Here is a 247,651-nt window from a genome sequence, read left to right as displayed (position 1 = left end):
GTATTTTACATTTAAGGTAGATTTGTATCTTTTTCAACTTTACCTATAAAAAACCCCAATAAACCCAGGTGCTTCTACATCAGTTTTGTTCATTTGATTAAGTTTTACTCTAATAGATTCATAGTGAGCACTCGGAGAAGTTAGGATTTTCTCAAATAATACTCTCAATTACAAAGCTGTGTCTGGGTCTCTTTTAGTGGTGGGAATGAATTCCAAACTCCTATGGGACTCTGAGAAAAGCCTCTCAACCAGAGCATCTTTATTAATCAAAGAGCTATAAAATAGACTGTTTTATACAGAAAGCTCAGTTGTATGCCACAGAAATACGTATTTGGTTTCCTACAGCTGTTTGAACTTGCTCAGGTTTGGAAAATGAGAGCAAATCCTAGGAGAGAACTAAAAGGAAAGAAGGAAGCAGCCAGAAAGAATAAATACATGCCATATGCCTGGTGCCTCCTCAACCAAGAAAGGGTTTTGCACCACTCTTTTCATTATCAAAGTAAATATTTAAACATGTGACTATGCATTGATAGAATCATAGAATTATAGAATGGATACATGGGCTAATGTCTGAGAGTGATTTTCCTCTGCCCCCAAAGTGCTGGGGGTGAGGAAAGGGGGGCAAGGATGGGGGACTAATACAGGGAACTTACAACATGAAACAGAACTATAGTTGAGGAAAACCCAATTTCTTTACAGCTTGTTTCAAGTAGAAGGCAGCAATCACTGTAGGATGCTTGTATTCTCTCATGGTCCTTGTTAAAGGAAAGCAGGCAGTTGAAAAGCAGAGGTCCAAGGTTACCTGAGAACATTACAAGGTGCAAGGGTACCTGCAGAACCAGAAATACACACTGGCTGCACCCCTTGCCTCTGGCTTATCAGATCTACACTGTATGAACCTGTGACCACAGCTTTGCTGGAGCACCAGGTGATCTCTCCAGAATACTACATGGCAAAACTCCCCTCACCCCCACGTTCCTCCATGAGTAGCATTTGATTTTGATATAGAGAGCCATCCTTTAGCAAGGAAGCATGATGCCTCTACCAAAAAGTTTGACACAGAATTAAAGCAGTGCTTTACCCAAAGCTCTGTTCAGTGCTGTTTCTGGTATATTCAGCACAGCAGCTCAAGCCCCACTCCTGTCCACACAGGAGAGACGAAAGGGAGGAGAAGCCTCTACACCCATCTCAGGCACTCAGTTCATTTCTTGTTTGCCTTATACCATTTGAGCTCTAACCGGGGAACAGATCTACAGCTGTGTGAAGGTAAGCAGTGCTTTGTCTCCAGGTAAACAAACCACCTTTCTAGACACTGCTCTTGCTGCCTGTTTCCATCTATTGATCAAATAGTTGCACTGACATAAGTCATTAAAATGCACTTCAGCATTATACAAATCACAATAGCTAGGGTGCCCTTTTCATCAGGGCTTTGAAATAGTGGCAGAGATACCTCATGCCAGTCTTCCATGCACGCTTTTCTAAGCTTGAAGAGCTCCTCTCTACATACTTGTTTGGCCTGGGTTCCTGTGCAAGACGCACATGGCAGTGCCTGTGCATACAGAAGCATCCCTGAAATTGAGCACATAGCACAGCCCAGCACCCTCAGCTGTACTTGGGGTCAACAGGCTCTCCTGCCCCCCCACCAGTGAGTTCCTGCCTTCACACAACTCCAGGCTGTTCTAACCACCAGCTAACGTTGGCACTCCCTTCAGAAAGGGCCACTGGCCTGTACCTAGCAGACATCTGCAGCCTCCATCACAACAGAAACTCTGTACGTCAGTGTAAGCCTTCACAGGGGCTTCTAGCTGGAAGTTCTTGCTGGGCTTTGACAAGTTTGTCACATCAGTCCTCCCACTACCACTTGGTGGTGAGTGGAGATGCTTGGAGTGTAACTTCAAACCTTAAAACTGGGAACCAGGAAGAACACTGAGTTCCCATCAGATTGTAACTCCATCTGGCAGCTGTATGGTGCCTCTGCACGCATCTCACTAGCTCATAGATGTCCAGAAAATATCTTCAACTACTTTGTCTGTCAAGTCCAGCCTGATTTGCAGTCACTGCAGAAATGCCTAAAGTGCACCCCAGGAAAGGAATTAAACCTGTGCCCTCTAGAACCAGAAGACTCATAAACCTGCTATCTGCAACACATCCACTGCCAGCAGAACACGAAGCACAAGGTTCCTCAAGGAACTGACTTTCCCAGACCCATCCTTGCAAGTCACCACAGAAAGATTGGTTCTGATGCTGTATTCACACTTTACGCTTCCACCTTGGCTAGCAGTGACAGTGTAAATATACCAACATTCAAAGCCTACCCACAAGAAAATTCCTCTCCCTTTGCTTTGCCTTCCTCCTCTTTGCCATATAACTATATTTACCCAATCATGAGTATTGCTAGTGAATTATACACTCCATCTGTTTTGATTCAACACACTGATCTTTGCTGACTTGAAAATAATTAAAGACCTCTCCCCCACTCTCCCTTTCTGTCTGCAGCATATATGCCAGCTGCTTGTTGGAACCCAGATAATTGAACAGCATTCCCTCATCAGGACACTTAAGGAAAATCACTTGTGACTACCAGGGTTTATTGCTGACTAGACTTTATTAAGATCATTGCTAAGCTAGATTGCCTTGTGCTTGGAATACATTGAATTTGTTCCTTATTAGGCAGCTTGGGGCTTGATGAGAAGTGAACAGCATTTCTTGCGTGTCAAGATCTGGAATAAAGAACTCTGAAATATGCTTGATTATGGCACAGCAGGGTCCTCTTCTGCTCCTAGGCAGCCCAGGAAACAGATGATATGCAATCAAGCCTTCTTGCTGCTTTAACTCATGCTGTCACTACCACTTGAGTACAAACACACCTGGAGATGCAGGACCTGCCTGACCACAGCACTGTGCCTGGAGGATACCAGTTTGCTGAGGAGCTGCTGAGCCTGCAGGTATGCAGGAAACATCCTGGTACCCACTGACAGGACCACTTTGAAAGCCAAAAATCCTTATGACTGACCTTTTTCAACTCCTAGAGATGAGATTTGAGAGGAAGGACTAAGACATACACCCATATTTAAGAGGGGGCAGCTGGTACCTTAGCTGAACAGGGCCAGAGGGGTACTGTGTTACTAGTTCCAGAGCTCACGCAGCTCACTGCGTGTTCATTGGAGGCTGCTGTACTTCTCACCACTCCCCCTCACGTACAGCCCTTGGCTTCCTCCTAAAAGATACCACAGAACATAGAACCAACTGCTTTGTTTGCTCAAAATTAATCCCTAACACTACAGCCATGCATCTTTCTCCCTGCCCCTTTCTGGGGAAAGTTTCTACCATTCACACATCTCCTTTCTCTGCTGAAAAGGACAGGTCTCAGACATTAGACTCCTTAGTCACCAACCTGTTCTCTACCTGTTGGTGTTTATTTACTACAGCAAATATAGAGTAAGGACTTCCAGAGCTCAAAGTACTTCCTTCAGCCTTTATACTGTTTTCTTGATATTTTGTGGTTTGCTTGGTTGGGTGTTTAGGGTTTATTTTAAATGAAGGAAATCTTGGCACCCAAACTGGATATATTATTCCAAGTATTCCAGGATCAATTTCATCAACAAAAAATGTTTGTGTGCATGTGTATTTCTGTACATCCACATGCATTCTACTGAGTGGTAGAATGGCCACTTGGTGGCCTTTTATACCACCAAGCACCACAGGAGGCCTTCTACCCATCCCAGTAAGAATTTATTTTGAACTGCTTGTCCACTACAACCATTAAACCCCTATTTTGACTTAATAATACAGTCCCGTATGTGTTGGCAGTCCTTGTGTTTCTCAGTCCTAGATGTTAATTTCAAATTTGCCTTGCTGAAATGCTTTTCTTGTTCCCCTGCAGAAAGAGGCCCCAAGAAATCTGCATTGCTGTGTATGATTCACTGCTGCTGAACAGCTGTCACCACAATTGCTTCCAGACCTTTACGAAAGCACTGAACAGCATAGATCACTGTAGAGGAAAAGAATCTCAAACACAGATTTGATAGGGATTCCCACTAACTATTACTACTAAAACTTTGCTAACTGGTCCTTAAACCTTTCAACACATGCTCTAAGGATATATTAACATTATTTTGGAGCAACAATGTAGGCTTTTGTGAAGCATTTATGTATACACTTAAGTGTTGCTACTAAACCCAAACCTATAATTCCTCAGTCACACTTGTTTGACAAGAATTATGTCCCATAAAACCCTCTCAAGAGTCATTTCAGCTCTCAAGGCACCACTGATGTCCCAGGAGCTTCCCCTCTGTTTTGTTTCAGCCAGATGTCTGGACAAGTAACTCATTGCTGCATTTTTCTGGAACACCTGCTTATCTTCCACAGTTTATCAAAAACTAGTATCACTGGGTCAGTGATTTCCCAGTCATCTCTTCAGACTCTTCCTAAACACCAGTTATTGAGTTGTACCTTTAGAAAAAACTTAAAATATCAGCTGCTTCATGTGTACTGCACCAGACTGATGAAGATATCCCAGTACTACCAGTAAACAAGATTATTTTTACATACAGCACACACACACCTAGGAAGTATTCTGCTTTTTAGTAAACAATTTTGCCATCTTCACCAAGGAACAAGCTAAATGAGTTAGGAACATTTTTCCCAACGTTCTACTTCTTGTCCTTAAATTGAACTGTATTTAAGATGTGTTCAAGATTGTGTTTCTCTCTCTTAAGTAAATAAGGCCTTATCTGTTGCTGTACTGGCAGCCAGAGGCCAATTAGCAGACATGCTGACCGAATTATGCTCCTACCCCAGGAATGTGTCTCTAACTCTGAATGGAGGCACATTGGCAGGCTTATATGGGAAAACTCCTTGCTGCTGTTTATCTGTCCAGATCTTTGTAAGAACACATTGTTGTGTTTTCACAAGCCATTTGACTGGAGTCTTTCAAAAAAACCCCAAAATACTTAGAAGACTGGCTCCTATTGCCCTCTTGAATGTTTTGTTTGTCCCAAAACCACTGTTGACTGCTGGCTTGAAAGGTATCACTCAAGTCAACAAATTCAGTACCTTGATACCACAGCCACAGATTTTTCCAGATCACTTTAAACAAGTTGGGTTTCTCACTCCCCCATCTTACTGCTGGGAAGCTGTTCAAACTTCACACTGACAGTGATGGAAATCATATTCCAGCTGCCCACCTAAACTTACACATGGCAATTTCACACTCATTTTTCCCCTCATGCCAATTATTTGCTTTTAACTACCTCCCTGCTACCGCCCCTTCGCATGCAGCAACCTTACTCTTTCTCACTGAACAAACAAGACAAGCTGGAAGCTGGCTGCTCACAATCACACTGGTGGACTCATTGGTTTTGGCTACGTGGTCCTTTTATGAACATAACTGAAGGAAAGCACTCTGACCACGCTGCACAATGATGATCTTAGCACATGTTCTGACCTGTAGATGGAGTGCGTGCACTGCTGAAAGAATCCCCGAGAGCCTGCTTATCCCTTTCCCAGTAATTTCTAGCCATTTTTAAATTGGGAAATATTTGTCCCATGTGGTTTACTCTGGCATTCCATAAAAAAATAAAATCCAAACTACAGAGAACTGGAGCTTGGCAAACTCTACCCAAATCAGCTCCAAGTAGGAAGGACACATTCTCATGCCCCACAGCTGCACGCTGGCTGTGTTGCATGCATGTTAAGTCATGCAATGCCTTTACATGCAATGAGCATTCTCTGAAGAACTGATTCATTTGCTGGACTTGCTACTAGTAAGTTTAAAAACTTTTCAGTGAAGTTCAAATATAGGTACCTCGAAAAGGTCTAACTGCTTCCAGGAAAAGAAGCAGCCAGACATGAACTTGTAGATCTGCTGTGGGTGTTGTTTTTGTTTGTTTGGCTGGTTTGTTGGTTGGGGATTTTTTTTTTACATATTATTATTAATAAAATCCTGTGGAAATGATTTTATTTCACTTGCCATCAACTTTCTAGTGCAAATCATGAGCCAATTCATTCAAATGAACACCATTATCCCTTTTTAGTACTGCACTAGAATTAGGATGCCTCCTTTACAAGAATGAATTGGTTCTAGGAGAAATGGGCTGGAAACACAGAAATCTTTACACTACATTGAACCAGGTTTATTTGGTCCACTGCCTTGTATCTAATCATGATTATCACAAGCTCTTTGGCACGACTGGGCAAAAAATGTTGTAGAAAGTAATTTAGAAACCCCTGAATAGTTCTAGAATCATCTCCCTTCCTCCCACTATGGCGAAAAGGACATAAGGGCAGAAGTCTGTACATCTTACAGCGATATCATATTTCTGAGAGGAGCTGTCATCTCACATCCCACTCAGTGAAACACTTTTGCCTGGGTTACATTAACACCTTAAGAAATCTGGAGAGGGGCTTTTTACAAGGGCCTGTAGGGACAAGCGAAAGGCTTTGAACTGACAGAGGGGAGATTTAGATTAGACATTAGGAAGAAGTTCTTCCCTGTGAGGGTGCTGGGGCGCTGGCACAGGGTGCCCAGAGAAGCTGTGGCTGCCCCATCCCTGGCAGTGTTCAAGGCCAGGTTGGACACAGGGGCTTGGAGCAACCTGCTCTAGTGGAAGGTGTCCCTGCCCATGGCAGGGGGTTGGAACTGGATGAGCTTTAAGGTCCCTTCCAACCCAAACCAGCCTGTGATTCTATATGTTTTCAAGACTTTCATTCTATTCACTGATGTAACTGATAAAGTTTTCTTTCTTTTTGAAGGGTGAGCTCTGGAAATACAGTGTAGGTTGTGAATGAAAGCATCCTGCACTCCCCCCCCCCTTTTTTTTATAGCAACTAAAAGCATTATTGAGCTCCTTCATAAAAGTACATGCTATCATCTGAGTGGCACCTGAGGAGACCTAAAGCTATGCTCTGTCTATACTTTGCAGCATATCTTTTTGTCTGAGGTTCCAAATGCACTTCTGCTAACTTCTTTTGGACGAACCCACTAAGGAACAAGATGCAATCCCTCTCTTCCTCATTGTCAAATTTCCTGCCTTGCCTGCTTCCCTTTTGCCAGACAGCTGATGCATGAGAAACCTCTTACCAGCTCATATCCATGGAATAATAAATGTACCTGATCACTTTGTGTTGCTGACCAAAGCAAGAACTGCATTTTAAAAGCAGAAATGTGATCTGAAGACAGTGTCAGCCCCACCAAGCATAAACTGAATATTTAAACACCTGGAAGTTGATTTTAAAAGCTCTTCCTCAAAGCCCAGTGTTTTAGGGATGAAGGTGTCAAGGAATGAGGTATTAGAAAGCTCTTGCTATAAGGGACCCAACCTTGCTGCCATTTAAAAGTTGTCCAACTTGTTTGCTCATTCATCCATTTACTTAAGACTGTAAAGTTTAATGCCTATGTAGCAGAAAACAAGAAAGAAGCTATTCTTGTAAGTCAGTAGCTGCTCAGTCTGTTAACCAAAGCACTGACCAGGGCACTTGGAACAGAGATGCTCTGAGAAATTTGCCTGCTGCCAGCACAGAATTTGAGGAAGAAATTAAGTGTTGCTTTACGTGTTTCTTAGTATCCCAAATTATCACTAAACGATTTGAAAATCCTTGAAATAGGCACATTTTTTTGTTTGTTATCCCTTTCTTATCCCTATTTACACCGGGGAATGGCAGGGAAGTCCCCTGCCACATACCAGTTCTACTATAGGCAACACTCAACAGCTTCTGGCATTTAAATATAATTGACACAACAAGGAAAAGGCAATTTTTAGGCAGGGAAATATTTTCCAAACCCTTTGTCTCTCAGACAACTCTACCAAAATAACACCTTATATCTTACATCTGTTTTCCTAAATTGGGCAAACCCTAACACAGAGAGTTCAACCAGTGCAGATCTACATGCAGACATGCCCCAGTGCCCTGCAGCCAGGACAGAGAGGAGGACAAGTACAGGAAATGGAGGCCACAACAGCTGGAGAGAATCCACACTGCCTGCCGATACACCAGATGTCCAGGCTCTGGCTCTCCAGCATGCTCTTTTTACACATGCAGAGGAGCAACATCTACACCTTCCCTCACCTGTTCTCAGCACAGACCAGGACCAATCTCTGCACACTTCCCAGCCTTGTCCGGCCCTAACCTGGGGAAGAAAAGGAGAAATCATGCCAGGAAGGCAGGTATGGTGCTAGATCAAGTGCCTTCATGGGCTTTAGGAGGAAGAATTTCTAAACAATTTCTGTATTTCTATAAGCAGTAGATGGGGTGAAGGAAAATGGAGAGGTACACAGTGCCTCCTCCGTTTACCACTCCCAAGTATCCAGCTCCAGAGGATACTGCAGGACCAGGGCAGCACCAGGAGACAGCAAACAGTTGCAGGGACTAGAGAATTGCTGCTGAGTATATCCAAATACAGCACTGTGATTGATTCAGCTGAACTCTGAAACTGTGGCTGTGCCTCTAGAGGCCTTTGGGGGATGGGAAAGGAGAGGGACAGATTCAGAACAATTGCACCCAGGACTGTTAATTAATGTAGTAATTATGAGCACACATTTTTCTCTTAAAAGACAACATTTTTCCACAAAACCTGAAGAGTAAGAAACAGTCACTACCCTACAGCAGCCACAGAAAGCCAGGTCCTAAAAATACTTTATTTCATTTTCCTTCTTTCTTCATATTTGAGCATGAATCTGAGCAACAGCCCTTCCATGCAATCCCAGCATGACCATCAGATTCAAACTCAGACCCAAACTCCCTGTCATTCAGCTCTACAGCTTCCGGAGATTAGGTGGGAGGGGGCAAGGAGTCATATGCCTGGAACACAGCAGGAACCTACAACTCAAATTGTCTAAGACACTGTTTTGCTCAGCCCCTCCAAACATACCCATACATGGAGAAGAGGGGAGTGGTTTCACAATCTCCCATGCTTTCTCCAGCAAGAACTCAGCTACACCAGACTCACTCCAGAACAAGTGCTCTGCATGCTCTCACTTTGTATGTCACAGGAGAACAACTAAATAATTAAAGTCTTACTGAAATCAGTAGTCAGGCTACTCTGATAATAGAAATCCAAAGCAGAAGCAGAAGGGAAGGGAAAGAATTAATTCATCATCTAATTAGAAAACAACACACAACCTTCTCCAACTAACCTAAGTGGCAGGAGGCAAAGTGATCAAATTAAAACAAGCACTACTGAATAGCAAAGATAGAAAAACCACGTAAAGTAAACCACTGGTGTTTAAATGATGGACTCACAACCGGAAAGCAGATACATTATTTATTTCAAGTATTTATGTCCTTATTGATTCCCTTTTGTATCTGATTTGCTGTCACTGGTGAGTTACAAGGTTGTTAATTATACATAGCAATGAATAATATATCCACACTCACACCAACTGAATTTTATCTGTGAGCATTTATAAAGTTATTATACTTGGGCTTTTTCTGAATGGTAGCTAAGATCTGTATAAACAGACTAGTTAAAACCTATAAAAAATAAAAATATTTTGAAGCAATTTCTGGAGAAGTAGCAAACAAACATGGAAGTAGCCAGTTGTCAGCTTCAGTTCAGACAGCTGCCAGGAGGCATGAATCAAAGCACCAGAGCTTTGGTTAGGAAGACCCACACAGAATACATCCTCTGTCATTCAGAGAGTCTTTTGGAGCCACAACTTGCAAGAACATTTTCAATTGTTTGAATTTATTACAAAAAATGAATATCCATACAAACCATACAATCCTCCAACTCCCATCTTCTCCTGCGCTTGAAATGGAGTTTCATGACAGCAAAAGAGCTTCCCAGGAATGCAAGAAGTGCCATTCATTTAAAGACTTCTTCCACACAATACCACCCAGCTTCATTGTGAAGCTTGGGGAGAAAAGAACCCCAAAAGCACAGCCCAAGGTCATGCTCCAGAGTCACCCTTAACAGCACACAGTTACCTCCTGAGCACCTCAGGATTCCTAAGCATTTGTGTAGGAGAAAATAAAATCCAGTATGGAAAATACTATATTCATTCATATGAAAGCAACATTATCTGACCATACCTGCATGCCCAGAGCCGAAAAAGAAGTACACAATAAGAACATAGAAGAGACATCCTAGCTTTAGAAGGCGAAATTCTGATTTTAAAACCCCTACCAACCTAGCACTGTATCAGTACTTTTTATTATTAGTAGTAAAGTTGTAAATCAATCCCTTCTGGACATCTCATTGTAAGTAAACCGCAGGGTGGGGTAACACAGGTACACTCTGACCTCAGCTACTTCAATGTACTCCCAGAGAGGTGCCGGCCACAGCCCCCCCTCCTTTCACTTACAGAATTAACTACGCACCTTGAAAGCAAATAGACTCACAGCAAGCTGATCTGATGAGAATAAATGTTGGGAGGTTTTTTGGTGGGGTTGTTTTTTACCAGGCCAACTTTCCGAACAGGCTGATTCTAAGGCCGTATCATCACTACAGTGGGAGCAGATGAATTAAAAAACAAAACAAAACCCACAAAAGAAAATCTATCTGTAGTAGAAGGGCAGAGAGGGGGTGGTGGATTGGACTAAGCTTATTTTAAGTAAGCAAGCCTGTAGCTGTTGCTGAGAATACAAATGAACTACTTGATGCCTTAGCCAAGTCACTGAATTAACAACTGTTGGTGCCATTAAAGCTGTAAATAAGCAGTCTAGAGAAATTCCCCATGTACTCCCCTGGTGCAGTGCGCTAGATTCACATTCTAAGTATTTGCTGAGCAGTGCCCACCTATTATTTCAATGTCTGAATATAGTACAGCAAAGTATGATCACATTCCAGAACCACATCAACTCCCCACAATGAAATGCAGAGAGAAAGACTCCGAAGCCAATTGTCATTGAGCTGTGAGCTAATTAATGGGGAGAGGAGCAAATGGTAAGATCAAGCATGAGACTGCCAACATATTTCAAACTTAACAATTATAACACAGCTGCATGAGTGTGCAGAAACAATATTTATCGGACAGTTAAAAAGCAAAGTAACTTAACAGAGATTCAAGGTCCTGCCGCCGGTTTACAGTCAACAGAGAAACAGTTTGTGACTAAGCTAAATGTTGCTTACCTGCAAAGAGAAGAGTGCAACATCAACAGGCAACAGCTTCCAAGTATTTGCTGAGACCAGATCCAGACGAGGTGTCCGTTTTCTCTGTTATCATAGAGCCTATAATGAAACCCAGAGCTCAGTTTAATCAGCAGTTTCAAGGTAATAATTTCACACCACTCAGCTGAAGCAGCACTTCACAGCTCAGGTAACAAGTGGAAAAATTATTTTTGTCCTGAATTAGTTTCTGTTCCCCTAGTGAAGATACCAGCAAAACCCATGTCATCAGGTTTTACTGGAACCCTGTCTAGTGCAGAGGCCATGCACAGGAAAGGATTTCATCATGGAGCTCAACAGTCACACTGTCTGGTGACTATGAACTCTCACTTTTGCTTCCCAGTGCTCTGCAAGATACTAAAATACATCACTATGTATAACAGCCTGTGTATGTACATTCTTAATAGAGAACATATATATGGTCTGTGTGCAATAAATGGAGCATGTGTTCAGTCACAACACAGCAAATAAAGAGCCCTGCTTACCTCTGAGAGCCTGTATCTTACACTGCAAGCACAGAGACACCTTGCTAAGGCTGTGCTACCCAAAAACATTCCCACCCTGTGGTTTTTTTTCTGCTGTTCAACCAATAAAGATGCTCACACATGAAACAACACCTCAGGCAAAGCCTGTCTGGTTAGGAAATTTGGATCACTCTGTTAAGGCAGAGGCAAGTTAAGAAACTCCATGCAAACCACTCTTAACCTGTAGGGATACCAACTCCCTTGGCAAACAGCATGGGGAAGTATGGCCTGATCTGAAGATGGTTAACTTAGCCACAGCCTTCAATGAAATCATTGTACCTCTGTGATGCCTACACAGCTCTCAGCAGTGCTTTTTTAAAAACGCACTATTATTTAAATCTAACCTAGTCACATTTAAGCTGACCATGGGTGGGGTTGTCACCAACAGACAACAAGCTTCTGCATCAGAGAGCTGCACATCACAAGAATTTCAATCCTGCAAGGAGCTGCGTGGTGCAGCTCAGTCGTGGTAAACCATTCAGCATGAGCCACCACATGAACAGCTATGCTGAAATCAAAATACCCTACTCTGCTTATTCTGATCTGGCAGCCTGCAGTACAAGCAGAATCCAGAGACTCAGAGATTCACAAAGTTAACCAACAAACCAGAAGTCTGTTCCTTGTACAGTTCAAGCATGCCACAGAGTGGTACACAACTATCTTGGAAAATAAGAATTATTAGCCTGGAAAAATGAAAATTGAATACTGCTGCTCTACACCTTTTCCATAGTCCTTTTCCATAACCAAAGATGGCAGCCAAGTTGTGGCTTTGCTTATATTCATATCCCAAACTAGTAGGGAATATCCAGAAAAACAAGATGCACAGTAAATTCCCTGAAAACGGGCTGTCGTTCTAGCTTGTCTCTGTCACACTCTATTACCTCACAAAATCTAAGTGCAGCAAGTTCAAAGCCACATATTTGGTCAGACTCCTGCAGACATCAACATTGACAACAGGGAGGGAAGTCAAGACATTGTGAGCATCAGAGAAAACCCCAGGCTCAGGCAAAGAGAGAGGCTTTGCTAATTCCAGCCTCCTCGCACCCACCAAAGACGGGTGCTTTGAGGCCCCTCACACACTTTCTTGCATATGCTATAATCTCAGCAGCATGGCATGGGATTTGACCGCTGGATCAGAAAAGGTGAGTATAAGAGCCGAGCTTTCAGGCACAGACTAAAATATGGAACATTCAGGAGATCCACACCCCTGCCTTGGGTGCCGCTCCAAAAGCCTAGGAAGGCATGTTTGTGAACTACTCTGTTCCATCCCAGAGGTAGGGAAAGGAAGGTTTTGCATAGAGTGAAATCAGTCCTGACACTTTAAATAGCTTTTGGATTAGGACTTTAGTTTCCAAGAAACACAAATACTTGTCTCAGACTATTTAGGAGAGCAGAATCTAAAATTAAATGAATGGGAAACAAGAGGTTCATAAAACCTAGCCTGTAAGACTTGACACAATGCTCATGCGGCATAGAGAGACTAAGTTTTCCAACAGAGCTACAGAAACCCACCCAGTTCTGCACTACACCATGCACAGCATCTAAGGCCCCTTTATGTAACTGACTCAAAGCTGAACTGTATCTTTCTATGCAGAGCATGAAATCAAAAGGGTTTACCCAGGCTTTATGCCAGGTACTTTCCTTTATATGTAAGTGTCAGACTACACTGACAAAGTTTTTCAGACACCCTCAACATCTAGATGGATTGGGGGGCTAATTTTCAGTACTGGACTTGCACCATCTTCCCTTACTGATGGGACAAGTTCACATGGCTCTGTGCACTCGAGTACTTTGACAGCAGCACCACAGTCGCTCAGCAGCTCACGGATGGGCAGACAGGCTTCCAGAAAGGTTAGTTACTCAATCTACTTTTAAATACTCTTTTCCTTCTTCCCCCTCCCTCCTTTTTCAGGGCAGAGCTGTTTTTCTCCCTCTCAGAGTGAAGGGCAGGGAAGCAGTCATGCATGCACACATCTAGCAGCTAACTGTGCGTGATTCCCTCTGGCAGCCTTGTCAGGACCTCAGCATTTTTATGTACAAGATGTCACACCAGGAAGGGTTCTTACAACACTGAGCCCCTTCAAAATTCAAACCCAAGAAAAAGTCATTACAAATGAAAAGCCTTTTCTTTTCAATTCTCATTCCTGGCTGGGTTTGTTTGGTACTTTTTCAGAGCAGCCCAAGACAAAAGTTGGCCCTGATCTTCCACAACATCATATGAAGAATTCCTGAAGATTTCTGTAAAAAATTCAAGTCCTGTAGCAAAGTGCATCACGTCTCCTTGGCCTCGGAAAACACACAGCTTAACATGACACACTCTCCAGCTGCACCCGAGCATCAGTCTACAAACTCCTCCATAGCATTACTGTGGGAAATTCCCTGGTCTGGAAAGGAGATTACTCCTTGGAGCTCCAACTAGAGATCATTTTCCTTCTTACCAGCACACTTCTAAACAGGGAAATGTGAGTAATTTCTCAGCTCTCTCTTCCTTTTTAAGTATACTTACTAAGGTCCCAGTTTGGCAAAATGCTTAGAGGACTGAACACAAGCCTCTCTGTTTTTAACTCTGGCAACCACCGGCAGGTACCAATACTTCCTCAGGGCTCCCAGGGAGAAGCCCAGATTTGTTGGTTACCTTTGTGAGCCTTCAGTAGGAACAGCCTCTAGTGAAGCAAGTGGAAATGTTCTCAAAGATGTTCCCAAGTCCCACAAAACAACATAAATGCACAAACACTTGCTCTTGTCACTGTACCACTGATGAGATACAAACATGGCAGGTATTGCACAGAGCAGAACCAAAGGGAGAGGCAATCAGACAAGACAGCTTCTGCTGTCACAGGGGTATGGAAGGAGCAGTCCCTGCTGAACTGTTACCTTTGAGAGCAAGTACTGCCTAATCCTTGCTTAAACCCTGCTCCCTTCCTCACACACAGGATGCAGGCTCACTTTACCTTTCAGAAAATTCACTTATTCCCGAATTCTGTATGGGTTTTGTCCAGAAGAGTGAATCTGGATTAGTAATTCCTTCAATACTGCATGCTGTGCCACATCTATTAGAGTAAAGCGTGGGGTAATTAAAAGGAGCAGGTATTTCTGACTGAAAGGCAATGAAACCTGAGCTTTGAAAGGAGAAAGGATGGATTCATTTGTAAGAAGCTCTGCTATGATAACAAGCTCCAAATGAGCAGGTAGCTTGCAACAGGATAATGTGCTGTCGAATACACTAGTTTACTGTGCAGTGTGCTGATAGCTGCAAAAGCTTTGCACTCCTCACAGAGGACATGCATGTAACAGAACAGATTCATGTCCTCTCTATCACTTTTTCATTTGCAATTCAAAAAGCTGCACAGATCTGGCTCCCCACACCTTTTATCAGCAGCCACAAATGAGCATGTCTATTACAAACAGTCCATGTCTGCACATGGACTTTAATTCTTGAGTAAAAATGTGGAAGCAATGTATTTTTCTGCAGCTTCACAACTAAGACTGTTGCTGCTGAGGCCATCAGAACTTCCCAAATTGATTATCCCAGCCTCCCCTTCCCAGGCTCTCTCACACTCACCTTGCCCTCTCCCAGCCATAGGAAGAGCTGCTGCCCACAGCTTCCACACAGACTCTGACTTTACCTCCCTTCCCTTTCTGCAACTCTCTTTCTCCTGCACTGTACCACATTCAAACTTGTTGCTCTAAATTCCAGGACGAGGCACAATCTTACTTCCATCAAAGTGTCGTCTGTCACATCCCACCTGCCCAACTAACAACATGCACCTTCTGAAAGTCACCCAGGCCTCCTCCTGTCTCACAAAAAGCAATCCAGACTCCAGACATATGTATAAGAGCTGGTCGACAATGTTTTTTATAACAGTCTACTAAAAATCACACCTTAATGCTTATAAAGCAGACAGCAATTGTCCAACTATGCTATCACCAATACTTTCAATCCCAGGATTTTAAATTATACTCAAAAAAATATTAAATCCCCATATTCTTCACCACCCTTCTAAGTTTTGCATCCTTAAGGTGTATGAAATCCCCTGCAACCTAAGATTTAACATAAGACTTAAAGATTTTAAAAAATCTGTTCTGCTTTAGGTTATTTCAACTTCCTTTTTTATCATATGCTTCCACATACTGAAGTAGAAGGAAAACAAATAAAAAATTGCTAAATTGGTGCCAGCAGCATTGAGAGAGGCACATTTTACCCCTACCACTCACTAGGCTTTTACATCATGCTCGTGCTCACTCCTCAAACCTACCTTGCTCTAGCACTGTTAAGAGATCTGGAGATGCAAACCAAGAAATTCATATGGTTATAATGGGTCAGTATTTTTCAACTGCATGCAGGAAAGGGAGATGGCATGAGCCTTTGCAGACTTGGGAATAAGATTGTTCTGTAGAGAACAGCTGCTGCAAGAAGTTAATTTCTGGCACCCCAAGACATCCCACCAAAATAAGAATTCCCCTCCAACACTATCAGAACAAACAGTGGATGTCCCCACAGACAGATGCCTTGGATCCAGCGCATCTCCTAGTAATGGAGATGACTTCTGACAGTTCAGCCCAGCTCTCTCAGCAATATCCAAGAAGAGTCTGGGCAATCCTCTCCCAGATTTTCCAGCGATCTAACAGAACAGTCAGAGAGCACGACCTGCCCTCCCCTCACTGTGCATGTCCTCATAGCCTGTTCATAGCATGGTGAGTTTCCCAAGTGGAAGCCCCCCCAGCTCTGTGGCTGGAGAAGAGACACTCTTACATCACATCCAGCAATCACCAGTGCAGAAGCACAGGCAGAAGACAGTGGCTCCAAGAGCTAAGAGGGCACTGGGGGTCTCCACTAAATACACAAATTCCCTCCCCTCTGTGTTAAGCCCCGTGTTCCTCTTGGAAGGACAAGACAGAATGTGTGGTTCTAACTCTCTACAGCTCCTGCACTGCAGTGCTCATTTGGCAGCACTGCTCGGAGAGCAGCAATTAGTGGCATTCGAAACTACTTTCTAAGTGAGTAAGTGGTTTTCAGGCAGGTTCTAATATCCTCTATCTGAAGTGTAAATCAGAACTCATCATTTTCTGTGTATAACTGCCTATGAAACTCCGAGCTGTAGTTTCAACTCTTTACTTATATAGAGTATAACCTTGGAAAGTTTTCACTCAAAGAAAATAAAGTAATATTTTGTACACTTACAAAAACCTCACCTCATAATATGAGAAAGTTTTGGGGCAGGAGAAAGAACAGTCTGGAAATAATAAATCTGACAAGAGACAGAAATTCCAGGATCAAAGACAGAACTTCATTATATTAGGAAAAATGACTAACTTGTGAGAAAAAAATCTCGTGATTCATGCACCCTAATGGAGTTTGAGAGTTCAGTCTTCCCCATCAGTGTCATCAAATCATTGTCCCCCTCAAAAATTATGGCTCATTCCCTGCTCTGTAGGTCAGGAAAACATGACAGAGTAATTGGGTATTTAAACAGGGTGAAAATAATTTTAAGAAAGAATTTTGTTTTTTCACATGCCCCAAAAAGCCATTTCAAAATAGACTTAAGGAAAATCTTCTGATGTTAGTAACATTCACTTCTGAGGGGGAACTAAATGTAGATCTGACGAGCCAGCTTTTATTTGTTCTTAATGAGACAAGTTCACAGGCTTTTACACTGTTAACAGTGAGGAACTCCTAATCGTACCTTACTGTTAATGCAAAGATTACTGATTATGCCATAGCCCAGGGGTGAGGCAACCCCAATTCTCCTTTCTCCTAATTTAAGTCACAGCATCCTGAGGCAGGGTCTCATTGCGTTCTGTGTTTTTATGGCACAGTGAGGGCATACTTGATGAACTAGGGTACAAATGCTGCTGCATTTCAAAAGAATAAAATGCATGAAAACCTCAGCATTTATTATGTATCAAAAAACCCAGACCAGACAGGTTGTTTTGTTTGGTTGTTGTTTGCTTCTTTTTTAAGCCAAAAGCTCTGCAGAGAGGGGAAACAACTGAGTTCTCAAACAGAGGAGATTCCACACACCCCCCCCCCCCCAGGTCAGCGTTTTAAGCAAGTTTCCCTGTAATTCTTTCTTACCACACACCACCATTTAACAACTTAAAGGACCTTAAGAAATACAATAGGAAGAATAGTTTGGCTCATGCTCAACATTTAAATGGAAGCTACCTGACATGGCTGACAAGTTAAACGTGCCTGCAGTTATCGAGATGGCAGAGAGATCAAGATAGAGTAAGGGAGAGAAGAGGTGGGCAATTAATCAAGACGACCTTTCCATTTATTTTATCACAGCATCATCTCTGCCAGCAGTCTGTGTATCAGCTGCTTTGGCGTATTTCCAATTCCAACTGTATTTCCAACTGCAGACAGACACTTCTCTACACTACCTGTTTTATAAATCGCGCTGCAGAGTCTCTAGTGCACAGCAACTATGGACATCTCTTGGCTTCTGCTCTTCTCCACTACTCCACACTGAAACCTGCATTGTGTTACTTTCATGTAATTCCCAGAAGAAAAATAAAGGATTAATGTATAAGAAACGGTCCTTTATAACAATGTGCTGCCTTTCTGTCACCCTTCTCCTTGTACAAAGTGAAGGAAATGTAACTGACACCTAAGCTTTCATGTTAGCCATTTTTTGGATATTGTTCAGAGCACGGAAGAATCTATGTACACTTCTTCAAGGGCAGGAGGGAAAGGAAGGTCAACAATCTCACTACAGTTATTGAAGCTACAGCATAATAACCCCACTTGCAAGAAGATGCTTAAAGTCAAAGCTCTACCACAGAGCATTCTGCACTGGCTCTGATGCAGGGAATTCCCTGTATGGTCCGACACCAGGGTGAGGAAGCAGCAGCATGTCACACTGGGTTTCAGTGAAGGTGCCTTTGCTGTCAGCACAAAAGAATGGGAGATCTTTGGGTTCCATCCTACCCTTAAAAAAGGATGACACAGTTTGGTGACTACTAGCTTGTCTGTCTTCATCCCATTATGCTCATCCTTTCCAATCTTCATCCTTCAGCTTTCTAAATGTTTCAGCATCATTTCAGTCAGAGGAACTTAGTATATAAATAAATTGATGGAAATGCAGAAGGCATCAGACACCTTACAGGCAAAACTACTAGTTCTTCCTATAAGGCATCTATGCTTAATAAAAACTAAATATAACATCAGTATGAGAAGAGGGGCTGAGGGGAAAACACAACAGACAACTTGAAAAAACAGGTTTTGGAGAGGGAGGAACACATGTGAGCACTTTTAACACCCAAAAGGCAGCTCTGGACTACCCAAGAAGTGAATGATAGGAGGCAAGGGCTGCTGAAAGGAATGTATCACTTCCCACCCCACCTCCCCATCCAACCAGAGGTATCTGCTGCCTCACACCCTCTCACTGCCAATTACTGTGAGTTTTGGCTAACCCAGACCTAGGCTAACCTACCTTCACAAAGAATGAGGAAGACAGACAAAGCAATTTGTTTTCACAAAGCTGCCACAGGAGGGTTGGGGGTATACAACCAAGAACCCACAAACAAAATCTAAGACAGCTAATGAGATTCCCAAACAGAGAGAAACAAAGTAAAATACGCTGATGTGGTTTGTAATTCTAGCCCTGCAACAGCTGTTACAGGCATTGTGAATTTTAAGTGCTTCTACTTTAGTAGAGTTCTTTTCCCTTGTCAAGATGACTAAAATACATACAAAACCAAGAATGGGCTTAAGAGGAGAAAGACCCTAACAAGCAAATGCTAACAAATGGCAGATCACTTGAGGAGGCAGTAAAGCCTGTTACATTTACAAGCAAGCAGAAAACTTTATTTATTGCTGTAATTGTTCCTCCCAACACTATCCCTGCAGATGTATGGTTTCATTTTCTTGTGAAAGTCCTTAAATGTACATATACAAAGTCAATGCTTATGATCTCAAAGAACTAGAAGCATTTCTTAACTTTAGGCATTGCTTAAAACCAACAGTGAAATAAAGTCCTAACAAAAGCTTCATGTATAGGTCTCATGCACCTAGACTGAACAATTACTTTACAGACATCATTTACTATTACAACAATGGAGAGCTGATGGAGTACAAAATAAAGCCAAACATTCTAGAAAAATAAAATACTACCAGGGAAGGGAGAATCCTCTCCAGACTTACTAGGGCATCACATGAACAACAGGTACAAAACTTAAGTTCCAGGCTAACAGCCATCTCTGCTGCAGGACATGACTGTACCACAAGCAATCCATGCCACAACTGCTCAGTTTGATCAGCATTTAGGACCATCCTACATTTTTGCCCATCAAGGTCTCTCCCTGTCTTAGCATGGTATCTTGACAGAGCTAATCTTGGGTTTGTTCCTGCATTGGAGCAGGTAGCCATGCTAGTGCCTGTCACTGCTTCACTAGCTGCGGCATGCATGGCAATGGCATGGCAACAAGATACTCACCAGAGCAGAAGCAGACAGAGTTAAAACGACCTCTAACTTATTAAGACATTGCAAAGAGGAAACAAAAACCCTGACTGCTCAGACTGAATGCAGTTTCCAAAAGGTTATAGACTTCTCTCTCCAAGGGTGACCATGAAGAACTAGGGACGATGCCATGCCCCATCAGGGCTAGGTCTTAAGCCAGCACTCTGACTCCCAATTTTACACACGTTCCTCTGACAAGCTTTCCAGGTAGAGGAGAAAAATCATTTATTTGCTTCACAACAGTACTCAAAAATAAATGCATGAGAAACTATCCAAAACAGTTGTGATAAAGGTTCCCATGATAACACCAGCTGGGTTCCTATCAAAGATTTCTTCTCAAACAGGACCAGTGCTTCTACCCCCAAAATGACTGAATCTTGGTCATTTTAGCTGCTTCAGAAGGCTAGACTGCCCTCAAAACAGATGACCACCTACTCTTGAATTCTTTGCAACTACTCACCACTTGATCTTGACCACAACCAAAGAAACTAACAGATTTACAGCAGATTTCTCAGTCCAGAAGGCCATACATCTCTCCCAGTGGCACTGTTCTCCAAGACCCAAGTTTTCCAGTCTGGGAGCATATTAACTACCCCAGAACCCAGTACTCAGCAGCATGGCTTTAATACTTCCAGGAACACAAAAGGTTTGATCATGCATTAACCTGGTAAAACTTAATAGCCTACAAGTTCTGGCTAATTGGCATCAGTTTATAAATTCTCATTTAGCATCAAAATATTTGAAATTAAGGAAACAAAGGAATACACCATCAGTAGAAATATGTACTGTTGGGAGCTGTTGTAGTATGCAAAATATTGAGCACTCGCTAATTTGGCTGCAAGCTCTTGTTCAGAAAACAATGTCTGGCAATAATAATATGATCCCAAGGAAAGGGCTCTACAGGGAAGTTATTTACTCTCTCACGAAGGCCACATGATTTATATATGTTGTCACTACCTATGCCAGAAAATTGATGACTGATTACCACATATTCATTCTGGTATCAGGTATCCAGCCTGAATTAAACAGATTAGGCCTTATGGAATTTCTTAACTATTTACAGGACAACTGAGTGTAACATTCGGTTTAAGTCAACAAAAAGAAGGAGCTTTTAAACAGAATCCAGTAAGAACTAGAATATATTAAAGCCGTATGAATTACATGTTTATTATTTATCGCTATTTCTCATTTATTCCACAAACATCTGGATTCCATAACCACAGCCTGACAGAATGATGATATTAGCAGGGAGAGCAAAAAACCCATATAAATAACATATAGATCATTAAACATCTGCAAAGCACTGCTACCACTCATCCTATTCCCAGCTCCTGAGGACAGGTATTCAACTATTCCCTTGTGCTGTTGGCTGGATATTGATTAAAAAGTTTTAGTATCTCAGTTCTGCAGCTCCCTGTGCAACAGGCACAAGATCCCTGCCTGAGATGTTGCAGGTCCTCTATCACTGGGGACAAACCTTCCGCGTAGCAGGACCAGGCAAGAGTAAGGCAAGAACATGAAAGAACTCAGAGTAAAAAAAGCTTCTGAGAAGAGCATCATCAAAGACAGAAATGAGTAAACTCGTGTCAGGCAAAGAATTTCTAAGACCTAAGAAACAGTATCACACACCAAAGCACCTGAATATCCTATGGTATGGTCTGATTAATATTAATTATATTAATATTAAAATATATAATATTTATAATAATGCAAATAGAATATATAAATAATATATTTATATAAATATATTATTTTTATATTATATATTTATGATTGTATATATTTATATTATTATATACAAATTATATATTTATATATAAATATAAAATATATATTAAAGACTGATAATTTTATTCATTTTAGGCTTGTAGATAATGCTTGCAACATATGAACATGTATGTTTTTTTCTAAGCCCCTTACCTCCCAGATCAATTAAAGCATGCAGGGCCTTGCTTGTGAAGCCTTCCTCACTTGCAACCTCAGATTGCTTTACGAGATACCTAGCAATGATCTATTACACACTGTTCAATTCATGAATATTTCATTGACTAGTCCTTTTAATTTGAAGGTTATGAAGTAATAACTGTAGTAAAGCTCGAACAGCTTTACTGTCAAGCCTACAGTATTTTTTAAGTATATGTATGAACATGTCTTAGTTTCCCTCTGCAGCAGAGGGTCTGAGTTGATGTGCCCAAACCAGTCATGAACACTTCCAGCTGCAGAAAGCCTAGAATTTTATCTGTGTATAAAATTTACATCACTACTGTAAGCACCACTGAAGTACTGCACCATAAAGTGTTACGAGTTGCAATGCATGGGGCTCTCCTAAAGTCTGTCCACTTTTACAAACTCCATAGAAACATGCAGTCATTGCTAGATATACATTTAATTATGCATGAATCTCCATCCCTCCTTCTGCTCTCTGACAAAGAGGCTGTTCAGAATTATATGGACCGACACATGAATGCTCAACAAGGAAAAAGGAACCTGTACTACCAAGAGATCAATCAATGCACACCACCTTAGGCATTACAGTGTTAAAACAGCCTTGCTCTGCTTTTCCTTCTCCTGTAGACAGTGGCAAGAAAGACGTTATCGAAGAGTTAAAGTAACTCCATGTGAGTGCATGAGCCAGAGAAACAAAACACAACCCTCTGACAAGAGCTCTGCGCCACCTCCTCTGATATGCCAGGGTCAGGATCAGCTTTTCCATTCAGGAAGAGCAGGCTGTCACCTGGGGCAGCAGAGCAGCCAGGGGCTGCTTATTGTTAGGGTAACAGCAGGACGTAAAGGAGGGCACTTTCCAATTAACCTGAGGCAGCACATCCCCCAGAGGCAGTGCTGGATAGTGTAAAATGACCAAATGTAACAGGAACATCCTGGACTCAAGCATAGGGAAACTGAACAATCATTGGTATGACCAAGAAAAAACGAAACTCAAACCCAAGAATAAAATGCGCTGGAGACTCTACCCTCAGTAACTGATTTCCCCGCTTTACTTTCCTTCAGCATTCTTTCTGCTCCTTTCCCCTTCCTACATCAGTTCTTGCAATAGAAGAACCCTTCCTTCCATCTGCTTGCTAGCTAAGCTCCCTCCTTTTCCTGGAGGCTTCTAGCTTTAATCCAGATGAGGAACCATATTAAAAATGGCACAGAAAGACCACATGCAAATGAAAGCATTTTGCCTGCACAGTCTTCTTGTGCCATACTTCTTGGAGTATCTGTCAGGCTTTAGGGAAAGGAAATGAGGACAAAAACTGTGCTTTCAAACCGGAATACTGCCACAGTACAAGAGCTCCCATGTAACAGAATGAGCTGTGTCCACGCCTCTTACACCACCTGCAAGGACCACAGGACACCAGCCCCTGATGGTCCGGACACAGAAGCACCTAGGTCTCAGAAACAGGAATGCCCATACTCATAACACAGCCTGCCCCCATTAAGGTAACCAGGCTCTTTGGTGCCTACTCTACTTACTAGACGAGTGATGCTGGCAACTGACATCCCACAGAGGCAAACTGCAGGAGGCGGCTCAACCGCTACCCAAAGCCCTTCTGGAGGGCAGCACCGCTGCAGCAACCACCGAGAGCGCCTCACTGAGAAGCCCTGTGCACAAACCCCAGCGAGGGCTGCCGAGCACACCCCGGAGGCCGAGGGGAGCCCCTGCTCCAGCTCTCGCCACGCCGGGACCCGGGCGGCCCCTGCCAGAGAGACGGGTTCACGCTTACCTGACGGGCAGAGGCGGCCGCCGGGCGGGTCGGCACCGCGGAGGAGGACGGTGAAACTGACGAGGGAGAAGAAGCCGTCGCGGCGTCGCCGCCATTTTGTGGCTGAGGCGCTGGGCGGGGCGGGGCGCGCGAGGCCGCCTGGCGGTTCGGGAAGGTTCCGCGCGCGCGGAACGGTGCTGGTCGTTCCGGCGTTACTTCAAACGGCTCCTTCTCCCGCAGCAGTAACGGAGCGGGGCAGCCGTTAAACCTGAGGAGCGGGACGTGAGGGCTCCGCCAGCAGCAGGCGTGTGGCATGGCCTGGAGTGTGAAGTTCTCGTTCCTTTAGTGATGTTCCCCTCACACCGACACCTACCGGGACCTTCTGCCAGCGCCTGCACCGCCCAGAGAGTAAAATGAGCCCCTCAGCAACACGCACTGATGCAGTGTTGTGTGCCCGCTATATAATTATGCGTTTTATTTGGCTGGGCTTCCAGTAGCTTCAGTGTGATTGCTTTCAGAGGTGGGAGAGAGAAGAACACCCGAGCAGCATGGTGGGGAAGGTTCATATGCTGCATCCAGCTCCTCCAGCATGGTGGAAAGTGTGAAGTGTCATGATGCTTGGGTGAAATAACAGTGATATTATTGGCCACGCTTGCATGAACATCTAGCTATTCTCACTTAGGGAGCTGTAAAGCGCTTGTATCATCGTTTTCTTACCCCCTAACTTGCACTGTATCAAAATGAGGTGCTCAGCTTATTTCAATCCTGTATCTGGGGGAATAACATTTTCACAAGTCTGTTTGGTGAAAGTACTTCTGAAGATGAAACAAAAACCATTGTAATATTTGGTATAACAACCACCATTTATTGCCTGCAAATCTGTTCATTGCAATGACTATTAAAAAACCTAAGAGTACTGTACAGTATTAAAGGTAATTATTTTTTAGAAGATGAGGTTTAAGGGCTTTTTGTAATATTGACTCAAGGGTAACAATAGTCATAATCATACTGCGGTTTCTGCTTGAATATTTCTGTGTTAGGAGTCTTTTTTAGCAGAAAACAAATACTGTACATCAACTTGACTGGCAGCTTTATCTCTCTGCAATACAGGACGCAAGTTGTATTACACTGTAACAGCATCTAAAGGCCAATGCAAGGACAACACACACGACAGATGTTCAATTTTAGGGTTTATTTCATCTGCTAACATTCAATCTTGATCTAGACAAAAACAATTAGATGATTTTTTTTTTTTTAATCCAATTTTTCTCGTGGAAGAAAACCTTTTAAACACTTTTTGTAAGATGCTATAAATAAATACATAAAGCTTTAAGTGTTACTTGGCTCAAGTTAAACAGTTGTCTTTCATTTTTTGTTGTTTTTAAGTTCCTGAAAGTGGAGAAAAAAAAAGTGCAAACCATACACATTCAGCCCAATGGAATGACTCCAGCCACAATCACTTTCAGAGAAGCTGAATCTGTTTGATCTACAACATGGAGGATGGAAGGCGGGTGGGGGAACGTTTGTATTTTTTTACCTTCAGTCATACAACTCCTAGAAGAGAAGAACTGAGTTCCTTGGTACTCGGGTAGGTAAAGCACACAAGAAAGGGGAGAGAAAGAAACTCTTGCCTGTATTGCCCTCTCCCTTCCCTGTGCAGACTGTGCAGCAGAGAGGAAAGAAGAGACAATATAAGCAAAGACTCAGACAAAACCAAATGACAATGAAAAGTAAAATCAGATGCCAGTAGGGATGGTGAGAAATCCTGTGGCTGTTGCGTGTTTGCCTGGCAGACTACACACAAACACAGAGGAACTTCACATTGAGAGAGGGTGGGGATTTCTGTCTTCTCCTCATGAAAAAAAGATGAAAAGGGGCAATAAAAATAAGTTAAATCATATTCCAATATGTACAAAACAAATCATGCTCAGTAAACCATTTGAATATAAAATCATTCATTATAGTACAACTCTCTCAATCCAGTCTGCAGAATAGACACCTGGGGGAAAAGAGGGAGGGGGAATTGCGGGGCTTTGAGGGATGAGACAGACTCATTTGCAAATCTTGATTTTTCTCAGCTTGCATGGTTAAAAATTACAGAGAAAACCACCTGCAGCTGGGATGACACAGGCGTTAATACCCACGTGCTTATCAGGACTGCATTCATTTTGGCAGAACTCCTGTAGATGGGGCAAAACAAACAGCTACAGGGAGCTTGGATTGCGTGTGCAGACACAAGTTCCACTGCTCGCTAGTGTATCTGAACTGCTGCTAACTGACCTGTGCTTTAAACGCTTGGCTCTACTGCTGATCAGCCAGCAAATCCTGCATTCAATTCTGCCACTGGAACATGATCTGCTAAATATTAGTAAAGACAAGAACTAAAAGATAACACAGCCAGCCCTGGGATTTGAATCCAGCAGATAGTGTGAGCTGCATTCCAAGCTATACCCCTGGAAATACAACATTTAGCATCGTCTGTGTTACGAATTCCTGTAGCACCACCCATTTTTGTGACATTCCGAAAATTCCATGGGACAGGAGGGGGTCAGAGTAACTCTGAACACCAGTGAGAAGCTAGAGGTGCTTTTAACCCAGGATATAAATCTCGGTCAGGACCTGTTCTGTAATGTTAGTCATTACCTTCTGCAGCTGTTCAGGTATCTCTGTGAAGTGATTTGATGGGCTCAGAGTGAAAACTTCCTAAAAGTGCCATGTGTCTGTCTGCCACTGTGGTTGTGCTTCTGTCTTGCTCATACTCTCAGCAACTCCACTGCCCTTTCTGCTCCTACAGGACAGCCCTGGGAGAGAATGCAAAAGCTTGTTGGGATCTTCCTTATGTTGCTTCCATTGCCATCCCACTTTTGTAAGCAAATAAGGGACTGTGAGGTGCAAAACCATCAACCTGAAATGCTCCCCATTTATTCCAAAATGTTGGGCATGAAGGGAGAAATTCAGGCAAGTCAGAAATTCACTGACCCTTTTGTGAGGGGATTTTTGTTGATGACTGGAACCCCATGACAGCCTGGGTTTGCAACTTAACTGGTCAATCCTGTGTTATGTGACCTGGGTTGGGTACGAGGTGGCATCTGACTGTGTGGAAAACTTTGGAGGAGGCAAACTCCTTCAACAGAGCCAGCTGGGATGAGACAAATGAGCACTAAAATATTTTCTTCAGCAACAATACCCACCAGGCAGTGAAGTTAACACTGTTCAGGTGACTAAAAGCAACAAAGACCTCCTTTCTTAGCACTGCAGTGTGCCTTGGCCTTTCCACCCTCCTGAAGCAAGAATGGAGTCTGCTGGTAACTCCCCACTCTGAGCATCACCCTTGTTTGCGGATGTGCAAGGGTCTAAGATGGCAGAAGCTAAGAGCCATTGCCTTTGGCCTGGTAACTGCCTGTCCAGACTCTCGCTCAAACACTGCTGACTGTATAAACCTTTAGAAATACCTTACAGCTCCAGCTTTTGTGAAGGCTTTTCACAGGGTACCCCTGGAGCCATGGCAGAAACACTGTGGGATGGACAAGCATCCGACTAGGTGAAATGTGAATTCTCTTCAACTCCAGTAACAGACAGGGTGCAATCTTGCACCTGCCCTTGCTGTACGCAGCACTTACCTATCCTGTCCTGGATCATGATGCACTGGCAGGCCCCTGAAGAAGCACTCTGTGTAGTGAAGAAGGTCTCAGTGCGTCTGAAAGTCACAGGAAAAACGTTTTGGAAGAAAGGGGCAGATACTGAACAAGAATGTACTATCTGTCCACTACTTCTGCCGGAGTGCCTTAAAGCCATTGTTCTCCATTCGTTTTAAAACTACACACACATTTTTTCATGTTATTGTAGCATCAAATAATCAGTACTAAAAATAAATTGTACCACTTCAAACTGTAGTACATATAAATCACAAAAGAACTACATTCACATTATGTTAAAAAAGTTCCCTTAAACCCACTAAAGGAAGAAGATAGCGCCAGGTACGTCCTGCAGCCCATGCTCTGGCACACAGCACTTACAATAAATGAAGCCATGGTCTACAGCTGTAAACAGACCAGCACAGCAGCCAGGGTGAAGGATGGCTTTTGGGTCATTCACTATATTTCTGATACTTAGAATCTGTTTCAAAGTGCCGTATACTTTTCATGCCTTGGAGTACTTCTTTAGAATGTGTAATTTGTTATTCCCAATGTACAGGTGGAGAAACTGAGGCATTTGCTGGACACACGTTTTGAGTCTAGACATCTTGCCTCAGTGCTAGGCAGAGGTCAGCCCTCCTTTTGTGGGTTGAAGCGAAACTGTTAACAAGACAGTTTTCAATATAGTTTCATTTCTTCTGCTTGTTACTGTAATATATTACAAAGAAAATGTTGGAACAAGGTCTTCTACTGACATGCTTCTAAGGTCAAAGGCTGCCTCTGATTTAGAGAACCCTACACACAGATCCATTGAAATCCAGCTGGATACTGAGAGCCCGTAACATAGAAACAACTCAGGCAAACCAGGCCAAGAAATGTTACCGGTCCTAATCATGCACAGTCCTGTTTATTGTCACCCTTGAGAGCAGAATTTGGTACAGAATGGCTCTTGGAATCAGTACTAGCATATGTGGACCTGCCTGGGCATTCACTGCACGGCCCTGTGCCGATGTGCACCTCAAATATGGATTAGCTGCAGGAACCACTTGTCCATGATGGATCTGTAACACAGGATGCACAGTGAATAGCCTTTGGGGAAAGCTGGGAACTATGCATATAAAGCAGTTGCTTTTTATATCTTGTGTATTGGTTTTGTGGGTAAACAGCCTGTAAAATTGCATTTTTTAAAATATAAATGTTTTCTTTAGTTACAGCAACACATAAAAGCGCTGGGAACCAGCAGATGTAGCTCCTCCCAGTCTTGGAATTCAGGGATGAGCAAATGGATTTGTAATACCTTCTGCCCCCAAGCCAACAACCGAAAATTGCTTGATTTGCTTCCCACTTTTCAGCTAGGAGAAAATGCTTATGGCCAGGCTACACATCTCTGGGAACCGGGGCCATTTTGTGGCAGAAGCACTGACAGAACCTTACAGACAGCAACACCACTACCAAATACTGGTACCAGCCAAATCCATGGGTAACAACATCCTGCTGTGGTTGTATATGGATGAGTGTGTGCTTGTGCACCTTGCAGCTCCAGGATGCAGACCCGGTCAAAACCCATCTGAATTCAGTAGGAAAGACATCCTTTGGCTTCAGTGGACTTTGGATTGGGGCTGTAGCAGGGTTGTATTTGAGCCCAAATTTCTGTTTGCATTTTCTGTTTTTAAGTTTTTAGTCATTTTGACTTTGGAGAAGAACATCTCCAAAAGCAAGGTGTATCCCCCAGGGTGTACACAGAAGAAACAAGGCAGCCGCTCCTTTGCAAAACTCAGTCCAAATATGAAACTGTTGGAAACAGTGTACAGAGGCAGAAAGAGAAATAAAATACAGAACGAGCAGCACTTCAGTGGATATGTGTGATGGGAAAGGGACACTGTAAAAGCGACATGCTAAAATTGAATGCATCAGCTCTCTGCCTCCCCTCCAGTGATTTCAATGCCATATTTGATTTGCAGTTAACATGGCCTTTGAAAATCAAATTATATTCCATTTGGTTCATAGTTTACCCTAAACAGTAGCTGGTTCAGGTCTTACAGGCTCAGTAATAACGGGGTGAGACATGAAACAGGCAAAAACTGCTTCATTTCCATGCTTCCACCCAAACAAATAAGTGCTGGCAACAGCAAAAAATGAGCCATACTTTAATTTGGCGAGTGGGAAGAGGAATTGGAGAAGTCATTGTTGTTCTATGACTCAAAAGGCAGTAAGCAGAACCTGGTTAGACAGTCACCACACTGGAGGATTAAACTCACATGGGTCCCTAAAAAACAGCATTGAAAGAGTTCTGCTTTGAAAGTGGTCTGAGACTAAAAAAACCATTATCCATGATTCTCCTTTCCAGTTTATGAACACAGCTTGTTCATGTAAAGTAAGAGCTGCAGAACAGGCACAGTGCCAAAAGACAATACGCATTGTCTCACTGTTAGGTCAGATCCATAGTCAGAAATTCTCACAGCTCTGGAAGAGGGCCCCATCCTGTTCCCCCTTAGATCAGTTCTGGTGACCTCACTGGAAGCAGGCTGATGACCATTATCATTTGATAAAAGCAAGTAAAAATAACTGAAAAAACACAGATATGGGTACATCTGTATCCTTGTTCTAGTTCAGTATTTCACATAGCAACAAACAAAACAAAATCACCCCCTCATCATGTTCCCATTAATGACTAATTATTTGCAGGGTCTTCCCTGGAACCTGTCGCGCAGATTTATGAGGGAGTATTGCTATCTAAATTCTTCCTTTTTTTGTATGTAGAATAGGGTTTTCATGTGCTGTTAACACATAATACTGGTGACGGCATGAGCGGCAGTTGTGTAGGATGACAGGATGGCATGTGAGTGCACATTTGAGCCTATATGGAATTTGGTTGGCTTTTAACTTGTTTTGGGACTTGCCTGTGAAACAAATCTGGGAGCTCTGTGCATGAATTTTCTATTATCTTTGTGATGAAGTTGCGTATGTATATGTGATACCAGTGCAATGTATCAAAACCTCTGTGCTAAGTACATATCCTAGGCCGTAGTCAATTTGCTTTAATGTTTCTTGTCCTCTGATGTTTTTCTTCTCCTTTTGTTTTTTATGGTGGTCTACTTTGTGGCAGTGGCTGCCAGCTGAAACAAAGTGACCGCCCTTGTGCTCAGATCACAGCCTGACAGGATAGCACACCGTCAGCTTAGTCACCGTTATCATTTACTTACAAACAACGCAATTCCCATCCCAGCTCCAAAAACACCCACAGAAGAAAACCTCCGTTTCCTTGGTTTTTAATTCTGTATCTTATTGTCATTATGCTCAGGGCATAAACAGATCTTAAAAACCCTACTTTTGCCATTTGTGTTTGAATTGTGAGGATGAGAAACATTCTTTTGTAATTGGCCTTGAGAGTGGGTAACTGCATTTGTGCATTTTTTACCTCTGCATTATCATGTTGACCCTTTTTTTATTTTTATGTATTTATTATTTTTTTTTTAAGAATCTCATCGGTCTTGTAAGAAACAGTAAAAAGACCCTATGCTTAAGGAAGCAATCTACCTTCTGTTTTACAGACTTGCTTTTAAATAAAATATTTCTTGTTGTTTTTGCAATTTTACTTCCATGATCTTTTATATGGAAACCCTAGAATAATCATCAATATAAAAGTCTGCCTAGGCTACCACTTCTCTATAATATGGCTCATGTAGTCCTCAGTGGGCAAGCGTCCTTGCTCTTCGGTCTCTTCCTTGGGAAGCGCTTCATTGGACCGGTGAAGAAGCCTCTCTTCCCGATTCTTTATCCTCTGCTCCATTCTCTCTAGCTGCCGTTTGTACTGGTAGCGCTGTTGGAAGAGGTCCTTTGCATAGTCATAGAGCTGCATGTCCAAGTCATTGAGCTCCTCGATCCTGCGGATGGTGTCATTATCCACCTCCACCCCTCCTGCCCTGGTACTGTTGTACTGCATAAAGGGCCGGATGAATTTCAGATTAAAAGTTCTCTCAAACAGGTACTGAGTCTTTCTCTGGAACTCTGTCAGGCCGAAGAAGGCCATGTCTTTGAGGTTTTTTTTTGCGCTCTCCAGCAGGATCTGTGCTCGCTTGTTCTCTGGGATGAAAGACATGTTGTAGCAGCCCACTAAGCTCAAGTCAGCCAACATCCTCACTTGGCGGTTGTTGGCCAAATTATACGGGCAATCCATGAACTCCTGCAGTGTGCAGCCTGACCAGTCCGTGCCTTCGTAGCATGACGGCAGCTCTTCAGGAGTTGGTGTCCTGCCATCACACATGTGCAAGGAGGTCTTCCAAGTAGCTCCTCGTTGGACGTGACGCCATTCGCTGAGGTAACGGGATACGGGGTCTCTCAGCAGTGTGATGTAATAAAATTTTCTACGAGAAGAGGAGAAAGGAGAATAAATACTCTGCTAGTAACAAGTTGCAAGCTGAGATACAGTGCATATATCAGAAAAACAAGAGTAAATCAACACCACAGCATCCATTCCACAGTACTCCTGGGTTATTTTCTTCTTGCAATATCTTTGCGAAGTAGTTTGTGCAACATTAGACCTGTGTTTCTCTTTCTTATAGCCCACCATTTTAGTCTTGCCAAGTAGTAATGCTTTCACCAGGACATTCATTTCCAGACACAGACTGCAATGTCAAAACAAATCATGAGGATTCAACTGTTCTACCCGCTTCAGGGAGCAAATGTGACTTCAGGGACTGCCTGGCCTTTCACACGGCCACATGCCCTCTGAATCAGCCAGGACTTGCTCTTCAGGACAGCCCAGCAATTGGTTTATGAGCTGGGCTATCATTTTCGCTTCATGCAGACGCTGACCAGGACACCTACTGCTTGATTGATCTGGCTGCCGAGTTGAAATGTGGGAGTCTGCAGTGAGTAGCAGGATAACACCACAGAAACATAAGTGAAAAACAATGGGAAATCAGGAATGCAATATGCTTTGTGGAAAGAGAAGGCATGAGTTGATAACCAGCAATAGTCCACTCTCATTTCAGCTAATCTGCTATCAATTCAAACTTAAGTAAGACACACGAGACTAAAAAGGAGAAAAAAGCAAGACAATCAGGAGGAACATGGGGCATTCTTGCTGTTCCAAGTATAATGAAGTCCCCAAGAATACAAGCTGTCCCTTGAACTGCAAACGTGATAGCTGGCTTGTACAGAGAGACCCTCCAGCTTCAGCCCACCTTGTGCCTGGGTTAAGTTCTGGGATTGATAGTGATGGCAGTCTGCAACAGCCCTCTGCGCAGGGAAATGGGGCTGTTCCCCTGACTTCTGATAGCTTGGGACTACGGTGTCTCTGAGTGTTTCTAGAACAAGGAAATACCTTCTCTAGTTGCCAAAGCTGTCAGGGAATTAAGTCCACATGTGCTACCAGTGCACAGGGCTGTGTGACACTGTGCGTCGGGCTGTGGCAGGATAAGGCACACATGCTACTGGAAATGTTTCATATAAGGGTGGCGGTGGATCATTTCCCCATTGGAAATGCATCTTTGGAATGGTGCTACATGGCTTTCTGCCCTGCCAGCAGGGCTTGGGGAGCTCAATGTGATGGCCATTGTGAGGGAACTGCACATTTTTGGGGGGAAAATGAAAAGGAAAAAAAAAAGGTAAAAGATTCTGCTTTAGCTAATATTAACTCACCCACATTTTCTTAGCACCTTCAATATTATTCTTCCTAGCAGTAATCTAAATTACTGCAATAAGAGTAATTTAAGTAAATACATCAAAGACATTGCCTGGGAAGTCTGATTTTTAAGGAATGTTTGCTTTCCCAATGTATTATTAACTTGCTGAAGGGTTGTTCCAAAGCAGTAAATTTTGTTATCTTTCCAACAATGGCAATGGATGTCCACTCGGACTCCAGCTCCTCTCCTCTTTCTGCCTTCAGAACTAGGGCTGGTAAAAACATTTGCTATTTTTGGAAACTTTTCCATCCCTCTTCATAGCAAGGGTATCACGCTGTCTAGGAATACTGTCTAGTACTGTCTGTGTACAGGGGGGGAAAGAAGGGGTCAGAGTGCATAAGAGAAACACTTCCTTTAAATTTACCTCTTTTTCCTTTATTTACATTGCAGCCTGTAATGATTCAACTACCCAGACTGAGATGCAGCCATGATTTACATAGACAGTGCTAAGAAACCTCTAACAGATGGGGATAAAATATGACAGTGGAAGGAAAAGGAAAGCAATGATGAATGCCAGATGTTCAAGCGACAGACATTGATGCTAAACACTACCAGCACTTTCTGACTTGTGAACTATAGTGGACTTTTTATTTACACCAATGTAATCTAAAGGTTGCATTTTTTTCCTGAAGCAAGTTGAAGCCAATTATTATTATTATGTGGCTTACAGAAGCAACTACAAGTTTCACCTAAGATCAGGGACTCATTTGTGTGGTATCCAAAGACACAGGAGGAGCTGATTCCTGTCCAAACCTGCAGTCTATACAAGTATGGATAAGCAAGAAAAGAAGCATTAGTAGCTGCATTTTGTAAACAGGAGATCTACCAATACAAAATGATGGGCGTAAAGTCAAATGGGTGTCTGTGGCAGAGCTGGCATGAATCTGATTCTTGTAAGCCTGAGTCCAGTTTGTCTTCTCTCATTGTCTCTCTCTGTTTAAACTTTAGGGCTCCATTAGTAAATATCGTACAAAACTTCCAGGGTCCATTGAATCAGAGACATCACAGACAGCTTGACCAGCACATAGACTGAGAAAAGGTTAAGGAACAAGTATTTCTTTCTTGACACCTGCACTATAAGAGCTATTATCTTAGTTGAGGTGATACACTGGGAAATATTTTACCATGAGCGATCTCTAAGATTCATCTCATGGATAGAAAAAATAGAAAATAGAAATAGTGAATAGAATGTTTTTTGAAAATATACTGAATTTGATGTGCCCCTTTCCAGGTCTGTCACATAGAAAAGCAGAAGCAGCGGAGCTTGCCTCCTAACAAAGAAATAAGATGTATCTTTGGAATACAGGCAGTGGAATCAGGCCCCTGGAGGTACATTAGGAAGCTGTCTCAGTGGAGCTTAAATTAAAACACAAACAAACAAACAAATAAACCAAACAGAGACTGCAGTGCAAAAGAATAGTTTAAACTGCCTAAGTTAAGATGCACCACTGATATACTGAAAGTTAATCTCCCAAACCTGTATTCAGCTTTCTGGAAGGGTACTGGTTTCAGATGTGCAGATTCCCTCAGCTCTCAGGAAAGTGAAGAGCACACCTTTAGGAAGACTGGGGCCTCAGGAACTGGAGAGCTGAGCCACTTTGATATTAGATGAATGACCATTCACCTAACATACTTAAGATACTTAAGTTTCTATTCATGAACTATAACTTGGGGGTTGCCTTCAAGTTCAGAGAAAAGTTAGCTATCTCTCTAAAGCATCATCCATTAGCAGCATTGTTATTAATATCGTGAGCCAGAAAGTCGGGGAAACTTTGCGCCAGCGTGGTTGAGAACACAGGCAGTGCCACTTGTCAGCAGTGGCTTGAAATTTATGAGGAACCACATGGCTAGTAAGTTCTCTTTTGTCATCAGAGATAAAATAAACCCATAAAATACACGCAGCTGTGAGTGCCCTTCCTTTCAGCATGGTGCCCCAGACAGCTACTTAAGTATTCCTAAAGGCTCATTTCAGAAGTGTGGTCTTCTCCTAGCCCAGATGGTTCCACTCAATACTGCTTCATAAAAACCCCAAACAGCCCCAGTTTGGTCATGCAATGCCAAGTCTCACTGGCCTTCCTGGCGGTAACAAGCTTGAGCAAGAAAAATGGACATTCTAGTTGGTAAGATACTTCTTTTCCTTTTCTTCCCATATGAAGCTGGGCAGAACAGCATTACTACTCTTGTAAGCTCTCCTTCTACATATCCATGGGATTGTGATTCCCAGGAGGACAAACAAAAGCAGAGGCCAAAGTCACACCTCTGCCTTTCCTTGCATTATTGTCCCTGGCGCTCCAATGGGAAGATCCACCTGAAGCTCCCTGGGGCATTTGCAATGGCAGTGTTGCAACTCAGATCTGCATGCAAGCTGCACAGTTTTGTCTGAGGAAAGAATAACTACTGTATTTATTGAACAGAGGGAATAGTTTTTGGTAAACAATCCTGTATTAGAACTGAAGTTTCAGGGATTAAAAAATCCAGTATTAGAAAGGAAGGGCAATCTTGCAATTGTAGTACACATCAGTGTAAGTACCCCTTGTGTCAAAATTACCCTGTGCGTCCCAGACAGATCTCTCTCTCTGCCTCTGTTTCACACGTGTGAGGGGCTGACAATGTCTCCTTTGTCTATTTTGGCAATTCAAAACATAACATCTTTTGGAGCAGGAGCCGTCTCCTTCAATGATTATGCAAAGCCCCTGTTTCAGCCTGGATTGAGGTCAGAGGACAACAGTTAACTTGAGACATATTTTCATGACACAGGCGTCAGGGGCACTGTTGGCCTCCAGGATTCCCACCCCAGACCTCTCCTTCCCATTCTCCCATAGCAGCACAAAGCAGCCTTAGTTTTGCCGGCAGAGTTGGTTTTTGTTTGGGGTTTTTATTTGGTTTGGTTTTGTTTTTCAGGGCCATACTGGACATGCAGTCATTGAGCAGAGGGAGTGGCTGAAGCCCCCCTTTAGTAATATTCTGCCTTAATTCCTGTCAGCAGGTTCCTCAGCTAATGAAAGGGAAATAAAACCCTTATTCCTTTAAAAAACCAATTCCTTCTCTTTTGCTAATAACCAGTCAACATCATTCTGATGAAGTGACAGATTCTAAATATGATGCTATTATCTCTCTTCAGTTCATTTCCATTTATGTTTTCCTATATTCCTATTTGATACACCCTTCTTACTTCCCCACTGATGGTCTCTAAAATCTACCAAGAACTGCTTATCTGACTGTGCAATCCCCTATTCTTGCTGTGATTAAATGCTTCTCTCTCACACTGCCAAAATATCTATTTCTACAGGTTCTTCACTGAGCTTTCAAGTGTCCCTCACAGGAAAAGCAAAATCTATAATAATAAGTCCTTCTTGACTACTGTGGTGGCCTTCCATCAGATAAAGAGCAAAATAAGGATAGCCACTTCCAATCATAAATGCTTCATTCCGCCTGCCAGAAGGGGGAAAGGGAAGGAAGCTGCATAGGTCAGCTTCAATCATATAATCCCAATCTGTCAAAGCAACATGCCCCCAGGCTACAATTTTCCTACTGCTAAAGAAAAAAACAATAAAAACCTCTTTCTGTGTCCCTGCTGAATTAACTGAACAGGGTGTCTGCCAGCGTGCAGGAATGAGAAACACTCTGTTTTGTTTAAAAGAAGTAGCAACGTCAAATATATGGCTGATTTAAGGCATCTTTGTAAGCCAAGCCCATGTATTACACACTCCTCGAATCATTTGTGAGGGTCCTTATTCAATTCGTACTCACTGTAAATAGTTTATCACTAAAACAACTAGTGATTTTGCTTCCCACCAGCAAAATGAAAACATGCACCTACCCTGCCATTAGGGACCAAGGAAAGAAGAACTAGAGCAAGGAAAGAAGAACTAGAGCAGTCAGCATCCCTACTGCAATCACTTAAACCCTCACCTTACAGAGACAATTAAGAGGATTATTAGGTAACAGTTATCTCCCCTGAAATGGACAGTGTATTCTAAAGGAGCAGTCCCAGCAATGGCATAGAGGCAAATAACAAGTAAAGGTGAGTCAGGGGTCTCTAATGATGGATAAGCTGAGAATGTGGCAGGTGAAAGTTTGAAAGGAATTTGTCTTCTCATTATAAAGTCATACTATGTGTTACCTACAAACAACAGACGTATGGAAACCTGTTTTACCCTTCTGCACAGAGCCAGAAAATGACCTTCTGCTATGGTGGGGTGCAGAACACTCTCCAGCCACCCCCACCAGTTGCTTCAGTACAAGTTGCCTCCTGCCTTACTTACCACCAGTATACGAAACCCCTGCTCACCACTTTTATAGCCCAGACTTGAGAAGACTCCACATATTTCCCTTTTTACTCTACAGTCAGATTTCTTGCATAACAAAACACACTCTCAGTTAGAGATTGGAATTTAATATATGTACAATGATTACTTCCTTTGGTAGCAAATAGCCCTAATTTTCCTCAGTCTATTTCCTCTCATCTGGTGTTCATTTAGACTCTTCCTGCATTTCACACACAATAAACTCTTCAACTCTTTAAAAGTCATAGAAAAAGAAAGAAAACCCCAAACAAATAAACAAAACAAAGTCTCCTCTGTCCCCTATGTTTAAATAAAGGTTGCGACACAAAACACCAAAAGCCAAGGAACTTCACAGCAAAGCCAGTCCTCCAGTACTCAGCCTGTGCAAACACCTACCATCAACATTTTTCTGTTCCAGTAAAGGAAGGGGATGTCTTTACAGCAAGTCAGTGCTTGCTTTGGTAACTAGGTTTGTTTTGCACAGTTGTGTTTGTTTTGCCTGATGGTCTCTGCTCTTGGGACTCTGCTGTATTAAAAGATAGGATGTTTTGAAATGTAACAACCATCACAGAGGCTCTGCTCATCCTCCAGATCTTCACTCAGGGACTTCTCCTAGGGTCTGATCTCACCATGGGCCTTGCTGCTGACAGCCCACTGCGGGCTAACCCTGAAAAACAACACTCAAGCTGCTTCAGGAGGTGGAGGCAGAAGAGAATACTCTTGTACTACTGACAAATTGACAGGCTCTTCTTCCAAATGGGAAAATTAACCCCTCCAGACTCTCTCAGCTGGATGTAACCCAGAGTACAAGGTTTCCAAACACACAAGGGTGGGTTTCAGCAGGTAAAACTGAGTATTTCAGTCCAGCTACCCCTTCTTAAAAAAGAAGCCTACCCTTGAGGGGAGGCTTCACCCTTTCAGAATTTGGCTGTATTTTTGAGAGTGTCTAAACAAAAAGCTGCTCTATGAATGCCTGGTTGTGTATAGATCCTCTAGAAAGCACTCACCTGCTTATCCTAATCTCAGGCATATGCTAAGTGGAGTCTCACATGTCACACCAGCTCCAAGAAACCACTAATAACTGATCTGTACACCTAGCTCCTGTTGAGGCAATGGCGGAAGGGCTGTTCTTCCTGGATAGCTTAAATGCAGTTTACTATAAACATATATTCTTCCATTCCCAAGAAAGGATTTTCAAAGTGGATTCTTAAGTCTGTGGAAGAAGTGTGTAACTCCCTCTGAAACACAGGATGGGGTGTAAGCACCAGCAGCCCCTGAAAAAAGAGCACTTCTAGAGCTGGCAACATTTATATGGCTTTTGGGGCTGCAGCCTTACCTGCTGCTCTTCCAATTCACAGGACAATTGCATTGGACTAGATGATCATCTTAGGTCCGTTCCAACTGACCCATGCCATTCCATTCTATTCTCCTCTTGGGGAAGAACAGATTAAAAATGGAAAAATAGAGTCAACTCTAATTCCAGCAGCTATAGCAATACTGGCTGAGGGTATAAGTAGATCTGTACCAGATTTCAGGATGTAAATGAACCTGAGATTACTTAGGTCTGATGTTTTGGATTTAAATAGCTGCAGAGTCAGAATCTATTACATATTTATATATTTTTAGCAGGAATTAAAATGTGTTATATTCATTAAATATACACTTAAAAATACCAGTCCTATGTAACTTGGAGTTAAAAAATAATATAACTAAGTAGGTGTGCATGGAAAGCCACACCTCTCTTTTTTCCCCTGTGTGTTTCATAAAACGTGGAGGATTTTGAATGCTTCAGAAGCCTGGTGATGCAGCCTTTCATCATACAATGAACGGTCACGCTGCAGTGCCAGGCAGGGAGTGTGAAGCTCCTGTGTGCGTGTACCTGTGCGTACCGAACACAACACATCTTTCTTGCAAAGGCAGTATAAAAGGTAAGAGAAACTGACAGTGAAGAAGGAGACAAAAAGAGTGAGCAATAGCTCAGGCATTTCACAAGAGGAACAACCACCCCTCCATCCACTCAGAACAACTTTAAACAAAAGCTCCCCTTTTGGTGTTTGCAATACACACACAGGCTCAGAGTCACAGCTTTAAGAACACGAGATAGTGTCAAACACAATTGCAAGGGCCTCCTCCAGCCTGGTGGTGATGAAACCTGCAGATGTGGAACCAAGGAAAACATCAATCTGTGTGCTCCTGCAGCAATCGAGCTTTGATTTTGGAATCTATAGGAAAGATAATGCTGTGTGTCTGCATGTGCCTCTGCACACATGGTAGCTGTGTAACAGCGCAGTGTGAGGCGTCTCTATTTAAAGTTGACCTACAAAGAAAGGTAGGTCTACAAAGCAGTAGTTGGAATACTATTGTGTATGTATTCCTTTAGAATAGGTTTGTGTCTGGAATCAAATGCACCATCAAGATAGGTATGGTTGGGTATCAATTCCTCTGAAACCATCAGAAATAGACGCTTCCAGCATCGTTCTCTCCATAAATGAAATGAGGATGTGCTTGTACCTTAGATCTCAGTATATTGTGCAGCACTGATACTTGCTGTGTTCATAATGCATTACTACACACTCCACCCCAGGTCAGATTTGTTAGCAAAATACTACTGATAGGCTTTTACCCAGCAAACAAGTAGGGTCCTATCACCCTCATGCCTCATGGCTGTTTTATATCCAATTAGCAGAATAGACACAGACTATGGGTTTTAAAAACATCTCTGCTTTTCAAGAAAACCGAGCTGCTGTGTAAGCACAAGAATTTCCTGTTGCAGTGTCTCTTGCAAACAAGTTAATCTAAAAAAAGACACATGACATGTTATGAACCTCAGGAGTGAACCGCCAGTTCATTTTTCAAAATGACAGATATGATGAAAATTGGCCAAAGGCTTGGAAAAAAAAAGTGGGGGTCAGGGTGAGGGGAGCAGATGGGGGCGGCGAGGAAGGCATTCCAGAGCCCTCTGGAGCCTTGGACTCCTCTAGGACCCATTAAAAGCTTATATTACTTGCACCGTTTATAAACAAGTGCTTTCTTTTGCCATTATAACCTTCCTCATATCAAGCGCTTAGGAAGTGTTGACTGCTGTCTTCTACTGAAGCAAGGCACCAAAAATGACAGCGAGTTACAAATCATATACCTTTGATTTATTACCTTTCCCAAGCTTCAGGAGGTTTGTTGTGATTCCTAAGTGACCTTAGTAAACCAACTAATCAATAGCACATCTGAATGCTGACAGACTGCAATGGAAAGTTTCACTGCCAGAAGGATTACATCAGTGCTGGCAGAGGACAGACGGTAGAAATGTGGACTGCAACCCATGCCTAATCTTTGCATTCTTTTGCTTTTATTATTGCCCCTGCTGTCATCAAGGTAGGAGATTCAGGATGAAAAAACACTGCTATTCTCCCTAAGAAAAATATTCACTCTCTTCGCTTATTGGCTCTATTGCAGGGACTATCATTTTTATTGATTTTAGCATTACACAAAATACAGACTTTAGTAATACACTGCAGCCATATTTACTATAAAATATTTGCTATAAGGGTACTGTACCCACTAGTTTTTTGAGTTTCTCCCTGTATGCTGGACACATTAGAATCAAACAAGAAACAAATCAGCCCCTGAAGAGTAATGAGACATTTGCAATGAGACTTTTCATCTCTCTGTCAGTGTGGCACCAGATAGGTAGCACAAGATAGCGGTTTTTACCCTAGCACTAGACAGGTTAAGTAGAAAACATTTGGGGTCTTATTCTAGCTCCCTGGGGTAAGTGCTGTCCCCTAATAAAGTGCCAGTGGAGGCTGCCAGGTTATCAGGGAGGCTGAAATTTAAGTCTCCTACTTGTCATCAAGACAGAGGTGCACTGGTTCTGCATGTAAATCTGCACAGCTTTGTAATGTCTTTACCCTGGGAAGAGAGAGAAAGCCAGGGATTCAGCCTCCCCAGGTGTCAAGATGGATGCAGTGAATAAACCAAGTGCATATTTTACCTAATAAAGCAGGATATCTTCATCTGATTCCTGCAGACTTCAGGATTCAGTTTGAGAACGCTTAGGATATTGCCACACAAAACAAAGAAAACCAGAAGCAAGTTGAAATAGTGCAAAGACAAAGCAGAAGTAGCTATGCAATATGCAAAGATATTTATCTGAATCAGCTGCAAACAAAGCAGCTAGGCTGGAATTTGCATTTTCTTTTGATCTGTAAGCCAGCTTCTCTTGCGAATCACAGGAGTTCCACTGGCACTAAGATTCAAGAAGTGTAGCAGCAGAATAGACAGGAAGTATGTCTTCTTGAGAAAGATTAAATTATAAAGAAACCATACAGGAAGATTAAGGCAGCAAGACTAGTCACAGGAGCAGATATTGATTGCTTATGCAGGACAACTGAATTCCTCAGCAACCGCCTGCCTCAGCCAAAAGGATGGAATGTTTGTGTCAGGCAGCTGCAACTGCAACACAGACACCTGTGAGTTGCTTGTGGATCAATCTTTTTCCAGTCAAAAACTGATGGATGGCTACTTGTATTGATCAGAGCAGGAAGACTCAGGAAACAGAGTTGAGAAGCACAGAATTTTGAAACTAGATTGACATGTCCTGGACATACAAGTAAACATAACTTCCAGCCAGCCATACTGGTACATAAGGAAACAAGACATCCCAAGGAACTAAACCACAAAGAGCAGCGCAGCCCATTCCTGGAAGCAGCCACAACGCAAGCTGTTGCAATGACTGGTTTCCAAAGAGCTCCTCTCTGAGCCAGGCAGGGCTGTTAGAGAAAGGGAACAAGTGCTGCCCAGCAAAGCAAATCCATGTGAGCTACATACTGCCATACACCTAATGGCATGAGATAGGTGGCCGGTCCTAATTCCACTTACCCGGTGCTGGGAGGGGTTCCCACACTGCTGCTTTTCTTGTGAATGGTCATATTAGTGGCTTACAAAGAGAACCAAAGCTCCCCCTTCTCAATTAACTGGCTTTCCCTTGCTCAGGAATAGCAGATGCTGTCAAGCAACAAATAGATAATCCCCAAGAAAGGAGAGCTACTAATCAGTCACTTCTACATTTAAGATCACTTGGAGTTGCCACTGCCTTATACTGTTTTTCTAATTAATTGCACTGGAATGCACTTAAGCAAGCCCCGGATCAAAGAATCAACTGCAGAGATTGAAATAAATCCTGTCTGTGTTGCTAATGCCTTGGAAATGGATGACTTGCTAAGCATTCCAAATCCTGGGTACCAATGTTTTAAAACTACAGATAGCGTGAGACACTTTCAAAGGAACAGATTTAAGAATAAAAAGGAAAAAGCTCCCTTCATTTGCTTGTAAAAGACAATTAAACAAAGGCAATCATTCAACTAATTTATCGTGAAGTTTTGTGCATCTCGAGTTCCTTATTCTCCGCTTTCCTATCACCAGAAATCACAGTGCAGGAGTGTCAATTTTTGTTACAGCAAAACTTTATCATCATTACAGATTTCTTTTTTTTTCTTTTTTAATTTGCTTTTATGAAGGGTTGAAATCTTTTCAAAAGAATGGTAAATAAAAATGACTGGGGACGGATGTGTTACCAGTTGGTGCAATAAATCACTGCCTCTTCCTGCATGAGTCTCTCTCTCATGGTTTAGAATATCATCAGAATGCTTTTGATTGATTTACAATTTAGTAATCCAGCCATCATCATCCATAATTCTACAATAAACCACGCCACTTAATGTAGCTGTTACAGATGTGCAGGAGTTCATTCCCTGCCTTTCAGGAGGTGATATCTAGAGAGCAGCTGCAGACACCAGGATTAGCTGGGGAAGAAAACTCTGTCTTCAGCACAGGAAAACATCCCCTTTTCCTATAACAATGCCCTGTCTTTAAAACTGAAAGGCAACCTTGATATATCCAGGTTCAATTATTAAACACCAAATATCTATATGCATCTATGCAGCCCCCTTGCTGGCTGGCAGGAGTAACAAGATGCCTGGCTTCTGTCTAAAACACATTATTTCCTCAGACATTACTAAAAGCTGTATGCAACCAACCCAGCAAAGGGTGTGCAGCAAAAAGCAACTGGTCTCACAGGCCCGGCCAGCATCAAGACACCCATGCTGCAGTGCATTCTGCATGCGGCACAGCGTCCAGAGGCAGACCTAAGGCTTAGAGTTTGCTCTTAAAAACCCCACAGGAGTGGGGCTGAGGCAGGCAGGAAGGGCTGCAGCCTGAGGAAGAGGATGCTACTCATTATGCTGTTACTGTAACCAACACCAGCCCTTCCTAACAGCACAACTGGAGACTTCATGGGCATCGTTACTCATCTTTTTCACTTGATCGGAAAACAGTGGGTTAATTCTTGGTTTTGACTTTTGCTACAGCCTGAAAACAACACAGCATGAGCTAGCCTGCAGTTAACACTTTTGTTAATACCATTTCTTAAAGAAAAGGAAAATATGTAACATGCATAGTACAAGGTGCAGGTATTTTCTAGCAGACAGGACTAGGACTCTCTGCCAAGCTCAGCAGCCACAGTTCATTTAAAGCAGGCATACAGAAATAGCCAACAGGAATTGTCAAAGTGATGGTCTAGGTCACAGAAACAATTTCTCTCCCTAAGTGAATCACCATACTGAGGAAGCTAACACAGACTGCAGAATTCATTAGCTGAGCTGTGCTGGAAAGGTTCTGCTCCATATCCATCACTGCTCTGTCTAGGCCAGCCAGCATCCTGTCTCTGACAGTGACCTGTCCCAGGCACTGCCGAGAGAGGTGCAAGGAACAGCAAAGATATTTCTAATTACAGGAATCCTCTTGTTTCCTCTTAGCTGCACTCTCAGGAATCATAAATCAGACTTGTGGTTTGGGTCATCAGAGGGATATTTGAGTCTTCAAAACTTCAACAATCACAGGAATTCTCAGCTGGGTCTCAATCAGTACATTATGAAGCTGAAAGAGTTGGGAAATCTGTGTGAACGTAAGGTCCAATGACATACCATGTGGGTATTGCACAGGGAGAGCACCCCTGGATGTGGAGAAGAGATATCACACCCTAACAAACCATGGATTCTTCTGCTTCTGAGGGTGGTAAATGATAGCTCTTGCCTTGTGGCTAGCAGGGGCACTTGGGATTACCGGCAATGTGTTGAATATGATTTTGAACAGCAGCTTTTGGATTAATAAATCCTTGAGTTTTTTTTTTAAATACAGGCCAATGTTATTGCCTCACATTCTATTTGAAGGACCCTGAAGGTGTCCTAACTGGCTGAAAGGCAACCAAGTTCCTCTGCAGCTCTACTGCAGGTAGGCCTAATTATGTACTTACAAGTGTACACTGCAATTCCCCAAAGCACTGCTTTCAACTCAGAACCCTTTGCATCTCTTCAAAGAAAGCACACAGTGGGACTATTCCTCCTGCTCCCCCTACAGCCTGGAAATACCCCCACACCCCTCCACAAAGGGAGGAAGAACCCCACTCTCCCTGAGAGCCAGCCAGGCTGTCAGGCACCACAGCTGGGTACCAACCGCCACCTCTGATGGGGTGGCATGACTAAGGCTGAGGGTTGGCACAAGCACATCCTACCAAGGCAAGTCTTTACACACACAACTTTGCTTCCTGGCCTGCAGGTGGTGTTCACAGAATCACAGACTGGTTTGGGTTGGAAGGGACCTTAAAGCTCATCCAGCTCCAACCCCCTGCCATGGGCAGGGACACCTCACACTAGACCAGGTTGCTCCAAGCCCGTGTCCAACCTGGCCTTGAACACTGCCAGGGATGGGGCAGCCACAGCTTCTCTGGGCACCCTGTGCCAGCACCTCAGCACCCTCACAGGGAAGAACTTCTGCCTAATGTCTAATCTAAATTTCCCCTCTGTCAGCTTGAAGCCATTTCCCCTCGTGCTGTTGCATACAGAACTGTGGAGCACTGGGTTTTGTGTTGAGATTACAATTCTGTATCTATAGAGCCTTTTGCTTAAGTCTGCCTCAGGCTTCACTATGAAATACCACCTCCAATTACAGAGGAATTTTCTCCTCATAGGCTTATATAACAGGGATAGGTTTTGCTGGTGTAGCTGTGCTGTGAGAAGAAAATAATAAGAGAACATGTCAGCCAAATAGCAATGCCAGCAAAAAGTTGTGGATAGCTATACATACAGTTGCGTGAATAGCTTATTCTGTCCAGGGAAATGGGTTAAGTTATAGAGGCAGAGGAATGCTTGCCAGTGCGAGTTCTCCTCCAAAAGGGGTTTACCAGCACAGCTCTACTGAAATAACCACATTTTGAATGCAGGCATGTGCTTAGTCTCTGTCAAAACAATTATCACACAGAAAGTTTCTTGTGTTTGGTAAAATTTTGAATAAGAATGTGGCAATCTACATCCCTAGAGCATGCTGTGATAAGTCTCTGCCCACTGGGATCTGCTGGGCTGAGGCCACTAGTTCTTTCAGATACCCTGGCAAACTGCTGAGCTTGGAGAGGCTTTCAGTCACTACCAACCTGGGATGGATGAGAGCTGGTGATTGTGTTCTATGAGGCTCCATATCCCACAGCTCTGAGTCATTCAGTCCTCTGACTGTCTCTTCACATAAGAATTTCTCTTTTCTTTGAGCATTTTGCCAATGGGAGCTGGAGGATTGCAGGGTCATTGCAATCCATTTCTTTGAATACTCTGTGGGATCTCAGCTTGGTGTATTACAATTTTTCATCCCAAAGAGAGGGTGTGTACAAAAGCAAGAGATCTGGAAAGCTTTTAGCATCCCAGGAACTGACAATGCTGCTTCATTTGTTTGCTCCATGTAGCCTGATGATGGTTTTTATTATCAATTAGCTCAAACACAGCAAAGCTGCATCTCTCAGTCGACTGCGGGACACAGGTATTTGGGTTCAAATTCCCCTTGTTAGTCCTCCTGAGGAGCTGGGCTGATGCTTGTTGTGCATCCTGTTATTCCAGTCAGCCTACAGACAAGTGCCAGAGCTGGCATGAAAAGCATGTTATCAGAGACAGAGAAAACCAAAAGTAAATTCCTCCCACTCCACACTTGGGTTTGTTGTACCTGTTGCTACATGTGTATCCTCCTTATGCCAGACATAACAAAGGCAGAAGCAGTTGCAGAGAGGGACAGAAAAGGGATTGCTAAACCAAGAAATTAATACTGAAAGAATCAGTACAGTAAAGATTTACAATGTTCACTCTGGGAAGACAAGAGCTTCCTTATGGAGAATTCCCTGAAGAGAGGAACAATAGCAATAGATTTGAAAAAGGAAAAAAAAAAAAAAAAAAAGGAAAGAAATCCAATCACATCCTCTATATATAAAAATTGAAAAGACTACCAGATGCAATTACATTCATGATTAAAAGATCTAACAGAAGCATATTTACATTCATTAACTTGGTCCACACTTTACTACCTCAGGAGACCAGCTGCTTCTGGAATACAGGGCAGCAAAATACAAACTACATATTGCTTGTATTTGATCAAAACCTTTCCGAAGTTTCAATGATCTGGCTGTTAACATCTCTTAGGTGATAATTAGGCTCTCGGGGCAGCAAACATTGTTCGGGAGAGAAAACGCACTGTGGAAACATAAGTAGTGGAACCTTCTGCCTTGATGAAGAGTCAGTTCTTCCACTATATAAAGGCAGGAAAGGGCAAAACAAGGCCATTTTCAAACAGAGACTCATTTTGCCTGTGTATATCGGCAATCAGCAGATGCTCACCTCTGTGCAAACTGTTTACTTCAGTTTTTGCTCATTTCTGGCAATGTATGTTTTAACCAGGGGATTTCAGCCTTGTGCACGGCTCTCCTCTGGAAAACAGACACTGCATGGTTTTATCATGGCTGCTTGACAGCTGTTTGGCAGCAGGTACCAGCTGGGGCTGAGCAGATACTTCTCCCAGTTCCTGTCCCCCCAAGCAGGGTCCCTGATCTGCCTCGGACTCCTGGTCTCTCTGCTCAGCAGATGCTCCAGGGCCTCTGGCTGTAGGATGAGGCTTTGGGACACTTTCAGAGGTGTTGGGATGAAGCCTGTTAGCAGGGCAGATGCACAACAGTGTTCTCCATCTGTCCCAGGAGGGCACTAAATTAAAAGCAGAGGCACTGACCTGCTTCCTTTCTGTTATTGCCATGGGAGCTATTTCCCTGTGACTGGATAGGAAGAGACTTTAATCAAAGATAACTGGGAATTTCTGTTTCTTGTTGGGTCCGACACATATTCGGTCCTTTTGAAGTATTTCTCTTTGTATGCTATGCTTGGTTGTGGTCTCCTCCGTCCTGCAAGACCAGGCTCACCTCCTCTGGATAAAGACTTTCCTTCTTGAGAGATCTGTTAAATAATTCTGACAGTTGGAGTCTCTCCTATCCTTCCTGCACAGTCCCCCATAACCAAGTGCAAGAAATATCAAAGGACAAAGTTGATCATTCAGACAGACAGCTACATGTATGTCTGTACTGCCAGGCTGACATTTTGAGGACCCATTTCAGGATTAATATGTAATATACTATATTATATATAGTATATTAAAATATAATAATGCTTGAAAGCAGCATACTTAGACTCCATCTATTTGTGCCACATGAACATTAGTTTCTCACTGTCTGCAAATGTAACTGAAGTGCCCAGCATCTTCCCACACCGCCAAGTAAGCCCTGCTGATATGCACAGGAGCACAGGAGCACAGGAGCAGGAACAGTCTCCTGCTGTGTGTCCCTTCGTTCAAATGAAGTCAGTGGTCAGTGGAGATGTGGCTACACTGGCAATGAAATGTCCCACTCATCTTTATTTCTCCTTTGTCACTGAAGGACTGGAGAGATCTATTTTGTTTTGCTTTAAACGCCAATAAGGCAGCTGACTTTCCTTGACAGAAATTTGAAAGCCAAGAATAATTTGGGTATCAAAATCACAGCTTCAAAATGTTCCCTGTTTGAGGACTGGCCTGGCCATATCTCAGAGTTGAGGATATAGAGGTGAGAGCTCCTGCAGTGGATGGAGAAAGACGCTCTTCCACGACTCATCAGCCGTCCCTCCAGTGAGCAAGGATATAGTGACAGGATTAGTCAGGAACATTGTAAATGCGACCAAAAGCAAGACAAAAATAAAGGAAAAAAGTATGGAAGAGGATGGGAAATTGCACTGGTACAAAACCCCAGCACCAGCTTCCCATCCTAAAAGTATTTGCTAGTAACTTAACTATAGGCATGTCATTCTGGACATGTTTCTATCTCGTAATCAGAACTAAACACAGTCTCAGATCCTCATTCTGATGATTAGTAACCACATTTTTTCTTGTATTTGTTATATTGTGCCTCAAAAATACATAGGAAGATTCCCCCTACTGCCATATTTTTGGGTCAATCCTTAATATTGCTTCAAAAGTAAAAAAGCGTACATGCTTAAATCCATTACAATATGAGATAGCTTTCCTGAATGGGACCTGGAATTCAAGCTGAGCTGAAGTTACTTACAGCAAAACCCAAACATATTTCATGCAATACCTGTGCTGTGCGTGTGACTTGGAAAATAATGGGATTACATTTTGTGAAGAATTTAAATGAAATTGTGAGTGGGTTTTTCTCTTTCTAGAGTACTCAGTCTCAGAGAAAAGGAGATTATTTGCATCCAAGTGCAAAATGCCCAGTAATACTATGAACACACAAAACTCTATGGATGAGGCTTCTGATAGCACTTACAGAGATTGGGTGCCAAAGACTCTTAGAGAGAGATGTGCCTTGCATTGTTCTCATCATCTAGGAGCCTGTAAAGGCTGCTGTGAGTTTTGAGATTGGGTACTGAAGATGGTGAATGGCAGATTTGTGAATCACATCCCAATTTTTTAACCCAAAGAAGCTTCAATACCCTTTACTACCCTTTCCTTTCATCAGAAAGTTATGGGTTATCTTTGAGAACAGATAGTTCCATCTGCACTTTTATTCATCCCCAGTGAATACTCGGGTTTTCTTTAAACACAGATTCTCATCTGTTTAAGCATTAAGGAGTAGCAAAATATCCAGGGAATAAAACTCAGGATGATCCAGATGACAAGATAGGGAGGACAAGGAAGGAAGACAAGAAAAGAGGAGCTTGAAATGAGTTGTGATTAAATTTGTTAAGTTTAAATTTAATTAAATTTGTTAAGATTAAATTTGCAAAATTACTTAAGAGTACTGAACATACCAGCCTTGAGTTCACCATCAGGTCAATCTGGCTGTAAAACAAAGGGCTTCCCTTTTGAAGAGGTAAAACAAAAAATCTTAGGCATGCTCTCTTTTAAAACCAGTTTATGCAGGAGTGGATGTTCTGGCTGCAAATTACATGATGAATTCTCTTTTTGGTGACTGTTTGTTACTCCATACACTCTTCCGCCAAATTGTCATTCCATAATGGTATGATCCAAACCTAATTGAGCTCAGTGGAAAGATTTGCAGTAGTTCCTAGGGAACTACTAGGTGCAGGCAGGTGAAGTATGATCACATCATAGTTCACCTGCCTGCCTGCCAAATGCCTTCCTTGAAGACAAAGCAAATACTGCATATGAGCTCTCTTATGAAAGAGTGCTAGGTGAGGACACTTGAGGAAACACGTGGGAGAAGCCTGAGGAGACATGGGGAGGGACTGACTGCTGAGTACACATGGGGCTGGAGACACACTCTTGGAAGGAGGGAAACCCCTAAGGGACTGTGGCCCATGGAAGACTCATGCCAGGGCAGGGACTCTCCTGAGGGACCAAAGTCTGCTGCTGACCCTTTCTGGAGCAGCAACAGTAAGAAAAGCAGAGTGAAAACCAGTAAGAACTGTGGAAGAGGGACAGACAGAAATGATTACACCTATAGACATTACAACAATCACACACAATCCTGCCATTCGTGCCCAAATCCTAATTTAGAAGAACACTCTCTAGGTAAAGTAGGAACTTGTATCTCTGTGTTGTTTAAATGCTGGACCTTTCTCAGAAAGGGAAAACTAGGACACCAATGGTCATATATCACCTTCATGAAAAAGGGGCAGATATGTTTTACTGAGGACGTGTTGACCCTTCTCAATTCATGTTCAAAGGAAGAGCTTTTGAAAAATATCAGCTGCATCTACTTGCTTTCTGTGTCCCTACCAGTTCTCTTAGGCTATGTCTGTGCCATCAGATCCAGGAACTCTTATCCAGGTGGGATAACCAGTTTGCCCTGATGAGCAGGGGTGCCCCAGCCACCCCATTCTGTGGCTTCAATGGGCTGGAAGAGAGCTGTGGGCTGCTCCAGGCAGGTACCTTGTCAGCATGACAGAGGGATCAGGGTATAATGGATTGCCACAAAACACATATCCCGTACCTTAGACGGAAATAGAGTGACACACACTGTTAGGAAGGACAATTTGTGAAAGAAGTGATTTTCAAGCCTTGTGTAGGGAGCCAAATACTGGTTTATCCCAAGAATTATGTCTTATTTGCCATTATCACGACATCAACCTTCTGTGCCCAGTTTGTCACCTGGGACTCTGCTGATCTCATTGCCTTCAGCAGAAGCCTTGGGGACTCCCAAGTGTTCAACAGCAGCCAAGAAAACGAAACATTTCTCCCTTGTTAATTCACTAAGAAGCTAAAAGGTAGAAAAGAAAAACCTTTGTAGAAAGTTGAGGCCTCTTAGTTCAGTCAGTGCTCTGCCATGAAAGCACCAGAATCTCTCAGTTCATTCATGTGACATCTGCTGACCCTGAATTCCCTCCTGCCCACATGTACATGCCAAGTGGGTTTTATACTGTTTGTGGCCAATGGTTCTAAAAGCCAAAAGATTTATGAATTGCTAGATTCATGCATTCAGAAAATTTGACTCAGGCCCCTGGAAAACCACCGGACCAGCTGAAAAATTCCACCACATTAAGCTGACCTCATTCTGCTTAACTCTAAGTACTCTGGCAGTGGAGCCCAGGATCCTTCTAGCTCCAAGTCATTCATTCTAATAAGTACACGAAAGCTGCAGGAGGTGTCCTCTGCCAAACCTCCTTCTCTCACAGCAGTGACGCCTCTGTTCATCAGCAAGCAGTCATGATTTCTGTTAGTTGTGGCTCAGTTCTGGTCTATTTTAGGATTTCTAGAAGCTGTTAAAAACTAATATCCTCTCACTCCCTCCTCCTAGAATCTCATTTGTCACTCTGCTTCCTGCACAGTTATACTTCTCTGTCTCTTAGCTGGCAATTTCTTTCCTATCATATAAATTTTGGATGACCCTACAGGGTTGTAAGCACATGGGTGCAGTGGACCAGGCTACAAAGTGACAGGGAAAGATTTAAGCAATTGGGGCTGCTAGGAAAGGGGGAACTGTGCTAATTAAAAAGAAAAGGAAGAGTAAATAGCCAGAGACAAAATGCAAAGATCCTCAAGCAGGAGCACCCTGGCAGCAGAGGAGCTCCTTGTGTCCTGCTTACAGTACAGCTCTTCTCCGAAACAGGGTTATGAAATCCATCAGTTTAGTAAAAGACAGATTCACTCTCCAAGTGTACTCAGTGTCATGTCTGCTGACTTGAGGTATTTTTAGTACATTTTTACAACTGTTTGCACTACAGTCACTGTAATTTCAAGCATGCCAGTTGAACTCAACTTTGTCTTGTGTCTCATAAATAGAACTATTGTTAATTAAGCTTGATAACGAAGTTCTATCCCAAATAGCACTTGGTTAGCCACATGGTGGTGCAAAGATGATGAAAACAGTGCATGCAGAGAGTTTGCAAATGTGAAATAAGGGAAATATTTTGGCTTATAGAACCTGCACAATAAAGAATGATGCTCAAGTGTAGCTTGATGATCAAATACCAGGCTGCAAATGTAAGAAGTTCTACCTGCAGTCTCAGTGGACCCACATATGACTGCAAATCTCATCCATAGGGATGTTTAAATGTAAGCAAATGCTAACTACAAATAAGATGTGGAACTAAGAATAGGCACTTGGAAAGGGAGTTAGTGCAGGAAGAAAGAATGTTTTCCAAATCCATTGGACTAATTAGACTACATTGTTTCTAAATGTCAGCTAAATGTTACTGAACTCTTCCCATATGAACAGCTCAGCTTTGCAATAAAATACCAGTTTACCTGCACGCATGGGTACGAGTGTGCACGCACAAGGAAGAACTCAGGGATCCTCTTCCAGGGCAGCTGCTCCTCAGGCTGGATTCTAGTCAAGTACGTGACTCTCTCTCCAAATCTAACAAAAGGGCTTTTTTCTCACAAGTGACACCACTCTTGATGCACTGACAACGCACTGGTTCAAAATGTCAAGGAACACAATTGCTCATGGGACTGTCATTTGGTATAAAGCATTTGTACACAACCGCTCACCAACCTGCTCTGCCTCCAGGCACTACGGCACATCCGTGGCTACAATCAAGAAATGTGTAATACAGGTCAAGAAAGGGCCAGAGGTAGCTGCTGAATGCCACTAATCCTGAATCTGACTTATGCCTAGTAGTAAACTGCAATAGCACAAAAGTTGGCTTAAGTTTACGGGTTGCCAGGGGCTCCCGTGGCCCAATAAAGCACCAGGGGATCAGTGGTAGCATGTAGAGAAACTCACTCCGATTCCCTTAAATTAACACTGGAGAGCCACAATGAAGACTCCAGGATGCAACAGGGTTCCCTCTGCTGAGATGATAATTCAGGGATCAATTGCACTGCTGTAAGTCCCCAACTTAGTACCAATGCAGATCAAAGCTAGCACCAGAAGACTTCTGTCTCTGCCTGGAAGGGCAGTGGAAGGCATATGTAATATAGTCTACTTGGTGTGAAACACTGCATAATGTCTAACAGACTGATTACATCACCAAACATCACTGAGCATCCTGTTCCATGCACAGCTCACTATCTTGCTTTCAGACAATCAATACGCCTTCTGCTTTTTGTGCACATTCACATACAAAAAGTAAACAGACAGAGCCAGCTTTTTCCTGCTTCTCATCTCATTACTGAAATTTTCCTTGCAGCTCACTAATTTTATTCTCTCTCAGGTATGAGCACTCCCAGCAGCAGGTTTCCAGCAGCAAATTAGACAAGCTAAATTACTGGAAGTTTACCAAAGGAAAAGGAAATAAAGACCTCAAACACCTTGTGGACTTTTCTCTCCCTCAAATCAGTAGCTTGTTTATTCTAATAATAATAAAGCAGGCAGAAGGATGTAATTAATGTCAAGCACAATTCATTCCTGTTACTTTGAGGTACTAAAATCAAAACCAGAAATCCTGACTTTGAAGCAACATACACCAAAAACACAAGAAAACTTTTATATGTACGATTTTCTAATTTAGGAACATCCATGTGCAATGTGAACTGCTCAGCAAATTGAGCCAGGAAATACATTAACTGGAAGCTAATTTAGGGCAGAACTATTTTACCTCATGTTTGAAACTGTTCCACCAGGTTGTTTCACTGCAGAAAGACAGAACATTTTGGAGAAGAGAATGAGCACACTAAGGGGAAGAGAGAAGGGAGGAGATTTTGCACTGTGGGTTTTCGGCTAAAATGGAAAGGAAGCTATTTCTGGTGAAGTGGACTCTCCTCCACACCCGATTAATGGATAAATCGTCTAAGAAAAATGTCTCCATCCCAAGGCAGACCCAATTATGTTCTGCATTAACTGAAACATATGGGAACATTTCTGTATAAACAAAAACTGCACTGTATGAGCTTTTTTCTATGAGCTTTCCAGTTCATTTAACCCTTGCTATTAAGTATAGCCTGAGATTACTGGTATAACACTCCACTGAGTATTTTTTGGCTTTGGTAATGCAGCAGTAACTCCCAGCTTTTATGAACTGGAAGACTACTTGCATTTCAAAACACTGTAGGCCCTCTTCTTTATGCCAGATTTTTCAGCTGAAGGAGGCGGATGTTACAGTGGGCTTTACTGAGAGCATCCATTCTGAACAAAAGCCAATCTTTTGAACAGAAGGACGGCAAAATCATCTATGAGAAAGACGATCCTAAATGCTATTCGTGGGAGCTTAGGCTCCCAAATTACCCGACTGCTTTTGAGAATGCTTTGTTTTTGCTTTTTCCCTTTCCTAACTGTGCCCTTCACCTTCACGTTAGGATTCCAGAAGCACTTCTTCCTGGCTGCCACAGTGAGCACCTGCAGTCCTGGTGAATTGTGATGACTCAAACCTTTGCTGAGGTTCCTGCGCCTCTGGGGCTCCAGAGCAGCCCAACCTGACCAGGCAATGCAGCGAGGCAGCCTGCTTTTGGCTTGTCCTTTCATCTCCTTGCATTCCTTGTTGAGATCTGCCCTGTTGAGATGTTCAGCTGCCCTATCACTTTTTTGTCACGTAGATGAAGAGCTGCCAAGATTCAGATCATTTTCTTATGCTAACCAGTCTATTTATGTTTCAATACTAATGTTTATTATGTCAACTAGTTTACTTTTCACTTTTGAGAGCACACTGACAAGAAATTACTAAATGTACCTCCAAACTCTCATATCTTCCTGACTGCTAAAACAAGCAAACATCAGCCGCTTGGACATGGCTGTAATGGAAAGCTTCAGGTTTATATTTTCATACTGTGTGTGTGGCAGGAAAGAAGCCTCCCAAATCAAAGTGGAAGGTCCTTCTGCCATGGAAAACAAGGGGAGGTATTTCTCCAAGTCAATGCCACAGTATCAAGTGACAGGATACACACTGATTTTCATTTCTTGACCAAATCTCAGCGAAACCAGGAGCCTATTCATCTCACTGTCATTCATAGAAAGTAAAACCACAAAAGACTATTGCAATTTTGACATCTGAATTACAGGGGCCATTGGGCTTCTATGACTTAATTTTTCCTTGAATTCAGCATGTATTCTTGAAACAATCTTACGCCAATTTAACTGTTGTCAGCAATGCTCAACGCAGTGCAACCCAGTGAATTTTCTACCAGCTTAGTCGGAGTTTGTATAGCTTCATCTTTCTTCTGCCTATTAGTTATTGTGAGCATTCTGTTCCCTTCACATGCCACATATCACTGACCTTTTAGACTTTAGCTTGAACCCAACAGACTGTTCTTCAGTGAATCCTCCCCTCTTTATTTTCCACCTTCTCCAACTGTGGGCACCAGAAGAGACAAGGGTGAATGCTATGCTCAAAGCTGCAGGAGATGCAGTCACAACTCCTTTTGTGTATCTATAGTACAGCTCACATGGTAGGATCCTGGCAGCAGACCCCACTGACATCCCATGGCCCACTTCAGATGTTAGCATGAGCCTCATGCTGCTGTGTTAGGATATGAACAGTGTTCATAAACTAATCCCATCTCAGTGAACAGACTAACTTTCTCAGAAAGAGTATAAATGAAGTAACCATAAAGATGAAAATACTGATAGGGATATTATGGTCAAATTTCACACTCTGTTACACTGAGAAAAAAGGACCTGAAATTGCTCAGGACTGAAAATGAGATGTTACAGCATTTGGTTTCAGGAGTTTAAATCAGACGGAGGAGGGTAATGAACAAAACCTCATTATCATCTAGCAGCCACTAATGAGTTTCAGTGGCTAGATAAATATAGGCCTTTGCTGACTGGCAGTGACAGCTCCTGTTTTAGCGAGAGCTGTCTTTGTAAGAAGGTCTGGAAAACTGAGTCAAAATTAATCCTGGGGTACAAAATCGCTTGCAGAATGGCAAGTGAGAGGTAGAGATTTTATTTCTAGGTCACATGCTTATATCCAGACTGGAAAAACATGGGAAGCAGTTAATGTTTAGTAGCCTGTAAGTCATTTACTGCTTCAGTCTTGAGGGCAAATACCCAGAATGACTACCACAAGTACAGCTGCACCAAAAGTGATGGAGGGGTAGATATGCCCAACCCTCCACACTGGAGTCAATAGGTAACTTCAGAGGAAACCTGTGGCACAGCTGCTGGTGCTGCTCCTAGCTGGGAAGTCCAGAGGCCTTTCAGGAGTTTGCAACCATCAGCTTCCACGATTTTACTTTGGTTGGCTGGAATGAAGGGAAGTCGGTATGTAGCTGTCCTCCAAGCAACAGTCTCATAACTGTATTGTCACTTTCAAAGAGGACTTTAATTCTTTTCTGTAATACAAATGAGGAGGGTGCCTGCTCTCCCTCCAAAAGTTTGGACTGCTTTGACAGTGCTGCGGCACAGCACAAGTCCCCTTCCTTCTCTGTGTGCTCTGTCCTCCCTGTTCAAGTGCCTGAGAGATTTTCACCTTTCTTTCCCAAACATGTTTTCCTTTTTGGCTATTTTTTCTTTCCTATGTAAATCGTAAGGCCAGTAATATTCAAGAAGATGGCAACTGTCAGACCTACAGTGCTCAAGTCAGCTAAAATGGTGATTAAATGATTTTGCTTGTCCCTGATCTCCACTGCTGTCAGTTCTGGTACTTTTCACACAGTTTGAGATTCACTTTCAAATGTGTCATCTTGGCTGAGGCAGGTTCTTTGGCCTCAGAATGACACCCAGCCGCCTTAAATCCTCACACCTCAGAGCAAACCTACTGCTATGGAAAAGCCTTGCTTGGTTTGTGGACAGAATCCACCTACCTCCCACAGACACCGTCTGTGCTAAGGTTAATGGAGGAAGGGGCCATGCGTTTCACTGCTCTGCCACGGCTGGCTATTGGCAGCAATGATAAACCATGAGAGTGAGTCAGGAAAATTCCAGCAGGAAGCATGTGGGTGATCGCGTTGCAGAACATACAGCAGAGGATGGTGACAGGACGGAGCATATGCGGCCTGTGTGATTCTGCTGAAGCACTGGGACAGGCTTGGGAAGAGGAGCATAACTTTTTCTAGATATTAAAAATGTGCTAAGAATCTTCTCATAACTGTTTCTCTATACTCCTTAGTTGAACTCTTCTTGATGACCTTTCACACTCCTTCTGAAGCATGGTGTAAATCAGAGATACAAACTCGCACACAGTTCTGCAATAGCAAGCATTTCTCCACTGCAAGTCCAACTCACTTCCTTAGGTGACTGGAGATATTAAGAGGTTAAATCCTTCAAACTACTGTTGCAAACAGCAGCACTTGACATGGTGACCCCAGACTGGAATAATCTTGGACTCTGATCTAGTTAAACATCCTTATCTAATAACTGCCTCAGGCTTTCAGACTGCAAAACTGGGAAAATAAAGCTGCATCACAATACAAAAAAACCTTACTCATGTCATTCCTGGCTAAGAACTTGCTCACCTTGAGCTGCCAGGTGAAATGGGCAGGTAGGAAGAGCTGGGAGTACTGATGGTTAGGCAGGAATGGGCAATTCAGGCTGCACTTTGTCTCTGAATGAAACCAATTACCCTTCCAATGCTCTTAGCACTTTTGTTTCAGCCTGTAATATCTGCTCTGTGAAGCTTCAGTGCTGGATGAGGTAGGCTTTACCGATGGTGGGAGTCAGGCTCTGCCTTGGACCTGTGAGGCTTCACATCTACACTCTGCTTCTGACGACTTCTACGCTACCGACTGCTTCTGGGAAGCATTTAGATGGATTTTTCTGGAGTACACACAGGAAATCCCTGGATGGTGACATGTGGAAATGGGGTCAGGAAGGACTGTTATCTGGGAGCCCTTTCTGGAAGCAGCATGCTGCCAGCATGTTTGTGGAGAGAACTGCAGAGTAAGCAAGAGCCTCGGAGCAGAGCTATGTTACACACCAAGTGATCCCTAGAGAGCATGAGAAAACCTAAGAGCAGCAGTTCTTGCATAAATAATAAAAAATAAGAAATCTGCAGTAAAATTAACTGAAGGCACACTCAAGGGTGGGAAATAATTCACAGTGCCAGGCCCCATTTCCCATTGGTGGTGGCCACGTTTCCCAGATCGCTCTGCCTTCCAGTGCCGCAGCGCTTCCTCCTCTTTCAAACACCATTCAGCAGATCAGCCCTTTGACAGCCGCTCCCAGCCCTGACAGCCTCTGTTAGGATCTGTTGCGCTGTCAGAGGTCTGCAGAACTGGAAAGCAAAGCTGGAGCAGACACATGCCACCCCACCAGAATCCTGGGCCCCTCAGAGGGCCAGGCTCTAGGACACCCCTTTTGGCTCCCAGTCTTACGCAGATTACAGCACAGCACTGTGTCAACCACTGGGATAGGATGGAAAAATTAGAGCCTTTAGGGTTCATTTACCACATGGCAGGTGTAATATTCAGAGCCGTTAAGAGACCTTTCTTTTGCTTTTCAACAGCGGCAGCAATTCAAAAACACCCTTAAAAATTCCTTTTTGTGCACTGTCCTAAGAGCTGCAACTACACATACCCGCTCCTGGATGGGATCCAGAAGTGTCAACAACAGCCGGAGGGTTAAGTCCCTTCCCTTCTTATGGAAAACAATAGTCTAAAGCACACCATGAAACTCTTTGTTCCATATCCTCTACCAGGAGGCCAAATGAGACCCCAGGGCATCCCACAGTGATAATCCAGCCTCATGTAAGTTGCCTGAGGGTCTGTGAATTAACATTTGCAGTGATTGGGTAGGTAAAAACTTTCCTCACAGCCATTTTCTGGCACGGCAACACCATCAGAACCTAAAGTATTCCTGTGGTGGCCACACATTGTGTAATGTTTATCGTGGCCTTTTACTCTCTGCACAAGCTTTGGTAGAGATCCAGTATATGATTACTTCCTTCCACGTTGTCCTGGTTTTCTGTCAATTAACTTTATAGATTCATATCCTGCTTCAAAGCCCATTTTTACTGAAGAAAACCCAATATTCCTAACAAGTTTTTAGTCTATAATGGGCATGAACAACCACTTCTCAACAAAACCCAGCAACCTAAACGTAGTTGATTTAATTTCTCGTGACACACTTGCCGTTCCTGTAATTTTGCCCCTGGCGCTGGCATCCAGCCACAGTGGTGAGTCATTGACAATTCCATTTCAAGGGTTAAATTTACATGTTTTACATAATGAGTACACGCATTTTTCCATTCCTACTAATTAAATTCATTGAGTCTTCTGTGACTCCTCTGCCACTATGTAAATGGAGGCAACCTGCCATTGTTGAGAGAGCCTCAAGGCTACTGGGTCCAACTCTCTCTGTCAGTCACTCTCTGGAGCACAGCCAGGCCTTTCCAGGGCTGCGGAGATGACCCAGACACTACAGCATGTACTTCTGGACCTCTGAGAGGGGGGAAAAGTATAAAGTCTGGAAATATAATAGTAACTTCCAGACCTGTCAGAGACCAGGACTGTCTCCATGCAAGCTGGGAAGCATCAGGACTTCACTATTTGCCACTTGCTGGTTACATATAAAAGTGCTCATTAAAACAGAATTTCCTACTTTAGTTTCTGCTGTTTGGCTTCAGCAAAATTCTGTGCTTAGAAACTGTATCTCATCATCTGCACATTTCTAGATCCCCACTTTAGGTTCTCTTCCCTAAGTGTCCTGGTTCCCGAGGAACATAAAGTATCGAAAAGGCATGAAAGGGCAGCAAACTCTGGGAAGGAATGGTTTGGAGCTATTTCACCTCAGACTTGGCAGACTCCTGAGAGTGGCAGAAAGATGCAGTGTAAACCAAAGATATACTTGTAACACAGCAATAGAAAGGAAACACTGCAAGCTTTCAGGGAAGAGACAATGTCCCTGCCTGTCTTTGTATACCTATCACTATATATACTGATCTTGATTGGCATCCTGTCTCTCTATTGTAATTTAAACAAGCCAATACATATGTATCTTTAAATTACTGAGCCTCTTCTCAACAGCCAGTCTCTGGAACCTCTGAGTGATGGGAAACATCAAGTGACCTTGTCTTGCTCCATGCAGTCCCGGGCGGATTTGCTGCTCCAAGACTGCTCCAATGCCCTCTCTAACTATTCGCTTGCCTCTCGGTTGCATTCAGGGAAGCACTGGCAGAGCTGGGAAGCAGCAGGAGGGAAACAAAGCCCAGCATGGCCCAGTGGCACCACATACAACATATTGTCAGGGGGCTGCCCAGGAAAACCAGAGCCTCCTCTATTGAGAGCATCCCTACATGCAGCCAGTGCTTAGCGAAGACAAAATATAAAATGTACTTCTTAACTGGACTTGTTGCACTCCAGATGGCCACTAATTATTTTGCCTCCTTACTAACCTCTTCCCCAGATGACTTTTAAGTTGCATTTCTGTACCTCTGATACATGTAAAATACTGACTGAGGAGATAATAATCTTACCTTTAAAGTAATGAAGGTGAGAGGATCACACAGGGATATCAAAACCACCAAAAGACAAAGCCAGGTCAAACGAGAAAAGGAGAAGAGAAAGAGAGAAAAAACACAGTTAGATTTGTATTTCACTATGAGCATGGCAGCCAAACAAGGGGAAAAAATAATTCAATTTAGTCTGATTTCTCCAAGCAAATGATAAAGTAAAAACAATGGAGCAAATTAAATAGTGACACAATGTGCTTTTGTCAGTGGATAAAGATTTCAAAGATGTATGCAAATCATTTTTCACCAGCATTCCTTCGTGACACTGATTTGCTGTCTTCAAAGGAGTAAGAGGAATATCTTTTATGTACTATGAAATTTAACACAGACACATACCATTCCACTTTTGAACACTAAGTAGAAGTAATGGATGCAGATACAGAGAAAAGGTAGGGTACATATCAATACATCTGTCTGCACACACTTAACAGTATTAACTCGTTGGCAAAGCTCCAGTTCTCGGTGGTACCAGCCCAGCCCACTGTATTTGCCACGTTATCTCAAAGCCTCAGGCAGGTTTAATTTCTAGTCACTTTTCTCTGTATTAGCAGTATACTTCCGGCACTCAACCAAGGAAAATGCTTTGGAGACCTGTTAAAGCTAAACCAAAAATCCATAAAACAACAGAAGTTTGGCGCAATGAAGGGATAAAAAGGGGAGGGGAATAATTACTTGCAAGGGAAGAAACAAAGACTGTTCTAAAGTCAGAAATCCTGCGAGTTTCCTGGGGGATTTAGCAGAGAAAATGAAAGATTTCTAGTGCTACTGAAGGAAACAGGCAGGAGGCTCAAGTCCTTTAATTGTCTCTTCATTAGTGCTCCAACACTGTGGTAAAAGGTTTGACATAAGTGTCTGTGAATAAAGGAAAAAACCCAAGCAATGGGAAATTCTGCCTCATGTCCTCTGTCCCCCCCCCGTGCCTGCATACAGGTTTCATGAATTTGGCAGGGCATATTCTAATTGCTTTTATAATCCTTTCTGCTTTCACTGATGATAAAATTACAATCCTATTTTTTTTTCTTTTAACCATTAAGAGGAACCTTTTCAAGAGTGGCAAAATCAATTTTGCTTTTATGTGAAAACCTGTAACAAAATGGTGCCATAAGATATCTCCAATGCTTGACCCTAAATGGCATACATATAAAGAGATATTCTTCCAGAGAAATTAAGATTATAATATAAGAAAAAAGACCACAGACGGATACAGAAAGCAACTTTAATGTGCTGGGGCTGTACAGGAAATGTGTCTATGGTGGTGGATGGAGGAAGATATGCACTCCCTGTGTTCATCACAACCTTGCAAGAGTATGTTAGACACCTGGTCCAGCTCGGTCAGGGCTGTGATTGCTCAGTGCTGCCTCCAAGCTCAGTTAGCCTTACTGATGGCAACACGCTGCTGCCTGGGCATCTCTGTGCTGGCTCCAGTTCACAGGGCAGAAATACTCTGTGATAACAATGAGCTGTGAAATTCCTCTCCTCCCCCAGACCTGAGCTGCGTGCTGAGAAACTGGCCCTCTAGCCACGAAACACGTGTGGGGACAGGCAGCAGACAAGTTTCAGCTATGACGCTCGCTCTCACTCATTGTGAGGTTATGACAAAACTAAGGGCCTCCTGCCAAAGCATTCACCAGCGTATTCTTCCATCCATCTTTTCTTCTGCTTATGCAAGAAAGACAGGGAGGAAATGAAATCTTGGATAAAGTCATTCTGCTGAAGGACCCAACAGGGTGGAGAGACCATAGCTCTAAACACATTCCAGTTATGATCTCATTCCTCAGTAACTACCGAGCAAAGATGAATGAGAAATGAGCAAGGGCACGTGTAATGAGACATACGTTTCACTGGGTTCATATGCTCACAAAAGTAAGTGGGAACGTGAACTGTCTCTGACTTTCACCCCAGAACCTTTACAGTCTGTCTGTTATTGCCTTGGTACTCATCAATGTATTGAATTCACTCAATGAATTCAATTTTTTATAAGGAAAGCAGTGAGAATGGAGGAAAGTTGTTCCAAAAAACATAGAAAGTGGAAGAGTGAGCTTGGTAAGGCAGGAGTACCCAAAGGATGTGGTTCAGCGGGTCCTCTGAAAGCAACAGGGAGTTTTGCAAGAACTTCTGCATGATTATTTATCTTTTCTTCTGTCTCCACAAGGCCCTGTAGCTCAATTTCTCCACGGAGAGAGAGCTGGAATGAACTATGAAGCACATGTCCTTCTGCTACAGGGGACTGCAACACTGCAGAAATCAAGGAAATTTACTCTCTGTATTTCTAAGATACTCTGATGCCCAGAGGTGCAATATTAAGGCTGCACTATACAAGCAGCAAAAGAAAAGAGTCCTGCACAACTACCTCCAGAAAAAGATACACTTTTCTAGGTGAATATATACTTTGTGTCTTACCAATTTGGCTTTCAATTGCGGGCAATAGTCCTCTACTGGAAGATGAATTATGAAGACAAAATGGAATTAGTAGTCTTTACTCCTGTGCCAAATGCTAGATGAGGTGTGTGAACATATTTATTTATAAAGGTAACAACATACATGACAACTTCTTGGCACTTAAGAGTACCTCCTCCTGCAGGGTCAAAAGGAACCTCACAAGTATCAGTGAATACAGCTCTGTAGCACCCTTGAGAAACTGGCAAAGACTAGTAATTCCAAATAGTGGGCAGGAAAACTGAAGCTTAAGAAAGCCATAATTAATGATACATAGGAGGAGGATGTCGTACAGCTATCTCAGCAGTAAAGCCCGTAGCCCCAGCCCTGGCTTCGGTGAGGCTCTGGTTGATGCTAATGCCATGTGCTAAGCAGGGAAGGTGCAGTTGGGCTGTGGTGAGGGGCTCATGAAGGAAGAAAGGGTAAGGCGCAGTGGCAGCTGAGACCTGCTGCTGAGACCACCCTGCTGCCTGTGTCCCCATCACACACAGCTTCCTCTGGCTGCTGCTACCCCCTTGTGATGATGGCCGGAAGAGGCCAGAAGAGACTGGGGAGGTGGGAGCCCTCAGGACAGGCATGCTGCTCTCACAGCATGCTTGATGCTGGTCTGGATCCCCCCCTACAAGTTGTAGATGAGTAGCTGAGATATAGGAAGCAGGTGATGCTCATCATGGGAAGTTTAGATTAGATATAAGGAAGAAGTTCTTTACTGTGAGGGTGGCGAGGCACTGGAATGGGTTGCCCAAGGAAGTTGTGAATGCTCCATCCCTGACAGTGTTCAAGGCCAGGTTGGACAGAGCCTCGGGAGACCTGGTTTAGTGAGACGTGTCCCTGCCCATGGCAGGGGGGTTGAAATTAGATGATCTTAAGGTCCTTTCCAACCCTAACTATTCTGTGGTTCTATGAGGGACTTCAGTTCAGGCTATTTTAAGCCTCATCACTGTGTTACTCTGGTCCTGACACACAAGCCAGCACAGGTATTTATACCACAGCCTTGATCTCAGAAAGACTGTAGCATGCCCATAAAGATGGCTGAGGTATCAAAGGCACTTTTAACTTTTTTTTTTGAGTGGCACAGTACTGATGGAAATATGTTCTGTTGCTAGAGATGAACTGAAGATAACATTGTTTCTATGGAATTGGACTCTGTCTTTAACGCTTGCTCTTAAACAAGAAAGCACTGCTCTTTGTCTGCTGCACTTCGTTCCCTGCTGAGCCCAGGGCAGATGCCAGTCATTCCAAACCTAAAGACGGTTTTAAGGGTTTAAGATGTAAGCACATCAAAACTCAGATTTCCTTTTAATTTATTTTCTTTTACCCTGTACTGATGGGCACAGTGTCTCCTATCAGCAGAAATAAAAGCATCACCCAGTAAATCTCTTTCCGGGGGTCAACATGAGAGCACAGAACAACTGTCTAGGGAGAGCAAGATTATTTGCTTAATTCAAAACCAGTTTTTTCTCATTAGCTGGCAGAGAAAGGGAAGATAGTAGAAAAATCAATAAATACAATAACTTTAATAATAATCACATAGGGAAAAGTTGAAATGAAGTTAAATAACTGAAGTTTAATAATGATTTTTAATTACAGAGGCTTTCATTTCACTTTTCAAATGGATCTTAAAAACCTTGCCCTTGTAAACCTCACTGTACTTATGAAATAATGAATAATTCAGCACAGCTGCAGTTGACACTTTACACACCACTGATGGTAATAGCATTGCTGTGATCAATCTGCAGAATGCCTTTCTTTAAAGTTCCTACATCTGGTTAATAATACAGCTCTGAATCACAACGCCTTTTGCAGTCCCTAATTTTGTGAAGAGATGCATGCAAGCAGAACTGAACTGCTTCCTAAGCTTCTGCATGCCAACTTACAAAGGCTGGATTGCTCCATGCGATGTCTCATTCAGGGCTGGAGCTGGAAGCATGAAAGAGCGATCTTGGAAATTACAGCGGGATGGATCCTGGCTGTTAGCTTTGGGCAGGGAGAGGAGAACACTCAAGAATGTGCCTGCAGGATGAAAGCACTTCGATGTGCCCTGGCACGCGAGCTGAACAAGCGAGAGTTTTGTCTCTCTGAGTTCAATAATTCCTGGAATCTTACAAATGGCAAATTGTTCTTAAGATCTGAACAGGAGAGTAGAGCAAGAGAAACTGCCTGCTCATTTACCATACAAGAGCCTGCCTCAGCCCCTTTTCCTGGAATATCCCTCCACCATCAATGCTCTGAAGTGCTGTTTGTTTGCATTCAAGAAGAAAGCTACATATTGCTGGGGTGAGCCCCACACAGGCTGGTGGGATCCACAGCAAAGCACCGGGGATGTACAAATCCCTATGCATAAAAGAAATGAAACGACTACTGCTAAAAAACAACAGCAGCAAAGCAACTTCCAAAAATGAAACAACAAAGCCATTCAAACTTCAGAAGGAAGTTTTCCAGTGAGTGCAGAGCTGTCACTACATTTCATGACAGCAAAGTAGGATACAGCTTTAAAGTTCTGCCTTAATCACAGCAAAGCAATGACTTGAGAGAGTATCACCTGCACTTCATGCTAGTGTTTTTAAGGAACTGCAAAATTATTAAGAACTTCTGTATTAAGCCCATTTTTCAGATGGTGGACTCTGTGGGAATACATTCAGGGGACAAACCCAAGCCACTTAAAACCATCTATGCACATCAATTTTTGGATGTTTAAATGTGTGGACATTTGGAAACTCAAATGTATACGTGACGCAGATGCTGCTCTGTAAACAGCCATGTGGTTGAATAACTTCATTCACATGATTTATTTCACTAGCAAGTTAATGTGGAAAATACCTTCATTCATTTTGACTGGCAGGACTGGGGTGCCTTGATGTAGACACAGGGGGAAAGAAGGTGTGATCGTCATTCCTGGCATTCAGAAAACTACTCACAGCTTATTAGCAAAAATGGTTATTTTTTCTTCCTGTTCTCCTTTGAAATGCTGCTTTACTCTAACATGTTGTTTGCCATGCAGAAGTGCCAGCAGCTGTGCTGTCTGTACATACATCATTTCATGAGTCCCTTCCAAAACCACATCCCACAAATACCAGGTGAGGAGGAGTTCAGATTTCTTTCAGATCCTACTTGTGGGAAATCCCACAAGTCTTGAGTTCTGCTCAAACTCGGTCACTCATTCCTTTCAGCTCACTTTCGTGACAACTAAACAGAAAGGCCCTTCAAAATAACCTGTACACTTCCAACCTGAATTTTAAAAGGTATCTAGAATTTACTTAGGAAACATTCAAACAGTAACGGCCTTTTTAGCTGGGGCTAATCCTAGAGAAAAGCCCTATGTCTCTCAAGAGACTTCAGGTTTTATTAGTCATTTGGAAATTTAGACATTTTAATGTAATTCATTAAAAAACTAAAAATTGGAAGCTCATTTACCTGCCAAACCCAAGAAAAGCAGTATTAAAGCTTACCAGGCAGCAGAAAAAATATCCTTCACAGCTACGGGAAAGGAATCTGTGCTGAGTGCTCTCAGGCATGCTGGAGGGGGATGAGGAGAACCTGCTTTGTGGTGGCATCTACCAAGATGTCCCTGTGGCTGACTCAGAGGCTTCTGTAATGTTTCCATGTACCAGGCTCAGAGATATCCACTGATATGGAGGGAGGAGAGATTGTGGCTTTGGATCCTTCCCTAAAGCCACCTTTATTGGACCACCAACTCCAGCAGGGCAGCAGGAGGGAGAACAAACTGTATTCCCTACAAAGATTTGGGATTTAACTGTTTCTGTTACTTTTTGCAGTGTCTCATACAAGCAAAACAGGATTTCCTTTGTTACAGGGCAGGAATACAAATCTCAGTCCTAAGGTTTGGTAGGTAAATGTAAGAAAAGATTGGAATGCTCAATTTTCCTTTCCAAATTAAAAAAGAAACAACCAAAATCCCAACAAAGTGGGATTTACAAATTAATCCTGCTTCAGGTGTTAGACCTGCTACTGGCCTTGTCTTCTGTTTGAAGTCATTGTTAAACGCTGGGGAAATGCTTTCAGAGCATGGAAGATTACAGGCTAACAGGTAATTCTATCATCAATTAGGGATCTTATTGTTACATTTGGGTTTGGTATTTAGAAAATATCTTTGAAATCAATCTAAATGCTAATAAGAGAAATAACTCCATAGAAAGCTTTCCATGCTGAGGATATTATATCAGTTTTGCTATAGCTCCCCTCAAGAGTCGATACAATAGTCTCTTTCAGTCAGAGATTTAATCTTACCAAACACAGACGTGCTATTCCATTTGCTCAGTTATTTACCTAGTGATACAAAATCCGGGCACGGAGCTGGCATCCCACTGCGTTTAGACAGACCCACGTACTAAGCAAATCTTAGTACCATGTCCCTGAAGTCGCTGAGATAGCGCAAAACACTGATGTCCTGTGAAGGCTCAAGTGCTGTATCACTTACAAAGGAAACACTCACTTTTCAGGAGTGCAAATTCCTGTAAAACTGCCTTTAGATGGAAGTGGAGTACATGAAAACTCCTGCTTGGGAGGCAAGCTGTGGTTCTGCAGCACCAGCTTCCCTGCAACCTGATTTTTCTTACCCAAAGAGAACAAAAAGCAGAAAATCTTGATTGAACAGATTTTGTTTTGTTTCTTTTTTCCTCTTTCCTTCAAAAGAATTGCTGATGTCAAAAAACGTCAAAACACAATTAGGGAGGCCTTTCCTCCTCTTCTGTAAGCTTTCTGACAGTATTTAATCATTACCTTCCAAATTAGTTTCAGAATGATGGCAAATAAATGGGGAAAAAAAAAAGTACAACCAGGGCTACAGAGCAGACAAGGCTCATACTTATGTTGGAGCCTGTGCCTCATGGTCATTGAGTTCAGTGGGTTTTTGCATGTGCATTGGCACTTTCCTGAGAGACGATGAGCTGCTCATTTGAGAACTCACCTAATTTCAGTGTCTCAGTAGAACCAACCATTATACAACCTAAATGGATGTTGAACCAATCTACGAACAGCAAACCTGATTCTACAAACCCCTTCTGTTTTGAGAAATAGAAATAAAGATATTGTCTATAAGGAAACAGCAGGTTGCAGGCCAAAGGTAGCACTAGTACAGCAAAGACCAAAACACAAACCTAACCCATTGCGATGTCTGACCTTTGATTGTAAGGACTTTGACAAAAGCTACCTTCACCAGAAGACCTGCCATACAATAGAGCTTCAAGAAAAGCTAAAATAAACAAGCAGGAAAGCACTGACGGGAATGTGGGGCTGGAGCCAGAGTGGTGTGATTGATGTGGCTTTGCTCATGTGGAGCAGAGTAAGAAACTGGATTTTGAAAGAAATCAACAGGGGGTTGAAAGCCATGTAGTATTCTGTTCTGGGTTCAGCATCCTCACTGAGAGCCAGGCCAAACCGCATCCAAACCAAGTGAGAGAAAAAGGAGCTGGCTTTCACCTACTTTGATTTTTCCCACCTGCAGGGTTAGGCTGCTGCAGACAGTTGCCATGAGCCACCACTCGAGGGATTCCTTTCTGGCAGACAGGAATCCCTGACAGCACTGAACTGCTTTCCAGCTCTGCCTCTTTTCCCACCTGCAACATCTCTGCAGCCCATCCTCTGGGCTAGCAGAGCTTGTCACATCTCATGTGTCTCATTAGGCTGTAAGCTGTTGGAAGCTGGAATAGTGCTACATGTCTTGTAAAGTACCTGGTCCATCCAGGGTGCCATATAAATCAAAACAATCACTTCATTTGATGTAACTTAGTCTTCTGTTGCTATGTGGAAATGTCAGGGAGAAAATGGGGGGAAGGAGGGCTGGTATTTTTTTTAACACTATTCAGATTGCCTGGATCTGCTGGATGGCATGTGCCTCTTACTGGTTGCTGAAACTGTTTTCTTTCCTCCTATCCCTTTAGGGAGTCTTTCTTCAACACTTGCAGCTCCATGCTTCACAAATGGATTAGCTGCCTTCTATGTCCCCACCTCTGAAATCCTAGTAAGAGGAGGGAAACCCAACCAAAGACAGAGCAAAGTATGCAGCTGGAGGGGAGAGAAGCAGAAGAGCATCCCCACAAAGTTGCCTGCCCTGCTACCCCTGCCTCTGCTGCCTGTTGGCCTCGGAGAGGGCTGCCCACAAAGCTGAGCTGGCAGTACAGACGATGACAGCAATGCTGCTGATAATAGATTTGGTAGTAAAGAGCTTTGTCACTTAGCTCTCAAAACCTCTTAATTTTACTGAGCAGGGAATAGATAAAATCTGATCAGCTGGATAATGGGCCTACTGCACACCCCTGGGGAGAGTGCTGCGTGAGCAGTGACTGGATTTTGCTCTTCGTCTTACTCTACTGTATAGATTCCAATGAGAATTTAGGCAGATTAGATTCTCCCACTGTCTTCTCTTTGCACACCTGTGTGCAATAGTGCCAGGCCAAATAGGGAAAAAATGAATGAGTTAGGACCTTCCACCTACAGCCATGCATGCACACAGTCATAGCTTTTATCAAATAATAAGTCCTGAGTTTTGAAACTGTTCCCTCCTCGCTATGGAGGAATCAAAGTGATAATGTAATTTCAGCAGCTGAGATACAAGGAAAACCAGTACAGTGGTACTATTTATAAAGCCTCCAATTAGCAATACTGCTATAAACACACAAACTAGTTCCTGATTCCAGTGCATATTTCAACTCTTCCGACTCGGTTTACTGAAATTCAACATAACCCCCCTTTGTGTACAATACGTAGCAATATAAGCACTACTTCTTACAGCTGAACTCATTGTAGCGAGTAATTAAACAAACACATATATATTTATCTCCCATCTCCCCGTTTGTAAAAGGCTTGTGAATGTAATTTTGTTTTATGGAGCCCTCACAGCTGGGTTGGTTTGTTTGTTTGTTTTCACAAAAGAAGAAAGGGGACAAACGCACTGGCAGGATAAGGTGACTGTTTTTAAAGCTGAGCTGTATCTTGCGGTAACAGTTTCTTTGAGCTGGTTCTTCAGCCAATTCAGCTGCAAATGCTGAAAGAGTCACCTCCAGAGCTGAAGACCAGCCTCAACCTACAGTCCTAGGGCCTCTTCTGCTTTCCATAAAAAAGGCAGGAGAAGTTTCCTAAGAATTAGAATTCTCTGTTGCTGAGGATTTCAGAGAAGGAGGAAAGGCTTCTGGGTCACCAGGTCTACCTTTGCTAAAATAACTCCAGAGAGGAATTTAACCTGCAATACCCATGGATGTAGGCTCTGGCATGAAGAAGAAGAAATTTCTTTGGATAGTGGGAAAAAAAAATAGTAGCTCTGTCAGACTGTCTGGAGCATGACTCTTCCAAATGTGGCCCCTGACCTGGCTGCCCTATGTAGTATTGGTGCTTAATACAGTTCAGGAGTTGCTGCAGAGACCTGCTAACCAGATGCACAGACTGGCATGTGTCTGAAGATGCCTTCTGTCTCCCTAAGGAAAGTGCGCTGACATTCAGAGGGAAAGGCTTGCCACCCAGCTGACAGCACTGCAAAAGAAACCTTGGGATCCATTTGGAGATTCTCTGGGATAGAACAGTCTGACTTTCCAATTTCCAGAGACAACCAAAAGGCAGTAAAAAAGACTGGCCCGTTGAGGCAGCAAAGCCAAGTTCTGGATGTGTCCTGAGAACATGCTGAAGGATGATAACTGATGAAGAGACGGACTGCTCAGGTGGAATTTCAAAAAAACCCCTTGTGGGTCAATTGTTTTTGGCAGTTTCATCACTAACTGGTCTCTGCAGAAAGATGTAACTACATCATTTTTATGGATATAAGACAAAAAAATTGCTTAGCTGCTTGATGGGACCTGAAATGCAGTTAACCACCAGGAGAATTCGGGAGTGGGGATCTATTTTAATGAATTGTTCCAGGATCTGCAACTGCATTCTTCCATCTCTGACAAATTATGGGCATATTATGCATCTCTTGTCTCAAATCCAGGACTCTTGCACATAGAAGAGGCATTGAGAGTTCCCATTCTTCCATGTACTTTGAGAGAATAAGCAAGCCCTAAAATCTGCACGTTTGGAGTCCACTACTGGGGAATGTGGTGCAGCAGAAGCAGCCAACACACATCACAACAGTAGAGTGAGAATGTCCTGGGGATTCCCAAAAGACATTTTGAGGGAATTGGGCTAAGCGTATATAAAACTTAGATCAGATAGCAGTGAGGCTCTGTTCTGAGCTCAAGCAGAGACAGTCAAAGCTGCCTTGCACTTCATGACCTCATTTAGAATCCTGTTTTCTCATGCACCAGAAAATACTGCTCCCGCAAAAGGGACTCAGAAAACTACTTTCCTGAAGAACTCCCCATTTGTTTGCTAAAGGACTTCTATCTACCTCCTTCTGTAACTCTGCAGCTGGCAGTGAGAGGAGATGAGCACATTGCATGATAGCTTTTTCTTTTCCTTAGAGAGACTTTTGAGGTTAGTGAATGATGACACTACAGAATATATGGAAAGGAAGAGTGATCTGCTGGCACCTAAACTTGAATTTTCTGGCAAGTTTTGATGAAAATTAATGAGAAATACATGCACTCGTGGTCATATTGTCCAATATTGACTCTCTTGGACTAGTTACCAGATGAAATCATGCCCTGGAATGCAGCGTGCTTTGCCAGAAGCATTATTTCTTTCTGGAATTCAATTTTTCAACCCAAGAAACAACCACGTTCTGTCTAAACTAAAAATACCAGACAAGACTGTCACATTTTAAGCGTGTACTGAAAGTTTGAGTAAAAAGGAAAACAAACAACCCTTCTGCCTCTTTACCTAGCTCTGTCACTTTATTCAAATACTCCTTTCAAGCTGCAAAGAAAAAGACTCAACATTTTCAAAGATCTGGCTGGCTTCCAGCACTGTCAGAAGTCAGCACAGCCTATTCTGCTGCCACATTTCCCTCAAAATGAGGGGTCTTCTGGAATGGGACCAGTGGGGGACACACCAAAAAGTGAATTCTCTCAACCCTGATTCAGAGGAACACTCAAGCTGACCCTAGACCCATTCCCACTTGGGGTATGAAGCCTTTAAGCAGGTATTTAACTTCAGGCATGTACCTAAGCCATTTGCTGTCCAAGAATGGCCCACTGAACTGGGAGAACGTGCCTGTGCGTGTGTGCATGGGTGGTGGACAGGGCCAGGGTCATTTCAAAGTCCTGGCCTGAGGACTGACACGCACTTACACTGGCAGGTTTGGAAGAGGCATCTCTGGGGTGTCCTGTATCAAACCCAGTGCACACCCACAGCTGTCATTCAGCTAAGACCTCAGAGCATCTGCCAGCCAAGACATCAACAGGATGTCACATAATGGTGTAATGCAGCAGTTTAACCCTAAAACCTCATATAAGAATATATGTTTACCCTGGGAACGATATCGTAGGTGGGCAAGAACTAGTGTATCATTTTGCTAATTGTAGAACAGAGAAAGATGAGTGAAAGCTGATGATGCTGGACTTCTCTTTTAAAAAGAGTGCTGGTAAACTGCCTGTGCACCATGCTCCAAATAACAACAAACTGGTCACCTACTCAGGAAAATCCAACCCTAAGGCTTGCCAGCTTATTCTGCGTCTATTTGCATGAATGGGAATAAATTTACAGGTTGGAGAATGAACAAGCTAAGAAGCAAAGCTGAGATCAACCACGCTGCTGAAGGATGTGCCAATCACACATCATAAGAATGCTCCCCTGTGCAAAGATAAATGTGCTTTAATTCCTGCCTTACATGTACAGTTTTGTTGGCTTGTCCCATACCTGATGAAAGCTTCTAGAACATGATCAGAGCAAGCAAGTCACTGACCCGGGCTCTACATCTGCATTCAGAACAGTATTTGCTTCCTTTGAATGTAGTCACTGCATTCAGGTAAAAAAAGGTACTTTCCAGTGCGGATGCAGTATTCAGGGACTGCCAGGGAAAGGCTGTGAGCATGACACACCTGTCTTACACTTGTTCAGACTGAGGACAGGGATGTGAAGAAAAACAGTGTTGTTGGGCTGTGGAGGGATACACATATCCCCGCAGGAGCTGTTTGTTGTAAGGATGTGCTGTGGGATCTGGGGTGAGAAAGGTTTTTGGGTTTCCACCAAGGTGGCACTGACTTGAGACCCTGAGAAAATTCGCAGCTCTTCTTGTGAGATTTGCTTGAAGCAAGTGAAAAATCAGAGTGGGGAGAGGATAATGTGGGATTCATGAGTGCTCAGCCCTGGTCCAGTTCAGCTACTGCTGAACTCAGTGGAGTTTTACCAGTTAATTCAGTGAGAGTGCAGCCAGTATTGAATGTTACTTTATTTGTGGCTGTGCCTTAGGAGGGACAGGTCATCCTTTACATCTACCTCTCTGTATTACAATAAAGCACCACACAAAGGCAGTTAATCTTCACTTGGGCCAGAAGGAGCCTTTTTGCACTGATTGGTATGTCAGAAATGTGCTGTCTTTGATATTGAAAGGGCAGTGATTTCCTTGCAGCAAATATGCATATATGTCATGGAGGTGATGTGTTTAGAATAGGGAGTTAGGAAAGAAGGAGAAAAGGGAGCCAGCAGCAATCTTGCTTATCTATGCCTTGCTGTGTTCACAGTCAAGGAAAACTGATATCTGTATCACTGAGATATGGTCTTATTCCTCTTGGGACTGCAGTAACCATCTTCACATGGAAAATAGCTAACAACATGCTACATACAAAAGAGCCTGCCACAACTGATGCTCAACTGCTCCACTTGAAGACTATTAATCTAATTTTGTGATTATCTTTTCAGCAATTGGATCCAGCTGTTCAGCAGTCTTCAGTGGGAGGTTAATGAATATTGCTGAGCTTGCAGAACAAAATGTTGAGCTTCAAAAAACTTCTGGGTTCACTTTTAATGAAATGTTTTAAAATCTTGGCTTTTATCTATTTTTCAAGCTTCAGAAGTAATCCTGGCTCTCTTTTAACTTGCATACTTGATATTTTTCGTTAGAAGCAGCTCAAAACGCATGTATTAAAATGCATCATGTTGTTGTCCTTTTAGCCCAAACTATGCAAAATTCAAAGCCTTCCTGTCTTGTTTCCATGAAAAATTGATATGGCCTCACTATTGCTTTGTAAATAAGTAAGACTGTGCAAGAACTTACAAAAAGTCTTTTTGCCCCCTGAACACACAAGGGGAAGAAAAAGTAATAAAACTTCTCTTGGAGGCTGGGAGGTTGTTAGGAGCAGGTATCCTACATGTCTGACATGTTCCTGGCCATCTCTCAGCACCATTTCTAACTCCTACTAGGAAAGAGTATCGGTACAGACCTGTTTCACTGGTGTTCTGTCTCAGGAAGCCCTGTCTCAGCATCCTTGACACCCAAATCCACCCTGTTTTCTTTCTCCTCCTTCAGGGTTGCTTTCACAGAAGAAAAACTGACTACTCACTAACTCAGTGGACCTGCCTCACTAAGCAACATCCATGGAAAACATTTGGGACTCAGGTTTGGCTCTGGCCTTCCTTGCCAGACTGCATCACTGTCTGGCCCTCCTATGTTATAAAGAAAGGAGTATTAAATAGCTTCATTATTTAGCCTCAATGTAGAATGCTTATTGCATATATAGATGCTCGCCAGGCCTGTGACCGATGGCTATTTTTATCTTCCACCACCGCAGTGTGTTTTTTCCCCCAGGAAAAAGAGAACACAGCAGCGTAAACACCTCCTTGTGGAAGATCTTGCTTCTCGGCAAGCACTGCATGTCTAATTCAATGCCCAGGTGCTCCAGCTGAGATGCACGACACAAACACACAGTGAAGGCAGTCCCTGGCTTGGAGAACTTCTCACCTTAACACACAACATGGCATAACAAGATCTCTTCTGAAGGTGACAGAAACTTCTGTCTGAGGCCCCAAACCAGATGATATAGGCTCTATCTCCAAGAAGCCCACCATTAGTGTGGGTTATTATATGGGTGGCTTCTGCTTCACATCTCAGGCAGTGATAGGACAGGGGGCAATGGTTTTAAGCTGAAAGAGGAGCAGATTTACATGAGATATTAGAAAGAAATTGTTTACTATGAGGGTGGTGAGACACTGGCACAGGTTGCCCAGAGAAGCTGTGGCTGCCCCATCCCTGGCAGTGTTCAAGGCCAGGTTGGACACAGGGGCTTGGAACAACCTGGTCTAGTGGAAGGTGTCCCTGCCCGTGGCAGGGGGTTGGAACTGGATGAGCTTTAAGGCCCCTTCTAACCCAAACCAGTCTATGATTTTGTGATTCTATGTGTATAGTCAAGCTACACAATTCTAGTGCCCAAAGATTTACCAGCAGGGTCTAGTTATTCGCCTGTATAATTAGTGTTGGTATTTCACCCTGTTCATCTCCTCTAGGCAAAGATTGGTTGAGTGATCTATTATTATACAACTCTCAATACAACTCTGCTTTAATTCTATATTCTCCTCCTCATTTGCATCGCTATCTGTGAAGTTCAAAGTAAACTCTTAAGGGTGGAGACAAACTTTTATACAAGGGGCATCACTCCCTCGCTCACTTTTGGGACCAGCTCCAGGCACACCACCACGAATGGCTATGTTGTTGGTTCTCTCAGGCTAATTCTTCACGTAGCTGTCTTGCGAGCCTTACAAACCCATTTTGCCAAAGAAGAAGGGAACAGATCTAACCTATGCTCATATCTATCACTTTTGTATTTTCCAGCATTAGGCATTAAAGATGGACCTTTGTGACAAGTTTATTACTTCCCCTGTTTATGTCCCAAGCAAATGCTAGGAGGATAAGCGTGCTGTCTGCTTCAGTCCCTGCTTGCCTACTTCTTGCCAAAATAGTTTTGCAGGATCTGAATGCCTCTGGGTCAGCTCCTCAGTTCTCTATAGCAAGCCGGTTCTCTTGTCTGTTTATCCCCTAACTAAACACTGGCAAATACAGAAATGACATGCCACCTTTTTTCGGGAAGAAATAAACTGACCTTCAGTCTGGCTTTGCCCTCTGCTGCATAAAATAAAAGAAGAGTTAGAAAAAATAGCATACTTGGTGCACAGTCTTAAGCAGATCTGTCGTGCACGAGTGGACATAGTTTATTACAACTCTGGCATTTTTACATGGGTTTGCTATCAACAGGAAGTAAACTGTTTGAGAAATGCCAGACTAATGGCTTTGTGAAATCCTGCAGCCTCCTAAAGTAATGCTTTTAAGCAGCTAAACTGGGGAAATCTCACAAATGAAACTAAGCAATAGTTTGCCATCAGATGCGCTGACAGAAGGACAGAGCACTGTTCCAACCACAAGAAAATCCAGCCTACTATCAAGTTAAAAGCTGCACGAGGCCAATTATGAACGAGGATAATAATCGTGAGAGGAAGCGGGAGAGACTGTTCCTTGTAAGTTGTAAAATGCATTTATCCTGCACAAAACTTCTCTTGCAGCTCTACAGGCACATGGGCTTGCATTCAAATGGCCTAATTTCCAGCTCAGGCTCTGGGGTTAGTGCTTCTTTCCTGGCTTGCTCGGCCCTAAATTGTACCTTGTCAAATCACCATTTAGGGGTACAGCTTTCATCACCAAAACCAAGATGAAAGTGGAAATTCAGATTGTCCCAATAAAAGACTGAGCTCAAGAGCCAGCTTTACATAATTGCCTTTGAAAGATATAATACTTCTCATATTCTGACTATAAGTTTCACGCTTTGCTGGGAATATGCTGCACAATACCCTGATGGATCTCATATACAGAGACATAACATCCTTTCTGAGATTGTAAACCTCACGTTTTTGTAACCTCTTTCCTCTTTGTCTTGGACTGTTGGATAGCAACTACGGGAAAGGGGGAGCTTTAATATATTGCAAAGATCTGCAATGGGGAGGTATCATTAACTTGCATTTCTTTCTTGTGATTTGAGAAATCCAGCTCCAAACGCCCCTGTATGCAATATTCTCCTCCTTTGTAATATTCTATCTGTATGACTGGTGTAACAGTATCCAGCACTGCAAATTAGTTATGGGCAGACTCCAATCTTCCAGTATAATTGCTGAATGCTGTGCTATTACAAACATTGGCAAGGACATCACAGGTTGAAAAAGCCTCCTCATATATAAGACTTAAAAAGATCTTACTCTGCATTGACATTTAACTCCTTTCTAATGTTAATAAAAAGCTTCATGAGCAGTATGTATTTTAAGACCAGCTCTGATACTCAACAGTAGGCGCACGCATTTAGAAAGATATAATTTACATTTTAATTCTGAGTACATGCAACACTTACTGTATGAAAGAGTTGACTTGTCCTCTATAAATATTTTCGAGGTAACTTCAAAGCCAACTGGAATCTTTTCTATGGAAGACACGCAAACTCTAGGATTACACACAGGGGGAGGGAGGCTCAGCTCAGGGGAAAGGTAATGAAGAGCCAGGCTCTCCTTCCAAGGTCACAGCCTCACATCCAGCCTTGATAGATGTTTCTACCTAGAGAGTGATCAGTGATCGACATAAACTGGAGCTCTCCTAATCCAGTCCCTAGGCAACAGGTATCTATATTAAAAACAAACCCTTATACAACTTCACGGACAGTAACTGGCAAGGGCAGAAAAGACACAAAGGAATGAGGACATGTGAAATAATGACCACTTTGACCTACATGCATCCTTATCATTGTAATAGCTCAGTTGATGTTCTTAAAAGGGTTTCTTCATGCCAAAGAGGAAATGCTCTGCTTGGGGACCATAGGGAAAACTATTCTTCTCTCCATAATGAGTCTAAATGGTGAAAAGGGGAGCCCATGCACCAGCGTTTTCAAGGCAGCACTTCTCAGCTGTGCTACATTTAGGTGGAAGAATGATCTACACTTCTTTTGGCAGCAAGGTCAACTGAAGTAGCTCTCACCATCTCTTCTTGCCTTGCATGGCTCCACCCCCAAAGCACTCACTTCAGTGGTGTCAGACCAACTGCTTTGTGGGGCTGAATGCTGGGCTTGATCAAGCAACTGAGCCCAGTTAAAAATAACCTAGAAAAGAAATGAGTATACTGCTTTCCTGATCAAGTTCAGCATGCAGCCCTAGAGCCAGCAGCTGTAGAAGGCACTGGAGAAAGGAGGGGACAGCAAAGGAACTGTTAGTGAAGCCACCAATAATCAGATTTACAAATCATGCTCTGATTTGATCCTGACATCCTCCAACCTCATGGAATTGCTCTACTTTTTGCCTCATTTTATACACTGAGAACAGAATGAGTTAGCGAAATACCTCAGTGCTCTGCCTGCATAAGTGAAGATTTGGGAGCTGATGAGGTGGAATGTCAGATTTCTCTTAACACCCAAAAGCGCCAAGGATCCTGGAGGAGTGGAGAGCTGGCATGAGAGGGAAGTGATGTTAACAGCTGATCCTCAGCACCAGGCCCAGGCACTGGAGAACAGCTCTGATGGGGCCTCACAGTAGTGAGCTAGGATCAGCGACCGCATGCTGCAGTACAGGGCTCTACTCCCCAGGGCCTCAGCACATCCCTAAGCATCCCTGACCCTTCTTCACATTGCCTCTTCGGCAAAAAACAGCCCTGCTCACTACCTGAGTGCACTTCAAATAGATCATTTCTCCATAGGGGCTTCTCCAGCCTCTGATGTGCTGTACAGGGGATACAAAGACATCACTTCTGTGGTGTGCAATGCCTTGGGGGTAGAGGACAGACAGGCTCCTGTCCCAATAAGGGACCAAACAGGGAATTCTAAAATTCAATTCACCTTGTGTAGCTCCAACTTACTAAGCAAAAAATAATTCCAAAACATCATATGAAACTAAAGCCTACTCCTTTTCACAATGTTTTGGGTTCTTCCCAGTCAGAAGAACTGTGTTTCTCTCCTCCTTGCAGTTCAGCTGTAATTCCCCTTTACATGGGCTTCCCATGGGTCCAACCAAACCCATGGGACAATCACATTATAAAAATTTACTGACAAGAACTTCTGCTATCAACCTGCCATAGTACTGCATTCCCTTTTCTAGATTAAAAAACCAGGCTCAGAATCGTTAGACAGACACCCAAGAGACTCTGTTTAAGTAGAGAAGACGAAGAAATATCACAACACGGAGTTATCACAGTCCATCGCAACACAGAAAGAGTCTATTAAATCTCCAGGGCTACATACCAAAACACAGACATCCACCAACCCACTCTGCTCTCACTTTGCCTTGTATTTCTGAAATCCTGTGGAGGGCAAAGCAAGACGCAGTGACAGGACAGTTTGTTGTGGGCAAATACCCAGCCGGCAGGGACAGGGACCCAGGGAATTTCCACTGTTAAAGGTTTTAAGAAGTTAGATAAGTCAGGAGCATTTAGTTTGAATTGATCCTGCCTGGGGGCAGTGGGATGGAGTTGATGACCTCTTGTCCTTTCCAGGTTGATCTTCTGCTATTCCAATGGAAGCAGAGGGAGCAGAAGCCTGATTCCAATCCTGCCTCTGACAATGATTTTTCATTCATCCTTGCAATTACCATTAGCTTCTCAGAGTGCTCTACTTGCCATAAAACTGGGATTAAAGCACTTCCTAATTCATATGAACATGTAAAGTGCATATACACACAAAGAAATACACACATCGTATATCTCTAGCTATATTTGTATCTATAACCATTTATCTACAAAACATTGGTACACTACTTCTACAAACAAGAGTCATTCCAGATAATCATGAAAACAGTAGATGAGAATGAAAATGGAAAAGAAAAGCATTAAGACTAAAGATACCATAACAATAATTCCAAAGCCGCTACTCACAACTGGTATTTTTAAAGCAGAGAGACTCTACATGTCAGACTAGTCAAAGTTTTCTTCTAATACAAATGAGTGATTACAACTCCTGAAGCCAGAACAAATAATTAACTGCCATGGTATGCAGGAACCACCATATTCCAAAACATTACATGCATCAGTAATATCTCCCTTTTGTGCCAGTATGTGCCAAGCTCAGTACAATGCAAGCTCTAAGACAAAGGAATATTCTGCAGCTCAAGCCATACTGAGAGCAGCCGTAGCACAGGGACAGACTTGCATGACAAAACTTCTGTGTGAAGGTCCCAGAAGGCAGAAAAGGTTAGGTGCATTTCAGTGGTTGCTATTCAGTTAATGCCTGAGCAGTTAAACTTCACTAAACCACACCACAGAACACAAACAGAATACAAAATAATCTTCATTGGCTTATCTGTTCGGCTCTCACTTCAACATGCTCCATGCCAGCAGCTAAACTTTAATATACGGTCTTGCATCTTACCTATAAAATGTAGTTTACTAAAATATATTTTACAGGTACGTGTACACAATATAGGATTCATACAGCCTCCACTTAGGTTTTTACAAAACTCAGAGCAGCCAAACCTAATCGCTGCTTGTTGAATCACATTCACTCCATCTCAAAATACACTTCTGCTCTACAAAGAGGACGCATACGCAGATAGTGCAGGCACATTCATCAGGGCCAGCTGAGATATGTGGTGTCCCGCGTGCATCTACATACATTATCTATGACTCTGCAATAGCTGAATATGTATAGACAAGTTTTAAACACTATATTAACTATTACACACACACATTTCTGCAGAAATTAGACGTCTGCTCTCAATAAATGACAGGAAATGACTGGGGAAATTTTATGAAAACTGAAATAATCACCATGCAAATCACCAAAGTGGGTTTGAGATGCAAAGGGATTTAATTCATCAATTTGCACAGATTAGGCAAAACTGAAATTCACTGCATTAAGAGCTCCTATTTATTTCTTAAAACCTTTCTTGGCTGGGAGCCATTAGGTACTTGTAGAAGATTAGAATTATTGGTGTTTGATGGGCTCTCCTAAAAGGAACGGAAGGGAGAAAATGCCAGATTTGTGTCATTAGGATCATCTTCTGTTAACTCCTGTATTTTATAAAAATATACTCTAAAAAGCATAAATAGATGACAAATTGCCTAACTATCACCTAGCATGATTCCTGGCCAGTTCCACTGTCGGTAAGCATGCTTCCAGGCAAACTGCCTGCACTTTGCAAGTGTTCCTCCTTACTCACACTGACACATACCATAGGCTGAAAGATTCATTTTACAGACAGTGTTGTTTTGTCCTGCCACGTGAACACTCAACGACTCTTCCATAATAGCAAACCAGCTATTACAGACCACTAAGCGAGCTCCCTTTCTCTTTTAAATAATGTAAGTGGGCTGACTTTATTCAGGATGAAGGACGAGCTATCCTAACAGCAAGACACCCTTCATTAGGCTGCCCGCAAACCTTCCTCATGCAGCATCTGTCAATATATCTCCAACGCAAGCATCAAATCTTCCCTGCTCTTCTTATCCCAGACCCACTGCTATCTTCCTCCTAGACATCCCTTGCTTGGATGATGCTGCCTGTCCCTAACCCAGTGTGGTTTTGGTATGCTTCTGGGAAAGAACTACAATCTTTCCAGCCAACTGGATTTACAAGATGGAGCTTAAACTCAGGTTTCTATTGGGCAAGAGATTAGTGCCCTAATGTGTTTCATTAACTGTGTATCAGCAGACTCAATTCGTTGATTGACTGGGTTACTTGATTTGCAAGGTTTGTGGAAAGAAATGCTTATGTTGACCTTGTAGTCCAATAAAGAAGAAAACCAGCAATCTCTAAGAGAGTTCTACTACACAAAATTACGCCCAGAGCAGACAAAGCAGTAATTTGTGGTTTTAAAGGAAACTAGTTTTCAAAATTACATTTATACAGACGTGCTGTATCTTATACGTTAAAGAGTCCTTTAGCTTGCCTCCAGTACTGCTTTTGCACTAGAATAGTGACAAATGAAACTTGGGAAATAACCAGAACTTAAAGGGCCAGGTCCTGAGAAAACTGATTGTGGTAGGCAAGACATCTGCTTAACTTCAGCATATATGGGACTGTGTGTGAGATTGGGGTTACTGCTTATTCCAGAAAAGTTGGCCCAAGTCTAGTTTCTTATACTGTTTTTCCTTTCCATTAATTTGTCTGTCAGCCTGAGAAATGGTTTTAATTGTTGTTATGCTCACTTGTAGGATTCCTGTATTTTGTCAGAATTTTGTAAAAGAATCTGACTGTTTGGTATGTCCAGATGAGGACGAAATCCACCACATTCAAATGGAACAAATCTTAAATTCCTACTGCAAATGGGTCACATAGTATTTTAAGATACGAACTCCTCTGCAGTTCTCCCAACTATCTACGATCCATCAAAACGCACTGCTTAGCCTAGCTCACACAGGCACTGAAAGAGAACTGGCTAAAAATCTGGGTAAGACAAAATGTACTTCTCCAGACTAATGTTAGCCATAGACATGTGGCTGCTTAATTCCAGTGTTCTGCAAAAACTTAACTGTATGTGAACTTTTCCTCCTTGTTTTATAATCTGTATCAGGTGCTAACAGTGACTAAACTATAACTAAAATTTGTTTGGGTCTTTAAGGGATGGGATGGCACAGGAAGAGAACCGTATTCAGCAGTCATCAGCTAAGGACCAGTTCTGTGCAACTTGTGCTGTGAGAGGCTCAAACCTGCATCTCTTCTAGAGACTGACAAGACTCTAAGTCTTGTCACCCATGTACTCTTTATAGGATCAGACAGTAACACTGAACACGAAGGAATCTTGCATGAGTTATAAAGGTGTTGACTTTCTTACCTTGAGAAGTTGCAAAGAAACCACACAGGCCTTGTACCTTGTAGGATGTATAAATAAAGCCTAAATGATAGGGGTTTTTGAGGTTTTCTTTTTCATTTTAGTAAGTTTTCTTCCCTGCTTCTTTTGTATAATACAGATTTATGTCTTGTCTGCTCTGAAAGGCCATGCAAATGCCAAAAATTATGACAGCATGAGAATAGATAGAAAGCAAGCTGTGTAACCAAGAAGACCTCTCCATTTAGGCTCCTTAAAATATTTTGTTTAAAATTCCAGCAGTTAATGAGCATTTTTTCAGAAGGGATGTCCCTGTTAGCAATTCAATAGCTCTACTCTTTCAAGTAGGGTCACACTCATTGAATACCTAGGAGCAAAAATGGGTACAAGCCTCGAGCACAAGAACATCCTTTGAAAAGGTCACTTTTAAAAGACATTCCAGAATGCAACATAGGGCTGTTGTGGTACCTTCCCAAGAACCTACCATGTTTTCACTCCTTTTAAATATAGTTCTAGGGAAACAAACAGGCCCCATTTTCCTCCCTGGCTGTGCAGAGACCTTCAGGTAGTACTTAGCTCTTGGTACACAGGTACTCCTGTTGTATGGCATGCAAAGCATACAAGTTTTGACATTTATTCTAATTGCTTATGCTGGGAGTATACCCTTCCTAGCCAGTCAAAGGAGAGGAAGACTCCCCTAGATGGTGAAATAAAGCATATGAAACAGAAGCCTACCTCTTTGTTAAGAATACAAAAAGCTTGGAGTTAGATGCTGTGCTGCTGTTCCAGCTGTGATGGTCTAAAGTTGCACATTAGCCCTGTTTGAGAGTGAATTAGTACAAACATACATCACTGTGCTTAAGCATCTTCAAAACCAAGGACATTTTGGAAAATGCTAGATAAAATTCAGCTATGATTTACAATTTGTATGTTCTTATGCCTTATGTTCATGTATACATACACATGTATAGCATCTGTGTGTTTGAAAGTCTGCACTACTTCATTTGCTCCCGAGCATAACCGAAGGCGCTGGATAGGACTTTACAAGGCATGGTGGGGGAGTGGAGCTGTATAGCTCCATGAAGGGATCAGCTCAGTACTGCAGACACTGCACCTCTGGGCTGGAGCAGTTGCTCTGCTTGGCAGCTTGCTGGAACCTCTACCTGCTCACTGCACTCCAGAGTGGGATGCTATACATGTCTTCTAAAATTTGGCTTTGCATTTGTTCTTACATTTTTGGCTTCTTCCTGACAAAATGTCAGTGGTGTAACTAACACTTGGCAGGCAGCGGGTACGGCTTGAGGGTTTCCCCCTCCCTCCCGTCTAGATCCCAGCCCTGGCAGAAAAATTGTATTCTTATTATTGCTTAAATCCCCTTTCCCAAACTCCTCTTTACTCAATGTGCTAATAACGATAAAACTGTTGATGGCAGTAGTTTTAATAGCAGTGGAACCCTGCGCTCCCTGTACAGTTCAACTCCTCTGTTCTACGCTTATGACAAGGGAAGGAAAGAAACACATCTTTTGTTAGAGGGAGATGACAGTGAGGTTGGGAGGCACAGGGTTTTTTCATTTCAGCTATTATCTGCATTTTGGAGTTTGTTTCTATAAACTGTCACAACAGATAACGTATGAGACACAGAGGAAAAAATCACAGTATTTTGAAACAACACAGCTTTAGGAAAACGACATCTGGCTCCTAAACAGATCACAACTTAGGAAGAAAAGAACATAGGACTTTGAAACCATGTTTCACATTGGGACTAGACTTCACACAGCAGGACAATCAACCATTACTGCTTCCGACAGGGCACTCCTGAGAAACTGCCCTTACTGCTCTGAGTGACGACAGGAAAAACAGATGATAGGGGGACGTTAGCTTACGCAGCGATAATGTATAAGTTCAGCATATAAGACAGGTAAGGTTGAATAGCTGAAAAGAAGAATGAAAAATAAGCAAAGGTTTTCTGGATTCAAAAACCCTCTCTGCAAGCTCACTTGCTGCTTCCCTCTCTGAAACATGGGATAAAATGATCTAAGCCAGAAAAATAAACTGATGGAAAACAATGTTCAAAGGAACAAAGCCAGTGGATGCTCATTGGCCAAGCAGGTCCCCCTCCACCTTATTATAATGCCATATCCCACTGGGAGAACTCACTTGCTGCTACCCTGCACTGCAGAACTTGGGCTGTGTGGGGCTCTCGTGTGGGCCCATGGGGTCTGCTCAGAGTGAAACCCTCAGGAGGAGCTGGCAGATCTTCTCCTCAGGAAGAAGGAAACAAAGCACCACATTGATTTATTGCTCCTTTGCCAAACTGTGACATGCAAACAGGCACATTGGGGAAAGGAGGCCTCGCCAGAAAACTAGCTGTCACTGCTTTTCTCTGCTGTAAAAGAAAGCATGTGTATTCGTGCATGTGTGTGTACATGGACTTGGATGGAGAGAGAAGATGAAGTAATGATTTCCTCTCCCCCCCCAGGCCAATTAACATTCCCTTGGAGGTTTTTAATTAAAGCAAATGTCTCCCCAACAAAGAAGGCAAGTCTGGAAGGTTGACATCACATCTCCTCTTAAAACACACAGAGACACACCTCCCAGATAAAGGCTATTTATTATCTGCTCGAGAGACTTTCTGGGATTCATTCCCCTCTTTTGGCCTCACTGTGGCCAAAGAGTCCCTTTCTTATCTGTCTGACAGGTCCATACAATGCTTAATTGACTTGCCTGGGGTCTTGGGTTTTCTTTCTTTAAGGGAAGCAGGGCTTCAGGGTGGTGATGGAGAGAGATCCTGTCCTTTTGGCTTTTAATGAAAAGACTCCCATAATAATGCCATCCATTTGCAACCATGACCCCCTAGAAGATACTGTGTGGACAACTGTTTTCCTCACAGTTAGTGGGAGCTGGGAAAAACACAGTGCTGAATTCTCAACTACTTTAGCTTTTGTTTTCCTAATACTATAAAAACCACAGCATTCAAGAGATGGAACTCCCTTATGCTGAAGCTGGATTTCACAAACTCCAAAAACTTCAAGTAAGTCAGTCTTGCTCAGATACAATCATGGCTGACTGCAAACACACTTTTGGCAAGTAAGAAAGCTTGAGAAGTGCCACATATTGCTGAAAGCCTATAGAAATCCTAAATAATGGCCTGAAGATAGCCAAGATGAGTCCTGAATGTTCACAGACGCACAGGTATGACAAGAGCTCTCAGTCCCAAACAGTAGTATCACTGCCATTACTAATGACTAGGAGACAGGCAACTTCTGTTCATGGAGTCTGGGGCTAACTACGTTTTAGCCCAGCAGCAGTGGATGGCAGCATGGACCCTGTGAACACGGTTCAATGAGAAGAGCTGAGCCACTTTATCACCCTGCTGCAGCCAGCAGGAGTGATGCTGCTCTCCCCTCACCCTTTTGGGACACATGGTCTTGCCCTGTCCTTTAGCCCTGCTCTGGCACTCATGCCTCCTTGAGCCAGGTCAGCACATCAAGTTTTTATGCGTAAAAGCACATCAAAATCAGTGCACAATTTGCACCCCCACCTTTTTTTTCAGTAACATTTTTTTGGCAAGTTTAGTGACGCAAATCCACTCACTAAGAATGCCAATCACACCCCAAAGCCAGAGCAAAGGAAAAGGCATGCATGGAGTGGAGAAGGGAAGACAGACAACCATGCCTGTCCCTTTGGCAGCTGTTAGCTGTCATTTCAGCTCAGACTTTCTGTAAATGAATCCCAAGCAGTGAAGCGTGGTGGGACGGTGAAGGGGGCAGGATTTGAATATACTTCTTTCACATGGAAGAGCACTGCAATGTATCTTCCTTAGCAATCAAATAGTGTTCCCAACCAGTTTGCCCACCACAGTAGTCTCATCTAAAACTCTGCCATAAATCCAGTCTCAGTGGCTACAGATCAGAATATACATTTATAAACTGATCAAGGCTGGCATCAAGTGTGTGCACAGCAGGTAGCTGCCATGAGGGCAGCCAGACAGCTCAGCTGATGCAGACCCAGGCCTGTGTGGTTCCCAGCTCCCTGCTCACCAATCTTGCCAGCACAGCAGGGCAACAGCCAGGAGACACTGCTATTGCCCCAAGCAGAGCAACCTGTTGCCATGCTTGCACCCCTAAGCAGGGCCAGAGTGGGGAAGAAGCAAGGAGATGATGGCCTTTGCACCCTTTGCCTTCTGCTGTAGCCAGACCTTGGGGAACTCACTCCACTTGGTGAAATCTGGCTGGTTAAAGTCTATTTCTCTTTCCTAGAAGACGAGGGAGGTGGCCAGCCCTGCTGGATGGGACTGGAGATGGGGAGCAGCCTACCTCGTTCACATGTTGCCCAAATAAATTATTTTGTCTTTGACCCTGTGGCTGTGAAATTCAATTTTTCCTAAACATCTTTCCTGATGGACCTATGAGAAGATGTGGAAATGGTGCAGCAGAGGAACAGTAAATGAGCAAGGAGGGAGTGCTCGAGGGAGCCTTCTCCTCACTCCTCACAGCTTTAGGGCAGCACTTGGGAGAGGCTGCTGACAGCACAGGGAATGAGCCATGTGTTGCCACAGGGAAGGTGATGGCAGAGCACTTGCCATCTGTGAACATCTGTGAGATTCATGGGCCTTTAATGCACCCTCAGGCTGGGTGAGGTCTGTACACACTGCCAATTTTATGGAATAAAGTGCAGGAAATTCTTAATAGAAACCCAGGAAACCTGGTATTCTTACAGCTACTTGCAGTTCAGAGAACCGGCCCATCACTAGCAGTTTGTACTGAAGAATAAGGAACTGTCCCTGTGACTCCTGTTCACTACATACACTTAGTGCCTATTTGTTGTATTAGACTCAATTTCCATAATTATGTAGCAAAAAAGAGAAAACTAAGAGAGACAGGAACTCTCTGAGTGCATGCTAGGAAAGCATCCAGATAACGTAATAAAACCGAAAGGAAATCTGCAATTAAGAACTAAAACTGTTTCTCTAATTTGACAGCTTAGTATCTCTTCTCTCTTGAACTCCGAAATTACAAGATGTTGCTTTTGCATCCCCCCAGTGCTCTCACTGCTGCTCTCACACAGCCGTGGAATTCAATAGCCTCAAAATCTGCCCTGTGCCCACAGCTGTACACTGTATACATACACCAAGCAGTATGTTCCCAAGGTATTAAAATATAGCAGAGGCTTTCTAAAGGTCCCCATCCTCATGCAGTATTTTGCACATACCTAAAGGCAGACCAAGTATACCGAAATCCTCATGTGAAAGTATTCAAATGTGAAGAATAATAATTATAAACAAAGTTAATGAACGGGTCCATTTCAGGAGATAAATGCATCACATATTCTATATTTATATATTAATGTATTATAATTAATTCCCTCTAGCACTAATGCCGGCTTGGCCTGGAACCAAAGCAGCTGTCTTGGGGGATTCTCTGCATGGTACTCCCTCTTAAATACACTAGAAGCAGACACTTATCCACTTTTAGGCTTTTTATAATGTTTGCATGGGCAAAAATAGAGAAAGAGGCAAAGACGGGAGGCGTGGGGAGAAAAGAATGAAAACAAAAAAAGAAATGCAGCCTGGAAGTCAGGAAAAGCGTTTCCCGCAGCACAGCTCCGGGGGTGCTTTCTAAGGCTCTCAATAGCGATTCAGAGAGCCGACGCTTACTGGAGGAAACCAGGCTAAAGAGATTATCTGAGTTTGCAATTGTGTATCGGTTTGGTTATTTTACATGCGGCTTCTGATGTCCATTTCCATTCCAGAGACAGAGCTAAAAAGCTCGGCTTTGTTTGCTACGGCTCAGAAAAGGGGATGCGGGGAGACAGCTTTTATCAATGCTGAAATGCAAAAAAGTCCATAATCTCCCCAAAGTCCAGTGTTACTTTTCTCTGTAACTTGGCCTTTGTCTGCTGGTATATCAAATCTACACATTCCAAAATGGTTAACAATGTACCCCTTAATGGGTGCTGCAATGTATTCCAGTGACCTATGGGGATCTGACACCCTGTGTTAGCAAAAAGTCCTGTTATTTAACCTCCTCAGCTGCACCCTGACCTGAGCCGGAAGGCTGGGAGAGTGCAAGGATCCAGCCACAGTGAAAACAAGTACTTCAAAGACAGACAAAATGGTCTTTGCAGAAAATACAGGAAAAATACAGCACAGGAATCATGAATAATGTATTACTTATTTTGCATCAAATAATGTATGCAGCACTGTATTAATAAACTGCAGAAAGTTTTTGCAGAAGCTAACAACAAAAACGTTGAACTTCTCAAACTTTAAGGAACATTAACAGATTGGCTGGCCTGTTACAAAGAATCATAACCTCAGTTGAAGAAAATAAGTTACTCGGGTAGAAAGGCTCTCATTACACGTGGACCTGAGAACTGCCTCACGCAAGCAGATTTCTGTGTCAGACAAGCATCCTCTTACCATCTAAAGACTAAGGAACATCTGCACGAAGTAGACAAAGGGACTTTCCTAGCTTTAACACCTTGTCTTGAGACAGATCAGAACTACCTTCAGTTTGATGTTGGGATTCTGTAGGTAACTCAACCTGCCCGATTGTGCATCCTGTGGTTCAACTAGTTTCTTTGGAGGTGAAGAGTTCGCCATTTCTAAAGCTTCTCACCTGTGACAGTTTCCAACTCTCTCTGGCCTAGTTCCCCTTAAAAGCCTCAATTTATAAAGTATAAAATCTACTTCCTTATAAAGCATCCAAAACCTTACTAGAAGGGTCTACAAGCTCTACTGGCAGTACTGTAGATCCCTGGCTTTTGTATTGGCCTTCCCTGCTCTGCAGATCTGTCCATCTCTCTGTGCAGGAGGCCTGGCCTATAGCTGAAAATGCTACTTATTACTAAGTGGTTTTTTTCATATCATTCAGGGCTGTGAAAGTATTTTGAAATATGTAAAATAGCAGTACTGGGGCAAGGGATTTCATGGACTGTCCTGTCACATTGCTTTATATAAATAGATTCAATTAGTGCAAGCTGACTCTGCCACCAAGATGTTTGTCTGCAAGCTGCATCCATATGCGTCGCAGAGCACAGGAAGATACAGAGAGATTAAGGTCACATTGAATAAACAAGAATAAGCACGAAGTCCATAAACCTCTCTTTGTAGACAGCTATTTACAACACTGCAAATGGAAGCAGCCACATAAGAACCACCTGATACTTGGAAAGTTAGGCACAGCCCCAAGTGCGACACAGAGTGCCCAAAGGAAGTGAGGTGATGATTTCATCTTGGCTAGTGGAGAAGATCAGGTGTCCCTGCATGTGTAGCTAATGTCTAACACTGCCTGGAGACTACTAACCATGCCATCCTTACAATCTCTCTTAAGGTCCACAGCAGGATGGTTTTGTTTCTACTTCAGACATTCCCCAAACCTGGCTTTGAATGGTGCTGAAGGAAAGATGTGTTGACATTGGGGGTTTTCCCTTACAGCACAGAATCCAGCCAGGTCTTTGGAGTACCTTGTTTAGCATTTGGAAGAAAATGTGGCATTGATGAGAAGTATTTGGTTAAAACAGGATTATGAACAGCACCATGGTGGCAACAAAAGACACGGAAAAATACTTACCAACTTCTCCTCTCAGAGCATTTACTATTCATTGGATAGCAGAACTGCTATCTGTAGAGCTGCTGTCTCCCCCCCAAGATCACAGCAGATACCAGCTAAGTATATAGCAACAGCAGTAGGGAAGGCATTTTTCTGTTAGACACCAAAGCTTCTGCACCAGACATGCTTGTTATGAATGCCAGTTTCAGGCAAAGCTTTCCAAATCTTGCTCCACTAAAATATCAATCCACAGTATACAACTCTAAGAAACCAGAGTCCATTGGTTCTGCGGCTCACATAGTGACGTCTGTGCAAAAGCACATAGTCTGGGACAAGACTTTTTACTCACACAACATCCTCTAATGCTACCACTGACAGCTTCTGCTGAAAATGGCAGTGTTTCATTGCATCTTCTCCAACACACAGGAAAAAACACTAACTTCCACTGAAGTCACTGTTCCTGGAATCTGAATGTCCTTTGCCTAGTGTGCACTGTAGATTAAGCAGAGTGACAGCATGGTCTGTCAAACTAAACTAAACTAACGCAGCTCAATTCTTTTTGGATCTTTTTCTATGGCTGCAAGTAAATATAAACGACAGTTAGTGACATGCCAAACACTAATCAGAGCCCTCCCTTTTTTATTTTAGGAGACTTTACAGTATTTTGTTTGGGGGTTTTTTTTGGTCAGGAAACTTTGAATCTTAAATCTTACATCTGCTAAAGCTAATAAATCTCCCCATGTCTTCCTGTTCTGCTCCTTATTTCTCCTTTTCTCTCCGTGCTCACGCATGTTCGGAGAGCAGTGTGTTATTATTTATGACACTACCAACTCTCTTGCCTGTTCAGACATTTTTACGTCTCGTGGCCACATTCCAAAGCACAATGTTAAGGGGCTTGATGGCTGTGGCAGAAAACTTTTCAGATACCGCATATGTGTCAGCCTAATATTTTAATCATTCTCTGCTTCAGGTACAATGCTTTGCCCTCCGGGGTTTGCCAGGTTACAGCGTACTGATATACGTTTCAACAGCTTTTTGCCTCAGGAAGGCTTCATCAAAATTTACAGCCGGGCAGTCAGTGCATTCTGCACGAGGGCATGAGCAGGCATGAATCTTGTACCTCAATCTGCATCATCTTCCCCGGCTTGTAGTTGGCTTTTTTTTTTGCATGGTAACAGTTAATACACCTGACCAAGCCATTGTTTGCAAACTTGCTCCCATTCCCAGCACTCCTTATTAAAGTGTATTTCCTAATCTGCTTGCAGCCAGTGTGACAGGGACGAGTTGGTCCTCAACTGTGTGAATTCTTGTGGATCTCCTTGTGCTGGAAGAGGCGGCAGAGAGGAGATCGGGAAGAAGGTGTATTGAAAGCTGCGGCTCCTGGTATGTCAAAGGAATGGGTTTCAAGGACTTCTTGTTTAGGTGATTCTGCATGTGTCTCCAGTACTTAATAAGACATTAAAATAGAAGTAGACTAGGATTAAAAACCTGCCAGTTCAAACAGAAATACAAAACACAGCCTGAGTGGGATGCCCTGGAGCTGCAGGCAAGGCCCTGACTTGACCCTTTCAGTGCCATCTGGCCATTTCTAAGCACTGGTGCCAGAGAGTTTTCAACAAGCTCCTTTTATAAGGCAACAGAAACTGCAGAAAGCTTTGAGGCACAGCGACATACCCCAGCTACTGCCCCTTCAAAGAACTGAAGGCACGGCTCAAATTATGCCAACCATCTTTTAAATGATGGGTGTTGTTCCCCAGAAGTAACGCAAATACCTCACATGCATTTTTACCCTGCCATCTGCCCAGCCTGCCACACTAAATAATTATGCTCTCTCCTCAAAGGTTGGCCTTGATTGTGCAGAGGTGAGGCATGAAAAGGAGGATTAAGTCTCCTGACTCGAAAGCTTTGTAGGAAGGACTGATCCAAGGTCAGGCACACACATCTCTTTCCCACAATGCTCCATGGAAAAAACTGAACTGCAGATGAAGAGAAATGGTCAAGAGAGCTACTGCCTTTTTTTCAGTCATTTAAAAATAAAACCCGCACCAAAATTAAAATGAAATATGCAAACAGGATAAAAATGTCCCTGGAGCATTGGGAATCATTTGAACACGTGCTTCGGTATCTAAACTCAGAGTAGCCTGAAGGAGAAGCCTGAGTACAAAACACACCCCTAAGAGAGACAATAAGCATGCTAAGACAGGCTGCATTTGGAGAAGACCCTTCCAGAAACTAGTTCCTGGGGCTGCGTTTAAACCAAGTATGATGACAAAAAACTTGCACTCACAAAGATATTTTATGCCTCAGGATGCACACACACCTGTCTACAAGATCCCATGACTATCAAAGCCCAAACCTGCCGCTCTTTCTACTGTAAAGTCCTGTGCAAATTCACATTTCCTAAGAGTATTTAAGAGAAAAGCTCCTAAGTGAGAACGTACCATACCACAAACTTCAAAACTAAATTAATATACCCTTCAATGCAAAATAAACAAAATCAAAAGGGCACTGGCTGAATATTACAGGATAAAGAGGTTCCAGTTTTACCTGTCTTCTATTTTTAACATCCCTCAAATTAAAAAAACCACTGTAAGAATATCACTAATTACCACTGTTGGCTCCTTGTGTCCTTGCATGCCAGCCTCCAACTGCAACTTCAGATCTTACACCTACATGAGAAACCCTGCAGGTGCAAAAATCCTGGATGTCTTTCCCCTATGTTTGTCTACAACCAGCAAATAAGAGTCGTCTTCTGCTCACCTGGGCTCCTGCACAGCACTGCAATTGGAATGTGAAGCAGGACTAAAACCAAAGTCAATGCAATGCAGCTCACAGAGGCATGCATCTCAGTGCCTTCCTAACCCAGAGCCTCCCACGATGCAAAATGAAGCTAGCCAAAATAAACATAGCATAATGTGTTCTCTGCATTTGTGACATTACAAATCCACAATGAATGCTCCAGAAGATAGCCAAAATAAACATAGCATAACGTGTTCTCTGCATTTGTGACATTACAAACCCACAATGAATGCTCCAGACTGAACAATTACTCCTCAAGGGGAGGGAGGAGTTGGAGGCAAGGACTAGTAAAAGGCCAAAAAAGAAGGAAGTCTCAAAAGCAGCACTCTGTGCTAGGTAACTGCTTGGCACCAAGGCAGCATTTAGCATAGCCTGAGTGCAACCACCACTCCAACTCTGAATATGACAGAGACCTTTTGGTCTTCAACGGGAAAACAAAGAAGCACCTCCAGCCTAGAAGGGACAGAGAAAGGACTGCTCAGCCCTCAAAAGAACATCAGAAACAGGCCACTGCTCTGCAATGCGTGCAGTCCTTATGAAAAACTTTGCAGGAAAAAAGAAAGTAATTTTTACAGCAGAAGACTTAAAGAAACGTGGCACTGCAAACCCAGCCTCTCTTCCCTCCAGGAAGAAGCCTGCTGTTCTTAGTCTCATCTCAGACGTGCCCTTTCCGTGTGCTGCCTCTGAAACGAGACGCTTCTGCCACTATCGTCTTGATGCAGAGAAACTATCTCTGCCAACAAATTGACAGAGAATTTCAGTCTTAATAATCATCCTGCCCTGCACTTCAGCCTGATCCACATCCCAGAAGGAAGATTAATCCGCTAAGCCTCTCAGCTCCTAGAAACGATACTTACAGGCAAACAACTATCCCCACTCATTCTATTCCTCAGATGATAATCAGAAAAATGTCTGTATTTGGCTCACTATGACAAGCTGATTTCAAACCTCCTAAAGAGCACAAGCTTTTTGGCTCTAGGGATAAACCTGCTCGCCCCTCTGCTTTAGCATGGTAGCCCTGGTAAGAACAAGGCAGGCCATCTTTGGAAGGGTTAACGCAAGCTGGTTCCATAGGCAAATCCTGAGCTCAGCGTCAGGACTTCACAGGCACCATGCAGCTAGATGAAGGTTAGAGGAAGGCCCTATGGTTAGACAAAGGCCTCGTAATCCTTGAGCTCTTTTCTTCCCCCAGACAGTACAATCACAGGTGCTGTTCAACTTGACTTCACTGTGTTCATCACTATTACTGCATTCTTTTGATTTGCAAACGACAAGTACATATGGAGACATTATGGACATCTTGGCAGCTTGGTGAACCAGAATCCATTTACAACTAAGTTGAAAGCTAGATGGCTTGTGAGGAAGCCAGCTAAAGCTTTCCCTACAAAGAAGGGAATACCTTTGAAGAGAATACCTACCTTCATCCTGCCACACCTTAGTTCAGAATAGGTATTTTGTAGACTCTTTGCAAGGAGAAGAAAAGTAGTGAATAAAGACATGAAACATCATGATCACAGCATTAAAAACAGAATTGGGTACATTTCCCATCCTCCCCCCAAGTTTTCTATTTTGAGGCAGTTCTCTGCAACTTATGCTTTATCGTACAAACTTTATGTTTGTTTTTACTTGTTCAGACTGTAAACCATTTGAATAATGAACCTTAATTTTTAATGAATTTATAATACAATCTAGAAAGACATCACAGGAGATGGAGCTAGAAAATGATACATTTTTTTCATATGTATATAATATACATGATTTCTGGCTGAAGAAAATTGCCTTTCAGTATTTTTTTCTTCTCTGGGATCTAAAGGAGCTGGAGGAAGACAGGACAGGCAATAAAACATATGCAACACAAACAGCTTGTGATAGTCTATGGCTGCTTCACATGAAGAAGAGGTTAATTAGAGCAGTGATATAAATAAGGCAGAACTGGAAACTACAAGTAGTCCTGCAGGGAGAAGAAATAAGTTGCCCAGCCCTGCTAAGCCCTCACCAGGCACTAAGGTAAGCAGAGAGGCTGCACAATGTAGAACAGATGGCCAAGGAGTTATGTACTCTTAAGTCTGGGTAAATCTTCTCTAGCTTTGGTTTCAAATGTGCAGTACGACAGGTCAAAGTAAGCACCTACATCTAATACTGGATTTAGATTCTATGGGTCATTATATTCTAGATTCAGGAATACTCTAGATTTTGGCCCACTACTGAAGGTCATCAGGACACTGGCCACTGTTTCTAGGAGATTCAGCAAACATGACATCTATGTAGAACCACAGCTTTGGAGGAAGCTATGTCCTCCTTTTGAAATGTGTTAAGAGAAGCCCTGGGAAGAAATTGTAGGCACCTCATTGCATCAAAATGAAAATGAAAGCAGATTCACATGGCAACTACAGGAACAGCAGAAGAATATATATGTTTAATTATTTGACAGCTAAGCAAGCTGGAAAAACTGCACAGACATAACAGGTCTTCATCTAAATGTCTGTGAAAAGAAACACTTTTCTTTCAGCAACTCCACATTTTGTCCTCACTCATTTGGCAAAGTGCTTAAAATGTTTAGTGATCATACATTGTCTGAAGGCCTCAGAGCATACAAGCCAAGCAGGTCATTCAAGAAAATTGCGAACTCTCATTTTGCTCTAATTAATCCATTTATTTGTAAATCACTCTGAGGAGCCTTGATTACTTCAACACCTTCCTAATCCTGCTCTCAGGCAGCTTTCGCAAACTCACACCTACATTTTGTAGTCTTCACAATGATCCATTCTGCAGTGAGTTGGTTCATTTCTAACGCATTCTCCTACTCAAATCAAAAGGCTGTGCTGTATCTAATCCTTCCTACCCTTCAAACAATAAAAATCAACTCAGCAAGCACAGCAAAACTAATGGTAAAAAACCATAAGCCTGGAACAACTGAGTTAAACAGAAGATTTTATAACAAACTCTCAGCCCTCCAGCGTTGAAATTCAACTACACAGGAGGGCTCCTTTTTTCTCCTTGCTTTTCTGAAGGCTTTCTTGATAAAGTTCTGTGACAGGACTAATTCTGTGTAACCAAAGTGTGCTAATTGAAATGCAACCCATCATTTCCTTCTAGGTGATTTGTTCTTAATATCTGTTCTGCATCAGGGTTTTGATACTTAGATGCACCCACTGTGCCATTGGGAGGAGGAAAAAACCCCTATTAGCTGTAGCACAGACGATGAAAAGCAGAAAATTCAAAGGGGAAAGGAGACAGAAGGCTTTCTCTCTTTAGTCAAGGCCGTTCCATATTCCCCATGACTCTCCAAAGCTGGGCCAGCACAGACAAGTTGGCACTTGGTGCCCTGAAGGAATAGGCTGGCAGTTTGGCTTGAGGCTTTGAAAGAGCCTGGGTTTGGATCCCATCCTTGCTCTCCAGCTGACACCTGACTTTGGACAGAGCTCAACAGGAAGCAAGGCATCTGGAAAAAAGCCTGCAATTCCTTATCTAGGGAACAATGAGAAGCTAATACAGCAGCCTAAATGAGACATGACTCAATTAATGAGAGCTGATGGGGCTAATGACTAAACAGATGGTATTCCTAAAAAAGGACGAGGGAGGGGAAATATAGCTGTGATAATCGACCTGCTGCAGCGTACATGGCAACTCTAACGCTGTCTCTTGCAGAGCATCGAAACCACTTAGGAAAAAGAGTGCTGTTTGTCTCAAATGCAACGCAGAGCAAATTGCAAAAGGAAGCAATGTCTGGACTAAGGCACTGCGTCCCTCCTTCCAGCAGGCAGAAGATGATTTTATTAAAAAGCCTCCTACCAGAGTCACCAACAGAGTGGTAGGAATTTTGTTACAACCCTGATTTCTACCTCTACATACATCCATTCTTTATTTTGGACAGACTACAGTAAAAACACTTTGACAAAGGCTTTCAAAGGCAGAAGAGCTTAAAGTCGAGACATGGCTCACACTGAAGGAGCTTCTAATTGCAGAGTACCATACAGCGCTGCATCTTTGTGCAATGGTAACTCAAGGATAAAAAGACTGTCCCCTCCTGAGACACTTTCATACATTCCTGGAGCAGCCCTGTGAAGGTTTGACTGGACTTGATCCCACTTACTGTTGTAACTCTGCTGAGATTACAGGTCAAATGTTATGGGCCACTGGATTGTCAAGGCGAGTCAACATTAGGGCAAAGAGCGGCCTGTCTCCTTTTTGATGATATGTCACCTACAATTATATTTGTGACATTTTATCATAGGCCCAAGAAACTGTAATGAGCACAAACCTACGAATCTGATAAAATACAATGCTTCCAGCCCCAACTAGCAGCCTCCTTTTAAACGTTGCCCATATGTTCAGTCATCAGCTATTCTTCGATTAAGCTGCTGTGATCAATACAGTGTTGCTAAAGCTTCCTGTGGATTAAATATGCCACTGTAGCATGTCTGTTCTGATAACAGGTTTTGCAACAATGGGCCCCTCTATAGTGTTTGCCAGCAGGACGGAGGAGGGAAGGTTCATCATGCTCAGTGATGCATTATGACTGACAGGAGTGTCTGCTCTGGGGTGAACTTTTGATTTCCTCCCCTCCATACTGAGACAGCACACAGCTGTCTACCCCTACGACAATCAGCCTAATGCAGCAAGCATTAGAGGCACTCATCTCCAGATTTTTGACATTTAGAAACAGCCTAGAGGGAGAAAAAAAGAAAAAATAAATTACAAAAATTAATTTTTCTATTCCTGAACCTATAAAAATACTTTCCTACAAAGGATAATGCCCAGCACATCCCTTTCTTACTTATGGGCATCTCTGAATTTGACACTATGCATCACTTTCCACACAGGTCTTGGTGCTGCCATTGGAGGTCACCTTGCTGTGACACCCACCAGCCCACAAGAGCCCATTTGTGGAAGGCTCACCACCACCAGTAAACCTTCCCATTACATCAGGGACTTCTTCCAGAAGAGCAAAGTCAGCAACTGTTAACCATTATGTTCTAGCCAACAAGTGTAGGATATTTCTGTCTCTGTCTCTGACAGGGGGACAGGGACGTTTGAGAGATTTATAGTTGAGCCATACAATAACATTTTTTCAAGGAATATTTGAACAGCTGCCATCCATCCCTATTTCTAAATGCAATCATCTTGATAGGCCTTGTGACTAAAGACAGCCTGTGACAGGATATTGTTTGGAACACAAATGGCACCACTGATTGCCACAAACATACTGGACACAGTAATGACTAATTTTATGGTTAAGATGGAGAAAAAGAGTTGCTCCTCAGAGATGATTCTGGAATGATCTGCTGGGTGCATGACATGCCAAAGAGATGGGGGAGATTCTGCCCTCTTAGCTCTCCTCAGCTCTGACCTCCAGGATGAGGCAAACAGGGAGGTTAGCATGCAGATTCTGACCACCTTTGTATTGTCTAGCGTGGACTTTCAGCCTCCTTTGTCAGCTGCAGGAAGAAACCAATGGCAGCATAAGTTATATCTAGCCTTGAGTTCTTTCTGACAAAAGACCATTAAAATATGCACATTAAATTCAGAAAGATTCAGGAACTGATGTAGATGTAATTTACGAAAGAATCAAACCAATAAAATGAAACAAAATTCTTTGCTTCTGTTTGACACCCGCTTTTGAATGAGTGCCCAAAGCCAGCTGAAGCTGACTTGGTGGAACCTTTCTGCTGACTCTGGCAGGCAGGAGCATGGCCCACCTGCCTCCCAGTGAAAGAACATGCGCCTAGAAATTAAGAATGATTGTTCGTGGGGGAAGGAAGAGGAAAAGGAAGCTCTCACATGACAGTCTGAAATTACAGACAATAAAGCAGGATTTGTTATTGGTTCAGCCTTAACTATACTAAACAATTAGATCAAAACTATTCTTTTTTTTTTTTTCTTTTTTCCCTTAAAGAAATAAAACATTTTCTTTGTTTCTTTGTCCCCATTCAGATTATAGTAAAAGGTTCCTCCATCTCCACTTCCACAAAACACATGGTAGCATGGAGTATGCCAAGACTAGTTCAGATGAGCTGCAACAGTTGAAAGTAAGAAAGCATCCCTGTAAGGTGGGTGAACCATTCTCCTAAATTAAACTGCAGAATCCTTCTCAAACAAACAGTGCTGCTCCTTGTACTGCAGTGGAAAGAACAATTTATGAATACAGAAAATCCTAAGCAAAAGGTATAAGGGGGGATTCTTAGGCAGAAGCACAAGAGAATTAAACTGAACATACTGGCACAGCACCAACAAATCTTGCAGAGAAGGGCTGACAGTCCTGCACAATAAATCTGCTCCCTCTTCGTTACAAGGCTGCCTGCGAGAACACTCTCCACTAAAAGCATTGCTACAGCAAAGTTCTATTTATAGCAATCCTCATGGCAATTCCTTACTTCTCCCCCTTTCTACCCCCTGTCGACAATCAGGAAGATTATCTCTCTTGGATGGTATTAAAACAAGGGTGAAGCTTGTGCTTCTTAATTTTAAGAAATTGTATTAAATGGAAAGATCAAAGAAAAGGTACTAAAATAGTGACTTTCAGATTTTACTAGAGTGAAGTCAGTTCATATACATATGATTTCTCTTGATTTTGCCCCCTTCTCCCCTTTTGATGCAATCCTTCCCAGAGCAGAACCAGCCACAAGGTTGCTTATCACACTCTAGGGAGAATACATGCAAGTACGCGTCATCTTGTGTGCATGCTTTCAAGTTAGTTTTAAAGCAGAGGTTTCTGAGGGACTCATCTGAAGTCCCTGATTGACAGCTGCAAAATCTGTGCTCCTTTATCGTGCAGGAACAGGTACAGCAAAGACAACAGCAGCACTATATCGTCTCCCCAGTTTTACTTGAGCTGATGAAAGCCTGGCCACTTTTCCCAGCTATACTACACATATATATACGCACACATGTACTAACTACCCCTATAATTCTTTTTTCTCTTAAATCTTTTGATCATTACACCCATAACATTATCACTGTTATGACTGATGCTGCAACACTAGAGATCGCATCTCATCAAGGGAAGGTGGTTTGTGTTCTTTATTTGCTCGCTCCTTGATCTCTGAAAGAGAGTGGCAGTGGTGAGAGTGGCAGGTGGCAGGGGAGTTACATGCAATTCCCACATTTGTTACAAAATGGAGCACTTCTTGATCACTGTCTTTTTAATGAGCAACGAATCGTCCAGGAATGAGGCTGTACGTGTGCAGTGAGATTCTCTGGGTTTCCTCTCCTTATCCTTCTATTTTCAAAATCAAAGATTCTTTCTTGCAGTCATATTCTCCATATGTAGTTTGAATTTCTGGGCTAGGCCTGCCTGTATTTGGAGGTTACACAGACAAAATCAGGGCAGGGACACCACTCTTGAGGTTCTGACCCTTAGGCACGGGTTATTCAATTGCTGGGAGAGAAAACAGTGGAAACAGAATACTCTTCATTGCTGTTCCCAGGAATTTACACTTCTGAACCAAGATTCTGCTGACACACACAGGTTGCTAAGCTTTCTGTGTGCTGGGTGCAGCTCCAGTTTTAGTACTCCAACAAAAGCAGCTGTGTCTTTCAGACACTTACTCTTTCCCCTAATAGCTCTACCCCGGATGAGTGCTGCTCCCGTTCCCCCTGCTTCCAAGCACATCAGGGACCATAAGGCCATCACAAACAGCATCACAAGCTCAGGGGAACACAAAACCAACCTGCACAGCGTAGGAGCAGGATCCCAATTAGCCACAGGGCAACCCAAGAACCAGAAGCCCCTGTGAGAAGGGTAACTGAGGGATTTTAAAGGTATCTAAAGCATCAACAGATCGAGACAAACCAGGGAATAGCTGCACTATCTCTATTTACCCCTCCTGATTCCATTTTCACTATACTATTTCCATTCAATTAGGATTTTTATAATTTTCCAGCTGCAATGCAAATGCAAACAATACCCTTTAAAACAAGCGACGTTTCGACTTCTGTCACAGTCTGATCCAGGCAGGTATCTGCTTTTATCTTAAAGCTACATTTCCAGTCTGATACTTCCATTAAGCAACTCGAAACCATGAACTATTTCAGTTTCACTGTAAACAGCAGAAATGAGGTGGTGACACTTCCTCCCTGACTCCAGCTGCAGAGTCAGTTTATTATTAGATAGAGATTACAAAGACCTAACCAGGTGAGCTATTAAAAGGAAACTGGCCAAATGCCAAGCGGACCAGCTCTCAATGTCTTTTCCCCAATGTTTAATGCTGCTTTACCTGGGATTCATATATTTTTCAAATACATTCATCCTCTTATGAGTTTTCAATTATTAAACTATAACTGAAGTCCACAGAAACAGGCATGTGATATTCACAATAGAACTGCAGCACCTTCTGGAGTGTGAACAATTTGCCTTGGGGAGCACTGCTGTTATTATAATGTGGATTTATTCTCCATTTATAAATAGGAGTGAACAAATGCTAGTGCAAAATTTCTTCTTGTTATCACAGTTAACAGAAAACAAACTATCACAAAGGAATGAGATGTCTCTGGATACCGATTACGCACAAAATGACATCCATTTGAGTTTTGTTTTGGAGTTTGAATGAGAAATTATTTAACAATACTGATGTTTTTCAGTAACCCCCTGGCAAGTACATTGGAATTTCTATCTTTCTTACAGTAAATGAGACTACTCAAAATTACCTGCTTGGGGTTTTTTTTTACCAAATGACAGTATTTGGTACTACTGCTTACAGATGATAGAATCTGAAAAGTAATTTCTTCCACTCTCCTGACTCTTTATGGGAAAATTGGTCTTTTGTGCTTGTACTCAGTAAAGCACGCAGCGTTGGTCCCGCTGTAACTGACGCATGAGCCTCCAGCTGTGAGTTCTTATAAATTTTCACTTACAGCTTCAAATGCTGAGTTTAACAATCACAGATTTAAAACAGGATCTCAGAAAATGAAGAAACCCACAACAACAACATACAGGATTAATGAACATGAATATGTTCCTTTGCTGAATTTCTTATGTAAGAAAACTTTATAGGAGCCTTCCAATACCTCCAGGGGGCCTACAAGAAATCTGGAGAGGGACTTTATACAAGGGCATGTAGTGACAGGAAAAGGGGGAATGGCTTTAAACTGAAAGAGAGGAGATTTAGTTTAGATATCAGGAAGTAGTTCTTCCCTGTGAGGGTGCTGAGGCGCTGGCACAGGGTGCCCAGAGAAGCTGTGGCTGCCCCATCCCTGGCGGTGTTCAAGGCCAGGTTGGACACAGGGGCTTGGAGCAACCTGCTCTAGTGGAAGGTGTCCCTGCCCGTGGCAGGGGGTTGGAACTGGAGGAGCTTTAAGGTCCCTTCCAACCCAAACCAATCTGTGATTCTTTTAATGCTCAGCAATCGCACATTTTCAACCAGAAACAAAGGTGTTACATATGATGTTACACCTTTCTTTATGTCTAACTTCTACATACATAAGAAAGTGTCATATTAGCCTTCATTCTCTTATTTCAAAATACTATTCCTTCCATTTAGGACCTCAATTTTCACAAGGTTTTTGTATTATTTTCAGTGGAAAAACAAACCACACAAAGTCTCATTTCTGCTGCCAGCAATCACTGTAACAAGCTCTCTAGCCAAAGCTGGGGGTGCAAGTGTCAGGATTGCTGCCAAACCTGGCAGCCCCAAATACCTGTGGCAGCTTCCTGACCCCAGCAGGTACTGCTCCTCCAGCTACAGCTCTCCATCCATTCACATTTAAGATGAAATAAACTGAAATAACCAGAACTTGGGCAGGTGTGAATGAAACCTTCTGAAACGTTAATTAAAAAAACAGGGTTGTATTTTATTCTTTACAGTGCTTCAAAGCCTGGAAAAAAAAAATAATAATAAAAAAAAGAGAATCCTAGACAGCAAAACCTGTTAAGGTAATGAAGGATTAAGATCACTAATGCATGGAGGCTGCCCACAGCTTCTTGGCACAGAACCTGATCTGCTGTGTTAAATGCCCCATCTCAGTGGGGCAGCAGATGTGAAAACGAGCAGTGTTAACGATAAGGCCAGCTAACATTGCCTCCCTCACAAAACCTGCAGTATTTCAACATGGAAAGCTGACTTCTTTTATTTAATCTGTAACCAATTTTATTTCCTGAAGAGTTCCTTTGAGAGAGGTGCTTAATAAGAAAGGCTCTATAGAAAAAAAGAATACAGCTGATTGCCTACGCAAATCTGGCTGTGAATTTTCTTTGGGGAGGGGGATTTGCAGCTGAATGGGTTAATGATAAAAGTGATTGCTGGTTTTTTCCCTTCTTTATTTCCCCTTTCCAAGCTCCACAGCTGAACACGATGGGATGTGAGAGGGGGAAGGACGGTTAGGGACAGGGAGATTAAAAAGTACAAAGCCATTCTGGCTGCTTCAAATATTTCTGGCAAGGTTGATAGCGCTGGTGGCACAGGAATTCAGCATTGCCTTGCGGGAGGACTTGCCTTCAGACGTGACTCCGAGACAACCTTTCTCCTACAAGCCTCCACTTTTTGTTCTTTGGGAATCAGACAAAGAGCAAGAGAGGAGCAAGCTAACGGAGGGAGCAGAGCGGTTATTCTTCTCTCAGGCGCTGGGGCGCTAAGGGGAAGGATGCCTATGCTGTGAAAGGCTAGAAAGGAATAAAGAAGCAGGGAAAGAAACAGGGAAAGAAACAGAGAAATAAAAAGGCAGGAGCCTGAGCCCTCCAGAAGCAATAAACCTTCTTTTCTTTTCCATATCTTTGGAAGCGGCTGCTAAGGCACGCTGAAAGGGGTTTTTGTCAGAAGCCCTCTCTGCAGATGTCTCCTGATCCCTTTGGAGGCATTTCAGCCCCTAATACAGCTGTCACTTTCTCCCCGCTGCTCTAACAAAAAAAATGGGAGAAAATATAATACTAATAAATTTCTGCCTAACCGACCGGCCTGTCACTGACAGCCACCCACTGGGGACTTTGGCCTGCATGGGACACCCTGCTGGCTGAGAGAGGGGCCCAGGGCTTTAAACTGCTTTCACGCCACATTAACACCCTGCCTGGCAGGAGCAGGATGGAAGAATCCAGGGCTGTCTGATCCCCTGAGCTACCCGGAGCTGCTCCTCTCTCCCACCCTCCATCCCTCCTGCCTGTCTCTGTACAAGTGCAAGCGAACAATACTTTTCTCTTGATGCAAATGCAAGGGAGAGGGAGGCAAGGAAGCACCTTACCCTCACCCCCTTCCCGCCCTCTCCTCCCTTTTGTGAGCTCAAGCAGATAATAGTGAAAGCCAAGGCCCATCTGGGGCTTCTGAGCAGACTTTGTCCCAGTTACTTAGGCTCATCTCTAAGCCTACTTTAGGCTCCCCGCAGTTTAATGCATCTTTAAGAATTGTCATTCCGTGGCTCCCTCGCTCTGCCCCCTCCTTGCTCTCTCCCCTGTTCCAGTCCCCTCTGCTCCCAGCCTCCCTCTCCCCCAATTAAAAATTCTTCACATTTGAATGAGCGTATTTTCACCATCACTTAGCTTGGAAATGGGCCCTCCCCCCTCTCCTTTGCATCCATCCTCCTGCTGAATGGAGGCTGGAGGAGCTCTTTTCACATATTATTTATTTAAAAGCTCTCACTTGCATTTCAGAGGGAGCCATCAGTGTGTCAGGCTGCCTTGGGACAGCACCTCGTGCTTACAAACCTGCCATCTTAACATTTTCAATGCATTCGATCATCTTAAATTCAATTCTTCTGCTTTTATCTATATGGAAGGGTGAGGATCAGGTAAGAAAGATGAAGAAGTGCATTTTCTTATTTTACTTCCCTCTCCCCCCAGTGCTAGCTGGAGAATATTGAAGGCCTGATAATCTGTAAAAGCACTGAACACATGAAATTACCAAGAGCTGCTGCCTGGGCTCAGCACCTCTGAAAGGCAGATACAAGTTGAGCATGAAAGAAATCCTGAATTACCTTTATCTACACCTATTAATATTTATTTGTAGTAGGACAGCATCAAGACAGACACAAACCCTGCCACAAACAGAATATATAATGCCCATCCCACTGGTCCCTGATGGGGGCAGGGACAAAGCTTTCTCCATGGCTGAGACCAGCTTCTTCCTTTGTTCTGCCCTTCTCCATAGCAAGGGGCACAGATCCGTCTTACAGCAACCTTGGGTTTTACTGGACAAACCTCTGCTTGTTCAAGGACCTAAAAAACAGGTGATGCCCACTGTTTCGGGTTTTGTTCCTCAGGGAATGGTAAAGTGGCAGTCCACAGATATGTATCTGAAGCAGGTGTTTTATAGACAGTTCTCTACTAAATATTTAGTGTATGACTGCCTGCACCTACAGTTGAAGAGAGAATTTTCAGCCTTAGGTTTCTAAACAGATAAAGCAGGAAAAGGATGGGAAGGAAAACAGCAACTTAAGTATGTAAAGTGACTTGCTCAAAGACAAAACAGACCAGGGGTAGGGCAGGGAATGAAAGTCCCAGTGCCCCTCTGATCAGGATCACTTCAGTTTCAGTGGAGGCTGGGAGGGCTTGAGCACAAAGGCATCAGAACCTTCAAGGGCAAAAGCTCTACTATACGTGAAAGAGCCTTATTTCTTGAAGCATTAGAAATCTGTGAAGGAAAAGGCCCTTCTGTGAGGCTTTAAAGTCCTTTGAGCTATTACACAGCTGGCAAATCCACTTAATTCCAAAAGCTGGAGAGCCAACTTCACCCAACATCTGACCACCACCTCTGATCTTCCCTCCCTCACGTGGAGTCAGACCTCTGATTTCATGCCCCAGGAAGTGACAGCGGCCTTGAGCTGAATCTGGTGTGAAATTAAAGATAGTAGTAGCTTTTCTAATTAAACATCACAGGGTCCCTTCCAGAGCTAGGGAGCAGAGTGGAGCAGAAATGGTGCTCCACACCTAACTTTAGGATTTACTTATCTAACAAGTCACTCCAAGTAGGAAAAGAAGCTAAGCCATTCATCTCCCTCCCTCCTACTGCCTGCCTGACACTGATACGAAGCACCAGTGACTCTGACAAGTCCTAGGTAAATCCTAGATTGGATTTCTCTACTTCCTCAGCACTACAGTTTTGACTAAGTTCCCATGACACCGCCAAGACACATTTGCAGAAACCCCAGCACAGCATATTTCTCTACACAAATGAAAAAATGTAATACTTGGATCAGACAGAATGACTCTGTATTGGCATGGAATAGTACAGCTTTCTCTTGATGGACTGACAACGCTGTTTGATGCATGGAACAAATCCTGCTGGAAACGCACCAGATTTGCTCACAGACCTGATGCTTAAGTCCTAAGACTTTTTTGTATTCAGGACAGATATGAGCAAAAGGATACATTCCTGAAAATAAAGCCATTTATAATATTTCTTCAACACCGAACGAGGCTGACAAGAAGTGGAGATATTCATAACTGCTTTGAAAGAATTGGGAGATTTTATTTTGTGCTGTTACCGGTGTGGAAGAGGGAACCTGTGTGATAGTCTGTACGCTCACTGTCAGAAAATGCAATAACAGCAATCTATTTTCTGTTCCCGGTTTCCGAGCTGACTGAAAAGCAAGTAACTCCCAGGAACAAATTACAAGCCGGGCTATAGCTGCCTTGAGCATACATGAAATCAGGCTGCTCTTTGTAACTCACGCATACTTCATATTGCACATGTGATATGCTGTAAGAGGGGAAGCCATCTGAGGGTGCAGTTTCCAAAACGTGGCAGTGTTACAGGCTCTCTGAACAGGGTTTAGGGGTTCAAATACTGGGTTCTCTCATCTCTCCCTTATGGGCCCAGCCATAAACCACCAAATGCTCCCTGTGGTGTGAATGAGCTTGTTTCACAGAAATTTATAGGGTGATGTTGATTCCTATCAGCGATGATTTGGCTCACACTGTCTGCAAAGTAATGAGGATTACCTACCCATACATGCGATCAGTCAATGTAAACACAAGGCTCTAGACCTTGACTGAGGCTAAGAGCTACACAGAGTAAGACTCTCAAGCGCCTAAGTCACTAAGTTCACTTAGACACTTGTGAAAATTTCATCTACTGAGCCATATACTCCCGCATTGTCCCCAACAACATGCACTGCCGAGTGAAGCAGCTGGAAAGTGTATTAAGAGGCAGGGTTTAATAGGTTTAGCAAGGATTAATAGACAGACTGACATTGAGAGGCTGGGGTTCACGAACAGCACTGTGCCACACTATACTCAACATCACAAGGACTTTTACAAAAGTGGACGAGTAAACAAGCTCAGCTAAAATAAGGCCATGTATATACCATAGGCTTCTGCTGGCACAGTCCTCTCTGTGAAGGGTGAGAAGAGGTGGCTCTTTGTGGGACAGTGCTGTGCCAGCAGAAGCCCCTCTGTGCAGACGTGTTGATGCTGGCAGAGCATGCTTTTGGTTGGAAAGCTTATTTCATGTGTGCGCACTCCAGGGAGAAGTGTTACTAAAACAGTACAAAGAACAGCTTTGCCAGTACAGCTGATTCCATAGCAAGAGCACTTTGTCAGTATGGTGGATTTTTCCCTGAAAAAGCACTTCCAGAGTAGCTTTCCTAGCAATTCTTAGGTTAACCTTAGTATTGACTCCAGTTTTCACCCAGGATTCAGAATCTGAATTTGGGAAGTTAGGAAAAGTTCCTTCAAAATAAACCACCTCAACCAATTTTGCTTTCAGGTAGAGCTGCTACATTGCTGGCTGATCCTTCAGCAGCTGCATGATGTAATTAGTACTCAATGTTCAGACACACAGAATGAGAAACTAAAAACATAACACTCAGTATCTGTATCAGGGAAGTATCAAAGGCAAATAAATGAGGCATAGGATTTAGTTATGGCACAGGAAGGACTGCTGTCAAGACATCAAGTCTACTTTCCAGATGAGAATGTCTGGGCAAGCACTGAATCAGGCTGCTGTGCTGCCTTGTTCAATGCTAATTATAATCATACTTCCATTTTCCCACCCTGGCAGCAAGTACTTCTGGGGGGTTTTAGGCCAGAGAATGGATTAAAGTTGACACTAAAATGTAATATTTTGCTAACGCCCCTATTTCCTCACAAATAAAATTACAGGAACTCTAAATAATGTATTTCAGATGCTAAGCCTTTGAAATGGGAGGCACTCTTCAGTCCAGCCTCACGATGGAGAAAGAAAGAAGTGCTTCCAAAGCGGGGCTGTGAACTACTCTCAACACTGTCCGGGTCTCATTCTCTCTCCTGGATTGAAGAGAAAAACGCAATTTACCATCAGTTTGGAAGAGTTCCCACTGAACATGAGGAAACTCAGAATCATTGTTAGTTCATTACATGTGCTCACACACGTAAAGGTTCAATGGTACCTGTTGCTTTTTAGATAATTGCTAACTAATGGGCTTCAATGCTACGTGACTGTCTAAATAAGGAACTAACAGCTCTTCACAATTCACAATAAAATCAGTTGAAATTAAGATAAATCAAAACGTTTTACACAGTATCCCAAATAAGTGACAGTTGGAAAACCACATGTCTACTAAAAATTTATGATGAGACAGTTTTTGCATGGGCCCACTTCAGAGCTATCGGCACCAAGAAGGTGCCTTTTAAGATGGTATGCAACATTTCAAAGGGGCAATGAATCAAGCAAGACTTTATAAATCTCTGGTAGCTCCTTAATCTTGTTCTAACAGACTGTTTTAAGGACTCAAGAGTTCTAGCCAAATCATTTACAACCCAAACCACATGCACGTTTCCCTGTATTTTTCTTCTCATTTTCACAAAGCGTTAGTAACAAGAGGCATTTATTCAGAACTAGTCAGCACAGGTCTGAAAAGACCATACCATAACTGCCACACATCACTGCTCTTTCATTCAGTAATCGCTTCCCCTACCTGCATTCACCTAAGGATCCACTGCCAGGGCAGGAGAATGATGCACAGAACAGAGGAAGGCAGACTATAGTGTTTATGTAGAAATAAGCATCTTTGTAAGTACAAGAAAGGTAAATGTTTTGCCTGGGGTCCTGGCACAATACACCTAACATCCCTCATTATATCAAGGACTCCAACTTCTAGAGAAGGTGCTGGAGTTTGAATGTGCATAATTACCATCCGTTCTGCCACGCTGCTCACCCTGACTGACAGCTGTCTGAAGAATGCTGGGAGAGGATGAAGGGGAGGCTAACTCGTTGCCTCCCCCGCCCTAACAGAGATCCCTACCATGCAGAGAGGGATGTATTCTGTACATCCCAGACACTCTTCATGGTGAATTTACTACCTGACAATCAAAAAGGATAGGTCTAAACAACAGATGAAGCATAGTAAAAGACAGAGAGATGGGTTAGAAGAGGGAGGAGGGGGAATGTACTTGGGCTTCCACTACTTAAAAAAGTTAGGTCTGTTAGAGTTTAGATTTTTAGCCATTCTAATGTAGTTTCAAAAAGCAGCAGAGTGTCATATTAGAGGACAGAGAAACAGAAAAGCAAAAGGGCAGCTGCAGCAAGCACTCTGTGATAACTTAAAAAAAACTCATACAAGAAAAAGATTGGATGGTTTAGCTAGTAAAGGTACAAGACTAGACTAGTTCCTATCCCTGACTCAGACCTCATCTAAAGGTAAACTGAGTTCTCAAACAAGACTGCAAGGTTACCAGAAATTCAGTAGTTTTCCTGATATATGGTATCCCCTGTGCTCCTGCAGATTATTCCATGTTTCACACCACTTGTAAATTGGAGAGAAATGGTGATGTAATGAGAAAAGCTGCAAAGTTTGGCAGCTCAGAAACCAGCTCAAAGAAAGCTCTCAGAAACCAGCTGCAAAAGTGTCACTGGCCAGAGAGGACTAGAGACTATGCTGAACTTCTGCCTAAGCAGATGTGGGTAAAGATTCAGCAGTGCTCTCCTAAACATTTTTAACCTTTAGACAGAAGACCAAATGACATGTCTGCCTCCACTATTTCATGCAGCCAAGTTTCAAGACCACCAGCTAGTGTTTCTGCTTGGCACAGCCACGAGATGCCACATCAGCAGCATCATGCAGAGACAGGTTGGCAGAGAGAACAGGCACTCCTCCAAACTCTCACACAGTTTTTCCTGGTATCATCACCCCAGGCAGATGCCTCTACATAAAACGAACAGGTCTGTGGTTGCCAGTTTTCAACTACTACTGTCCTCCAGGACCCAGGCATGTCTGTCACCTTAAGCAAATAGTTGCATGTTCCAGCAGTCTCCTTTGCTGTAAAAAAAAGCCAGCTACCTGCCTGCTGAACTTGAAATGAAGATGTACGATTCAAGTCCTACCAGCCAATCAGGAGCATAACAGCAGGCTCTAACGGTTTATTACCTTCCTGAAAGCTGGAGTCAGAAGACCTTATATTCCCAAACCCTTTACTCACCTGCTACATGCAAAGCACACTCTCTCAGACTCTCCAGCTCTTTATTTCTCCTCCTGCCTCTGGTCAACTTTTCCATTGCTTTGCACTGGAAGTTGGTTCTGCAGAGAATCTCCTAGGGCACCCAACTGCAAGGACCCCCTCTTGCCTGGACTGTGGTTGTTCCTGTTAGTCTTAGTCTAACACTAGGAATACCACACAGAAAGTGTAGGATTATCGAGCAAATCCAATCTCTTTCTCAAGTAGTAATGTAAGTATCAGCTGACAAATGGAAAAAAAATCTCAAACTAACAGATCAAAGGACATTGAGGTATCTATCTTCCTTTGCACAACTTGCACCTCAGAAGTGGTGAGAGGAGTGAATTAATTAAAGTTCATTTGATTGCTAGTGTTTAACATGCAACAGCTCTTCAGTCTGGACTCCACACTTTTTACCTATGATACCCGAGATTGCCAAGCAGTCTCTTGCCCCTGTACTGGACAAGCCCCAAACAGTTTAGTTTCCAAGATCTTTTATATACAGTGCACTGAGTGCACTATAAGCAGAACAGCTATGCCCCCAAAATCACCTAAAGCTGCAGCTCTAAAATGGAGCCTTTCACACTGTATAGTTTGCTTCCTTACAGAGAGCTGCTGCAATATGCTGTTAATAATATTATTAGCATCGATACTTTACTCAGTTGTGTAGTTCATAATCAGATCAAAATACCCTCTCCCCTCCCACCAGAGTCCCATGCTGCTTATCCGTGGCCTCTAATGCGCTGTTTGGCTTTAGTTACGAGGCACAGAAAACAAGGGGAAAAAGCTCAAGAAACTGCCTGATGAAAATCACTTGTTAATTAGTACCATACCTCCAACACTCATGCAGATGAAGAGATACAGTGAGTACCTAATTGTCATTTTCTGTTTTCCTGTCATAAGCACCTATGAGCTTATTTCTGCTGCAGGCTGGAGTGGGCCCACCAGGGATGATGGTAACTAATTGCGCTGCAGCGGTGGAAGAAGACAGTCAAGTGAGGCAGATGCCAGAGCAGCACGACGCCTGCTCAGGTGACACACCACATTCACTGTTCCCAGTGAATGCTGGAGTCGTCCTGCCATCTGTTCTTACAAAAAGGTGAATGTGCTTATCAAGGAAAGTTCTTGGTTTTATTGCTGGCTGTGTCGGTGACTGCTGTGACCTGAGACAAGCTGGGTGATTGATGCAGTTGACAAGGTTGTAGAACTGGCAAAAAGTCCATCTCAGAAACGGTTGCTGAGAGAAGGCCACCAAGCCAATACCATCAAAAATATATATAAAAATCAAGGAACCAGCAGCAATTCCATATACTTTCCCCCATCCAAGTATACATTCTTAAAAACGAGGTTGTCAGCTCACTCAGGATGGGCCCAGCAGAAGTGCTGTGGGATATTCAAACTCCAGTTGGTTAATCTTTTTGGTCCCAGCGAGCAGGAAATATGGAATCCAGGGAATAAAACCCTAAAGACCCTTCCTGCACATGGAGTTACATCTCACAGCCACATCGACTGCTCAAGGTGAATGAAAGGCTTGCAGAGCTGTAGAGGTGGGTGTCTGGGACTGCAGGGTGGATTCCACTACACTGGAATCACACATGGCATCGAAAGGCTGGCTAGTGGCCAGTGGGGTCAAACAACATCCAACTGACCAAGGCCTAGAATAGAGTCTGTGACAAAAGAACAGTATTTTGATGTACAAATAAATACCAGTCTCTGATCTTCTCACTTGCAACATGGCACCAGCCACTGCAGTTTACATATTTTGATGGATCAAATCTAGGGACTCCCCTGGGCCTGGTGGGAAGGGTTTTGTTAGCAACAGATTAAAGCAGCTTACTTGGAAACTGAGCAGCAACATTAATTTGTGTTGTGTCACGTTTGCTCCACTCAAAACACTTCATTACTGGCTTTTTAGAGCAGGATGCCCAGGGAACGCTGAGCCTGACAGCAGTTCGAGGACTGGGCAGAGGAATTGTGGCCCATGTCAGTTGAAAGCTAAACCTAAGGGCATGGCTGAAGAAACCCCAAAGTTAAATGCTTGCTCTAAAGTACACTGTATTCCTGCCTAAGTGACTTTTGAACCCATTAGTTGAAACCCGTGACTAGAAACGTGAATTTCCTTACTTTACGTGGAACAGATTATCAGCTTCTGTCACCTACTAATGGCACTCTGGAGTGCTGATGTATCATGACTAGTATTTTAAATGCTAAAGCAGTTAATGTAATCTGAAATTAAACTGTGGCTTCCTAGACAGCTTTAACAGCTATGGCTAATTCCTGCAGCAATCTTACACTGCAAACAATGGAGCATGTCTCGCACTATTTACAATCAGGAGTCAATTCTGTAACACACTCTTTCTCCTTTTTATTTCTGGAGACATTTTTGGACATCTGATTTAGAGCTAGAAGGGATGTTCTCCTTCTGTCAACAGGCATGTCACAATCTTCCTAGAAGTGACTTGAATTAAATACAGTTCTATTGCAGATACTTCACAAAGGTAATTTTATTTAGCCATTGCAATGAAACCCTAACCAAATATTCTATGAGCTGCCTTTGTCATTACCCTCCAGCAGGTAAATGCTGAGAGAAACAGATGAGGCTTATACTTGATTACAAGATTATGCTTAAGTCTGGAGTTCCCTTGAGCTACAGAAAAAACTATTTGACCTTACCAGGAAGGTTGAAGGTTCAGTGAAAGACCACAAGAAAACAGCAAGTCTAATAGGTTCAGGCAAAAGCTTCTGTGCCCATATTCAAACCGGTCGAATTTCTGTGCAAAAAACCTCTTTGAAAACAGGACCTACTGTCAAGTGCCACCAAATTCCACCTTTCCTAAAGACTTAAAAAATATTAACCCACCCTGATACTTTTACCTGTTAAACTACTCTGGAGAAAAAAATGCAACTGGAAAAGGTCAGTTGTACCAGTAAATGATTATGTGAGCACAAGAGATTTCTGCAGCACCCAAGCATTCAGTATCTTTACATCTTTAATCTTAAGAAATTTAAGACTATCAGTCTTTACAGAACAAGAAGATAGTAAAATTTAACGAAGTAACTCACAGGGTGGTTGTACTCATTTTTTAAATTTTCAGTCTTTATCTGTAGATCCAAACATTGTAAAATTGAGCTAAACTGAGTAATACAGACTCAACTGCACCGCCAGCCACATTTGCTTCCGAGAACTCTAGTGAGATCTGTTTCACTGTCCTTAAAACCACAAATATTTGCCAATCAAGTTTATATTTGCTACTCAAGTTCCTTTCTACATTATTTATTTATATTAGGTTAGAAAGATAAAACAATACCCCAAGGCACGAAAATACTCACAGAGACTATACAGTAGTAATGGGAAAATGAGAGAAAAAAATATCTGGGTCTGGAGCAAGACAAACTGGTCATATTCCTGTCAACTTCTTGCTATAAGAGCCTGAGAAAACTGCAGCAGTGCAACTTGGTGCTATTTTGCTGATAATGAGGGCTGTAATAGGAAAAGAAAAAGAGGTTTTGCAGGGAAGTGGGAAATAAAATGATTAAAAAGGTGTATGTTGGTAAAATCAGATCTGTGCACAAATTTTGAGAGTGGGTCAGTGCTTGGCATGGCAATTCCCGACCCTCTTGACAGGCCTCCACCCCTGTAATACACCAGGGCAGAATGGTCTTTCATCTTCTGACTTGTTTGGCATCTGCTCAGAAACACACTCTCCAGGGAAAGAATACAAGGGCTAGAGATGCAATACCAGAATAATTTAAGCCTTTGAGAATTGCAAGTAATGGGTGTGATTTTCTATGAGTTAGTATAGTTTATCTCAGCTGATGCCAAGGGAGTTATCCTGGTGAAAAAGGGTAAGATGCTAAGTCCACTGTTACATTCTGATGGCTTACACAGATCATTTCTCTCTGGACATTTGAACTCCCAATGCATCCAGTAAGAAACTCTAGATTTTGGTTTGCTTTTCCCTTCCCTTTCTTTTTTCTCAGGGAAGAGATGAATCACTTCTTTGCTTGTCTAACTGGACCATCTGCTTGTATTGCAGGAGGATGTGTGTTGGTATTAATAAACTGCACATTTTCATGTAATAATTGTGCTTGGGAAGCTAGCTGAATTGGTTTAGCCTGGTCTCAGGCTAGACCATATCAATGGTTGCCAGCCATTGATATTCAGAAGGAAAAGTCATAAATACTTTTCTGAATCTGGTTCATGAAATGGGTGGCAGGGTTTTTTGAGTTTTTTTTAAATCAGAATGATTGCCATGGTTTTGCCTGTGAAATAGAGACTTGCAAAAATGCGTTCCAGAGGGATGTAAGAGATTTAAGCAATGCCAGATGTGAATGCCTTGGTTTAGACAGTAAACTGCCAGGCACTTCCCAATCTCAGTAATTATTTTCAGGACCACAAAACCCACAGGATGCGGAAAAAATTACATTGCACATTTCTGTGAGACACACAAATGCAAACCAGTGTCTGTGGCCCATTCATTGATGCAAGCCTGAAGAGTTCTCATTTCTTCTCTCTTAAAATCCCCTGTCCTTCCATATCCAAGGCCAGCTCAAGTCTCTCCAAAAATTAATAATAAAAGGAAAGAAATTATTTTGGAGTCTAGACAAAGATGGCAAGGAAAGAAAGAGGTGAAACCGTACCCCCACCTGTTTTTAACTCAGCAGAGTTATCTTTAAGAACTGAGAAACAATGTGGAAAGATATGGCAAAACTGTTAATCTTCCAGATGATGTGAGTTAATCTAGCTCTTCACTGTGAGTTAATCTGGCTTTCAGGTTGCCCATTTAGCTAAGTAAATACCTATAAATGAAGCAACCATAACATTTGTGTGGCTTGTATCTTTCCCAATAGGACAGCGATTTGCCTTCAGCTAGATCCCTGGAGTATAAAAATGTGCTGTGGTTGAACTTTGCAAGCTGTGCATGATGTGACTTTCTCGGGAAAGCAGCAGGGAAGCCAGCAGGGGCAGGGCAGAGGGGGCCAGTGAACGACCAGTGTTGCTAATCTGGAGTTTGGCAGCATTTCTCCACTTGGACCTTCTCTAGGTTCAAAGCTTTATACAGTGAGGTTTGAGGAAACAAAGCAGCCTTGCTTTGAGAAGGCAAGAGGCTCTTCTCTTTGTGGGAGACCCACCAGTCTCCCAACAAGCGGGATTTAAGTGCTGCTTTTTGCAGACACCACAGTCACTGAACTGAAAAAGCAGCCTCTGAAACAGCAACTGGGTCCGTAACAGTAACTTTTACTTGAGCATTATGATTCTGTTCTTTAACTTAATCAAGCACATGTATCATTTTGTAACAGCACAGGAAAAACAAAAACATCTCACAACACAGGCCATTTGTCCACCGCATTATCTGTCAGATACATGATCAAGTATTCAGACTGAAGAGGTATTTGCAACTCCTCTCCCTCCCACCGCAACATCCATCATCAGGATAAAAGGACCAAAGCGAGTTGGTAGCAAAACATTTTGCTCTACAGGCTGCATAGAAGGCCACTCACCACCATATCTGAACTCACACTGAGCCACTTGGGTCTTCAGGGAAACAGGCTGAGTGAGAAAGCCTGGTCTGTCTTTTAGGCATCTTTTCAACACGCTATTTCGTTTTCCCTTTAATCTGTACCATCACAAGCTTTCAAAGTCCCTATGCCTCTTCCTCCTGAGTATTCTTTTATTTCTGCAGTTTGCAGCCAAGTTAAATGCCAGAATAAAAGCAGGGAACAGAAAATATAGAGGTGATACAACAGCATGAAGCCAGTTTACCCGTTCTTATCTCATTGTGATCAAAATCATAGCTCTATATCTGTTTGCAACAATGCCACGAGAAACTAAGAAAACCAGGAGCAACTCTGCCCATAAATTTCTGGACAATTTCATGTAAAAGATAAGGGAATTCAATTTGCAGAAGTAGTTTTTTTTCAGTGACGTTCATATTCTGAGTGCAAGGCTATAAACCAAAACATATTAAGAAAGTGTTACTGTTGTATAATTAATGCATCAAAGAAGAAAAATATTTATGCTAAGGAATGACGTTAACTGCATTCCCACTTGACTGTGTGTTATGGTACAATGTTTAATTACATGCTTGTGTTTCTCAAATACTTCTTACAGCGTTATCTTCTGCTGGACATGATGCATGCGTATTATTTGGCTGAACAGCATGATAATATATCAAAAGAAATTGCAAGAACTGTTTTCCAGTTTTCATAACAAAATGTCGATGCCCTTCCACCACAAACTTGCACCCAAACTGAAGAACCGTGGCTGTCCTCGCTCTCACACAAACCTGCTTGGAGCAGGAGTGCCTTATCCTGAGAGAGGGGAAACGCTACAAGCAACAGAGAAAAGGAAAATATCACAACTACTAAGCAACTTTTAACTAGAAGACTTACTACTGATAGTCGGTCGTATCATAGCTGCGATGCAATGGCAGTGATTCCTATGCCATTTTGATGTAAATAAACCAGAAGAAAATCCAGGGTCTTCTGTAATTGATACATGCCTTTTCTTCACTTCTCCTATCAATTCCAGTAACTTAAGCCAATTACACTTAATTCACTTGAGAATATATGCAACATTCAGCTGAGCTTTCAGACAGATTCAGGTTTAGTAAATTACAGATTCTGGTTGAATTTTCCTATGAAAGGCTGTGAAGTAGCTTTGCAAGAGTATTTAAGATTTATGCGAGCCCTCACACACGCAATTACATAGGTATCTCACAGAATCATAGAATCAACTAGGTTGGAAAAGACCTTTAAGATCATCAAGTCCAACCGTTACCCCAGGACTGCCAAACCCACCACTACACCATGTCACTAAGGGCAAACTGATCTCCCCTCAAGATCACCCCTCATGGCTGTCCCTCATGAACTCCACTCTCAGCCACCCCTTATCTGCCCCCCATAGTGGCCCACACTATATAGCTGCCGCCCCTGCCCCTCATGGCCACACCTCACACCCCATGGCTGCCCCTGCTCTCCCCTCATGACTCCCCCTCACTCCTCATAGCCACCCCTCACATCCCATGGCTGCTCTTGCTCTCCCCTCATGATCTCCCCTCATGGCCGCCCCTTCTCTCCCCTCACGATCTCCCCTCACGGCCACCCCTCCTCTCCCCTCACAGCTGCCCCTTCTTCCCCCTCACGATCTCCCCTCATGGCTGCCCCTTCTTCCCCCTCACGATCTCCTCTCATGGCTGCCCCTTCTTCCCCCTCATGATCTCCCCTCATGGCTGCCCCTTCTTCCCCCTCATGATCTCCCCTCATGGCCGCCCCTTCTTCCCCTTCATGATCTCCCCTCATGGCCGCCCCTCCTTCCCCCTCATGGCCGCTCCTTCTTCCCCCTCACGATCTCCCCTCATGGTTGCCCCTTCTTCCCCCTCACGATCTCTCCTCATGGTTGCCCCTTCTTCCCCCTCATGATCTCCCCTCATGGCTGCCCCTTCTTCCCCGTCACGATCTCCCCTCATGGCTGCCATTATAGCAGCTACAAAAAGTCCTGGAGGGTCCTGGATAACAAAATCATTTAACACCAGGCCCAGGTAGGACATAGAACAAAGAAAAAGCAGTTTGAATCGCATTCAGACTCCTCTAAAAACAGAGTTTCAGTTCGGTCTCAGCACAGAAGTGGCTCTGGCAAAGCCTTTAAAATTCCACCATCCCCAGAAGATATCAAAGTTCAGTGTCTAAACCAGCAATCGTAGTATTTCACTTCAAAGAGGCGTTAGTACCTTTGATATGGCTTTAAGCCCAGATGGCTGACACTGTGCCACTGTGTCACTGTAGGCAATGCAAGCTAAGACTGAGTGATGTTAGATACAAGACCGGGAAAGCTGTAATTGCTTACAACAAAAAAAAATGAAGAGTTAAATATACGCATGAGATAGAAAACACTTCTCTTTTATGCTACATTTCATTCAAATCTGCAGGATTCATGCACGCTGTCTTCATCCTGCTGTAATTCAACTTGCTTTCATCCACCCTGAGATTTGTTTACCTCAGGATCTGCAGTTCCTTACTACTTGCCAAACTGGGAAAAGTTTGGTTCAGTTTTGATATGCTTCAATATAAAGCGTGCGTAAACACCAGAGACTGAAGAGTGTTCAGGAGCTGAAGAAAAGGAGGACAGGTTAAAACTGAAGGTCATTAAACTAGCCGAGAGTCAGTGGATTTCTAGTGAGGCAAAAATAGAACCTGGTTTGATTTTTTATGGGAAGTTTGTCATAAATAGGGAGCGTTCCTTCTAAGCAGGAGTTTTACGTACTTAAACCTCCCAATCACAGCTGACAGCACCCCAAGTGCAGAATTTGCCAAAAAAGGCAGACAAAATTGCTGGAAATCTTTCATGAGTACAGCTGGCCAACTGACAGCTCACATCCCATGCAACCCCCAGCAATGGATTCATGCACATTTTCTAAGAATAATGGTACAGTTAGTAATACTGCTACTTGGCTTTCCTGTGCTTAAATAACTCTTACCTTTACTGTTTCTCTGAAGAAGCCTTTAGTGAGCATTGCCTTTTCAAGAATCCGCCCCTCACCTACCTTATTGGAAAGCTTGGTCCTTCATTTTTCAAGAACTATTGAAAAAACCCTGAAAACCAACCAAAACCAGAACAAATCTATGACATAAGCCCACGAATTGCCACTGTGACATGGCATACAACAGGCAAGCTGCATGTGTCAGGAGCCTCCACTAGAAGAGTGCAAATCCAGTGATTTCATTTCCAGTTTTTCTAAAATACCATAAGTACATCCAGCTCCACTCCTCGAATGTGTGCATGTTGCCTGCCTTCGGCTTTCAAAATACCACATTTTGTAACCAAAGTGAACCTTCGCTCTAAAGGACAACAAATTAGTTCTGAAATAAGTCATTTCACAATGATGACCAATTACTGTTTTTCTATGAGGAAAGTAAAGGCCAGCTATTCATGCTGGTTATGGACTTGAGAACATCACTGGCACAGGAGCATTACGCTAGGGCTCACAATCCCTTGTGCTCTGCAAAGGACAGCAGGTAGATACTACTAAGAGATTTACTTCTAATGCTACATAAGCCAGTCACAAAGACTTTGGCATAGACACAGATTCCAGCTATACCATGCAACTAAACAAACACAGAAATAGTATTCATTAATGCAAGAGTGGAAGATAACTTGTAAAATAACTTGTAATAATGTAAAAAACACGGAGAAGGAAAGCAATGACCTCTCACACAGCCTTGTGTAGTGCCTTTGACATCAGCAAGAGAAAAGCCTCCCTCTTCCCTAGATACAGAAGGACTGCTTGGAATTTTCCAGCACTGACTACAATTTCATTTGATGACCATCACTTACACTGAAATAATTTTAAGAGTGATACATCAAAGGAACCTGTAAACTGCTGCACATTATTCATTTGCCCTCTAGGAGAAAGCTAACATTGGTGGATGACAGCGGGTACAGAGCTGGGAACCTTAAGGAAGAGGGATCTGGGGGACAGAAAGGAATATGTAATGATAAGTGATGAATAAGCAGTGTTTTAAATCCTTAGGTCAAAACCTCCGTATTCTGTCCCATATTTGTCTGGTAAAGTTTAATTTTTACCCTGAATGTCCTACTTCTGTGATGCTCAGGAAGTCATTAAACTGAAAATAATTGGAAGCTGGAGAACTATTAGGAGGAAGTATCACATATGCTTGCCCGTTTTACTCTTCCCTGGGCTATCAGACTAGATGGATTTTTCTCCTTCTCCAGTAGCTGTTTTTATTCTTTCTTCTTTCAAAAAAGGTAACATCCCACATGAATACAACTAAGGTCAATATATACTTGTTCAAGTGTATCAAGATTACGTATGCATGTGCGCACACAAGCTTACCTAGCTGGGTCGCTTCAAACTCTGCTTTTATAGATACAGTTTAGATTTACAATTCAGATATTTGTATGCTCCATATGTTGTACATGCAATATTGATGGTGTTTTGTTACATTTCACATTTTAAAACTGTAATATGCACACAGCTTTTAAAACATGCAAGTTACACAACTGCTTTTACACTTATAACTACCCTTTGCTTAGTAGTTCACTTAAGTGGCAAAACAGCTTCTCGAACAATGGGAATTTCTAAGTATTTTGGCTGTTGTATTTTGCTGTAATGTATTAACCACATATTTGAAAGTAAATATTTGAAAAAAGACGTAATCCAACTTAGACAAAATCATGACTGGTGAGTAGTAGAAGACAGCTATTCTGCCTTTGAAACATCAGCAATCATGGACATCTGGAGGGGAAGGATGCAGAAAACACAAGGTTGATAACATAACTGAATTTTCAGCAGTTGCTTACAAATTGCTATGAAAATAAATTGCACTGCTGGCAAGAGCAGTACTGTCGGAGATACCTGCTACACCTTCCAAATGACACAGTCATCACTAGGGAACTCCAGATCAAATTCTAAAGCTCTTTGAGAAAGAACGGGTGATGGGAGAAGCTCCGGATGTATCCTGTGCTACTGAACGCAGGTGCAATAGCCCAGGCTTCAAACGCCTCTCTGAAAGCTCCACTTCCGGATCTCATAGGGCCTTTTGGCTCTCCACACATCTTCAAAGGCGGGAGAAAAGTTTTTCCAAGACTCCACAATAAACATTTCTTATTTCCTTTTGTGTTCTTGGTAATTAGAAGTGGGTAGAGGGGAGGGATTTGGGACAGGTTTTGAATTGCAGTAGAGTTACATATTACAGCAAACTTGTCAGCAAACACTTAGCGGAAGCATGTAAAGAGTTCTGTGCTAAAAGCGATACTGATTGAATGTAGAGGTAAATTTTTTTACATTTAAAATCCTACTCCCATTTGGAATTACACTTGGAAATTATTCCTATGGACGAATACTTTCCTCACTGAAGGAAAGTAAAAAGTTTCTTCATACAGAGTTATGATTTCCAGTGCTTTTTATTATAACATTGGCATAAAGTAGGGAGTTAGCAATGTCTCTGGCAAGAGACTCGTATTGCCCCACTTAATACTGTTTCTAGGTTAAATGGGAAACTTGGTTTTGGATTTTCGTTTCTGTTTGTGAAATGGCTCATTGTTTGGGAACATGTATTTATAGAGCACTGGAGATCACACCGTATCTTTCTCACTATTATTTCTCTCTCTGTACAACGCAATCCTCAAAAGTCACTCGCAATACAGCAGACGGTCAGGGGAAAGGCAAAGAAGAAAGAAATGTTGATAATGAATATTTATTAAAAAAAGATTTCACACTTACCTGTATGTTTCAGTTCATGAATGAAGAGAAGAAGAAAAGAAGATCCAACAGCAGCAAAAACATGGAAGAGAAAAGAAAATTAAAAGATATCTTGTTAATTCAGAAAAGGAATAATCAGTTATAGCAGCAGATTTATATAACACACACAACTTGGTCCTTCCTGTAAGGACAGAGGCCTGAGGATCATGCCCACTGCCTCTTCAGAAACTAGATCCCATACACTGGATCTCAGAAGCTGTAAATTCACAGCAGAATTCCCTCCCCCCTCCCCCAAAGTTTGGACAGCAAGTTTATTTTATGTCTGAGGACAGAATTTGTTGAAATGAGCTTAAACTGTGGAGTGTGGCAGTTTCTTTCTTACAGCACAATGAAAGCCTAGTCAAAGTATTTACTTTCTTGAATACTCTTTAGATCAGCAGTATCCTCAAGATGATGAGATTTTTGGCATATCTTTTTGTGTGTTCTAGTCATTTTAAGCAAAAGGGCAGAACAAAACACTTTGGCAGGAAAAAGCACTGGTTTTCATCCCTGAAGAGGGCCCTCACTTGTCTGTTTAAAGGTCTCTATGCTCAGGGAGAATTAACACTTATTTACCATCAGAGTGCTTTCAAGGAGTTTGAAGTTCAGAGGATTTCTCCCTTTTCCACATGATGAATTTTAAAAGCACTGGACAAAACTAAGCTGAGAGGAGTGTCTTTTCTAGAAAATCCTCTTCTGCCTCCCTCCATCCCACCCTCTCACCATAGCTGAGGAAAATGCCAAGATGAAAGACCACACTTTAACTAAGACCTCTGTCTCCAAGGCTGAGGCTGAGTTTCAGTTCCTGGGCTGTACACAAAGAGAAGCCATTAGAAGCCCGAGGGTTAGGAGGAAAGGCACTGACAGGTTCCTTTTAATTAGGCTGAAAACTAACTTGGTGAGAATAGCTTGTCTGTATCAATAGCTCTAATTGACTGTTCTGAAGACAGACAGAGTGAATAAAGCAGGGGGCAATTATTGTCTGTGACAATTTGATTGACAAGCTTGTCCCCTGGAGGAGAATCCAGAGAGTCTATTGTCTAGCAGAGCCCCCAAAATAAAGCATTCACTTTCAGAGAGCTCCATTAAAAAACACACTGGAGGGCGGGGGATTTAGCATTTGTGCTAATGGGCTAACAGTAATTTCAGTCAGGGAGTCTCCGAATAAATGGCTCAGGTGTATTCATCCCTGGGAAGGCAGGAGAAGACGCTGAGGACTGGAGAGGTGTGGTTCTGCCCTGGCCAAGAGCAGAGAAGAGAACACATGACAAAGGTGCTGCCTTGCTCTCCTTGCAATACACACAGTGATTATAAGACAGCAGATTTTCAATTCGGGATCATGGCCTGTCTTAACAGAGAGCATTGCTTGAGGTCAGCCAGAAACAAATAGAAAGCAATTGAAAGGGATGATGTTGTCCAACCTAACTTATCAAACACTGAAAAGCTGCTACCCATGTTTGTTTTCCAGACCACCACCCACAACCCCAAATGAACACAAGCCATGTTTTCAAATAGCATCTTAGAAACTCTATTTCAGCAGAAGCTAAAAGCTCCCCAAAGCACTGTGCTACTTCCCAGGCATCCCATAGCAAAGGTAAAGCCCCTGCAAAAGACAAAGAAAAGTTGGCAGGTGAGAAACAGGAGGGAGAAAGCATCAATTAGAAACCAGCTTGACAGTTAAGTTGGAAAGCCACTACTACAGACTCTGAGTGCTGCCCACTAGTCCATCTACTTTCAGTTTTCTTCTGCATCTCAAGAAACAGTACTATGGAAAATTTCTTTCTCCACCAACTGCTATCCACACTTGTTTTCTTCCTTTGAAGACTGTCTAAATGCATGCGTTTAGGGAACAACAGTGAAAATGAAAATTCAGTATTACTGGAGGTATAAATTTAATTGCTTAACTATTTAACAAATTACTCCCCATTTTTATGACACCTGGTTTGGGTTTTTTCTCATTTTATTTTTGATAACAGAACAATTTAAACAGAAGCTCCCAACCACTCTGGTAAGAATACTCCTGTTCTCCACCTCAGTGAAAAAATGGACAATTTTACTCAAGAAAACCACCAGCTTGTTCTTTCACTCCGAATCACAGAGCACAGGGAAGTCCTGAAATGGAGTAAGTCTGCAGCCACGAACAGTGCTAGGGGGTCTCAGGCCCATGGTATGGGGACAAATCTCACTAAAGTCAAAGGGAACAAAAGATATTCTTCAGTTCCAGACTGTCACTCTGTGTGACAGCAGCAGCCAAACTTCAAACAGTGCTGGGCACAGGCAGGTACCGCATACTTTCACAGTGAGAGAGGTGGTGTCTTTGAGAGCTTATAATTTAAATGTCTGAGACAAAGGATGAATAGAAAACAGAGCCACAGGGTAAAGGTGCCTGCCCAAGGGCTCAAAAGCAGACCAGAGGGGCCAAACTTCTGAAACCTCCTAGATCTCTTGACCTCAGGTTCAGTGTTTAACCACTAGCTCCGGGTCAGCAGCCCATCAAGTGTCACATGCCAGATAACTTCCATTTTGTGAAAGAAGAATACAAAGTATGCTGGTTTCATTTTCCTCTTGCACAGAGGCAAATTGTGTCTGTGAGTGGCGGCACTCCCGACCCCTGCAAACCCCACTGCACTGGGAGTTGGGAGCTTCCCTCTTTCAGAGGCAGACACATCAAAGACTGCTGGTAGCAGTTTGTCTCCAAGAAAGGCAGCGATGTCTTGCTTGCAGCTGTGTACTCCTACTCAGTCCCATCCAGCAGTGGACAGGCATCCATCTGCCTCCCACATATGGAATCACAGAATGTTTGAGGCTGGAAAGGACCACCAGGGTCATCTAGTCCAACCTCCCTGCTCAAGCAGGGTCACCTTGAGCACATTACTCATGATTGTGCCCAGATGGCTCTTGAGTATCTCCAGGGAAGGAGATTTGACAGCCTCTCCAGGCAACCTATTCCAATGCTCAGTCAACCTCACAGTGAAGAAGTTCTTCCTCCTGTTCATATAGAACTTCCTGTGTTGTAGTTTATGCCTGTTGCCTCTCATCCTATCGTCTGGCACCAAGGAGAAGAGTTTGGACCCATCCTCTCACCTCGCACTCCCCCCCCCCCCCGCCTTGAGATACTTATATACATAGATTAGATTCTCCCATCCCTGAGCCTTCTCTTCTCTGGGCTGAACAGGCCCAGCTCCCTCAGCCTTTCCTCATAGGAGAGATGCTCCAGATACTTACTAATTCTAGCAGCCCTTTGCTGGACTTCCTCTGGGAGCTCCATTTCTCTCTTGCACTGGGGAGCCCAGAAATGGACACAGTACTCCAGGTGAGGCCTCTCCAGGGCTCAGTGGAGAGGGAAGATCACCTCCCTCTACCTGCTGGCTATTCTCTTCGTAATGCAGCCCAGGGTACCATTTGCCTTTCTGGCCACAAGGGCACATTGCTGGCTCATGGACTTCTTGTCCAACATGACCACCAGGTCCTTCTCCACAGAACTGCTTTCCAGCAGGCCAGCCCCCAGCCTGTACTGGTGCATGAGGTTATTCCTTCCCAGGTGCAGGACTCTGTACTTGCCTCTGTTGAATTTCAAAAGGTTCATCTCTGTCCATCTCTCCAGACTATCTAGATCCTTCCGAATGACAGTGCAGCACTCTTAGGGCACCTACCACTCCTCCCAGCTTTGTATCATCAGCAAACTTGCTGAGGTGGCACTCTATCTCTTCACCCAAGTCACTGATGTATAAGTTAAACAGCACTGGACTCAGTATTGACCCTTGGGGGACACTGCTAGTTACAGGTCTCCAACTAGATGCTGTGCCATTGATCACAATCCTCTGAGACATGCCAGTCAGCCACTTCTCAATCCACCTCACTGTCCACTGTGCAAAGCCTGCACTTCCTGGGCTTCCCTATGAGGATGTCAATGGGAGACAGTGTGGAAAGCTTTACTGAAGTCCAGGTAGACAACATCCAGTGCTCTGCTCTCATCTATCCAGCCAGTTGCCCCTTTGTAGAAGGCAATCAGGTGGGTTAAGCATGATTTCTCTTTGGCGAATCCAAATGCTGACTACTCTTGATCACCTCCTGTCTTTCATGTGCTCAGAGATGTCCCCCAGAATCCCAGGATAAGGTGTTCCATCACCTTTCCAGAGATTGAGGTGAGACTGACTGGCTGACATGAACCAGGGCTGATACACATCTTGAGAGGCTGAGTGAAAGTTCAGATTTGGGAGCTATATCCTCTAGCACATGCAAGCAATGCTTATTTCATGCCAAACAGTCTGCCTCCTGACTGTCTTTAGAAAGAGTGCCACAGGTCTGCAGTGCCTAGAATAGATACCAGCCTCGCAGGATGTGGTCCAAGAAGAGTTAAGAATTACTGAGTCATGAACACAGGTCAGTTTGTAAAGTTCAATCTGTTGCTCTGCCTGGAAGGTCAAAGACTTCAAGAGCTGGAACTGTGCTTAGAGGTCATTGCCCAAGCACACATTGCAACAGCGCAACCACATAAACCACAGAATCTCTAGAGATGCAGCTGGAGAAGTCGAAGGGTTAGTGAGCATTGCAGCCTGGGCTTGAGAAATACAGAAACCTTGAGGCATCCTCTATCTTAGTCTCCTTAGCTGGCAGAGCACAGGCTGAACTCAAAAAACCCCTTAAACTTAAAACTACATGAAAGAAATTTTTTGGAAGTCAGTGACCAAATCCATGTAGAAGTGTGATTTTTGCTCATACCAAACCAGTTTCATTTTTGGGATTTTAGATCTTTGCCCCATATACATAGGGAAAAAAAAAAAAAAATCTTTTATTTTTAAGCTGAAACTGTTTGCCAAATATAACCAGAGTTTGTAAATAACAATGATTCCCCCCACCCTTACTCATATTTCTTGGCCAATTTACTGTTCACTGAATATTTTGCTGCCATCTGTATATGAACAACTTGAAAGGAGAAGCTCGCCACATTGAGGATGCCAAAGTGAGAAAACACCTCGAAATAAACCATAGGCTGGATTTCTACAGGAAAAAAAATACTTAAGAAACAATTTGAGTGACATAATCAAGAATAAAACCCAGCAGGTACTGTGACAAAAGGCTTACCACATGCAGATAGGACTTACTGACCACTGTCATGAAACATAATCCAGCCTAAACCCACAATTAGGCTCACAGCAGCAGCTTAAAAACATGGCCAGGTCATTATAGCCCAAGTCAGATGAGCCAGGCTACTAAACGATCTGGACTAAAGCCAAAACAAAATCAGTCTTTAAATTGTAGGAATGTTAGACAAAAATCCCACATTGATGGCAAATTCACTGTTGACTTCTTCCGACCTTCCAGATGAGGTAGATACAATTCATTCCCCTTCCAAACCGCAATTACTATGATGTAAGTGAAGTCCTATTTACAAACCTTCCTGTTGAAAGGTACTTTGGCGTTGGCTGAGGATTGTTTAATGAGCAGAGGCTGGTTTTAGGCAGCGAGGTGTAAACGCAGTTAGCAGTGTGAGCTCCTGCTTGTCCCAGGCAGGACTGGGAGGCCAGTGTTTTCCCTTCACGCAGAGTATGTACCACCCATCACTCCAGGTACATACCCTCATGGAATCTATAGTTCCACAAGCACCTCACATTTTAACGTGTTACTCAATATGCTAACTAACTCAGCAACTGCACAACAACAGATGGACCTGAGATATTTCTGTGTCCCAAAGCCTGGCATGGGTGAAATGTCTGCAGTTTGGTGTGATGGAGGACAATTTAGCTGATAAAATGGATTGAAGCAGCTGCTCCTGCAACAGTAAGCTCATTTTTATCAATAGTTGGAGCCAAAGAGCCAGGTCCTGTAGAAAACAAAAAAGCTCATAACCCCTAGAAGGGGCACATCTAATACATTCACTGCCTAGGCAAAGGATACTGGCATCTGTTCTGGAAGGCAGTGAATATGGATCAAAAAGCTTCTTGGAAATGGTGGATAAGCATCAATGTTGCAGTTTCTCCAGGGCAGAGGTGAACAGATGGCTGGGCAAAGGACGAGCATCCTGCTCCAGAGAAATGAAGAGATTTTTCCAGAGTGGACCAGGCAAACCTTTATCTATAAATGCAAGTGAGCAGTGGGATGTACAAAGATTGATTTCCCAGGGCCTGGGGTTTGATTATCCCATGTCTAACAAAAGCAGGAGCTCTACTCAGCATTTGTCCTGAAGCAGAGGCATGTGTCCCGGGTGGATTCATTAATGTCTAATAATGTAGCTGAGCTTACCCCTAGCCCTCCCCTCAAGGGGGGAATTAATTTGTGTCTCTTCGCTTTGCCTGGCCACCTATTTTCACTGAACTTCTCAGCTGAAATTGCCTAGTAGATTCAAAAGCTTTTAGAACAGAAGTGACAAGCATGAAGACAGATGATACAATCACATACGCCTCATTCCCTTAAGAATCCAGGCTAAAAGTGGCGCAGGACTTTTTTTTTTTTTTTGGCACAAAACCCCTAATGGCTGATAATTTCAGAATAAAGATTTTTATTTCGCTTTTAAACTGTTATGATAAGCAACTATAATTAAGGGATCCAGGACTGAAATGTGGTGTATGCACCAGACGTCTGAACTCAGGGGTGACCTGGGCAGAAAGCATTTCAAGTATGAAGGCTCTGCTAATTGGAACCACACTGCCACAAGTAAAGTAAGGCATGGCAGTAATTCCTCCTGCCACCAAAGTTACCAGGAAATACTTTCTTCCTGAACTGTTTCTGAAAGCACACACTACTGACTACTGCTAATTTGTACTGTGAACATCTACTAGAAAAGTACAGATGACTCTGTACTGTAACCAGGACCCAATTACTGGTCCAGGTCTTGTGCTGGGATGCAGGTTTCCAAGTATGGCACGATGACTGACCCTATAAATAAAGAGTCACTACTGTCTTGCATGTGCTTCATGCTTTGAATCTATTTGTGTTTTTTAGCTGCTGGCACCATTAAGGGAGATGCTGTTCTCAATTAAAACCAGCCCATTGCTTCCCTAGGCTTAATTAGGAGCAGGGCTGTACATTCTGGCACCAGCAGTATTTTCTTTTCAATTAATGGACTTAACAGGCAGCAGATGCCAGAGTCTTCCTTTCTCCCCTCTCCAGCAAGCGCCCTACCCCTATATTAAAATAATCATTGACAATGGTTTTAAAGAGACAGCCAATTCAGATACTGCTTCTGGAGCCGGGAAGATTTGTTTAAAAAACAAAATAAATCCCACGTACATTTCAGTGCTGACAGAACCTATAATAATCTTCCATCTTCTCTATACTGTAGAGTGGATAATAAATACTGAATAAAAAGGAGAATGGTGAATTAAATAACAGTGCAAACCATGATAGCCTAGGACTAAACTTTGTGTGTGATTTACCATCAAGTCCAATGGCAAGGCTAGTAGGGAATGGGACACACTAAAGATTGCAGTTATTTTCTCTTACTGAGAGAAATCACACATTGCAACTTTCTTGCATTGTTTCCTTGAACTCAAGATGCTAAGAGCGAGCAGTTACTCCTCTTACTGGAAAATAGTAAAATTCCAATTAAAAATACACCAACTGTATTTCAGACTCTTCTACAGTTGTTCCTTTATGGCAGGACATTAACCTATGTCTGTGACTTCAGCTAAACCTCAGTGCTATAAGTGGAGAGTTTGAAATTGGATTTTTATTTGATTAATAGTGTGTGCAAGAGTGCAGAAAGATGAAAATTAAAACAAAAGGAAATGTTTTTTGTGGACAGTTTCAACTTCTAGGTGGATTTCTCACCCAGAAAACATCTTCACCTACCTCGTTCTACAGCCAGAGAGTAACCGTAATGATCAGCTAACGACCATGACACAATCTCTCCTGGTAGCTTGGAAGCCAGGTACCAGTACACAAGCTCAGGCCTGGGGATACATCTCCTATTCATAAGGGGACATAAACCAGCTCAACTAATGCCCAAATTGAGCATGTTTGCACCAGAACACTCAAAGCCCTGTCCAACCTGGCGAGATCTGTCAAGTTTCAGATATATGTTCTTTTACTGGTATTGACACAAACCAATGAACTATATGGATAGGGGTTTCTTCTGTGGGAAACTAAAATCGGAACAGCTCCAAAAACTGAGCCTCCTCCTAACTCGAAGTTACTACAGAAATGAACATTTTAAACCATACATGCAATGTGGTGATTAAAAAGCGCCAAACAGGCAACCCCGAAGACACGGCTCTTTGTGAAATATCACACTTTATCTTTATGAAAGTTATCACACAGCTGAAATATCTCTTAACATCATGCTTCACAAGTAGCTGTCTGAGGCTACCACTAAGAAATGTCACCTCCATCTCTGCATTTACTTCAAGTGCAGCTGGTATATTTGCTGAGAATAAAGGGCCACCTCTATCTTTAGGATGTACCTGAACAGCACCACCATGGTTGGACTCCTCTGCTGTTAGGCACTGCAGACAGCAGTGAGACAGTATCTGCTTCTCAGATATTATCATCTAAATCACATTGAATCTCTACCTGCAAATTGTCATGCCTACTTACACTCTGTGAAAATCCTTCTGTGGATAACAGACCAATGAATCCTGGTTTACAATACATTTGAGCATTAATTTTATGAGCTGGTGTTGACTCTCTGATACATAAGAAGCTGTAGTCATTACCCTTGTGAGATTATTGCCTCTCTCTCCTCTGTGTTGTAGCCTGCCTTCATTAAATTTTCTAGACCTTCCTCTCTTTAACATGACTACTCCCCTTTGGCTGGAATTTGCCAGACTTCTCTACTCCAGATACTGTGGTAGAGGATTCAACAGAAATACAGCGCATTCACATAAACCTTGTTCACTTGGAAACCTAGTTAAAGGCAAGGTTGGGGGAATCATTTAGAGCTCAGGATGATAAGCACACTGTCCAGTCAACAGGGACTATAAGCAGGTTTCAGATACACCTGATAACAATGCTGCCTTTTTGTCAGGCCTGGGCAGGAATGTATTTCAGAGACGTAGATGAATCACGTGCAGAATCCTGCCCACTGTCTATCAGATACAACTTCCTTTTAAATCTCAAAGCCTAATAGTGATGAGGTTAAAAGTTGTTTTCATAACACAGTCTTATAGCTGTCCTACTCCTGTTTTCTCCCTTACTTATAAGTAAGGAGGAATATATTGCCACAGCAGAGAAGTGTCAAAATCTAGGCACTGAACTGCAGTGCCCTAAATCAGGGCTTCTGTTTTACAGCAGTGGGCCACCATTACTTAAATCAATACTTAAAGCAATCTTTAAACCTGATCATATTTAATGCTTGAGAACATCTGTCTGTTCCAAGTGCCATGAGGAATTCTGTGATGTGGAGCTCCCTCTTTTACCAAGATTTGTGAGCATTTACCTCTCTCTAAACTGGCTGCCACATCACCCTCAGACAGCAACTCTCAGTTACTGTTCCCTACAGCCAACTGTACCTGGAAATAAATGGCAACATATGGCATTTTTCAACAGGATGCCCTACCTTGTTCAGTGTTCTGCACATCTGAAATCTACAAAATCTCATGGATTCCATTTTTGAGCACTGTAGTACAAAAGGTCTGGTGTCATCCTTTTCCTGTCTCTACAACTTAGGTCAATATTAACGTTCATTTCATGGTAGAAAGCCAGGCAGAAAGGGGAAGAGAACAGTTTGCTTTCCTTTAGTCTGACAAAACTACTTGCCTTTCTATTAAGCAGCTGGATCAGATCAGGTTTAAGAGAAACTGTCCTTAATGAATTTGATAAGATTAAATTTAATTTAGAAAAAACAAAGGGGCTGCCCAAGGGAAAAATCTCCCTCTCCACTCTACAGCCCAGACTGGTTTCAACTCCATACTCTCTTTCACAGAAACTGTGAATGTGAAAGATAGGGTCGTGAATAGTATTTAAAAGGGAAATGTAACCTAATTGTTGCTGACACCAAAATCATTACTCATATTCAAGGAAAGTACTGAGCAATTGGAAAAAGAATAACCAAAAAGAAGGAGAGGGGGAAGGCAGATGAGGGAGTTGTTTTTATGTGGATTCTTAAGTCTGCTCTTTGAGAATTGAAAGGAATCTGGGACAGTTTTGCAATCGAAAAGTATTGTTTACATCAGAACTATGCCCTTCTAATGCTTTCTTATGGCTACACTTATTTTTTTATTGAAAAGAAAGCAAAGTATGTAATTATATCCCTGTAAGAGCAAACAAAACAAATAATGAAAAAGCATTTCTTATACAGAGAAATGAGCCTAGAATTGTCCCACCCAACTTCCAGACATTTACCCGAGATGCCTAACCTAGAAACTTGCTTGATGCCTAAAATCTGAAGCACAGATGTATTCTATCCCTACTGGCTGAAATTCTTTTGAAGTCAAAGTGCACAGAGAGGCAGTAGAGGACCAACATCCCTGTGAAACCACACTGCAGCACCAGATAGAGACCGGAAAAGGAGCTTACATGGAGACTGGCCATTATTATCATTACACACCTGTTAATTCTGGCTACTGTACATTGAACAGCTTCTGGGTTTTGTAGTCTGTCAGTTTTGCTTTTGTACAGATAGTTTATGCACCAGTGAAGAAAGTTTTAAGACGGGAAAACAAGTACAAAACCATAAACACTAACGAAGAGAAGGTCTACATGAGACTTGAGACAGACCAGTTCCAAGTGGCTGATATTCCTTTAAAATGTTGGTGTGAAAAATGAGGAGCTTTGGGATTTGAGTGGGGTTAGACTGTCCTACTCTGAGCTAATAACATCCTATTGTAATTCTCATCTCAGCAATAAGTAGTCAACTCAATTTCCTAGCTTAAACAGGACCTTCTGGGACCCAGTATTTATATGCCATCCAGAGAAAACGAATGAAAAATGAATGTATGCAGCGAAATACAGGACTGCTTCAACATTGCATATTTTTATATACCTCAGAACTCTCAAACATTCAGTGTTGTTCCTAAGAGTAACTAAATGTGAAAAGAAGAAAAGGTGCATTACAAATTGCTGCTAATCATGCCGTAATTTTATCAGATGCTAAACATTCCTGCCCAAGAGGCACTGCCTCTTTCCTGCCATAGCTTCTAACAGCAGGGAGCCCTCGTAACAACACAGAAATACAGCCCGACTGAATTCCCTAGATGAGAATACGCTATACATCCTGTCGCCACACTGGGGAAACGCATTTGGCAGCTGACTCCCACTGCTTGCCATTAAAAGAAAGGCCAAACATCTGAGGGCAGGCAGGAGAGCTCCTTGTGGAGCACACGATTTCCTTCCCCTGTACATGGTACCACCATCACGTTTTTCTCCTTGACTCCATTCATCGACTTGAAATGAGCACATCACCGCAGTCCCACAGCATAGGAAGTATTGCTAATTTTCTACTGGTTTCTCCAGTAATACTCCAAGAACATATCATGAAGAAACCTTTCAGACATCCCCCAACTACACGTAGTGAGTCTGCTTTTAACACTTACCACTTTCTTATGGCAAGAACTGTAATTCTTCATTCCCACTGGCTGATTTAAAAACGCTATTGTATTTAAGGAGTATTTAAAGAACTACTGAATCGTCATGAAAATCTTAGAAAATACGATCACCACACTGTACAGATAAGAGAATGTGCTTTGATATTTCAGCCAATTAAATAACTGTCATCAAAAGCTTGTCCTGCTTTCCCAGGCGTATCAAGTGGGGTAACAAAAGATATCATCTGTCTTTGAAACTCATATACCCTTAGACTTTCATCATGGCAAGACTGCTACTATTTCAATAGACTGTCTTCCAGTGGCCTAAAAAAAATAAAGGGCATTTGAATGAATACAGACTAATCTCACACATCCTCTGTCTACTCCTCAGTGTAAAAAACATTCACTGCACCATTAGCTGAAAAGTTGAGTAGCCAAGTCTACAGTTTGACTCTTTGACGTGCCCCAGCTGAAGAGCAGTAACTGACTGAGCGCATGCTCTAAGCTCCTAGCAAACACAGTACAAGTTCATTTAGTTCTCGGAAAACAGGTAACATTTAACTGCTCAGAATATAGAAATTGAGCGATTAATAGACTTAAAAAAAGAAAAAACAAACCCAAAATAAAACAAAACCAAACCCCTCTGGATTAGGTTTTCAAAACAAGTCAGTATCCAAAGGCTCTTGGGACTTTTCTGAAAGATGAGATTTTGTTTTTCTAACTAAATCTAAGTGTTCCTTTAACATATTCTGCTTCTGATCTTGTTCTTTGTTCTCTCCCTCACACATAAAAATGGACATTTGCCCTAAGACAAGTATGACAATTTATATGAAGTTCATTCATCCCTTGTGTTTGATATAGAAACGGTTTCAATACAGAACTCAAACATGCATTTGATTATTAATTTACTGTGACAGGTGACATTAAACAAAATATATTATCCTCAGGGAAATAGGTAACGAAAGGTAATATAACAAAGCTTGTGGTTTGGAGAAGGTTCTATTACTAAATGAAAACAAACAGCAAAAAGCAACAAAGCAGCATGGCAGTGAAACAGTGTGTTTTAGCACATCTATCTGCTCAGAAGTTGAAGATCTGCATTTTCAAAAGATAAAGGCATATTAGTTTCATCTAGACTTTTAAAATATAACATCAGCAGTATCCTAAGGGTTAGGTGTTCAGCTAGTTAAATACTACAGGCTACTGGAAAAAAAAAAATCTATATTGCCTAACCAATAATGCAAATGCACCTCTCAAAGGGCATGCCATGGGATGAAAGAAATAGGGACTCGCTTTTCAGTGTAGCCCTTGCAGCCACGTCCTCGTGTCGTAACAGAGAGCACCCCAAGGCAGTGAGCAGTGCACCTGGCTCAAGTTTGTTGAGAATGTGAGGTCTGGACTTGTCAAGTTCAAAGCCAGGCCAGGCAGCTGCTGATTTTTGTTCCTTCTGCAATTGCTGTAGCAATTCCTTCCGAAATTTCTTCAAGACTGATATATGGTCTGGCTATGATCGTAGCATCATCTTGGATTAAAAATATGCTTTCCACTCTGTGTAAGCACCCTGTCTTGCATTTTACTCTTGTTGTGGTTTAAGATGAACTCAGGACAACTCTGCACATTGAACATACAGAGTAAAGCAAAAGGTACTGCGTGAAAATTGCCACCCCATCAAGTTAATGGGGTGCTTGTTTTGGCAGGCAGATGAAATAGGCTATGATCAACAAAAAGGAAACCAGCTCCTATTTTCTGGCTACTAACTGGGCTTCCACAAGTTAACAGTTTGCCAGCAAAAATTTTTGAAAAACCAGAAACAACAAAAAATCCCAATCTAACCAATTAAATCTGTGCAAAATAACAGTTACACATTAAACAGTCTAAATCAGTTTATACTGTTTGTGTCTCTCCCATTACAAATCTATTCCCCACAGTATAATAAGTATTCTCTGTATCAGTCAAGCTTTATGCATCCATTGGGAGAACTATTCAAAAATTAATCGATTTCATTGTCAGGCTGTTTCCCTTCCTTCCTCCCCATATCCTCTCAAGCTTTCCTCTTCCTTGATTTCCTGTACTAGCTCTATAAATCACTCTCCTCCTTGTGTATCTCATGTTTGCCTTAAAACCACATTCCTTCCAGCCACTAATTTTGTAAATTAGCACATGAAACAATAGGATTTATCTGGCAAGAGTCACTCCATATAAACTGGCTGTTGACTGTTTGTGGTTGTGCTGCTCATTAGGACCAAAGCGCTGGCAGTATGTCCACCACATTCACCTCTATGTTTTCTTTCCCTCAAAACCAGAGCAGCGTCATCTTCCAGCCTCCTCAAGCCAAGCCAAACCAAAAAATATATCCTTCATGTGAGGTGACTAACTGAAGCCAAAGCCTGCGGAGATACAGTAACCTGCACAAAGAAATTCTTCTATAGCATCCCTCACCATGCAGGTGCAATAGTCTTTTAACTATTAAAGACAATAGCTGAATTTGAGTCCATCGCAGGGTAGATACTCCTTACCTGAAAGAACGTATGAGCTCTGTTTCACAGCCTGCCCTGTGACAACCACTAGAGTGTGACTAATTTGTGAGAGAGGATTGTTTGCAGAAGGTACAGCTAATTAAAATAATAAAGGATATTGCAAGATAAAGACCTACAGAAGGCAAGTAGATAGCAGGTCTAGGACAAAACCTGCTGAAACACACAACCTGCTGCACAGACCCTCAGTCAGCTGGGGTAGTTCAGGACATGCTGACTCACAGTGAGCACTGGAACCCCACTTACGTGTACTCTGGATTAGATACAAACGTGGAAGAGAAGGGCCCCCGCATAAGATCTGGCATTGCCACTATAACATGAATTGCTCTGACAGTGGAGATCACTAAAGGAGCTTAATTGTCTCCATTCCCCTTTAAGCATATTCCTTGAGGAAGCACAGAAAAATAAATGGTTCTTGAGAGGCATAACTGCTGCCAAGACTATTTGGAGCAATCAGAAACCCAACTTTATCCTATGTGAAGAAATGCACACACATACTTTATTAGCCACCCACATAAGGACAAAGTAAACAGACTGAATTTAATTTTGGTTTTCATTTTAGGCCCTGTATTTTAAGCATTATTCTTCATGTTGGTTCAGCTGACCTTGACACTTCTATATTCATGATGAAGTTTTAGTCTAAAGATAAAAATCTCTCTTTGGTTTCCTGCTCCCTGTTCCTGTGATACTTAGTGAGTACAGAGCATCTCTGTGGTAAACTCTTTATAAACAAGCTGTGTGACAGTTTTTAGATAGTAAGCCAATATAAATGTGTACATAATAATCTGCTTCTATTTTATAACTGCAATTCATACATATTCTTTGGGCTTAATACCACAATATTTTACTTTCAACAGTATTAACTGTATGGCAGATAAATAAGCACAAGAGAATACAGTTTACCTACATTTTTAATGAAAGCTTCATGAACTCCCCACTACGAGGCCATTAAAATAACACAGAACTAAGAATGAGAAGATCCTGTCACAAACTAAGCAATAGGAAGCATAAACGGAAGAGAAAAACTCTTAAAGAAGCTTTCCACAGCACAGAAAGGATACTGGGCTCAACCCCTCTATTCTTGTAGGTAAGTGACAAAATTCCCATCAGGTTCAATAGCGTTCTGCCTGGCATTTGAAGATCTGGCAGGGAGGAGGAATACAGTAGCTTACCTTTACTTACAACCAAAGCCTCCTAACTGAAAAAAATAAATAGGGGAGCTTCAGGAAAAGACCCAGCTGACCAAACCAAGCTCAACAACCTGACCTCCTGGAAGCACATTATTAGCAACCAGCAATTGAAATGACCACAAGGATCTGCCTTCCAGAAACAAGATCTGGACATCATGATGGGCAGTGCTCTGCTCGGTTTGCAGAGACAGAGAGAACACAACTAAAATTGAGAGCAATGAAATTGAAAATGCTATACTGGGCCAGTGGCATGTCCTGTACCATGTACAATCACAGGTTAGTAAAACGTATTTGTCAAAATGATATTTTCTACCAGATGTTACAACCAACACAGGGAAGTCCCTTAATGTGAAAGAGCATAGCCTGGCCCACCTTGTTTGACAGTGCTGGGACTGACCATTCAAGTACAAGAGTTCATGGATACCTTGACTAAAGCCTGCAACAGACTTCCCCTGAGGGGAGATGAAGAAATCTAATAGAGAACAAGTAATGAGAGTCCCTTGATATATCCTTTAAAAACCAGACAACCTACCTACCTGCAAGCAACCATTTGTGGCTCTCAAAGAATGCAAACAATTTGTGTTTTCACTCTGGCAATCTACCCAGCTCATTGAAGTGCCCAGTAGGGTTATAATGCTCAGCTCTGCTTCTCCTTCTTAAATGAGGAAAGCAGGGCAGAACCTGTGCGAGATGAGAACCTGTATGTTTAAACTGCCCAAAGGTTATCACAGACATTTAGAAGGATTGGCCAGATCCTAACCATATGTCACATTATAGACAACTACTTTTCTTTTTTAAAGGGATACACTGTCTTAAGATAGTAGCTATTACTGGTCCCTGACAGGCAAGCACTGACAACAGCAGCAGCTTGCTCCACCATTGGCTTGCCATGCAAAACCACCACTTTCAGGGAGATGGAATAATTCACTCGACATTTATACATTTCAGATTTGTAGGTAGCTAAAATATGACTGTCTACAATTAAGAAAGAAGCCTCTTGTAAACACACGGCGATGTCAACAGCAACACTGACTGCATAAATGTAGCCAAATGATTATGAAATATGCTTCATGACAGCACAAAAACCACAAGAAATTCCAGGCCACAGCTCACCTCCTCCTTATTTTAAAAAGACTCCATAGCTGCTAAGGTCTCTACTGCCTTGCCCTGTCAAGGATTTTTCAGCCAACATGACTACTTCAAAGAGCCATGGGTAGGATCTTGCTGCTCAGTTCAGTACCTAGAGGCTAATCAAAGCTTGGAGGAAAGGGCAGCTGGTCTTTGGTACATATTTATACAGTGACTTACAGAAGGGATTCTTGGTCCACAGACACTACTGTAAATATCTACTGAAATGAAGTAAGGTCATGGATTTATCACCAGTGTGCCTCAGGAGGTGATACAGGGCACACATTACATGTAAATCCTCAAGACTCAGCCCTGAACTAAAATGCTCATCAAGAATTATTTTTCCTTAATGTTTATACTGTAGGAAGAAAAAATATTGCAGAAACAGTAGCATACTTCAGCCCTGAACTTAAAAAGACCTTCTTCTCTGGCTAATGGGGGATCCCTTCAGACAAAGATCCAACTCTGAAACTTCCTCTCATTAGCCACTGTGATTTCCTATTTCCCGAGTAACGCATTTCCCACAACGATCAGACTGTTTTTCAGAGCAACGCTATTAACAGACATCCTTTGATTTTTTGGGGGAGTGCTTTTCATTGTTATCCTTAACAGTAACACAGCTAATTTCAAAGCATTAGGATATGTTGTCTTCATAGCACAAAACTGACAGATGTTCCATATGTTAAAAATAAACCTTAATGCTATTCTTGTGCTGTCCTCAATGGGTTTTTTCCCTTTCATTTTTCATATCTTTGGAAGTTACATTGCTTATACAGAAAATTAAACTGGGATAAGTAGTTCTTTTAACAAGGAATGGGAAAAACCTGGGTCAAATGCAGGTTTAGAGGATCCAGTAGGTAGTCGTTGCTTCTCTTCTGCAGTCTATATATACATATATCTCATCTGGCTATGCTCTTGAGTTGGGACTGCTCAGAGTGCAGTGTATCAGCAAGTAACTGAAAAGGAGCTGGACAGGCACATGTCAGATGAAGTGACATCCTAAAGTGACATGAAAGTAAAAAATGCCTGCTTGCTCTGCAGATTAAGCACAACCCAGGGAAACAAAAAACCAGCATCTCTCTGAAGATGTGATTGGTGATGAGCAAGATTCAAAGCAACAGATCAGGCTGTGCTTTACCCTTTGTGGCACCTGGAGGGGCTGTGGGTAAGCAAATGACACCCAGCTACAGACATCACTCAAATACTTCTAGCTTTGATGTTACATACAACTTGGGACTGTCACGTTTGACAGAACTGCAAGAGAAGCTCTACATAGTTCCAATAACATATTTCTGGAGCTCAAGCTCGGCTGCTGTATGCAGCACTTCCCCAAGACAGCACATGATCAGCTCCACATGGGCACAAGCCAGCATGTTGCTCCGTGAAGTGAGACTGCTTGGTGCCCACAGATCACATCTGTGAGAGATGAAAGTTTAAACTGATGTGAAATCTTGTTCCATCAAACTCAGAACATACAATTTTAGAAGTTACAAAACCCAGTGGATTGTCCCACACAGGAACCCAAATTCCAGTATTATTATTATTAAGCAACAATGACAAAAATAGTAAAACCTGTGAAAACACATGGTGAATTTTCATTTACCCTGGAAAGACCATGAACTAGCTACATTTTGCAACACAAGTCTTGATGAGATTATTCCTTGCCAACGCGGAGCTTGACATGGACTGCTCATGCTGGTCTGTGCCCATAATCTCTCTCTGCAGAAGTATCCAGATAATACTATTTCTATTATCAATAACAATAAAAATACCTCCCCTGTATCAGGCCCAGTGAGAAATCCCAATCTGAAAGCATTTCAAATGCTGTCAACCATGAAAATCAATCAGCGCTGACAACCTCGGCTGAAATGGGGCTCACAGAGCCCGTTTTCAACATCACTGGAGAGCTGCCAGCCTAATCCCCTTGCTGTAAATACAGTGCTGCAAGAGCCTCATGACAAGGGAAAATGAGCAGATTACATGGAGAGGTAACAAGCTTGAACTGTACCACGTAATGAACGTTGGGGTGGAGAGGAGAAATCAGCCTCTCTTTGTACTCCCAAATTATTTGCTTTTGACCAATCTTTTGAATAAACCTTCCAGTGAGAGAAGTTACCCCTACACACATCACTGCAGTCTTAGTCTGAAAATAAGGTGACAGTTGTAAGAGGCAAACTGTTTCGCTCGGTCAAATAGAAAATAAGCAATGTACAAGTTCTCAGCTTCTCTCAACTTTACAATACTAGCCTGACCTATGCACTTGATAGCTCCAAGAAAGCAGTTTTGCAGGGCATCGCTGCAGACAGAACACTACATCCAGGGGCCTAAGGAGGCTGTTGAGAGGTTGCACTGCAGCATCCTCTGGGCTCTCACTTTGGCCATGCAGGAAACAGACTTTAAAGGAAGTAGATGGTCATTGAAATGGACATGCAATCTAACTGATTACTTGCCCACATCTTTCAACATTCAAGGTGCTCTCTTAAACGAAACTGATCCTTCTAAGTCCCATTAGTTCACCCTTTCTTATCTTGTGACTCCTTTGAAATGGTGCCTGCTTGCTACAGTGACAAAGTAAACCCGAACCAAATAATGAAAATCCCATTGATGATGGGACAAGGAGTCATGGGTTTAAACTATAACAGGGGAAGCTCCGGTTAGATATAAGGAAGAAGTTCTTTACTGTGAGGGTGGTGAGGCACTGGAACAGGTTTCCCAAAGAAGTGGTAAATGTCTCATCCCTGGCAGCGTTCAAGGCCAGGTTGGACAGAGCCTTAGGCAACATGGTTTAGCATGAGGCATCCCTGCCATGGCAGGGGGTTGGAACTAGATGATCTTAAGGTCCTTTCCAACCCAAACCATTCTATGATTCACAGACTTGTATCATTCCTTAAACCCCATCCAGGACTGCTCAAACACTGCTTGACCCTTAGGCTTTACCAGTGCTACAACCTGCATCAGTTACTGCTCACACACACGCAGCCTTTGGCCTGTTGTTCAAACAGCAGGTGGTTGTTCTCTGAGAATTATCACACCAGCTACAAACTACAAATACTTTACAAAGCTTCCTCCTTGCTTTAAGGACTTCACTGAAAGGACTCTGTGCAGAGGTCTATATGCTACTGAAATCAGCTGTGCATGTGGGCACGCGTGCATGCTCCCACGGGTTATTGGCAAGAACGCTTACATTAAGTACATCTAAACATCCTCAAACATTCTGTCTTTGTGGTTGTCCATCAGGGCCTTATAATTTTAATGGCTGTATTTTTTCAAAATATGCATGCTCTTGAACAAAGAGGGAGCCTTGCAAAGCACTGCTTTACATGTTAGTTCTCACCAAACAGCTGTTACAGATAATATTCATGCCTTCATTATTATTCATGAATGCTCAACTGAACCATTTTTTTTTGTTTCCACAAATGTTAGGGAAATGGCTGCTTTCTCCAGAGCTGAAAGGGTGTTTGTGCAAGAACAAGAATCCCCATTATTACCTTGATGTCCATTATTCTCAGTTGTTCATTTCCTCCCTTTAGAAATCTAAATCATGCAATCAGAACAGAGCAACAACATCACCTAACTTGTAAGGTCACTCACTCGCTCCCAATTCCAAAGAGAAAGTAATTCAAACAAGCTATTTCTAAATAACTGCTTATCCAAACGCTCTGTGAATTAATGTCATGTTTGCTTGAAATTGGAAGGAGTAAAATGGCTTGGGAAACAGTTCAGTCCACAGTGAACACTGGCATTATTTTATAGCAATGAGCCACTGATCAGCCTTGCTTCTGAACAGCTTTGCACAACCAGCCAGTATACATGTGGGTACTAGCAATGGAAGCAAAAGGATCATAAACTCCTTACAAAGTCTGAGAAAATCTTGACACTTGTAGCTATAAATATTTCCTTTTCTACTACACCATTAGTGAACATTATCTATCTTAGAGAGTTTAAATTAAATTTAGTAGTAAATACAAGAAGTTGGCATTCTCTAATCTACTTATATGGCAGATGGATTTATGGGATAAAGTATATGCGACCTGTAAAACATCAATAATAGAAACATGCATATTTTTCACCTCTTCTTCAAACTTGTTTTCATGCTTGATACACTAAAGGCTTCCCTATTTGAAAAGCTTCTTTAGCATAGCATTTGAGCAACAAACTTGATCCTTGCTCTGCCTGCATGTCTGGAAACCACATCTTAGGGGTTATTCTGAAACTGACAGAGGGGAGATTTAGATTAGACATTAGGCAGAAGTTCTTCCCTGTGAGGGTGCTGAGGCGCTGGCACAGGGTGCCCAGAGAAGCTGTGGCTGCCCCATCCCTGGCAGTGTTCAAGGCCAGGTTGGACACAGGGGCTTGGAGCAACCTGCTCTAGTGGGGGGTGTCCCTGCCCATGGCAGGGGTTAGAACTGGATGAGCTTTAAGGTCCCTTCCAACCCAAACCAGCCTATGATTCTATGAACCCTTCAGTGGAGCTCCTGTAATGAAAGCCTCTAGAAGGAAACCCCAAAGTGTAACAGGTTCTTTCAAAACATTTATACATCTGTTCTGTTGCACTTGGATACAGAAAGGGTCTTATGCTCAGAATGAGAAGAATGGTCTTATATCACAAAACTAAAATCAAAACAGAAGCTGAGAGAAAAATAAAAATAGACATATATCCTCCTCTCCCCAAATTAAGTCCATTACAATAGTATTGCTACAAAAAAAAGCTGTGGCTTTGGTTCTTTTGGAACCTTTTTTTAGTATGTGTAAGAGAGACGAAGCACAGTTTTACTGTTCTCCACTGTGTGACCCAATGATTATCTTCTACAAATTATTACCCACCCATACCTTGCACTATCCCTTCATTAGACATGTCATAAGGATACCTGCTTTTTCTGGCTGGAAAATCCTATCCACAAACTTCTATTCTTCCTACAATAACCCAAACAATACTCCCCACCATAATCAAACAAGCAGCTTGTACCGAGAGGATTTCCTACAGTCTGTAAGTGCAAATGGCAAAGATAAAAAGGAAATTCAGAGTGAAAAAGCCAGCCCCCAGGACACTGATGGTAGAAACGACAAAGGAAATCGGGGACTGGAAATCAGGAAAAACACCTCTGTGATTCAGAGAAAATACATGATTTAAAAAAATTGGGAGAACGCCAGGCAACCAAGGCAAGAACCAATTGTGTGTGCATTGGGCAGCTTCTCAATTCACAGGAGGATTCGAGCTGCCATTCATATGCTGACGAGATTTCCAAGAACCAATTAAACCCTGCCAGAGGGAGGGGAACAAGAAAAGGGGGAAAGGGATACTGATACCTGCAAAGAGGCTGCAGTGAGGGGATGGGGCAGGCTGGGCAGGGGCTGTGAGCAAGGGAGCCTTTCAAGCTCAAGAGGAGGACTGGCTGTCCTGGTGTGAGCCCGTCAGCTGGAGCATGCTGCTACCCATTCATCATCTGGTGCAAACCTGGGTTTCAGCAACAGGCCTGACAAGAGAGCCAGGATCTAATAAAACCCTGACAGACAAAGTGGGACACAGCCTCCTGCCTGTCTATCGCCTTCCCTTTGAAACGTGGAGTAAAGGTTGGGGGAGAACAAAAAGACACTGATGATTGATAACAACTTAGTATCTTTGTGCAGCTTTATCAGGCTTTTTAACTAATGACTGAGGCAACTCCACCTCTACAAAATCAATCATCATGTCATAAAAGCCTGAAACACTACAAAATTAAGTGCCTGCCCCAGGCATATAGAGCATGTGTCATGTTTAAAGTGAACCTAATTCTGCTGGGGGTCCCTGGATGTTATTTTTTTACTTTCATTTCCCTTGGAGATACTCAAGATGGGGAGAAACATGCAAGAGAATCCAGAATTAGTGTCTTCCTTTAAAGAAATGATTCAAGTAATCCTTTAACTCACTTATCAGAGCTGTGTGCTTATCAGAGAAGTGAACTCGGGGATCTAAATAATTTAACCACAAATACACCAGTAGGAACAACCCTGCAGCAATTGAATAGGAGGGACAATATGACCTTGTTCTTCCCCAGGATGATCAGTCTTCAACAGAAAGGCAAACAAACCCCATGTATTAGATTCTGTGTCCTTACTGTAAGCACTACATACTGCCTCTTCTTTTAACTTTAACAATGCCTGGAAACCATACATTTTTAGCCACCATCCTCAAATACAGACAAGGGCAAGCAGGTGAAGATGAGCAGATGGAGTATTTGACAGGTACAGTGTACCTCTCTGAGGACAGACGAGCAGAATCAAGATTGTGCTTATCCAGCAGGTACATGTAGGTACAGAGCACTCCTTGAACTTCACTGGGAAACTGTCACCTTCCCCATGAGACTGCACTGCATCATCAATAGCCTGTCAAGTTATTTTTGACATCAATGTATTGCTCTGGTAAGATGATTTAGTCTTTGCCACTCAAAGATACAGAATTAGAAGATATTGAAAATTAATATCCATTTTTAACAGGGAAATAGCTAGGAAATCTTAAGGAAGTGATTGATGGCAGGAAAGAGAAGGACCAACTTAAACAAGTCCGTAATTTAAGACTTGACAGCTCCTTACCCTGCTAACTGGGGGCAGGAGGGGGAATCACCGAAACCCCTACGTTATATCTCCTTCTCTTCTGTAAAGGAAAAAGGAAAACAAGAACTTCTCCTGCATTTTACCTCACATTCTCCGCAGCCTCTTCCCGTTGGCAGAAGAGTTGAGCGAGGGCTCCCCAGGAACACACAGCCCTTTGTCTGCTTGCTCGTGCAGATGCATCTGTACCACTGTTGCTCTCCTGCACTACTGAACTTTCTTAATGCCCTTCCTTCCCCTGCCATTTCAGCAACAAATGTTCCTGTGCTTTATGAAAAGGAAGATTTTCCCTCAAAGTGTGTCAGACACCAAACCATGTGATCAAGGCTTAATTTCCTGAACGATTTAAATGCTGCATGAAAAAAATAACATCATCTTCTAGTTCAAGCTTTTGTAATCCTTGACTGGATATTTATGTCACAATGACTTAAACTGTCATTATTAGCAGCTGTTGTCCACTGCCAGGTGAAGGTGAGATCATGAGAGCTTTTCTCCACGGTCAGAAGAGGGGGGAATCTGTTTCTATTTCAATCCTGTCTGTAACCACACTAACCTTTTAAACAGGCAGGGCTCCTGCCAAGTCTGAATTACTTGCCAGGGGATTTGGGGTTTTTAAAGCTCAAATTTGATACAAGCCTTGGGATTCTTCCCCCACCTTCATACAGAACATTATTCCAACCCCTCCCTGTTCACAAACTTTCCAAGAACTGTATTAGACAAAATCTGAACCTGCATATTTTTCATACACTTCATGGAAATATTCCTAACTACTTTTGCAGGCAGCTGGAGATGTGCTTTTATCCTGCATAAAATCACAAAGTTTAATTTGCAACATCACAGTTGCTTCTATGGCAACAGATGGTGACATCAAACACAGGATCATGACTTCACTATGGGATCAAGAAGGATTAGCTTTGCACCGGGGAAGTTAAGATCTAATACAAACAAATAGCCTCAACAATTGGAAGGAGAATTTACAGCAGGATAGTTTACTCCCTGTGTAAATGTTCTTCTTGTTTACTCCTGTATGAAAATCCCTTTAAATCAACCAGCTGTTTGTAAATTAAGCACAAATGGATTAGCTTTATAAACAAGCTCAAAGGTTTAAGGTGGGGTTTGCACACGTACCCAGTTATGACTGCATTTGGGCCTATGAATTCTACTTGTACTAAGAAAGAAGAGGCCAGAATTACAATATCCTTCTGTTACCATAACCTCAAGGATTCTTACCTGTGTAAACTTTCACCTGCCTTAAGCAGGTACAGTATGAGTGCAGCATACCTGCATATAATTTTTATTGAAGCATCTGCTTTGAGCACTGCTTGCTACCACTGAAAACCATGTGGAGACAGTTATTTAATTACACGACATATTCTCTTTCCCAAGCGAATCCTTAAATGGATGAATTCCCTGGCCTTTCACCTTTATGTTACCAAACCAGGACCAAATAGAGGGTTCCTAGCTTTAGAGGCCCCTCTAGAGACATCTATTATTAACATCTAGAGACATCTATTATTAACTGTCCCTAGCAAGAGCCAGCCCTTAGTGGGACAAGCACATTCAATCAAAGAATCAGCTTCCCCTAAGGAGAAAGGAGAAATAATGGAGATGGATCTTCCCAGGACACAGCTGAGTCTGCTGGTGGGATATGGAAATCCACATTCTGCAGCTGTTCCACGGACTCTCGCAGGCAGGAGAAGACACAAAACCTTATTAGCAGCAGCACAAGAGGGAACTGCCCCTTGGGAACCACTTTTACAAGTTCTGAATCAATTCTCCTCCTTTTTGTTGGGTTCCTGGGTGCAGGCACTCAGCAGGTTGATTCTACTACATATAAAAACCCGATTTGCCATATTCACGCAGTGGACTGTGCAACTGCTCAGTTACCAATACATTTTTTTACCGCAGTAGATGCCAAGTCCTTTCAACAAGTGGCATTTAACTTTCTGATAAGTATTCCAAGGAATTCTGCTGGACTACAGCATTTGCTGTGCCTCCACAGCCAATTTCGATTTTGAAACTGGGCCAGCTTGCACAGCTTTTCTGCCTCCAGAAGCAGGAAGCTCAGCACCGCACGCGTGCCCTGCCATTGCACAGCCATGCCTCCAGAGAACCACCATCGCAGGGTAGAAAGGGACTTCTGATTTCACACCCGGTCAGTCTCATGCCTCTTTGATGAGATGCCAACTAGGGTATGAAATCCTCTTTTACTAGCAGAGTTTTCTTTTATATGGACACATCAATTAGACTACCAGTCCTGTTGGATAAAGCAGATTATGTTGATTAGCACAGCCCTGAAGGGAGAGAAGACTTTGAGCAGTTCTCTTAAGAATTAAAGCTAGGCAAAAGCTGAACCACACAGCAGGGCAGGAGAGGCATTTTAAATCTTACGATCCATTTCCATAGAGTTGTAAGTGCTCTTTACTTTTGTTACAGAGAGTCCTCTTTGTCCTAAGGATAGTTTTGTTGGACTACCCTTATCAGTGCTAATAAGCACCAACTTATAGTAAGGGACTTGCCTAGGTAAATATATTCATTTTGCAGATGCACAATTAATATAACATCAAACTACATCAGGAAATCAGCAGCATGAGGGGCACTATGGATACTGATGTAGTAGGACACATCAGTTACATTCCCTTCCAGACGCAGTTAATGGGAAGTGACAGATTTTTTGACCTCCTTCCACACATACTTAGGTGATAACAAGAAATCAGACTACACTGTCACCTCTACTCTTCTTTTCCTGTCCCTTCTCAATTCCAGCCAGCTTCCCTCATGTTCCTACTGAGACCAGCTTCTATCTCAGTAAGACTGATACTGTTTCTTCCCCAAATACTTCTAAGAGGAAGCCAAAAGCTTTCCATTCCTAAAAACTTGTTCGCCAGAACTAAAAGCATTTTACCTCAAAAAAGTAATCATTTTAGTGAAAGAAATTTAGACCGAATATAAAGGAAAAGAACTGAACCACTTCAATGCTGCAGAGGTTTGACAAACCATTTAAACCCTGTGCTCCAGTCACAAGAGGTAAACCATGGTGATAATAGTGATAATACACCCTCTTCCTTACTCCTTCACAGTTGAGCTATTAAACAGGGCGCTCGCTATGCGATAAATACATAGCTCTTGCCCAAGTAATTCCTCTGCCAGCGATGTGGAGACTTATGAAGCAGAGCAGTGGCTCCATCTAACACTGCCTTTGAGACCAGGAATAGAGGTGAGACTCTATGAAGACACACATGCTTCACTGGTGTAAAGAAAGAAAAGACGAAGAAATGTACGTGTATGGATCTTCTACCAACTGGCCCAGGCAACAGAGGAATGATCACAGAGCACACAGTTAACAGGTGCTAAAAGCTGCTTCTAGAAAGAGCCAACTTGCAGGAAAACATTTTGCAGTCAGCTGAATGCCTGCAAGATCTGCAAGCACTAAAACTAACCAAATGGTGGGCAGGTTCTGGGATGAGCTGTGTGCAGGAGTCGCTGGTCCAATTTATCCCTAGGCCTGAAGAGGAGGGGAAGGAGTGATTCCCCTTCCCTACCTAAGACAGAGCAGGAAAAATGGCAGTTCCTGCACAGAAAGCTGGCATTTCATCCATGAGGTGCTGCTGCTGAGTGATGGTCAAAGCAAGGTTGCTTTGGCTGTGTTTAAACACACTACCGTAAAAATTATATGGATGGTTTGTGGCCTTTGGTCTTCCTAAAAAGACATGTTTAAGATCCAAGTTCTTTCAGTCTTCCTAAAACGGCTCTTAAAATGAACCAGGCAGCCTCCATTTGACCCACTTCTACTCGCTACTCCCCAAAAAGCAATGCTTTGTCTGAGTCCTAACCAGCAGATGAACCCAGGGCTAGGGCTTGCTTGGATCCACCTTGTACCACGCTGCCTATTCAAGCCTGATCTCCAGAGGCTCAGACCTCCATTCATATTTCATATTCCACAGATGTTCCCCCCACCATCACCACTTTTGCTGCCTGTTTTTAATGCACCACTGAGTCTCTTTACAAGCCCCACTTTAAATATATCTTATTTTTTGTTGTAAGAAAGCAACGAGGTGAGAAGCAAAACTGAAAGGCCTGACAGTCCCAGCTTCCCACTGACATACTCCCTCGTTTACGTCAAAAACCAGGGGCTGTAAGTGACAAGAAAGCTGCAGAGAGCTGCAGAGAGGGTGCAGAGAATCATTTCAAAGGCAGTAGTGACATGACAACCTTTGAAGGCCAGAGTTGATGTTTGTCAGGCCAGGAGGATAGGGCTGCATTAAGCTGCATTTCATTAAGAAAATACTCAAAAACTATTAAGGGGTCCCATGTGGCTGCCTCACCACATTTAATTTAATGTCTTTCCCCTCCAGTGACCAATCCACCCCCCACTTTCTTACAAACGATGACTTGTGGGTCTTAACCTTACAAGCGAAGATACGTTTGACCCATTAGTTACCCTATTTAAGGGCTTTTGTCAACCTATAGTATTGAGCTTGAGCCATGATCTTACACTGAGGATCCAGGTCACAGAAGCAGATGGTGTCATAAAAACCCACCTCCCCCTATCCTATTTATTCAACTTCTGTTGTGTAATTGACGTTCATTCTTTATGCACCATTTTCTAGGCAACACGTTATCCTCCCCAAGAGCCCAAACTGGGGCAGTGGGTATCTGAAATGCTGGTCATGGGTAATGCCTTGGGCAGTGCAGGCATTTGAAGCTGGTGTTTTTGGCCTATTCTTTGGGAAGAATGCCCCAAACATCAAACCCAGACTCCAAATGCAAAAGCCTCCTTGAATATGTAAAAACTCCATTTACATTTGGGGAATTAGAAATGAAATAAAAGTATTTCATCTAAAATGCAGCCTTGATGCTACAATGCCTTCTATGTCTGCTTTAATTTTTTAAGCTTCCTATTCTCATTGCCCAGAACCAGTTTCCCCACCAAATGTATTTAGTTTCTCCTTCCAGAAAGAACTGCAGTAAAGATAATAAATCCTGACTCTGTTGGCTACAGAAGAGGATTTCCCAGTAAGCTGCAAAGTTCACAACCTTCAAAATTCATCTCTTAGGAGAGATAGATGACTCAAAAATAAAGTCTGCGGAATGAAGGAATGGAAAAGCGAGTCTCTCTTTTACATTACTTTTCTGAAAGAAACTGGAAGGCTAAAGGGGAAAAAAACCCCAAAACAAACAGAATACTCAGCACTGAGGAACTGTCAAGAGGCATCATACATGTGCGTTAATAATAATAATAATAACTGGGCGATCTGTTTAGATATCCTGCTAGGATATCCAGGAAAATCCCTGCAGAAAAGATTTCCAAAGTCTCGTTGGTTTGATTTTCAGAAGGAAAGGAGAAAGATGAGCATTGTGACTTGATAGTAAAGCATCTATAAAGTAATGTTAATTCCATTGCTGTTCAGCGCCAGCAGAACATCACATTTCCTTTTGTACTGTGGGGTACTGGCCCCAAACCCAAGGAGCATGGTGACTGCCTGGTAACAGGCTAGAAGCAAGCTCCTTCCCACCAGAGTCTCACTTGCCGAGCTCTAACACGATGACATGTAAGGCAATGAGCTTTTATTGATTTTGCATTTGGAGCTGGCTCACTCAGGCAGCCTCTCTACAGGAAAAAAAGATTATGTGGGAGCGTAGGAAGGACAGATCTGGTGCTAAAACTAGCAGAAGCTTAAATACTATCTCAACTCTTCAAATTAAATGAGTTGTTTCTCTAAAAACAGGGGAAAAACTATAAAAGTCAAACATACAGAAGAACTAAGAGAAAGTAGAAATACTGAAATGCAGAAAGAGCTACTGAAGGAGGATATTGGCTCAAATTTTCAGTTGAATCTGTTCCAACAAACTACCTTCCTTTGATCAACTCTTTGTACCCTGTGCAGTCAGTCCTGCTGGGCTGTGGGTGTGCATTTTCACCAGCCCTGCCCTCCTTGTTTCACGTGTGAATACCTAGCCCAGCCACCACAGACAGACCATCCTGTGAGCATCTTTCCCCAACACAGGCATGCCTTGTGGGAGAGTCAGCGAGGACGTCAAGACCTTGCAAAGTGTCCCAGAGGAAGGGCTGTTCTGGGAACCACACTAACTTGCCTCCGTAACTTTCCAAAACAGAGACTGGAAGGAATGCCTGCACTCCTTCAATGGTCAGACAGCATGCTCTGCAGAAACCACTTAGCTGTCATTGTCAGAAATCAAAAAGGCCAGAAAGCCCACTGAACAGTCTATAGGAGACATTCTATATAAGCAATGCTATCAGGTAATGGAATCTGTGTTGAGTCGACAAGATACCTTTGTCTGCCTACCAAATTATGGAATAACCCACTCCACGGAGTCCAGCAGCAGCAGAGTCCCAGGGGCCACTTGGTCCATTGGTCCTGGCTGCTAGGACCAAGCTGCTGCCCATCAGGCAGAACCGATGTAACCACACGACTTCAAGTACAGGACATTTTCCTGTGTATCTAGACCAGATACCAGTCTCAGCATGCCAGTCCTGGGTTGCCAGTGTAAGAGTCTTTCCCATAGCACAAAAATCAGTGGTGACTGCCACAGCTGAAAAGCACAACAACTCATCACGATAAGTCACACTGTGCAAACAGGTTACTTTGGACAATTTCCAGGCAGCTAAACGTCCACAGGTGGACAGACACATTCACAGGCCCCGTTCTTGCCATGACTGGCAGAAGCCCTGCATTCCCCCTGCTCCCAGGGCACAGATGCTGCAGATGCAGTGATGCAGCTACAGCTGTGGCAGGTGCAGAGCAATGGCAGAGTGCTCATCTGGAAGGCTCAAAGCCAGGCAGAGATTAATGACCCACAATGACAGTGCAATCAGCAGCAGAGGTATCACAATCTTTGCTTCTTTTCTGCACACCAGTTATAAAAGCCAGGGCAAGGTATTTGATAGCACCTGGGCTCAAAGGGGCATGAGATTTGCAGTGCAGCTGGCATGACAAGCAATGCTACCTGAGGCTGTGATTGACACGATTGCTGCTGGCACTACGCTGGTGAACCAAACTGGAGTGTATACGCTTTGCATGATTGCATAGGGCGATGGAAAGTACCAAGGCCTGAAGCGGGCCATCTTCAGCATCTGTATTTTTGGAGAGACGTTGTTTGGGATCTAAAAAAAAAGCAACCTTTCTCACCCTTTTCCCTATAATTTGTTTTAGTTCATATGAACTTGTGAGAGGAAGTTCAATAATTTGTGAAGTGGTGACAAATAGAGAACATGCCGCAGGCTATTAATAGGTTATTAGCAGAGCAAAAATCACTGCAAATTAGACATAAGCATACTGCCTAATTGCAAAGCAAAATGTATATCACCTGAAGTGAAATGCATGTCCTGAAATCTTGGGTTTCTTGGCTCCACTTATCAGCTTCGTGAAGTGTCATGGTAATCCACAGAAGGAACTGGGCAACAGTGGGGAGATTCAATGACATCATTTTAAGAGGTAACACACTAGTAACATAATCCTGCTTCTATTCTGTCAGGTAATCTGGAGCCTCTGGAAATACGTTTTATGCTAAGCACATGTTTGACATCCCCCCCTGCCCTGCAAAAATAATATCATCATCATCATCATAGAAGAGATGGATTGAGGTCACAACTGATAAAGTCCACCAGAACTGACCAAGCTAGCAGAGGACTCTGATTGGACTTCAAAGGTGGTAAGATTAGATCATGTACAGAGAGGCTGTTTCCTCTCTGAGGATCGTGTTTTGTCATTTTGCACAAGCAGAAGTGGTTGGGGGAAAAGACTTAGGAAAGAATATAGAAGAAGACCATAAAGAGTGCTTAAAGACCCTGAAGGTACCCTGCTAACAAGAGAGATTCAACTCTACCTAAAACTCTTCTGATAGAACGTTTGCCCATCCAGTCCTTAAACTCTGAGCAAATTCCTCCCACATGCCCTCAAGAAATCTATCCCAGTGTTTGCCTAAGCTCACCACTTCTTCTAGCAGGAGCACAAGCTCCTTGGCTTGAAATTTAAGAGCATTAATTCTCAGGTCATGTTTCCCAAGTAATAGAACATGCAACACCAGCCCAAGCTGCAATGACTGAGCTGGAAGCAGTTGCTGCTGTTGGCTGTGGACGCTCTGCATGTTACCTCTCCTCCTTCATTCCAGCCCTTGCCTGTTTGCCTCCTCCTTGAATGAGATGACAAGCGTAAGTTGAGGCAGTCATTTTGTTTTGAACATGGTTTGTTTTGAACCTAGCACACAACACAAGAGCTAACATAATCAAGCCTTTCCAGCGCTACTACAGCATAAATGATGCACAGCCCCCTTCAGAGCTGTCTCCTGCCCAAATGTTCCTCCGTTGCTGCCTCTGCAACACATAGCCCCTGAGCTGGGTTATGGGATACCAGGATAGATTTAGGCACAACTGCTCTGACACCGGCCAACATGGTTGATGACCTCTGTATCCTGGTCCCTTGCCAGACTGGCACTCAGCTCCTCAGGATGGCTCCAGCAACAATAGGATGGCTCAGTTCTTTTAAAAGAGAGTTATCTTTTCTTTAATAACCTAGAACAGCTCCTGCTCTTCCTAACCACGCTGTTAGTAGGAGTTACAGACCTTTTTCCTTTCTCCCTGGGAATGACCTCGAGAGCTGTTGATACACCGTGGAATTTGAAACTGGCTGCCACAGAGCAGAGTGTTTCAAATTACAGAAGATAGCTGTGCCGAATCTCCCCTTCTCTTTATATGCTCACAAGTAGCCAACCCACAGTCACCTGAAATCCTCCCCTGCAAGGCAGCTTCTGAGAGATAGGCTCCAAAGAGGCTTTCTAAAAGAGCATACAACAATGGGTAATAAGTTGGAGCTGTCAAGGAAGTCCAGGTAATGAAATATTGTTCATTTAATGCTGCAAGAACATGCGGGGACAGAAATTCAACAAGCTATGTCACCTCAGCTGTGGCTGGGGAACATGGGACTGTGGGAGTTGGACAGCTGAGACAAATGAGCAGGATGTGCTGCTACTGCTTGGGTAGAAAATGACATGATGGCGTGTGACACAGTATTTAGCTTTGCTGAAGCAAGTACAGTCCCTGCAGAAGTACTGTGTAAATGTGCGTGGTTAGCGATACACTTTTCCATGCGTCAGTGTGATGTACTGGGGCCCAACTGGCACAATTTCTGTGGTAAAAACAAAGCCCTTCTGCTTGTGCCGTTTCTCTGAGCACAGCAAGACAGATGTGGTTAGTGCTACGCCTTCTGCAGAAAACTCTTCTTGAGTTGGAACAACTATCTCCAAAAAGACCTGTAGCAATGCTCACAGAGCTGCTGACAGAGCCATTTGTTTCTCTGCAGGCAGCCCATAGCCAGCTCGCGTTTGGTTTCCCAGTTGAAGCTGTACAGAGAGGCAGAGCATCCCATCTGCCCCTGCAAGAGGGCATGGGCAGGTGCACATGTGCCTGCAGTGCTGAGCTCCCCTCCCGGCTCCCTGCCGGCACACAGACACGTGGTGCACGGGGAGACGTCAGCCGGCGTGTGAAGCGACTCACAGGCTGTGGGGCAGCCTCGCCATCTGCTCCTGTGAGCACACACTGCTGATGGGCTGAGCTCTGGAACATCAATTCTAAACTGGTCTGTCCTGGTTTGCCCATAAAGACAACATTTACAGTGGGAACCTGGCTCTGGGGAGCCTTTTCACTTCTTTTTTTTCCTCACCTTTCAGCCTCAGAGGAGTTAGCAGGGTAACTAGCTGGCTTGGCTGCGCACAGAAGATCTCAATGTTAAATCCACAAGGTTCCTTACACAGGAAATCTAACAAGTAGGCTGTCCTCTACACTTTCTGTTTTTCTCAAGCATATGGGATCCCACATTATGCATGCAGGCTTTCCATAACTGCATGTAAAGTGATATTTCTCATACATAAATACTCATGGAGACAGTTCATGCGTTCTTATTCTGCAATTCAAATTATGCCTTATTTGTATCAGTGGAAATCCACTGTGGTTCAGTGAAGGCTATAACTACTCGATTACATCATGTATGAGTAAAACGCTGCCCTAGTATGTCAGTATCTCTACATTCTGTACTTTTCTTCCCCAAAAAATTCCATTAAAAAGTCACACACTTATCACAATTAAAGCTGTTACCAACAGTAGATTACAAACATCTAACTCATTTCCCAAACCATAGCAAGTGCTTCACTTGTCTCAGTCACATGGCTGTATTAACATTCTCAATAGATGCCATCATATTCTTTGTCTAGATACATTTAAAACATAAAATCCCACTTCATTTTGAATAATAATAATAAAAAAAAGGGGCTATGTATAATAACATTTTAGAGTCATTATCAGATGGTAGCCTTACCACTCAATAGGAAAATGATTTCTGTCTGCGTTTATGGTGATACGGATTTATCTCTTCAGAAGTATACGAATACATCTCCTAAGAGGGTAAGATTTTCAAGGAGCCCTTCAAAAGGCAGCTTCATGAACCACTATTTATTTTTAAGATGTAAGTTTTTGGAGAATTTAAAAATATCTCTAGCTCCTATTTAGCTTGCAAGTGGTGTAGACTCTGAATACATGTGAAGGTCCCATACTAAACATCTGCATCTTTCATTTGTAGGCACAAAAAAGGGGAAAACAACTGACAAAACTGTTCATTCTAGGTAAGAGAAGGTGGCTTTTACACAGCAATCACTCAGGAGCTTTTCTCATCAGCCTTAAGTGTGCTAACTCCATGTGGTATCACATCCATACTACTCCAAGTGTTTTAGTTAGAGATGAGGGAGCTGCTACCCTCACTAAGGCTGGAGGCCTAATGATGGCATCATCATAATCAGCCTATGAGATCATCTTCCTTTCCAAACCTGGGTCTGAAGGGACCTGGAGGGTGTAGCATTGCAGCTCAGCCCCAGTACAATAACATAATAGATTGCATAAACTGCTTCCTAACCATGGGAGAGACAGTCAGGAAATGCTATGTGATGTGCAAAAGGGGAGAGGAAGGGAATTAAGAAATCCCACAACAAAAAAAACCCCCACTCCTTTGGAGCATGTTCACTTACCTAAACCACAAATGGTGAAACAAGTTCAGGTCAGCAGACATCAAGGGAACATGAAAAAGAAAAAAAAGAGAGGGAATAAATTAGCTCAAAGATAGGCAATTCCAGTTAGCATGATGACAACAGCCAAGAGCACCCTGAACGAATCAGACCCAAGCTTTATTTCAGCAAGCAGATTTAACAAATTAACTCAAGTGCTGCTTTTTTGCTGTGTGTTGGTTTAGTAGCAGCATGATGCGTGCAGGTGAGTTGATACAAAAAGCAGAGAAATAAACCCAAATCCTTAGAACACTATGGAACACAACTCCACCTGCAAGGCTCACAGAAGCTGCCCACCTAAGACTGTTTCTGCTCACACTCAACACAGGTACCTGGGCACACAAGGGCCTGACTCTGCCTTCATATCCCACTGATTTTGGGTAAGCAGTTTTAGGAACTTGATTCCTGTTGAGCCCATTAATTCTTACTTGTGCTAAGCCTGGAGTAAATGTCAAGAGCAGATAATCATCAGGAAAAAGAAAATTGCTTTAGGAGGAAAGAAGGCAAGAAAACAAGTCATCTTCAAAACATTTTTATTCTGTGCTGTTTCTTTCTTACTGAGGCTCCTGTTAGAATAATATTTATATAATACAATATAACCTTATTCTTTCATCCCACTGCATGGTGAAAATCCTAATCCTTAACAAAGATTTTGTAGAGGCACAGCCAGCACTAAGTTCCACTAGCTGTAGTAACTCACAATAACCTACGTTTCTATTGCAACTAATATCAGCTGGAAAAAGGAGGTGTTTTATTTACCTCAACTGCACACATTTTCACTTCAGCCATACCTACCTTTCTGCTTTCTTTCCCTAAATCAGGAATGGACATTTCCTAAAACCAGACTACCATACCATTGCTCCCCAATATCTTCTCTTCCATAGTCTTTCATTTTCATCTTCTCATTCCCGCCAAAGCTTCCTATGATTTTATTTTGAGTCTTGCCACTGCTTTTATACAAAACTTCCTTGTAACCTTTCTGTTTAGCTCAAACAAATCATCCTGGTTAAAAATGGCCACCAACTCCTATCACATTCATCCAGACCTTCAGTGAAGGTCTGGATGTCCATTCTCACTGAATCAATCCATCTCAATGGACTGAGATGGAATCATCCATCTCAATTGTTCCAATCCATGAAATGGATTGTCCATTCTCAGAGCTGGGGCAGCAGATGAAGAGATTGTGAGCCAAATTAAAAATAAACAACGGTAAGTAAATCCTTCATTATGTGGCAATATAGACACATAGGCACCTATGGAAAGCACTGCCAAAGAATAGCCATGCTAAATGGCATGCTGGCCAAATTCAAAGAGGAAAAATCCCTTGAGAATTCCTAAATACAGTGGAAATTGCACCTAGTTCAGGAAATCTCCTGAGCTAAAATAAACTTTCCTAGTTGGAGACTAGGAAAGTTTACTCTGGGGAAGCAGCATACACCCTTGCCTTGTTTTAATTATCTGTAGAGATCCCTTTATGATGAGCACTGGAGACTTTGTGTTAAGATGGGCTTTTAATCTGACCCAGGACAGCTATATCGTAGTATTCAAAGTTTCAAAAGCCTGGCTGTTCTCCAGGAAGGCTCTCTGTGGCTAGAAATCAGGGCGGGTGCTCGTGAGGACAAAAGGTGCTGAGGAAGAGAAAAAGAAGAACAGCTCCTCTTAGTGCATGAGATTAATCAGAAAAAGATAAAAAAAAAACCAAACCAAAATACACCAACCAAACAAAAAACCCACAACCCAAAAAACACCTCACAATCAAAAAAACCAAACCAAACCACAACCCCCCCAGCTAAATAACTTCTGCATGTTTGGCTCAATCATTGATGTTTGAATTTGGAACCAAAGATAATCCAGACTCTGAATTACAAAACTTCCTTTATGTAACCATAAACACAAGACAGGAGCCATGGATCGGGATGAGACTCACACTGCCCAAATGGCAGGGGCAATGATACCACACCAGTGCTCCAGCTCAAAGACTCCAAGCATTGTCCAGGGAAGAGCACTTGCTTCCTAATCTGCGTTTTGCATAACCGGGACTATGTTCTCTGGGGCCAGAGGTTTAAAACCAATCAAGTAAATTACAACCCTCTCCTCACCAGTTTGAAGGATGTCCTCCCTTCACTCCCAGCTCACATAACACTCTGAGTCACTCTGTGGTGGCAAAATCAGTATTTTCTTTCCTTTTTTTGTTAATCCTAACATAATTCACAAATCAACATGATGACTCTTCAGGCGAGGCTAGAGCTAGGTAAAGTACAGATGCTCCCTCAGTACCACTTGGTCTTTATCAGCAATAACATTTTAGTCACTGTATGGTTCTGGTGACATAACTCAGGACTAATTCACAGTTCCAGACCTGCTGCCTCATTAAGGAGGATAAATGTACCTTTATCTTTACAAGCGAGGACTTCTGCAGGATTCAAGCTGCAGAGGTATAAAGAAGAAAGATTGTCGCTGGCCACCTTCCGCAGTGTATTAGAGAAACCTACATATAATCCCAGAGCCAGGCAGTAATAGGAATTAAGATTAGAGGTATGTGGCATTGCCAAGGAAATCATGCCAGCTGTCCAAGGTTGACAGATGCAGCAGGAGCATAGAGGAAACAAAAAGGAGACAAAGTAATTGGTAAGAAGAGACAACAAAACCATCTACAATGAGAACTTTTTCCCAGCTTGGATTCTGACTCCAATAATTACAGCATGACACAATATGATACTCCATTTAAAGCCCTCTCTTTTTGCATGTTTTAAATCCTAATCCCTACTCCCTGAGAACTAACAAGGCCTCACATGCAGATCAGATAACCAGCCAAGTACGCTACAAGGGAGCGAAGCCCAGTTGGCATTTTCCACTGCAAGGAATTTCCTATGGAAAAAAAAATAAAATAAAAGGGCCACCTTTTCTGCATACCTGGCCTTGGCTGGGAGTGGCAAGACAGCAGAGCTCCTTGTCTCAGCCTTGAAGCAGGGGTTTAGTTCAAAGCCTTGGGCATGAAGTGACAGAGGAACACAGCTCAAATAATTTCGCAGCTCAGACTCAAATGACATCACCACTTGGCACTTATGCAAAGTGTCCCCTCAATCTCCAAAGACTACTCCAGCACATTGCCTCCCTTCTACGGGCAGGGATGAATAAAGCAGAACATGATATGATCTGGGCAAGATCTCGCACAGCATCAGATGCAGAAATCAGTGCAAGGCCAGCTGGCAGAGGGACCTGCGAGACCTTATCCCAACAACCCTTATGCAATCTGAACAGATGAAAACCAGTTCCACTAAAACCATATTTTTCAAAAGCCTTGATGACTTTCTTTGCTTCTAGAATAAGCTAACATTTCACTGAAATAAAACCATATGGTAAACGCTATGTTTTTATCAGATTACTCATAAGAAGGTTTGTGTGGAATGAAACTATACTGATTCCTTTTAATTGTCACTAAAGATTTTTCATTTTCGGTTAGTGTATGAACTGAGCTGCTTCTATATTGGACAGTGAGGAAATTACAGTTTTCTCTCCAACACACATTAAAAAAGCATCCAGTATTCCACTTTGGGAGTTACCGTATTTAGTAAACTGAAAAATCGTAATCAGATGTCTCCAAAAATGTTAGCTTTTCAGTGATACCTTTTTTCATGGAATTGCTTTTAAGTGCAATATCGGAGTTTGGTTTTTTTTTTACCAAACACTAAAAAGTATTTTTCAGAACCAAGAAGAAAATCTCCAGATCCCACATGACTCTGATACATCACCCATTCCTTTTGGCCTTTGAAACCAACAGGCAGGTTTGGAGGATAGGAATTTTCTTTGTTTTCCTCAAACAAAGCAAGCACAGACATAAACCTGCTGACTGAAATCAGTGGGTTTGACTTCAGGGACCATAGAATCAGATCAGCATCCCGCTCTTTTTAGAATCTCACCCTGCATTCAGCACAGCTTGTTCTCAAGGAGCAGAACAGAGCATGCTTCTGACAGAGTTACTTCATTACAGAGATGTTTACTTTAGAAAAGCAAAAATATTTAGTACTATTTTTACCAACCTTTCTTGTATAGTTCCCCCCTCTCCCCCCCCAGTATATATTAGGATTAAGAGGACAATTTTGTTATGAGAAAGGAGGACCAAAGGGTTTGCTTCGAATGAAAAGGAAGTGGCACAGAGAGGCAAATTCAGCCCTGTCTAGTTTAGAGAGTGCTAGACCCTAACGCACAAGGGTTCCCAGGTCCTTGTCGTCTTGTACAGCTAGAGCAGCATCATTTCACCTTCCTGTGCCTATTTTCCTCCCATCTTTGACTACAGCCATCTGAAAGCAGGAGCTCTCTGTTTCCGTGAGCTTATATGATGCTCAGCAGAAAAACACACCCAGTTATGCCACTTTGTTCCACCCAATTACAATGATTTTGCAGATTTCCCTCAGTATTTCTTCTCAGAATCTGACTGCAGCAGCAGACTCGCGCTGGCACAGCCAGAATGAACAAGCATTTCGGTAGGTGCCTTACTTCAGAGAATTTGTCACTGTCCATGAAATCATAATCTTACTTCAAGAGCAAGTAAACTGCGCCCTATACAGGCTCTGGTTTCAAAATGCTGTGCTGGTTAGTCAAACGGACGAAGCTGAGCTCTCAGCAAAGGTTCAGAAGACCACCTCTCTGCTGCTGCCCACTCACACAACCTCACTGGCTGTCATCACCAGTTTAAAAGGTCAGCATGCCCAGTGCTCAGTGCCAGCCAAATGCCCTTCCCTCTTAGTTGTGTGTGCCATTGCCAAACTTACGTGCCAGACTTGCTGATGAACAACAGAAACAAAACCCACTGTGGGACAGAATCCATATGGAGGAAAAACCCAACCAACCAGCTAAAGAAAAGATGATCTGAAGCCCCCTTACTCTTCCTTCTCCTCCACCAGGGTATTAATAGCTTAAAAATGACTTAAACACAGACAGAGAGTACACATGCATAATGGCTTAGTACAATTGTCAGGACAAATTAAACAGTGCTGAGAACATGACTCCCTGACTCACTGCTTGCCCCCAGTTACAGCTCTCACTTGTCTCTTGCTTGCAAGGCACCTTGAACACGAGCCTGGTTTCTCTCCCTGCCCTACAAACTGCATTAAAGTAAAGCTTTTCTTCTTTTCTGTTTGTTACCTCCAAAAGAAAGGAAAGTCTAAATTAATAAAAGGATGTCAGCTCCTGAAAAGTGTTTTCTCTGTGGATTCTGTGGTTACAAAACCCTTTCTAGAGTCTTTCAAAAGGTCTGCCTGAGTTTTCCTCCCCTCTGCTCAGTCTTCACTCTACAAAGCCTTTTGGTGATGAAACGTGTATTCAGACACAGACACTGATGATAAAGTAGCATAAAAGGTTTAGAGATCAGCAGGTATGAAAATTTAAACAGGCTGTAAACTTCCATGTCATGACATGCATCCAGCTCTACAATTTAGAGGAGGAGTCATCTTAACGTTGTAGTAAGAACTTCCTCAAGTCCACCTAGGTCTCACCCTCATTCTTGTTTAGAAACTACAGAAATACAAGATAACTGCAAATACTCTGACATTTATCAGAGTGAGAATTATGAATTCTATCACTCACATTCAAACAGCAAATAGAAACATTCCTCCTCCTTCCCTTTCCATCACTTTCCTCTATAAACTACTCCAGCTGTGACATGCCCAGCACACATTTTCATGATAAAAAAACCCTATGGGACTGCTCTGACATTGCTATCCTTTTCTCCTGACCATGCAGCAGAGAAGGGTCTAGAGACCAATTATAACATCCCAAGACAGAGTATGCCAAAGCAGCTCGCTACTTCTCTTGTCTAAATCACCATCACAAATCTTCACTGTTACGAGGATGGTTATTTCACTCAAGACACTTTTTATGTAAGGAAAGGAGAAGAGGAAAGGAGTTAAAAACCAAAATCCTCCCAAAATTCTTTTGGGAGGCACCTGACTGTCAGGCAGTACTGTTGGTGGAACCAGGAGAAAACGGAAGCTTTGGGGACCAGTGATGTTCATGACACACTGAAGGAAGCAGGAAGGACAGCTCAGTCAAAGTGAGTATCCAATGGCCCGTAGTGGCTGTCTGTAAAAATGACTGAACTGTAGTCTCCAAGGAAGTTTTCTATTCAGACTGAGCATAACCCTGAACCAATTAAGCGTGTGTATCAGCTCTGCCAAGGGAGAAGGACAGCCATCAGGGATAGAAATGCTGAACAGAGGTGAAAACACTAAGGGTTTGTGATGGTTTTGGCTGGGATAGAGGGTTTTTTTCCATAGAAGTTTGTATGAGACTATGTTTTGGACTTGTGCTGAAAATTCTGTTGATCACACAGGGATGGTTTAGTTATCGCTGAGCAGTGCTTACACAGAGTCAAGCCCTTTTCTGCTCCTCAACCCACCAGCGAGCAGGCTGGGGGTACACAAGGAGTTGGGGGGACACAGCCGGGACAGCTGATCCCAACTGACCCAAGCGACATTCCATACCTTATGATGTCACACTCAGCATATAAAGCTGGGGAAAGAAGGAGGAGCAGGCGGGATACATTTGGAGTGATGGTGTTTGTCTTCCCAAGTAATCGTTACACATGGTTAATGTTTTTTTCATATGTATATAAACCTGCATTGGTATATATATAAGCAGCCTTCAGCCTTTCTGTGCATATACTCCTGACCAGGTGGCAGGAGCACAGCGAAGTAAGGCACGTGAGATTTTCAGATTCCAAACAACAGTGATACCAAAGTGATTCATAGGGCAACTACACTCAGAAATGAAAATGCTGCGCATGAAAATACTGTCCTGTACATCAGCAACAAAAGGAATAGAGCAATTCTGCAATTATTTCCCTAGGGCTGGAAAAAAACCCCAGCTAACTGTTTTCTATACCGTGGTAAACTCATTTTGAACACTTCATATTGACAGAGTGAAGCATAACATGGCTCGAATTAAACTCAATATAAACTCAAAGGACATGGATCTTGTCCTTCAGCCAAGAGTGACAAACAGCATATTTAAAGGTCCACATCTATATTTCAGCCAAGTTAAAACATATCACTGTCCACTTGTTTCAGGAAGTTGTTATCAGAAGGTGGGAATGCTGTAGAAGCCCATCTTTGCCTGTTTAAGAGGAGTATAACTTTAGCACCTCCTCGAATGTAGGAAGGCATCTCCACCCGTACATGTAAACCACCTCAAGCTCAGCTGCTCAGCATAGGAGCCTGTAAAGAGCAGCACATCTTTATGCTGCTGTACACACAAAGACACCAAGTTTATCAGTGCAAGTCAGTAGACTGCGTTTCAGTTGAGCTCAAAACAACAGCAAAAGGACAGCTGCCTTCTTGGTTAAGAAAAAGCACTCCAAGACAAAGAGTTTGCATTGGTTTCAGGTGTGTCAGAGCTGTACAAAGACACCCATTTCCTCCTCACCAATCCAGCTATTTCAGATTCTGCTAGGATAAGTCCACTCTTCCCTATACAAGCATAGAAGGTTTTAGATTTAGAGGTGCTGTTTGTTCCAAGATCAGACTACAGGTAGACACCACTTTCTCCAAGAAATAAATGTTGATAAACTCAACCTTTGGGTTTTGTTTTGCCAATCCTAGCCTGACATTTATTAGCTTTGAAAAACTATGTGTTTGTGAAGAAACAACTTGTATAAGAAAACTTCAACACACAAACAATGCTTTTACAAATGAAATGAGCAGAGAGGCTTTTCACCCCCTGGATTTCATCTGCTGAATTTAAAGGTAGGAAGCTCCCACCCTTTGAACCTTCTTCCCAGCCCTTCAGGGTGCTAGCTAAGAGCAGCCCCAGCCCGCTGTCAGTGGAGAGAACCTTTTTCCTAACCCAGGCTGCTGCAGGCCTTCCTTCACCCCCTCTCCGTATGCTCCTGTGGGGCACAAGCTGGCAATGCAGAGCTCTGGATCACAGCACAGAGGAGAATTATCCAGAAGTGGATGCTACAGCATAAATTTTTGCCCAGACAGGAGAATTTATCCCAGGGAGCCTTTGTTGAATTTTCATTCTTCTTGGAAGATCCAGAGACTGACACAAGGGAATTATGCCATGGCTGTAAAAATGGGCAGTTTTCAGCCCATGGCCACAGCGCAGAGGGCAAGGACACAGCGATGCTGGGGCCCCTCTTCACGTTCTGCTCTCAGCAGCAGGGCTGAGGAGAGAGTGCTTTACTGCTCCTAGGAGGATTTCACAAGCCCCGAGCCACGCTACAGCTTCCCTCCCCTGACCAGTCAGAAAGGTAGACATTTAATATCCAGCCTCATTACTCCTCCTAATGAAATGTCAGCAGCAAAGGCACAGGTGTTTAAGTGCTGCTGGAATGCCTGCAGATGCCAGCGAGCCCTCAGGCAGGGAAATCACCACAGTCAACAGCCTTAAAAAGGTCGCGAAGGCAGCGCAAGGTCATAGGAGACCTCTGACCTTCATTTGCCGCACTCGAGGAGCTTCAGCTCTCCCTCCCTTTGCTTTCCCAAGCCCCAGAAGCGTTCCCTGCTCTCCCCCAGCCCTCCTTGGCAATGCAGTCTCTCAAAGGTTCTTCTACCTTATTCAAAACAAGTGCAAATGTGTGACCTAAGGGAGACCTGCCTGGGACTCGGCTAAGGCAAGTTACAAACAGCTAGACGGCTCTGAATGGAGACACAGCTCTGCCTCCCTCCCTCCCGCTGCTCTCCCCAGCATTCCTGGGAGAGGCTGAAACGTTAATCTGCATTACAAGCCCCGAGCTCACTGAAAGCATCCTTCTTCCCAGTGCACAGCAGTGGGCGTGATTTATTGCTGCGCTCGGCCCCGGGTTGGGAGCCACAGCATTGGCTGTAGGCAATGAATCGGTACAGAAACTAGCTGACAGCAATCCAAGCGGAAAGGACATATGAAAACCAGGAACAGAAAGAGGGCAAAGAAAGAGACCAATGGACTAATGTAGTTAGGTCCCTTCCACCCCCAGCTTCAAAATTAAAGATCTTAAAGAGTGCCAAATCTTCTACCTGGTTTGCCCTTCCCAAAAGGGGGAATGGGGATAGAGAAAGGACTGTATTTCTGCACAGATTTCTTTTTCCCTCTGCTATAAGCCACACAACAAAAAAAGCCTGTAGGTATTTGGACAGCTAGAGGCTGCCATTGCAACTGTGCAACACTGTTAGAAAGCAAGACGGAAAGGAAGGGAAAATACAAAGCAACATTTTCACTGAGGCAGCCAGAGCCGCTGGGTTTGTTTTCAGTTCTGGCATCAGTTGCAAGCATGCAAGTATTTGGCAAGTCCCATCCTGCTCCTTGGTTGCTGCTAAATCACACCACCTTTGGGCACAATTGGCAGCAGTGGATCAGAGCGTGATCAGGAGGAGTACGGTACAGAGAGAGCTTGTTACCTAGCTTGGCTCCATCAGTCCTCTGTGAAACCATGTTAACATGTAACCACTAGCTGACAGGTTTGTTGTTTACTGCAACACCAGCACTATCTTGGACTCTCAGATAAAATATTAATAGTTAAAAGTTTTGAATTTCAGTTTCTGCTCATTTATGTCTGCCTGAAAAATCCTTTAGTTGACTTAAGAGTTTCAGTGTTTAGTGTCACCTAAGAAGTGGCATGAGGAATTGCAAAGGTTTATGAAACCAACTGAATTTTTCTGAAGTAGAGCGAGACCGATACCTGCAAAGATATTGAGACTCAAAACTAGGCACAAAAATCAACTGCCCATTTTGGAATAAACACAGTAAAACCCAAAGAAGGAAAGAATTAACAAAAAGATTGCAATACGAGGCATTTAACCCCATATATGTCAATGAAAAGCCTTTCTGGTTCACATGGGCTTGTGGTTTTTTGTTCAAGTGTTTTTACCTCAGTCACAGTGCACTGTAATGTAACCTGCTCCCTTACAAGCAAAACCATAAGCTCTTTGGGTCTACTTCATGATGTATTGCCCTTGGACTTCCCATTTTCTTTGTCCTCCTACTAAAGAACCACATGTCAAATGTTTTAAGAGATTGTGAAATCCTCACTGGCACTTCCTACCTCTCCCTTCCCAAAGCCAGAAGAATGTGCTGTGCTGCTGGTGGAGCTACAGCTTTCCAGAATCTAAGTAAAAAGATCTTTGCCAAACTTGCTGGAACAAGGGATGGATGCTGAGGGATTGCTCCAGCCTTGCAGCAGTCAAGCACATCTTGGAGCTCCCCAGTGCCCTGGAGAATAAACAGTGCACTGTGCCCACCTCTCCCCAAAGCAGACCATGGTGACCCTCTGGTATGAGGAGCAGTTCCCCATCCTGGAATGGTCAGAGATCAGGATCTCAAAAGCCCATCTTTGTTCTGTACTTGCTGTTGAGCAGACATAAGGAAACTCAAAGAACTCTGCCCTGAGCAGCACACCTGAGCTGGGCTGACGTTCGGAGAGGGAGCAGGCACAGTGGCTATGGAAACTGATATTTATACAAATAAATAGATGAAATCTCACAAGAATGCTCAAGTGTTTCCACAAGTTGAAACCTATTTGGGCAATTGCCCAAAGAACAACTAAAGATTATACTAAAAAGACTCCTGTAATGCCAGGGCTTTCACTCACATTCTCCCTATGACAGCCTGGTTTGGTTACCCACGCCAAGTTGTTATAGTCTCTTCACAAAAACCACATCGGGACTGAGCTGCGTACATGGCTGCTGGACACAGGATTTCCCAAGTAAATGGGGCTGCCAGAACTGTTTTAAAGTTCTCCCCTCCTCCACCATTAATCCTCTCTACAACTCCTTTTTCCCCTTTAAATTTCACCATCGTAGTCATTCATCAGCTTGCAGAAAGTGGCTCAGTAAATTATTCTCAGCTCAAAACACTGAGCTTTCAAGTGTGAGTAAATTCCACACTGGTCCTGAACTCCCCTCCAGTTTATCAGAGGTCAGGGCAGAGACAGGCAAAGCAGGGAAAAAAAAGGTTTGACCCCACATTCCTGTCTAAGAATACTCTTTCCCTTCCTTCTTCCAGTACTCAGCACTCACCCTGAGAAATCTTTGGTTTTCAGGAGCAGGGATAACAGAACAACAGTGATGAGAACTATAAACTGTGCTCAGTAAAATCCAGCCTGGCCCTTCCTACTGCTCTTGGGAAAGGAATACAAAACATACCGGGCAGCTAAGTTCACAGACTACACTGCATTGTTAAGTAATCTCATATGCAAGCAAAGCAACTGAAAATATGTTAAGTGCATATAAAAAGAAGTTTTTACCTCTTTAGTGAGCTGCCTTTTTATTCTCAGTATGAAACAGCATAATAAATTATCTGTTCACTTTGCTTGCTTTTATTTCAGATTTTTAAATAGCTCACCAGATCATTCATAAAACTCTGTTATGAAATGGCAAATTCATTTCTAGAGCAGAGAGTAGCAGGTGGTTGCACTGAGATGTGCACGCTGCTGAGCTATGCAAAGTTTACTTTTCAGATTTGAGGTTTCACACTAAGGATAAAAACAGGAAGCGGTTACCTACCGTGAGCTGGAGCCAAGGGGATGAGCAGCGATGAGCTGCCAGGTGAAAAGTTTCAGTTTCTAAATGTAAAGATTCTCTCTTTGGACCAAATTCATGTTCTCTGTAGTTGTACAAAACCCATTACGATGAAGACTATGGGCAGTGGTTATACTTGTAAGCATTTAGAGATCTAATTAGCATTTATCTGTTGTTGTCACTGTTTACGACAGTATCTTGTCTTCCTGCGATTTCAACACGCAGCATGGGCAAGTGGAGAAATGAGATCTATAGGAGGTCTTTGAATCCCACTAACTACTTCCACAGAGCTGTACAAGCCACATCACTTTATTAAATCTAGGTAATTTGGAAAACCTGTAGAGCTTGGGCCACAGCGCACCATTTATATAGTACCCAGCAAGATTCTTCTGGCACATGTAACTTTTCACTAACCTAAGAAACTTCTCCAAGATTCAGCATATAAATCACTGCTTTACAATAAAGATCTTAAAACACTGCAACGCCTGGGCGAGGTCACTGAGTGCTGGTGAGCCAGGGGGAGGTAAGTGCCGGAGGACTCCGGGGCAACTCATGGTTCTTCTCTCATTAAGATTCTGCTCCCTGGCTTGAGGCCACACGAGGCAGCCCCCAGTCTGTAACAGAGGTCTTTGCTCCCCTTCTGTGGGTATTATGAAATCACACTAGCTAAAGACAAACCTCATATTTATCCTCATCCAAGATGTTTCTCAGACACATTTTCTGGTTTTGCCATGTCTTTGCACCACTTTCCAACCAAGGACATCTTTTCTCAAAATTTTAAGTGTCCACAGACAGCCTAAATCCAGCTCTCACAGAACGTCCACATCTGCCTCAGGTAAATCCCAGCTGGCGCTACACCATTTCTTCTGCATTATTTATTTATAACTTTGATAGATAAAACTGATCTTCTCAGAAATCCACAATATGATTTAAAAAGCACAATGGTACCTTACTTCCCTTTTTTGGTTCAAATGCAGTGGGGGAATCTTAAGGGAAGCATATCCCTCATCATCAAGTTCCTTCTCTTAGCATGTATCAAGGGATTTGTGTTAGCATTTCCCTGATAATACAATGCTGACTGCATTTCAACAAGGACAAAAATTCCCTACACAGACTTAGCCGTTGCTTTTCATTCCAGTATCTCCATCACCATTCTTCCAGCTAATGGCATCTACTGAGCAGATCCAAACACCAGCTTATGTGGTCATTGTGAAAGTTGGCTCACATATGTTGAGGAAGAGAGATGAAGCTCAAAGATAACTTGAATAATCTGCCTAGGAGCAAAAGCCTATGTATCAGGGAAAAGAGCGTACAAAAGTGCTTTTAACCCCATCATAGCACCCTGTTCCATACCTCCTGCAGATAAATTAAACCCTTGTGAAAAGTACTGATGGTGATTTCTCTGCACTGACAATTGGCACAACTCTTCTTACGTAAGGAAAGAAACAGATATGGCAATATCCTGAATAAATGGGAAATAAAGCAGATAAATTATTTGCCCAAGATGGCAATTATATCAATTCTAGCCAGCAGGTGCTGCTCTGGCAACAGGAAGGGAAGTTAAGGTTACGAAAACTATGTAAAAACAACTGAACCACATGAAGACAAAGAAACATCACATGGATGTAAAAATGAGCAATTAAAGCTACAACTGTTACTTGGAGAAGAAAACCATAAATATTTCACCCCTATTATTCACATTCTGTGCACTATCATTACCTCTCCACTGACTAATTACACAAATATCCTATTAACAAGATGACTTCTAACTGTTGTTAACCCTCCTTCTCCCATTCTCTGGTATTTAACATTAAAATTGTTCCAAAGACATTAGAAACGTCAGGAACTAAAAAAGATAGTTCCTTGCCCCACTCTAGTGTAAAAAGCACCCAAATATGCTGTGAGTAGAGGTGTAAGGAAGAAGTCATAAATGGGGTTTTTTTGTTTTTTAAGAATTAACTGAAGAACTGCTTAGCATTTGCCCCATCCCCTCACTTCTGCAACCTCTCCTCTTTCTGAACCACTTCCAGCCCAGAGGGAAAGTATAAGCAGCTTTCAATTCATGGAATATTTATGGACCTGAAGACCCGGGGGCCTTGAAAAGAAGGAAGATTCATACATAATATAAGGACAGGACTCGCCATATGAAAGGATGAATTTACCACACTGGCAAACTGAACTAAGAGGCAGAAAACCCATTAGAAACACAAAAGATGGCTTACAAGTTGTAAGCACTGGATAAAAAGCAAGTGTCAGAGCAAGCAACCAGCATTCACTGTAAAAGAGTAGACGTTTCCTATTACAATTCATTAGCTGATAAATGATCAAGCTTATTAAATTAACCTTCCCCCACTAGCAGTTGATTGAAAAGCTCCATCCTCTCTTAATTACAAGTAGATTAGGAGAAACTAAAAAATTATCAGAAATGATTTATACAATGAACCCTCTTCAATATTACATACTAAGGAAAGAACATCAACCAGCAGGCATAGTTCACTACCTCCGAGAAATGAGTGATACAGGGCCTGAGCCACTGGCTGCCAAAACACCAAAAGAAATACCTTCACACCATTCATTTACCTTCCCGAGCTTCCAGTGGCCATTTGCTCATTCCCATGATCTTCATCAAGGCAAAGAGCCCCTTGCATAATTCTAGTCATACAATGAAAAGGTATACAAGCAATACATTTTTACCTCAGCAAGTAAGAAAATAATACATTTCAAACAGAACAGGGGGTGTGTTTCAGATGACGGAAGATAGGAGCATGTATTACAGACCAGCTATAAAGCCAGTCTGTCAAAAAAAGAAGAGATGCAAAGGTATGAGGACTTCCTTCAGCAGTCATAAGCAGAGAAGCAGGGAAAGAAAACCTACTCCTCCCCTACAAAAAAGGACAGACTCCTTCAGATTCCCAACTCCTTTTGTCTATTAATTGTCTGTGGAGGTCCAAAAGGAAGACAATAAAGATTTACAACTGCAAAAATTCCCACACGACCATAATATGTGCATAAGACTCTTTGCTGCATGAATGCAACCTGATGTTCTTCAGTATTGCTTTAAAGGAATCATTACAGTATCACATAGCTTTTCCTAAGTACATCCAGTGTCTTCAACTTGTCCATTGGCTTTTTATGGGGAAGGTGCCTAGAAAACTTTGCTTTTCCCATTTGCACAACTGCTATTTCCTTCATCAACTGCTAATGGACATATGGACTTTTCTATCTGATATGCAGGCTTGTCCACAGCATATTCAACCTCACTTCCCTGTGTCTTTCACAGACCCCTCAAAGTAGGCCACGGTATAACACAGGAGTTGACAAAGCAAAGGCTGAAACAGGACTTGATATAGCAGTTGTGCTGGGGTTTTAAAAAGAGATCCATCACTGCAGATGCAATGGGAAATTGCAGAGTCCCCAGTCATGGTTCCTTCCTTCAGAGGCTTTTGAGTCTCAGGTTCTGTGACAGCTACAGAGCGAGCAGAATGGGCTGTCCCGCTATAGTTTGTGCAATGAGAGATTTAACAGCCTTGTGCTGAATTCCATATTGCTTTACTAGAGGGCACTGAAGTACAAACAGAGTGGTTAAACACACCCTGTCACCAGGCTGGGGAACAGGGAGCAGACAGGGTGGGTTTTTTCTGCTTTGCTCCTGCTTTTTTCCCCATCTCTGAAGAAGCTCTGAGAACATGAAGGCAACATTGCCATTTCCACCTTCTCTGAGAAACAAAATTAGAGCATGCCCTTCAATTCTCTTTGAAAAGCATCTAAGTTCAATAAACTCTTTTATCAGGATTAGAGGTGAGGCTGAAAGCAAATGGTCTCTTTTAGCTGATAAAAAAAAAATGCATTCCATTTCTCAATCTCCCCGCCCCCTGGGCTGAGAGTTTCATGCATATTTGACGTGTTTTCCATCCAGACAGCGATACAGCATTTCTACCCACTTTCTTTTTTCTTTCAAGTGACTCAAGTGCACAGTGAGAGAGCCAATTTATTTTTTAATTGTATCTGAGTACTTTGGGATTTTTATCTTGACTTCACGTATTTTAATTCATTAAAAAAAAAAAATAAAAGCCATGTATATATTATGAACAAAAGCTGTTTGTGGTAAACTTAGAAAGTGCTTCTGGGGTTGTTATTTACTATTTATGATTTTCATTACTATTACAGTAGAGGCCAGAGGGTTTGAAGCAAGACTGGTCATTCTACCATGCTAAGACACACACAAAGCAGATCACAGATCAACTGTAACAAATTTCTGCAGCATTTAATCATTTGGGTACCAATGAACTTTATTTTTAAAATTATTTAGAAAAATTTAGGCAATTTCAGCCCAAAAGAATTCCCTGACCTAAGGGAAGTGAGTTCTGATTCATGGATCCTATCCTACTACTCAAAGTCGATTTATTGCTTATAAAATCATCATATTTTTATTTTCCTTTTAAAAAGTTAGAATGCTTGGTTTGTGCTCGCAATGATTGGTTTTGGTCAGTAATGAAGTGCAAGGTTAAGTTACAACATGTGTGTAATGACAGCAAATATTGACCTAAATTCAAAGAAAGCAATTGTAGAAAATGCTCAGAAAAGGGTGAAGTAGGCAGAAAAATGCTTGTAAGATCATTTCCACTGTGGTGCTTGTATTCAACATTTCATCTTCTCTTTTGCTAGACCATATTAAGTTAAAAAAAGTTAACTCTCAGTTTCAACATAAGAATGTTATCACTGTCTGTAAGGGCAGACTGTAACAGCACCTAAAAATCGATGTGGTGAAAGCAGAGGGCTACATGTTAACATAAATTCAAAGGCAGCAGTTAGAATTACTCAGTTTCCCCTGCCCCTCCACCACATTTTTGGATACAAACTCTGACTGAAAATGAAACTCCTCCTGAAAACGAAGTTCCCCAAAGTCTCTCAAATGAAACAGTAATCTAGGACTGAAGGAACTAAGTTCTACAGTGCAGAAGTTGGAAAATAGATTAAACCAATCAAAAATGTATTTCACAACCATGGCAAAGTCTCCTCTTTTCATGCTAATACAGCCGTGGAGCTCATAGAGCCACCAAATGGTACATTAAGATGCTACAACATAAATAATACCATTCCCAGCAGGTGCCAATTCATTTGCTGGTGCTTTTTTACCCCCAGGTAAATGTGCAGAAAGTATAAGCCACAAACAGTCAAGCCTCGGCAGGCTAAAGCAAATATCCAGCCAGCTTACTGCCAGTGCTTGGCTTATGCACACATCAACTTGGGAAGAAAAGTTTGTACCCTGCAAACAGGCAACTGCAATGAAATAATTTTAGAAAGATGACAAATCACGCACAGATATAAATGTAGCTGCTGTTCACACCAGTTCCACCTTTCTTGTTTTTCTCACTTAGATCTTTTATTCCTCTGCCTCATCTTACTCCAAGAAGGATTTTGGATCCTGCTGGTGGTGACTGTTCAAGGGAACTCTAACAGCTGCAGACAGCAAGCAAATGGTATACTTTTGTGATCAGCACCAGCCAGATGCGTTATTTGGTTGCTTTAGCTTTACTTTTTCAAAGCATGTGTAGAAGTCAATGCAATGGCTCCAGTCTACCATCTGAATTAGTGACCTTGTGTGTAAGAAAGGTGGTCTCCCTTTTCTACAGCTAATTTGTCTACGAGACCTCAATTGCTGTACTCCAGTCTAAAATGTCTTTTTTCCTATCCATTCAGCACTGTTGCCCTTTCCTATTACAGTAATCAGCAAACCAACTGTCACAAGCTAACACTGCTTTCAGAAATAGCATGACACTATCTCTCCCCCGAAGGTAACACAGAACCGTTTAAATTATTTGCCTTTTCACATCTTGCTACCTTACAGTGTTATAAAGGTCTTGCATGTTCGTAACTAGATTTGTATTAACAGATTTCAGAGATTACTGCATTAAAGAAATAGGTAGCAGGAAGGAACAGGAGGAAGAATGTCACAGGAATAAAGGGACTCCTTCAGCATTGTGGAGCCTTTCACCAAATTAACAAAGTTAGAGAAATTTGAGCTAATATATTCCAAGCTAAACTTGCTGCACATTTTTACAAAGCTTATGCATTTATGTCGAAGTGGCATCTAATCCTACACTACACCTATTGCACAATTATTTTAATGTACATAAAGTATATATATGCTCTGTCTTCCATCACTAGCACAGCAGGAGCACTTAGTATATGCTTCTATTTGCAGAGGAATTCATTACGGGAAAGGGATGGCTCTTCTCTGCAAGGAGATTTGTCTTAATGGATGCAGGAGTGGGTTTCTCTCCCCTTCTTCTGCTATTACTCATTAAACAGATAATTTCCTTTTATAAACATTGGAGTCCATATAACATGCAGGCATATTTGGACAGATCACTAATGACATAATAGTTTCCTGGTTTCCCAGATGGAGAGATGAAACCTAAAACCAGGGCTCCCAAGAGGAGGAGGCTGGACTACAACATCTTCCCTGCCCAATCCACAATGCTCCACGCAGCAGCTTGACTGACCTCTTCTTTTAAATGTCTCTTTGGCAGAATGATGATTTCATCAGAAGCTGCTTATACACAGTCTAGAGAACATCAATCTTTCCCATTTCACTGTTATATTTGGAGACTTCCAAAGAGATCCGAAGCTCCCAAAGAGTAAGTCAGGAATTTCAGTCAGCCTTGCAATAGCTAGCTTTTAGTACAGAGAAGCAATCAGGTGGGTGCTAAGATGCTGGTTAGGATAAATGAAAGAAAAACAGGCAACTTGGCATTTTGGAAAGTATTCATGCAACATAGCTTATCACTGGTGCAACTCCCAGACTGAAAACATACACCAGCTTTGGAAATCTCTTACCAAGTTTCAATATTCTTTAATTAGGAAGGGCACTCAATGTTGTCAAAATCCACACTGCATTGTTCTACAAACCATGCTTTGATTTAGTTTTCAAAATGAACCAAGAATGAAACCATTCCAGCATTCAAAGGTGCTTAGAAATCACCAAATCGGGTAAGACCAGTGCCTGAAGATATTTAAAATACAAGGCCATAGTATATACAGTTTCTCTTTTACAAACTTGCTCTCTGCTGGGAAAGCTATGACAAAATACAGAACTCCTTCCAGCTTTTGTTTGTTCTAACCTGGGATTATTCTCTCTCTCTCAAAAAAAAGACGACTATTACAAACTCCCAGTTGTTACAGACTCAAAACCACAGAAGGACAGATTGTGCCTGGCCCCTCGAAGGGAAGGGGAGGTTTTCTTTCCTCCCTGGAGTGGGTCACATACAGCTTGGGTGGTTTTAGCTCCATGATCTCTTTCTGCAGAGTGTTACTACTAATCCTTTTTATTCCACACATACAGACATTTTCCCACCAGGACACAGTTCAGATAATTGCAATCCAATGAGGGTTTTGATTTTTCTTTAAATCACTACCAAGTACAAGTGCTGGGAGTTCAGCTCCTTAGAGAGGCAGAGGGAAGGACTCAGCTTGCTGTGGCCACCATCAGGGGTGTGCTGAAGGGTCCTGATTAGAAATGTTCCCGGGCACAAGACATCACTGGCTTAAATCCTCAAACGGAGGCTTAGATGCACTCACCAGACTCCTACCTCTACTGGGTCTTCTTTTTTGCTCTTTGAAATAGGGTATGCTTATTCCCATTTGCTATCCTGTGAGTAACCAAACCAGTCCGGCTGGCTGGCCTCTGAAAGGCAAGAGAAGAAGATTCACTGAAAGGGGTGAAGAAGTTGGAGTGCTCTTTTCCAGGGCCCAGGGTTGCTAAAGGGTGCTCCTCAAGACAAAAACAACTTGTAGGGTCCCTGACAGGCAATGCGATTCTCCAGTGTTCCTGTTCCAATACCTTCTCTTCACCCCCACCTCCTTTATATCAAACGGACATTTTAAAATAATGTAAATCTTGATAAATAATGTAATCTCAAAATCAAGTAGTTTCTAGCTGGTTAGGAATGATGCAATCTCCTGCCTTTAGCAGCAGACATCATAGTATCCAAACTCATTCCTGCACAAATTCTTAGAATGTATCTTCATTCCTGTCTGGGCTCCTCTACAGCCTGAAATGTCACTTAAGACTAGTTCTAAACTCAGACTTATCCAGTAAATCTTCAGGCAGAAAATTCTCAAGAAAATTATGATGAATGGATGATATAAAACAAAATAACTGTGATCAGAAGAAGTTAATGAATGGCAGTTTTCTAGCTTTTGAAATCTTTTCCATTGTATTTTATTAGACTTTCTCTCTCTACACCAATTTCTTTTATTCATACATATATAGACACATATGTGTATCTATATTTGTCCAATAACACGGGAAATTCTGCAATATAGAGCACTGCAAGCTAGCTGGCTTGTGCAGACCCAGAGGTATTACAAGCTAATACATCAGAGGTTTCGAGGTCCTCCAGCTGCTCCTGTCTTTGAATCACTTTGGCTCTAAACTTGCAAATGGATCGACACAGCTAGGACCTAGAACTACATAGCACAACCCCTGTTAGCACCAAGATCCTTAGATATGATGACTTGAAAGATCATGGGTTATGCCAGTTCCTTGTAGTCTCCACCTGGAACAATAGCTAACTGCCAGTGCACAGTGGGTCATTGCACTCCAGTGCACAGGAGGGAACACAGGGACAGCACGCAAGCTGTTTACACTCGAAAATCATCACGAGTAGAATTAGATCACCTCCCCGTTTACGCAAAGTATTTACAGTATCTATGCTCAGGAAGGATACTGACAATATTTGGAGAAATCAACAAAACCCATTTTCTCAAATGGTCAGTAACAGCTTTAAGCATTACACAGGGAAAACTGCTGCCAAAAGAAGTTGAGGCCCATACATTACATCCGTGAGTGTATCTGGACAGGCTCTGAAGGGGCTAAATCTCCCAAGAAAGTACCAAAACAATGATCAAAATTCCAGAAAAGGGTAGGCACGGGAGTTCTTCTAAAGGTGCTTATAACGAAAAATGCGACTTTAAAAAAGGATAATGAGTTTTAAAAGGTATTGTGAAATCAGGGTCATTACTGCAGAGCAGTTTCTGGTTTCTGTCGCCCAGTTCTTCATCTTTCAATACAATTGAAACTTTTTGGCTGGCTGCTTAGCAAACTCTGATGAACAACAATATCAGCCAAAGATCTTTGTCTCATTATGTACTTAGAGCTTAAGCCAGCAGAAACAGAGAACTTCAACAAAGAAAAAGCATTTGTGAGTTTAAGATACCAGTTAACCAGAAAACTATTACTGCAAGGAAGGCTATACAGCAGAGACTGCAAAACTAGACCAAAGCCCAAGAGGCCCAATAGGCCCTGACGTTCAGGGCACAAAGTCTCATGACAAGCATGGCAACAACATGAAACTATATGTGGAGTCTACTGAGTTTTTAAATGTCAGGTTCATTTTTCAACCATCTTTCAATAAATAACTCCTGTATTCAAAGCTGCAGGTATCACTGCATGAAAACTTCCACGTCTATCATGTGGAATACTTCCTTTGAAGATGATGTCTACAGTTCCAGTAGAGAAGGGAAAATTGACCATAAAGGTGATGCTTTTCCTCTTTTAAAAAGATTCCTTAGGAATTATCCTAAAAATATTTCATTTTTAGGAATAAGTAAGCTGCCCACACATCAATAAATTACTATAAAAAAAATTAATTCCCTGAGGATGGGAGGAGGGTAAGAGGAGGTGCAGGTGTCCATCCACACCCCCATCCTATCAACTCACCATTCAGTAAGCTAAAATCTCTGAAAATACAAATTGTCAGGTCTGGGGAGTTGGTGGGGATGCACAGTACACAAAACAATGCACAGACATAAATACAACTTCTTTCCTATTTACTCTTCCTCTCTTCTCCTGAAGATAAATAATATAATCTATAACCAGATAAAGTACCTTCACTTGCTCCTATTAGGCCTACAAACCCTACATATGCTTCTTACAGTCATGTAAGACTTCTTTTTCCATGCAGTACTTTGGCTATATCTTTCATGCTCATTTAATTTCAAGAGCATAGGCAAGGAGGCATGGTTTCCTGGATGGATCCTCTGTGTGCAGCAGTATGCAAGATTAACTCAAAGCCTTATTTTTAGAGTTTAATTCTTATAGAGAAACAATATCATGCCCTACGTTTTTACTTTGCTTTCATGCTTCGCTGGCATTAACTCATTTGTTAATAATGTCCATCTGTGATGGTCCATTTTTATATTCATAAATTTCACGGCAGATTACAGGCTTTTAGGCTCTTCTCTAAACTTTAGCTTCCTGACAGAGAAAAGTTTTACCCATACTCTGACATTACTTGCATTCTGACAACAAGTAAAGCTGCAGCATGTGAAATGGTTTTGTATCTGTGGGCCCCCAGCAGCATTGTGAATGCAGCCACAGCACGGTAGTGCCAAGAGAGCATCTCACACTCACCACAGTTAAGCCAAGGGTAAGAAAATGGGCTGCTGCTTTCTATGTGCTAGCTGCTGTATGGATGTGAAGAGAAAAAAGGTTGCAGAACCGTCAGTTTCGTGTACCTTTCAGGATCTCTAAATTCAATAAGCAGCAGTTTTAAACAGTTGGAAGAGGAGAAAAGCAGGTAGAAGACAGCAAATTCCAAAGCAGGAATGCACGGAAACTTTGTATAAGGAAATTTTAGGGTCTTCATGCTCTGAGAAGTGCCATTTGTGCATGCCACAGCTCAACTACCGAAACAGATTATCTGATCAACAAGGATGGAACAACAGTAGAAAATCTCTTAGCTGGTGGCTGTAGAGCATCACAGGTCTATTAGCAATTGACTGATTAGCCTGTCAGGTGAGAGTCAGACTTGCCCAAATCTCATTTTCAATAAACTGTTAAAAGTCAATACGAGACAGAGTGAAAATTCAATTCAGGGTAACAGGGAAAAAATAGCTAATTATTCTTTTCCAGCACCATTGATCCTTCCAGGACTCCTTTAACAAAGGACCTGGCATTATAATAGACTATTTATACATAGATTACCAACAAAAATAATCTGTGAAATAAAAAAGAAAAAAAGCACCTAATGAACAATTCTACATCCCAAAATTCACAAAATTTTAATTAATAAACTACAAATGGCTCTCATGATATAGGATCTCTGCAGAAAGCCAAAGATTCCAGAGTGGGAAGAAAAAAATACCTTCTTTGAAAAAGTTTTTTAGACAATGTATAATCTTAACATTGCAGAATATCAACTGTGGAACACAATCATCACTATTATTTCAGTATTATATTTATAAATAAAACCAATATGCACACACAAGGAAGTAAGAATTCAACAACTATGCCTGCCTGTTTTTCCAATGAAACAGTAAGAAATAAGAATGTATTCACAGAGGTTTAGAGCAGAAATCAGAGCTGTAGATAAAAATCTGCCTACACTGTGAACAAGCACCCTTCAGCACAATTCTGAGGGTTAGAACTCCTTAAGATACACCACAGGTTTGGGATGATGTTCATCAGCTCCTTTACATGAACACACTGCTGGAAACAACCCCCCTGGTCTACCTGCTGTGCTAATGATAATGCTGCGTGGGGCTGCAGGCCCCGCTTGGGAGGCTCTGGAGATATCGTAGATGAGGTGAACAGCAGAATGGCCAGAGGGTGTTTATGTTTTAAACTGCATGGGTGAATGAATAAGGCAAAAAGGGCAGCATTTCCAATAATGACAGCCATCTATCATAGCACTGCCTGCCACCACAGAGGCAGATTAAACAGAGGAAATGAAACAAAAAAATACACACCGATAAAGCCAAGAGCCTTACAGACATTACTGGGCTCACAGGTTTGTTTTCACTAGTTAGTGGCTGCGTGCAGGTGGAAAAAGGCAAAGTAAATTTTAAATGCTGTTGATTTTCTGTGAAGATTGGTCACAGTGGCAAAGAGCACATCCAAGGAGATGCACAGTTTGTGTTTGTGTTGTGTGCAGTGGCACTCTTTACTCTCGCAGAGCCAGATGTGCCTGCTGCATTGCACTAGCTCCTGTTACACTGCTTTTGAGCGAACAGCTGTCTTAGTGGTCTTGGGACATAGCAACTCTACAGCAACTGAAAACACTGGGTATAGTATAAGATAGAAACAAATCAAGATTTTGTCCATGCTTCACCATCATACTTTCGTCTTTCAGCTGCAGGATCTTGTGTAAAAATCAAAGTGATGTGGATTAGAGAAAATTTATTTAAATCAGCTTCTTTCAGCAATATAGCTTTACAGTGGCCCCCAAACACTTGCATAAGTACAACCAAGACAGTGGTCATATGGCATGGGATAAAAATAAACTACAAGAAGAAACTACCTAAGTCTATTGAAGAATATATGTAGTGTCATTTGGTCTGCAGTTATAGCAAACTGTAAACTGGAAAGTAGAGGTTACCGGTAACAGCATAATTCGGACTGCTGAGACCTGAGTGTGAGCTGTAATATCCATTCATGCTATTATATCAGACGCAGGTACTTTGTGCCAGGCAACATGAGGTACTACCAACACCAAAAATAAAGTACTACACAAAAGCTGCTCAGCTTTGGACTGAGCAGCTGTGATTGTGGTGGCTGCACTGCAGAGGGACCTGCAGCCTGTGTCTTTGACCCCAGCATTTCACCTCACCTCACTCCCCTGAAGGGCTGTTGGTGGAAAGTGTACAGAAAGGGAGGAGGAATATTGAATGTCAGTCCAGAACTTCATGTTTTGCAGCTTTTACTCTCTCACCTTTGACACAGTAGAAATTCCTTAGCTTTGGCATGCTAGAGACTAAAACACCCAGATAACTAACTCATCCTAGCTGAAAAAAATGTGAAAACGTGATTAGACAGTAAGAGAAGGGGAAAATGAATCCATTATTGATGACAAGTAGTGCCACAAATTCAGCGCAGTAAAGTGGGCAATGCACATTTTAAAAATGACACCAGCTTTAAATAGAGGGACATGGGGCCTGAATTCTTCCAGCTTTGTAAATTCAGTTAAAGATGTCAAGGCCTGGACATTAAAGTAACGCAAATATTTGTTTCCTAAGCTGACCTTAAAGACCACAGTTCTCCTTTTCTTCTACCAGCACTGTCAATCAATTGGGAAACATCAGGGCTGCAGGACAAAAGTCTTCTAAAACAAACTCCCTGTCAAACAGGGTTTGCTTCCAAATTCCTCAAATCAGATTTTCCTCAGAACAGAAACAGATTTCTAGAACCCACCACAAATTCACACGCTGATGATGGGAAAAAAAGCCAACGACCAAAAACACCACCAATCCCCCCCCCCCCCAAAATATCAGCCCAGGTTTGGTTCACCTCACTGTGGTAAGTGGTATGTTTTATTCTAAAGTTTCTCAGTCTGTGAACTCTGTAGTCTACGTAGACACAGTCATCCCTTGTCTAGGGAAAGGCCTGCAGGTATCTGGCCAAGGGTGGGCAAAGCACATGGTGGTGTATTAGAGAGATATGAAGTTCTTCAACTGGTCAGAATTTCATTGCTTCATCATCTTCTGGCACTACTCCTTCTCATTGAGACTGAGGTTGCACAGAATGATACACATTCCTGCCTTATCGACACATCTTCCCCTTCTGTCAAGGGGAAAAATGGTCATGGAAAGAATCAAATCAAAACTTGCAGACAGCAGCATGTCATAGTGAGATAGACAGGGCTATAACCAAAACTAATAAAGAGACCAGTTGATAAAACACAGGGAGAAAGCTCTTGAGCCTGGGATTGCCCTTGCAAACACTGAAAGGGAAGTTCCAGAAGTTCATTAATTAATTTGAAAATAGGAACCATAGCATAAGAAACAAATCTGTGTCTTTAAGACCCCAAAAGGCCAGTCCTGTGGGTTGTCTGCAGCTGTACCAATCTACTTAAACTGCCATGGCCAAGAAGCTGAACGAGAATCTGAAATTGCAGCACGAGGATTCCCAGAGCAACTGGAAATAAGGAAGATCAGTAACAGCCATTTCAGTGTTTGCTGGCAATTCCCCCGCTCTCCTCTCCCACCAACACCAGTTTAAATTACATGGTGTTTAACTCAGATGGGTAATTTATTATTCTTAAGACAGGGATGTGCCATTTGGGTAGCAATCAAATAAGCTACCCAGTCTGAAATCAGCGATAATGACATTTCTCCTCTGTGAAATGCTATTTCTTCAGAACATGCACACGGTGTTGAAAGAAACTAACAAAAATCTCCACAACAACTAAAAAAACCCCAAACCAACCCAAACCAATTCTTCTACCCATTCTTGCCAATATCTACTTCATGCTCTTTTCTGCCACCTCCAAACACACAACCAAGCAGGGAGTAATTGTGTTTCCACCTGGATAGGATGAGTATGGAGAAGACAGACTGAATTACTATCAAAGCTGCTTACATTGAATGAATCCCGGCTGCACCCAAGGAAAAGGAAGAGCAGCTGCTGAAGCCAGGGGATACTGACTCTTGCAGTAAAACAAGCGTATGGAGCTGGGACTTAAATCAATTAACTTCCTCTCAGCTCTCCAAGAACCACCAAGTCTCATTTCACAGCCCAGTACCCATGTGTGGCTAACAGAGTTGTTTCCCTCTCGCTATTCTTCTCCGAAGAACAGAAAGTTTTCAGATGTAAGGCAAAAGCAAGTCCCGGGGTGGCTCCAGCCCACTGGAAAGGGAATTAATCTGTGGGACCATTAAGCTCCTCCTGGGTGCAACAAGTTCTCCAAACCACCGTTGAAGCTTGTGCTGTCACGTATGTGTCTGTTCAAAGCCTTGCCATAACCCATTCCCTCCCTTGGTGTGCTAATGTAGTGACAAAATGAAACCAGGGTTGCATTAACCCAATCTTAAGTACTGAAGGTTTGGGTTTGTAAACGTAAATGCCAGACAAGAATTAAAAGTGAGCTCCATTGGAGAATGCTCACTGCTCTGCTCAAGTTTATTCTCAAGAGAAAGCAATCTTTAGAGTGAGGGATACATGTAAGTCATTTTTCATCACTCCAAAACTGTTGTTTGAATTTCAAAGCTTTCTACTTACAGCAATGCATTAAGAATTAAAAAAAAAATCACTTGTGTTCCTTTCTGAACATGTCTTCTCAAGTCTTCTATTACAACATTACAAGAAATGACTTTCTGTTGGGTTTTTTTTTAAACAAAGACGACATAGACGGATTACTTTTGTTTTGGTATTTATCAAATGGAGGAGACATGGACTACATAAACTGTGGCTCATATACTGTAAAACTTGAACAGAATTAGCTCTCCCTCATGCTTGCCAGCATGAGAAGCAAGCACAAATTTTAAATGCAGTAGTTATTCTCAGTATCCTGCTCCACAGAGGTAAGCCTTCAGACATCTAACCCCATTTAAAACCAGTGAGCTGTGGGCCCCGAGCAGCATCACTAGGTTGCTTAAACTGGTGTCCCAGTACCTGGGCCTCCTCTGAATCTGGAGAGATCTGCACCAGTGTCCTCCTCCTGTTGTGCTGCAAGCCTGGGAACGTGCCCACATAGCCAGGCTTGCCAAACTGGGACACCCACAAAGCTCATCTAGAGATGAATTAAACTACTCCAGACCAAATCATTCAGAGCAGCCCTGCAGAAAAGGACTTGGGGGTGTTGGTTGACGAAAAGCTTAACATGAGCCAGCAGTGTGCGCTGGCAGCCCAGAAAGCCAACCGTATCCTGGGCTGCATCAAAAGAAGCGTGACCAGCAGGTCGAAGGAGGTGATCCTGCCCCTCTACTCTGCTCTTGTGAGACCTCACTTGGAGTACTGCGTACAGTTCTGGCGTCCTCAACATAAAAAGGACATGGAGCTGTTGGAGCGAGTCCAGAGGAGGGCCACGAAGATGATAAGAGGGCTGGAGCACCTCCCATATGAAGACAGGCTGAGAAAGTTGGGGCTGTTCAGCCTGGAGAAGAGAAGGCTGCGTGGTGACCTCATAGCAGCCTTCCAGTATCTGAAGGGGGTCTACAAGGATGCTGGGGAGGGACTCTTCCTTAGGGACTGTAGTGGTAGGACAAGGGGTAATGGGTTCAAACTTAAACAGGGGAAGTTTAGATTAGATATAAGGAAGAAGTTCTTTACAGTGAGGGTGGTGAAGCACTGGAATGGGTTGCCCAGGGAGGTTGTGGATGCTCCAGCCCTGGCGGTGTTCAAGGCCAGGCTGGACAGAGCCTTGAGCCACATGGTTTAGGGCAAGGTGTCCCTGCCCATGGCAGGGGGGTTGGAACTAGATGATCTTAAGGTCCTTTCCAACCCTTACGATTCTATGATTCTATGATTCTATGATTCTAAATCCACACACCTCTCATTTTATGCTTCGGGAATGTTAATTTTAGGATGTTTGCTATATTTGTTTTGAAATAATTATTTTCAAAAGCGAGGCTTCTTCCCTCAGGGAGGAATCTTCCAACAATCTGGTATTTTTTACTGTTCACTGCATGTTTTCAGAGTCCACTGGCATTGTTTACTTCCCCTAAAATTATTACCAGGCCCACAGATATGATAGCTAGATGTTTTTCTAATATGTTTTTCCACATTTTTGTGGGTTGTTTTTCAATTCCTTGGCTCTGAACACCCTTTTCACTATCACAAATCAAGCTGATTATAGCATCTCCCAGCAAGAGGACAACCCAGTACTCACTCTGAAATCAATGGGAGCTTTGCCACTGATGGCAATGCAAGTGGGATCATGCACTCAACCTCTGTAACAAAAGTAAACAAACATTTTCATTTTCATGTCTGAATTGGTAATGCTGAAATAAGAAATAGCTTTTTTTCCCCCTCCTTCTAATAATATGAAAAGAAATCTAACTATAATTGCAATTCAGCTGCTGCCTGAAGGAAGGAAAACAAAACCCAATGAACCTTTTTATTTCAATTGCTATTTGCAGAAAGGATGAATGATCCATTTGCATCTTCCTAGTCCATTTAGGAAAGGTGCTCAACTCTGGTAGAACATTCATGAAACTCCTCTATTTATTGCAGATGTTATTGCCCTAAACCTTACCCATGTAACCCACAAGTCCGCTCCACACTTTCCAGGCTACACACTGCCTTGGTTCCAGTAGCACTGAAAGCATTTTTCAATGGAGCTAGTTTATAATCCTAAATACCAAATCTTACTGTCAAGTTTTGATTTTAATGGCCTCAGCTTTGCCCTGGGTAGAAGAAGTATCTTTTATCTGAAATCCAGAGCTTAAGGGTGATGTTAAGAGCAAAGGAAATAGCTTAATATGGTCAATCTGCTTTCCTTTCATCAGCACCTCCACAGCTCTTGTTTGTACCAGATTTCTGTCTTTCTAGTTGCTGGAGGTTAAATGTACTAATTATGTACTGAAATAGAAGCTGGGGGGTTTTTTCCCCACTGTGGTAAGACACTGGCTCCAGGATATGAAGTACCAACACTGCTTTACCGACTTGCAGTATTTGCTTGCTTCAAACAAGAAATGCAGTTGCAAGAAGCACTGTCTTCGCACTATGTTATTTCTATTTGCATACAACAGTCAAAAGCAGTGAAGTTACACAGTATTTTGTTAGATGATAAAAGCTTCTTTCTTCTTCTTGCCTTTTAAAAAAAGACAGGAGACAGCCTCAGATCCCAGGTACTGCAGAGCTACTACTTCCTACTAACTTACAGGACACACAAGACTTCGTGAGCCCCACTGCTCACCCGTTCACATGAAGAATATTACACAAATTATCACTGCTGCCAGTTAAATTACGCCAGATCTGCCTTCATGCAACATGACAGTGCAGGCACTGGGCATGTGGCAGAGTAGCACTCAACCTTTGCTACAGAAAAGCTCAGTGCCTTCAGCTCTGCAATAAGAGTAACAGTGGTTAACGATGGGATACCTACATCAATGTACAGCAACTGATAAAATAGCTATTTTTCTCCTTTTTTTCTTATCCTTTTTCTCTTTTGAAGCATCAGCTATTCAGCTGCAAATACAAACACCCAGTAAGAACAGTGTTTAAGAGTAAGCAGAAAACCAACCAATCTGTAAAATAACCCTGTTTAAACTCAACTTCTAAAGACGCTCAGCTCTTTCAGAAAAGCAGACTCCTTGCTTTACATTAACATCAGACAGGACAATCTGTGATCAAGCAATGAATCAGGAAGGAATGAAGGGTATAAATTTTTTTGTGCCTTCAATTCTATTTAGCATCTGATGAGGCTGATTATGCAATTTCTCTTTGCCACCCAATTGTAACCTTTAGCAGCACAGAACTTCCTCTATATCCAAGTTAGGGGAAGGATTTCATTTAGACTGTAAGAAGAAATAAACTTTGCTTCTTTGCAGATTACCTGCAAAAAGAATGAACACCATCACAGATATTCTCATCTTGAGACACCCTTCACTGGGTGCGTAGCAAGCCACCTTACTAGCAAATGCAATTGCCTAACAAGACCAGACCAAAGGGATACACTCAAAATAAACTAGCCACATCTATTAATTATACCATGTGGACTCTATGTGCAAATCCAACTACAACTGCTCCTTCTTGAAGCCACTTTAGGTGTGTTTGAGGTCACGATTCCTTTCAGAATAGATAGTTACTGGTCACCAGGCCTGGCTGTTTCATAACTGTAACATCCACTTGTTGAACTATTTCTTATAATATAAGAGGAGCCAGTCAGTGAGGAGCCAGTTGGGATTTCTCTAAATCAGTGTAGGTCCCTCTTAAAAACTCGAGTCCCTTTGTAAAGCACTGATAAAAACCAGGAAGCAACTTCTCAAACTTTGCCTTCAGCCTATTATTCTTCACTTCCATGCAAAAGCCATCCCCAGTCCAGTGATGAAGATTCATTGCAGAACTACAGCAGGAAGTGAACTACCAAAACCGGGGGGGGGGGGGGCAAAGCTGGTAACAAGAAAAAGTCAAGACAACACAGGAAATTTCAAGACAGAGTCCATTACCATTCTTCATCATGACCAATAAATAAATAAATAAAATTTAAAAAGAAATTCCAAACAAAAAGGTCAGTGGGATAACTGGATGCTGAAGAGCAAACTTCCTGCATAAACAAAATGCCAGACTGCTCCATCATTTGAAGTACTGCAATGAACAGAGCAATCAAAGATGGACCCTCTTTCATCTGCTCCCGCTTGTGTAATTTCTGTCATGTGCACTTGCTCTTACAGATACGTAAGAGACAGAGTGTTAAAATATTATATTTTTAGATGCTGTAAGGCAAACAAAGACTTTAAGGATTCTTAACCTTTAACTCTGCATTTCTCAGCTTCTGTGAGTTGACATTAAGTTTTTTCATGTCATTTCCAGAGCAAGGAAGTCAGTTGATACAGGGGAGCTTGTTTTTCTTCAGCAAGCCTGCGTATCTTCCTGTCCTAGTGAATATCTAACAATCCTCTGGTGATGCCATGTTAAGAACTCATGCATGGTACTTTGGCTTAATAATTCTGTCTTTGGGTACGAGATGGGATGTCATACTCAATCTGCCACAGAAGCCATTGCAGTCAGGTGGAAATAGTCATTGATGGGAGTGTTGATTGGTAAAACGATTGCACTGTTTCACTGTGTCTCATTTGACTGCTTTATCGAACTCCAGGTCTTGCACCAAGTAGTCTGGATTTCAATTATCTATACTAAGAAGAATGGCTACCCATCAATGGCAAAGCAAAAGCAGGAATCATACAGTGCATGTGTGGGCTTCACGCCCTGTTTGTATTTACTCTATAGACAGGACTTAAGGTGTTATTTTACTTTCCTTCCCCTCTACATTTCCCTTCCTCATTGTTTCAAAGCACCACATTTGGTGGGGGTTGTTCATTGCACATCCCTTCCTCCAGAAAATAAGCAAGATATAAAAATAAGCAGTATCAAGAGTTTTATGCATATTATTCAAAGATACCACAGAAGTGTTTGCTACCATCACCAAGCTTTACAGAGAAACAACCTCTATACCTCACACTTCCTAAGTTTAGTCACAAAGAGGAAGCAAGATGGTGTCACCTCCTCTAAGGACCTTGCCTCTCCACCACATTCCCTCTTCTCAATTTCTTCCACTTGTATTTCTCTGTGTAACACACTGAATGTTAAAACATGACAGGTATAGCAAAATAAGCTGTGCACCATTATTATAATGCTGCTGACAAAATTAAAATGAAAAACAGATTTTAAATATATCATAAGCCACATGAACCACATCAACCATATTTGCCTAGTACATGCTCTTAGCATAAAACAGTACTCCTCAGAAGGGTGAACTTCAATTGATCATTCAAGTTTCTCTGCTCAGCAAGCAAACAGCTAAACAAATTCTGCCTTGATTGGAATAGGAAATTAAAGGAGTAACAATGAAAACTTTCTTACACAGTGATTGGCCACTTGTTGAGAAAAAGATCTATTGTATTGTATCAAATTAGTCTTATTTCACTGTTTCTTCTTTCCCTACTCACGTAATTACAAACATCACACAATAGACATTAAAACTTTCTTTTAGGGTAAATTCAAAGCAAAACCAACACAACCACTGAAAATTCCACAAATCGCTATAAAAACCTCAACCCCTCCATAACTACTGTCACAAACACTTTTTTTACCATTTGGATGGGCTTACCACCCCCACCCCAGTTTGGCATAACTCTACTCTGATAGAGCAAACCCCACCTCGTATACCCTTTTAGAAGGATATCTGCCAATCTGAAGTAAAATCTCTATTAAACTCTGTTCCAACAGAGTTGCCTCTCCAGTGTCAGGGTCAATACAGACTTAGAGAGCTCAGCTTTAAAGTCCTTACAAGAGAAGATTGAAATCAAGCTGCAGAAAAATTAAATGAAACATAAGCCATTAAGACGCTACATGAGAATTTAAGAGGTATCCCTGCCCAGCAGCTCCAATCTACTTTGACAGGAGAGTTTAGCTTCAGGGATGGTACCTATGTTCTCCACTCATTCTCTGTTCTGTTCCTCTTTTGTTCTCATCTCCTACGTATGCAGTAAGAGCCGGAAAACCTCTCATATGGAATTGATAATGAGCCTACTGGAATTCAAATATTTACCATAGGGGAATCAGTCATGCAGTGCTTTTTCCTGCAAGCAATCATGTATTCTAGCACAGGTAACATTTTCACATATAAATAAGGCCACTTATCATTCTTGCTTCTACTTGGAAAGTATCAAACTTTCAGCTGTATAGCAGCCAGGGGAAAAAAATACATTCACAATGCACTAAAACCCACTCAAACCTTCAGATTTTCATGCTAAACTTTTAACTTAAAGAGACTATTCACACGTTCAAAGTCATGCTTGTGTAGTAGTATCTGCAGATTTAAAATCTCATTCGGTTCTTCTGTAAATCATGCAAGATACTACCACCTATAAGCACTGAGGCTGCAAAGCCAATTTCCATTAGTTCCGGTTCTGACCAAGCCACTCCATGGAAATATTCCAATTGTTTGTACCTCTTAAATTACCTCAGTCAGATACCTAAATGTGTTTGTTGTTCACCCCATTTCAGCATAAGGCCTCATGCTACGCCAACACACTCTGGTCCTTACAGAGGTAAACGGCCTATCAGTGACTGTTTCTTTCAGCATGGAACAAACAATAGGGGAAAGTGCAAACCAATTTAATTTAACAGAAGGGATTCACATCATGGCACGCAGTTGTCCATTAATAGAACAAACCCTCATCCCCCTCCCTTTCTCCTGTTGGCAATTGCAGCAAATCTTCCATGAAAATACATTTCCTGTAATGTTCTGGTCATGGTCGGCAAGAGCTGCAACCCATTTCCATAAAGCCACCATGTGGAAAATTGCCTTGGCTGTTAAAACAGGCTAATGCAAAGGAATTTTTTCTCTTTTTTTTTAATGTTGAAGGCATCAATCCTTTTAAAAAAACCCTCCAGTTTCCAGAATATTAACAGGTCACCTACCAGCAATAAGGCAGAGCCCTACAACTAGAAAGACAGCAAATCAAAGAGCTTTAAAGAAGAAAAAAACCCTTCATCCAAGTATCACTTACATACTGTTAACCCAGCAACATAATGAGAAGACTGAAGGAACTCTGCACCAGCAACTCTGCTCTCACCAAAGTACAATCCTCATGCTGCAACTGCGTACCAACAAACTGCCACAGCATTAGTTTGCCCCCCAAAAGGTAAATCCTGAGCCTGCAGGCAAGCAACCATATCAAAGGACAAATCAGATTGTTGGAACAAAGGAGATGCATTAAGGTGTTCAGGACTGAAGTCTCATCTTCCAATACTGTTATTACCAGGTGCTATTTACTCTTTAGCTCTCAGTGGGCTTGCACAGATCCTGTTCCTCACTCTTGCCCTATAGGGCTGATCCAAGCCCATAATGCTTACTTAAACCTATCAATGTCCTCTCCTATACTGTTTCTGAATACATGAGCAAAACAGCTCTCCCTCTCACTCTTCTCTCATTCAACTTCTCGGCTGTGCTGGACCAAAGAGGAGACACGCAAATGTGGTATAGGGGGTGAGGGCCTGCAGCTGGTACTGTCTGGAATCTCTTGTTGCTCAAGGCACATCACACAGAGTTGAAGGAGCTTTGTGCTCTCTCCGACTCTGGAAAATCCATTAAACTTCAAGGTGTTGCAAGTGGATTTTACAGAACTGACTGTGGGATGAGACACAGGTAGAGAAGGCACCTCTTTTTGGAAAGGGGAGACTCTCCATGTGCAAGACTTCAGTAGCACTGATTGATCTCAAACCAGTTCCTAAAGTGCTAAATGTAAACTTGGAGGCAGAGCCCTGCACTGGTGCCTGGTTCTGCTTTACGGGTGACACAACCAAATTAGCTACCTGCATAAAATTAAACTGTTGGCTACTATATTTTTGCAAGTCAAAAGCATAACAAATGAAGCACTGTCATTGTGTAGAGTTACAAAACAGCTCACAAAGGTTATGGCAAGCACCTTGAAGTGCAGGACAGCAGTGGTATTACTGATACCATTTGCAAAACTGGAAAGTGAGACAGAGAAACTTTAAGGATCACATTCTGGAATTTTATATAATAAACCTGAAATCTCTGGACATGCATTGCTTGCAATGCATCCACTGGAAGCTTGGAAACTTCTTAAAATTAACCCAAAGGCATCTCAAGTTGGGCACTATATTATAGATATGTTAAAAATAAGGACATTTTTGAAGATATAAGGCTTGTGTCAGAAGCTCAAGGCTTTGGAAAACTAAAATAGAACAGAAAATCAGTCCCAGAAATCTTTAATCCTCAGGTGCTATTATAGCAATAGGTCACTTTTGGATTACTCTACAGGAAGGAAAGGTAAAGATCATTGTAAACCTTAAGAAGGGGTCATCAAAGTAAAAAGGGGAAAGACTTTTAAGGAAATTAAATAGCTATGATTAAAATAACTGATGGAGCATAGAAAAATATAAGTTTGTGAGCAAAGTTTTCTGAAATAGAAACATTTTTGGGATACATTCCTTGGCTACTAAATTCTGATGGCTGTGGTTCCAGGCTGAAAGCTGTGTCTAAGGCATTAGATCTAGGAATACAACAATGAGCTTTCCAATTTTGTCTTTGCTTACCCAAGTAAGAAATGAAGAGGTATCTCAACTGTATCTACATGAACAAAAAAAGCTACTTCATGATAATCTTCTGTCTCTTCAAACTTCATTGGTTTCTTTTCTCGAAAAAGAACTCCATCGTATTACAACCTTTTTCATTCCTGAGAGGCAGCAAGGGAAAGAAACGTATGAGGAAAGAAACAGGATACACAATATACATGTGTATGTATATTGTATGTGCAAGACAGGTGTTGAGTTTTGTTACTGTAGGTAGTTAAAAGCTGCATACATATTTCAGGACATAGAAAATACAGTTAGAAGGGTGCATGAGAAAATCCATATAATGCTCATTTCTTTCTGTATAATCTTGTTTTCTATTTGTCACACTTGCTATGCAAAAACGTGGCCTGTGCAGGGTCAGTGAGCAGCTAAAGTATCTTTACAGAAAACTCTAAGCTTTGCTACTTATCTGTGCTTCCTGTAACCACTCTGTTAGCCGTCTGCCTGATTTATGATTCTCACACTGCCTCTGTGATTAAAAGCATGATGGTTTGTTTGCATTTCTACTTAGGCTCATTATTTTTTGCCCTTCCTCCGACTTCAGACAAAACCCTGCAGACGACAGGTCTAATGCTCATTTCAAAAACACATATACAATGAACAGGGAGCTGCCCTACAGTAAGAGGTCACTGCTTACTTACTGTCTTCATTTCCACCATACCACAGACCTGAGAGAACAAGCACTCTGTAACCGAGTGTTTCAGCGCTGGCCCACTGGGTTTTTCTGTAACTACAAGCAAGCTAGACCCAATTTCTTCTCCGCCTAGACCTGAACATCTGAAGTCTCCAGAAATAATGGTTAAACTAAAATCAGAAAACATATTTGGATTCAGATCCCTATAAACCCCACCCTGAAAACAGTTATGTGTTTTGCCTGACTGACAAGTAGCTGCTAGGTACTTAGATAAGACTACCTGCCAGTCATGCTGGCAACTCCTGTGGGGCAGGGAAGTAGCTCGCTGGTCTGACAGTTACTTCATACCACAGTGGAAGAAGAACAGAAACTACAGTTTAATGGAAATGAGGTTCCATGGTATCTGCAAAGGAGAATAGCCACAGTAACAACAGGTAGGTTCAGCCTGAAAAATAATATTCATATTCTGTAAGAGACAGCTAGCTACGAAATTGACATGCATCCCAACAAATAAGCAACACGATGATATTACTGCTGTGAAAACACAAAACAGGGAGCTAGATGGCATGATCAGCACCTCACTTCACTATGGTATGCACTTCTCATTTCTTTTCTGGCCAAGGCAGGAACCTCACTTTTCCTCAGGAAAAATCAGACCACTGCTCAGTCAGCATTATCCATTCCCTCCTGGGGATAGTTGGGTCTAGCAGAGCTGTTGAAATTTTTGGTCAAAAGGGACGCTTCAATTGTGGAACTTGAACTTTCAACTCTATAAAGACAGCCTCAGCTCTGAACACATCAATAGACTCTGGCCTGTTATTTGAAGCAGTTTGGCAAATGGTCTATGTTACATTCTGCAAATCTGTGACTACAAGGTTCTCGTCTCTCACTGCTTACCTTCCAGTACTCATAAACAAGCAAAAAACAGTCATGGGAGCAGCTTAAAGCTGTATTGAGTTACAGCAGTTGAAGAATTCAAGCCAAAAGACACTTATTGCCTCCACAATTAACCACACGCGCTTTCTATAAGCTTTTACTGACAAATCTGCTGGACTTCCCTTCAAAAACCAAAGCATGTTTCAAGAAAGTCTCTGAAGTAAGGCTTTACATTGTTAACAAAACTGTTTGTTAAAAAAACAAACAAAAGAAAAAAACAAAACCAACAAAACAACTATAAAATTGGGCATATCATGTTCAGTTGCACTGCAACATTCTAACGCTACCCAAAACTTAGCCAGGACTCACTTCGGTTTGCTCTGAGACATGTACAGGAAGAGAGCAAAAGAGCAGGTTAGACAGTGGAGATTAGTTTCTTCAGCAGCTGCTCAAAGTTTTTAACACATTAATGAAAATACTTATTGTGCAGAAAATGTGAAGCTAAACGGGTGCTTAGATTCCCATCTTTTCTGCCCACATCCTGGGAGGATAAAGAACACAGTAAACTTGCTATTGACTTCTTGCTCTTTTGTTCTTATCTTCTTTGTAGCTCGGTGAGTGTATGTCTGTTCTTGCACCCTTGAAAATGCCAGTGCTTCCATGCAGGAAACTAAACTGATGCAGCCCACCCAAAGCAAAGGGCGTTCTCCAGACAGACAGCTCCGTGGGTCCAGAATGAGTGTTACCTCACATATGTTTGGTGCCAGCATATGTTACAAATATTTGTGAGGCTATAGAGACACTTTTGTATATAAAGTGCACCCAGTTTTGGCCAGTGAAAAAAAATTACCATGCATGAAAAAAATTAATATAAATCTGAGTCTTGGCAAACTTTTAGAATAATGAATAACCCAGTAAAAATGCACACTTTCTTGTTCAGACATGTCTACCAGCTCATGTCTACAAACCGGCTTAATACCATCTCCTGAAGCTAAAAAGAAAAACATCATACTGACGGGGTTTTGTTCATAGTTTGGCTAAAAAAACAAAGTTATCTTCTCTTTCACAACCTCTGGAACCACAAAAGTCCTCCTTTCTTTAGAAAAGTACCTGTCAGTATTAATAACTTTGCAAAGAGGTGTTTTCTTAGTACATTGTTACTGTGCTTCATCAACCTACTGTTCCGCCCAGATTTGCTTTTCATTTCCCTCCCCAACACGACAAAAACACAACAGAGAATTTTCCCTTTGTTTCACATGTTTTTTGCTCAAAACCAAAGTTGACAACAATCCTTTCCTATCATCCTGACATGCCAAAACAACAATACGTCTCCTCCCATGACCATTGTCTTTCTCTCCTACAACTGGATTATTACTGGGTGGCACATCAAATGTTAGGAAAACGCCATAGTTAGTGTCTGCCAAGTTCCGTGATGTTATTTCTCTTGCGTTAAAAGAATACGATGAACTTTAGCTTGCGCTGCATTAGTAATTGTTTTGCAGTCACAGAATTCCCACATATTTACAGTTCGTGGCATTTCACGAACTTGTGAAATCTGTGTTCCTTTCTGAAGCCAAATACAGTAATTTCAGCAGAAAAACAAATTTCATTATGTATGACTGACAAGTTCAGGCCACACAACTGCCTTCACATACAGAAGACATGCTTCCTTTCCTTTTGATTTATGAGTCTCCACTACAGTTATTTTTTCTGTAGAAACAGAAGCAGATTACATTTCTATAGCTATAGTTGTACTTTTCCTCCACCACTTTTAATCTGAAACCTTCACACGGATGGTCTGTTGTTGCAAGAGTAACTGAAAGTTACAGTGAACGAGCTGAAGTAACAGCTCATGGCAGCCTAATACCACTACCCAAAACCCCAGCCCTTCACAGGCAGGATTTCTGACAAACACCAACACCTTTGAAAAACTACTCACAATTGCAGTAACACTATTTTCTATACAGATCTACTACTAAATCATTCCATTATCTTAAATTTCATTTCAGAACAACTGCCAGAAAGAGGTTATGGTGTCTTTTTCAACTGTCAGTAAATTATTTCAACTATGTTTTTTTTTTTTTGTTACATGATTTAATTTTAGGTCTCCTTTTTCATTTGAGAATGCACACCTAATACACAGCAAAACAAAGCTCTGTCACTGAGTTAGTTTTAAGCCCAAATACCTGGTCTCTTACTTCTGCTCATAGACCTTACATGCAATACTTCAAAAGTCCATTTAAAAAAAATCACTTTAAAAATATAGCAAATTTAACTATATGAAACACACAACAGCGGAGCAACAGTAGAATCCCTTTAAAACAACCACACAAACAGTGGTGACTGTATCACACAGCTTTCCATGCAAACAAGGGCTTTGAAAGGAAGCTGACACAACAGCCAAGTATTGAAAAGAGAGAAAACCCAAACATGAGATTTCCACTTCCTTTACACATGGGTTCAGCATAGAAAAGGACATGGTCAACAAAATAACATGCTTCGGATACCTTCTGCTTGTGAAACAGGCTCTGATGAAATAAAACATACCTCTAAAGACCTCATCATGACCTGTTTCTCCCCCTTCTCCCTGCACATATGAGAGGAGACACTGCTCATGTCCAAGAGCATGGCCCTTAGCCCATACAGTTGCTAATGCAATCCAAATAAAACTTCAGACATGACATTTTCAATGCATTATAGAAACCATACTTGCAAGAATTGTCAAAAGCTTCTGATTTTTCATATACCAACCTGAAACTCCTCAAAACAGTGACTGCCAATGTTTCATGGATGTAAAAATCAGGTTTGGTAACTCTGGACTGAGGAAACATAATGGCAGTTGTAAAGAGTTTACTATACAACATTGAACTAGCTTATTAAGGTAATAAGTTGTTTCCACTATTACTGTTCAACTAAGACAAACAAAATGAATCACTGAGGCTTTCTTTCCTAATGTGGCATATGCACATTTCACAAGTTTTTTTTTAGGTAGTGAATCAGTGGGTAATAAAGAACATTTCCCCTAAATGCTTCCTTTTCCTCTCCCACCTCACTGTTCGTCCCCAGCTCCCTTAGAAATAACCACGGATAAAACTGTTCTGACTAAATATATATATATACACACACACATACACTTCATCCATTTCTTTAAATCACTTTGCTTTAGAGTTACTGCGTGACTTCTCTCCAAAACAAAGAGTTCCCCAGTAACCACTGATACAGAAGCTGCCATGACAGCCAAGAAGATATGTCAACTTTTGGATATGAGCTGCAAGGTACCCACTTGCAATTATTCCATTTTCACTGCCAGCCTTTTTCTCTTGATCTCCTTCAGTTCCTTACCCCAACTCATTCCATATTTAATTCTTGAAACTCTTATTTCAAACCAACTACATTCATAGTTCACAGACTGTACTCAACAACCTTACACTGACCATTGCTGAATTGTATCAACTCATAAAACAGATTTTTGAAGGACCATCCAATAGTACCAAGTGCAAAGATTTTCACAGGATATATAGGGCCAAGATCACCAAATTGTGCAGAAGTGATGTTTCACTTAAAAGAACTTGAACGTTCCTCTTTCCTAGCAGCTAATGCATCTGCCCAGCCAGCAAACCTTAGCAAAATAAAACAAAGTTGCCTTGACAAGTCTGCCAGTGACTCAGCTACAGCTCAAACACATTTTGGACAAAGGTAATGAAACTGGTGACCATATTAAAAAGAGGAAATAATGTCCAGCTCTTCTCTGCATCTTCCCCACAGCAGTCTGGGAACTCACATGGCAAAGCTAGAAAGCACATTTCTCCTTGATATTTTAGCTATTGAATATCAAATATCTTAAGAATAAAGGCCTGTGGTGAAGATGCAGCAGGCAAATAAGAATCATCTGTGGGTTATCTATCCTGCCATTTCACAGAAAAGCTCCCAATCCTTCCTATTACATTACTCACTACTTAAAGGGCACCTGTCAAAAACTTCAAGGGTTAACCCAGGGCTTTATTGGAATAGGAAAGACATTGGTCCTGTTGCCTTCTAAGTATTCTACATGAAAATAAGGGGTATTTTACACTTTCATATGTAAAATAGATTGACAAAAGATAGACCAGACAATAAGAAGTGGGAGCTTCAGATAGCAAAAAGGAAAAGGAAATTAAAGCAAGGAAAAGGGAAAAAAAAAAGACCTATGTATCCAGAATTTTCAATTATAAAGGGCTTGGCCCTATGAGATATTCAGCAGTCTTCCCAGGCAGGAAAAAACATGAGCTTATTGTGATTTCAATGACATAAGTGCAAGCCTATTCTTAGTAGTAATTCTGCCTAAAAACATACCACCAAGTTAAACTACATAGTTTATAATATTCTATGACTAGCAAGGAAAACATAGTAATAATATAAATTATATTATTCCTTGCAACTCACTATTAATTTATCTGTTTCCAAACTGCAAATACTCCAGAATGCCAAAGAAAAGTAAGGGCAGAAGAAGTCTAGGGGAATTTTAACCTGCTGTTCCCAATTATTCACTCAAAGAAACTGCCCACTAAGCAACAGTCTCTCTTATGCCTCTTTTCAAGAAATTGTCACTTTATAGCTATTAAAAAATTTATTTGATTTATTTTTTGACATTAGGCTTGCGTACTTTTAAAGAAACCATGCCTTTTGTGCTCCCAACATCACAAATGAAGCCCCTAGCCTGCACAAGCCTTGCTTCGCCACTTCTGAGAGCGGAATAATGGCATTCTGCAGCATGGAGCTACAGGCTAGGACCCAGGATGCAGTCTTGGTATGCTTTGAGAGCAACAATTCTTGGCTCAGACTTTCCAAATGAGGTAGGAAATACACAATTACTCTCATTTTGCTCACCATCACCTGTTTTGATAGATAAAGGAAGCACAGAATTTTTAATAAACTTTCTGAGGCAAAGGCACTGTTTAAAAGGTTTGTCACTGACAGAGGCTTGGAAAATACTTGCCCCCAGACAGATAACAGCTTCCGCCTACAAGGAGTATGAAAAACTCCTCAATAGACCTTACAGAAGGTGACAATAACCACAGGAGAAGATTTAATTCTGTCTTATGGATGCACATTACTATCCTCAGGTGAATCTCACCAAAGCACTCTTAGTTTGGATCAGCTCTTGCATAGTCTGTTCAACACTTTGAATTAGGCTTCCTGCTTCTGATCTCTCCAAGAGGAAACTTGTAGATGTTTTAGCTCATTTTATAGTCTGCATACATTCACTCGTTTGGTTATCGAAGTATTAGCCAAGGATGATATAATTTTGTTCCACTGACAACAATGAGTAGATTGCATTTAAAACAAGACATGGCTGCAGGCACTAAACGCTGCTTCTTTAGGAAAGCTTTCCCTCCTGCCCTCTCCTTACTTGTTTCAGGACCTTCAGTCTTCTGCAAGTGAGGAGCGAACAACCATAACACCCTGAGAAAGATGAGGAAAGCTGCTTGTTTCCCATTTAAACACAATTTTATACATGTTATAGATATCTATGCATAGCATATAATGTGCCCATTTTTCTTTTTATGACTTAGAAATAAAAATAAATGTAGGGGATTTTTACTGTGTAATTGCACTGATCATTGGATGTCATAAAATATTTTGTTAGGCACAGCTTTGGAAAAATCAATAAGCAGGCAGGTGCCAGCTGTGCAACTCCATGGTGCCAGGCAGTCATGCTCCTTAGTGCCTCCTCAATTAGAGGGGCAGAAAAGCATGGTTCCAGAACTGAACTCCGTGAAATTTACACTGGGACAAATGGCATTTAGTGTGATTAGGTGTCCTGGAAAAACTAACTCATTTCATATCAACTCCCAGTCTTTCCTTATTTGCAGCAAGGTTACATCACTGGCTTCATCTAAAACATGAAGTTTGGGCCAGTTAAAGGTGAATCAAACCCACTCTGTATATACTAGTGTCTCAAGGCAGCCCAAGCAGTCCAAATGGTTTGCAAACCTCACAAACATGCTGCACCACATCTCGTTAAAACACTTGTGAGAGAAGCAGCTCTCCAGTTACCAAGGCACCAAAGCTGCTTGGACTGGCTTGCATAGAATTCAAATTATTTCCAAAACAAGTATCAAAATAGAGTTATTAAAATAGTGACAACAAGTCAGGGTAACATTATCCTTCCTGGAGCTGAGGTTCCTATTCTGGGATGACAATGTGATGTTTGTTTGTACCTCCTGAGGACAAAGGATGGGGGCAGCAAGGGGCATTATACTGCCTCGCACGTGCTACTGGGTTGCTTGGTGTTTGTGAGATGCTTTAAGGATTCGCTCTCCACTAAGGACTCTGTGTACCCACCATACAGATGCTTCCCCCAGAGCAGGACATAAAGCGTTTGTCTTCCTCCTTGAAATGGGAAAACAAACAAAAGCCAAGGAAACCACAGGCCAGCTGCCTATTCCTGAGTGTTGCAAACAGTCTGTAAGCTTGCAAACAACTTTCCAGTTCCTCTTTCCTTGTTCCAAGATCAAAGGCATTTTAGCAAAGGAAGAAGCAGGCATGCCTGCTGGAGCATTAAGAAGGAAGAAGTGGTGATCAAGCAACTCTCATCATCCTGGGTTCTCATACCCTATTATAATTTTTCTTGAAGGCTGTATCACTGTCTTCCAGAAAGACTAAGACTGTTCAATCGGTTTGTGATTTGGACATGGAGGAGGCCACTGTGTGTCACTCAGAAAGGGGTCATTCTACAAGACTGAGGGATATCACAGTAGAGCAGACCTAATCCCTATGCTGCTTTTCCCATTAGAGTTAAGGTCCTTAAAGCTGACCTAAACCAGCCATGGTCTAGAGATGAAGCCTTGATAAGACTGTTAAGGATAAGTATCTAACAGTGAAGTACAAGTTCCAGATCCTTCTTCTGCACTATAGTAAATTGACATGAAACAGCCCGAGCCTGTATGTTCAACTCTTGCCACCCTTCCAAACAGACTGCATGCTAACTGTCCACTGGAAGTGGTCACAGGCCCTTGCTGCTTCCAGAGCAATGCCCAAAATTTGTTTGCGAGATCACTGACTGGCCTGAACCAAAATCACACCAAGGACCAGCAATTAACAATGCAATAGAGGAGTGTTCTTCAGGCAGCATAATCTAAATGTGTAGGCTTTTTCCCCCCCTCTTCCTCCTCCTCCCTGCTTTTTGGTGTCTAACGTCTGCAGGGCATATTTAAGCGATTTAGAAGGGAAGTGCCCTATTATCTTCTTTGTATCCCACGCTGCCATGTGGCTGTCCTGTACCAAACTGGGAATCTGCAGAGAGGCTAGTCAATGAAGGAAGCAACCATCTGTTGGAAATGGGAGATGAGTCACTGAAGTGGAAGCTGGGCTTAGTATTGCCTCTCTCTTACTGGTTCTACCCTTCCTTAGAAGGAAAATTAAGAGATTGTAGCAATTCTAGAAAACTCTGAGTGGGGTTTGGCATTTGATTGTAGAGGAAGTAAATGTTGCACAAAGGGCAAAATGAGTGTTAGCTTTTGTAGTTCAGCACCATTTATGAGGTTTGGGAATTAATTTATTTTCCCTGACTTTGAATGACTCCTTGCTGTTCTTCGCTATCCAGGTAAAGCAGAAGTAGACCAGACCTTCTCCATGTCCAAATCACAAACCAATTGAACAGTCTTGGTCTTCTTGGAAAACAGTGATACAGCCTTCAAGTAAAAGGATAATAGGGCATGAGAACCCAGGATGATGACAGAGTTGCTGGATCACCACTTCTCATTTGAAAATAGGAGAGTAGCAGTGAACAATAAAATGGTATCATACAGGTGAGGAGAGAAAAAACCTTCAAGAGAAGACAGGGAGCAACAAGTCTGAATTCTCAACTAGGAGGTTACCTGCAGGAAAGATATCAAGGTATCTAGATTCCTTGTAAGGAATTACATGTCTGATTTCTGTTTAGCCTGCTAGGTTTATTTGTAGTGTTTATATGTAAAGTTCAAATGGCACTGACCCAAACTAAATCCCAGGTCTGCATTTCTTGTTAACAGCCTAGCAACAACAGAGATAAATGTTTATAACTGAGTAGTCAGGACCAGACTTGGTGAAGATTCCTCACGATTTAATCTGAGGTACCTTTAAGGCAGTTTGTGCCCTTGGGTTCTGAAAGGACAACTGACACCAAGGAGAGAGTTCAGCAGAAGAACGTGAATGTTATCACAGCACTGGTGACGCCTTCTGTACATAGTTTGAACTGTCCATGGAGGAGAGCACGCAGAAAAGCTTCAGAACAACGTGAGTCATTACACACACATCTATACAGATAAACACACTTGTACAGCAGACGCTACAATTAATGTTGCAAATACTTAATTTCAGTCCAGCCCACTTCACAGAACACGCAAATCCCTGTGGAGAAGGCAGTCTGCTGCATGCCAAAGTAGACTGTGCCGGAGTTGAAAACGTTGCTCTATTACATTTTCACCTCCATGCCCCCATTCAGCAGACACTGAATGTTCTCTTGAAATGTCAGTGTGGGGCAAGAAGCAACAATTGACAAAGCATATAGAGATGCTGTCACCGCTTGATGGAAGCTCGAGCACCTTTACAGAGTCCCTTGCCAACATAATTACAATTGTGCCATTAGAGATTCTTTGGACAAGGTTTTTAATAAAGGATTTCCTGCCTCGTTTCCTGCCAAAATTTAGAAGTGCAAGTCAACATTCTGCAGTAATTCATACGTGCTTTGTGGCATGGCAGAAAACTTTTCATGCTTTTTCCTGTTTTTTTTCCTCAGTAATGCTGCTGCTGAAGTCAAAGCAAGTGTTTAGCACTGGAATGACATAAATGTAACTCTAACATCTGTTCTCTGAAGAAGAGAAAAATGAAACAAAAGAATAAACCATGTTCTTTTACTCCACCCCTTCACATTTCTCAAATTAAAAAAACAGGAATTTTTCTTGCGACTTTACTCGAAAACCCCAATGAACAGAAAACCCAACTCCTCAAGTCTGAAGAACGCATTTATTATTTCTTGCTGAGGACTGACTGCATCAGAGCTGCTGAACCTGATCACACTAAACTTTGTGCCTGTACAGGTACAGTTAAAAAGCTTAGAAATGGGGCAGCAGCCTGCGCACATATAGCAATCCTCAAAGAAAATCAACCAGTGACAAGAAGGTGTTTCCTCAAAGCCATTGTTCCAAATCTGCTTTCTCAGAACCTCTGGCATGTCCGTCGTGCCTGTCAAAGCATCCTACAAACTAAGCTCCTACCTCTTTCTGTTCATGGGAACAGCATGTTGGATGTGGACTAGCCAAACCCAGGAAACAACCTGTCTGAGACTGCACCCTATAAATTAAATGCATAACAGTGCAACCTCACTGAAGCCATGCAAAATTAAGCCAGGAAAAGCCTGAAGGCAAATGGAGATTCTTGGCCAGTGAACTAAGGCACCTCCCAGTGTCCTCTTGCTGCCTCCTTTTTCTACCAGGATACAATCAGTGTAGCACATAAACCCAAGTAGCATTGCCACACAACGCCAGACAAAGATTAACTGCACCAGAGCTTCTGTCTTCTTGCCAGTGAAGCCAACTGCTCTGAGCTACAAGTTTGCATGAACAGCCCAACCCTTTTTCCTCTGAAAGAAACAAGTCCCATTCTGTCCACACCAGATGGGATCAATCCCACAGCAGTGCTCCTCAGAGTGACACTTGATCTCCTGTCAGCTGGGTGAGCCATAGCCCTGCTCTGAGCCCTCCCACTGCTGCAAGGGCTCCGAGGAGAGAGCTGCAAGTGAAGTCCTTCAGTGCACCTCTTCTAAGACCATGAACCACAACTGTTATGTGCTTGAATTTCATTGCTAAATTGTTGAAACTAAACCCAGACTTTTCTCATAAGTAGCTAAGAATCCTATGACAGGTTCACTTAGGTCTGTGGCTTCCAGCCAAATAAACCAATTCCATTTTTCTCAGGTTGAGAGTTAGCTGAGTGCCTGCGTTTACAGGTTTTTTCCTGATACTAGAAGAATAGAGATGAAGAGGGAAGGGAGGGTGGCACCAAATGGTCAGAAGAAAAAAGTCAAGAAATTGTGAAAGGATGTTTGCTCTGGTGTGTGAGAAACAGGGTTAATGCATGGGGATTCTGTACAGCATTCGCACCTGAGCTCCTGCCGCTGTGATGGCTCTGTTCCTACCTTTGGTAAAGACAGCTGTAGCAAGCACAAGAAACAAACAGCAAATACTTTTGACTCCAGAATACAGCAGAGATGTTCACTAACCTTCCCTTCTGCGGCAGGCAGCCAACTGTAGTACTGTAGCTCCTCTCAATCCAAACACAACAGGTTTTACCTTGTAATCTCAAAGGTATGTTACCATTTACATTTACAGCATGCCCACGATGTCATGAAACCTGTGGGCATGTTGTTGTCACACAGCAGGCATGAAGCAGATTACCCATTTTCGCTGAGGTTGAAACACTGCACCCTACCATGGGAGAAGAGCAAGCATGGGGCAGGCTGAGCAGAGCCATGACGTGCCAGAGATCCACACCCTTGCCTTGCACAGGCTTGTTAATGAAGTTATGCCCCTAACAGCACATACTTCAGACACACCTCCCTTCCCTCCCAACAAGGGCAACGCTAGGTATGAACCAGAACCCAAACTACAAAACTATATGAATGTTGAGAAAGCTGAACTCCGTATCTAAAGCCCAGATCCATGTTTATTTCTGGTATGAATGCAGCATCTCTTTCAGTCTTCCTGCCATCTGGTATCAGAAAGCTGCTCCTGTCTCCTAGGCTAGCTTTAACAGTCCCCATAAAAAACTTCTGCAGAGCTGTCATTACAAAGGAAAGGAAAAAAAAGAGCACCCAGTATCTGCCCAAGCTATTGAAGTGACTCCCGCTGTGACTAAAGTCCAGAAGTCTCATTTCAAAGGCTGGGTTTTGCCTACTCCCCATTTTTTGTGCCTTCGAGGCAACTTTTATAACCTGAACAAGTTTAAAGTTGAACATTTTTGGTCCTTGTGTCCAAGAACCACTTGAATACAAGTTAGGATACTCCTTATATCATAGAACTAAAGTGAGATGATCCATGGAGGTCAGGACTGCAGTTTTGACACAGCTCTAGCTATGCTCCAACAATGGTGACACACTCTGTACCTGTGTTCTATTCTACCATCACTATTTGATTTACAAAGAGCAGAAGAGCACTCTGGCATGACAGAGAAGGTAGCTGATGAAACCAGAAATCATGAGAGGAAGCCTTAATGACATCATTAATGACTTGGCCATTCACCTAGCTGAATTCTTCCATTTAATTCAATCTTACATGCAAAAGAAATGGGGGTCATTAGTGCCCTATGGATAGTTGCATTTGTAGAGAGGACATCTGTCACCTAAAAGCAGCACTGAAAGTACTGACCAGATGGATATGAGCTTCTAGCACATTAAGCATGTTCTGCATTGATCTAGTGACCTGGGGGCAAAAAGCTCCAGGTATCTCCTTACATGACCTCAAGGCACTGGTCCCACTCCCATCTCTAGCCAAGCAGAGCACTTACAAGTATCACTCTCATGCTTATATTCCTCCTCCCTCTCCTGTGACACCATCTGTGTGCTGAACAGAATGGAGAATGAATTTCTCAAAACCTGCCTGTAGCCTTACTATACAGGCTTGGATGTGTGATTTAAAAGCATGGCTTAGAAGCATGAACTTTTATAGTGTTTAAAGGGAGTTTAAACAACTACACCTTTGTTTAAACTTGCATCATCAAGGAGGGTGAAAAAAGAAAAGATGACGTGACATGTAGTGTACTTATAGCTTTAGCTGTTAGTCACATTCAAATTGGTTTTAAATAGGAAGAGTGATGAAAGGCCAATAACCAAAATGAATTGGTATAACCAGCTCCTACTAGGAGTTCCCTCACCACTGTAAACACCTGCTTAATTCTTTTCTGGAGCATGAGGCCTATATTCTTCATTGCAGAAATCCACTAAGATTCTGAGCTCCTGCTCTCATCCAGTAACTGGATTTGTTTGAAGGGAGGACTGTTTGTGCTTTATCCTGCGGGAAGTTGTTAACGCCCAGTCATTTCCCCCTCGTATTCTCTCCTCACTGACCCCAGAAAGACCACTTCACATGAAAGAGTTTTTCTTTTTGAGACTGGGATATTACAGCAGCATGCACTATACAGTAAGTCCTGAAGTATCCAAGAAGCGAATAGCTGACATCTTTGGAATTCACTAGCTCTGGTTCTGATCTATACTAGGGTTTTAAGGGTTTTTTTGCAGAGATAACAAAATTATTTTCAGAACAATTCAAGATGTCATTGTTCATACAGATATAACATCCTACTTGAGTTTAATGGATCTATTTTAACTTGATTTGGTTTAAACTTTCACAAACATCCTAACACAAGCACATATTCCCATGAAAATAAGGAGTAAAGAGCCATATAAATTCCTCAGTATGTAAGTAATACTACTGACTTCCCTAAGAGAAAGCTGCTCTCGGATCCTTTTTGCACTAAGCAAGAGTCTCTAAATCTCGCTTACCCACAACAGTATAGTTGACAAATATAACTGCTTTTTTTGTTTTCATGAGCAGTTATTTCCTGATTTGGGATTGGCTGGGCTTCAATCCAGAAAACAGACTTTTCATGACAATCCTCAAATAACTTCGTAAGTCAGGAAATATCCTAGTTAGGAAAGGGGTGGATTCATCCTGCCTGAAGTGTTTGGCACACGAAGCATCCCACATCTCGCAAATGTTCAAAGAATCCATCCTTCAATTTCAACGCAAGATTTCCAGCTGGGTGTTACACTGATGACCAGTGCTTTATCACAGCCAACCACTATCCACACAGGCAAACTACTGATCTTCCAGCAAGTTTTATAAATGGAAGTTGCACCCTTCCTATTGTGATTTATATTGCCATTACAGTCTGACTACACCTCAAGTGTCAAGTCCTCCCCCTCCAACATTAGCTAGAGCACAAGGAAGAAAATGTTCTCAACAAGAAGGCCTTTTGAGAGGAAGCCTCAAGGGGAAGTTATTTCCAAATGGAAGCAGTCAAACTGTGGACAGCCTGCAGGAAGATTTACTTCTGCATTTGCTTCAGGTTATTTAGAAAACTGATTTAGATGATCTTTACTCATAGCATCTGATTGAGTGCCAGGAAATCTTCTTGCAGTTACACAGTCCAATCCAAGCTCACTCCTTCATCAGATCCTGAGACAGGAATGACTGTACTCTACAATGCTCCTTGGGGTGTAAGCATATGGATGAGCACTCAACATGCACATACGATAATCCTAGATTTGCTGTCCTGGCATATCCCATCGCAAGAGGAATTTGGAGAAAGAGGATGCACACATGCCACACATATGCTCTTCAAGATCGACAGCCCTTACGTACCTTTGCTAAGTAATAGCTTTGTCATCTGCGATTTCAACACTGGGAAATTAATAAGATGCAAACATTCCTCCATTTTTGTGCAGGCAACCTATTTCAAAAGAGCTCCATGGTGAACCATGGAACAGATAATACAATAAAAAATAACTATGGTTAAAATACTTCAGGTCAGGTGGCAAGTAGCACTTTCCCCGGATATGAAGAGTAGGCAAAGCTCTCTGCTGCCTTTTAGAGATGATGCCTGGGCTATTCACAGATACAAACTGACATCCAAGTACAGCAAGAATCTTCCCTTTTTATGCACCAAAAGAGTTTGCTGCTTTGGTGACAGTGGGTGGGGAACAAAGCATGGTTCCCCCAGGTGTCATGAGAGAAGCAACCCCTGCACTCGAGAGCTCAGCTGTTTGGGAGGAATATAAAACCTGTGCTCAACAGCTACAAACCCCAGCCCCCCACCATGTATCCCCTTACAGTTTAGCAGCATAAAAGCTGGCTGTGCAAATAGTGTGCATAACCCAGCCTTAGCATTGTCAAACAAACAGAAAAGCTTGCCTGAGCAAGCTGGGACAGACACCCGGGTTAAGAACAGTTTCTGCTAGCTTCCCTGGAGTACCTGATAATATGGGCAACAACCTAGCTTTTGTAATATGCAACTTCCACACCCCTGGCTGGGCCTTTTGCTGGGATGGAAATAGGATGGACAATTTCCTACTGCTTTCCAGCTGGTGAAATCCTATTAGAGCACACAAAACTGCTTTCATCAACCAATTTCAAAGGTTCAGACAAAACAAGTGTATTTCTCCTGCTGACAGCTACTGTTATAAGCACCGTGGAAACATTTCAGCTAACTACAGGAATACTTCTTCCCAGGAACTGCCATCACAGGCAGGTTAGCACCTAGATAAAAAACTGCTGGCATAAGCATAAACCTGAGAAATCTTCAGTCATGCTTCTGAGAAAAGGAAGTTCAAGGAAGACCTGACAGACACAAACACTTGACCCACAGGCCCATGACAGTGATACAGCTTCAGTCCCTGCCTGAGCAAGCAGGACACGCAGAGCCAGCCACCTCCAGGCAGAGAGGATATGCGATTCTTCTCTCTCATTCAACACCACGTTTGGCCACACTGATTCCCTCACTCACCACACAGGAACCTTATCCCAAACTGAGAAAATGGAAAAGGCTGTGTAAAACTTCCATAGTACAGCCACTGCAAGTGAATCCATTTCAAAGCACTAATCTTCGTTTTTGAGAGCTCCCCCGAGCTTTGATTAGGCTTTCAGAGAAAGACACCTTTCTTCTTTAATGTATTGCTTTGTCACAGAAACTGCTATAAGCAGCATGTCACAGCATGGAAAAGCTTCAGACTGGCTGAAGGCAAATCCACAATCTTTTCAGTTGTCTCAAGGCAGCTAACACACTGAGAAGAAAGTTAAAGTTAGACAGAACTTGCCAAATTATTCTTCCAAGAAGTTGCCTAAATCATAAACTATATTCTCAGCAGTTGCCAATTAAAGAACTAAATACGTTTTAGAAGCCAGGGACAAATGCCTTTAAAATTTACTAAGCTAATTGTCTCACATACTGTATTTACTCACACTAGACTTTCCAAGTATTTTTCTTGCATGTGGTAGTCCAATCTTATTCCTTCAAACAACTACACACAGGTTCAGCATCAAATCCTACAGAACTCCCAAAGGTAAAGATGTTTGTTGAAAAGTAAGGTGAGAAATTTAAACTGTGTTTTCAACAAGATCAACGACTTGATGGTTATTTACAAAAAGCTTTATTGGTAACTAACAAACCATCTAATACTCAAAAATCCTAGTCACCATGTGGTTTCTTCTTTTTTTCCCCTCATCCTCAGCTATGGGCTGATTAATTAATTTTTCTTCTATCCTCAACCTCAGGTGCTCTTTTTACAATCAGAAGTTAAACAGAACTCCTCCTGCCATTGAACAACTTCCTGATACTCTCTCTTTGGTGGGAGTCACATCAGTCCTCATGACACATGACAAAACCCAAGTTCATGCTAATAGAATTGTGGCAGCCGTTTTTCAGTCCCTTCTTGACACACCCCAGTCAGAAGGAAGAGATCACCTGTAGCTCTTATTAGGAATAGTCAAAGACAGGGTTATATTTTAAAATCAAACCCCACTGAATATCATTCAGTGATTTTTGGTTTATCATGCATGCAAATGTAAATGGACTACATTCACATCATGACTAAGAAAGGTGGATCACAGAGGTATGGGGAGAAACCTTGCTTAAAAAAACAAAAAAAAGGCCAAAAATAAGCACAGGTTTAAGCTGATTACTTCACCCTCTTCTGACTTACCATAATTTAACAAAGCATGTGATGCCTTGCAAGAATATAAAGCATTCAAAGAGTAATAACACACCCTATTAAACACATTTGCCCTTTCTAAGAAAATATAGCTGATTTCACGTCTTTATTAAGTGATTACTTTAGTGGCACCCAAAAAGCAATCAGATTGTTTGGAAGACACTGCAGGACATTTTGGGCATAGGCGACTACTTTGAGCATGGCTTGCACACACACACACAGACACACACACACACAGAGGATGAAGATTTTAAGCTATGGGTATCTAAGCAAAGATGACACAGCCTTCAAGTAATCTAAGCATACAGCAGAGAAGGACCCTAACATTTCAACTCCTGCCCCAACACCAAACAGTTCTGAGGATGTCTAAGCAAAACCCGAAGGTTAACCTTTTCCATTGATAACAGCATGCATCATGCGTACAACAGCGCAGGTCTATGAGTTCTTGGTCATGAACAACATGCAAGGAACTTTGCATTTCAACTCAGGAAACTTCTCCCTTTGTAAACTGATTAGAAAGCGTGACTGAATTTGCCTGAAAAATTCAAGGTGTGACGGAACTGGAAACTACTAGCTGATTCAGAGTTCAAATACTACTTCTAGTAACTCATGAGTGTGAGAAGGCTTAGGAAGAGATCTCTGAAGGGAAAGATTTAATTTTTTAAGTTCAGGAAGATAGTATTGAACAAGGTGCAAGAAGATGCCAACCTGGAGAAAAGTGTTAGTTCAGGGAATGGAAAACAAAGGTTGTTCAGATATCATGAAGAAATAATGCACTGCTCAGACAAGGCCTGTTTGCAAAGTTCGAGAGAAAGAAATGAATGCTGTGCCCAGATAATGGCTTGAATAAAGGGCAATATGGAGTCATTAGTACTTACTGTAATACTACATTTCAAAAACCAAAGCTACCAGTAGGAATCCTGATGCACGTAACCATATAGCTATTAAAAATACAGGACCTCACTACAAGAAAGGTGAAACTAATGGTGAAGTCTGTGGCCAGGTCTAAGGCTCCACTGGAGGCAGGCTACATACACACTAAAAAGATGCTGTTGTTTTTAAATATATATGGAAACCTGGTAAAATAAAGCTAAGGAAAACTTGAGGGCAAAAAAAGGCTCAAGATAATTTATTTGGAGGTGCTGCAAATAACACCACCAACCACAATCAATGATGGATACTCCACTCAGATGCTTGGAAGAAGTTCCAGTTCTGTGCCCCTAGAAAAGATGTTGAAGCATTTCCCTACCTGAAAGGGTGCCTGTGCATATATACTGGCTTTCCTGTACAGTATACGATGGATGAAGTATTACCCTTAATGGGATTTTAATCTAAATGACCCCTACTGTACTTGCTTCAGTAGCCAGGATCAATCTGTTCAATCTTCCTCTCTGCAGAAGTACCCAACTCAAATCTGTCTTTTCTCTTTCAAAGACCTAAAAAAAGGTACAGCTAGCAAGAAAGTGCCAAAGAACAGAAGAAGGTAATCCTGTCTTTTATGATTTAAGGCATGTTAACAGAAGGGATGGTTGACTGACTGTGATTATACTCTGCAATTCTTGTGCTCCTTGTTCTTTCCCCATCTTCACCAGGAGAGAAAACCTGTCAGGAAAGCGGTGAGTCAGCAGGCTGCTGCTGTTTGTCTTAGCTATGAGGCATTGATTTTTTTCCCAACACTTGATAGAGGGTCACAGGTATCCTAACTGAAATCTTTACTGAGAGCAAGGGGGTCACAGCTGGAAGAGCTGTTAGTTTAAACAAAAAAGTCAATTCTATTTTTACAGTATTTGTTTGGACATTTAATTCTTCTGAGACATCCGAGAGGAAAAAAATACAAAAAAAAACCCCAAAAGACTTCTTTCTTTAATCTGTTTAATATAAAAAAGGAAAGAACAATGCATGCTCTTCACAAAATCTTCTTTCAAAAGTCACTGAATATTTCCCTGTAATCAGCTATCTTATACATGTATGTCTAATCAACACAAGAACTCAGGCTAAAACAGTAACTCCAATATGTGGAAGGAGTTTTTAGAAGGCAGCATTTTTACTTTTTCAGCACTTGCCCAGAAACCAGGCACATTTCAACATATCTGAAATTAGACAATGACAAGCCATCAGGCATTTTGAAACTCTAAGCAATGCTATTTGGCCAGAAAATCTTAAATCATCTTGTTAGTATTTCATTAGCCAAAAGGGAAATTTAGTATATTTTAAAAACAAAATGCAAAGGCAGCTCAGGAAGCTCAGAGCTCCCCCCCCCCCCCGCATAGAGGAGATCCATAAAAGGAATGATATTTTTCAATCTGCAGTGAGGTGTAATCAAAGAATCTCTGCTTAATAGGCTTGACATTAGTTATGAAGCAAACACACAGTCAGACCATAAAAAGTTAATTGCAAATCACTGTTTTCTTGTTTAAATTGGCAGGAAATTGTGAAATATTTCCTCTATAAAAACATAGGTGAGCTTCTATATGGAATTTACCATTAATAAGCTGAAAGGAAGGAAAGTACAGAGCAAAGTAGTAATAACATGCTAAGAAACCAGTTGCTTCTGAAAGAGACAGTCACTGGGCAGGAAAGGTCAGTACATTAACATGGATGTCTGAGATTTATGGTCAAAGCCAGCTTTAAGACACACCACTTCAGAGGTGTTCTAGGTTGTAAATGAATGTAACACCAGGTGCGATTTACTGTATACTTTGTAAGAGGCTTTGAGATACACAGGTGAGAGCTCTATAATTAGTAGTCCTAAGAAATTCAGGTTACAGTTAGAGATGGACAAGAGGAGTTTTTTTATCATTTCTGGATGCATCATCGGAACAGAGATGCCCCAGAGTATTTCATATCCTTAGCACTACTCAGCCATTGTAGAGATGAAGCAGCATTCAGTATAATGTATCATGCTTCTGAGGCTAAGCACAGAAATGAGAATGATGCATGACACTTAATACAAGCAGAAACAACTAAGCCCTGTTAAGTATATGATGTGCTTTTTGTTTAACAACGTCTCTCTGCATGGACCTTTCCTGAAAACACTTTTCCCAGGCATGAGATATCTCAGGCTCCAATAGCCATGCACTGGTAAATAGCTCCTCCTTTGGCAGTAACACACAAGACTATTTGAAGCATCCTCTTCAGATCTGAAACTTGACATGCTACAGTACAGAGGTGTTTAAGGCTCTTTTTGACAATAATCTCCAAAGGACTCTTCAGAGAGATTCTCAAGACTGGATTTTCAGCAGAGTACTCCGTTACGGAAATAGAAGGGTGAACAAAAATAGATCAAACAGCAATTACAGTAACTGTGTCACCTTGAATCTATGGTAGTGGTTATTTTGCCTCACCAATTCTTTTTTAATTCCTTAAGAAAAAGTAGATATATTTGGTTGGTTGGTTTTAAGGTCAACCACCATTTCAGAAACAAGAGAATTTGTAATGGACCTACTTCAGCCCTGTGCTCCCCGTCTTACATATACCCTTTAAGCACACTATCGCTAACATCTTTGTTTAAGAAGACATCTGCTTTCTGATGCTTCCCTTCCACCCACATCAAGCAAGGCTCCATCAAAAAAAACAACCTTGACTTGGCAGCTATCACAAGTATGAGGAATTAAAGACCATGCTTTACCTTTGCTTGACAAAGCACAATTTCAGTCAATAATGGAAAATTTCTCTCTGCTCTAAGACTTCTTGGAAATACAAGCATGAACAAAGGTTAGATTTGTGGAGTTAGACTATGCCACTTTGGCTTTCTCAGGCAAGCACAAGCCCAAGTGTTCACTGGCAAAATGTTACCTATTTCAAGCATTACTACCACAAATCTGGTAAAGTCATGCCAAATAACTGGAAGTTTAAAATAGACACACAAAGCAGTGACCTTGGTTCTGTGACTGACTGAAGGCAATTGTCCATGCTGCCTTCCCACTTTGAGATATACAAAAGCCATAGCCTGTATAAGACAGCAGGATGTACAGTAGGGAGACTCAGAATGTGCGTGCTACATTCCATAAGCCAGATGTTCCTACCTGAATTTAAAATCAGGTGTGTTCTATCTGCACAGTCACTCTTGGCTTCCAGGTCAACGTAACTAGAATACCACAGCCACAACCCCTTTGACTAATCTCTATCATAACTCTTCTGTGGCTCTGCTTGTCGCTGTTGTCACTAACACTTGAGTTAGGAACATGCTGGCAAGGAGTCATCTAGGACTCTGATGAGAGCTGGAAATGCAGGCATCCTGTACAAACATGACTCAGATAAAGCACATCAATTTCACCTCTGAGACAAACTCACAAGGGAGTGTTCTCAAATAACTCTGGGCCTGCATATCCTGAATTTCCTTCTAGAAAACAGGTCCCAGGTTACACTCCTCCAATTTCTACCACAGGCAGCCAAAAGCTTCTGCTGAACAAACCCACCAAAGCCTAGCCCTGCAAATCAATGGAGGAAGAGGCCATCAGAGGAGGCTAATCTCTTCCTCCTTCCCAGCAGAAACAGATGGCCCAGAGGGAAGGCAGTACTGTAATAATCTCCAAGTTATAACATAATGTCCTCTAGCAGTGCTTTCTTACGAGGTAATAAAACCTCTTCCAGTTCACATACTAATATCCAACTACAGATCTTCCCCAGCGAAAAGGCCTCAACATACATACCCAGCCATGTCCCATGCAGCCACAGCAGGTAAAGGCTGCAGCTCCTCCATCAGGCAACGTCATAGAATACTTAGGGTTGGAAAGGACCTTAAAATCATCTAGTTCCAACTCCCCTGACATGGGCAGGAACACCTCGCACTAAACCATGTCACCCAAGACTCCATCCAATCCAATCAAACTTACATACTTGCAGATCACACATTGTTTTTTACCTAAAGCCCCCACAGCACTAATGAACTCCAATTTCCTTAAATCACACCAATTTTCTTGAATCACAGATTTCTTTCAAGATGCGACATAAAGTTCATGAGGTGGCATTGCTCAAGGTCCCATTAATTTGGAAGAGAGATACATATGCTAGAAATGCTCAACAGGCAGTAGGGAAAAGGCCTCCAATTGGCATTTCCAAGTGACAAACCAGGACCATTCAGCAGAGCCTTGAAAACAGGGCATGGCATTGCTTTGACCAAGATGTATCACACAAAATGGTACAAAATATAATCTACAAGTAAATAGCCTCAAAAAATTTGCATGCACTACTGTGGTGGAATAATACATCAACTGCATTTACAGTGGACGATTCCTTAAAGACTGTCCTTACACTGAGACTATGTATCAAAGCATCCAGTTGAGTTAGTAAAAAAATTCAAGCCAGCTCCCTTGAAGTAATTATTTCTGAATCGTTGTTTTAAAAAAAGGGCTTTACTCAGAACAGCACAGATTTTTATTTGGGGAGTGGGAAATAAGGGCAAAAAGGCAAAACCTGAGGTCTAGGTAATGAGTGTTTACAAACTTCAAAGCAGAAAAAAAGCAGAATTGCTATGTTATGATGCAACTTCTGGTTAAAGATTAATGAAAAGCAACTGAATGCATAGTTTTGAAAAATCGGGTTAGTGTAAGTATACACTCAAGCAGGGACATATCTAAGGGCACATCCTTTAGCTTTCCCAACAAAAGAAAAAATAGTAAGAATAATGAAACCTGGTATACTAGTAAAAAATCTGAAGCTCACATAATATAGTACCTCAAACATAAGGCAGCTATTTGAAGAGTTCCAACTTTCAGTTACTTCAGCTACTATGTCAAGTTTAAAGATTTTCACTACAAAACTATCTTGCCCCTCAAAATTACTTGGCTCCGAAAGACCAACCTGGCTTTATGGGTGAGCACAACCAGGTGCAAAAGGTTTCAGATCAGACTAGCAGGCTTTAAAATATTCTACATGCAAAGGATTTGAGAGAAGAATCAGGCTACTGAAAATAGATTTATATTGATATTTTCCCACCAGTCTTTAAGAAAAACTAGTCTGAGTCAAACTGGTGAGTGGAAAATATGCCCCTTGCTCCCTGCAGACAAGTATTTCACAACCCCCAGCGCACACAGACTCACAAAGAACGATAAGCCTAAGCCTTCAAAAAGTGCTAATATTATAAGAGTGATTTGGTAAAGCCTTTCACTTTCAAACAGTTGGTCTCTTGACAACGTGTCTCTGCAGCTCCTAAGCACACATATAATAAAAACCTCATCAAGAACAGATCCCTGCAAAGGGACAGATCTGTGGTTGGAAGCTGTGAAAGTTCGCACTTCAGAAAAATCAAACCTAACAAACTGCCGAGCCCTGTTAATTGTTTCTTAAACAAAAAACTAAAACCACAACCCAAAACATAAGCTGTAAATAGCTTATCAGAGAGCTTCTAAAACTTGGACTGATGTATTTAACAGCAGGTTTTACTAGCCTGCCATAGGTGTTTTACATAAAAGTATGTGGATTACCATTTTTTTTTATTTCTAAAGCATATGAAATCTCAAGAAAAAACACTGACATTGGAAACATGCTTTTAAACTCAGTAAGAAACACTTATGTAATTTTTTCTGTCCATAGATGAACTCAGAAACCAAACTTCTCTGACAGACGAGCACAGAACTACACACACAAAGCCAAGCCTAAGCTAATGTCTTGAGAAGGCTCATTAAAAAGAACAAATAAATCTACCTGGCGCTTGAAACAGCATAGCAAAAGGCAGAGCACGCGTGCGAGCTGGGGGAGCACAGAGCCAGCAATGCCCTTCCAACACTCTACTGACTACATGGGTTCTGCACAGCAAGAGGCAGCTTGCATAAAACATAGTTTTAAAGGAGCTGTATGCCTTAAAATCCTTTCCATGTGCATACTGTGTCCTTTAGGAAAGCGCCAGCTTAGACATTCTTGTTTTCATGAGGCAGAAGAAACCAGTAGGATTGCAACAAAGGCTATGTTGGGTTTTGGCTTTGTCTTGTTTTGGGGTTTTTTGGGGGGGTGGTTTCAGCTTTGTTACTTTTCTTTTGAGAAGAAGTAGGAAAGAAAGCATCTCTTCAGCATAGTTTGTTTGTGCAGCACATTGACGTTAGAGTCAAGCTTAGGCATGAAGTGTCCTACAAGGACAACTTCAGAACACCTAACTCTGCTCTTGTGTTGGGAGCAGCGAAGGAGGATGCAGCCAGAAGGGCACTGAATCCCATTTCCTCCAGGGGCTAACAAGGGAACCTTTCCAAAACCTCCAAGGGCTTTCATTCAGTCCTTTAACAAAGGAGACAGCCAAGTTACCAGTGAATCCCTCCAGAGATTTTTCTCATTCTGGAAGCCAAATTAAAGACCTGAGTTTGGCGCTTTTTCTGCATCAACTGCAGAGATTAGATCTCTTGCAGTTTTAGGTGAGATAAATTTAAGGGAGCAGTTCACAGAAACTGCTTAGCCTCTGCTTTCTGAAATATCATCATGATGACTCAAGCACACACCCTAGTATTACTGCTGCTTAAAAAAAAAAGTCTTTTCCAGAAGTTATTTATGCCTAAGAGTACAAGGAATAAGTAGGCCTCCATTCTCAAAATCTTGGAATTTCCCTTCTACTAAAGCCATGAAGAGAACTGCAGCTAAGTGACTTAATTGAGAAACACAGCTAGCCTCAGAGTTCCTTGGAGCCCCAAGTTTTACAGCCCCCAAACAAATCAATCTCTTTCTTTTACTGGCTGTGTATAAAACATAACATTTGATCCAAGAAGTGCTTGTCCAGAAGTCTCTTGAATACAAAACAGGGAAAGTCACTAGCAGGGGGGTGGGAAGGGGATGAGAATCAGTAGTTTGTTGTTTGGGTATTTTTCAAAGAGTACTGACTCTTTAAAACACCCATCTCTAACTGCTTCCTATATCAATGCAAAAGACAGACAAAAAGAAGGAACGACAAAAGGCAGTTTCTGGCAATCTAGGGCTTCTGATCATTAAGTCTAACACAGAACAACACAACAATAAAAAGAGCAATTGCATTGTAAATTTATGTACCATGCATAGGTTATGGAATGTAGTGCAATAGGGCACTGTGCAGTGACAAAACCATATTGCTTACCAAGTTAACAGTTTGAAGCTCATGATTTGTACATGTGGGCAATACTGAATGACCTTCATGCTTTCCAACATTCACTAGAAGGCAGACTTATTTGTCATCACAAGTCAACTGTTTTGGGGGATAAACAAATAGTTGGAAGAACAAAGGTTTAAACTCTGCATTAAGTAGCACATGCAGAGGCCAGAACATGAGCTTTAAAAGCTGAATTTGAAGACTGTACTCCAAAGCCCAGAGTGGGTAATATTAGAATCTGAGTGAACCCTGCTGGAATGGTGCTTTGCTGCTCCTTTCTCTTTTTCTTGAGAGATCTATTTTCATAGCTCAGTTCCATTATAAGACAGTAGCCTCTCTAGCATACGCCTTATGTAAAAACACATCCTGTTTCAATAGAAGAGATCCAACATTTACAACAGAGAAATAAAGCTACACTGCTTTTTGTGTAATTGACATAATACAAGACTATCTTTTTTCCAACAATGAAAATCCATCAAATTTTTATTTTAAGCAAGCACTGCCTGTCTTATTCCCAATTTTGTTAAACATGAAATAAATGCTAGTTTGGAGAAGGTGCCTACTAGCCTGGACTGCAGGACAACAGAGCAGTATCCTAGGACAGTATTATTAGAATAAGCAGCAGCTGTTCATTGCACCAAAACCACCCCCAGGATACAATGAACAGTAAGTTCTGGGTTTTATTTAATAGACCAAGGCAATAAGCCTTAGATTATCTAAAACTTCCACAGCAGAGCTCTTACACTGCTGAAAAAGTTTTAATTTAGATTTAAGGGAAGTAAAGAGACCACATGAAGCAGAATTATTTGTGGATATGCAGAGACATGAGGGAACAGGACAGGATTAATTATTTTTCCCACACATCCCAAAATCAAGACAGTTAAGTAGCATGTAGAAGCGTATAGTTCCTGATGTTCCACAACAAATGGCAAAGAAAATCTTATTTACAAGCATTTGGGATGAGGCAATAGGCTTCTGGTTCTCAACTTCCTATGAGTTGCAGTAAGGAATTTAATTGCTGCTTCACAACCCGAAGTGCCCTGTTCTCAGGTACCTCTACAAAAACCCAACTGCTAAATAGAATGAGACAGTTAAAATACTGAACACACAGTAGATTTTAGTACAAAACTGCCAACGGAAGCACACAAGATTCCCAAGACTCTGAGACAATTCATAAACCCACACAGGTCTTTACAGCAGGTTAATGGTTTGCCAGCCAAGTGCCAAGGTTCACAAAACAGCTAATTTTTAATTCGTTTTTTAAATCAGATTTGAATTTTGTGCATTTGTCCTTACAAAACTTGACCACAATCTCAACAGCAGCCAGATGAGCTGAGGATATTTTACTTATAGGTGTTTTCAAGTACCTTATTAATAAAAGACAAGACCACAGGAAAGCCTGAATATTCAGCCCTTTAGCTACATAGTTCAGTTTGCTGCTCCTGGATCAGGCAGCATGACAGCAATCTGAGCACTTGGATGACTAACACTGAAATAGGCTGAAAACAGTAGCAATCATGACAGAGACAATAAAGAACCTGAGCAATTGCATGCAGCTCCAGTGAAAGAAAAATGAGAGAAAAACAGTTCTGATGCTAGAATACACTTTCTTAAAGGCCACGTTTCGCTAACAAGATTATGCATGGTATTAACAATATGCATATAAATAAAGCTTATGGCAAAAGCAAATATTAGCATAAGATCTTGGACACGTTTAAGAATGTAATCTGTTTGCCTTCAAGTTTCAAAGGGTCATAATAAAAACACTGATGTGTCAAGGCAGGTGTGCGTGGTGTTAAAAACCAGTGAAAATGAAATGAAAGACACAAAGGTATACTGAGCTAAAAGAACATAATCTTTGGAGATCTTAATATAATGCATTGTCTTTACCAGAGTACTTTGAACAGAAAATTCCTCTGAAGCTTATAATTTATAAAGAGACCAAGGTAGAGAAATAATGGAGTAAGAGGGCAGAAATACACTGGGTGTTCAATGGGGAGGGATTGAGGGGTGCTCTATGATGGCACTCCCTCTCTCCTGGTGCACAGATGGGGGAGACACAAGGAACATGTACAGGGTAGCTCCCTTCCCCCAAAAGATTTCACCTCAGCTGTCCCATCAAGATTAAAAAGCAAGGAACATACAAAAGGGTGTTTAAAGAATGTTTTCTGCAGTGTGCAAAAAACTATCAGGCAGACTAGGGTGAGTAAAAGAAGAAGGACTGGGGGGCTGGTGTGTCTCTCGGTTGCACTCAAGAGCAATTTCAGCTGGAGGAAAAGGGGTGCACAGATCAGGTCACAGCTGATTACAAAGGCAAGCTTGAGGCTAAAAAGTGGCAAGTGAGGTCTGAAATAAAGACTAAGCTTTTACAAAAGAGAGTTAGTGGCACAAACACATAGGCTTGCTAAGGGGTCTACCCGGGCTGCTAAAGCAGAAGACCAAGGGCTGAAGGTGCAGCATACAAGGTCCGTGGGAGGAGGGAAAGAGCCGAATATTTGCCTAGGAACGCAGAGCGAAGGTGCAGGGCACAGCCTGGAGGACGGGAGGGGAGGACGGGACAGGTGAACCAGCTGAGGAAAGGTTCAGGGCAGGCTGGGGCACGGCACATCAGCAACATGCTGCAACACACAGGGCAGGGGGCTGCACAGGGAAAGGGCTCGGGCGGGCGGCGGGGTGCGCGGCCCGGGGGGCAGCGGCGGCGAGCCGGTACCTGGGTGTCTTGGAGGCGGCGCTCTCCCGGCGGTCCAGCACCCCGGGCACGCAGTTGGTGAGCTCGGTCCAGTCGGCGTGCAGCCCGCAGCTCCAGCCGGTGGAGAAGCGGGAGAAGAGCCAGGTCTCCCGGCGGTTGGGGCGGTAGCAGGTGCACTTCTTCTGCCCGGGCCGGCAGTCGCAGGGCACCTCCAGCCGCACGTTTTGCACCAGGTGGCGGCCGAAGGTGGTGCCGCCGGTCTTCTGGATATGCAGGAAGACGATCACGTCCTCGCCCTTCATGTCGAAGGCGAGCTCCCGCTCCAGCTCCCGCACGGGGAAGTAGTACTTCTTCACGTAGTGCGGGTCCGGCGTGGGAAAGAGGTCCAGCTCCTCCGAGTAGGAGCGGCCGCTGGGGGAACCCAGGCTGAGCCCCGGCCCCACGTACTGGTACAGGATAAGCATGAAGCACACCGAGACGGCCACGATCAGCAAGAACTTGCTGGTCCTCTCAACCATGGTCCTTCCCGCACGCTTCATGTGTCACCATCTCCCGGGGCTGCCAGCGCTGGGCAGACGGCGGCGGTGCCGGGGGGCGGGCGGCGGGAGCCCAGCGCCTGTGCCAGCCGCCTCCCCCCCGCTGCTCCCCGGAGCAGAGCCTCCCCGAGGGCGGCGGGCCGCTCCTTGGGTCGCCTCGGCTCCCCACTGTCCCCGCCCGCCCCGCCGCGGGCAGCGCCGGGAGCGGGGCAGCCGGCAGCCAGCCGCTCCGGAGGGGCCCCGGCAGAGCGGCGAACTTAGGAGAGAGGGGCAGGAGGGGGGAGGAGAGGGACCGAAATGCAGAACCAGCCCCCTCCCGCCCGCCCCCCGCCGCTTCAGGAAGCCAACCCCATCCCGCCGCTGCCTCCGCCGCGGCTCTGCGCCGTGCCCCAGCCCCAGCGGCACCGGCGCGGCAGTGCCCGCCCCCGCCGCCGGCTGCACACGGGCTCGGCTCGGCCGGGAGCGAGCGCTTCCTGCCCGCGCCTCCCCGCGCCCGGCATGCACAGCGCCGCACCGCACCGCCCCGCGGCCGCCCGGCTGCGGGCACACACCGAGCGGTGGCGGGCCCGCGCTGCGCTCAGCCCGCAGCCCTTCCCAGCCCCGGCTCCCTGGCCCGCGGGCGCCACCGGAGCCGCTCCGCTCGCTGCGCTCCCCTGAACCCTACGGGGCAGCCGCTTAAACCATTCGCGCTGCAGAGCCGGGTGGGCTGCGGGGCGGCTGCGGCTCTCGGGAGCACTCGGCTCTTGCCGCTTTCGCGGGTAGTCTTTACATGGCACCTTAAAATTAACCCCGACAAGCGAGCCTTGGCGGGTTCCACTCCTTTTTTGAAACAACAGTTATTAGTAACAAAAACATTTGCATGGAAATAGGAGCAGGGCTTCCCACATGGATCTGCTCCCGCCGCGGCCGCCACCTGGGACACCACAAGCCTTCAGTTGCAATGTCGCAACGGGATGCAACAGGAACAGGCTCTGGTCGCACAGATGAGGAGGAAGGAGGATGGCTGTGAGCAGGAAGATGCCTGTGCACACCCATCAGCCACATAATTTGAAAATAATAATAAACTTAACGAGGATAATAATGATGATGATGATGATAATAATAGAAGTTGAGGCAACAATCAACAGAGGTGCTATTTACAGAAAACTTTCCCAGCGAAATGCTGCTCGCTGATCTGTGGGGCAGCAGTGCTGCTGCTGCTACAGAATTCAGTTGCAATACAGTAGCTTCACCAATGAAGAAACACATTGGAAAACCCAGAACAGCCAGGTAGGTAGCTGCTTTACAGCAACATCCTCTGCAGGGCAGTAGTTAGCAGGGTGCAATGCTGTTCCAAGAACAGTGCAGTAAGGACCTACAGGGGCCAGCTGCTGTGCTTACAGCCAGGTTGAGTCGCCTTACCAGAGTAGAGGCCTCTCCAGAAGGTGCTAGAAAGGTTCTGTGGGTGCTTTGTCAGCCAAAAGGCAGGTGGGGTTCACCACCACAAAGTGTGGAGGCAACCCTGGAAAATCACCATCTGGTGCCACTCTCCTCTGCCTGTAACTGAAGGATGATGTGTGGCCCCATGTCAGAGCCCAGTGAGGCTCAGTGTAAGAGGAATGAGGCTGTAGCTTCACCTACATGCGAGTTACTGTCTATGCAGAATTAATAATAGGAACAATTGTTAATTTCTAGCACAAAGTCTCTAACTGCAATACTGTATCTCCTGTAATTGCTACTATCAGTGACAGGTTTCTGAAGTTCCCGGTGCTTCTATTTTAAAAACAGAAGTTGCAACTAGATTTTAGCACTAAAATATTCCCATCAGGTTACACTTTTTAAGGCAAGTTGTGTACACTTGTATAAATGTAAGGGAACCCATGCAGATGAGCCGTTGTTAAACACTAGCCCAAATTTATGAGGACTTAGGAGGAAATGAGATCCTGGATTTTCATTTGAACACCATGACTGATAAATCTGTTGGATTTTGAGATGGCTGCATTACTCACAAGTTGTGGAGCCCCAGTGAGTTATGCAGTTCTTCCCAAACAAGTAACAATAAAACGTTTATAGCACCCAAAAGCATCATATATTGTGTTCAAACCATTTATTTTGTTTGATATTTTCCTCTTAAAAGTCTGCTTCTGATTTTCCTCTTTTCATGTAAGGCTGGTTACTCCAGAAACAATGATGTCATTCTTATACACAAAGTTCAGCTACATCCAGAAGCATAGTATAAACCCAATTTAAAGGTTTGAAATTTCTATTAGGATTTGGGAAATACAGGGATAAACGTGAGGTTTATGTACATGGTTGGAGTATACATCACAGCATAAAAACCACAGAGCAGATTTTCGGATCGCAATGTGTTTGCCTGCAGTTATAAACGTGTAAATAAAGTGACAGAACTATGAAGAAATCGGCCATTAATTCCAGTTGCATGAGCTATTTCTTGTTAATGAATTGCTTTAACTGTAAGATATGAAGTCTTCTGGCTTTTTTCTTTAGTTACACAGATGGAGATATTCCAGTGGGTTTCGTTACTGATCTATATTTGTGGTAAGTATAGTGCCTATTAGTTCGTGAAAGAACATTCTAAAGTACAATCCATGAACGATAAACAGACCACAAAGGAAAAACACAGAGTTATGGCTGAAAATGTGCTGTTTTCTTTAGTGCAGCACCTTCCATCAGAAGTGGGGGTGGTGAACATGCTGGAAGTGTAGGAAAGGCCTGTGCCCTTCCAGTCTTCACTCACCCACACAAGAACACGACATCCTGCCTAGGAGACACTGAAAACCAAAGCTCTGGGATCAGCACTTTTATTTTTACTGAAATATTGTGGAATTCTTCCCTGCTAATTCCATATGCTGCTCTGAAATGCTGGTATTTCAAAGGTGCTCACAGGTATGACTCACCAAAGATGATCACTTAAGCAAATACTTAAATCAATCCCTATTTATTCTTAAGGCAAAATTCCACTGAGGACAATGATAGAGTAGTTCTTTGAGGCATGGGGAGTTAAACATCAATCACTGCATCAGTGCTAGTTTAGACCAGCATGTTCCTTATATCAGAGGAGATCTGAGTGCAATTAAAATAGCAAGATCTACACATTCCCTGGCCCCTCCATTGGAAACAGCAGTGGGAAGAGATGAGAAATCTGAAAAATACAAGTTGCTGCTGCTGCCTCCTGTTAGTGCCTACTTATTCTCCGAGTGCATCCAGACCGTCCATTTAGTCATTATCCATCTTTCCAAGTTGAATCTTCCACTCTTAAGCCAGACTTTCCTAGGCTTTCCCACATCTCATCTGGGATTCATCACAGTAGGTCTGACTTGCTCCAGGAGCAGAACTCTGCTTCCTGTGAGGCAGCAAGAGTGACAATCTGCCATCATCAAGATACCTAAAAACTAAGTATTTGTGTAGAATGAAAGCATTTCAGAGGGGAGGGGGAAGTATTCCTATCTCTATCCTGTGGCCTAGGGGCAATGCCTTTCAGATTTCCTCTCTCTGCATTCTCCTAGGCAAGTGAAAACAGAAGACATCCCCTTAGCCCACTGAAAAAGGTCTTTGACACTTTGGTGTCTATCTGATCCTTTCCATTCTAGTTTGGAAAAGTAAAATTTGCAATCCATTCCTGGCTTAAATCCTGCCCTCTGTTGTCTAATGGCTTAACTTGCAGTCATTGAAGTGTATGCTGGAATCTGCCATCTCTTCTCTGCCTGTACAAGCCCCAGCAAGTCACATGGAAGCTCTCATACTAGAGTCTGTGGAGTGTCCCTTATTCCACAACCAAGGCTCAGGCAGCAACACTCCATCTTTGAATTTGTAACATTTCACATCACCTTCATGTCCAGCACAAAGGAGGTTACATCAGCCACACAGCAGATTGGGTATCCTTTTAAAGATCATACCAAAAGCTGCAGGAACTCCAAAATCAACTGATGGAAGGTCATGTTGTATTTAAATCTGTATCGATGCAAGCTAGGACTTTAAAGTGGTGGGAAAAAAAGTCTTAGGTTCTAGGAGATCAAAACTCAACATGGACTCTATGTGTTCTATTTTTTTCAATAGAATTTCCTTTACTCTGTGCTTGACACTAAACAAAAGACCAGTTTTAGCAGTGGCTCAAATTCTGCTCATTTATAGTAACATAAAAGTGAAATATCTAGTGACTTTCCACTCCCGATCTATGTCAGACTGAGCAGAACCGTCTCCTAATACAAGGAGGAGGGGCTATATATCCCACAGGGGCTATCTATGCCTTCTCTGCAGAGAAGCTGAGTGCAGTGGCTTTGGTTTGACTTGGAGTAAGCTGTCCCATTACAAAGCCATACTGGTGATGCGCACAGCAAGGTTCAGTGCTCTGTGTTTGCCTGGGACTTCCGAGGGCCTTGCTTGGGTTCTCAGCAAGGCAGCCGGTCCCTTTCCTGCTCTTTCAAAGTAACTGCAGAATGCAGGCAGCAGCACTGAGCCTTCAGACAGTTTAGCGAGCAGCTGCACAGTTATCAACAGTGAGAGAAAGCAGCACTTACACTTAGCTTTTAGACCGCTATGATGCAATAGGTCCACTATCTCAGGTGTAAATTACTAACACACACCTGAGCACAAGGTTTTTGTATTTACAGTTAGAAATCAGATGAAGAGATGATGAGTTAATACTCAAGTGAGGACAAACCCGGATATAGTGAGAGTACAGCTTATTACAGAAAGCCTCTCAAGAGAAAACAGCAGTAGGAAACATGTAAACCACATAACACCTCTGCCACCAAAACCTCAATGAAATACTTATCTCAAAGCCTAATAAATAAATAGCAAAACAAAAAGGCAAGGGAAGTCTAAAGGCTTCTTGGCACAAAAGTTACTCTAGTTTGCTGTGAACTAGTATAATTTAGTTAACCAAAGCAGGAAAAAAATCCTCTTTAAACACTTGCAAACCTTAAGAAATACCTCAATAAAGGCACCTTAAATAAAGTTGTACTACTCACCATTAAGAAAAAAGAGTGTATTTACTCTGTTTCCCAAGGATAAGCTCCCTGTTACCCCAAATAGGTTGAAACAAACCACTTGCCTTCTTCATTCCCATCTTTGGCGATACATGTGTTTGTGTACCATATACCAAGTAAATGGTGGGGTGACAGATCATAGGATTTAGCTGTTTACCTGTAATATCACTGCTCAGATCTACAGCAAAGTGTAGAACTGGGGTTTCTAAAGTTAATTTTGCTCATCCACTGTTGTTGCAGCATCAGTAGCAGTTTCCAGCCACACAGATCTGCATAGAGTGTCAGCACTCATATACCATTTTCCTACGATACTTGTACTTCTATAGTTGGACACACGCAGCAGTTTGGAAGCACAGGTGTAAAGACTGTGGCTTCAGTGCTAATGCTATAGGTTAGCCACAACACCACAGAGCTCTCACTGCCAGTGAGGTGACCATTGCTCCCCAAGTACAGCACGGTTCCACATCAGTCAGGGAAGCAGGTACTCAAAGATACCAGAACCTATCAGACCCGGCAAGCCTGGTTCTGATTTCAGGCTCTTGCACTACTTTTCTCAGCCTACTGGAAAGGTCTGCTGTTTGAAAAGTACCAAAGACAGTCTTAGAAGAAACTCTGCAGGAATCAAAACAGTGAAGCCACTCACAGCTATCCTAAACAAAGGAAAGTCTAACTTCATCAGCTATAGATACCAAATCTGAGTTTTCAAACTACCTTTACAGACCATGTGGTTATGATATCATCCCACACCCTCTTCTCATGTGGATGCTATGGATCTAAATATCTGTGTCTTAGCAGGAGGTCAGCATACGACCAGTAAGACAGAGATAATGATTATCTTTTCTCTCTTGCAAAGGGAAGATGGTTGAAGTATATCCACCCCATGAGCTTCCATTTGCAGCTCACTGCTTTGAGACCTCCTGCAGACAGGCATTAGCAAAAGTTGAACTTACCAAAGCTGCCTGTATGTGCTGCCATATAACAACTGCAGAGGGCAGACCCATATGTCTGTCAGGACCTTGAAACATTGGAAAGATCTTAGCTGATCTCTCACAACATACAAATGCCTGCAAATCTAAACAGGGAGTTGGGACTACAGCTGAAGCATGTGTAGTTTTTAAGGTATTAATCCATCTAAAGGAGGAGTCTGCGTGTCCACAGACAAGGCACAAGGTGCCAGCTGCTCCTTATTCAAGCTCTTTTTTTCCTACTTGCACTGCAACAGCTGCAAGATGATGCTGTCTGGACTTGATAGAAAGGACAGGCCTATTTGTTGGTGGCATATTATTAGCATTATTACCCTTTCCTTCATGGGGATTAAATAAATGTAAGGGGAGCTTGGGTTCTACAAGACTTCCTTCCCCCCAACTCACTCTCATGCAGCAGCTGTCCCTGTGACATGCCTGTTAGCAGGGAACAAGTGTAACCCTTTCAGTCTTGCTCTGTAAACCCCCCTCGAACACAAACACTTGGCTGCTGGTAAGGACATTAGCGTGACATGTATGAAACATCATGGAGGGAAGTCAGTGTAGCCAGCAAAGGTTCTGCATGTTGACTCTATTCATGCCCATAACAGGTATCTCAACAGTTAGAAAATGGTGCTGGGATAATTTCTGTATGAACAGATCTTTCTGCAGTGACCTGAAGCTTAAGACTGGCTTATGGCCAACCTGTGTCATACAAATTAATCTAAATATTATTGGAAGTGTAATTTAGTTTTATTTTTATGCTCTTCAGTAAATGCTACAATGCACAAGGAAGATCATTGTCTCTTTCCCATTGGGACTTATATAAAAGTCCCTTTAACACATGCACTCTTTCTTAATGTTCTATACCATCATTTCCTTGTTCTTGATCAAAAACCTGACAACTCAGTTTGGAAACTGCATTCTAAAGCAAATGTGCTTACAGGAATTTGACTTGAGATCTCTGTGTGATCCTCCAGGGAAAGAACTAATTAGAACAGGCATTCATCCTTCTTTGCTGATGTTGTAACATAAATGGTGAACAGACAAAGCAGGGATGCTAAAGTTCATGAGAACCGAGATACACACACAAAAGTAACTAATCACTTTTCCCAAATTAAGAAGTTATGTAATGAAGGGAATAAGCTGAAAGCTATAAAATAAACCATCAATCATATGCTTAGAGATGTGCAGTTAAACTGGGAATATGCAGAATTCAGTTCTTTGAAGGCTTTTAGACAGAAGTAACCACCTGAAAAGTGTGAGGAATTTGAAGGATTTTTTTAAAAAAAGAAACTGACTGGCAAAGCCAAGCTGTGGATGATCACGGCTTCTCTCTTGTGTCCACAGGATCAGCTCTTTCAATTATGCTGCTTCTACAAGCAGTGTAGCAGAAGAGCTGTAGACTTGACTAACAAAAGTCTGAATACTTTCTGAACAAATAAAAGCTGCTGGTTTAAAAATCCCCTAATGTGAAAAAAAAAAAAAGTGCAGAAATACCCCCTCCAGTGCAAAATTTGTAGCACCGTAAAATTAGCTTGGTGGTAAAAGAAATGGCAAGAAGTTTGCATTCCAGCTGCTTCTGTGTAGTAGGAGCTGTGTGAATGAGAACCAAGAGGTGAACGGCTTCCCTGCACTCTGCCTGCACAGCCGTGCAGAGTGGGTGCGCAGCGCTGGGCAGTGTGCTCAGCCAGGGATCCAGGCACTCCCAGACCTGGGGATGCTGCAAACCAAAGGGATTTTCCACATTTGGTTTTATGACAGCAATTGCAATTGTCAGCATCCTATCAAAACAGGCCTTATAAAAGATACCAAGTCAGCTCTTGCGAGTAAAAGAATTCAATGAAGACGTAAGACCAAAATTAAGTCTTCAACATTCATAATTAAAGCTACTGCAACCTGGTCTAATTGAAGATGTCCCTGCTCATTGCAGGAAGTTTAGACTCGATGAGTTTTGAAGGTCCCTTCCCAACCCAAAACTGTTCTACGGTTCTAGGATTCTAAAAGGAGCTCTTTAGCGTTAAACAGTTTTAGTCACAGCAACAAGAAATTTGGGAGAAAAGGCTGAAATGCCACAAGATAAACAAGTTCTTGGTTAAAATGAAAATAGTGGGGCCAATGCAGAGTACTGGCGCTGTAGTGTGAGGCTGCTCGCCCGGACTGAATTTCAAGTTCACTTTTCTGGGCTGCTCAGTCCTAGGTGGCACTTCAATCCCTTTGGAACCTTGCCACAGGGCAACTTACCAGAGATAAGACCGATGATATCTACCCAAACTATACCTAATAGTGTTAACTTAAAATTGTATCAGACAAAGAAGTGACCAGCTCCAGAGTAGATCATCTGTTAAGCCAGATAAAGGCACGTAGGGGAAATAACTGTAGAGTCAGCACAGGCTCTGGACTGAGGGCTTATGTATTTCAAGCTTGATCTACTTAAGGCATTATCCATAGTATATTGTTCTCAATTCTTTTTCAATTTGTACACCAAGCATCAGCGATAGCTGGTGGCACAGAGTCTTCTATTCAATTTTTATATGAAGTCCTAGAAATAAGCTTAATACATAGAAATGCAGCACACTGGTGCTACAGTCAATTGGGATGAAGGCCTCATATGAACAATAAGAGAAAAAACAAAATAAAGTTGAGCCTGTTAGTCTATACATAGCAGAAATAAAGACTTAAACTTTAAAACAGCATAAAAATGCATTATTTGATTTTAGTGGAAACATAGGAGTCCCAACTACCCTTTAACCAAGCCTCACAAGCCAGGTTAGCATAGAAGTCTGTGTGGTTAAAAAAGCAACAGAGCTACACTGAACTTGTGCAGGATTTTTCCTAGATTTGATTCCTAGACACTGAGTTTCAGGTAACTGATTGCTCTTTCTGTCACTACAATTCATCCAGCTCTGTACTTCCATTTAAAATGTTTGCTGCAATAAAAACAATTCCCGCCTCATTCTCCTTTGTCAAGAGGAAGAAAGGTTATGGTCAACAACTGTTCACAGCCAGAATTAGTGGAGAGAATTTCACATCATTCCCTGAGAGGATGCAGCGCTACCTTCTTTACTGTACCGCTTTCTAACCACTGGATGATGCTGGGTGGAAACAGGAGAAAGTTTAGGACTTATTCATCACTGACAGTAAGATGGGAACTAAGCAAGACCAGTCCTGCCAGTATGTGCATGTTTTGAAGAAGAACACAGAGCACATGCACTCTGCTGTAGGAAGCCAAATAACCTATTTCCTGTTGTGTATCACAGAAAAGGACAGAAACTGAATGTATAGATAGCAACTTTCTGTTACTTTCATGAGTTTTAATCTCTCCCTCTGATACATTTATTGTACACAACTGGAATTTTAATATGATTAGGGCCTTTTCTTTTAATTAGCCCTGCTTCCTCCAAGCTGGTAAAGTTTTGTACATAACCAACTAAATTCCTTTCTTACACTGCAGGGAAGACTAAAGCATTTGTAACAGAGGGTACCTTGCTGAGGCTTTCTTAAAGACAATGGAATGACTCTGTACTGATGATATGGACTGCTGCATGCTGCTGGCATGCAAGGTGCTTGTCCCTACCATTGTCTCAGGTAGAGCTCATGTGCACATACTGTGCTCTGTGGCGAAAACCTAACTCTGATGTTGCTGTCCTTAACTGAAAGAGTATTAATTGGCAGTGAAAGGAAATGCTTTCTTCTTGTTTGGAAAAGTGTTATACAAACATTCTTAGTAAAAATGGAAGAGGCTGACTTTGTGGAAACATGGAACATTGTTTCCAAGAACAATGACTGTTTCAAACTTAGTTTCCTAGATTTGGTGAGTATTTTCATTAAAAGGCTACCTCAGGCAGAGGTGAGAGATCATTTTCTCTAGCACTGGTTGAAACAGATAAAAGTATCTCTCACAGAGACACAGTTATGTTTGCCATAGAAACTGGACAAGGTAGGGTCTAAGCGCTTCCTAACAGTACATAAAATTCTGTTGTGGACCAAGCAAACTTAAGGAAAAGGCATGCTGTCTAAGAAATGGAAGAAGAAAAATATATCTTTCCAAACAGAATATTAAAATTTTCCACAGATCTGTCATTTTGGTAATCTCTTGGAAAACAGCTTTTGAGAACACCGAGAAAGAATCCCTGCACAGAAACAGGCTGTCTAATACTACTCTTACAATGGAAATAGCCTGAAAAAAATAGTTCACATAGTCTGGATATTGTTTAAAATAAAAGTATTATTCTTTCTGGTTTGTGCTTCTCAGTGTGGTGAAATGTACTATAATAGTTCCCAGTGTGGACACTCTTCTATAATATTATTTATATTGAAATAACAAGTTTGTGTCAAATGCAGAGTAGGTTGTTTTGGTATAACCTCCTCTCCCCAAGCTATTTTTCTAGAACAGTGTCTATCTGGAGAACTATTCTGGAATTCTTACTGTGGTCATTTACTACCTACAATACACATGCTGTTAGCTTGTAGAAGAGATTATAGGAGTGCTCCATTTTGAGGGAGAACCACTTTATGAGTGACACGTCTTCTGTTTTAAGGAGTATAGCCCATAGTTTGGGGCTTTGTATCAATGTTAAACTACTGCATCAGTTCAGAAAAGAGACAGACAGTTGGCTAGATATATGCATTATTAAACATTGAAATGCAAAACAACAGCCAAAATTAGGGCTGCCGAAAGCAAAAGCCAAGTTGGGTAATTGCAATGCACTGCAGCATTTTAATTCAGAGCTTCCTCTGCTCCTGCTGCTGGCTTGCCAGGTTAACAGTGGATTTTTTTCTTGAGGGAAAAGAGTATACGAAGAATATATGTTGTCCCTGATAGAGAAATGGAAATTAGAAATGTATGCTGTATTGAAGCAAAAGCTATAACAAGGCAGCATAAGTGCACTTGTCCATGGCATTGCTTAGAGGAATACATAAGTCTTGCTGATAACTATTGCTGCCACCTATGAAAAGAACCTGAATGTACTCAGTGAAGCAGAAACCAAAAGAGGGTGTGAGTACTTCATTACTGTTCTTCAGATAATCCAGCAAAACATACTAGAAAAATTCCACATAATTCCTGGAGATAAATCCTGGAGAAGGTTTTGTGTTGGTTTTGTAGAAACTTTAGTGAATTGTGCTTAGCACTTTACTCTTCATAGCTTCAAGGAGCAAACAATTGCCTGCTGATAAGGTCAAGCCCCTGTATAATATTTGTTGCCATTGAACTGGCAAGAATTCCTTTAGATAACTTTGAGAGTCAACAATTCCATATGTGAAATTCTAGAAACCATATGAGAAATGGATATGCATCAAGCTGGTCAGCAGAGCGCTTCGGTTTGGATACACAACAATGAATGAAAAGTGTGCAGTGTTTTGTTACCACAGCTTTGCATACAGTCACGCAAAAAGACAGGTGAGGTAACTTGGAACGCTCCAGCCTTCTGCTGTCTGCATGAAGCATGAGAGGTCACAGGTGACATGCAGTGACCATAAAATGCCAGAGTGGATGCACTCCTGCAGCATAGCCATGTCTGTAAGCCCTGGACTGACACTGCCTGATGTCTTTTGCCAATACAACCTCCAACAAAGATGCTCAGCTCTAGAAAAAGTAGCTCAAAGTGCACACATTCCTGCAAGAGACCAACAGCAGCAACTGGAAATCAGCAAAACGGATGTGGTCTCTTCGCTAACAATATTGGTTACACCATGAAAATTCCACCTTTACTAGTGTTCATGTAGGCACAGTGGGAGTCTGAGTAGATGAGTGTCTCTGGCTTGACAGCAATGCTGAGAGCAGATTTTATAGCAATTGCACTGAGAACAGCTGTGGAAGGCTAGTTCTCAGGCACAGACTGGCCCAGCAGCACTCAGAGGGCAGCATATGTGCATATTGACCAGCAACATTCTCTCGCAATAGCCACAGGAGGAAGATGTAGTATTCCCTGATATCTTTGCACTGCTAAACTGCAAGATAACATGGAGGGGAAGGTCACAATGGGAAAAGCAAAATATTCTTTCATTGTCTCCCCTCTTAAGTCCATCAAGATTATTCTCTAGAAATGACTGTCATTCTGGGAAAGGGTCTGGTGCAAGAAACACACAGAAGTGACCACTAGGAATAGCTGTTATGGTTTCTATATGCAGCTGCCTGTCTCACTGTTCCCTTAGATTTTTAAGAGGTATTTCCTGAACTGTAATAACTTACAGAATGGTAAACTGGCATTGATTTTAGCTTTCCCTATTGTGTCAGCTATAATTTGCAATGGCTTGGGAGCTCTTCAAATAACAGAGCCTTCCTGCACTGGGGTGGAGCAGGAACCTCTGCAGAGAAGGTAACGTGGGCAAGCCGAGAGTAGAAATTATCAGACCTCTCCGTACGTAGGCCACCCCCCTAAGAATTATAGCCCCCAAATACAAGCTTAAAAAGTAGAGCTACTGGTCTCTAGTAAAAAGAATTCAGACACAATTTTTGTGGCATGCTGGAGAAAAGAGATGGGAAGGAAAATGAGCACTTTCCTTCCACTTCAGAGTATCTGAAGAGGGAGGAACAGGATCTTTGTCCTGGACACTGGCCTTCACGAGAAGCACTTGTGCCTGTTCTGTACCACTCTGTCCCTAGACCAAGATGAGGAAATTGATGCCCTGCAACACATTTCCCTTCTCACAGTACTTCCTGAGGCAGATAGCTACATGTTAAACCATAAAACAATATTGCTCCAGATCCACACATTAACAATTCTCAACAGTAAACATCATACACTTTTAAAAATTGCAATTTGAGTAATGTGCATAAGGAACATTTTAAATGTGTTGATATGAGAGTGTGCAACCACTAATAAGTGATCAAAACGCCTGTTTTCTGAAAAGGGTTTAGAAAAACATTTGTTCCTGAGAAGTTAAATGTATTATCTGTGGTTTATGACCTTGGCTAAAGAACAATGACCACAGTAACAGGCAGGGAAGTTTTGAGAAAGTATCATACTCAGAAAATTATTTGAACTAAAGCCATATTATAATGTACTGCCACATCCTGGGTGACTCCCTTTTTCACACTGTGGTAAGTTTGATAATCACTGGACCTTGTGCTCTTATGTTTACTAACTCAGGGTGAATTTTATGAATCTCAGGCCATGAGGCATGATCTTTACCTACAATTAGTCCAAGCAACTGCTGAAGTTCCAGAATTTGTGCCATCTTGCCCTAGTCCTACACAAAGCACAATAGTGCTCCCTAGCAGCTGTGTGGATGGAAAACACAGACACACATACCCAGACGTGGCTTAGGTTTAGACACTTGAACACCCAGTTTTGATTACATTTTACTCAAATTTACTTTTATCTTCTTACAGAGACTATAATGGGAGAGAATAAAAGGAAGGCAAATTAGTATTTAATATTTTTCAGCAAACAACTACCTCCAAACAGACAAAGCTGTTACTGTAGTCAAACAATGTAAGACAACTCAAATTTGGGCTCACCCCATCTTTTGAGTTGGCAACTAATGTAACTTACTGGAGAAAGAGACAGTGGAATATTCTTAGGGGCCACTTGAAGAGAAGAATAAACTCCAGTGAAAAGAAAGTTATATTTGTGCCAAAGTTTAAACTAAACATGCATGAAATTTAGGCTATAACAAGACAGAGCAGAGTTCTGTAAATTGCCCTGATCTTTACATTATGGTGAACTAAGCCATTAGAGGCAAATGCTCTCTGACCTGGTGTTCTTGAAAACAAATCTAGTCTTCCTGTGTCTAACTGAGATGCAACAAACTTGTTTCCCCTTTCAGCTCTTAACATTATCATACCAACCATCTTTTTTCCTTGAAAAGAAAACAAAGCTATCCCAAATGAAAAGATCTGTGTGAATACAGCCACCCCCACCCCCTCCATGTTTATGTAAAGCAGCTTGGCTATCATATTGTTTCAGCAAATGAATTTTTATGTATTTTTGCTTTATAAGTAGTAATGCTTCACTCATTAGAACCTCATCTTCTGATCTTGTTCTAACTTCTCTGCAACTCTACCCCTTAAAAGAACAGAGTTCTCTCTTGTTATCTGGGCTTCTGAAACACTGCTCACTTTTAACAGTGCATCCTGCTGATACATAAAGCTGAGATCATGAATCAGTTAATTTTCTATCTTAGTACTCTTAACGTTTTCTTAGCAGCTCATCTGACTTCAGACTGGTCTAAGTCACTGACACCCAGTTTTTATGTGTTGCTTTTTTTAATGCGTTTTGTGTTTTATCTCCTGCCACAGACCTCAGATAAAGATGTCATCTTAGAAGTATCAACCTAATTGTTTCAAAATATTATGCATCACTGGCAAAGCTGAACACTTAATAAGCTGTTGTGTCAGAGACTCATCACACTGGATCCCTGGGCTCAGTTGCTATAGGTTGTACCACTAGTTTCCTCAAACTTTCTGTTGAGCATCCTGGGCACAGCTCTTTACCTTACCTTCACAGAAGTAGGACCATGCTTCCTAGATAGTATTCTGGTACTCTCAAGTAGCTTGAGAACTCCATTTCCCAGGAGCATTTCCTTATGAGCATTTAGGGTCTTCTGTCAATCTCTTAGGGAATATACAGTCACCAAAATAAAAGAGCACCCAAGATTTGAGAGGGCTCCAAAATACCACCACATTCACATCTTTAAATCTGTATGCCTAACTTGTCACTAGTTGCTTGCATTCATTTATGCACAGCCACTTCCTTTGCGTCCTTCAGTATTCCCAGCTTCCAAGAATCAGGGCTCTACTGGAAGTAAGCATTACATCTCCTCTCAGTAATGGAAACTCCTCCTTTATCCCTGTGCCACCAGCTTTTTAGAGCTTTTGCTAATCAAATAATACCTCTTCACCATGAACATGTAACTCTTACATCCCTCCCCTCTGCACAGACTTGCTGCATCTGTAAGGGATTCTTCCAATTTCAGTTCTTTATGGTTACAATACCCAGATAACATTTCAACCTTGCTTGGATATTGTCGATTTACCAAACTCCATCCACCGTGTTGCATTCCCTCTATTCTCACATCTGACTGCTTTAGTTCATCCTCAGTCATTCCTTGCTCACTTTGAAAGGGAACCAGTTTGAGGCTGGCCTTTTAGCAGCATTTTGATGAATAGAATACGACTTGCATGTCACACTTAATGCAATTTAGGAGGCAGCAGTTTGAGATACTAGAAAACTTGGCAATAAAATACCAATTAGCTGTGACTTAACACAGTGTTTGAAATACCCAATATTCTCCTACTATTCCATGCTATTGAATTGTATCTGTTTAGTTCCATTTTGCCCTCTTGACAAAGAGATTATGCAGGCCTTTCCTTGCCTGTCCACTCCATGGTTCTCAGGTGGATTTTACAGGCCCTTCTTAGCTCCACACTGCTGTAACCAGCTGCTTTCATACTAAACCCAGCTCATTTAAAGCAAACTCTGATTTATCTGTACTGTAGCTATACTGTAGCACAACAGCTATGAATAAACCTGAGGCATATCTATTGATGAAAGAAACCTGTAACAAGGGAAATAACAATTAGATATCATTAAAAAAATTGAAAATAGCATAGTGAAATAGTGGAACAGAGTAGTGGTTGTGGAATCGCCATCCTTGGAGGTACACAAAAGCTGACTGGACAGACCTTGAACAAACAGATCTAACTTTGAGGTTGACCGTGCTTTAGGCAGGAGGTTGAACTAGATGACCTCTATCCAGAGGTTCCTTCAAGCCTAAATTATATGATTTGACTGTTAAAATAGTATAAACTCACCATGAAGACAGGTTTGTTTGTTTGTTGTTTTGTTTTTCTTATTTGCATGTCTTTTTAGAAGTGTTTACAACTAAAATATACTAGAGTAGGAGAGATTTAATCTCTCCAACTCGATTTTCCAGTTTAGGCATGCTGCACCAGTCTCTAGAGTTTCTATTTTGACTATATCATAAAATTAGGTGTCTAGATCCTGCCAACTGCTGCTGAGATACATCAACAGTCTAAAGCAGGTGGGCTGCCTCTATCCCTAAAGAGTAGTTCACACATCACTGAGACACTTCTCTGTCAGTAAATCCACGCTGCTCATTTAATTTGTTGTAATTCCCTTCTATTCTTCTCCTCTAACTCACCCTATTTGTCAAACTGCTCTTGAATACGTTTTGTATCCATCTTCCTCACTTTTTGTTACCATAACAGTACCATTCAGAGGTAAAGCCTTAGAGCAGTACTGCAGTATACTACACTGCAGATGGGTACCTAGGGATGGGTACTGGCACAGTGTGCTTGCGGGCAAAAAGCAAGTGTTAGTTGCACTCTGACGAACCAAAGCAGAGATGTGCTGCTCCCACTTGATGTGCATCCTCCCAGATGATGACACTCTGCTGTTATCATCCCAGTTTTGTTTCCCGCCTACTTTCTCCAATGCCTTTTTCCTGTTTCCTATTCCCAAAAGACACTTCTGCTGAAAAATGAAAATCACGACACAGAACCTTAACTTCTGAGGCAGAAAGCTCTCCTTCATAGCTGGCACAGCCTTTAATATTAAATATTGCTGACGTAAAAAAGGTGGTAAAATTCTTCATTCAAGAGAGTTTTGTTGATTTAATAGCAGTCTTAAAAGCATAGAATTTCCTTATGTTCAAGCCATGGTTTGCATTCAACTTCCTCGCACCCACTCCTGCCTCACAAGCTTATTTTTGGTTTAAATCAAAGGCTTTTTTGTACATATAAGCTCGAGCTCTGGGAAGTGTTTTACATGGGCATAAATACTTAATCAGGCTCCAGTGCCAAGCTAACTGGCAGCAGCTGGTATGTTTGCACAATGTGGACCAGCTCACAGCACAGTGATTTGTTACACTGCATTTCAGCACTCAGGATTTGGAGATTTGGAGTTATCCTATTGAGTACTAATACTGAAAGACAATTAAAAAACCTGGAAGTTTGATGGAAGACAAGAAAGACTACCAGTACAGCATTCCTTACATGTGAATGGTTTACTATTGTGCAGGGAAAAATACACTATTTTTATCATGATCATTTAACAAATTCTGAATAAGAGTGCCCTGGTGTTTTAGGAAGTTACTTTCCTTATACATGGAAAGCCCTCCAGTTAAGAAGGAAATACCTTTGACTTGTAACTGGATCTTTGTAGCAAATGGACAGCTTAAACCTAGGTTTCCTTTTAATTTGTAGATCTCTCAGGAAACAGTCTCTACCTCTGTGGTAACTGCTCTTACTCAAAGGCACTACGATTTATCAAAGCTCATTTCTTAATTGTGACCATGACATCCTTATGGTTACTAGATTATGAAGAATAATAGAATCATAGAATCGACCAGGTTGGAAAAGACCTTTAAGATAATCAAGTCCAACTGTTCCCCAGCACTGCCATATCTACTACTAAACCATGTCAATGAGGGCCTCATCTACATGGTTTTTGAGCACTTCCAGGGATGGTGATTCCACCACTGCCCTGGGCAGCCTGTTCCAGTGCCTGATGACCCTCTCTGTGAAGAAATTTTTCCTAATTTCCAATCATCTAAACCTCCCCTGGCGCAGCTTGAGGCCATTACCTCTTGTCCTATTGCTTGTTACTTGGGAGAAGAGACCAACCCCCACCTCACTACAACCTCCTTTCAGGCAGTTGTAGAGAACGATAAGGTTCCCCCTGAGCCTTCTCTTCTCCAGACCAAACACCCCCAGTTCCTCATGGCTGGGTAGATTCATGCAGTTCACAACTGTCAGTCTCCTCTCCTGAATATATGCCAACCATATACTGGGCTGCATCAAAAGCAGCGTGACCAGCAGGTCGAAGGAGGTGATCCTGCCCCTCTACTCTGTTCTCATGAGACCCCAGCTTGGAGCACTGTGTGCAGTTCTGGTGCCCTCAACATAAGAAGGACATGGAGCTGCTGGAGCAAGTCCAGAGGATGGCCATGAGGATGATCAGAGGGCTGGAGCACCTCCCGTATGAAGACAGGCTGAGAAAATTGGGGCTGTTCAGCCTGGAGAAGAGAAGGCTGCGTGGAGACCTCATAGCAGCCTTCCAGTATCTGAAGGGGGCCTACAAGGATGCTGGAGAGGGGCTCTTCATTAGTGACTGTAGTGATAGGACAGGGGGTAATGGGTTCAAACTTTAACAGGGGAAGTTCAGGTTAGATATAAGGAAGTTCTTTACTGTGAGGGTGATGAGGCACTGGAACAGGTTGCCCAAAGAAGTGGAAAATGGTTCATCCCTGGCAGTGTTCAAGGCCAGGATGGACAGAACCTTGGGTGACATTGTCTAGTGTGAGGTGTCCCTACCTATGACAGGAGGTTTGAAACTAGATGGTTTAAGTTCTTTTCCAACCCCAACCATTCTATGATTCTAATATCTTCTATAGGCTTATAGGCTTCATGGCTTGGGTCCTGATTAGCAATTGTTAAGAGTACCAACAAAATCAGCATGACCACTAAAAGAGCATCAATAATGTTGGCCATCTGCTACTTCTTGAGTCTGACCTGTAAGAATTTCTTTCTCACTGTGAGAACATTGCAAGGATGTGTCTTAAAGTCATTTGCCTTAGCTTCTTTATGAATGAGCTACCTCGGAAGGTGAAACAAATATGCTTGAGCAAAGTACCAAATAAATGGCATCCAGATGCAAGGGCCAAAGCAAAAAAATTTCTTTACTATTACCACAGCTTATGAACCAGCTTTCTAGCAGTATGCAAGACATGAATCCAAATCAGGAACTGAGATGTAATGTTCTGCCTTCAGGACAGGCAGAGGTCAGTGATCTCGCTAAATCTGGGGTCCCTCACGCTTTGAGCACTACAGAGAAGTGTTTCCAACAGGTTTTAAATGCTAGAGAGAATACAAGAGGAGGCTAGCATGCCAAATCCCTCTAAGGCTACAAATTCAGAGTCATATTTCCTTTCCCTGAACACTCCTGATATTAGAGAATTAGTATCTATTCAGCAACAAAATAAGATCCTAAATCAAAACACCCATATTAGCATTAGTTGTAAATGTGCCCCGTAAGTTTTACTTCCACTTGGTAGGTTTTTGGGTATAGTAATTACAAATATTGCATTGCTGCTCAAAAATGCTTGAAATAATACTGATTCTGGGCCCAAAAAATAGACTGCAGATATTTATTAAATAAAAAAGGCAAATGAAGAATGCAAATTTTTGTACCTGGAGCTCATCAGTTCTGGGATGCCAGAGAAACTTTAGTATTATTTGGATTACTAGGAAAACTTTAAAGGATTTGGATATTTTAATACCTCATGCATCTTAGAAATACAAATCAAATCTATCAGTACTGTAAATATTAGTATTTGGGGTTTGGATGTATTAAACACAAATACTACTAAAAACATAATATTGACAAAGATTTCTAAATGTTTTTCTTCATATGAGCAGATTTATCGAAAAGCACATGTGTGGAAAATATTCCCACTGTCCTTGAAACAATCGATAAACTAATGTAATAAAAAGAAGAACATACTTGTAATTCTGAGTACAGCAAAGGCATTCGAATTCTGAAACTTGGTTACATTTTTGCCTTGAGCAAGTCATTTCACCTCTCTCCCTTCTTAGCTTTCCTATCCTGGCAAAACAGAATAGCTTACTTCAAAAGCATGCTGCAAGCACTATCAAGAAGTTCTATCACAGTTGTCCAGGTGGGTAAGGTACTGTCAGTGTATAGGAAAACATCCTCCCAGCGAGGGGCGCTGCGGCAACCTGGCAGTCATGAAATTGAAGATTCAGCAACATTAATATAGTGAGATTAGAAAGGTCATAACACTGCAAGCTGGCATTATTTTCGTATTTGGCATCAGGAAAGATTGCCTCCATAGCACATTTACCCAGCTGAATATTGATTTGGCTTCTCCAATTACAAATGGAACCTAAACTGATTAGAAAACAATTAGGAGTAAATCTATATAAAAGGGTTTCTTTTTTCTCTTTGGCCAGTTAACTTGATGTGGCATAAATTAGACTGTAACATTGCCACTGAATTGCAAAAGCAGGTAACAAGACCATAAGTTATCATTGCTGATTCAACTATGAACTGTGAAAATAAAAGTCTCTATTCATCCTATTTCTCAAGCAGGAAAACCTCTGCCATCTCTAGTTGCCTTACAAAGGAGTAAGAAAAACCTAGGTATGGCTTCTAAAGAAAATACTCCCTTATTACACCTGACCTTACTGCAGTCTTGCTGAAGCTGCACTGCTTAATGCAGTCTCTTGTTTGCCCCTATAATTGTTTGCTTAAACACTAACTTAACAGTCTAATGGAAAAGTTGCCATGGATTTGCAATAACTGCCTGATCTGACAAAGAGTCTAATAATGATAAAGGTTTTGCTTTTAAATTTTATCAGCAGGAACTAATGCTTAGTGGTATTCCATTCACGGTTTGTGTGTACTCCTATGCTATGTGAAAAATTTCCCTGGACAAATAACACTTTATTTGTTCTGTTAACAGCAAACCCAACAAAGCCTGGGTTTATACAGATTTGTACACTATGTTCCTCAATTCAGCCCTTGCTCCACATAACTCCCATGCTTTTGCCATGCTTCCAATGCTAACTGCCTCCCTCATAACGAGTATCTGCAGTTATACAACATTCTAGCTATACCTAAGATGATTCATTATCTCAAACCACTATATATATCAGAATAGATGAAAATATGTGCATATATATATAACTATGTCAGATATTTAATATTCTATTTCAGAATCTGCATATACCACAATAGTAGAACTCAACCTACATAGCATTCTCACAGAAGTTGGTAGCTTGTCTCTTTCCTATATATGGCTAAAGATTTTTTACAGCATTTGTAGGAACTTCATGCCTTTGGAAACACCACTCATCTATGTAAGTTAATTGAAAGTGCAAGTAAGGCAACAGAGGCAAAAAGAAACAGCTTAATGTTAAAAAAGCTGCTGTAGATAAACTTGTAACATAGCTGGTTTACTCTGGGATTGTGGCTGAAGACAGTGACAAACCCAGACTACAAGGCCATGTTGCAGCTGCTACTTATCACTAGGCCATAAACCCTACATGCTATTACCTGGATATTTGACTCCAATATTTCCTTTAACCTGAAGAATGACAATATTACACTGTTACAACTGAGATAAGGAGAGGCAACTGAAATTCTTTGCTTGTTACATGAAGGAGCTACTTGGCAGCCAGCTCTCAATCCTGTTCCTTCTGTTGTTAGTTGGTATTTAGACATTTTAAATAACCCCCAAGGAGGGCTCAATGGTTCTCATGTTGTCAAGGACTGAAGGATAACTTCAGAGGGCCAGTAAGATAACTAACTCTGTCTAATCCAGAAAAATTTAAAAAAAAAAAAAAAAAAAAAAAAAAAAAAAAAAAAAAAAAAAATTTGTCTTGCTAGGAGAGCTTTTCTTCATGAAGCACAAGAATCTAAAGATCTTAAAGAGTTCACTACTTTAACTTGATTACTGGAGGAAAACAACTCCACCTTATATGTTATAGATTTAAAACCTAAATACCTGTTATATCAGCTCTCTGCTTCTCATGAATCAGCTTTTTACCCTGTATTTTCTCCACACGTTGATAAGAACAACCTTCAGATGTTATGAAAAGTTGGCAGGTTTTGCATAGCTAATACTATAAACTGTTTCCCTCAAACAGCTGGACTCGTGCTTAGCTGCAGTAAACCAAAATATGGCCTCCACATGTCATATATTCTCCTAAGCACGGAAGGAAGAGGGCTCACAAGTTTCACATCTGGCTATGTGAAGTATTTTTAGATTAAAAATACTTCATAATTATCATTCTGTTAGAGCTTTATGCACCACTAGTGCTTATGCTGTGATCAAAGACCTTTCTTCCTATTTGATCGAAGAAACCTTTGTTGCATGGGAAGCTTAGACTTGTGATGTCCTTGGTTGTTTCTTTACTTCTATTTTCCTAAGTTTTGTGAGTGATGTAAGTACACGACTGGCACTTACAACCTTGATCAATTCTCAAGACGAAGTATTAGCTTATGATTATAGACAAGGGTCTTTATTTCCTTTACCCCTTTTGACTAGCATTAATTCATTCTGGCTCTATGTAATGTATCCCTAAAGCTACCAGTTCAGGCTTTTTAGATCATCTCCCTATGTATGCCACTGGCTTTTTTCCTTTTGATTTTAACCAAAACAAACATCTCCAAACCACTTTCTTAATCACTACCAAGAGTCACTTACACTACAATTTTCCTTATCACTACTTTTCTTATGTGGAAGAAAAGTGAGATGGCATTGAATTCAAAATATACTTAGGAGTATGAGGAGAAAAGAGGCCAAGATTTTTTAAGTAACAGTACTCCAAGCCACTACTGGCAAATATTCTTCGGACCAAGGCTTCTTCAATTCTCACAGGGCATGCAGCCCTGAAAAATGGAAGAGTTGCAAATAACTTGGGGTGGTAGCTCAGGGAAAATGAGGGAGAAGCAGCAAAGTGGGAAAAAGGAGAGACAGGAAACATTAACATTTCTGTGATGTAGGTGGATTAGACCATTACCTTGAAGATTTACATTTTCCACTGATCATGGAGAAAAATGGAAGCTATTTTGACTGAAAGAAAAGAGTCACGTAATGGATTGCTACTTAAGCATAATGGTAGTACTGCAATGTGTGTTCCATAAATAAAGTATTCTCCAATTAAACAAAGACATTTCATTTTCCCTTCTACCAAACACAGAATAGAAGGTAGACACAAAAAAAAAAAAATTACTTGTCCTCTTCTAACCTAGACCTAGATCTAAAGTGTATATGTAACCTAAAACCCTACATCAACATAACACAATCAGAAAGTGCTGACACAGAACATCGGCATGAAAAACTTTGCTTGGCCTTTTAGGTTGCCCAGATTTAAAGGCAACAGATGACACATTCCTTCCTTTGTAATTAATAGCAGTTTGCTTGAGTGATTTTAAACCTAAATGGAAGTATCCTTCCTCTGTCACGCAGTTTGTCCCTCAACTGCAAGGTGGAGATTGTGAGTATTTAGACATAAAAGGATAGGAGTGAAACAGAAGAATCTTGATATCTTAACAGCTTTTTCTCTAAGGGGAGCTCAGGCAGGCACACACCACATTTCAAATTCAGATAATTCTGGTACAGGGCCTGTTGCATTATAGTGTGGTTCCAGGGCTCTTCCAGAACTTAGTTTTTGCAAAAATGTAATTGAAATAACAAAAGGCAAAGCAGAATGAAATGACTTCCGGGATACTTTTTAATACTAGCCAGGTAAAATCTGCAGCTTTAGTTATTTTCTAAGCCCAAGTACTTTTCTCTTTTGGCTCACATCTCAGAATGGTATCACATGTATTTGGGATATATGCCTCCGTCAATACTATGCTCTTCTTGTCCTGGTTTCCAGAATGTAAGAGGTGGTATTTGTTGACATGATTTTAAGCAGAACTGAAAATGTAGCTTGAGGTGACTACACTAAACATTTTGGCATACTGAATTTGCTGCTGTATACCTGCAGCCACTTCTGGAGAGTTCAGCTTGAGAGGCTTAACAGTAACTACGACCTCTGCAGTAAAGACTTCATTGAACATATGGAACGTGTGATGCTCTGATGTATTGGTGTAAAAGCATATCATCACTATTAAACATTTTCTGTTAGAGTCCCAGGTTGAAACAAGAATAGCATTACTTCTTTGGATATTTATTGGAGATGAAAGAGCAACAGTAAAATACAGGAAGTGAAAATACTTTTGTAAGCATGTGAAAGAAAGGGAAGCATAAGTTTCAGTAACTAATGTTCCTGCTTCTAAGTGGGTGTGAGAGATGTATCCTGCAGTTTTGCTAAATTCAGCTTTCTGCTAAAGTTTTCTTTACTAACAATCCTTAGAGAGGAATTCAACTGTGAACAATTTACTAGGAACTTCTCAATATATCAGAAACTAAGGCTCATTTTGGTTTATCTACATCTCCTTTCACTTTGTGAACATTCATTAAGCCTTGACTGTTTACTGTTAGCCTATACTGCATGTTCAAATTTCACATGCGAGCAGAGAAATATACAACTCCTTTATGAAAAAAGAAATTAACAAAACCCAAATAGAAAACATACCAGCTAGTGCAAATAGAACTGAAAGTCATTATCCCAAATCCTCACAGGGACAGTAAATTGTAGGACTACAGGTATCAAGGAATTCCTGGATGATGTTTGCAACTTTGCTTACGTTACTCTAAATGCCTTTAGTTTGCCAAGGGGTTCGGTTTTATGAGATGTGGTGTGAGCTTTACCTCAAAGGGCTGCTATAAGGTACCAGATTGCAAAAATTAGATAAACATATAGAATAAATGATCTTGGCCTAGTTCTGCAGCCTTGAACCTCCTGTGACAGCCTGTATGGAGCTATGCTTGCTTTCTCATGGGGACGGTCTGGGCTTTTACGCTCTTCAGTGTATTTTCATCCCTGAGATTGCCTCACTGCTGAGTTTTTAGGCTTTCAGGGGTAGGCATTACACTGATCTGCAGACTACAATATGCAGATCTACTTCTATCCTAATACAGGGATTGCCTTGCATAGCTGAATGCAGAATACCAACATTAGCATTTGGTCCCATTCTCTCTCCCTCCAAAGGGCACAGGTTCTCTGACGGCAGTTTTGTACATCTGCCTGATCCCTACAGACACATGGAAGAAGCATTTGTGAATCCCAGTATGGGATTTAGCATTAAGAGACAAATAGCTTTATGTGTGCAGAGCAGTGAAAGTTGGCAGCAGGCAATGTCTAAGGAGCCAAGAAAATAAATGTTTCATAGCTACCTATTCTTCCCCTCCTCGTTTGAAAGACTTTCAGGGACTTCAGATGCTCTGCAATGTGATTAGTTGAAAGTTCCAAATCCAGCATCGGAGAGAGAAAACATTCAAATTGCTTACATGCTTTTTCATCACTCAAGTAGCTCTTGTATTTCCTGTAGAGCCTGAGTGGTCCTCACCAAATCACCCAGTGAGCTCATCATACATGACAACACATTTGAAATGCCCAACTACCAGAGTCTGCAACTTATGAGGTCTCTTTAAATCAATTTCTGCAACTACTGTCTCAATATCTAAGTAAAGGTGGAAGTTCATAAGCCGTTCTAGCCTTTCAAAGTTGTAGCAGAGGATAATAAAGCTTGAATAAATCTGCTTAATGTAGCTCTTACCCAGAGAGTAGCTACTCTGTGCAGTCTGAAATTCTGGAGGGCACACAGCCATGAGCAACTGCAAGGTGCTCGAGAGCCTGATGAACATATGGGAAGTGGTATCGGTATTTTGGGATGATACTCTTCCTTCGTTCGGTAATGGACCTGTGCTGTCTCCCTGCTATGAAACACTGTGATCACTTGTGGTTATTGAAATTACTGTAAGGTAACCAAAAGGTGCTATAATATCATAAGCAAATTCTAGCTCAGGGAGATGCACTTGGCAACCTTCCCTTTTTCTTCCCACAGCTGAAAGTATCCATGTTCCTTTGCCTGTCCCATGATACACTGCTGAATAGTACAGCTGCGTACCTCATCCCCAAACAGGTTTTCTAAAACCTACTTCCCTGAAGTGACCTTGTGGTGGGGTCCACACAGTGTTTGCCACTTATGCTCTGAGCCAAAGACCAGATACTACATAGGTATGTAATTCAAATGGCACAGGAACTGATTCTACTTACTTAAAAAAAGGTAAGCTGAAAAGAATCACTGACTGATTTAATACTGCCACAGACATCCCATCTGTTACTGTCAGTTATTGTCTTGAAGAAGGCCACATTTATCACACTCTCCCAACATTATCTTTGCTTTTTAAATTTGTGTTCTCAGAAACTCTTCATTACCCTCATTGTAGCGGAGAAAGATGGGACAGCTGAGCCATGACACTTTGAGAAAGGTCTAAAAATTCTGTCTCTCTTCTCCCCAGCTCTCTTGACCACTCAGACAAGTTGGTCATGAGTGAGTGATGGGGCCCGCTAACTGGAGCGGGAAGACTGCCTGAAGCATCTGAACAGCCTGGAAGCCTGTTCGTACATTTCCCCCCTTGGCTGAAAGCAGAATTTTGCTTTTAGATGGCTTTGACATCTCTCATATTTACAAATCACTGTGTAGATTGGTTTCTGACTGTTCTAGTGCACCTAGTTCAATGAAATACGCTATTTAAATGTATGACCTTGAGCTGAAAGGAATATCTGCCCTTTTTTGTAGCAGGAGAGCAGTGCGACTGAGAAATGTACATGCAGGGAACTGCTCTTTATGCTGAACACACACACACAACCACCCCAGCACATTTCACAGGCATCTCTACTTCTTCTACTGGGTCTAAAAAAAGTCTGGAGTGAAGGCACCTGGGGCATTTGGGGAGCCTATTCTACCAGCTCCTCCCGGTGGTGAAAAGGAAGTAGAGCACAACACGACTTGCTTTTAATGTCTAGATTTTGCTCTGAGGAGCATATAATTGAATCTTCTACTCTCCACAAGCTTTGCTGGACAGTATCTCCAACAGCTGAGCTTCCCCTACACCTGACACTTCTGACTGTAGCCTCAGACTAGCAAACGAGATGCTCGAGACAGACACTTGTAAAACTTCAAATATGCATTCCACCATAACTTGTCAAATCTCAATCAGCACAGACACATGTAGCTCGCTGTGGTTGTCTCTCTCCTTCACCTGTGATGCTACACACTGAATGGGACCACCCAGCCTGATCATTTACCTACTGCATGTTCTTTGCAATATCTTGGAGGATAGAAATGAAAATACTGCAACTCTTGCATGTTGTGCTGCTCAAGGAATACGAAATTGGAAGACGCTGTGCTGGAAGGAACCTTCTGCACTTGCAACATATCCCTTCCATTTTCAGAAGACTGAAAGTACAGGATATGGCCCCTCCACCATGGCAATGAATATATTTGAGATGTCTGCTGACAGAAGATCCTTCTACTGCAGGCAGAATTCTTTGCAGCCAGCAAATTTAGCAGCAAAGAAGTGACCGCACTGTGCTCCGCACATTTTTCCTATGCAAGATCATCCTTTCCATCTCTACAAAGAGCAGTTTTCTCTGCCAACTATTCAGCCTCATGCTGCTGCAATGCAAAAGTGAAACTACTACTGAATGGAAAAGGTGATTTATGAGAGGTTTTTCTATGAAAAAACAATAATCTAATTAAAAAGACCAGTGATGGATGTGTGGTTAAAGATATTCCCAAACTTAGCATCCTTTGACTTTTCTTGGCTACCATATCTGGCAGCTAAACAACAAAAACAAACCCTCCATCCACGCTAATGGCTTTAGTGGTCAAAAGCTAAAAAGCATCCACCACCTTCTCCACATGGGACTAGCTCCCAGCATAGACCATGAAGTACTGCTCAGCCCAGGCCCACTCACTGGCTTGGAATCCCAGGTCTCAGAGGCTGAAGAGGAACTTGCACAGGGGAATGCTGCAATTAGCAATAAAAGCAGCTCTTAGAGATGATGGTTCTCAGTGTATTTCACAGTAAACTTAGGAATTGCTCTGATTTGAAACCACTGGCAGCCCCATCCACAATGCAAATAACATGAGAGCCTGTCTGTAACCCAGCATCTGAATTTGTTAGGAATTGATGCCATCCAGTTTTCATGGAAGTGACCTTAGAGTGGGGTTATAAGTTTATGAGAAATTTTTTCTTTAGTGTAATTATAAAAGATTCCTATTACCTCAACATGCCAAGCTTGCAAATATCTTATCTCACTACTGAGGAGAGAGAAGCGCATTAGTAGTAAATCCGTATGACAGCATGTGTAGTGAGAGCCAACCTAGTCTTCATACCTGGTACAATAATGCCTGTGCAATCAAGGGAAACCGAACTACTTCATATTTGTGTCTTCCTTGCCTACTAGCGAAATGACTGACTGAATTATTTCCTACTGCACGTTAGTGTAGCTTTGCTGAAACTATTGGTATTGCACCACTTTGAAGAAGCAATCCCTTTAGTTTAGAGGTGCTTACTTCAATAGTCTGCTAAGGGTGCTGGGGCCTGCACTCACCCTTCTTATTGCTTCAGTAGGCCCAGATAGAGAAAGAAAACAAGAAAAAAGGAATGAGATGAGGAAAGCAAGAAGACGACAGAAGTGCATCTTTACTGTGATGCTATATTCATGATAAATAGATTCTCCTTAACAACAAGCTTGTAGTTTTGCTATTAACTCTTGCTCCACCTGCCTGGCTCTGTGCACCATCCTGTCAGCTAACAGAAGCTGGGGACAGTTACTCCAACCAAATGCCTTCAAAATGGAAAAGGGAGTTTGTAGCACTGACCACTAGTTGCAGAAAGCATAGAGGTTGTGTGAAGGCTCTGTTCTTGCTCCCTGAGAGCAAGATCTTTTCAGCTCTCACTGTTTCTGACACATTGCCATAAGTTCTGCTGGTATTATGTACTTCAGCACTGTACTCAGAAGAGAAATAAGCAGTTCTTTCATGCCATCACAGGGGTATGCTGAATTTTCATAAAGATGTAGGGAAAATGCATTCCAAGACAAGTATTTAAGAGCCTGGAAAAGACCACGGTCTGTATAACACTGAGAAAGATCATGTTCCATTTACCACAGTAGAGCAAAATTTCACAGACAGTCTGGAGAGCTCTTCTGAGGGAGATACTGTATCTGTTGTGGGACAGGGGATGCTGGAAA

At 42.3% G+C, this 247,651-nt stretch overlaps 1 protein-coding gene across 1 annotated transcript; it reads right to left on the bottom strand.

Moving 5' to 3' along the window:
• Positions 1 to 24,973: 24,973 nt before the first annotated feature.
• On the bottom strand, positions 24,974 to 219,594 carry HS6ST1 (heparan sulfate 6-O-sulfotransferase 1). Its single transcript, XM_030494453.1, has 2 exons — positions 218,536 to 219,594; positions 24,974 to 31,799 (listed from the first exon to the last, which is right to left on the bottom strand). The coding sequence occupies exons 1-2, from the start codon at positions 219,051 to 219,053 to the stop codon at positions 31,091 to 31,093; spliced, it is 1,227 nt and encodes a 408-aa protein (XP_030350313.1). The 5' UTR covers positions 219,054 to 219,594; the 3' UTR covers positions 24,974 to 31,090.
• Between the last annotated feature and the right edge of the window lie 28,057 nt (positions 219,595 to 247,651).

Source organism: Strigops habroptila, chromosome 8 (genome assembly GCF_004027225.2).
Source record: "Strigops habroptila isolate Jane chromosome 8, bStrHab1.2.pri, whole genome shotgun sequence".
Classification (NCBI taxonomy): domain Eukaryota; kingdom Metazoa; phylum Chordata; class Aves; order Psittaciformes; family Psittacidae; genus Strigops; species Strigops habroptila.
The sequence above is the reverse complement of the archived record's forward strand: the minus strand, read 5'-3'. Positions and strand labels throughout refer to the sequence as shown.

Bases quoted from the DNA above. Each gene is read 5' to 3' on its own strand.
- HS6ST1 (XM_030494453.1), bottom strand. From the start codon at position 219,053: ATGAAGCGTGCGGGAAGGACCATGGTTGAGAGGACCAGCAAGTTCTTG. The intron at 31,800-218,535 runs GTACCGGCTCGC...CTCTTCTCGTAG, and splicing joins GCCGCCTCCAAGACACCCAG to AAAATTTTATTACATCACAC.